This window comes from Carya illinoinensis, chromosome 6, assembly GCF_018687715.1.
Source record: "Carya illinoinensis cultivar Pawnee chromosome 6, C.illinoinensisPawnee_v1, whole genome shotgun sequence".
Classification (NCBI taxonomy): domain Eukaryota; kingdom Viridiplantae; phylum Streptophyta; class Magnoliopsida; order Fagales; family Juglandaceae; genus Carya; species Carya illinoinensis.
In genome coordinates, this window is record NC_056757.1 from 4,302,793 (window position 1) to 4,591,150 (window position 288,358).

The 288,358-nt window shown below is 34.7% G+C and overlaps 21 protein-coding genes, 3 long non-coding RNA genes and 1 pseudogene across 44 annotated transcripts in view; 17 read left to right on the plus strand and 8 right to left on the minus strand.

The window, feature by feature from the left end:
• LOC122314434 (uncharacterized ATP-dependent helicase C29A10.10c-like) overlaps positions 1 to 1,559 on the plus strand; it is an 8,775-nt gene extending 7,216 nt beyond the window's left edge. For 2 of the 3 annotated variants that reach the window (XM_043130046.1, XM_043130047.1), the window contains exon 8: positions 100 to 1,559. In XM_043130046.1, the coding sequence (XP_042985980.1) occupies positions 100 to 525 (426 nt within the window). In that variant the 3' untranslated portion in view covers positions 526 to 1,559. The remainder of the gene's footprint in view (positions 1 to 99) is intronic. The other variant, XR_006243710.1, reaches the window with a different exon arrangement.
• Positions 760 to 8,697, plus strand: LOC122314435 (phosphatidylinositol transfer protein 3-like). 2 transcript variants are annotated; one of them, XM_043130048.1, is made up of 6 exons: positions 760 to 898; positions 5,169 to 5,257; positions 5,380 to 5,556; positions 6,925 to 7,023; positions 7,450 to 7,692; positions 8,074 to 8,697. In XM_043130048.1, the coding sequence occupies exons 1-6, from the start codon at positions 835 to 837 to the stop codon at positions 8,476 to 8,478; spliced, it is 1,077 nt and encodes a 358-aa protein (XP_042985982.1). In that variant the 5' UTR covers positions 760 to 834; the 3' UTR covers positions 8,479 to 8,697. The 2 variants fall into 2 exon arrangements, with proteins under 2 accessions (XP_042985982.1, XP_042985983.1); XM_043130049.1 differs by lacking the exon at positions 760 to 898 and adding an exon at positions 2,978 to 3,262.
• A 1,208-nt stretch (positions 8,698 to 9,905) lies between these two features.
• On the minus strand, positions 9,906 to 18,665 carry LOC122314437 (2,3-bisphosphoglycerate-dependent phosphoglycerate mutase 1-like). Of its 5 annotated transcripts, XM_043130051.1 has the most exons (9): positions 18,257 to 18,439; positions 16,977 to 17,248; positions 16,550 to 16,773; positions 16,049 to 16,167; positions 15,800 to 15,956; positions 15,612 to 15,713; positions 15,385 to 15,504; positions 13,900 to 13,961; positions 9,906 to 10,664 (listed from the first exon to the last, which is right to left on the minus strand). In XM_043130051.1, exons 2-8 carry the CDS (start codon positions 17,245 to 17,247, stop codon positions 13,917 to 13,919), a joined length of 1,038 nt encoding a protein of 345 aa, XP_042985985.1. In that variant the 5' UTR covers position 17,248; positions 18,257 to 18,439; the 3' UTR covers positions 9,906 to 10,664; positions 13,900 to 13,916. The 5 variants fall into 5 exon arrangements, with proteins under 5 accessions (XP_042985985.1, XP_042985988.1, XP_042985984.1 ...); XM_043130054.1 differs by lacking the exons at positions 9,906 to 10,664; positions 18,257 to 18,439 and adding an exon at positions 18,449 to 18,665 and having other exon boundaries at positions 13,568 to 13,961; XM_043130050.1 differs by lacking the exon at positions 9,906 to 10,664 and having other exon boundaries at positions 13,568 to 13,961.
• A 2,995-nt stretch (positions 18,666 to 21,660) lies between these two features.
• LOC122313726 (protein DOWNSTREAM OF FLC-like) lies at positions 21,661 to 25,441 on the minus strand. Its single transcript, XM_043128916.1, has 2 exons — positions 25,210 to 25,441; positions 21,661 to 22,172 (listed from the first exon to the last, which is right to left on the minus strand). Exons 1-2 carry the CDS (start codon positions 25,367 to 25,369, stop codon positions 21,847 to 21,849), a joined length of 486 nt encoding a protein of 161 aa, XP_042984850.1. The 5' UTR covers positions 25,370 to 25,441; the 3' UTR covers positions 21,661 to 21,846.
• A 32,550-nt stretch (positions 25,442 to 57,991) lies between these two features.
• On the plus strand, positions 57,992 to 61,239 carry LOC122312900 (probable glucan 1,3-beta-glucosidase A). Its single transcript, XM_043127570.1, has 8 exons — positions 57,992 to 58,298; positions 58,420 to 58,539; positions 58,630 to 58,827; positions 58,915 to 59,073; positions 59,263 to 59,432; positions 59,763 to 59,918; positions 60,329 to 60,681; positions 60,844 to 61,239. The coding sequence occupies exons 1-8, from the start codon at positions 58,116 to 58,118 to the stop codon at positions 61,023 to 61,025; spliced, it is 1,521 nt and encodes a 506-aa protein (XP_042983504.1). The 5' UTR covers positions 57,992 to 58,115; the 3' UTR covers positions 61,026 to 61,239.
• Positions 61,240 to 62,493: 1,254 nt separating this feature from the next.
• On the plus strand, positions 62,494 to 74,290 carry LOC122312561 (annotated as a pseudogene).
• LOC122312441 (ATP synthase subunit 9, mitochondrial) lies at positions 72,144 to 72,840 on the plus strand. The gene has a single exon (XM_043127047.1). It carries the CDS (start codon positions 72,495 to 72,497, stop codon positions 72,807 to 72,809), a length of 315 nt encoding a protein of 104 aa, XP_042982981.1. The 5' UTR covers positions 72,144 to 72,494; the 3' UTR covers positions 72,810 to 72,840.
• A 10,941-nt stretch (positions 74,291 to 85,231) lies between the features above and the next one.
• Positions 85,232 to 88,476, plus strand: LOC122313889 (probable glucan 1,3-beta-glucosidase A). Its single transcript, XM_043129185.1, has 8 exons — positions 85,232 to 85,550; positions 85,674 to 85,793; positions 85,884 to 86,081; positions 86,169 to 86,327; positions 86,520 to 86,689; positions 87,017 to 87,172; positions 87,584 to 87,918; positions 88,081 to 88,476. Exons 1-8 carry the CDS (start codon positions 85,302 to 85,304, stop codon positions 88,260 to 88,262), a joined length of 1,569 nt encoding a protein of 522 aa, XP_042985119.1. The 5' UTR covers positions 85,232 to 85,301; the 3' UTR covers positions 88,263 to 88,476.
• Positions 88,477 to 89,865: 1,389 nt separating this feature from the next.
• On the plus strand, positions 89,866 to 93,520 carry LOC122314040 (probable glucan 1,3-beta-glucosidase A). The gene is made up of 8 exons (XM_043129420.1): positions 89,866 to 90,073; positions 90,238 to 90,357; positions 90,471 to 90,671; positions 90,785 to 90,943; positions 91,369 to 91,538; positions 91,831 to 91,986; positions 92,347 to 92,699; positions 92,984 to 93,520. The coding sequence occupies exons 1-8, from the start codon at positions 89,888 to 89,890 to the stop codon at positions 93,166 to 93,168; spliced, it is 1,530 nt and encodes a 509-aa protein (XP_042985354.1). The 5' UTR covers positions 89,866 to 89,887; the 3' UTR covers positions 93,169 to 93,520.
• Positions 93,521 to 96,192: 2,672 nt separating this feature from the next.
• Positions 96,193 to 97,499, plus strand: LOC122312533 (FCS-Like Zinc finger 5-like). The gene is made up of 2 exons (XM_043127175.1): positions 96,193 to 96,657; positions 97,003 to 97,499. The coding sequence occupies exons 1-2, from the start codon at positions 96,338 to 96,340 to the stop codon at positions 97,166 to 97,168; spliced, it is 486 nt and encodes a 161-aa protein (XP_042983109.1). The 5' UTR covers positions 96,193 to 96,337; the 3' UTR covers positions 97,169 to 97,499.
• A 14,291-nt stretch (positions 97,500 to 111,790) lies between these two features.
• On the plus strand, positions 111,791 to 114,016 carry LOC122312562. Its single transcript, XM_043127204.1, has 4 exons — positions 111,791 to 112,253; positions 112,656 to 113,508; positions 113,595 to 113,682; positions 113,783 to 114,016. The coding sequence occupies exons 1-4, from the start codon at positions 111,791 to 111,793 to the stop codon at positions 114,014 to 114,016; spliced, it is 1,638 nt and encodes a 545-aa protein (XP_042983138.1).
• Positions 114,017 to 119,577: 5,561 nt separating this feature from the next.
• On the plus strand, positions 119,578 to 120,392 carry LOC122313186. The gene is made up of 3 exons (XM_043127959.1): positions 119,578 to 119,751; positions 119,861 to 120,099; positions 120,200 to 120,392. The coding sequence occupies exons 2-3, from the start codon at positions 119,962 to 119,964 to the stop codon at positions 120,386 to 120,388; spliced, it is 327 nt and encodes a 108-aa protein (XP_042983893.1). The 5' UTR covers positions 119,578 to 119,751; positions 119,861 to 119,961; the 3' UTR covers positions 120,389 to 120,392.
• Positions 120,393 to 120,942: 550 nt separating this feature from the next.
• Positions 120,943 to 123,539, plus strand: LOC122312537. The gene is made up of 3 exons (XR_006243207.1): positions 120,943 to 121,548; positions 121,676 to 121,837; positions 123,205 to 123,539. It is a non-coding gene; the product is annotated as an uncharacterized LOC122312537 (long non-coding RNA).
• Positions 123,540 to 144,081: 20,542 nt separating this feature from the next.
• On the minus strand, positions 144,082 to 144,708 carry LOC122312563. Its single transcript, XM_043127205.1, has one exon. The coding sequence runs from the start codon at positions 144,706 to 144,708 to the stop codon at positions 144,082 to 144,084; it is 627 nt and encodes a 208-aa protein (XP_042983139.1).
• A 4,249-nt stretch (positions 144,709 to 148,957) lies between these two features.
• On the plus strand, positions 148,958 to 164,587 carry LOC122314421 (acetyl-CoA carboxylase 1-like). Of its 5 annotated transcripts, XM_043130014.1 has the most exons (34): positions 148,958 to 149,465; positions 149,694 to 149,747; positions 150,176 to 150,556; positions 150,669 to 150,875; positions 150,961 to 151,122; positions 151,339 to 151,431; positions 151,523 to 151,618; positions 151,820 to 151,993; positions 152,334 to 152,427; positions 152,563 to 152,750; positions 153,239 to 153,289; positions 153,369 to 153,408; positions 153,705 to 153,829; positions 153,931 to 154,047; positions 154,143 to 154,217; positions 154,311 to 154,367; positions 154,441 to 154,545; positions 155,976 to 156,062; positions 156,155 to 156,346; positions 156,416 to 156,604; positions 156,750 to 156,860; positions 156,962 to 157,048; positions 157,141 to 157,317; positions 158,166 to 158,243; positions 158,335 to 158,457; positions 158,692 to 158,961; positions 159,044 to 159,384; positions 159,797 to 160,034; positions 160,146 to 160,498; positions 160,593 to 160,806; positions 161,551 to 161,727; positions 161,860 to 164,013; positions 164,102 to 164,176; positions 164,271 to 164,587. In XM_043130014.1, exons 3-33 carry the CDS (start codon positions 150,182 to 150,184, stop codon positions 164,156 to 164,158), a joined length of 6,807 nt encoding a protein of 2,268 aa, XP_042985948.1. In that variant the 5' UTR covers positions 148,958 to 149,465; positions 149,694 to 149,747; positions 150,176 to 150,181; the 3' UTR covers positions 164,159 to 164,176; positions 164,271 to 164,587. The 5 variants fall into 5 exon arrangements, with proteins under 5 accessions (XP_042985948.1, XP_042985946.1, XP_042985947.1 ...); XM_043130012.1 differs by lacking the exon at positions 149,694 to 149,747 and having other exon boundaries at positions 148,959 to 149,465; XM_043130013.1 differs by lacking the exon at positions 149,694 to 149,747 and having other exon boundaries at positions 148,959 to 149,465; positions 150,181 to 150,556.
• An 8,472-nt stretch (positions 164,588 to 173,059) lies between these two features.
• Positions 173,060 to 174,195, minus strand: LOC122313044. The gene is made up of 2 exons (XM_043127748.1): positions 173,741 to 174,195; positions 173,060 to 173,411 (listed from the first exon to the last, which is right to left on the minus strand). Exons 1-2 carry the CDS (start codon positions 174,165 to 174,167, stop codon positions 173,377 to 173,379), a joined length of 462 nt encoding a protein of 153 aa, XP_042983682.1. The 5' UTR covers positions 174,168 to 174,195; the 3' UTR covers positions 173,060 to 173,376.
• A 20-nt stretch (positions 174,196 to 174,215) lies between these two features.
• On the minus strand, positions 174,216 to 175,478 carry LOC122312565. Its single transcript, XM_043127206.1, has 2 exons — positions 175,300 to 175,478; positions 174,216 to 174,909 (listed from the first exon to the last, which is right to left on the minus strand). The coding sequence occupies exons 1-2, from the start codon at positions 175,476 to 175,478 to the stop codon at positions 174,216 to 174,218; spliced, it is 873 nt and encodes a 290-aa protein (XP_042983140.1).
• Positions 175,479 to 177,796: 2,318 nt separating this feature from the next.
• On the plus strand, positions 177,797 to 178,297 carry LOC122312566. Its single transcript, XM_043127207.1, has one exon. The coding sequence runs from the start codon at positions 177,797 to 177,799 to the stop codon at positions 178,295 to 178,297; it is 501 nt and encodes a 166-aa protein (XP_042983141.1).
• Positions 178,298 to 205,142: 26,845 nt separating this feature from the next.
• LOC122312400 lies at positions 205,143 to 206,042 on the plus strand. The gene is made up of 2 exons (XR_006243177.1): positions 205,143 to 205,589; positions 205,789 to 206,042. It is a non-coding gene; the product is annotated as an uncharacterized LOC122312400 (long non-coding RNA).
• A 2,325-nt stretch (positions 206,043 to 208,367) lies between these two features.
• On the minus strand, positions 208,368 to 214,760 carry LOC122313297 (sulfate transporter 1.3-like). 5 transcript variants are annotated; one of them, XM_043128168.1, is made up of 18 exons: positions 214,559 to 214,760; positions 214,336 to 214,461; positions 214,118 to 214,220; positions 213,487 to 213,582; positions 213,121 to 213,257; positions 212,470 to 212,813; positions 212,289 to 212,337; positions 211,979 to 212,186; positions 211,647 to 211,821; positions 211,437 to 211,502; positions 211,235 to 211,348; positions 210,980 to 211,096; positions 210,751 to 210,877; positions 210,112 to 210,398; positions 209,817 to 210,007; positions 209,199 to 209,284; positions 209,034 to 209,110; positions 208,368 to 208,875 (listed from the first exon to the last, which is right to left on the minus strand). In XM_043128168.1, exons 6-18 carry the CDS (start codon positions 212,788 to 212,790, stop codon positions 208,732 to 208,734), a joined length of 1,962 nt encoding a protein of 653 aa, XP_042984102.1. In that variant the 5' UTR covers positions 212,791 to 212,813; positions 213,121 to 213,257; positions 213,487 to 213,582; positions 214,118 to 214,220; positions 214,336 to 214,461; positions 214,559 to 214,760; the 3' UTR covers positions 208,368 to 208,731. The 5 variants fall into 5 exon arrangements, with proteins under 5 accessions (XP_042984102.1, XP_042984100.1, XP_042984101.1 ...); XM_043128166.1 differs by having other exon boundaries at positions 213,356 to 213,582; XM_043128167.1 differs by lacking the exon at positions 214,559 to 214,760 and having other exon boundaries at positions 213,356 to 213,582; positions 214,336 to 214,509.
• On the plus strand, positions 208,760 to 211,510 carry LOC122313298. Its single transcript, XR_006243353.1, has 2 exons — positions 208,760 to 208,900; positions 211,258 to 211,510. It is a non-coding gene; the product is annotated as an uncharacterized LOC122313298 (long non-coding RNA).
• A 26,464-nt stretch (positions 214,761 to 241,224) lies between the features above and the next one.
• Positions 241,225 to 245,490, minus strand: LOC122314177 (agamous-like MADS-box protein AGL104). 4 transcript variants are annotated; one of them, XM_043129598.1, is made up of 12 exons: positions 245,184 to 245,490; positions 244,739 to 244,792; positions 244,619 to 244,645; positions 244,514 to 244,532; positions 244,369 to 244,430; positions 244,185 to 244,212; positions 244,017 to 244,078; positions 243,816 to 243,915; positions 243,668 to 243,718; positions 243,320 to 243,429; positions 241,932 to 242,100; positions 241,225 to 241,542 (listed from the first exon to the last, which is right to left on the minus strand). In XM_043129598.1, the coding sequence occupies exons 1-12, from the start codon at positions 245,366 to 245,368 to the stop codon at positions 241,405 to 241,407; spliced, it is 1,005 nt and encodes a 334-aa protein (XP_042985532.1). In that variant the 5' UTR covers positions 245,369 to 245,490; the 3' UTR covers positions 241,225 to 241,404. The 4 variants fall into 4 exon arrangements, with proteins under 4 accessions (XP_042985532.1, XP_042985531.1, XP_042985534.1 ...); XM_043129597.1 differs by having other exon boundaries at positions 244,369 to 244,433; positions 245,184 to 245,489; XM_043129600.1 differs by having other exon boundaries at positions 244,619 to 244,655; positions 245,184 to 245,426.
• Positions 245,491 to 251,936: 6,446 nt separating this feature from the next.
• LOC122312836 (heavy metal-associated isoprenylated plant protein 24-like) lies at positions 251,937 to 253,402 on the minus strand. Of its 3 annotated transcripts, none has more exons than XM_043127483.1 (3): positions 253,290 to 253,402; positions 252,655 to 252,838; positions 251,937 to 252,524 (listed from the first exon to the last, which is right to left on the minus strand). In XM_043127483.1, exons 2-3 carry the CDS (start codon positions 252,812 to 252,814, stop codon positions 252,229 to 252,231), a joined length of 456 nt encoding a protein of 151 aa, XP_042983417.1. In that variant the 5' UTR covers positions 252,815 to 252,838; positions 253,290 to 253,402; the 3' UTR covers positions 251,937 to 252,228. The 3 variants fall into 3 exon arrangements, with proteins under 3 accessions (XP_042983417.1, XP_042983416.1, XP_042983415.1); XM_043127482.1 differs by lacking the exon at positions 253,290 to 253,402 and adding an exon at positions 252,931 to 253,229; XM_043127481.1 differs by lacking the exon at positions 253,290 to 253,402 and adding an exon at positions 253,056 to 253,226.
• An 8,789-nt stretch (positions 253,403 to 262,191) lies between these two features.
• Positions 262,192 to 266,600, plus strand: LOC122314487 (60S ribosomal protein L30-like). The gene is made up of 5 exons (XM_043130111.1): positions 262,192 to 262,354; positions 262,443 to 262,548; positions 262,671 to 262,772; positions 266,196 to 266,264; positions 266,373 to 266,600. Exons 1-5 carry the CDS (start codon positions 262,334 to 262,336, stop codon positions 266,411 to 266,413), a joined length of 339 nt encoding a protein of 112 aa, XP_042986045.1. The 5' UTR covers positions 262,192 to 262,333; the 3' UTR covers positions 266,414 to 266,600.
• An 849-nt stretch (positions 266,601 to 267,449) lies between these two features.
• Positions 267,450 to 271,132, plus strand: LOC122313055. The gene is made up of 2 exons (XM_043127766.1): positions 267,450 to 267,611; positions 269,782 to 271,132. The coding sequence occupies exon 2, from the start codon at positions 270,054 to 270,056 to the stop codon at positions 270,987 to 270,989; it is 936 nt and encodes a 311-aa protein (XP_042983700.1). The 5' UTR covers positions 267,450 to 267,611; positions 269,782 to 270,053; the 3' UTR covers positions 270,990 to 271,132.
• The last annotated feature ends 17,226 nt before the right edge of the window (positions 271,133 to 288,358 follow it).

The following is a 288,358-nucleotide window of genomic DNA, read 5'->3' on the forward strand; positions in this document are numbered from 1 at the left end:
AGCTATTACACAAGCATCTGCGCTCAGCCCACATGTCGACCATACCAAAATGCATGATTCTAGGTTTATTTTCTGATATCTTACTTGATTCTTTGACAGGTGATGGGGAATGCTAGTGCCTTGATACAATCTGATGACTGGGCTGCACTGATTGCTGATGCGAGAACCAGGAACTGTTACATGGAAATGGATTCACTCCCAAAAGATTTTCTCCTCCTTAAGGGCCCAGCTTACACACCATTGCCAGGCAAGGGATCATCTAATACGAGGGGGTTGAGATCAGCGGGTAGGCATAGACAGTTGGATATGCATATGGAGTCCAGGTCAGTACCACCATCAGAAGATGAGGAGAAGTTGAGTGGGTCAGTGATAGCTAGGAATGGGAGTTACCGGCCCTTAAAGGCATCGATGGAGAAGCCTTTGGATAACTTTGATCAATTAGGTGATAAATCTAGAGATGCCTGGCAATATGGCACACAGAAGAAGCAAAGTTCTGCTGGATTTGTGGGGAAGAGAGAGATGTAGTTGTTGATTGTTGGGTGCAAATTATCTTAGTGCCTTAAGGGGAGCGTCAATGTTAATTAATTTTATAATGCCTTGATGCTTGCACCTATTGTCACAGAGCACTCGGGGGGAAATCTCCGTATGCCGAGCTGGTGAGTCAGACACTGGTGATTTGTATCAAGTTTGGGCTGAACCGTGTGGCTGGTTCTTTGTGGAGGGAAAAAGAGGGTTTTGGAAGAGACACCTGTCGATCTGCTTGGAAAGCACACTCGCGTTTGTGCAAGAGCATCTTTGCTCGAATTGAGTATGTGATTTCTTGCAAGGAGCCAGATGCTCTTGGGTAGATCGTGGGAAACCATACCACCCCTAATCAACCAGCTTACCATTGAAAAAGGTAAGAGATCTTATGAGAGATCTTCCTCCTACGATGTTAACACATAACTCTGTCTCTGTGGATCTGAGCATGTTGCACTGTCTTTTGATACATGTCATCTAGGAATCCAGTGGTGGCCTCAGAAAAGCTGTAGCCTACTAGAACCTCTTAGTTGCATCTCTTTTTACATTTGCAGTCAAATCCATCCCATGTTGCCTTTACATTGATGACCCAAATTGATGTGGGACTGGGGAAGCTTCCTGCTATGGCCCTGTCACTTGTGGTTCTCTACTCAGACGTACAGTTTACTCATTGACTCTTGGGTACTCTCATACATTATATTGCTTTAGTTTAGCAGTTCACATTTTAGAGATGGTATGTACATTCTTTGGACATGCAAATGCAAATGACAGGGCATTTAGTTGCAAATGCCCTGTTACTGGATGACATCTTAAGTGTTGTGTAAAATTTTGGAGCGTTTTTTGTTATCTCCTTCTAATTGTTCGAAGGAGAAGCAAAATGACGTAGCTGCATGCCTTGGTGGAAGGAAATACACAAATTTAATTTCATGTACAGAGATGGAAGGGAAACACTCCCCTTAATTTTGGAGGCATTTGTGATGTCAAATGACTTGTACATACATCTTTACTAGTTGAATCATATATAATTCTTTTTTGATGAAGTCTCTTGAGTTTCTTCAGATTATTAGCCAATTTGATAGTGTTATTATTTTTTTCTAGCAATGCTCAATTCAATCCATTTACCAATGTTTGTCTCTTTAAATGTTACAATCTTTTACAGCAGTCAACTCAACTCAACTTCTTCTCGAAAGATGAATATATGGATTAAATACGGGTAAATTTGTGCTGAATGAAATGTACTGAACTTATAAAAATAAAATTTACAAATTGATATAGTTATACGTAGTATTTTAATTTTATAACTTTTTTTTAATAAACCAAGTATTAATGTTATTAAATTACATTTGTATTTGGATACACTATAGACGACCTTGAAGAAAAAGTCTATTACTCATGTGGGTGGGACGGATTCGGTGGGTCTGTACCAACAACAATAGCAAATCAAAAGGCATGTGTAAAACTTTTCATATCTTTCAGACCCACGTGTTGGCAAAGCTTGACGGGCATGTCCAGTGGAATATGTGCGCTATGCTTTGCTGACATATGTGCTGACCAGTGGGTGGCTGATTCTTTGGGAGTTGGTGGTTGATGTTTCTATCTTCTTCTTCTTCTTTTTATTTTTATTTTTTTTATGGTGTTAAAAAAGGGTGAATTTAAAATGTGTCGGTTTTGGTTTGATTTACAGTAAAAAAACCAGAGGAAAAAAAAACCTGGCTTCCCTTTTTGGGCATGGACAATCCCTTTTCGCCCACTTCTTTGCTCACACAAATAAAGTAATTTCCTTTCATAAAAAAAAAAAAAATGTAACTTCCTAATTTTTAAGGTTCTTGCTTTGTTTACCATGTGCTATATTTGGTTAAATGATAAAAGAAAAATTTAGTTGCAAGTATAATTACATATAAATATGTGCATCAATCTAATATGATTGATCAAAAAATAGATTTTATAAAAAATAGTATTAATTTAAATTTTAAATATAAAAAAATTAGTATTAATATATAGAGTAGTATGTAACGTTGCTTATAAATAATAAAACTCAAATGATAATCATATTTATAAAAAGTAAAAAAAAAAATTTAATAAATAGTCATTTTTTTTCTGTTTAAGGTTCCGTTTAATTATACAAATAAGATGAGAGGTTTTAAATAGTAATAAATAAAATATTTTTATAATATAATTTTTTTAATATTAATTTTATATTCAGATTTAAAAAAATTAAATTATTTATTATATTTTATATAAAAATTTAAAAAAATTATAATTACGGATTGAAATGAAATTATATGGAATTTTTAATTTTCTGTAACGGGTTTAAGATAGGACAAAAGTCAAAAAGATTTTTTGATCCAAAAAAAAAAAAAAAAAAAGGAATGCTGAATCAAAAATCGACAGGTCAATTCTGACTTTTTCAGCATTAAATGCCCCTAATCAGTGCCTGTGCTATGCACGAGAAAATCAAACATGGAGATAATTATGTCCATATTCATTAATTATATTGTTAACGTAATTTGTTGAGACGCAACCCCTCTCTCATTCCCCCGACATCGTCTGTCATGAGTCGTCTCCTACGGCTATGAGTGGATCCGAAGTAATATTCATCGGAAATAGTCTACACCCATCTTCCATCTTAATCTCCTAATCATAACTCTTTTCTTAGTTGACCTGGTTTCTGCCTGCTGAGAAGCTCCGAAATACCTGCCTCCTTTCTGTGCGGCTTTCTGGCTCATATCCCTGAATCTGTCAGGTTAGCAGCTTATTTTAGCATTCGCTTTTTCTGGATCTTGGCATCGTGCGCCAGGGATCCCATATTTCCGTTGATTAACTCTGTTTGTTTTTATCGCATTCAGAACCGTTAAACTAACACATTTCTAAGGTTGGTAATTTGGTACGTTGGGCGAATGATGTGTTTGTAAAATGGTCGACCTTATTTTTTTCTTTTTAAGAAATCATTGGTACTCATTACCAGCCCGACAGGTTGATTTGGATGGTTTTTGTGAGTCATTTACCTCTTAGATTACTCATACCGTTGCTGGGTTAAGTGAATCCGATCCAAAATGTGGGCCTCCATGTCACATTACATGCGACTTTTGGATGATTTCGAATGCTGATGTAAAAGCTACCAGCTTTTATGATTTTTCCGGCTGTTTATATCGGATGAAAAACGTACAAAATCCTTCACTGTTGGATGTATCAAACAGACCATGTACCATGTTTTAACAGGAGCTGGCACTCGAGTAACTAATATCAGATTTTGATTTGTTTTTCTTCTCCTACGACTTCGAAGAGATAAAATGACCGGTATTTAGTCAAACTGGCAGTCGATAGGGAGTAACATATAATTTTGCTGGATACAAAATTGATGTCAATCTGCTCGGCCTTTTCACAAAGTGGTGACTAAAATTTAAATAGAGAGACGGTATTATGATTGCTTGTCATCTGAGCCCGGTTTTTAGGTTTAGACTCCCTCAAGTTGGCTGCCAAAATGGTGTTAAATCATGGTTTACAGAGGACCCGGGCGGCGAAATTACAGATGGTTTATATTGTTTTTTGAGGCTATCTGATTACGTATATCATGCACATAACATTTCTGGGATTTTGAAGTGTACCGAACCTAGATGCAAGCTGCCATCAAACTGATGTACTTGGAGGGAAGTTGCCATCAATATAAGGGTGTATTTGTGTTTATCCAACCAAAAGAATTCTATTTGAATCATGTAAGTGTGGGATCTAGAGAAGTATCTTGACTCTTGAGAGACTTGAGGAAGTAATTTAAACGTTTTTGGATCCTGCCAATGGTATAGTCTCAGTTGTTAATATTTAAGTACAGGCCAAAATATTTGATCCAGTCGCGTGCAGCATAATTTTGGTCATGCACGAATTCTGAATATCTTTTAAGGGTTTTTTTTTTTTTTTTTTTTAAAATGGTTCACGTTCTCAAAATATCTACAAAGCTAGTGACCCTAAAATATCTATTCATTTTTTCTTTCAATTTTAAATGAAGATGCCTGTGCACGGGGGTAAGATATTCTCAATATCATGCTTTCTTCATTTTGTGTTCCCTTTTTTCTTAGTACTAGGCTTTGTAGTTTGATCCCCCCTTAAACGGAGGAACTAGGTGATGTGGGAGATAAAATCTACAAAAGATGCAGTTAAATAAGTTTTATCACATATGAGGGATTCCTGTTGGGATGACTCTGATCAAGATTTCTCGCAATGAAAAAATACCCTTTTAGTGCTTATTGCTTCGTACAAGGTCATCGATTGAGCTCTCATTTGATTTTGTTATTCGATGACTGAAAATAACGAGCAAAGAAAAATTTAGTTCAAATTTAGTTTTGTTCTTCAACGTTTTTCTTAGCAAGTTAGCAACCAAGCATAGCTATACTGTGGATCAATTTTCTGCTTTTTTAATTTTATTTGTTCCCAAGGGTGCATGTAAGAAATTTCTCTGGCTGGCTGGAAAAGGTAGAAACTTAGCTTTCGTGAACACATTGTTATTCTTCTAAGCTTCTGCTTGTTTCATAATATGGGACAAGAAGTTTGCTTTTTGTTACTCATGTTTGCGCTTTATCTTGCACATTGTTACTCGTGAAATGAAGAGTAAGCAATGGCACTCAAGTAGTTCTGAATTTCCCACTATTGACCTACAGGTGTCTTTGGAAATATGAGTGTGGGCTTAAAGAAATCCCCTTCGAATGGATTAGATAAGCATTTGACATCTGATGAGCAGCAGGCTAAGGTACCTGACATTTATATACTTTTTTTTTATGAGTAAATTTGTACACTTGTTTAGTTTGTCTTGAAAATGCTACCATTTTTGTGGGAAGAAAAGCTTTTTAAGCCTTGATACTCTATTTGCAGGTTAATGAGTTGAGAAAGTTAATAGGGCCATTGCCAGATAAGTTGTCCATTTATTGTTCTGATGTATCCATGTCAAGATATCTGCGGGCACGTAATTGGAATGTCAAGAAGGCAAGTAAAATGCTGAAAGATTCCTTGAAATGGAGATTGGAATACAAACCAGAAGAGATACGCTGGGTACACTTCTGTTAATCTTGATACTATTCATCTCTAATTTTTAAGTTAGAATCCCCGGATGGAAAGCATGCTGGATTCTACTTTTAATGTCCGCTTGTAACATCCTTTTATTGAAAGTTTTATGAAATAAGGCTACAAGTAGTGATTCAGAGTTTCGATGATCTTGTCATAATGGTACACCTTTTTGTTTGTTTGTCTGGTTAGTCCAGTCCTCCCTGTGCTCTCTCTCTCTCTCTTCTTTTTTCTTTAGGAGTTCTTTTTCATTTTTCTTTATTTCTATTCTTTACCTTGCACTATTCCGTGGGTCAGGTTCAAAGTTCTTGACCAAAGACCAGTTGTTACAATTCTGGCTGGAAAGGTTCAATCAACCCGTACCTGTTTGGAAGGCTGCCCAATTCTCCAAATCCAACTGCCACATTGTAAAAAATTTAAAACTGATAGCCAAGCTGAAGTTATTTAAATAGGCATGGAAGAACTGCTAGAGTCCAAAATTTCTTTAAAACTGATTCAAGCTTCAATGAATAGATAAACTCAAACCCTTTCAGCCTTTGGGTTATACACTTCCAGCATTGTGATACATCTTTATATATTTATTATTTATATAGGTGCTTTGTGATATAACATCTTAGAGCACTAGTAGTGGACTCAACAAAATTTAGCCAAAATTTGACTAGGAAATTTACTTTTACAAATTTAACTGCTACTTTTCAAGAACATTAAATAATAGACTTAACAAATCTATCATTATTCTATTAAAATATTAATTTTTTACCTTTTCATTTAACTTAGAAGTTACAAGACGACGCAAGAAGCGACTCCATGTAAATTTAAAAAAGCTTTCAGGATTTGAAAATTAACGAAATGATCCAATAAACTACAAGAAAAACCCTAGAAGAAACCACATTCGTTAATGGAATGCAAGAAAAAGAAACATATAGGATCTATGGCCTAGCTAAGGCAGGCTTTCCATTTTCTAAGACCCATAACCCAAAAGCAGATTATTCAACACATCATACTCTGCTCCTTGCCAAGGGTTTCTCAGGAGCCAAACGAAAGGGAGTATTTCTCAAGAGCACGCAAAATGAATAGCACGTGGGAGAGTAAATTTTTTATGTCAAAAATAATACTTTGGCCAACATCTGGGGTTTAATAGATTTGGTCAGTGAAATTGATGAAAGCTAAAAATATTGTAGCTTTATTGAGTCCACTACTGGTGCTCTTACGAACTCTTGTTTCTAGATGTCATTGTTTATGCTTGTGATGTAACATCTTGAGAACTCATGTTTCCAAATGTCATTGTTTTTGCTTGTAATGTAACATCTAGAGAATTCATGTTTCTAAATGTCAATTGTTTTGCTTGTGATGTAGGAGGAGGTTGCTCATGAAGCGGAGACGGGGAAAATCTACAGATCAACTTCTATTGACAAGCATGGGAGACCAGTTCTTGTCATGAGACCTAGTCGACAGGTTTCATCCGACAATGCCTTCTTACCTCTGTGCTTTAATGTTCTGGCTATCACTTAATAATTGAAGAAATTTTCTCTCCGGGCAGAGGTGTTCCACAAAAAAATAATTGCTCTTTTATTCACTGTAAACCATCCTTTTAATTGTGAGGAACATGGAGTTTTTTTGTCAAATTATTAATGGTTGGGATTATACAGCATAGCACCCAAGATGCCATTGTGAGTTGTTAGAAACTAATAACCTGTGTGCTTCTGGTGTGCAGTTCTGATATTTTTTATTTGAGATATAAGAATTTTCATGTAGGATGTGTTGTCATGCAGGGAACTAAAAGTAGATAAATAATGACCTGGTGGTTTAAGTTTTGGAAGAAAAATATGTGCCTTGTGTTGCTTTTACTTGATGCTTTTGTCATGTTTATTTTGGTTGCAGAACACAAAATCAACAAAAGGACAAATCAAGTATTTGGTCTATTGCATGGAGAATGCCATTGTAAATCTGCCACCAGGCCAGGAACAAATGGTTTGGCTCATAGATTTCGAGGGTTTTAATTTGTCAAATATTTCAGTGAAGCTGACAAGGGAAACTGCTCATGTTTTACAAGACCGCTATCCTGAACGCCTGGGTTTGGCAATATTATACAACCCGCCCAAGTTTTTTGAGCCATTCTGGATGGTATACACATTAAGTTGTTTTTCAATATTATTATGCATGCTATTTCTACTTTTTACATATGATTTTCGGGTATAATTGTCTTTCAGTATTGAAATAAAACCTGGAAAACTTAATCAAGATTTAAATTGAAATACAATATTTGTATATGTTCCATTATTATAAAATAAATTAGTCCTTTTGGCAAATTTCACAAGTTTGTGCAACACGGTGCAAGATTATGGTCAGAAAGATCGTGTGTCTACAATCAGTTCTTTGTTCCTAATTGCCAGTTTAGTACATCATTGACATTCCATTTTTTTTTTTGTTTGTTTGTTGTGAAGAGGTTAGTTCATAGCACTGTTACTAGTTAGTTTTTGACATTGGCAGAATGTATTAATGTAGGTGGTGAAGCCCTTTCTGGAGCCTAAAACTTACAATAAAGTCAAGTTTGTATACTCTGATGACGTCAGCGCCAAGAAGATAATGGAAGATTTATTTGATATGGACCAGCTGGAGTCTGCATTTGGTGGAAAAGGTGACATCAGTTTTGATATAAATAAATATGCAGAAAGGATGCGAGAGGATGACAAGAAGATGTCCTCCTTTTGGACTAGGGGAAATCCTCCCTTAGAATCCCCACAACCAGCTTTGACAAGTGCTCCAATAGATTCAATCAATTTAGGCTCAGATTCTGACGCTTCTGATGTTGAGAAAACAGACTGTTCCCCTTATCAAGGGTTGGAATTGGAAGTTACATTCCCAGGTCAGCAAATGCCGGACACCAATTTTGGCAAAAGTGCCATCTGAAATGTATATTAGAATGGAGACATAACAAAGTTTGAACTCCTTGGTTAAGGTATGGTGACTGAACCATACCAAATGCCCTTTGCTGACCATTTGACATTTAAATTAGAAACCTGAAAAAGTTTCAGATTTCTGTGGACTTATGTTAGCATTGTGAAGATTCCGTGGTTTATTTTCCTTGTAATACAAAGCAAATGAATTCAAAACATCATTACAGGTGGATATGTCTGTCTTTTTGCATTCTTTCCTGTCTCTGATTTAACCAAATCCCAGGCATCTTCCTTGTTGCATGTTGTATGCTGTTCTTTACAATTGCTTTTCCTTATGGGTGACCTACCATTTGTACTATGAACCAGAACCATCTATGGGATGGGGTTCTTGACACTGGTTTTGATTAGGGATTATATCCGCAAAAATTATAGAATGGGGTGTAGTGGTACCATTCTATGAACCATCTGTGTGGTGGGAATAAGTTCCCCATGTTTCTTAGGCAATTAACTTCTTCTTAGTTATCACCAAAGCCTGACTACGTTAACTAAATAGGCTTATGGAGTAGGGTAGGGACCTTAAGATTATTTTGATTTGAAACCCGGGTTGGCTCAAGTGGTAAAGGCCTTGTGGGCTTGGGGGTATGCTCCCCTAAATCTAAGGTTGAAATCTCCTTGGGTGCAAACAATTTCTAGTGACCATTGTATTAGATTTGGCTGAATAATCTCTTTGAGGTGCTTCCTTCTCATTATGTAGAAATAATTACAAAGATGAGATTAAGAATTCAAATTTGAATCTCAACAAACTACATCTTTATTTCTATCTAAACTAATATGATTTTATCCTATCTAAATATATACAAGTTTAATTTAAATACAAGATAACTGTTAGAAAACATATCCTATAAGGAGAATGCTGCATCTTAAGTAAAGAAAACCCTAGTTTCCTTTGATACCCTCCCTCAAATTGATTCTAGTGAATCAACTAGCAGCAATTTGCTAACTAGTTATTGATGTTGTTGTTGAGTTAAAGCTTTAGTGAAGATATACGCTACTTGGTGTTCAGTTGGCACATGAGAGAGAATGATAGCTTTAGACTCATTGGCATCTCGGATATAATGACAATCAATTTCGATGTGCTTCGTACGTTCATGAAAAACTAGATTGGCTACAATTTGAATGTCACTTGTATTATCACCATGAAGAGGTGTGGGATGTGATTGTGCAAACCCGAGTTTTGAAAGAATACCACACAACCACATGATTTCTGAACATGCAGCAGACATTGTCCTATATTCAGCTTCTGTAGATAACTTAGATATACAATCTTGCTTCTTACACTTCCAAGAGTTAAGTGAATCCCCAAGGAAGACATACCATCCAATAGTAGAATGTTGAGAGTCTGGATAGCCAGCCCAATCTGCATCACTATAGACAGTCAAGTGAAGATAAGAACTCTTAGGAAAAAATAGTCCACGATTTGGAGTCCCAAGTAGATAACGAATAATCCGACGAACAGCTACCAAATGGAGATGTTGAGGTGAATCCATGAACTTACTAACAGTGTGGACAACATAAGAGATATCAGGGCGCGTGATGGTAAGATAAATCAAGTTGCCAACTAACTTACGATATAAGGTAGGATCTGGGAGTAGTTCGCCTTCATCTTTTCTATACTTAACATTCACCTCCAGAGGAGTATCAACTGAAGTAGTATCTTCCAATCTCCTTAACTGAATTGCAGGCACTGAAACATGAGAGGCGGCAACAGGAGTTGTAGAAGAGGATGCACCTGACGAATTAACTAAGGTGGAATAGGCACTCTCTTGCTTTCAAGGTGGTTGGATTGGGCAATCCCTGATAATATGTCTAGATTTTTTGCAATAATGATAAAATTTCTTCGAATAATGGGTGGCAATGTGATCAAAACCCTTGCAACTATAGCATTGCATAGTGCTATAGTCTCGGCCCTTTGATTCCCTTGTGTGGTAAATGCCACTTGAGTTGGTGGAGCCTGCTGCTGTTCCATTATACTCTGAGTAAATAACTGTTGCTCCTCTCAAAGTAAATCACCCAAACAATCATCGAGAAAATGAACTAGATCTCTATTCATTAATTGAGAATAAACAAATTCAAAATTTGGATTGGAAATAGTCGACCCTTCTTAGGACCCCTCGCGATCATCCTCTTGAACACTCAATCCTGTACAACACAACCAGAAGATGAAAAAGAGACATTACAATTATTTTCAACAAGCTGTCCAACTGAAAGTAAACTGGAGGAAAGGTTAGGAGAAACCAAAACATTTCGAATGATAGTAAACACATCACCCACGGCAGAAATTGGTAGTGAACTACTACTTGCCGTGTGTATTTTGAGGGGATCATCATAGAACCGAAGATTATGTAAGGAAGTGGAATTATTAGTCATATGATTTGAGGCACCGGAATCTATAAGCCATGAATTAGGGGATGACTTTGTTTTACCTTGAGGCCTAAAGCGAAAAAGACAGAAATAATTATTTGTTGTATCATATCAGGAGTAAGAGTAGTAGAATAAGAAATTGATCCCTCCTACTGGTTTCATGCACTCTTTGCACATAAGGGAGACCAGCGACAGTGACAGAGGAATACACAATGTCAATGTATTCAGTTCACAGATTTGAAAAACCAGAATATAATTCCTCTATAGATAAGGCATCTTGAGAAAAATTAGTCATCTCAAATTCTAACTAAAACCTTTTAGCATAATTATTTTGAGTATAGATTTTCTTCAAATACTCCCACATAGCCTTGGAGGTTCTGAAGGGTCGAAGATTGAGAATAGGGATGTAACTGATCCGGTTCGATCCGATTTTGGATAAAATTTAAACCGAACCGGTATATACCGGTTTTATATTTTTCAAAATCGATTACACACTGGTTACCCTCCTAAACTGGTACTTCGGTTTTATCGGTTTCCGGTCAGTTCGATCCGGTTTTAATGTACTATATTATGTACTATATAATATAGTATATTATAATATATAATACTATAGTGATAATATATTGTAGTATATTATAATATATAATATAATGATATATTATAATATATAGTGATTTAGTATTAATGTAACTATTAATATGCACTATATAATATTAGTATAACTATTAATACAATAAGTAAAATGATATAAGATTTTAAAATTTAATATTATATTAATTAGTAATCTATCATATAATACATAACTATTTTATATATAGCTATATATTATATATAAATATTATATACAATATAAAAGATTAATATATATATAAATCGGTCTGGTCCAGTTTTAGAAAAAGAAAAATTAGAACCGAACCGATTTTGACCGATTTTAAGAAAATTAAAACCGGTACTGGACCGAGCCAACCTTGGGACCAGACCGATGCCACCAGTTTAGTTCGGTCTAGTCCAGTCCAGTTTACCGGTTTATCAGTTTTTTTTACACCCCTAATTGAGAATTATGTGAGGCTCTGTAGAGCCTAGGATCCAAGACATGATCTTGGCATCCTTACTTTCCCACTTAGACTTCTCCGTAGCACTTTCTGGAGCTAGCATATTGCCATCAACATGACTCCAAAGTTCTTTACTCTTGACAAGAAGTTGAAAATGAAATGCCCATGCAGAATAATTTTTATTATTAAAACGAATGCACAAGGAATCAAATTTTTCAGATGCCATGAGAACAAACCTGTCAAATTTCAAGAGTAAAAAATGGCTAGAATTGGGAAATCACCACCAAACAGAGTCTCAAGAGCCAGAAACTAAGATAGAGATTGTCAAAAAATTCCCTGGTGGTCTGGACCGAGAGCACGAAAGTTACTAAACAGCCAAGTGCCAAAACAAGGCAACCTAGTTGCTGAAAATAGTATAACTCAACACAAAAAATGCCAACAGATTAAGAGAACTCTGGTTGTCTATGATAAGCAAGAAGGCACAGAAGTGCCGAGAATACCCAGACCAAGAATACAATCCCAAGAAAAAAAATACAAAAGGTACGGTAATTAGAAACCTGCTCTAAATACCATGTCAGATTTGGCTGAATAATCCATTTGAGGTGTTTTCTTCTCATTATATAGAAATAATTACAAAGATAAGATTAAGAATTCAAATTTGAATCTAAACAAACTACATCTTTATCTCTATCTAATCTTAACAAACTACATCTTTATCTCTATCTGAACTAATATGATTTTATCCTATCTAAATATGTATAAGTTTAATTTAAATACAAGATAACTATTAGAAAATATATCCTATTAGGAGACTACCGCATCTTAATTAAAGAAAACCCTAGTTTCCTTTGATACATTGAACTGAGAGATTTTCTTTTTGAATTACTTGAGATGTATTTGTAGGAAACTCCTTGCCGAGAGCCTGCGCACTCTCAGAATTAGTCGGAACGTTGTTCCTGGACACTTGATGCCAATCAAAAAGATTCTTTTGATTTGAAATTGAACTGCCCTTTCCTTTCCTAATTCATTGCTACAAACTAGATAAATCCTTTGTAACTAACACTTCAAAGAAGTTCCTGGACACTTGATGCCAATCAAAAAGATTCTTTTGATTTGAAATTGAACTGCCCTTTCCTTTCCTAATCCATTGCTACACACTAGATAAATCCTTTGTAACTAACACTTCAAAGAAAAAAAATACTCTGTAATTAGTTTTGAACCCAAGTCCCATTAAGCATGAAGGAAAGATCCACAGTGTGCTAGGTTTCTTCGGCCCTAACATCATAGAGAACATAATTCACAACTCACGATTTACTTTGGAGGATTTTTACTGGGCGAAGAACCTAGGGATGGAATAACACTTAAAAATCTCGATATTGTCTATCTAAGAAGGTGGACTGAACCATTAAGATCGAGACAAAAATAATACTAGACAGTTGATTAATATGGCTAAGAATTTGTCTGAAAAAATGGACTTTGCTTGTTTATATTTTCAAAAATGATACCGATTCTGTTTGGCACGAGGATGCAGCATCGCACCTTGGGGCAGTTTCTCTTTTCATTCATCTTCAACACAAAGAAACCCATGGAAGGGCACATAAAAAACAACGCACTGAAAGAAAAAACTAGTGGTTCCAAAATGAAATTCTTATTTCAGTTCTACCAATTACAATTTAAACATCGGTTTCAAAGGAAAAAAGAAAAAGAAAAAGAAAGACAAAATTAAATACGGATTCAAATGTCTGTACTTCCCCACTTATACACTACAGCAACGTGAATCTAGGCTTCATCACATTTTCAAAAAGTAAAGTAGTAGCCAGCTTCCTGAAGTTACATACTTTGTGCAACTAGCTCTTACGAAACGGTACCGATAACAATTCTTTCATTATAATCTAATAATGACACCAAATAGTAAGCCTTGAACAAGCCATTCATAGAAAATTTGCGTGTATTGAGATTACCTATACTTCGATGCATATTAATGCAGCATCTCATCTAATTTTTGCCTGTATAGAGCTAATCTCTGCAACAACATTCAAGTGCAAATAAGTATCAGTATTTTTCTCAGGTTAATTCTGGATCATATATTTGAAGTGACCAAAATAGAAAACAAACAAATAAATAGCAGTTATTAGATGGTTTCATCCTTTTTGATGTTTTGGAGGATGTTACTCATAACCTCAAGTTCTTGTCAGAGAACTCTCAAAGACTATCATCTTGTTCCAGTCATTCACAATCTCCTGAACTGATAATTGGGTTAATCCAACAGCTAGACTTTTGGCAATGGCTTATTTTGTTTTATGAAAATGATTTCCTGACACGTGTGTTTTAGTCAATTGTTTCATTTAAGCAGCAGGTAAAGTCTAGCAAATAATTTTCTACACTTCAAACTGGCACCAATCTATTCTAGACTTAAAATTGTGGTTTCTTTTCTTGACTTTCCAGATGATCTAGCATGTGGTGTTATACCAGAGGATGTCCTAGTTACATGTTTTTTGAATCACTAGAGAATTTCTTCTTTTCCTGTGTTTGTTTTCTGGCTAAATAGTGAAAGAAAAGAAGTGAGGATAATAGGTGAGCATGTTTCTCTCAGACTTACAAAAAGAGTATTCAATAGGTGAGATTTAGAGAAAGAGTCGAGTTTTAAGGAATAAAAGGATGACAATTTCAGATTGTTATTAGAAAAAATCTATTTCTAAACCCGCTTATTGACACACCAAACATTCCTCTGATGTGAAGATCTACAACACTAGTAATACAAAAAACCTATTTATGTTGGGATTTTTTCTTTATAAATCTATTAATAAAATTCAATCATACCATATCACCACGATTATGCTACATTCTTTAAATTATAAGAATATTTACTGATAATTACTGATATCAAACAGCTGCTACTGAGTTTTGACTCTTTTACAGTTGATTATGTTCCTAGAAATTGTAATGGCTTGGCTCATTGCTTAGCTAGAGATGCTTTACACATCAATGATGTCCTTGTTGACATTGAGGATGTTCCTTTATGCATTGCTTCTCTTTTGTAATCGGTTGTTATTGAATACAAGTGTTCCTTTCAAAAAAAAAAAAAAATTATAAGAATATTTGCTCACGAAAGGGGAAGCCAGAGGACAGGTATGGGAGATATCAGCAAACCAATGTCTGAAACAACAGTATCACAGCCTACCATCAGGGTTGGGAAACAAAGGAAAGAAGCTAAGGGTTATTGGTAATGACTTTTCATGGATATCTTCTGCAGGTTTGAATTTCCCGAAAAAAGAAAACCATGACCCATTTCCCCCTTTCTTCTCAACAACTAAATGAAGTTTATTACTTTAAGGTCATTACCACTCACCCAATCCTCAAGAATATGGAGCATAAGCTATACATAAACTACATATGTTTCAATGCAAAACAGATCTTTAAAGAAAAAGAAGACAGAAGTTGCATACCCTAGTATAAGCATAAACTCCTGCCTCGGTAGGTGCAACGGGACTTCCCCTCCTTATGAATTTTCCCTCTTTGAAAATGTAAAGCATGGGAATTCCAGTTGATAGTTCTAAACTGATAACCTGCCAGGAAGGAAAAAAGGAAAGAGGGGGATGAACATAATCTTGTTATATTGTTGTAATAATAGGGTCTGCAAAGATGATGCAAATAGTAGAACTGTATATATCACCTCTTGGGAAGTTAATTTGTCGAGATGCATAATGATGGACCTCAACGAATTCCCATGGGCAGCAATCATTACATTCTTTCCAGATAGAAGCTGGGGTTCAATCTGCAGCACAAGAATGATATGTGATCACTTGAACCTACAATCCTTATTAGATTGAACTACATATTCAAGCACACGGTCATGCATACTTGATCTTTGAAATAAGCTACAGCTCTTTCTGCACACATTTCCAAACTCTCGCCATCAGGAGGAGGGATATCGTAACTCCGACGCCATTCATGAACTTTTTCCTTCCCATATCTATCAGCTGTCTCCTGCTTGTTAAGACCCTGTAATTCTCCATACCTGAAAGGGAGAACAACTTATAGATGCAAAAAAGTCTAAAAGAGAATAATATGGAAGAAAAGTAATCATTGAAGCAGAGGCAGAATAATTACATTCTTTCATTCAATTGCCAAGCTGCTATCACAGGAATGGATTGCTTTTTAGTGTCTTCACTGAAAACCTCACTCCAAGCCCTTGCCTGCTCACTCTCATTATGAATAATAATTGGCACCTGCAGCAGGCTAACAGTTAAGATGCTGATGTATAAAAAGAGATTAGGCACAGAAACTCTATGTCATCAAGAGGAACATACTTCCCAACCTGAACGAACTGCAAGCAACAGAATTCAGTTTGTTAGTTTGGTAATGCTCCTTTTTCTTTTTTTTTTCCTTGCTCCAGGAAGAGGGTGCATGTGCCTAGAAACAGATATAAAATTCACTCATCCTACAATTTACTGGCTGGATGACCGGTAATCAAAGGCCCACTCAACTATATGTGGGATCAAGTGCCAAGTGTTCCTAGCTTATATGTAATTAACTTCCAAGATGTGATACTCATTAATGAAATTGTTGTCTTTGAAGTTTGCGAATCTAAAAGCTATTGTCCAAAGTTACCTTCCTACGACGGTGCTGGGTCATAGCAAGCATGGCAGTCATCTGTGCACGGATCAGTGCAGATGTATAGATCATGTCGACAGGTATATTGCTGATTCTTTTGCCAGCTTCAATTGCCTCTTCCACACCCTTCTTAGTTAGTGGCACGTCAACACAACCCGTGAACAAGTTTTTTTCATTCCATAATGACTCTCCATGCCGGATCAGAATCAAAGCAACTTCATCTGAATGAAAAACCAGAACAGGAGTAAGAAAATTCCATAAAAAGGGACTACTTCTGGATCTAAGTTATGGGGAACAGTCTAAATGAAAATTATTTAGGGCACGACTTCAGGGGATTAAGATGATAATCACCTAATCAAGCGAGAACAATCTTTAATTCTTGACTACATTTTCTGATTATCATTAAAAGTCACAAGAAGCTTACTTGATTTCTTCTGAGAGTTACTGGTGTTGCTTTGTAGGGGGGTTGAAACTTGTTCAAACATTGAAGTTTGAGATGCTGAGGCTTGAACACGATCAAAGTTCCTATGGTCAGAGCAAACATATCCTCTTCTTGAAAGGCCAATTTTGATCTTGAGACCCCTTGAAATGAATCTCAATGAATTGTCCCCAACCTCATGATGAAGACTAGAGCTGTTAAGATATCCATAGGACTGAGGAGTCCAAATAGCGCGGTGAGATACTGAAGCAGCCATTCTGAAAACAAAATATCCCAAGAAACGATGTAAGCGTACAGATTTTATGAATGGGTTCCTTCCATTTCAGAACATAACAAACCACAAGGTAGGCAACGCATACTTCAGCCCAACCAAAAATACAAAAGGAATGGAATCATGTAGAAATATTTTTTAAGCTCAAGGAACAAAAGAGCATTGTAACCAAAAAAAAAAAAAAAGAGGAAAGAAGAATTGGCAAAAAGGAAGTAAAAGGAAAAGTTTAAAAGCAATGCTCCTAATCACATCATTATGGTTTTTTATGTATTCTAAAGCATCAGAACAAACAGAATACGTGTGAAATGATTTCGAAGGAGCGCCCACAATGTTTAAACTCACAAACAGGAGGCAACAAGCTCAGTGAGCATCTTTTACTTATTTAGAATCATAATCCTTAGATATGACAAGCAAATAGGAAGTAATCTTTCAGGAAAAAAATAGAAGGCTTACATCCATGACACCGGTAAGATAGATATTACCAGATGGAAAAATATAGTTGCAAGCACAATTGTGCACTAATCTGTATACTAATATGATGTGATTGGTCAAAAAGTAGATTTTATTGAAAACAGTGTTAATTTAAATTTTAAGTATGAATAAATCAGTATTGGTACACAGATTAGTGCGCAACTGTGCTTGTATGTAGCAAAACTCTTACCAGATATATAAACATATATATATAAACAGATCTAATCAAAAGATTCTGTATAACAACAAAAGTAAGGGTGGGAACAAGCAAATCCAACGCTCTCAAGCTTGAATCAGCGATATACACACACGGGTTTTTCCAAGAAATCATTAATCAAAGAAGACAAAGCATCAAACACGAAACATTTCCCCATACAACGACATCCATAGGTCAAAATCACAAACACAAAGAACACACCCCCCAAAAGTGTTGAACGAATAACACGACCCAGAAACCAAAATGCCAAGAAGAAAGAAAAGCAATATGAAACCCACACAGTTTGATGGTAAATAAAATGGGTACCAGAGTATGGCCTTGTTATATGGGAACAAGCGAAGTAACCGAGGCAAAGAAAGGTGCAAATAAGCTGGAAGGGAAGAGTTTTCTAGGAGGAACTCAGGCGGAGAAGCCGACGATGACGAAGTTACACATCCGTTTCAACAAAAATATTGAGAGGGACAGACAGTTAACCATATATAGAACAGCAGTACATACATCTGTGCGCATGACAAAGATGTCAAAAGAGATTTAGTTCTACGTTGTCTTCAGATGCGCTTAATAGGAGGAACAGCACGATGACAAGTAAGCTTTTTCACCTCCAGTTGGCACGTGTCTGTGCAACAGATAACAGAGATTCTCATGGAGTTTTTATTTCATTTTTATTGGCACCTGGTTTTGTCAGACTTTCGTTAAGGAATTTCTACAATATTTCTCTCGAGTCGAATAATCGCAAAAGTGTGAATGAATGAGAATCCTCCATATTTACGCCACTCCTTGTATTATTTTTTGCTGCGTTAGAGTTTTTCTTTTGTTCTGTCAATGCCTATCATTGTTTTGTTTAGAAGTGATGAGCTTCGCGTAAAAGGAAAAATGGATACATGATACCCCACCAGGCGAAAATATTATGCTAATCTATTTTAAGTGATTGGATAAAAGAAAAGTAATACAGTTACACAAAAATTTCATAAAAAGTAAATTTATATATTGACATAATTTTCAGTCTATTTTAAATTACGATATGAGCCTTGAAAAGTAATAAAATATTTTTAAAAACTCTTTAATAAAAAAATTAGGCCGTTTGAATGTTATTTATTAAAGCACTTTTAATCTTAACTTAATTAAAAAATACATTTGATGATTTTGATGCTTTTTTTCAAACGTACTTTTCTGAATAATGTGAAACGTAATTTAAATTTTAAAAAGACTATCAATGGATAAAAATATCTATACAATTTTAAGATAATTACAACTTTTAAACATTTAAAAATATGATCATAATCTTTAAAAATTTAAATAATGATCATTTCTATCTCAAAAAATATTTTTTTAATTTATTTCCAAACAAAATTAACATGTTTGAAAATGGTTTAAATATATGATTACTAAATAGTAAATAATTTTTTAATAGTAAAATTTATTACTTAAGTTATAAGCTATAAATCTTATACTTATAAATTATATTTCCTATCACAATTCTAAACATGCACTTTATATTATAATAAAAGAATCATATCGAATCACATAAATTTTATGAGATGTTTTTATAACTATAATATTTATAAAATACATTAAAATTTACAACCCTCCTAAATGAACTTTGGAAAAATACCATAATTTTTTACGTCTCACTCTTAGAAAAATGCAGGACTCTCCCTAACTTGTGGCCCACACAATCTCCTCTCTGAAAATGAGACCCTAACAAATAAACTAGACATCAAGAGTATGCAATAAACGCCACGCCACCTACCTCGAGCATCTTGAGGTTAGGTTTGCATAGGGAATTATCATAAAAATTAAAAATTAAAAAAAAAAATTTATTATAATATTATTTTTTAATATTATTATAATTTTAAAATTAAATTATTTATTATATTTTATATAAAAATTAAATAAAATATAATAATTAAATAAAATAAGATGAGTTAACATCTAACGCTTTTTGTTAGTTAATGGGATTTGACACGACACGTGCTTTTTTCGCAAAGTCTAAATTCGAATATGCCCACCAAAGCCTCGCCTTCCCATCGGTCCCTTCCGCCTTCCTTGCGTGGAAGAACAGGTATCATCTTTTTTTGTGCTGGTTTCTTAAAGGAATATGCTCTCATGTTCTTCTTTCTGCTCTTGAGGAAACAGCTGTGTTCTGTTTCTAGGCTGCATCCTCGTCTTCTCCTCTTCACATTTTCAGATGAATTCCATAAAATCTTTCATAATGCATGTAATGATGTATATATTATTTTCGAAGGAAGACAATAAAGTATTATTTCAGATTTTAAGAACCTAGAAACCATAAATCTATCTAACATAAATTCCAACCAGCCACACAGATTTTATAAAAATAAACTCATAAATTAGTATAACTTTACATGATACGTTAGATTTTATTTATGGTAAAATAAATTTTACAATCTAGTATATTACATTAAATCACGTCAATTTTTTATTCGAAGAAATATCTATTGATCCTTCATGTTGAAAATTTAAACCTCTCAAATTCACCTGCTAAGATCTATATTTTACAAGAATATCAAAATAATAATAATAATGTAAGATTTTACATAGAAAACTCTCAAAACAGAAAAAATACCACCAGATCCAAAGAAAAAAATCTACTATATGAAAAATTGTTACAATCACATAATATATTTTCTCCTCACCCCAAACACAACCACAAAACTTTCTTAACTAATAAAATTTTAATTCACGCCTTTTCCCATTTTATAAAAATAGACAATAGAAAAATTTAATTATAGTTAAAAGTTATTAACTAAGTATTTGACTGATATATTTTTACCAAGAAGGCTAAACCTCCTTTTATAAGCCTTGAACCTTGATCCGTCTTCATTTCTCACCCATGTAAGACTAATAAAGGAGTAAAAAATCCAACACTTCACAACATATTAAAATTTGTGTCCTTCCTTCTAACACTCTAGGAAGATCTCCGGACATTATCTATAGTATGTTTAAGATAATTCTGGAGAAAGTATAAACGAGAGGAAAAAGAAAAGAGCATCGAAGCTGCCCTTAATTGTCAAGCTCAGGCCCAAGCAGATTCAGGTGGGCTTTAGAGTCTTCAACAAGATAATAGCACACTATTATTTGCAGTTTATAAACGTGACACTTAGGATTGTGTAAGGATCGGTATAAGAATGTGAGATATATGCTTAGTTAGCATCAGTTATTTAAAAAAGGACTTTGACGAAAAGTGGCTTTCATAAATTCGTGCTTGAATGTGATCTTCTTGATTAGCATAAGAAACATGACGTTTGTTTTAAGAGTTCATTTTACATCTATATTTCTGAGAATTTAAATTTTAAGAAATGCGACTAAAAAGGCATTTAGAAATAATAAGAATTTGATAGGATTTATTTCTAAGTATCTTTGAAGTAAGCATATACTCTTCAGTCTTCACCGTACCATTTTGTGAAACCATGTCAAGCGGGCGAGTTCTTTTATCCCAAGTCATGCGATGAGCCATTGTTGAGGTTTTATAAGCATATACTTTTCCTTTTTCTTGGTTAGTTTATCTATACAATTGTTTACAAGTGTTCAACTTGGTAAAATGTATATATATATACATATATATATATATATATATATAGAGAGAGAGAGAGAGAGAGAGAGAGAGAGAGCAGGGTTTTATAGCAATTTTCAAGCTAGAACGGTATCACGTTATCACAAACTTAAAGAATATGAATTTACTGAAGCAATTAGCAACAAATCACAACACTTCATAAAGTTAAAGAATCCAAGCATAATTTAAGTGGCGGTAGGGTCCAATCAACGAAGATAATGAACTCACACTAGGTATCGTGAAAGCAATCCATCAAGATACAAGTAAATACATACTAGAAGAAGCATGGCAAAATAACTACACTGAGGAACTTGAAACAGATCTACTCATCATCCTCCTGATATTGCTTGAGAACCTCGGCACATCCAGACAAGGCTCTCTCCTTTGTGAAGCCCATTGCATTGACAAAACGATTGTTGGAAGCCATACCATTGTAGCCGGTGAGGATGACGCGGGCACGGTCACGCCCTGGGGATGCTGTTGCACAGCCGTGCTGGGGGCTGCTAACGAGCATGGCATCACAAAGCTGGTCCTCATGGTCTTCGGTGACCAAGATGCTATAGGTTCCAGTGGAGTCGGTTGTCCCCTCCTTGCTGTATACAAGTTGCATTGATTTTCGGTCTTTACATTCCACCCTAACCTTGGCACCTGTGGAGCACATGAACAATTACATGTATTGCAACATCAACTATAAAAGAGTCGGAACAAAGATCTTCAATCAATTTGAACAAACAGATGCTATTGAGGAGATGTAGGATTAAAATGATACATACTGCAGGTGATGGTCATGAGTTTTACATCGTTCTGCAGTACCAAAAATCAGCAATCACATATGACATGACTGGATAATGCATGGATAGAGCCATATAGGCCATGAAAATACCCTATGAACTCACAGAACGTCTTTGAATGAACAAGAGGTTGTCTCGATGCTAGGACCAGACTAGTGATCACATCTGTGAAATAAAAGGGGTTTTCCTACTAAAAGTTTGTGCAAGACTATGATCAGAGCTCCATTTGCCAAAACAATTTCTTAAAAGCAATCACTCTTAATAAGAATATTTTAGGGGCCGATTTTTCGAGATCCCAACCAGCATTGTGGAGGTAAGGGGCACCATCATTGAATCACAATGGCTCCTACCAATGCAGGACGTCCGGACCCATGAGTCATGACCCATTTCTTTTACTAATACTTGAATAAAATGATTCACTCTCTTCCTAAAAGATGCCCCCTTTTCCGGTTCATCCCTGGGGTTTCCCACTCTAGTATCCTCCATTATTTTAAGAACGAAGAAGGTTTTGTCACAGAGACCATACAGAGAGAGGATTATCTCTAAACGTTACGGAACTCCGCAATAAAATTAATAGCTCAGGTCCATCATCTGTTGCAGACCTCAAATGAGTAATCTTTACGATTTTTGTGCATATAAATATATATTAATTTCAACACTTCGTTGGTCTTGATTTAAACATTAATTTACACATACTGTGCACAGTGCAGGTTATATATACAGAGGTCAATAACAGACGTAAAAAATATCATTTTCTTCTATCACTGATCTAAATCAAAACTATACAGGTTCCTACTCTCGTTGGGAGAACAAAATACAACACTTTTCGTGGTCTAAAAGAAAAAATCTGGAAGCGGATGAATAGCTGGAAAAATTCCTTTCTCTCAACAGCTGGGAAAGAAATCTTAATCAAAAGTGTTCTACAAGCCATTCCGACGTATACTATGAGCATTTTCAAACTCCCGGTAAGGTTGGTTAGAGAAATAGAAATGATGTTTTCAAATTTCTAGTGGAACCACAAAAAGGAAGGAAGAGGAGTACATTGGCGTAAATGGGAGAAGATGGGAAAGTCAAAACAAGATGGAGGCCTGGGTTTTCGCGCTATGCAGTGTTTTAACCGTGCGCTATTGGCAAAACAAGTTTGGAGAATTCATAAACATCCCTCCTCTCTAGTGTCTCAGCTCTACAAAGAAAAATATTTTAAGCACTCCCAAGTCTTGGAAGCAAAAACAAAGGCTGGTTCCTCTTATATTTGGCAAGGTCTATGTTCAGTTCTGGATCTAGTCAGGAAGGGTTCAGTTTGGCGAGTCGGCAATGGTAACTCAATACGAATATGGAAGGACAAATGGCTCCCAAAAGAAAAATCTTTTGAAGTACAGACCTGCCCCAATACGATTCCAGCAGAGTCTAAAGTCTCTTGCCTCATTGACTCGGCTCTTATGAAGTGGAACACTGAGATGGTCAAAACTATTTTTAAACCAGAAGAAGCGCAGCTAATTTGCAGCCTACCAGTTAGTCTCAGAGGTGCTGCGGATTCATCTATTTGGGGCTATACAAAGAAAAGGTATTTTCACGGTTTGAAGTGCTTATTTTGTTGATCTGGATACAAAACATCAGAAGTATGGGGAACCATCAGGATGTAATCAATATGTGCACCGGTGGAATGACATTTGGAACTTGGAAGTTACAGGGAAAGTAAAGCATTTCCTCTGGAAATCAGTCTCAAATCTCCTTCCCACTAAGGAAAATCTGTTCAAGAAGAAGATTTTGGATAGCCCTCTTTGCCCGGTGTGTGATAGGGGGATAGAAACTACTCTGCATGGTTTATGGGAATGCCCGGCAGCCAGAGATGTTTGGGGGGATCGGGAATCACCAGTGGCTAAGTGGGGAAGCTCTTTTGATTGTATTGCATCTTTGTGGACTGAATTCTGTGACAGACTCGAAGCTAAGAACCTGTTTTTGGTAGCTGTAGTCTGTTATAGAATTTGGCATAGAAGAAATGACCTTGTTTTTAGAAATATTTTTATTGGTCCAAAATCTGTTTTATCTTCTGCGGTTTCTGATTTGGAGATTTGTTCTTTGGCACAAAGTGAAAGTTTGGTGAGACAAAGTCTTTTGACACATCAAGCTGCTGCTTCCTTTTGGCACCCTCCCCCATCTTCTTGGCTAAAAGTTAACTTTGATGCAAGTTTTAAAATGTCAGATTCGGTGATGGGAATGGGCATTATAGCCCGAGACTCAAATGGTGAGCCACACTTTATGTTGGCTGCACAAAAACACTCGGTATCCTCAGCTTTCATGGCCGAAGCGTATGCTTTATGGAGAGCCTTTACCCTATGTGATGAAATGGGAGTGAGGAGTGTTGTTTTTGAAGGGGAAGCAAGGCTGGTTGTAGATGCTGTGAAAAATTCCAGTCCAGATTTTGCATGGCATGGACAGCTTGTTGAGGATCTCAAAAATGAGCTGGCGATACACCCGAGTTGGAAGCTGTCCTTCACCAGCAGAGGGAACAACAAGTGGCTCATGAACTAGCTAGATTAGCTTATTCTGTTGTAACAGAAACTGTTTGGATTGAGGAAGGACCGGCTGTGGTTTCTTCTCTCATATCTGATGACAAACTTTGTTCTAGTGATTAATGTTATATCATACATCTCTTTTCAAAAAAAAAAAAAAAAAAACTATTGTGGTGTTTAAAAACAAGATCTTTCAGATCCAAATGGCAAAAAGAAATCACCACCACCCCCGATATACGATTTGTACACCCAAAGCCGCAAACCTCAATACAAACACCATACTAGCAGTAGTTTCTAAGATCAGCCAAGCAAATCTCAGATCCATCATATTAGGAACCCATTAGCAAAAATAGAAAAGAGAAGACAAAAACGTGACAGTACCCGGAATGTAGGTGGTGGCGGAGGTCTCGAAACCGGCGCGGCAGGTGTCGCAGTAAACTTTCCCTTTCACTATGAAGGGGTTTCTGGTCGGGCGGCCGGCGCTAACCATAAGCGCAGGGAGGATTACAGAGAGCGCAAAAAGCAAAGCTGTTCTCGACATTGTTGCTTGCGTAGAGAGTTTTGAGAGATAATGTAATTGAGTGAGCGAAGTGTGAGAGATACTAAACTCGAGGGATAGATATATGGCGGACATATTGGAATCATGCCGCGTTGGAGAAAAATCAAATCAAAATTGCCCAACTGTCAGATGATAAAATATATTTATCACACATTTTTTAACACATTTATTATATTTCTGATGTAAAATCTTTCACGTTAATTAAAAATATTTAATCCTTTTCATTTTTAAAAATTATAATACGCCTCTTACACACCAAGCTTTTTTTTTAAGCAAAATCTTTATTAGATATAGAAATGCTTTAATATTTCTCAAAGCTAAATTTATAAACTGATTTTAATATAATACGTTAGATTATATTTTAATATGATATTTTAATATAATATGTTATATTATAAAATTAATTTTATTTTGAAGTAAATCTAATATATCTTTTAAATTTATATTAAAATTTAATATTACAATTTATAATTTATACATAAATGAGAATGAGACGTCATCTATATATATTACGAAACATTTTTGGTTCTATTATAACATGTCATATTGTTAAAATTATTTATATAAATACTAATTTTTAAGGATGTCTTGCTATAAGATAGAAATACAATATGTTTATACTTTTAAGACTATAAAATAATCACTCATATCATAGACTATAGTTTCAATTTTACGAGGAGTTGTGATGGTTTGCAGATTTTTAAAAATAAATAAATAAATAAATACACAAACTCAACGATGTGTGTGGAGTTATAGTTCTATAGTGCCATCGTATTTAATTAAGGATAATGCTAGAAGATCGAGAAAGGTGCCCTGCATTGTCCTCATAAATATAAATATAATTTTTTATTTTTATTTTTATTTTTTTCAAATATTTTTAAATATTTAAAAAAATTATAGATTTACTTATAACTACTTCTTTAATTATTAAATAAAAAAATATCGATAAAAAATTATCATTTTTGGTTCCCTTATTATTTTTCTTTAATTAAATAAAGCAAGTCATTGTTCATAAAATAAAAATATATCAAATCATTCAATTTGAATGCATTAATTTTTGGTATTAAAATTTTAGGGATGATGGAAGGAAAGTGGTTGGCTGGCGGGTGGCGTAAAGGGAGAGAACGCGGCTCCATGTGTCGGTGCTCACATGGGAATGTGGGGTCGCAATTACAAAAGCAAAACTTAAGCACGATGAGCTGGGGTCCACTCCCCTACGCGTCCTTTCCCTAATCTCCGATTTTATTTTAGGGTGCTTCTAGAGCGAGCGCCGGGGCTCCTGTTAGTGTATGCGTGTGTATTTTTTATTTTTTATTATTATTATTATTTTTTGTATTTTTAAATATTTTAAAAATATATATAATAATATTAAATAACATTTTCTTAATTAACAAGAAAAAAAAACTAGCGGGATCCCTAGTTTTATTCTTTATTTTATTTGATTTTTTTATGATTAATATTATATATTATATCATCATTTCATTTATATCTTATTATATATGATGTGACGTATTTATTATCATTTAATGATATAAAAATATGTAATAAATAATTATTCAATTATGATAAATATGCTAACATCTTACTTAGTGAGATGTAAGTAAAATTATAATATGATATATAAAATTTTCTTTATAAATATTTATATATATATATATAGACTTCCACAAGAACTTGGAGATAATTAACATTTTTGTACTTTCAAATATTTTCATTAATTAATTAATATTGGTTTTACCATTTTATATCAAGAATTATATTCAACAGTCTTACGCTATACATATGCAGAGAGAAAAAAGATAAATAAAAAATAAAAAATTTAAAGACTTACATCAACATGTGTATAATATAAAATTGTTGAATAGAATAACTCTTTTACATTTCTCATGCTCAATCTGTCCAAGTGAATGTGTTGCTAAATTAGTATTCTTATTTACAGAGAAAAAAAAAAAACTAAAAAAATATATCATAAAAAAACCTTTTTAAAATCTTTGAGTAATTTCGCTTGAAATGCACGTCGACCGCAAACAGCGCCCGCAAGGGACGGAATTAATAAGCTTATTTTTTCAGTAAATTTTATGAGAAATGATTTATGCAGTCGGGAAATGCAGTCGGCGTGCAGTCGGCTGTAAAAAAAAAATTAATACAGGACCTATATGAAAAAAAAAAATTATTTTTATAGCTTTTTATAATTCATGCAGGTTCCCCTGAATATAAAATAATTTTTTTATAATTTTTTTTTATTCATTCCGTACAGCCGACTGCACGCCGACTGCGTTTCCCGACTGCGTGTAGCAAAGCCCAAATTTTATTTAGAGCACGGTGCATCATTATTCAACGGGTTCGCATTATAGACATGATAGTCCTCTATTTCCTCTGTGACAGCCGGTGTAAGTTGGGGTCTTTCAACATCCTCCCTGGTATTTGGCTGTCCATAATTAATATTGCATGCCAGGGAGTCCCATCCCAACCGGATCCAGATTAATTTCTTTCCGTCACCTTTTTACAGCTTGTGTTTTCTAATGTTGTATAATATATAGTCCAACTTGATGGCTATTGTCCAAAAAACCACACCCAAAAAAAAAAAAAAAATCTTCAAACAAGTCTAAAAGATCATATTAACAAGAAGGATGTCGAATGGATAAAATGATCACATTCACAATATCACCCCGTTCTAGTTATAATACAAACACAGAGGGAAATCTCCCAAGGCATATAAGATCAGCAGTTCAATAAAGTATTAAAGAGCTTCATCCATGAAAAAAAAATGGTAAGATGAGATAATCCAAGGTGTGACCATGGCAACACCTTCCAACTAATATGGCTCAAACCCATTAGACATCTTTGATGCCGTTGTTGTCGAATAATGAAATTCAATTTGGTGAATTCATTTTGTTTAAGCTTGATGGAATTCAAGCCGGAGATTTGTTAGGGTGATAGCTTGATTTCTTGTTGAAATCATCATTCCAAAGAAGAGGCTTCATTGTTGTTTCACCTTGACTTGACCAAACTTCAAATAGATTGTTCCCTTGACATCTGCTTGATAGTCTGCTCGAGCAAACTTTAGATAGATTATTTGCTCACTACACGCTCGACACTTCACTCAAGCTATGGGTGCTACCCGCACCATACAATGCGAGGTAGCCCCCTCCCCGCACCCCGCCCCGCATGGTGCGGGGGTGGGTTTTTCCTCCCCGCCCCCGCATCCCCTGGGAGGGGTACCCCGCCCCGCATTATTTTCACTTCAAATATTAACTATATTTTATTATTTTAAAAAATTATTTCTAGATCTAAAAGTGATAAAAAAAATATATTTCTAGATCTAAATTATAAATTTAAATTTTGTAAATATGACTATAATTTAAAAATTATGTAATTTTTAAATTTGTTAATGCATATTTTGTGTAAGTTGTAGTTTAGTAGTTTTTAAACTATATAGTTTTTAAATTTGCTAATGCATAATTTGTGAAAAAGTCTAACAAATTATAATATATATATTTATATATACATAATTTGTTAAATATAAATATATATTTATATATATAAACATATATTTATGTTTTTGTATATATAAATATTTATGTTTATATAATATATATATATAGGTGAGGGCGGGCGGGGGCACCCGCCTCGGCCCATGCGGGGCGGTGTACCCCGCCCCTGCTGCCCACCCCTAACTCAAGCAAATGCTAAGAAAACCTAATTCCTACGCTATTTTATATATAAACATATTTTTGTGATGAAGAGTTGCAGCCAGAAATATAGAGAACTCCTTTTGTGAGATCTTGAGAGCTCATTAGGTGCATTGGGACTTTTGGGATTGAGAAATGATTTATGATTACTCTCTTGTACTTCATTTTTGTGATAGTGAATTTCTTAAAATTGATTCTGTTAGTGAAAGTATGCTATTGTTCAAGCCAAACCACTTAAATCTTGGTATTATTTGTATAATTGTTAATTTTTTTTTTTTGTTATTTGCTTCCACTAATCTATTTCAAAGTCATTTTTAGATATTCAGTTAATCTTAACAAACTGGTATTAGAGTGCTAGGCTCTGTGGAAAATCTTTGTTATTGAGAGATGGCTTCAGTAAAATTTGATGTAGAGAAGTTCGATGGTCAAAACGGTTTCAACTTGTGGCGTATTAAGATGAGGGCCTTGTTACAACAAAAGTCTTGTAGGAGAAAGTGTCGGCTCAACCTTCTATATTAACAAAGGAAGAGGAAGAGGAAGAGAAAGTGCATAGTTTGATTTTGTTATCTCTTTCTGATGAAGTTTTACATGAAGTGGCCGACAAAGAGACCGTTGTAGGCATTTGGAGGAAATTGGAGAGTTTATTTGAAGAAGTCACTCACAAATTGTTTGTATTTGAAGCAATGGTTGTACACTCTTGAAATAAAGTAAGGTACTGCTATGTCTAACCATCTAGGCGAAATTAACAAAATCATTATGGATCTAAGGAACACTGATATTAAACTTGACAAGGAAGATTATTGCCCAGATGACTAATACAAGAGGGGGGATGAATTGAGTTGTATTAAAAAAAATAACAATTATAAATCAAATATACAATATAAAATATAAACAAAATACGAAACAATAATAAATATAAAGAGTAAGGGTAAGAGAGAAGCAAACTCAGTTTGTTAACGAGGTTCGGCCCCACTGCCTACGTCCTCGCCTTAAGGTACCCTTGAGGATCCCCAAATTCACTATTCAACCTCCTTCAAGTGGAGATAGAAACCTATTACACCTTTGAACAACACCGCTACAAAGGATTCGTGTAGAACACCCTCTACACTTGCAATCACCTTACACGTGGTGATTCAACTATTCCCTGTGAAGAACACTTTCTACACGCACAAGAGTTATACACACCCTTTTACTGATACAAGAACTGATAGTGGGTAGGTTATCAGAAAACACTCCTCAATGAGTAAAATAAGAACAATACAGTGCAAATTATATCTCTCAAAATGAATAAGTATTAAGGCTCAATGCTTAGAAAAGAGAGAATGAAAGTTTTGAATGAATTTTGTATGTTCTTGTATTGTTAATGTGAAACTCTCAAATGATCTATTTATAGGCATATGAGACTTCATATTCAAATTTAAAAAGATTCATATGTCAAAGATAATATCATTTACTTTTTCAAAAAACATTTAAATAAAAGGTTCTTCTTTTTCAATTGTCAAAGACAACATCATTCATTTTTCAAAAACTTTAAACCTAATATTTTACTTTTGGCATATGACAAAAGGAGCACACTTTACTTTTCAAAAAATTCAAACCTAATTTTTTACTTTTTGCATATGACAAAAGGAGCACACTTTACTTTTCAAATATTTCAAACAAAATCATCTACCTTTTGCATAAGTCAAAAAAAGCATCAATCACTTTTGAAAATATTCAAATAAAACATGCACATGTGAAAGATGACAATCAATCATCTTTAATATTTTCAAAATTCAACCCTTTAATCAAGGTATGCACATGTGAAAGATGACAATCAATCATCTTTCAAAATTTTCAAATTTAATTTTTAAAATATTCATGCACATGTAGAAAATGTATTTTAATGCTTTATGATAAAATATTAATTTTGAACTTTAATCCTAACTTATAATGTGACGCCCCCAAATTCCGTTTGGGATCGAACGGACATTTGAAGCGTTGAGACATGCAACACAAGGTTACCTGCCCCCGTTCATGACATATAAGATGCAATGTTCCTAACATGCATCTAACAATACGCAATATTCGCAGCGGATAAATTTTTTTCTTTAGCAATACTATGCACTAAATTGAAAATATCTCAAATGCTTAAAACATACTTCATACATAAAAACCTATTGAACAACTAAGATCACAACACTAGTCCAAAATAGTTATGATCCAAAAGTACTGGAGATGCAACTCCATCGTACAAGTAATAATTTAACTACTATATTAACATTAACGACGCACTGTCGTTCAGTCGACTGTGTCTAGTTGGTCAGCTCCTGATCCTCCTTCAGGTCCTATAACAAGATCTACCATTCGGGGGGAATGGTAGTTGGGACTACCACAGTGAGATTTGATTACAAATCTCAGCAAGTTAACAAAAAACTTCCACACACGCTAATGATGCATGGATGACAGTAAAAGCATAAATGCATAATCAAATTCATAAGTAATTAAAGCATAACTTAGCGTACAACATAGCATAATTGACATAACTTAAATTGAAACATGAACTGAACTTGATCTGAAACTTGACTTAGTATGAACTTACTCTGAAACTTAAATTAACATGAAAAATACATACTCCACAGTTGTTGTGGCCCCATGTATTCTACGTGTAAATACATACTCCACAGTTGTTGTGGCCCCATGTATTCTACGCAAACTTGACTTAACATGAAAAATACATACTCCACAGTTGTTGTGGCCCCATGTATTCTACGTGTAAATACATACTCTACAGTTATTGTGGCCCCATGTATTCTACACATCACAATGCAGTTAAATACATACTCCACAGTTGTTGTGGCCCTATGTATTCTACACAAACTGAATGTACTCAAGATGAAACGTGACTGGAATATGAAAGGACTGGAGCCCTGACGTAACATAACGTGATTTGAACATAACTTGAAATACATGATCAACTTGAGATAGAAAAATTTCGTAACATGGCATAACATATAATAGACAACATATTTAACATGACATACTTGTAATGTACAGTAATACATGACAGAATATATTATGTAACAGATAAAAATTGATGACAGAATAAATTCTGTATAATAGACAATTACGTGATAACTTGGCATGGCATGGCATATATGATAACATACATACATACACTGTAGACTGCTAGTAAGTTAAAATCTAACTTACCTCGATCTCCGCGTTTCTTATAAAACCTTAAGCGCGATCACGAGGAACTGTAATTAGTGATTCTAAAAGTTAGAACTAAATCAGTAATAATTTGAAATATGAGAAAATACTAACTTAAAGAGTAAAATTTTTATTTTTACTCTCTACATGTGGGAAAATGACCGTTTTACCCATAACTTAAGGATTTTGCATACTAACTCCAAAAGTTTCCAAAATTTACATTCCTCATGTAAATTTTATCCTAAACTTAAATATTAACTCAGAAAAATTTAAAACAAAACACAACTATGAAAAACACACTATGGCCGAAACATCTATAGGCCATTTCCCTTGATTTTTGTTGCAATTCCTTCCAATTTCAAAACTCATGCTTAAACCAAAATTTTATAGCAAACATCTTCCAATCCTAAGTTCAAAACCATACTTAAAACATCCATTTAGAAAAAGCTAATAATCAACACCAAACTTTTTTGTAAAAAGATCCAAGCACTTGAATCACAAGTTTTGACCTTAAATCAAAACATCTCCAAGAATTTCAAAAATCAAATCTTACTTCTAACATATTCATAATATCATCCTAACATCAAGCATGCTTTAAATCATCAAACTAAAGTTACCAAAATCACAAAATAACATTTGGAGTTTTTGGTTTTACAACTTAGTCCAAAAACAGAAACTTTTTCCTCAACTAGTTTTGATAAATCTCTTGATCTATGACTTATAAATATATGATCTTCAAACCAAACCATCACATGGTTTAAAAAGATGTCCTAAAACATATATAAGCTTCTAATTCAAGATCACATGGTTAGAAATTAACTAAAACATAAATTTAGTCGAGAATATCCACACTTTGGCTTATCTGAATATCTATTTGCATAAAATTTCATATCTTTGAAACTAACATCAAATATTTTCAAAATAATAATATAACATGTATATAAGATGCTTAGGATCCTCTAATAAAATTATCAAAGTCATTAGAATAGGTTTAGACCACCAAAGAGTTAAACTTTCTCAAAACAAAAACTGTTTTTCTTCTTCAAGTTTCTAAGTTTCTAAATCTAAGAAAATCTTTCATAAAAACCTTTAATCATTCAAAAATCCTCAACCAATAGTCACATATACATGTTAACAATACTCCATAAAAATTTCAGACCAATATCTATCCATTAGCTTGGTCAAAAACTCCAAACTATAACATATTCTCCAGTTTATCTCCCAGAATGACCTTTCTATAGTTTATATAATATTTGACTGACCAAATGATTTTTCAAATGGGGCAAATAAGATATCCATGTAAACTAGACTAAAAAAGAAATAACTTATATGAATGAGACTTTATGATAAAACACTTACAAAATCTTCGAAATGGGCGTGCAAAAGAACTCCTAAAAGCTGTCCGAGAGAAAGTATTTGATATTCTTTTAAAGGAACGTGTAAATGAAGATAAGTTTGTAGGTGATGGCTGGAGCTACTTATGGACGAGATAAGGAAGATGATAAGGCTGGAGTTGAGAGTTGAGTGTAGTTTTCTCCTACCCAAAATATCTATAAAAGATTATCTCATAATATTCTATCCAATAATATCTACAAAAATCAACTTAAGATATTTTTATCTAATAATATCTATAAAAATTAACTCAAAATATTTTTACCCAATAATATTCACGAAAATTACCTCAAGATATTTCTTTTTATTTTTATTTTTATCCAATAATATCCACAAAATCAGATTAGGCTATTTTCCAAAAATGGAGAGTATACTTGGAAGAGTAAGGTGGCTAAAATCTTTTCATGTGTCCTATTAAAACTTTCTAACTATCTCCAATAATCGAAACCTACTTCTGATACCATAGTGAGTAATAACATCAACTATACGATTAATAGATTAGTGAAAACTTATCGGGTCTTTACGAGATTCTTAAAGCCAATAGAAATTTCACCGTTAAATTTCTAGCGGGCTGTTACATATAATTTTTAAGAGATTTACAATATTATTCTATGACTTTAATGTGAATTTATTCCCTTCTTGCTCATGCTTGTTTCCTTGATGTGCTTGACTCCATTGTGTAGACAACTTGAGCTTGAGATTTCTTTATTCTTTAAATTCATTTGTTATCATCAAAATCCATGTGTAGATATATAATTATACAAAAATTGAAACCATGGGTTCAACAATCTTCCCATTTTTTATGATGACAAATACTTGATAGAATCTGAAACCTGTATTAATACTTAAGCTCCCCTGAGAATATGCGTTAGGTTTTCAAGTAAAAGTATAAATATAATTCCAAGCATATATAACAAGTTTAGTAATTGAAACAATATTAATATTATAGTCTAACACTTTTTCCCCTTTTAGCATCATTAAAAAAGATCTGCAGTAAGTAAATAAACTAAAAAAAAACGGTGCATTAGTAGAAACTGTAGATAGTTGAAAAAATGGATCCGTCCGTGACCCGACAAGTGTGGCTGGAGATTTGAAAAAAATCACCTGATGTTGTTGACAAACAAGATTAAAGACTCCGAGTTTCTAAAAAATGTCATTTTCACCGATCGGAAAAAAAAATCACATTACTCTTTGACTTGGATAATAGCTCGTCTGGTTCTTTATGCTATCTCTATAAAATCAGTCTTAAAAGTTTATTCAATCCGTATCAAGTTTTCTTTTCATCTCTATAACTCATTTGCATTTCTCCAATATTCTCGTTTTAAGCTTTCTATTCTTTTCTCAATTGTTCATTCTTCTAACATTTCTCTAAATCCATCCATGAGGCATTCTGCACTTAACCTCATGTCCTTTCTGCAGCTGCCATTGGTGCCATGTTACAGCAAGAAAATAATACTTTGGCTAATAAGTCAAATTCTGATGCTATCTATGACTTGGTGAGTCTTGGACTCACTACTCTTCCTCTATTATTATTTTTTTCCAGCGGCTACAAGTCAGAAATCATGAAGTTGAAAAGCTCAAAGAACAAATTGTTATATTTCAACGAATTGTTCAAGAGTCTCACACAAGAGAATGAATCATTCGGCAGAAAAATAAACAGTTAAAATCTTTATTGAATTCTTCATTCCGCTTGCTGGTTCTCATGGATAAGAATGATATGATATTGTATGAAAAGAATGAGCATCTCAAACATGAGGCTAAGAATCTCAAGTTTATGTAAAAGTATTTAAAAAATCTATCTTTATTTTTATTGACTCTGGTCTATCTTTTAAGAGATATTCATAGCATGCATCATACCTATTTCTCTTCTGATCATACATAATCTATCTTCTGATAAAGGTTTTGTGAAAATATCTGCTAACTAATCGTGTGTGTTTGTGAACTCTAGTAATATATCATCTTTCTGCACATGATATCGAAGAAAATGATATCTTATTTTAATATGCTTAGTTCTAAAATGTTGTATTGGGTTCTTTGAAAGATTTATAGCACTTGTATTATCACATTTGATTGAAATGTGATTATATATGAGTTTAAAATCTTCAAGTTGTTGTTTCATGTAGAGAACTTGAGCATAACAATTACCCGCAGCAACATATTCTGCCTCAGCAGTATATAGTGCAACAGAATTTTATTTTTTACTAAACCAGAAAACTAGTACATGACCTAAGAAATGGCATGCTCCACTAGTACTTTTTCGATCTATTTTACAGCCAGCATAATCTGCATCTGTGTAGCTGATTAGATCGAAAGATGTGTGTTTCGGGTACCATAACCCTAGGTTAATTGTACCACTAAGATATCTAAGAATGCGCTTAACTGCAATTAAATGTAATTCTTTTGGAGATGATTGCAAGCGTGCACATAAGTACACACTAAACATAATATCTGGTCTATTGGCTGTTAAATATAATAAGTTACCAATCATACCTCAATATATTTTTGAGTCAACTGGTTTACCGGATTTTTCTTTATCAAGTTTAGTTGATGAGCTCATTGGTGTTCTAATTTCCTTAGCACTTTCCATCCTAAACTTCTTCAGTAATTCTTTAATATATTTTGATTGATTGATGAATGTCTCACTTTTTACTTGCTTAATTTGCAATCCGAGAAATAATGTAAGTTCTCTCATCATACTCATCTCAAATTCTTCCTGCATAGTCCTAGCAAAAACTTGACACATATTTTCATTAGTAGCACTGAATATTATATCATCAATATAAATCTGAATCAAAAGAATATTATCATTTTCATATTTAATGAAAAGAGTTGTGTCCTTTTTTCTTCATGAAAAACCTTTTTCAATCAAGAAACCACTGAATCTCTCGTACCAACATCTAAGAGCTTTTTTAAATCCATATAGTACTTTTGTGAGTTTGAAAATATGATTTGAGGAAATATGATTTTCAAAACCTGGAAGTTGCTCAACATATACATCTTCATTTATAAAACCATTTAAGAAAGCACTTTTAACCTCTATTTGAAAAAGTTTGAAATTTTTATAACAAGCATATGCAATTAGCATTCGAATAGTTTCTAATCTTGCGACTGGTACATATGTCTCATCATAATCGATTTTTTCTTCTTGATTAAAACCTTGGACTACAAGTCGAATCTTATTTCTAATAATGACTCCGAGCTTATCTTTCTTGTTTTTAAAAACTTATTTTGTTTCAATAATAGTATGATTTTTGGGTCTAGGAACAAGTGTCCAAACATCATTTTGTTCAAATTGATTCAACTCTTCTTGCATAGCTAGAATCCAAGATTCATCAAGAAGTGCGTCATCAATATTTTGAGTTCAATATGAGATAGAAAAGCAGTATGATTGCAAATATTTCTAATAGATGATCGAGTACTTACACCTCGTGAAGGTTCTCCCAAAATTTATTCCACTGGATGATCTTTCACAAATTTTCACTGTTTGGTTGCATCTTGTATTAAATTTTGATGATCTTTCCTGATGATTTCATATTGAACTTCTTCTATTGTGTTCTCTTTGTTGAGATTGAAACTTTTCGTATTATTTATACCTCCTATTTCTTCATCAATAGATTTCTTGGAGAGTGGAGAATTAGATTAATCAAATACTACATGCATAGATTCTTATACAGTCAAAGTCTTTTTATTGAATACTCTATAAGCTTGACTATTAGTAGAATACTCGAGAAAAATACTTTTATCAGATTTTGCATCAAACTTGCCTAAATTATCCCTGTCATTCAAAATAAAATATTTGCATCTAAATACATAAAAGTAACCAATGTTGGGGTTTTTCTCATTCCAAAGCTCATAGGGGGTTTTATCTAATTTTGACCTTAGTATAACTCTATTTATAACATAACATGCAGTACTTACCACTTCGGCCCAAAAATAACTAGGCAAGTTATTCTCATTGAGCATTGTTCTGGCCATCTCTTGAAGAGATTCATTTTTTCTATCTACTATCCCATTTTGTTGAGGAGTTCGAGGAGCAGAAAAATTATGTACAAAATCAATTTCATCATAAAATGTTTCAATATTTTTAATAACAAACTCTTTTCCCTTATCATTTCGGATACTTGAAATAGTATAACCCTTTTCATTTTGAATTCTCTTGCATAACTTGGTAAAAGCATTATGTGCCTCATCTTTATGAGCAAGAAAATGACCTACGTATATCTAGATTTGCAACTCTATTTGGTCCAAAAAGATCCATGTGTATCAGTTGCAATAGTCTAGTAGTGAAAATATGTTTCTTAGTTTTAAATGAAGTTTTTATTTGTTTACTAAATTGGCATGCATCACAAATTTTGTCTTTAAGGAAATTTATTTTTGGTAAACCTCTCACAAGATCATTTCTTAAAAGTTTAGAAATAAGTTCCATGTTGGCATGACCTAATCTTCTTTGCCATAACCAACTAGTTTCATTTTGAACTAAAAAGCAAATAGCATCTTGTGAACTAATTTCTTCAAAATCGATTGTATAAATATTGTTGCTTCTAAAAACAATAAAACAAATATTACAATCATGATAATTCAAAATAATGCACTTATCAATTTTGAAAGTAACTGTAAATCCTTTATCACATAATTGACTTATACTCAAAAGATTATGTTTTAGACCTTCAACAAGTAGAACATCTTCAATTATGAGAGAAGATTAATTACCAATTTTACCTATTCCTAAGATCTTCCATTTTGAGTTGTCTCCAAATGTCACGTGTCCTTCTTCTTTAAATCTAAGATCAAAAAATTTAGTCTTGTCTCCCGTCATGTGTCTTGAACATCCACTATCTAAAAACCATTTATTTTTGCTTGTGGATGACTTCATGCACACCTATAAAAACAATTAAAATGATTTTTCTTAGTACCCAAATTTTTTGGGTCCTTTATTTATTAGTATTAGAAGAAACAAAATTTTTAAGTACCCATATAACCCTAATAGTCATTATATAATTTCTTCTAATAGGACAAGTATGATAATTATGAGCATTTCTATTATAGAAATTGCAAATAGCTGTGACATATATGAAGAAATTGAATGATTATAATAATATGTTTTTTTGACAAAATTATTTTTGTTGAACCCAAGATTGCAAGTTTTGTATAATTATATATCCACACATGGATTTTGATGATAACAAATGAATTCAAAGAATAAAGAAGTCTCAAACTTAAATTATCTACACAATGGAGTCAAGCACATCAAGGAAATAAGCATGAGCAAGAAGGGAACAAGTTCACATTAAAATCATAGAGTAATATTGTAAATCTCCTAAAAATTTGAAATTAGGATTAAGGCTCAAAATTAATATTTTATCATAAAGCATTAAAATACATTTTCCACATGTGCATGAATATTTTAAAAATAAAATTTAAAAATTTTGAAAGATGATTGATTGTCATCTTTTACATGTGCATACCTTGATTAAAGGGTTGAACTTTGAAAATATTAAAGATGATTGATTGTCATTTTTTACATGTGCATGTTTTATTTGAATATTTTCAAAAGTAATTGATACTTTTTTTGACTTATGCAAAAGATAGATGATTTTGTTTGAAAAATTTAAAAAGTAAAGTGTGCTCCTTTTATCAAATGCAAAAAGTAAAAAATTAGGTTTGAATTTTTTAAAAAATAAAGTGTACTCCTTTTGTCATATGTCAAAAGTAAAAGATTATGTTTGAAGTTTTTGAAAAATGAATGATGTTATCTTTGACAATTGAAAAAAGAATAACCTTTTATTTGAATTTTTTGAAAAAAAAGTGAATGATATTATCTTTGACATGTGAATCTTTTTTAATTTAAATATGAAATCTTATATGTCTATAAATAGATCATTTGAGAGCTTCACATTTACAACATCCAGAGCATACAACATTTATTCAAAACTTTCATTCTCTCTTCTCTAAACTTGAGCCTTAATCCTTGTTCATTTTGAGAGATATAATTTGCGTTGTATTGTTCTTATTTCACTTATTGAAGAGTGTTTTCTGATAACCTACCCATTATCAGCTCTTGTATCAGAAAAATAGTGTGTATAACCCTTGTGAGTGTAGAAAGTGTTCTACATGGGGAATAGTTGAATCACCACGTGTAAGGTGATTGCAAATGTAGATGGTGTTCTACACGAATCCTTTGTAGCGGTGTTGTTCAAAGGTATAATAGATTTCTATCTCTACCTGAAAGAGGTTGAATAGTGAATTTGGGAATTCTTAAGGGGTAGATTGAGGTAAGGACGTAGTCAGTGGAGCCGAACCTCTTTAACATACTGAGTTTGCTTCTCTCTTACCCTTACTCTTTATATTTATTGATATTTCATATTTTGTTTATATTTTATATTATATATTTGATTTATAATTGTTATTTTTTTAATACAACTCAATTCATCCCTCCTTTTGTGTTAGCCATCTGGGCAATAATTGATATCAGAGCTAAGAGTTCTATTATAAGATTAACTATCTTTTGAATTAAGATCTTATGGTTAACATTATAGCTTCATTTGGTGAAAGTCAATCTAACAGTCGGCCTCCACTCTTTTGTGGAGATAATTACTCATTTTGAAAAATTAAAATGAGAATATTCCTTCAGGCGCAAGGTCGAAAGATCTGGAAATACATTGTAAATGGATCTTATATTTCAACAAAAGTAGTTGATAGAGTAAAGGTCAAAAAGGAAGAAGAAGAGTTTGATCGTAAAGATGATGGACTTTATACTTTGAATTTAACTGTTATAAATTTATTATTTAATGCTCTCAATGGAAATGAGTTTAATAGAATAATGACTTGTACTACAGCAAAAGAAATTTGGGATAACTTGAAAGTTACTTATGAAGGAACTTCGCAAGTCAAGGAATCAAAAATTTATATTTTTACTCACGAATATGAAATGTTTAAAATGAATGATGAAGAATCTATTTCTAGTACGCACACTCGTTTTATTAACATCATAAACAGCTTGACAGCTCTTGGCAAAGTTTATTCCAAGGTGGAGATAGTAAAAAAAATTCTTAACTCTCTACTAAAACTCTGGGAATCAAAAGTGACAGCGATTATTGAAGCTAGAGACCTCAAGAAGCTCGAAGTGAATGAATTTATCGGGTCACTTATCACTCATGCATACACATTGAAAAGATGAGAAGAAGAAGGAAGATAAAAGAAGAGCTTGGCATTTAAAACTGTTTCTCATGAAAGTGAAAGTGATGACGATGAGGAAAATGAAGATAAAGATGAAAAAGTTACAATGATAATAAGAAGAATTCAGAGGTTCTTAAAGAAAAATAAAACTCTTCCGAGGAAATCTTTCAAAAAGTTTTTCAAGAAAGATTCAGGTAAAAATGACACTTTAATTTGTTATAAATGCAACAAGCCTGGTCATATCAAGCCAGATTGTCCTCTGCTAAAAAAAGATCGAAACAAGGGCAAGAAAGTAATGAAAGTTACATGGGATGATAATTCAAGTAGCTCAGATAGTGAAACAAGCAATGAAGAATTAGCAAATTTTTGTCTTATGGCTAAAGATGACATTGAAGTAACAAATCTTGATAATATTGAAGATCCTTCATATGAAGAATTGTAAAATATTTTAGAAGAGGTATATGAGGAATTTGAAAAATTGGGTATCCAGTATACTGTTTTGAAAAAGAAAAATTCTTTTTTAACAAACGAAATTGATATTTTAAGAAAACAAAGTATCATTTTGAAAGATGAAAATCTTGAGTTGAATAAGAACAAAACTGATTTAGAAAATATTATTAAAAACTTTACGAATGGAAAAAGAAATTTTGAGAAACTTCTTGGTAGTCAAAGATGTGTTTTTGACAAGGCAGGTTTGGGATATATGCCAAAACAAAAATACAAACCTTATAAAAATCTTTTTGATAATCCTTATACATCAAAAACCAATATTCAAAATTTTTTTCATAAAAATAATTTTGTCAAAAAAAGATATTATTATAATCATTCAAATTCTTCATATATGTCACATGCTATTTACAATTTCTGTAATAGAAATGGTCATAATTATCATACTTGTCCTATTAGAAGAAATCATACAATAACTATTAAGACCATATGGGTACCTAAAAATCTTATTTATTCTAATACTAATAAATAAAGGGCCCAAAGAACTTGGGTACTAAGAAAAATCATTTTAATTATTTTTATAGGTATGCATGGAGTCATCCACAAGCAAAAACAAATAGTTTTTAGATAGTGAATGTTCAAGACACATGACGAGAGACAAGACTAAATTCTTTGATCTTAAATCTAAAGAAGAAGGACACGTGACATTTGGAGACAACTCGAAAGGGAAGATCGTGGGAATAGGTAAAATTGGTAATGAATCTTCTTTCATAATTGAAGATGTTCTATTTGTTGAAGGTCTAAAATATAATCTTTTGAGTATAAGTCAATTATATGATAAATGATTTACAGTTACTTTCAAAATAGATAAGTACATTTTTTTGAATGATCATGATTGTAATATTTGTTTTATTACTTTTAGAAGCAACAATATTTATACAATTGATTTTGAAGAAATTACCTTATAAGATGCAATTTATTTTTCAGCTCAAAATAAAACTAGTTGGTTATGGCACAGAAGATTAGGTCATGCTAACATGGAACTTATTTCCAAACTTTCAAAAAATGATCTTGTGAGACGTTTACCGAAAACATATTTTCTTAAAGACAAAATTTGTTATGCATGCCAATTTGGTAAACAAACAAAAACTTCTTTTAAAACTAAGAAATATATTTCCACTACTAGACCATTGCAACTGATACATATGGATTTTTTTGGATCAAATAGAGTTGCAAGTCTAGAAAGAAAATATTATGCATTTGTTATTATTGATGATTTCTCTAGATATACTTGGGTCATCTTTCTTGCTCATAAAGATGAGGCACATAATGTCTTTATCAAGTTATGCAAAAAAATTCAAAATAAAAAAAACTATACTATTTCAAGTATCCGAAGTGATAAGGGAAAAGAGTTTGTTAATAAAAATATTGAAACATTTTGTGATGAAAATGGTTTTGTGCATAATTTTTCTGCTCCTCGAACTCCTCAATAAAATGAAGTAGTAGAGAGGAAAAATAGATATCTTCAAGAGATGGCAAGAACAATGCTCAATGAGAACAACTTGTCTAGTTATTTTTGGGTCGAAGCGGTAAGTACTACATGTTATGTTATAAATAGAGTTATGCTAAGGTCTAAATTAGATAAAACCCCCTATGAGCTTTGAAATGAGAAAAAACCCAACATTGGTTACTTTCATGTATTTAGATGCAAATATTTTATTTTGAATGACAGAGATAATTTAGGCAAGTTTGATATAAAATCTGATGAAGGTATTTTTCTTGGATATTCTACTAATAGTAAAGCTTATAGAGTGTTCAATAAAAAGACTTTAACTGTACAAGAATCTATGCATGTAGTATTTGATGAATTTAATTCTCAACTCTCTAAGAAATCTATTGATGAAGAAACATGAGGTATAAATAACACAGAAAGTCTCAATCTCAACAAAGAAAACACAATAGAAGAAGTTCAACATAGAACCATCAGGAAAGATCATCAAAATTTAATACAAGATGTAACCAAATGGTGAAAATTTGTGAAAGATCATCCAGTGGTACAAATTTTGGGAGAACCTTCATGAGGTGTAAGTACTCAATTATCTCTTAGAAATATTTGCAATCATACTGCTTTTCTATCTCAGATTGAACTCAAAAATATTGATGACGCACTTCTTGATGAATCTTGGATTCTAGTTATACAAAAAGAGTTGAATCAATTTGAAAGAAATGATGTTTGGACACTTATTCCTAAACCCAAAAATCATACTATTATTGAAACAAAATGGGTTTTTAGAAACAATAAAGATGAGTCCGGAGTCATTATTAGAAATAATGTTCGACTTGTAGTTCAAGGTTTTAATCAAGAAGAAGGAATCGATTATGATGAGACATATGCACCAGTCGCAAGATTAGAAGCTATTCGAATGCTACTTGCATATACTTGTTATAAAGATTTCAAACTTTTTCAAATGGATGTTAAAAGTACTTTCTTAAATAGTTTTATAAATGAAGAGACATATGTTGAACAACTTCCAGGTTTTAAAAATCATATTTCCCCAAATCATGTTTTTAAATTCACAAAAGTACTATATGGACTTAAACAAGCTCCTAGAACTTGATACGAGAGACTCAATGGTTTCTTTATTGAAAAAGATTTTTCAAGAGAAAAAATCGATACAACTCTTTTCATTAAATATGAAAATGATAATATTCTTTTGATTCAGATTTATATTGATGATATAATATTCAGTGCTACTAATGAAAATATGTGTCAATTTTTTGTTAAGACTATGCAGGAAGAATTTAAGATGAGCATGATGGGAGAACTTACATTCTTTTTCAGATTGCAAATTAAGCAAGCAAAAAGTGGGACATTCATCAATCAATCAAAATATATCAAGGAATTACTGAAGAAGTTTGGGATGGAAAGTGTTAAGGAAATTGGAACACCAATGAACCCATCAACTAAACTTGATAAAGATGAATCCGGTAAGCCATTTGACTCGAGAATATATCGAGGTATGATTGGTAGCTTATTATATTTAACAGCCAGTAGATCAGATATTATGTTTAGTGTGTGCTTATGTGCACGCTTTCAATCATCTCTAAAAAAATCACATTTAATGACAGTTAAGCGCATTCTTAGATATCTTAGTGGTACAATTAATCTAGGGTTATGATACCCTAAGTGCACATCTTTTGATCTAATCAGCTACACAGATGTAGATTATGCTGGCTGTAAAATAGATCAAAAAAGTATTAGTGGAGCATGCCATTTCTTAGGTCATGCACTAGTTTCCTGGTTTAGTAAGAACATTAACATTATTTGAATTGCTAAACTTGTTATATATGTTTAGAATTATATTTATACTTTTACTTGAAAAACTAACGCACATTCTCAGGGGGAGCTTAAGTATTAATACAGGTTTTAGATTCTATCAAGTATTTGTCATCATAAAAAAGGGGGAGATTATTGAATCTAAGGTTTCAAATTTTGTGTAATTATATATCTACACTTAGATTTTGATGATAATAAATGAATTCAAAGAATAAAGAAATCTCAAGTTCAAGTTGTCTACACAATGGAGTCAAGCACATCAAGGAAACAAGGATGAACAAGAAATGAACAAATTTACATTACATGCTTAGAATTATATTTATACTTTTGCTTGAAAAACTAATGCACATACTCAGGGGGAACTTAAGTATTTTTAATACAGGTTTCAAATTCTATCAAGTATTTGCCATCATAAAAAAAGAGGAGATTGTTGAATCCAAAGTTTCAAGTTTTGTCTAATTATATATCTACACATTGATTTTGATGATAACAAATGAATTCAAAGAATAAAAAAGTCTCAAGCTCAAGTTGTCTACACAATGAAGTCAAGCACATCAAGGAAACAAGCATGGGTAGGAAGGGAACAAATTCACATTAAAGTCATAGAGTAATATTGTAAATATATTAAAAATTCGAAATTAGGATTAAGGCTCAAAATTAATATTTTCCACATGTGCATGAATATTTTGAAAATTAAATTTAAAAGTTTTGAAAGATGATTAATTATCATCTTTCACATGTGCATGCCTTGATTAAAAGGTTGAATTTTGAAAATATTAAAGATGATTGATTGTCATCTTTCACATGTGCATGTTTTATTTGAATATTTTCAAAAGTGATTGATGCTTTTTTTAACTCATGCAAAAGGTAGATGATTTTGTTTGAAAAATTTGAAAAGTAAAGTGTGCTTCTTTTGTCATATGCAAAAAATAAAAGATTAGGTTTGAATTTTTTGAAAAGTAAAGTGTGCTCCTTTTGTCATTTACCAAAAGTAAAAAATTAGGTTTGAAGTTTTTGAAAAATGAATAATGTTGTCTTTGACAATTGAAAAAAGAAGAATCCTTTATTTGAATTTTTTGAAAAAAAGTGAATAATGTTGTCTTTGACATGTGAATTTTTTTTAATTTGAATATGAAGTCTCATATGTCTATAAATAGATCATTTGAGAGTTTCACATTTACAACGTCTAGAACATACAACATTTATTCAAAATTTTTATTCTCTCTTCTTTAAGCATTGAGCCTTAATCCTTATTTGAGAGATATAGTTTGCGCTATATTGTTCTTATGAACCCACTATCAGCTCTTGTATCAGAAAAAGGATGTGTATAACCCTTATGCGTGTAGAACGTGTTCTACAAGGGAAATAGTTGAAACACCACGTGTAAAATGATTGTAAGTGTAGAGGGTGTTCTACAAGGATCCTTTGTAGCGGTGTTGTTCAAAGGTGTAATAGGTTTCTATCCCCACCTGAAAGAGGTTGAATAGTGAATTTGGAAATCCTCAAAGGGTAGCTTGATGCGAGGACGTAGGCAGTGGGGCCGAACCTCGTTAACATACTGAATTTGCTTTTCTCTTACCCTTACTCTTTATATTTATTACTATTTCATATTTTGTTTATATTTTATATTATATATTTGATTTATAATTGTTATTTTTTTAATACAATTCAATTCACCCCCCCTTTTGTGTTAGTCATCTGGGCAACAATTTTTATGAAAAGAATTTTGAATATTGGTCTTTGATGTAGAAGTATTATCAAAAATTTTTTTATAAGGTTTGTATTTTTGTTTTGGCATATATCCCAAACCTGCCTTGTCAAAAACACATTTTTGACTACTAATAAGTTTTTCAAAATTTATTTTTCCATTCGTAAAGTTTTCAACAATATTTTCTAAATCGGTTTTCTTCTTATTCAATTCAAGATTTTCATATTTCAAAATGATACTTTCTTTTCTTAAAATATCAATTTCTTTTGTTAAAGAAGAATTTTTCTTTTTCAAAACAGTATACTTGATACCCAATTTTTCAAATTCCTTATATACCTCTTCTAAAACATTTTGCAATTCTTCATATGAAAAATTTTCAATATTATCAAGATTTGTTACCTCAATGTCATCTTTAGCCATAAGACAAAAATTTGCTGATTCTCCATTACTTGCTTCACTATCTGAGCTACTTGAATCATCATCCCATGTACCTTTCATTGCTTTCTTTTCCTTGTTTTAATTTTTATTTAGCAGAGGACAATTTGCCTTGATATAACCAGACTTATTACATTTATAACAAATTAAAATGTCATTTTTATCTGAATCTTTCTTGGAAAACTTTTTGAAAGATTTCCTCGGAGGAATTTTATTTTTCATTAAGAACTTCTAAATTCTTCTTGTTATCATCACAACTTCTTCATCTTTGTCTTCATTTTTCTCATCGTCATCACTTTCACTTTCATGAGGAACAGCTTTAAGTGCCAAGCTCTTCTTTGGCTTTCCTTATTCTTCTCCTCTTTTCAATGTGTACTCATGGGTGATAAGTGACCCGATGAGTTCATTCACTTCGAGCTTCTTGAGGTCTCTAACTTCAAAAAGTGCTGTCACTTTTGATTCCCAGCGTTTTGGTAGAGAGTTGAGAATTTTTCTTACTATCTCCACCTTGGAATAAACTTTGCCAAGAGCTGTCAAGCTGTTTATGATGTTAGTAAAACGAGTATGTATACTAGAAATAGATTCATCATCATTCATTTTAAACATTTCATATTCATGAGTAAGAATATAAATTTTTTATTCATTGACTTGTGAAATTCCTTCATAAGTAACTTCCAACTTATCCCAAATTTCTTTTGTAGTAGCACAAGTCATTATTCTATTAAACTCATTTCCATTGAGAGCATTAAATAATAAATTCATAGCAGTTAAATTCAAAGTATAAATTCTATCGTCTTCATGATCAAACTCTTCTTCTTCATTTTTGACCTTTATTCTATCAACCATTTTTGTTGGAATATAAGGTCCATTTACAATGAATTTTCAGATTTCTCGACCTTGAACCTGAAGGAATATTCTCATTCTAATTTTTCAGAATAAGTAATTATCTCCACAAAAGAGTGGAGGCCGACTGTTAGATTGACTTTCACCGAATGAAACTACAATGTTAGTCATATGATCTTAACTCAAAAGATAGTTAATCTTATAATAGAGCTTTTAGCTCTGATACCAATTGTTGCCCAGATGACTACACAAGAGGGGGGGTGAATTGAGTTGTATGAAAAAAATAACAATTATAAATCAAATATACAATATAAAATATAAACAAAATGCGAAACAGTAATAAATATAAAGAGTAAGGATAAGAGAGAAGCCAACTCAGTATGTTAACGAGGTTCGGCCCCACCGTCTACGTCCTAACCTCAAGCTACCTCTTGAGAATTCCCAAATTTACTATTCAACCTCCTTCAGGTAGGGATAGAAACCTATCACACCTTTAAACAACACTGTACAAAGAATTCGTGTAGAATACCCTTTACACTTGCAATCACCTTACACGTGGTCATTCAACTATTCCCTATGTATAACACTTTCTACACGCACAAGGGTTATACACACCCTTTTACTGATACAAGAGCTAATAGTGGGTAGGTTATCATAAAACATTTCTTAATAAGTGAAATAAGAACAATACAACGTAAACTATATCTCTCAAAATGAATAAGGATTAAGGCTCAATACTTAGAGAAAAGAGAATGAAAGCTTTGAATGAATGATGTATGCTCTTGGTGTTGTCAATGTGAAGCTCTCAAATGATCTATTTATAGGCATATGAGACTTCATATTCAAATTTAAAAAATTCACATGTCAAAGACAACATTATTCACTTTTTCAAAAAAATTCAAATAAAAAGTTCTTCTTTTTCAACTGTCAAAGACAATATGATTCATTTTTCAAAAACTTCAAACCTAATATTTTACTTTTGGCATATGACAAAAGGAGCACATTTTACTTTTCAAATATTTCAAACAAAATTATCGGCCTTTTGCATGATTAAAAAAAAATCAATCATTTTAGAAAATAGTCAAATAAAACATGCACATATGAAAGATGACAATCAATCATCTTTAATATTTTCAAAGTTCAATTCTTTAATCAAGGTATGCACATGTGAAAGATGATAATCAATTATCTTTCAAAATTTTCAAATTTATTTTTCAAAATATTCATGCACATGTGGAAAATATATTTTAATGCTTTATGATAAAATATTAATTTTGAGGCTTAATCATAATTTCTAATTTTTAAGAGATTTACAATATTAATCTATGACTTTAATGTGAACTTGTTCACTTCTTGCTCATGCTTGTTTCCTTGATGTGCTTAATTCCATTGTGTAGACAACTTGAGTTTGAGATTCTTTATTCTTTGAATTCATTTGTTATCAACAAAATTCATGTGTAGATATATAATTACACAAATTTTGAAACCTTGGGTTCAACAAAGATCAAGCTTTAATTTTGTTGTGTTCATTGCCTATGTTGTTTGATAACTTAGTGAACTCGATATGGCAGAGATACTATCTCTTTGGCAAATGTAAAATCTGTATTGAATTCTAAGGAGTTAAGAACAAAATTGGGTATATAAGGCATAGATAATTAAGTTGATAGCTTGTTTATGAAATGTTCCTATAGTAGTAGATCTGGTGGAATAGGTTCAAATCAGGGTAGAAGTGATTCTAGTGGCAGCTCTAGATTTAATAAAAAAAATTTTAAATGTTGTTATTGTCACAAATTTGGTTATTACATGAATAAGTATCTGAGATTGAAGAACAAGGAGGAATGAGTTACCCTAATATTGTTACTGTAGTTAAGAATTCTAATAAATCTGATGTTGTCTTAGCGGTCAACAGCTCTAGCGGCCATTTTGGTGACAAGTGGGTCATGGACTCAACTTGTATATTACATATGTGTCCCAGGAGAGACTGGTTCACCACCTACGAATCAATCAGTGGTGATTTCGTTTTGGTTGGGAATGATATGACTTATGAGATTGTTATAATTAATTCAATCAAGATTAAGATATATGATAGAACCGTTAAAACTTTGTCTAACGTTCAACATTTTCCATCTTTGAAGAAAATACTATATCTTTGGGTACTTTTGACTCATTTGGTTATCAGTGTAGAGTTAAAGGTGGATTCATTTTATACAAGAACTCTTTGGTTATAATGAAAGAATATAAGATTGATAGTCTTTATTTTTAATTTGGTGAAACAGTGTTTGGTGTAGCTGCAAGGTAATCTTCAAATGTTCTAGATTCAAGTATTACTCGTTTATGACACATCTAATAGGGCCGTATGGGTGAACGAGCGTGGTCATTTGTGAGTATATAGTTTTGCTTTTGTATAATCAGAAGATATGGAAGCTTGATTTTCTTTGTGTTAGCATTGTATTTTTGTGAAGCAGTGTAGAATCAAGCTTTTAGTAATTTATTTCTTATGATTTTTGGAGTACATCTTGTGCAAGGTGGTGCTTGATTCTTAGTACTCATGTTGTTTGGTGACCATTTTGAGAAAATGCTGGACTTGTTTTTCTGAAGTAATGAGTGACGTTTTTGATGAGTTCAAACACTTGAGAAGGATTTGAGAATCTGATAGGCAAGAAGGTAAAGCGATTTTAGATATCGTATAGTTGGGTTCATTCCACATAAATGGGGTAGCTGAACAAAATGAATCAAACTCTTATGTGAAAGCCTGTAGTATACTTTTGGTATGCTAGACTTGTCTAAAGATTGGGTGAAGTGGTCAACACAGCTTGCTATTGGATAAACATTTCTCTTTCCATAGCTTTTGAATTGTTGTTTCCATGGGAGAGAAGAGCGAGGTTATGGCAAGAATGTGGAGTTGTTAGGAAAGCTTCACAGAGGGAGTGTAGGTGGTACTCTAGATCATGCTATTGGAAAGGAGCATGATTCTAATTTTTTGCATTGGCACACAGTGAGAGTTAGTCTACAATTTTGTTTGGTAGATAGAGGAGACAGTTTGGTCACCTTTGGGATATGCTCAAGCCGACTTTGTGGTGTACTTATTTTGATAGAGAATATTGGTTATAAGCCTTCCGCGTGTGTGTATTTAGAAGCCGTTCGCGTGTGTATATTTAGAAGCCGTTGTTCAAGTAAGTAGTCTGTATAGTTGTACGTTGCTTTTGTGTGAGGAGGTTGAATCTCTTCATTAGGACCAATTTTGTGATTTTGTCAAGTTGTCTATGAAGATGATGACTTTTGGGTGGAAATGGTTTTTCAAGAGATAGTCGTTGTGCGTCTCATTTGGGAGTTGTGGAGTAGTTTTTTTTTTTTTTTTTAAATCTTTGGTAGGCATCTTTGATGTCTTTGTTGTAGAATGGTAAAATTCAATTTGGTGGAATTCATTTTGTTCAAGCTTGACAGACTTCAAATTAAGGTGGGGATTTGTTGAAATGATGGCTTAATTTCTTATTGAAAATGTCATTTCAGAGACTTGGCTGGTTCCACCTTGGCTTAAGCAAACTTTGGCTTAATCTTAGCTCGAGCGAATTTTAAATAGATTATTCGCTCGACATCCACTCGACTAGAGATATAAATTGGTTGATCTGGTCTGGGTGATAGACCGAAATTTTTGATCCATCATTTTTCTCGGACCAGACCGGTAGCTAATGGTTTGGTACAGTCAATCTATTCGGTCAGGTTTAATTATTTTTTTAAATTTTTTCTTCTTTTTTCAAATAAATTAATAAAAAAATTATTTAAATTACTAAATTAAAATTAAGTGAATTATTAATGAGGATTATATAACTCACTCATTAAAAAAAATATTTTATATGTTCAATGATAATAATTTAATAAATTAAATGAAAATTACATAATTAATTATACAATTATAATATAAAATAATATATATAATATATTTAAAAATTAAAAAAATATTTTATTTTTCAATTCGGTCGGTGCGATCCGGTCCAGTATGAGGAAACCCCACTCCAAAATCGGACTGAAGATCGAAAGTTGAGAAATCCTTGGAACGAAACTGACCGGTTCAAGATTCGATCCGATTTGGACCGACCGGCTTTCACCTCTAACCTCGAGAGTCTGCTCCAACGAATGTTTAGAAAATCTAGTTCTTGCGTCGCTTTATAGATAAAAATATTTTTGTAAGAAGAAAAGATGAGAGTTGCGGCTAGAAAGAGAAAGAATTTATTTTGTGTGATTTTGAGATCTCATTGGGTATATTGAAACTTTTGTGATTGGGGAGCTATTTATGATTGCCCTCTTGTACTTAATCTTTGTGATAGTGAATTTCTTGAGATCGACTCTGCCAATAAATGTAAGTTATTGTTCAAGCCAAACCACTTAAATCTTAAGTTCTTTATATGATTGTTGAATTTTTTATTATTCACTTCCGTTAAACTATTTCAAAGTCGTTTCTAGATATCAGTTAATTTTAGTCTTCCATTTACAGTTTCGTGTGTCTGTCATTGAAATCTGAAGTTCGAAACTTTGACTCACGTTGACATTTGGATTCTTGCTTTCTGAATCTGACAATTTTTATTTAGGAAACTATTGACAAGCTCTTAAGGTGGGCGCACACAAAGTTTACCAAATATTGCATGGGTAGTTGAATTCGGTTAAACTTTTGTGGGAGTCAGACATTGTGGATCATGGGTATTGGGTACATACAAACCCCTACCCAACCTGATTACGTAGTTCTAGTACTCCATGACCAATTCCCTCTAACTCTGTTGTATTATGTTGTTTGTGTGCATAACACTCATGCGCCGCCTCTTTCTATGAACATTTGAGGCTTCGATATAAAATTACAATGGTCAAGTCTATTATCTTCGATACATTCGGCAGCCTGATGCTAGCCAATTCTATCTTGATTCCATCTCCTTGTCCATTCTTTCCCACGCAATACCAATAGGGATCTTCAGCTTTTCCTTGGTTACACCCACTTTTCAATACTTTTAGTAGAATCATCTTGCATGATTCCTAAATTTGCCGTCCAACTATATTTTGAACGGTCTCTTAGGGCTCGTATAATTGTTAGATTTAACTAAATTTAGGTCAGTTTAATTTAATTTTAAATTAAGTCTAATATCTAAATACTAAATTCTTAAATTATTAAATTTATCTCAACTTAAAACATCTTTACATGTGTGACTCAAAATATTTTTTAACTCAATACTTATTTATATGAGGCATTCACAATCTTTTTAAGTTTTTATAAATATTTCTAAACTTATTTTAAAATCTAAACATATCTAAACTCATTTTAAATGCTTTTACATAACTCATTCTATCAATTTAACTTACTATTATTCATAAAAAATTCAGTTCAGCTTAATGTCTAAAGATAGCCTTATTGTAGACACGATGATACCAGTAGATATGCGTGGTTTAAAATATCCGTAGTTCGTTGGATCCTTTCAACCTAGCCTTTTAAGACTGTTCATTCGAGCTGAAAACCAGATTGAGCTACCCAGGTCTACCCGCACATAAAATTTTTGATATTTAAATAAGAAAGATCTGTTTATTGATCTATCTCCTAATAACTCGCCGAAGTCATAGCCACTAATTAGCATATATAGAACTTGTAGGACCAGCTTCTAGTACACCATCGCTTTTTATGTTAGGGTTTCGAAACTTATAATTACCGAAACTAATTGAGTCCTAATATTTTATAAAAATTCTATTTCTCAAAATTAATTCACCTATTCATTTGCCTTGGTCTTCGTGAAAAATACACACATAAAAGTAAAACGATTTAAACAATAAAAAAACTTTGAATAATACTATTTCATTATCTAAAACTTAATGCATGTTTGAGATTGTGGTAGAAAATATAATTTAATTAATAAATTTTACTATTAAAAAATTATTTATTATTTAGTAATTATATATTTAAAACATTTTCAAACATATTACGTTTATTTAGATATAAATTAAAATAGTACTTTCTGATGTAGAAATGACAATTATTTAAAATTTTAAAGATTATGATTATATTTTTGAAAGTTTAAAAGTTGTAATTATTTTAAAATTCTATAGATATTTTTTGTTCATTAACAATCTTTTTAAAATTTAAATTACGTTCTGCATTATCTGAAAATGTACGCTTGAGAAAATGATACTTTTCCTCAACCGTACTTTTTAACTTATTTGAAATGAAAAGTGCTTTTATATGTAACACTTAAATAATTTAATTTTTTTATTAAAGAGCTTTTAAGAATATTTAAGAAATTTTTAAAACTCCTAACATAACTCCAAATAGGTTTACTGTTTAGATACTTTATGAATACAGAAATGATTTGTGCAGTCGGGAAATGCAGTCGGCGTGCAGTCGGCTGTAAAAAAAAAATTAATACAAGACCTACATGAAAAAAAAAAATTATTTTTATAGCTTTTTATAATTCATGCAGGTCCCCCTGAATATAAAATAATTTTTTTATAATTTTTTTTATTCATTCCGTACAGCCGACTGCACGCCGACTGCGTTTCCCGACTGCGTGTAGCAAAGCCCTTATGAATATGTAACTAGCACCACCCTACGATACCACTTGGTTCATTCAAAAATTTAAAAATACAAATATAAAAGGGGTAGAGAGTCTAAAATTTCATTTATACTCTTTTTATATTTTTGAATGCTTTTTTTATTTAAATATTATTTTTTTATTTTTTAATAAACTAAATGATATTATGTTAAATATAATTTTTGTGTTCTTTTAATAAGTTACGTGGCATTACGTGGAGCCACAAGGACCATCTAAGCAACCAATTTCAATGGTCCAACTTAAAAAACTTTTAAAACCTAATCACTATATTCAATAATCCTAAAAAAAATTCTTATTCTTTCCACATACTTTCACAAAATTTAGTTCAAAACCCATATGAAGATTTTACTCACAAATTCTAAAAGATTATAGAAATAATCATCATTTTCTTCAGTGACCTTCCTCTTATGCAAGCATATACGACCATTCCACCAAAGTACAAAGGGATGGAAAAAAGAAGTTCAATTCCCTATTAAATAAGTAATTGACCAATTAATAGTTAACTACTTGTATATTTCCTATTATATATAAATATAGAAAAATGTTAGTATGTCGCTTGAGTTTGTTCTTTCATTTTGACCGCTTATATATTTATTTTTAATTTTTTTTTACTTAATAATTAACAAAGTGACTTTTAATGTATTAGTATATTTTTTAAAAAAATATTTAAATATGTAAAAAAATAAAAAGAAAAAGAAAAAAAACAAACACATTTGTATTAGGTTGTACGACGAGTGGTCATTATTGGGCGGCAGCCTAACACTATTCATAAATATATATATATATATTTTCTTTTTGGCAATTAGGAAAATTTTGCCGAATAATTATATTTAACCAAATAAAAAAAATATTTTTTTAACAAAAAAAATAAAAATTCTAAATTCCGATATATATATTTCAGAGAATGTTAAACCAAAATCAAGAATAAAAAAAATAAAAAAATACTAATGATTATGAAATGGAATATTGTTAAATATCATTATTCTCCCTGATAACAAACAATTAACAAGTGGGTTAGTGATATATATATATATATATATATATATATATAGTCCATTAATTTCTGAAGGAAGGAAGCTGCTGGCTTTTCCTGTTTGATCCACCAACTTGTTCAAATTAATTAATTAAAAAGGGTTATCTCCATTAAACCGACAAAATAGTCATGCAACGTCCTTCTCCACTGTTAATATCTTCTTTTTCCTTAACCTCTTTAGGCAGATGGACCAGCTAGCATACAGGAGTTATTAATTAATCTTATTTTTTAGGTAAATGTCACTATTTATGCCCCTCAGTTGTCAATTTCAGTTAGCATATAATTCATGGAAAATGCTAAGTTGTCTTATGGTTTTGTCTTCTCATTTACATAGCGTATTCTATTCTATTTTTTATTTTATTTAATGATTAAAAAATTAATTATTAATAAATTTATAATTTTTTAAAAATATTTAAAGATGTTTAAAAAAATAATAAAAAAATATGTATTTACACTAAAGAGTCAAAGACACACTTATCGATACACGTTAGGCGGCCTAGTAGCAGGCCATGCATTTGTTATTATCCTAGACATAATAAACTATATAGCATTTTAATTTATGACTTTAACTTCCTGAAACTGGATTTTGTTGGGTACTCCATCTGGATGCAGTTTATAAGCTAGAAAATCAATCAATCCCTGTCATTTGTAATCTCTTATCAATCCTTAATTACTGCTATTAGTGGCTGACGATTTCTGAATGACAAGGCACAGTGTAATTACTAATTAGGACTTCGGTTTGTAATTAAAAAAAACAAATGTTATATGTACACTACTCTTATTTTTATTTTTCTATATTAATCTTAAATTGTAAAAGTGATCAGTGGGTAGATTTAATTATAAAATTGCTTGGATATTATTTGTGTTGGATTTTTATATTTTGTTAATAGAAGTTTATATGATTTGTATAACTACTAAATATACAATAAGCCTCGGACTCTCACCAGAAAAAAAGGATATTTTATTTTTATTTTTATTTTTTTTTTCTAGTGGGGCTTACTTTTTTACATTAGCTTGTATATTTAATAAAACTTGTATTTAACATTACTTATATATAAATAGTTAAATAAAAATATTGAAAAGGTTTTTTAATATTTAAAACATGTTTAGATTAAATTTAGATTTTTTCAAATAATAAAATAAAATGATTAGATGAATAGTGGGAGTGGGTTGTTGGTGGATCTTGCTACAACAAGTACAGATTTTTCCGGCAACCATTGTCGCCGCAAAAAGTCTTTTCTCGCCGCAATTATATATTCTCTCGCGAAAATAAGTAGTTGCAGACTCGTCGCAAATAACTGGCAACAAAAAGCTTTTTGCTGTGAGTTTGTTATCCTCGTCATAGATATTAATCTTCTGTAGAATTTTTTTTTTTTTCATTACAAAAGATTAATGTTTTATACACTAGCTTGATAGTAGAATTTTTCTTTTATAAACTTGTCTAAGCTGTATGTAAAGCTGCATTTGAATGTTAAGTTGATCTAAGATGAGTTAAATTTTTTATTAATAGTAGTAAGTTGAGATTGTGAAGTAATTTTTATAAAACTTACCTAAGATGAGTTTAAATATAAGACAATACTATGTCTACATAGGATTGTTACAGAGAATCCTCACCGATTAGGCTTTTTTTTTCAATATTTTTTTAAAGGATTTAAACACTTTTTAAAAATAAAAAAATTATAAATTCATTTAAAAACAATTCCTTAGTCATTAAATAAAAAATAATAAAAAAATAATTAATATTTCCCTTAGATACATTTGAATATTAAGATGAATTTAAATTTATTTATGGTCCAACATATAAATATGTGTTGAATTGAAAAATATTATAAGTTTTACGTGTAAGAAAGTTTTAAATTAAAATAAATTTAATAATTTAAAAATTATATATTTAAATATTAGACTTAATTTAAAATTAAAATAAACTGAATTAATCTTAATACACTCCAACACTTATCTCTCAAACGCCACATCGTCTGATTACTGTCATCACATGCTACAGGCATGATTCCAACTGTATCAATTATAACGGGATATTGTCGAGTTTAATATTATATTAGTTGGTTGGGAAAAATTTGTAGCTAGCTGAACATTAAGGTTCGGTTTGGCCCTCTAAAGAAAGATGTACTGTTTTTTGCGTTCTACAATCTTTGATGTAAGCATTTAGCTAGCTAGGATGGTCAATTCTTTTATCTTTTTTATTTTATTTTATTTTAAATATTAATTTTATTTATACTTAATCAAATGAGTCTTGTTATTATTTTATTTTATTTTAAATATTAATTTTATTTATACTTAATCAATATGAGTTTTGCTAGGTACAAATAATTTGACGCACCAAATCGCATACCACCAAAAAAAATAAAATTAAGAGAAGAAAAGGTTCTTTATCTCATAAAAATTATTTTCATCTTTAATTTACACCGTTTCATTAAATGGATGTCTCACATATTAGCATTGGTGTGCAATTTGATGCGCAAACTCACTTGGAAGTAGAATTTTCCAATTTATTATCATACAGAGAATTAATGCGCCATATGCGCATTAGATAAATGCTGACTTTCTAGAAAACGTTTTGAGTTTTAGCAACGACATATGCATGGATAGCTAGCTGGGGTCAGCTTTGATTAGGCTTCTTCAAATTTTCTTTCATATTTCGGTGGCATAATCATGTATTATAATGGTGTTTCCTGCCTTGTTCAATTGAACAGAACCAGAACCACTAAGAATTCTCGATCTTACCCATGATAATCAATAATATCCACAAAGAATATTCAACTCCAAACTGGTCAAAGTTTCTGGATTTTGACTCTGCCATGCATGCACTTTGTCAATCCTTATTATATATATGATGATATACTCGAAGGGGATCGATAACAAGATAATCAAATGGCGATCAATTCAAGAATATTGCTACTTGGCATAGTTTTTCTTTTCTGTAAGGTATCTTTATCTCATGGGAGGGCAAATCCCAGCTTTCGAGTAAAAGCTGTTAATCTGGGAGGTTGGCTGGTTACGGAAGGATGGATTAAACCTTCTCTCTTTGATGGCATCCCCAACAAGGACTTCTTGGTTTGTATTTTATTTTAAACTTCTCTTTCTTGCAAATCAAATCATTCATGTCACAGCAGCAGGTCTTGCATGATTCCCACCGAGTTGTAAATGTCACTGTTTGCTTTTGTAACCTTTTTAGGATGGAACTGGACTTCAGTTCAAATCGGTTACAACTGGGAAATATCTTTGCGCTGAAACTGGAGGAGGAACCATCATAGTTGCAAACAGAAGTGCTGCTTCAGGATGGGAGACATTCAAAGTAAGTTATTTAATTTGGTTTAGAACCGATCGAGCTAACGTTCTTTGGTTTTGCTGATATATACTGGTGGGTGTTCTTTGTTTGGTGTAGCTATGGAGGATCAACGAGAAAACTTTCAATTTCAGAGTCTTTAATAAGCAGTTCGTGGGGCTAGACACCAGTGGAAATGGGATAGATGTGGTAGCCGTTGCGAGCACGCCTGGAAAATCGGAGACATTTGAGATTGTTAGAAAACCTGGTAATTCCAGCCATGTGAGAATCAAAGCGCCCAATGGATTCTTCCTGCAGGTAATATTATTTGTATAAATCTAGAGAGATAAACACACTACGTACAAGGTTTTGTACTTCGCCATTAAATTGGATGAAATTGTACAGGCAAAGACAGAGACGCTAGTGACTGCAGATTTTGCAGGGAATAGCAACTGGGGAGAGAACGATCCCTCAGTCTTTGTGATAACAAACACAGGAGGGTTGCACGGCGAGTTTCAAATAACCAATGGCTATGGACCACAGAGAGCCCCACAAGTCATGAGGGTAAGCACTTGTTTCTTCCGAGCTAATTGGTTCCTTTTTTCCTTCATTTATGTTTAGAAAATAGACCACCTAAAGCCCCACAAGTTATGAAACTTAAAGAAATGGTTAAAAATTTACGTCATGCCACACAACAATTCATTTCATGTGTATAATAATAATTCAGATCTGTATGTGGACATTGAATCTCAGGAGCATTGGAGCACATACATAGTGGAAGATGACTTCAAGTTCATATCACAAAATGGACTAAACGCCGTTAGAATTCCGGTTGGTTGGTGGATAGCAAGCGATCCGACTCCTCCACATCCCTATGTCGGTGGTTCCTTGAAAGCTCTAGACAATGCCTTCTCCTGGGCTCAGTACGTACATATAATACTGTTCATGTTTTGGCAACATTATATCTTTTTGCAGAAATAGTTGAATGGATCATCGACCAAATATTCAACCTTTTTGGACCGTAGAAAGTTAGGTGTATCTTTAATTGGACGAGAAACTATGAGAAAAAGCTACAAAATCGTGTTTATTTTTATAAGTATCATGTTTTCCCCCTATTGAATCTCTCGAGTTAAGAGATTGCCAAGTTCCAACCATTTTAAAGGCTTAGTTCTTGTTGATTATGATCATAGTGTGCACCTAATTATATAGCTTTATCAACACATATCTAAAAGGGTGTTGTACTTTGTCTGCAGGAAATATGGAGTGAACATTATAATTGATCTACATGCAGCACCTGGCTCCCAAAATGGTTGGGAACATAGCTCCACCAGAGATGGCTCTCAGGAATGGGGAAAAACAGATGAGAATATTCAACAGACAGTTGCTGTCATAGACTTCCTAACTGCAAGGTATATAGTAATAAGAGAAATGCTCTTCTTCTAACTAAATATATTCATTCTTAACCACATCTTATGAAAAGTAGCATTGTTATATTTTTAAGAGAACTACTACAAACGTAAAGTGATTATATAAAAGTAAACTTACAAACTGACATAACTTCATGGAATCCGTTAGATTTACTTTATAATAAAACTAAATTTATAATAAAAGTAATTTTATAATCTGACTTACTACATCAAATTAAGTCAGTTTGTGGGTTTATTTTTATATAATTTTTTGCATCTAAAGTATTTTCGGGCCTATTTCTATTATGAAACCATAAAATGCAAAGAGCCAAAGCCTTTATATATGCAGGTAGGTTGTATAGTGCTTCTTGACTTGTTTGCTTATATACGTGTACTCTCATTTACAAGTATAGGTATGCAAAGAGCCCAAGCCTTTATGCAGTTGAACTGATCAATGAGCCTCTGGCACCAGGAGCATCCCTAGAGATGGTAAACAAGTACTACAAGGCTGGTTATGATGCTGTCCGCAAGCACTCCTCCACGGCTTATGTGGTCATGTCTAACCGGCTAGGGCAAATTGACCCGAGGGAGCTGTTCCCTCTAGCTAGTGGCTTAATGGGCTCGGTCATTGATTTGCACTATTACAACCTCTTCTCCACCATGTTTGACAATTGGACTGTCCAGCAGAACATTGATTACGTCTACATCAACAGGACCGAGGCGCTCACTTATGTAACAACCTCAAATGGTCCACTTACTTTTATTGGTATGTCCAAGTGGTGAATGGTCTTAATATTCTTTCATAAAACTCCCTATGACTGCACTAAAACAGGCTCGCAATGTGCGATGTTAAATGCCATAAAAGAAAGAAATAGCTAATGGTAATACTCTTTGTGAAATGCATTTACAAGAGAAATATTTTTTGCAGGTGAATGGGTAGCTGAGTGGCAAGTTCAGGGAGCATCAAAAGAGGATTACCAAAGATACGCCAAGGCCCAGCTTGATGTCTTTGAAAGAGCAACATTTGGGTGGGCTTACTGGACTCTTAAGAACGTGAATAACCATTGGAGTTTGGAGTGGATGATCAAGAATGGTTACATCAAGCTTTAGTTTTTACGCCATTTATGGTTATTGGAGCTTCCCTATTTCGATGTTTTACTCCTTAGGTCCGCTGACTTGGACCTCTATGTGGTCCAATTTGCATATCATATTTGATATTTTGTCTGCAGCGAAATTAGGTAGATTGGCAGCTCATGATCCGAGTACAATGTTTACTAATATTTCCAAAATGAATAAGAAGGACTAAGGACTTTGAAGCTCCTAATGATAGTGAATGATTGCATATTGATGAGAGGAGCTGCTTTCACTGATTGGACATGATGTTGTCCTCACCTCACTTACCATTTACACCACAAATGATATTTATTCAATAAATTATCAAGTCGATATAAAAAATTATTAAATGTTCTTGAAATACAAATAATGTCATAATATGTCAAATATAAGTACTTGACATCTTAAAATAAGATAAGAGTATCGTGTATCTGTATTCAAAAAGTAAACTTACATAATTACCCTTTGAATTTTAACTTGATTTGTTTAGTAATAATTGATGTCTTCCACCGGCATGGACTTGGGAAGGAAACTTGCAATATTCAATTACACTACTCTGTTTTATTCTCTATTGTTCCTCGATCGCTTTGTACTTAAAGATACAACGATTTAAGACTTCTTTATTAAATTATCAATTGCTCAAAAAACTTGGATCGATAAGTAACTTTAATGAATTTATATTTTATCATTCCTTATATTAGAAAACCAAAACCCTTTAACCGATTGAATTAAATTTTCTTATTTTTGCAACAAAATCTCATCACAATATCATTCACTACTAGATTTTCACAAAGTACATTTTATAGAATACAAGTCAAATATATTATAATTTTAGTTAACTATAGAGTTAGAAGAGAGATAAACCCATACAAACTTATTTATTAGTCATATGCCTGCACCCAAACTCAAATGGGCGGATTTAGCAGATCGCAGGGTTGGGTTGCTCGGCCGTCTAGCCCTAGTTATCATGTTCAAACATTTTGAAAAGATAGATGACAATTTTAAAAAACAATAATATTTGGTCAAAAAGCAAGAGAATCAGCCGTCATTATTAATAATGACTATGGACTACATATCAAACAAGGATTTACACAGCCATGAAATGAAGGAAGTAAAAGGCTCAATATATAAATTTAAGTTTGATTGGCAAGAAGGCGTTGGCTGCACATCAAACCAAAAGGGGTCAACTTCCTTATCAAAAAATGAGTCAAATCTAAATGTAGTTAATAGGTAACAACTCAGCATTATTTGACTCAGATCCACCTGTATCATGTAGCCAATCATGCATTAGGAGAAATGTTTGCATTAAGAGATTAGTACAAAAGCAAACAATGAAGCAATAGTCTTTGGTGCAGCCATAAAAACGTTTGCAGTAATACAAACGTTTTTGCATTGCAAACAACGTCATTATGCATCATATAAAAAAACGTTACAAAATTTCGTTTCTTAAAAAGGATCAACAATATCCACAAAGACTATTCAATCCCAAAAGGATCAAAATTTCAACTTTCTGGATTTTGACTCTGCTGTGTATTCAATTTCATCCTTGTTAAACCTTATAAATATGATATACTCGATCATAGGGGATAACAACATATACAAATGGAGATCAATTCAAGAATATTGCTACTAGGCTTACTTTTTCTTTTCTGTATGGTATCTTTTTCTCATGGCAAGAGGGTAAAACCAAGGTTTTGACTGAAAGCTATTAACCTGGGAGGTTGGTTGCTTACAGAAGGATATATTACACCTTCTCTCTTTGATGGCATCCCCAACAAAGATCTTTTGGTTGGTACATGCATCTTTTAGTTTTTACTTATCTTTATTTTAAGTTTCTTTGGCAAACCAAACTCTGTGATATCAACAGTGCATGAGACCGTGCCTCATGACCATATTCTAAATATAACTATTGATCGATATTGCTTCATTGTTTGAGTTTGTAACTTCATTAGGATGGAGCTCAGCCTCTGTTCAAATCGGTTGCAACTGGGAAATATCTTTGCATTGAAATAGGAGGAGGAACCTATAAAGTTTACGCAAGAGATTGCTAGAATACTTGTTACCATTCTCATTACAACTTATCAATATATAATACAGGACTATAGCTAAATAAGGAATGTAAAGCTATAAACAGATTGATTACAAATCAAAATTACATAAAGTAAAATCCGGGAGGACCATGAATCAAGGGATTGACATGAATCATATGGATTCCCTTATACGACCCCTCAAAATTAAGGTGCCATCGGTGACGTTGATTTTGCTATGTAGAATGTGAAAACGAGAACGTGCCAAAGGCTTGGTGAGAAGATCAACAAGCTGGTCATCGGTGTGGACATGGGCAACTCGCAGCTGACCTCGGCGAACATAGTCTCGTACAAAATGAAGATCAATGGCGATGTGCTTCATACGGGAGTGCATAATGGGATTGAGACTGAGTTGAGTGGCACCAACATTGTCGCACAGAGGTAGAGGAGTGTCTCGAAGCTGGATACCAAGTTCACGGAGAAGAGAATGTATCCAGGCCATATCCGAGGCAGCGGTGGCAAGATCTCGATACTCAGCTTCGGTGGATTAACGAGCAACGACTTTTTGCTTCCAGGTACGCTTGTTGATGGGGTTGTTGCCGAGAAAAATAATATAGTCAATTGTGGACTTACGATCCTGAAGATTACCCCCCCAATCGGCATCAGAAAAACCACAAAGAACAGGGTTGGTTTGGCGACGTAAAAGAAGGCCAAAATGAATGGTATGTTTGACATACCGCAGGAGCCGTTTGACATGTTGCCAGTGGGAGATAGTGGGTTGATGCATGTACTGAGCAAGACGATTGACGGCAAATCCAATGTCGGGACATGTAAGAGATATATATTGAAGAGAACCAATAGTGTGACGATATTCAGTGGCATCACATTTGGCAGTACCATCATCGAGAAGAAGCTTAGCAGAGACGACCATAGGTGTTTGAACTTCTTTAGCACCAGTCATCTATAACCGAGTGAGGAGGTCATGGACATAGCGATTCTGAGATAGGAAGAGACCCTGCTTTACGGGGATAACTTCCACCCCTAGAAAGTAATGCAAGTCACTCAGTTCTTTCAGAGAGAATTTGTCGCCCAGAGACTTAACAACATGCTGCAGAAATTGAGGGTTGTTGCCGGTTAGAATTAAATCGTCTACATAAACCAGGACATAGAAGAGAATGTCGTGCCGATTGTAGATGAACAGAGAGGTGTCGGACTTGGAGTTAAAAAATCCCAGGGCCAAGAGCCCAGATCGCAGAGCATTATACCAGGCTCTAGGGGCCTGCTTGAGGCCGTATATGGACTTCTAAAGTGCACAGACATGATGAGGATAAGTCTGATCAACGAAGTCGACTGGTTGGTGCATGAAGACTTGCTCGGTGAGTTGGCCATGCAGGAACGCGTTATTAACATCGAGTTGATGTAGTGACCAACCATTGGAGAGAGCCAAAGAGAGAATGAGCCGAATGGTGGTGGGTTTAATAACGGCGCTGAAAGTCTCACTATAGTCCACACCAGGACGTTGATTAAATCCTTTGGTGATGAGGCGTGCTTTGAATCTGTCCATAGTTCCATCGGGGTGTCGCTTAACACGAAACACGCATTTACAACCAACTAAGTTAGAGGCAGGGGGTTTAGGAACAAGTTTCCAGGTGCCATGGGAAACTAGTGCAATAAATTCGGTTCCAAGGAGGAGACAAGCGGATGCTTGGTGGTGACCAAGAGTTGTTTAGGACAAAAAATATTGTTCTGAGCTCTAGTAACCATAGGATGAGTGCGACGAGATGGTGAAGAAGTTGCTGCCAAGGGAGACTCAGTGCTAGAGGAAGAAGGAAGAGGAGAAGAAGGATACATACCTGGAGTAGTAGTCGGAGTGGCGAGGGCAGAAGACACAGCTGCAAGAGGGGGAAGCGGCAAACTATTTGAGGCAGGAAGAGTAATAGGTGGCACGGGGGAAGGAACATCAATGCATGCAGGGGAAGAGACCTGAACAGGTTTGGGAACATGAGCAGGGGCAATTTGGAAGGGAAACACATGTTCATCAAAGGTGACATGGCGAGAAAGATACAACCTGCCCGTGTGAAGGTCTAGACACTTGAATGCATGTTGAGTGAGGGAGTAAACCAGGAAAACACAAGGGTGGGACTTCGGTTGAAGCTTATTGGTTCGGTAAGGAACTAGCCGAGGATAACATTGGCAACCAAACGTACGTAGTTTGTGATAGTCAGGAACCCGATTAAAGAGAGCTTCAAAGGGACTTTTACGTTGGAGCAAGAGTGTAGAAAGACGATTAATAAGGTAGACCGTAGTAGCTAGAGCATAGGTCCAGTAAGTGGAGGGAGCCGAAGCATGATGAAGGAGGGTCATGCCGATTTCGACAATATGACGATGACGACGTTCAGCCGTGCCATTCTGTTGAGGAGTGTGGGGAGCAATAGTATAATGACTAATGCCACGATTACTAAGAAAGGAGTGTAGTTTGATAAACTCCCCACCATTGTCTGAATATAGATTTTTAATTTTGCATGAAAATTGATTTTCAACCAAGGTGGTAAATTGCATAAACGTAGTACTAACATCAGACTTATGTCGTAAGGGGTAGAACCAACAATACTCAGTGAAGTGATCAACAATTAACAAATAATAACGATAACTATCAATGGAAGGAACTGGAGAGGGCCCCCACACATCGGCATATAAAAATTCAAGAGGGACAGTGCTCTTGAGAGAAGTAGAACTAAAGGGGAGTTTATGAGACTTATTGCATTGATAGGAAGTACAAGACAAGAGAGATTGAGAGGATGAAACAGGTAAGTCATGACTGCGAATAAGAGAGGACAAGATCTTTGGAGTGGGATGCCCCAACTGGTGATGCCAACGAGTGAAGGAGACACGGGTTCCAGTTAACTGAAGGTGATTGGCCTGAGGAAAAGAGGAACTGAAAGCCACCGGATAGACCCCATCTTCACACCTACCGCGCATGAGAACTGCCCCCATCTTCCGATCCTTTACAAGGTAAAAAAGAGGATGAAACTCTACAAGGACATTATTGTCATGAGTAAATTTGTGAACAGAGATCAAGTTTTTATGAATGAGAGGCACATGTAAGGTATCTTTTAAGGTGAGGGATCGAGAAGGAGAAGAAAGAGTATTAGAATCGATGTGAGAAATCGACAGATATGTACCATCACCGAGAACCACCTCATCCTGTCCTTCATATTCAGAGTGAATGGAGAGATTGGTGAGGTCAGAGGTGATGTTATGAGATGCCGCAGAGTCGAGAAGCCATTTGCCAGTCGGTGGAGCTGTTGAAGTGGTGCAATTCACAGCAGGGCGGGACTGAAGTTTAAAACAGGTTTTGGCTGTATGTCCAGTCTGATCACAGATTTGGCAAACAACAGGAGGCTTCTTGGACCCAAATTTATTGGTGGAAGGCTGTTTGGAGCGAGATTTGTTGTTTTTGAATCGGCCATTGGACTGTTTCCATTGGGAAGAGTTGGCTGTGACAACAAGAGCGGAAGTATTGCCATCCATGCGTTTAAGATAGTGCTCATGACCAATGAGCAAGTCATGTAGTTCAGCAAAGGAGAGAGTTGTTTCGCGTGTGTGAATGGGAGCCACCATGTCTCTGAACTCAGAGCCAACACCATTAAGAACATAGAGCGTCAAATCATCATTTGAAACGGGTGCATCAATAAGGGAGAGTTCATCAGCGATCACTTGACTGCTTGAAGAAAGTCTGACACCGTGCTAGAACCCCGTTGGATAAGAGTTAAATCCTCCTTCAACTACATGATCCGAGCTCAAGATTTGCTAGCAAACAAGCAAGCAAGATGCTGCCAAGCATCGCGACTTGTAGTGGTCATGGCGATGAGAGGCATGACGGTTTCAAAAACCGAAGAGAAGATTGCATTGAGCAGCAATTGGTCTTGGTGATACCAGTGTGCATAGCGAGCCAAAGCAGAGGAAGAGGACTTCTCGGTGGGTGTAGGGGGACACGGAAGAGTGCCATCCAAACAACTTATTAGATCATAGCCAAATAAGATGGTTATGAAGGTTGCATGCCAGGAGGGATAATTTGAGGCAGTAAGCTTATAAGTTAGTTGACTAGAGGTGTTGATGGTAACCAAAGGCAGGTCGATGGAAGGATCGGAGCCTCCTGAGACAGAGTGGGGAGTAGAATGTATGCTGGACGACATAGTGCAGAGGAGGATCATTATTCTCGTGAGAGAAGAAAACCTTCTGATACCATATAAAGTTTACGCAAGAGATTACCAGAACACTTGTTACCATTCTCATTACAACTTATCAATATATAATACAAGACTATAGCTAAATAAGGAATGTAAAGCCATAAACAGAAACTATAAACAGATTGATTACAAATCAAAATTACATAAAGTAAAATCTGGGAGGACCATGAATCAAGGGATTGACGTGAATCATACGGATTCCCTTATAGAACCAATATAGTTGCAAACAGAACTGTTGGTTCTGCGTGGGAGACATTCACTGTGAGTTGCTTGGTTAAAAATGGTTATGATTTGAAAGTTCCAAGCTTGAAAAAATTGTCATTCTTTGATTTCGATCGCTGACACATACAAGCTGTGTTCTTTGTTTGGTATAGCTATGGAGGATCAATGAGAAAACTTTCAATTTCAGAGTCTACAATAGGCAGTTCGTGGGGCTGGACATGACCAATGGGAATGGGGTAGATGTGGTAGCCATTGCGGACGCGCCTGGAAAATCAGAGACATTTAAGATTGTTAGAAAACCAGGTAATTCCAGCCTTGTGAGAATCAAAGCGCCCAATGGATTCTTCCTTCAGGTAATATTGCTTTCTGATCTTATGATATGACCAATAATATTATCTATATAAATATTTAATATTGTTTCTGTCTTGATCCATATTACCTGCTTAAATTTGGTGAAATGGTACAGGTGAAAGCAAAGGGGGTGGTGACTGCAGATTTTGCAGGGAAAAGCAAATGGAAAAAGAATGATCCCTCAGTCTTTGAGATATCAAACACAGGAGGGTTGCTAGGAGAGTTTCAAGTAACTAATGGCTATGGACCAGAGAGAGCCCCACAAATTATGAGGGTAAACATCTGTTTCTTCTTAATTGGTTCATTTTATGTAATTTTCTCTCTTCAATTTAAGACATTCAAATTCAGATAAAAACTTGAAAATTTTGATCTAGTAAGCTTGGGATGGGCCATATCATCCCATCCCAAGCTTACCTGCATTCATCAGTGCATTCTTTTGATCAGTACTCTCACCCTTTGAAATCGCAGAGATTCCCATTAACTTTAAGCTATATATCAGTTGTCTACAGCAACGAATGCTGAGTGAATAAATATTTATAATATTTAATTCAAAAGCCATAATTAAAATCTAACTGCCTAAAAAATATGACAATATTCTTAATCATTTTATTAATATCGCGTATACAATAATTAATTCAGATTAATTTGTATCATCATGTACCAGACATTCATGAATCTCATGCACGCAGGAGCATTGGAACACACGTAAAAATAGAAAAAGAAAGAATGAGCCATGAAATCCTTTGTTTCACCCATGAAATCCTCTAAAAATAGAAAAAGCTTTGGTATACCCCGTAGGCCTTTGTTTCACCCATGAAATCCTCTAAAAATAGAAAAAGAAAGAATGAGCCAGATGTTCCACAGTAAGTGAGTTCCAGGGGATACTCACGAACGGTTGAACTAGCCTCACTCATAGAGCTGCTGAGTATAAGGCTCCCCGTCGCCCTCAAAAGCAGAGGGGAGCCGTAATTCAGAGGCAGCTCCTACAAAGTGAGAAACATTCTCCTCCCTGAGGGAGAAGAGCGTAGTGAAGGAGGGGAAGCGTTAAGGGACGCGACGAGCATCTCCTGCAATGCAAGCTGCATTCTTCACCACCACCCGAGAAGCAAAAGATTCGAGAGTCCAGGCTGAAAATACATGCATAGATAGATAGTGGTCTAATGACAAGGGCCGACGACAAAAGCTCAAGACGGAGCCGTATGATGTGGAAGTCTCACGTAAGGTTCCCTAAGAAGGGAGTGGCGACCTATTGGAGCTTCGACCAACCACCACTGGTCAATTCCGCTTTGGGGCCAACCCTTACTCTACAATTATTATAGGGGCATGGGGTTCGAGACAAAGAAAGATCAAGGTAGCATATCAGTTTTTCCTTTATACTTTACTTGGATCTATTTTTATGCTATTAGCTATTCTGTTGATTCTTCTCCAAACAGGAACCACCAATTTACAAATTTCATTAACCACAGAATTTAGTGAGCAGCGCCAAATCTTTCTATGGATTGCTTCTTTCACCTCTTTTGCCGTGAAAGTGCCTATGGTACCAGTTCATATTTGGTTACCCAAAGCTCACGTAGAGGCACCTACGGTAGGATCCGTCATCTTGGCAGGAATTCCTTCAAAATTGGGAACCCACGGGTTTTTAAGATTTTCAATAGCCATGTTTCCCGAAGCAACACTTTGTTCCACTCCTTTCATTTATACTCTAAGTGCGATTGCTATAATATATACTTCCTTGACCACTTCAAGACAGATCGATCTTAAGAAGATCATTGCTTACTCCTCAGTAGCCCATATGAATATGGTGACTATTGGTATGTTTAGTCGGGTGACAGCTGTTAGGTCACCTATTTTGAGTTATGGACACACAAGGCCAAAACATGTGTGCCGGGCGTGCGACCCATCAACCTACTAGCAATGGGGGAGAAAACATAGCATGTCGCAATAAAAGCTTGATTCGAGGCGTCAGCAAAACACTGCCGTTTGTTCAAAAAACAAGAGCCCCTTAGCGCCCCGGGATGGGAGTGGGGGACGGCCCTACACGCATGCAACAACAGCACTGGCCCTATGAAGTCATAATCGAATCTTTCTGTTAGATTTCCCAAAATTCATTCGTGAATAAGAATTCAAGGGCTAAAAGCGAGCGCTTCTAGTTGCGTGCTTCGCCTGCTTCTTATTATGCGGCTATGTTGGCGTGGCAAAAATGAACGAAAAGCGATATGAACGTGCTATTTTCAAATCGATTGATAGGTAGCCTGATCTATTCTAATAGATCGAAAGAGTATGAATAGATAGAGAGGGAATCCATCAATAATAAGGGAAAATCTCCTATTTCTATATATTGATAAGACAACTATCTATTCTTGATCCATTAGAAAGAAATCGATATGTATCTGATGGAGTCTACATTGTACGTAGAGCGCCCAAACGCTTTTTAGGCTAGTGGATTGTGAATCCACCACGCGCGGGTTCAATCCCTATCGTTTGGCCAAAAATAAATGGACCATTTGTTACGGAGACACAAGACAAACCTAGAAAGAATTTTTTCTGCAAGTTATCTCGAGGCTTTCAAACGCATCCAAGCAATTGGTATTCGATTGAAAGATAGAAAGCATAGATTCGCGTCGCCTACTTGCTGAAAGCACAAATGGAATGGTTGATCATTCATTGTATGAAGTTTTTAAGACCTCACTAATCAGCCTTACACTTTTTAGTTCATAATGAATGAAGTGACCTCCTGATAATATCCATAAATGACTTGTTTTTGGTAAGAGATGCACATTACTGTATGTAAATTCCGGTGCATGGTATACATCGTACTCCAGTGCATTTCTCCCTCTGAGTCAGAATAACTATGTTTTCGAACCCTTTCTTTAAAATTAAAAGTATATGTTCCCGCGTGAATCTCAGCAATAACTTGTTCTGAATGTACATATTGATCATTTTGGACTAAAAGAAAACTTTTTGGTGGAATAGTCACGTTGTGTATAATATCTTCACTCTCAATAGTTACATACAAGTCTATATAACATAGAAAAGCGGGATGCCCATGATGTGCATCGGCAATAGCAGCGTGAAGTGCCCCCAATCTCTCTGTTGGACCTATCCGCTCTTTCCTTCTATTCCGAGTAGCAGACAATCTCATGCAAGATCAGACAATCCCTAGAAATGTCTGTTGTTACCTAACATTGTCTTCTAGCTTGCCGTTCTTCTCTAATAGGTAGTTGAATAAGGAATGATGCTTAACCTGCCCTCCATTCTAACTGTAAGCGGAGTACCTTCCGTATGCTCTTTGCTCTTGAAGGCAGGATGCTCTTGTCCTAGAGACCTTATTACCGAACTAAGCTGCCTACTATACTAATCTCTTTCCTAGGCTAGGTATCGAGAAGAGAGGGATTCAGCCTTATACCTTAATGGGACTTGTAGCTCTCTAAGGTAGGCAGCTTTCTCTTCCCTCCATTCCCAAGTAATGGGATAGAGTCCGGTCTTTCCCTTTCATGGAGTTAAATATATATCCTTACTATGCGATTCACTAGGGGAGGTATACGGAACACAGACCCGCTAAAGAAAAGACACATTAATGGATATGTTTCTATCTTAACTCATCTATAGGGTAGGGCACACTTCACAAAGATAGGATATAGGAAAGGTTCACGCCTCACAAGAGAGAGATGCGAGTGCGCTAGTCGGTCTTACAGACAGGGGCGAAAACAAGAGAGGAAAATAGGCTTTGATCTGTTTTTCCTGAAAATCTTACAGCCTAACCACGGCAAAAATGCGACATGTCTTCAAAGGTTGGCTAAGATAGATGTGCCGCTTTTCTTTTGGAAGGTTCAATATCTATCCTTAGCTTTCATGGTCAGTAGTTGATCAGTCGCAGCTTGGTTGTCTATCTCTAAGAGGGATGGTCCAATCCATCTGATCTTTTCCTTCACTCATGAATCTGGTTGGAAAAGAAGGAATCAATTTCCATGGAATACAATAAGTTGCATAAACCCCGTCAAATTGAATGCTATTAGTCAGAAGCATCCTTTTTGGACGCAAATCGCATCTACCCCTGGCTATAATTCCCGATATTTCATTCATTAAACAGATTTGTGTACCGGATTTCCTTCGCTAGCCAACCGCGCCTATTTGCTTGATTGATTGGCTTATACATTTCCTTATAAGTATCTTATAGCCTGCCATATACTTTATTATTATATACCATGCCATATACAGAATATCTCCTCCTCTGCCATATACAGGATTGTTGTAACTGGTGCAGGGGCGGGGCAACTACTCTTTCTCTCCAAGAGATACGATTCGGTATCTGAATCGGCTGAAGGAGAGTGAAGAGGCGGCTACTCCCCCAGCCCACAGGAAGCCTCTTCTTTCTGGTCTACATTAAGTGCATTGAATGCCCCACAATCAGAATAAAAGAGGATGGATCAAGGAGAGGTTTGGGATGAAACCAGAGTGGATCTGCAGCAAAGCGGAGCCTCCGGAGGTATGGTGGCTTGTACTGTGCCGTCATTTCGGATTCCCGACTGATTGCAGCACTAGTTAAATGGGATGAATCACCCAGATCTTGAATCAACTAGTAGATCATCAACATAGGGGCCCAATTCATTCTCCAGATGAGTTGGGAGCTGAGGCAGCCCGCGCGCGACCCATACCAATCCTACACTCCTTTCTTCTATTGTTTCTTTGTCACTTCTTGGAAATCACGAAGAGGATTCCCGAACTGGACTAAGCGGGAGGGGAGCTGCTACAGTATTGGAAACGTCTTCAGTTCTTTGATCCATTCCGTAGCGCGAAATCCATCATTGGCTAAACAATCATTTGGTTATGCCATTTTGGGCTTTGCTCTAACCGAAGCTATTGCATCGTTTGCCTCAATGATGGCCTTTTTGATCTCATCCATATTCCGATCGAAGGTTGAACTTTCATAAAGCAAGCACCTCTTTCACATAAGAAAATGGAGGCGGGAGAAACATTCTCCTCCCCGAGGGGGGACGAGCGTAGTGAAGGAGGGGAAGCATTAAGGGACGTGCACGCGCTTGTGTTATTACAAATGTATGTTATGTGTTCCGACATGTGAGTAGAAGCGCTGTGCATTCGCTTTCCACTTACTTCAACAAAGCGCCAAGGCTTGAAGAGCCATAGCTAGCTGAGGCACTCATAGTAACAGTCAAGAGCTCAAGTTTACCAGTTGAAGCACTTGATTCCCATTTGATGATGTGATTCATAACCAACCACCCGTGTGTGAACCAGGGAAGAAAGGCAAAGGTTCCAGGACGGTTTCAACAGCATCGTAGCGCTTGATATGGCATCTTGCTACTTGCCCGGAGCAAGCAGAGGTGGGCTGAGTCAAAGGTAACGTGTTCCCGCTGGATCGCCCTAACTAGTCATATTGGTATGCATCTACTAGCCAATATGTTACTGAAGCTAGTGGAACTACGTGAAAGAAACTTTCTCTCTATCTATGATGCCATAGATCGATATATCAATAGGTCTTGCTGCCTCTGCTTCTTCTACCTTTGCTTCTCCTGCTTGGGTCTCGCTCACGGATCTTAACCACTGAACGTACTCTTGATCTTTTCATTCTCGTTTGAAGCTTGTTTTTTGTCCTGTTAGTGCCTTTGTCTGTTAGCGCCTAGTGCTTGATATATGTCGATTTATTATCTCTAAAGATGGGGCTGATGCCATTTCATTTCTTTTCTTAAGGATCAGCTGGCCTTTAAGATATGAAGGATCTTGGACCTCTTCAGTCTTTTCTTGGAATAGAGTTGGCCCCTCTGTCCGGCAGGCAATTTCCGTGCAACTATGGTATTGAAACACATTCATAGTGGAAGATGACTTCAAGTTTATAGCAGAAAACGGGCTAAACGGTGTTAGAATTCCAGTTGGTTGGTGGATAGCAAGCGATCTGACTCCTCCATATCCCTACGTTGGGGGTTCCTTGGAAGCTCTAGACAATGCCTTCTCTTGGGCTGAGTACATATACTTTAATGCATGCATTCATACATATCTAATGTACATGTTTAATTTGGTAACATGCATTTGATCTTTTTATGATCATAGCCAGATTAATAGGGTTTAAAAACTCACAAACTTGCATGCATGATAGCTCGAGGCAACTTACATATGGAACAATATTATATAATATTATCCTAATTTATGAATTTAATACTACGCTAGCTATTACATCAAAAAATATATATGCATGGTTTCTGATGATCAATAAGTATCTCATGATCAATGGGTGTTTTATTTAATTATCCGTAGGAAATATGGAATAAAGATTGTTATTAGCCTACATTCACTACCTGGTTCCCAAAATGGTTGGGCGCATAGCTCTACTAGAGATGGCACTCAGGCTTGGGGAAAAACAGATACACTATTCAACAATTGGTCGATGTCAATTATATAAAATAATATATAAAAAATATATTTAAAAATTAAAAAAAATGTATTTTTTCAATTCGGTCGGTACGATCCCGTCCCATCCTATCAAGGTTCGGTCCGGTCTGGACTGATCGGCTTTCACCTCTACCCTTGACAGTCTACTCCAGCGAATGTTCAGAAAATCTAGTTTTTGCATCGTTTTATAGATAAAATTGTTTTTGTAAAGAGAAAAGATGAGAGTTGCATCCAGAAAGAGAAAGAATTCATTTTGTGTGATTTTGAGAGCTCATTGGTTATATTTGAACTTTTGGGATTGATGAGCTATTTATGATTGCTCTCTTGTACTTAATCTTTATGATGGTGAATTCTTTGAGTTCGACTCTGCCATTGGATGTAAGCTATTGCTCAAGCCAAACCATTTAAATTTTAGGATTCTTTATATGGTTGTTAAATTTTTTATTATTCACTTTCGTTAATCTATTTCAAAGTCATCTCTACATATCAGTTCATTTTAGTCCTCCCTTTACAGTTTCTTGTGTCTATCTATGAAATCTAAAGTTTGAAACTTTGAGTCACGTTGACATTAGGATTCTTGCTTTCTTTTTTTTTTTTTTTTTTTTTTTTAAAAATAGACATTAATTTCATTCACTGAAATCGAAGTTACATCTGTGACTAATCAATACAGGACAATCCATATTATCAGCCAAAACTACTCGACTGTTAGGGGCTCCCCCGCCAACAAATTTTTTTGTGACGGACATTATCTAAACTTCTACACCTCCTCTTCTGATAGCAGTCAAAAGAGAAAGCACTCTGTCTAAGTAGAGATAAAACGACCTTTCTTCCAAAGAAGAGAGGTACACCCAAGCTCCATCCTCCCAAAGAGGAGTACAACCACACTCTCTCCTCCCAAGAAGGAAGGAAGAGTACTATCGCCTACCTTCCTTCAAAAGAGGAGTAGGACAAATACCCATCTTCCTCTAAAAGAGGAAATGGGACACTAGTCTATTTTTTTATTTTTTATAAAAGCTAAAACAAACCAATAAAAGAAAATACAAAAACACAAAAAAATGGACTAGTCTAAAAAAACTAAAGGCCCAGCTTGCACGTGGGGGCCCAACTCGTTAGGGTTCATCTCTTCCATCTGCTGCCGCCGCCCGTCTTCATCACTGAAGATTCACCATTTGCGCAGGAAACCAACCAAAAGTACCAAACAAACCACTGCTCTCATGATAGAAGTTTTCAGGTCAGCCCACGCCGCATCCTCCACGCCACACCCTAATGAGTTTCTGCTCAGTTGCGCCCCGGTACTCTGGTCGGCCCTCGCTTCCGCACCTCTCACATACCTTTCCCTCGATCCTGCAGCACCAAAACCACTCCAGCGGCTGACCACCACGGGAGCAGCCCTCAGTGATACAAACCCAACCTACGCCACCCCTGTTTTAAGCCAAAAAACAGAGCAACTGCCAACCATCTAACCACCCCCACAACGGGTTGCACGTCCGCGAAAGACCACCCTAAAAGACTAGTGCCAGCGCTCTGCCACTCACCTCAAAAGACCATATGTCAATCCGACCACCGAGTCCTCTCTGCCATAGGTCACCATAAACATCCGGAAAGGGGTGAAACCTAGGGCTTGGCCACAGCGCTTGAGTCACGGGGATACAGCTCCTCCTTCAGCCTTCACCCGAGAGCTTATTCAACACCAAAACAAGATTTTTAGACCAAATCTAAACTAAAAAACCATATAAAAGGAAAAGAAAAAAGGGAGGGGGGAAGGAAGGTGGATGGAGCCGAAGCCCCCATCCCCCCTGCCCCCAGACTCGTTATTGGTTTTACTGGGTTTCTAAAAAGAAGCTAGAGGTTCTCTCTCTAGCGGCTGAGGATTCTTGCTTTCTGAATCTGACAATTTTGATTTAGGAAAGTATTGACAAGCTCTTAAGGTGGGCGCACACAAAGTTTACCAAATATTGCATGGGTCGTTGAATTCGGTTAAACTTTTGTGGGAGTCAGAAATTGTGGATCATGGGTACTGGGTACATACAAACCCCTACCCAACTTGATTACGTAGTTCCAATACTCCATGACCATTTTCCTTTTAACTCTATTTTTTTTTGTTGTTTGTGCGCATAACTCTCACGCGCCGCTTCTTTCTATGAAGATTGGAGGCTTTGTTATAAAATTACAACGGTCAAGTCTATTATCTTCGATACGTTCGGCAGCCTAATGCTAGCCAATTCTATCTCCTTATTGTCCATTCTTTCCCACGCAATACCAATAGGGATCTTCGAATTTCGAAACTAGGTTGCACAGATTTTCCTTGGTTACACCCACTTTTCAGTAGTTTTAGTAGAATCATCTTGCATGATTCCTAAATTCGCCATCTAACTATATTTTGAATGGTCTCTTAGTGCTCATTTGATTGTTAGACTTAACGGAACTTAACTCAGTTTAATCTAATTTTAAATTGAGTCTAATATTCAAATATCTAACTCTTAAATTATTAAACTCATCTTAACTTAAAGTCTCTTTAAGTTATACCTATTTAACTCAATACCTATTTATACGTAAGATTCACAACATTTTCAACTTTTCATAAATATTTTTAAATTTATTTTAATATCTAAGCACATCTAAACTCATTTTAAATGGCTTCACATATCTCACTCTACCAACTTAACTCACTATTATTCATAAAAAATAATTAAACTCAACATCTAAACACAGTCTTATTATAAACATGATGACACTTTAGTAAATATGTGTGGCTTGAAATCTCCGTAGTCCGTTGGATCCTCCCAACCTAGCCTTTTAAGACTGTTCATTCGAGTTGAAAACCAGATTGAGCTACCCCGGTCTACCCGCACATAAAATTTTTGATATTTAAACAAGCAAGATCTGTTTATGGATCTATCTAGTCATAGCCACTAATTAGCATATATAGAACTTGTAGGACCAGCTTCTAGTACTCCATCGCTTTTTATGTTAGGGTTTCAAAACTTATAATTTCCGAAACTAATTGAGTCCGAATGTTTTATAAAAATTCCATTTTTCAAAATTAATTAATTCACCTATTCATTTGCCTTGGTCTTCGTGAAAAATACACACATAAAAGTGAAACGATTTTTTAATAAAAAATAATTTTAATAATACTATGTAGTTATTTGAAACTTTAATAAAACAAAACTTTGAATAATAGTATTTAGTTATTTGAAACTTACCGTTTAGATGAACTTTATGAATATGTGGCACCACCATATAATACCACTTGATTTATTAAAAAAATTTAAAAATATAAACACAAAAGGAGCAGAGAGAATCTAGAATTTCAATCTTACTCTTTTTAAATTTTTGAACACATTTTTTATTTAAATATTTTATTTTTTAATAAACTATATGACTTTACGTTAAATATATTTTTGTATTCTTTTTAATAAATTACGTAACATTATGTGGTGGTGCCAAGTTAACATTTTGTGCCAACTTTTAAAACCTAATCATTGATATTCAATAATCCTAAAATTCTTATTCTATCCACATACTTTCACAAAATTTGGTTAAAACCCATATGAAGATTTTACTCAAAAGTTTTAAAAGATTATAGAAATAATCAATTATTTTCTTCGAGAGCCCTTCCTCTCATGCAAGCATGCATATACGACCATTAATACACCAACGTATAACAAAGGGATGGAAAAAAGAAGTTCAATTCAAACTTTAATTCCCTATTAAATAAGTAGTACTTGACCAATGAAGAGTTGACTACTTCTATATTTCCTGTTATTTATACATAAATATTTATTTATTTATTTTCTTTTTAGCTGTCCGGGAAATTTTTTCGAGCAATTAAATTTGACCAAATAAAAAAACATTTAAAAAAAATTAGAAATTCCTATATATTTCAGAGAATGTTAAACCAAAATCAAGAATAAAAAATAAAAAATATTATGAAATGGAATGTTAAATATCATTCTTCTCCCTGATAACGAACAATTCACAAGTGGGTTAGTGATATATATAGTCCATTAATTTCTGAAGGAAGGAAGCTGGCTTTTCTTGTTTGATCCACCAACTAGTTCAAATTAATTAATTAAAAAAGGTTATTTCTGCTAAATTAACAAAATAATCATCCGTAATAAGTAAGAATTTTTAATAAAATTAGAATAAAATTATTATGTGGGTGGCTTTCGGTTCTTCTAAAGCATGCGGGAGTTACTAATTTTTTAGGTAAATGTCACTATGTATGCCCCTCAGTTGTCAATTTCAGTTAGCATATAATTCATGGAAAATGCTAAGTTGTCTTATGTTTCTGTCTTCTCATTTACATAGTGTATTTTATTCTATTTTTTATTTTATTTAATGATTAAAAAATTAATTATTAATAAATTTATAATTTTTTAAAAATATTTAAAGATGTTTAAAAAAATAATAAAAAATATATATATTTACACTAAAGAGTCAAAGACACACTTATCGATTCACGTTAGGCGGCCTAGTAGCAGGCCATGCATTTGTTATTATCCTAGACATAATAAACTATATAGCATTTTAATTTATGACTTTACCTTCCTGAAACTGGATTTTGATGGGTACACCGTCTGGATGCAGTTTATAAGCTAGAAAATCAATCAATCCCTGTCATTTTGTAATCTCTTATCAATCCTTATTAATTACTGCTATTAGTGGCTGACAATTTCTGAATGACAAGGCACAGTGTAATTACTAATTAGGACTTCGGTTTGTAATTAAAAAAAATAAATGTTATATATACACTACTCTTATTTTTATTTTTCTATATTAATCTTAAATTGTAAAAGTGATCAGTGGGTAGATTTAATTATAAAATTGCTTGGATATTATTTGTGATGGATTTTTATATTTTGTTAATAGAAGTTTATATGATTTGTACAAGTACTAAATTTACATTGGCTTGTTTATTTAAAACTTGTACATAACATTACTTATATATAAATAGTTAAATAAAAATATTGAAAAGGTTTTTTAATACTTAATATGTTTAGATTAAATTTAGATTTTTTTAAATAATAAAATAAAATGATTACTGAAATACAAATGACTTAGATGAATAGTGAGAGTGGGTTGTCGGTGGATCTAGCTACAGCATAGGGTTGTATAGATTTCTGAAATTTCTGATTCCGGCCGACATCCGCTCCGACTCCGACTATATTGAAGTCGGAGTTTCGAAAATAGGAATAGATTTGGCAAGTTGAGCGGAACTCAGAGTTGGAGTCAGAGTCAGAGTCGGAGTCGGAGTCATGGCTCCGAACTCCGATTTATTTTTAATAATTTACACAGATGTCGTTTTGCATCTGTGTTTAATGTTTATTTTATTTCTTTATTGTCTTAAACGACGCCGTTCCAATTAAATAGGAACGACGTCGTTTTGCTCCGTGATGACCAAACCGCTTGAGCCCTTTCTTCTTCCATCAGTCTCGAACCACTCACAGACCAGTCAATCACAGTCTCACGGTCTCACCTCACTCTCTTCATCTCTCGCACACACCGTCGCAGACTCGCATGGCGCATGGCGTACCGTCGCAGACTTGCACGCCTAACAGCCCAAACAACCACCAGGTTGTCGTCGTCACGCTGCCGTGTTCACAGTTCATGCCGCCATCAACCGGTAAGTTTTGGGATTTAAATTCATGCCCTTTAGTAGAGATTGTGGATTTATATTCTATGAATCTGTATAACTATATGGCTATTGATCTTGGATTGTGTAGATTGTAGGAAATTAGGAATATGTTTTTGTATCATGGTGTAAATATGTGATAAATTTTATCATGGTATTTGTGGTTGGATAGTGAATGGAATATGTTTGTGAAAATGTCCCTGAGAAAAAACCAATGATTCTTCCATACGGAATCACTTCGAACAAGGCTTAAATCTATATTAGATCTATGTTATTTCTAAAGACCAATTAAAGAACTAATCAAAATCATAATTAGAGCTTATTCAAATCATATTTATAAACCACACGACTTTCTTCTCACAACTACTAATATGAAATTTCATATACCTTTAATTTCTAAATTCAATCCAGGGTTATTTAGCTTTTGTTTCAAAACTAATTTCTTAAACAAAAACCAATTTTGACTTGTTTATATTCTTTCTCTTAAAATCTATCTCTCTGTCAACATTACCAAACAAAATATTTATATATGATATATATACGTAGAAACACATACATATGAGGCGTTTGCATAAATATATGTAATTATTAATTTTCAGCATAAATCAAATATTGCTGGATCGATATGGCCACATCAACTTTATATATTTATATATCATATATAACACACATACATGTATGTGTGTTAATTAATAGGCCAAACTTTATATATTGTACATATGCAATCTATACATACACACAAACTCTATGGAAATGACCGTGGCATTTATATATATATATATATAGTTAATTACTTATTCACAAGAATCACAACTATTTAAAATAATGGTAAAACTTGCTAGCTAGGGTTTGGACTTTGAGGTACTGAAACCCCAGAAAGAAATTATTACTTATTTTTTCAGATTTCAACGTATTAGGGGTGGGGAAGCTGCTTCTATGCTGGTTGTTGGTTTTCGTAGTTTCAGAGTACTAGATTCGAAGCAATCCGCCCTTGATCTGTGCTTCGTAACGCTCTTCTCCACGTGGTATACATAATTATTTATAGTATACATTTACAACATTAATAAATGGGATAGTAATAGAATAATAAATGAAGACTACTTCTATTCTCATGTGGAATTGAATTCAATTTATACAAAGGACTTAAATACTCTCCGCGCGCGGCTAGCTTCTGATAAAGGCACAATTAGGAACTAACTTTCGATTGGTTTGATAATCGAGCAATTAATTCCCTCTTCAAGATATATAAACACGCAAGTAAGAAATATCATCATACTGTGCATGATGATCTCACTTTTCCAACAAAACTTCCTATATATATATTTTCCCTTAACTCATTTCTTTTTGAAGTCTTGGCTACGTAACACTTTGTTTGAATTATATTAGATAACTGGAAGGGTCCTCACGGCCCTACTTTTGGACCATATATAATTATTCAATATTAGTTATTTGTTTAAAGAAACCAACAACTTACATTTAATTAAGAGCATATACCTGCTCTAATTTTATTTTATTTACAGTATTTATATTTTTTATTTTAACAACTAACTTCTTGCTTTTAATTTAATTTTTCAAGTTCTTTGATTTCAAAAAGTATGGATTCTACTACTAGTGAAATTAGAGATTGTGGAGACAAGGCCAGTGCTCCTACACCTGTGGGGGCTTCCACCCCGACGACGACGTGTACTTCCACCCCCTAGAGCCCCATCTAGGGCTGCATCTAGACCAGCATCTAGAGTAGCTACTTTCTATGCATCCAATCGACTCCCAGTAGATATAGAAGGAGAAGATGAAGATATTTTCAATGAAGAGGAGGAGATGACAGATGTGCCCATTGAGAATGATCGACCACCACAGCCTTCTAAAAAATGGTCGTGGACGTGGGAACATTTCACTAAAATTCCTGGTGATCGTGCGAACCCTCAAGCAAGATGTAACCATTGTGAGCAACTTTATGGTTGCCATTCGAAGAAACAAGGCACCAATGTATTAATAGCACATCTTACTGGTTGCCAGCGGTATAAGATTGCGAAGGGATTGGCAGCCACTGGCACTGATCAAGCCAAGCTGAGTTATGAAACTTAAATGGCAACTGATGCCGGCGGATCACATGTTAAGAAGCTTATAATCCCTCAATATAGTGAGAAGATGTTGCGGGAATTACTTGCAGAGATGATCATTATTGATGAGATGCATTTTACCACAGTTGACAAGAAAGGCTTCAACAAATTTGTGCGCTGTCTTGAGCCACGTTTTCCCATGCCTTCACGGTATATGGTTATGCGAGATTGTTTGAAGAGGCATTTGAAGGAAAAGACAGAAATGAAGGAGATGTTTTCTCAGACTGGCCAGAGAGTGTCATTCACTACTGATACATGGACGTCCATACAAAATGTGGGCTACATGTGTATCATAGCCCACTTTATTGACAGTGAGTGGACACTGCATAAACAGATAATTGGATTTAAAGAGATTGTTGATCACAAGGGTGCATCCATTGGTGCAATGATGGATGATTGTATTCAAGATTGAGGTATTAAAAAAGTCATTTGTATCACAGTTGACAATAGCAGTGCCAATGATACTACAATTGAGTGGTTCAAGAGGAATATAACAGTAAAGGAAGATATCATTCATGGACACGAGTTTATACATGTCCTATGTTGTGCTCATATCATCAACCTCATTGTTTCAAAAGAGTTGAAGGAGGTTGATGATTCAATTACCAAAACCCGCAACATTGTGAGATATGTGAGGGCTTCCCTCCAAACGCTTGGCAAGTTTAAGGTAATAGCATAACAGCTTTAGATTCCATATTCTGTCATGTTGTGCTTGGATGTTCAGACTCGATGGAACTCCATATATATGATATTGGCGGTGGCGCAGAAGTACGAAAGAGCATTCCAGCGAATGGAGGTCGAGGATGGGGGTCTGAGGTATGCTTTGATGGAGTCTACTGGGGGGAGAAGGGGACTCGGTGCGCCGGATGTAGTTGATTGGGATCGTGTGAAGTCTTTTGTTGATTTTTTGAAGTTGTTTTATGATAAAACTATGCGAATATCTGGATCCAAATATTATACTGCAAACTTGTACTTCGACGAGCTTTCGGGGATTCATGAACACTTGCAACAAAGTTATGCTAATAGTGAGGGATTGTTATTTGCTACGACTATGAAGATGAAATCAAAATATGAAAAATATTAAGGAGATATTGTGAAGATAAATAGATTATTACTTGTGGCTACAATCCTTGACCCTCGATATAAATTGAAAATTATACAATTTTTCTTTATTGACATCCTTGGGAAAGAGAAGGCTGAAGAGTTTATTAGAGAGTTGAGAAGGGATATTGATGACTTATATGACCACTACAACAATAATAGTCATCCTACTCTAGCAAGTGGTAGCCGTAGCTCCTTACACCCGACCAACTCGACATCTTTTGGTGATTACACTGCTTCTACTGCAGCTCTTTCATCACCATTGTTGCAGTGATATCATCAAAGGCATGCATCGAGGAATATTATGCAGTGTAGATCTGAGGTTGAATGCTATTTGATGGAAGATGTCGAGGCACCTAGTGGTGCATTTCAGTTATTAACTTGGTGGAAGGTTCATTCTACCAAGTTTCCTATTCTTTCCTGAATAGCCCGAGATCTGTTAGCTATTTTTATCACTACGGTTGCCTCTGAGTTGACATTTAGCACTGGAGGTTGTGTGTTGGATGCTTATTAGAGTTCATTGTCAGCTTCAACTGTGGAGGCCCTCATTTGCACACAGAACTGACTATGTGAAATGCCCATTGGAGTAGATATCATTGATCCCGAGAGCTATAGGCTTGAATCAGATAAATTTATAGTTTATATGTTTTTAAATGATAATTTAAATATTTGTAATGTTTTAATTATTCAGTTTCTAATTTTTATGATTTTGTATACCTACTTGTGAACCTTAGCATAGTTGCAGATGAGTGATAATTGCAAATGAATTACAAGTTACATGGATGAAGAGTTGTATTCATGTGTTGTAGTGATGCTATTCAGGTGCTAGATTAGTATTTTTAAATCATTTATAAAATTATTGACCATTTCATAATTCATACTATATTTTTTTTTTAAATATTTTCATATGTATTATTTTGCAGATAAAACATTATTAGAACGAATGCCAAATGGTAGTGGCTATTGGCTTCAACTTCAAGAATTAAGACTTTTTTCCTTTCTTGATGTTCAAGAATCAATATTTTGTCAATGTTCAATTACTAATTGACTACTCTTTGGTTGTGTAATATATGACTGTTTAATCAATTTCATTTGTATTTATATTATTTAGGTAATTGGGCCTTGGACTGCACATGGACCTTCGGAGGTAGGCCTTCGGAGTCGAAATTCCGAACTCCAATTAGAGTCGGAGTCCGAAATTTTTTTCCTCTGACTCTTGTCATAGTCGGAGCCCACCCCTACTAAAACAAACACAGATTTTTTCGGCAACCGTCGTCGCCATAAAAACTCTTTCCTCACCGCAGTTATATCTTTTCTTGCAAAAATTATTAGTCGAACTTTTTACCGTGAGTTTGTTACTTACGGGGCAGTACACTCGAGCGATACAGCTCGGGCAACATGGCAGCATTTTCCAAATGTTTTATACATGGGCTTGATGGTAGAATTTTTCTTTTATAAACTTGTCCAAGCTGCATGTAAGCCTCTCAAACGCCACATCGTCTCAGTGTCATGATCACATCCTATACGCATGATTATATTCCAACTGTAGCAATTATAACGGGATATTGCCGCGTTTAATATTATATTAGTTGGTTGGGAAAATATGTAGCTAGCTGAACATAAAGAAAGATGTACTGTTCTTTGCGTTCTACAATCTTTGATGTAGTCAGCATTTAGCTAGGATGGTCAATTCTTTATCATTTTTTATTTTATTTTATTTATAAATTAATTTTCTTTATGCTTAATCAAATATGTGTATATATATATATATATATATATATTTGTTGAAAATACAGCTTATATATGTATTCGATCCCAAGCTCATCCATAGCCTGAAATTCTTCTAATTTATTATCATACGGAGAATTAATGCCATATGCGCATTAGATAAATGCTGACTTTCTAGAAAACGTTTTGAGTTTTAGCAATGATATATGCATGGCCGCTAGCTAGCTGGATTCAGCTTTGATAGGGCTTGTTTAAATTTTCCTTCATATTTCGGTGGCATAATCATGTATTATAATAGAGTTTCCTGCCTTGTTCAATTGAACAGAACCAGAACCACTATGCATTCTCGATCGTACCCATGATAATCAATAATATCCACAACGAATATTCAACTCCAAACTGGTCAAAGTTTCTGGATCTTGACTCTGCCATGCATGCACTTGTCAATCCTTATTATATATATGATGATATACTCGAAGGGGATCGATAACAAGAAACAAATGGCGATCAATTCAAGAATATTGCTACTTGGCATAGTTTTTCTTTTCTGTAAGGTATCTTTATCTCATGGGAGGACAAATCCCAGCTTTCGAGTAAAAGCTGTTAATCTGGGAGGTTGGCTGGTTACTGAAGGATGGATTAAACCTTCTCTCTTTGATGGCATCCCCAACAAGGACTTCTTGGTTTGTATTTTATTTTAAACTTCTGTTTCTTGCAAATCAAATCATTCATGTCACAGCAGCAGAAGGTCTTGCATGATCCCACCGAGCTGTAAATGTCATTGTTTGCTTTTGTAACCTTTTCAGGATGGAACTGGACTTCAGTTCAAATCGGTTACAACTGGGAAATATCTTTGCGCTGAAACTGGAGGAGGAACCATCATAGTTGCAAACAGAAGTGCTGCTTCAGGATGGGAGACATTCAAAGTAAGTTATTTAATTTGGTTAAAAACCGATCGAGCTAACGTTCTTTGGTTTTGCTGATATATACTGGTGGGTGTTCTTTGTTTGGTGTAGCTATGGAGGATCAACGAGAAAACTTTCAATTTCAGAGTCTTTAATAAGCAGTTCGTGGGGCTAGACACCAGTGGAAATGGGATAGATGTGGTAGCCGTTGCGAGCACGCCTGGAAAATCGGAGACATTTGAGATTGTTAGAAAACCTCTTAATTCCAGCCATGTGAGAATCAAAGCGCCCAATGGATTCTTCCTGCAGGTAATATTATTTGTATAAATCTAGAGAGATAAACACACTACGTACAAGGTTTTGTACTTCGCCATTAAATTGGAAGAAATTGTACAGGCAAAGACAGAGACGCTGGTGACTGCAGATTTTGCAGGGAATAGCAACTGGGGAGAGAACGATCCCTCAGTCTTTGTGATAACAAACACAGGAGGGTTGCAGGGCGAGTTTCAAATAACCAATGGCTATGGACCAGAGAAAGCCCCACAAGTCATGAAGGTAAGCACTTGTTTCTTCCGAGCTAATTGGTTCCTTTTTTCCTTCATTTATGTTTAAAAAATAGACCACCTAGAGCCCCACAAGTTATGAAACTTAAAGAAATGGTTAAAAATTTACGTCATGCCACACAACAATTCATTTCATTTGTATAATAATAATAATTCAGATCTGTATGTGGACATTGAATCTCAGGAGCATTGGAGCACGTACATAGTGGAAGATGACTTCAAGTTCATATCACAAAATGGACTAAACGCAGTTAGAATTCCGGTTGGTTGGTGGATAGCAAGCGATCCGACTCCTCCACATCCCTATGTCTGTGGTTCCTTGAAAGCTCTAGACAATGCCTTCGCCTGGGCTCAGTACGTACATATAATACTGTACTTGTTTTGGCAACTTATATCTTTTAGCAGAAACAGTTGAATGGATCATCGACCAAATATTCCACCTTTTTGGACCGTAGAAAGTTAGGTGTATCTTTAATTGGACGAGAAACTATGAGAAAAAGCTACAAAATCGTGTTTATTTTTTTAAGTATCTGTTTTCCCTCTATCGAATCTCTCGAGTTAAGAGATTGCCAAGTTCCAACCATTTGAAAAGCTTAGTTCTTGTTGATTATGATCATAGTGTGCACCTAATTATATAGCTTATCAACACATATCTAAAAGGGTGTTGTACTTTGTCTGCAGGAAATATGGAGTGAACATTATAATTGATCTACATGCAGCACCTGGCTCCCAAAATGGTTGGGAACATAGCTCCACCAGAGATGGCTCTCAGGAATGGGGAAAAACAGATGAGAATATTCAACAGACAGTTGCTGTCATAGACTACCTAACTGCAAGGTATATAGTTATAAGAGAAATGCTCTTCTTCGTACTAAATATATTCATTCTTAACCACATCTAATGAAAAGTAGCATTGTTATATTTTTAAGAGAACTGCTACAAACGCAAAGCGATTACACAAAAGTAAACTTACAAACTGATGTAATTTTATAAAATCCGTTAGATTTACTTTATAAGAAAACTAAATTTATAATAAAAGTAATTTTATAATCTCACATACCACATCAAACTAAATCAGTTTGTGTGTTTATTTTTATATAATCTCTTTACATCTAAAGTATTTTCAGGCCTATTTCTATTATGAAACCATAAAATGCAAAGAGCCAAAGCCTGTATGCAGGTAGCTTGTATAGTACTTCTTGACTCGTTTGCTTATATACGTACGTGTACTCTCATTTACAAGTATAGGTATGCAAAGAGCCCAAGCCTTTATGCAGTTGAACTGATCAATGAGCCTCTGGCACCAGGAGCATCCCTAGAGATGGTAAACAAGTACTACAAGGCTGGTTATGATGCTGTCCGCAAGCACTCCTCCACGGCTTATGTGGTCATGTCTAATCGGCTAGGGCAAATTGACGCGAGGGAGCTGTTCCCTCTAGCCAGTGGCTTAATGGGCTCGGTCATTGATGTGCACTATTACTACCTCTTCTCCACTGTCCAGCAGAACATTGATTACGTCTACATCAACAGGACCCAGGAGCTCACTTATGTCACAACCTCAAATGGTCCACTTACTTTTATTGGTATGTCGAAGTGGTGAATGGTCCTAATATTCTTTCATAAAACTCCCTATGACTGCACTAAAACAGGCTCGCAATGTGCGATGTTAAATTCCATAAAAGAAAGAAATAGCTAATGGTAATACTCTTTGTGAAATGTATTGACAAGAGAAATATTTTTTGCAGGTGAATGGGTAGCTGAGTGGCAAGTTCAGGGAGCATCAAAAGAGGATTACCAAAGATACGCCAAGGCCCAGCTTGATGTCTTTGAAAGAGCAACATTTGGGTGGGCTTACTGGACTCTTAAAAACGTGAATAACCATTGGAGTTTGGAGTGGATGATCAAGAATTGTTACATCAATCTTTAGTTTTTACGCCATTTATGGTTATTGGAGCTTCCGTATTTCGATGTTTTACTCCTTAGGTCAGCTGACTTGGACCTCTATGTGGTCCTATTTGCATATCATATTTGATAATTTGTCTGCAGCGAAATTAGGTAGATTGGCAGCTCATGATCCGAGTAAAATGTTTACTAATATTTCCAAAATGAATAAGAAGGACTAAGGACTTTGAAGCTCCTAATGATAGTGAATGATTGCATATTGATGAGAGGAGCTGCTTTCACTGATTGGACATGATGTTGTCCTCACCTCACCTACCATTTATACCACAAATGATATTTATTCAATAAATTATCAAGTCGATATAAAAAATTATTAAATGGTCTTGAAATACAAATAATGTCACAATATGTCAAATATAAGTACTTGACATCTTAAAATAAGACGAGAGTACGGTGTATTGTATTCGAAAAGTAAACTTCCATAATTACCCTTTGAATTTTAACTTGATTTGTTTAGTAATAATTGATGTCTTCCACCGACATGGGCTTGGGAAGGAAACTTGCAATATTCAATTACACTACTCTGTTTTATTCTCTATTGTTCCTCGATCGCTTTGTACTTAAATATACAACGATTTAAGACGTCTTTATTAAATTATCAATTGCTCAAAAAACTTGGATCGATAAGTAACTTTAATGAATTTATATTTTATCATTCCTTATATTAGAAAACCAAAACCCTTTAACCGATCGAATTAAATTCTCTTATTTTTGCAACAAAATCTCATCACAATATCATTCACTACTTCTAGATTTTCACAAAGTACATTTTAGAGAATAGAAGTCAAATATATTATAATTTTAGTTAACTATAGAGTTAGAAGAGAGATAAACCATACAAACTTATTTATTAGTCATATACCTGCACCCAAACTCAAATGGGCGGATTTAGCAGGTCGCCAGGTCGGGTTGCTGGTTCCGCCGTTATCATGTTCAAATATTTTGAAAAAATAGATGACAATTTTAAAAACCAATAATATTTGGTCAAAAAGCAAGAGAATCAGCAGTCATTATTAATAATGACTATGGACTACATCAAACAAGGATTTACACAGCCATGAAATGAAGGAAGTAAAAGGCTCAATATATAAATTAAGTTTGATTGGCAAGAAGGCATTGGCTGCACATCAAACCAAAAGGGGTCAACTTGAGTTATTTAAAGTAATGTCTCTGTGCTGATCTGCCAACTTGAGATATTTTAGCGCCATTAATGTATAATCTGACAACTCAGTATTATTTGACTCAGATCCACCTGTATCATGTTGCCAATCATGCATTAAGAGAAATGTTTGCATTAAGAGATTATTACAAAAGCAAACAATGAAGCAATAGTCTTTGGTGCAGCCATAAAAACGTTTGCAGTAATACAAACGTTTTTGCATTGCAAACAACGTCATTATGCAACATATAAAGAAACGTTACAAAATTTCGTTCTTAAAAAGGATCAACAATATCCACAAAGACTATTCAATCCCAAAAGGATCAAAATTTCAACTTTCTGGATTTTGACTCTGCTGTGTATTCAATTTCATCCTTGTTAAACCTTATAAATATGATATACTCGATCATAGGGGATAACAACATATACAAATGGAGATCAATTCAAGAATATTGCTACTAGGCTTACTTTTTCTTTTCTGTATGGTATCTTTTTCTCATGGCAAGAGGGTAAAACCAAGGTTTCGACTGAAAGCTGTTAACCTGGGAGGTTGGTTGCTTACAGAAGGATATATTACACCTTCTCTCTTTGATGGCATCCCCAACAAAGATCTTTTGGTTTGTACATGCATCTTTTAGTTTTTACTTATCTTTAGTTTAAGTTTCTTTGGCAAACCAAACTCTGTGATATCAACAGTGCATGAGACCGTGCCTCATGACCATCTTCTAAATATAACTATTGATCGATATTGCTTCATTGTTTGCGTTTGTAACTTCATTAGGATGGAGCTCAGCCTCTGTTCAAATCGGTTGCAACTGGGAAATATCTTTGCGCTGAAACAGGAGGAGGAACCAATATAGTTGCAAACAGAACTGTTGGTTCTGCGTGGGAGACATTCACTGTGAGTTGCTTGGTTAAAAATGGTTATGATTTGAAAGTTCCAAGCTTGAAAAAATTGTCATTCTTTGATTTCGATCGCTGACACATACAAGCTGTGTTCTTTGTTTGGTATAGCTATGGAGGATCAATGAGAAAACTTTCAATTTCAGAGTCTATAATAGGCAGTTCGTGGGGCTGGACATGACCAATGGGAATGGGGTAGATGTGGTAGCCATTGCGGACGCGCCTGGAAAATCAGAGACATTTGAGATTGTTAGAAAACCAGGTAATTCCAGCCTTGTGAGAATCAAAGCGCCCAATGGATTCTTCCTTCAGGTAATATTGCTTTCTGATCTTATGACATGACCAATAATATTATCTATATAAATATTTAATGTTGTTTCTGTCTTGATCCATATTACCTGCTTAAATTTGGTGAAATGGTACAGGTGAAAGCAAAAGGGGTGGTGACTGCAGATTTTGCAGGGAAAAGCAAATGGAAAAAGAACGATCCCTCAGTCTTTGAGATATCAAACACAGGAGGGTTGCTAGGAGAGTTTCAAGTAACTAATGGCCATGGACCAGAGAGAGCCCCACAAATTATGAGGGTAAACATCTGTTTCTTCTTAAGTGGTTCATTTTATGTAATTTTCTCTCTTCAATTTAAGACATTCAAATTCAGATAAAAACTTGAAAATTTTGATCTAGTAAGCCTGGGATCAGTGGGATGGGCCATATCATCCCATCCCAAGCTTACCTGCATTCATCAGTGCATTCTTTTGATCACTACTCTCACCCTTTGAAATCGCGGAGATTCCCATTAACTTTAAGCTATATATCAGCTGTCTACAGCAACGAATGCTGAGTGAATAAATATTTATAATATTTAATTCAAAAGCAATAATTAAAATCTAACTACCTAAAAAATATGACAATATTCTTAATCATTTTTATTAATATCACGTATACAATAATTAATTCAGATTAATTTGTATCATCATGTACTGGACATTCACGAATCTCATGCATGCAGGAGCATTGGAACACATTCATAGTGGAAGATGACTTCAAGTTTATAGCAGAAAACGGGCTAAACGGTGTTAGAATTCCAGTTGGTTGGTGGATAGCAAGCGATCCGACTCCTCCATATCCCTACGTTGGGGGTTCCTTGGAAGCTCTAGACAACGCCTTCTCCTGGGCTGAGTACGTATACTTTATTGCATGCATTCCTACATACCTAATGTACATGTTTAATTTGATAACATGTATTTGATCTTTTTATGATCATAGCCAGATTAATAGGGTTTAAAAACTCACAAACTTGCATGCATGCAAGCTCGAGGCAGCTTACATATGGAACAAGATTATATAATATTATCCCAATTTTATGTATTTAATACTACGCTAGCTATTGCATCAAATTATATATATGCATGGTTTATGATGATCATTAAGTATCTCATGATCAATGGGTGTTTTATTTAATTATCTGCAGGAAATATGGAATAAAGATTGTTATTAGCCTACATTCAGTACCTGGTTCCCAAAATGGTTGGGCGCATAGCTCTACTAGAGATGGCACTCAGGCTTGGGGAAAAACAGATGACACTATTCAACAATCGGTCGATGTCATAGACTTCTTAACTGCCAGGTACAACATATACATTTACAAGCATTTTTTATCCGATCTTTATTCATGATCATCTTCAATTACGTACGCATGTTGAATTATTCATGATTCTGAATAGATGTAACGTTACTAAGATTCCTTGGACCAGATACCATATATATATATATATAAGACCTGGTATCTAAATGAGAGAATCAGGTTCAAACCCCCCACTCCTGTATAAAACAAAGAATAGATGTGACGTTAGTCTATAACATGATCATCATATATAATAAACCAGTCATTATTTGTGTAAATAGATCTCATCATGTAGTAGTGGAGTTGATCATCGTATTTGTGTATTAATTATGTTTACTCTCTGATCATGATTTGCAAGTAAAGGTATGCAAAGAGCCCAAGCTTTTACGCAATGGAACTGTTGAATGAGCCAAAAGCACCAGAAGCAACCCTAGAGATGGTAAACAAGTTCTACAAGCTTGGTTATGATGCCGTACGCAAGCATTCCTCAACGGTTTATGTGCTTCTGAATAATCGGCTTGGGAAAGTTGACGACAGGGAGCTCTTCCCTCTGGCTAGAGGCTTAAAGGGCATTGTCATAGATTTGCACTATTACAGCCTCTTCAACACTAGATATTACAACTTGACTGCCCAACAGAACATTGATTATCTCTACCGCAATAGATCCCGGGAAATCGCTTATGCCACAACCTCAAATGGTCCCCCTGTTTTTATTGGTATGTCCAAATTAACCACAAATATCATATATATGAGGACTGCTACAACCACAAAGGGATTACATAAAAGTAATCATACAAACTTACGTGATTTGATGTGATCCGTCAGATCTATTTTACAATAAAAGTAACTTTATAGTCTAACAGACCACATCAAACTATATCAGTTTGTGGGATTACTTTTATATAATAACTTTATGGCTAAAGTATTTCTTTAAAAGTAATAGGCACGCGAAGTGAAATGTATTACAACTAACCTAGCCAGATAATGTGGTTTTTTGCAGGTGAATGGGGAGCTGAGTGGCTAGTTGACGGAGCATCACAAGAGGATTACAAAAGATTCGTCAATGCCCTGCTTGATATCTATAACAGAGCAACATTTGGGTGGGCTTTCTGGACTCTTAAAGCCAATTTCAACCATTGGAGTATGGAGTGGATGATCAAGAATGGTTATATCAAGCTTAATTAGTACTTTACACCACTACTTAGGCTACTTATTGGAGCTTCGATCCTTAATAATTAAATTGATGTCTTAACTCCTTAATTAGGTCAGATCATGATCATGCAGACCAATTTATTTATGATATTTGACATGATTTTGTGATCTACATGTAGTACCATATATAGTGCATGCATGATGGCTAAAAGTATAAATAGCATAAATATAGATTATTAAATACTGGTGGATCAGTACGATGGTCTGGTATGTATTCTAGTCATATCACAGCATATGTCATGTAATTAAAAATATAGAGTAGTACTTGAGTTGACATGCATCTTTTGATAAGATTAAAATAAAATATTTCTATATTTTGAAAGTATCTAATAATTACTCACCAATAAAATCCACTAAATTTCAAAAGAAAATAAAAATAAAAACATGGTGGAGTCCACATAGAATTGGAACTGGTCATATAGTACCCTTTATGAGGACATTGATCATAAAGTCTTGCATGAATGCCATGCCCATGTTGGTTGGAAACATCAATTATTTCAATAGAAATTACATTAAAATCCAACTTTTCATTTTCTCAATCATCATTGACATAATTCTATAGGACTTGCAATATTCAATCACTCTACTGTATTTTATTCTCTATTGTTTCCCACTTTGAGTTAAGCTACAACGTCCATTTAAGACTTCCTTATAAAATTATCAATTGTTCAAAAAATCTAAATCTATATATATATATGAATTTAATAACTTAATATATATATATATTATCATTTCTCGCATTAGAATACCAAAAACCCTTTAACCGAATTATATATTGTTATTGTTGCCACAAAATCATTTACCCAAATACACAATCAATTAGAAGACTTTCGCAAACAACATTTAGTAGAATATAAGTCAAATCTATTAGAATTTCAGCTCAAACTCTAAATATTCAAATAAAAGAAAAAAAGACACATAAATTGGATCGTACAATATTTATTACTACTTCCTGTACAAATCTCTCATACATTAATATTAAATCCTCAATAAATACGTGGAATGCATTTTATATGCATATCTCTCTTTCTGTATTTTCTAAACTTCGAAAAATACTATGGTAAAAAAAAATCCTTGTAATTTGGATTATGGTAAAAAGAAATACTAGCCTATGCTAAATTGTATTATGTAATGATAGTATTTAACAAAAAAAAAAATGGCATTAAACTAAGAGAGCTGCCGTTTAAGTCTAAGAGGTGACAATTTGCAAGGGACCACGACCAGCTTTAACGTCCCATATTAATAATAAAGAAAGGAAAAGTAGAAATTATATAACTTTCCAAGGTTCCTATACAAACCATTGAATTAAGACAAATACTAGAAACATAAATGAATCTCATAAAAAGAATCACACACACTGATATGGTATACTGCTACGTCTCCTCCATCTTCTTTTTTTCTCCCCCTCTCCACGTGCCTCTCCCCTCCCCTCCTCGCCCTTTCCTTCTCTTTCTCCCCCTTCCCCATGCTCACCATGGTAATTGGGGACCATCTCAGGTTGGGCAAAAGTTTATGGCGATCCAAGTGACATTGCTAGCAGGGACATGGATAATTTTATTTAAAGACTGCAATACAGATATAGATAATTTTATATTTAAAATTTTTTAAAATTACTAAAATATATATCCTAAAATAATATTTTTTTCTCTTTTAATAAAAGACATGCACATACAATTCACACTTAAAGACTACAAATAAAATTTCTCATATTCTATTAAAATTACTATTTACCAGCACTGTTCTTGTTAGATTTTGCCCGTGGATTTATATTTTTGAAAAATATATATATATATAAATTAACAAAATCATTTTCTTTCTTTGTTTTGATCAAGAAATATAAGGATGGCTCCAAATCATTTATTGGGTTATATTCATTTTTGGCAATATATACTTATAATTCTTTTAATTAAATCTCATTTTTTACATTAACTAATCGTGAATGGAGTTGTATTACTTTATTTTTTATTTGAGTTTTTACCTAACTATCCTCATTTTCAAACAAAGTTTTAAGTTTATCTATTATTATTATTTCCTTTACATGCATTGTATTTAAACATAAGCTTCCCTTGTCCTTTTGTATTCTTTGATTTTTATTCATTCAATACGTCATCAAACAAACAACAAAATTAACTGAATTTCATAAAAATAAATTTATAAATTAATGTAATTTAATGTGACATGTCAGATAATACAATTATTTTTATTATAAAATAGATATAAGATATCCTATAAAGTCAAATTATTTTTTAAATTTGCTTTTATAAATTTTTTTTTTTTTTTGTATTTATAACAATACCCACAAATAAAAATTGTATTTATAAGTCGGTTCGGAAGACATACATTAATTCACATGACTGACACGGCATGACTTGGAAGTTAGGTTAAATTAATAATAATTTTAATCTTATTAATTAAATATTTCAACTTCGATGATGTAAATTGGATATTTTATGGTCCTATTTAAAATTTAGACTAAATTAAAATTAAATCAGTTTAGTTTAATTTTAAATTAAATATAATATTTAAATATTAAATTTTCATATTATTAAATTCATTCTAATTTAAAACTTATTTAAAGATAAGACCTGTAACCTTCTTAAACCTTTCATAGCTCAAATCATCGTCATCCAAACGGGCTATAGCTCGTAGGATCCATGAATGGTTAGGGAGATTTCAGACTGTTTATTGCATGACGTGGCGACATTTGGGTGGCCAATAACTCTCACTTCCGAGGTGATTGGTCTTTGGAGACTCCAGTATCCTTGTAAGTTGTATCCTTTCACCTGGGAATAATAAATTATTTTTTTTTTCTTACCGAAAAGAAAAGACAAATAAAAGGGTAATAAAAAATACTGTTATATATATAAAAATATTATATAAAATAGTTATTTTTATATAATTTTTTTATATATAAAATATTTTCTTAAAAAAATAATCAAATAAAATAAAATAAACCAGAAGGAAGGCGTGGGCTGATTTTTCAACCTCAGCGGAATTATAAATCGACGGCCCCTATTCAGTCCTACTCTTCTGGCTCTTCCTTTATCTCTCCCAACCTCCATTTTAGCGCTTCCACCCTCTCTAGCTCGTTCGTTTCAGGCTTTTCACTCTTGCACCTTTTTAGATTTCAGTAGCAGAAGAGATGATGTTGCTGGGAAAGAGGCAACGCCACCCGATGCAAAGGACGACGAGCATGACGGAGATTACCTTCGATCTAAACACCGGTTCCATCGACGGTGCTTCTGCTTCTCCGCCTTCAACCGATCCTCACAACCCTTCAAACTTCCAGAGACAGCCAGGTGGCGGGCCAGATCATGATCAGCGGTTGCTGGCCATGCTCTCTCCTAGAAACCTCAGGCGGAGTTCGGCCGATTTTGTAGAGGCCACCTCTGCTCACTTCTTAAGGTCTTGCTCCCTCTGCAAGCGCCGGTTGGTCCCTGGTCGTGACATCTACATGTATAGGTATTATTCTCCCTTCCCCCTGGGTCTTCTGGCTTCTTAGTATCTATATAGTTAGTTCAGTACTTTTTCATTTTCCTTGATCCTCTTATGTTTGTTACTGATCGAGTTTTTTAATTAATTTAAAACTCAACCCTTACATGGGTATTAAGATCTGTTTGGCAACGTTTTGAATCCAGATATCTCTATGATTTTGCGTGATTTCTCAGAATCTCTCAAGTTGGAGTTAAGGTTTTTATGTTTCGGCCTGATTATACATATGCCATGCCAAATATTCAGTATCCGCAACGATAAAAGCTTCAAACTTTTGAACTTAGTCATGACATATATATGTAAATAAATTTGCAGGGGTGACAATGCTTTCTGCAGTCTAGAGTGCCGGCAGCAACAGATGAATCAGGACGAAAGATCGAAAAAATGCTCATTGGCTTCCAAGAAGCTGGAAACTGCAGGGTCGTCCGCCAGCGCCAGCGCCCACGTCTCCCCTGAAGGGGAGACCGTCGCCGCCTCGTAACCCTACCAGCAGGCCCTTCACAACCTTTAAACAGTACTCCTGCTTATATATATATATATACACACAGCATCTTATATATTTGCATGTATGTATAAGCTATAACTATTAACTAGGAATATGAATTATATATTGCGGAGATGTAAGAGCAGCTAGCTAGCAGGGGGACAGATATCTTTTGGTGGGAAAGGTGGGATTGCGAGGGGTCGACTTTTTTTTATATGTATTATGTATACAACCAGAAAGCCCTGTAATTCTTCTTAAGAGTTTCTTCCCCTTCAGCATGTGTTACCGTTTTGTTGTAGTAATAGAAGAAATATGCATATTTTTACGAGTTCCAGACTCCATTTTTTTTAACGCGAATGATGCTTGATTTGGACGAGAAAATCGATGCCAACAACAAGTTTGAATGAGATGTTATTGGTTTCGAAGAGATTCCCATACAGTAGGGTTTTTCTTGTTAATTACCATGCACCTGGCTTTTGTTGTCTTGTTTTGTTTTGTTTCAGACGATGGAAGCCGGAAATTATAGCTTTCTTTTCTTTGAATCTTTGGGACACCAACAGTTCTGCCGTCTCTTCCCAGACATCCCTATTTCTGTTCTTAATAATCAAATGGAGAAAACATGTTCAGAGATCAAAAGAAATGGCCAACTCATTGACTTCAAAAGTTCTTTCCGGTGTCCGCACGTTGCCTTTTATCTTCCAAGATCTTCCGACAAGACTGCCTTTAATTTAGAAATTATTTGCAACAAGTTCGAAGCAAATCTTTATAAAAAAAAAAAACTAATAAATTTTTTTAAAAAATTACTTTTTACTAATAAGATTTCCTTTTTTTATAAAAAAATTCGTATGAAATTTATCTTTTTAAAATTTTTATTTAATATTATTCTTTAATTATACGGAATATTAAAAATTGAAAATTTTAAATAGATAACTAATGTGAAAAGTAGAATGAGTAATCTTATAGATAATTTTAAAATATACAAATTTTAAGTATTTTTTTCAAATAAAATTTATCATAAAAGGTATACTTTTATATAAATTTTAAATTTATCTATTTATAAAAAAAAAAGGGAAAAAACAAACTCCTCAAACTAAAAAAACATCTTTGCATGGAATAGGTCCCAAAAACAATTATGAGTTAATATATATAGAAAAAGTGAAATATAAATATAAAAATTAAAACATTCAAACGCAATAATACGTGGAATTACATCGGTAAAGAAGCTTTTAAATAGATATTATTTTCCATTTGAGTGCAGATGGGGAGAACATCAAACATCACTATTTTTTTTTTCAGTGATTGGGGTGGATGATGCTTGAGAGTTGGCCACTTGAATGTGGGAGGTGGGACCACTAATATCAATACCGATGTTCCCCCACAATTCGTTTTTTCGTCACTTGGGCCCACCATCTGTGGGCTCCACGTGATTATAATTTCTTTTGTGATATGACTTGGCGACAAGGGGTGGGGATAGAGAGAGAAAAGGAGAAAACAGTAACTTTGGGTAGTGGGTATGCAACATGCATGGGAAGGACTATTAATGAAGGAGTCCAACTTTAATAAAGGGACCACAACACAGCTGGTTTATGTGGACATTTTGGAGCAACAAGACACACCCCTATATTCTCTTTTACCGTTGAATAATGTTTCATGTAATTATAGAATATATAAATATAATATAATTATTTTTAAAAATAGTAAAATTTATTATTAAAAAATTAATTTTTTTTATATAAATTTCATATTTATTAATTTTTTTAAAAAAATAATTATATAACACTTACATACTCATAATTATAATTATTATTTTTCTTTACCGTTAATTAATTGCTATTTTCCATGCCCATCTCTACTCACTATATATGAATTATTTAGAACATTGATTTCATTTGGATGCATATCCGAGGAAGAACTCCATTGCATTCAAAACACACAGACAATGGTAAGAATAGATCAATCTCCTTTTAAACTTGCTTGTTATTGTTACTTTATTTGCAATAAATCTCCCCACCACTTGCTTGTCGATATAATTTGGTTAGTGGCATATCCATAGATGTCATCGCCACCATCGTCTTCTATCTTTCCACCCATTTACATGACCTCTGTGTCACCATCGTCCTCTCTTTTTCTCTTTTGCTTTTATAAGTACAATTTTATTCTTTTCTCCCAACTCAACATACGACGGTGCCATCGCTACCACCTCTCTTCCTTTTGCTCTATATATGTAGCCACCCCTATATATGATAACCTTTATGTACCACTCTCATCTTTCACCAGCTAGTCCCACCACCACTGCCACTACAAGTACTTCAAGTGCCGGCTAGCTGCTACCAGATATTTTATGAGTTTTGATGGACATAATTCAGAAAAAATGAAAAATAAAAAATACGCACACGCGCACACATACATAAGCGATATTACTTTCATTTGCTTCACTGCTAATGATCAATTATTTCATTCACGAGGATTTGAATCATTTGATGTTAAGATGTGGTATTTTGGCATTCATTTAATTCGAGCGAAGAAGTCATGATATTCCAGCTTGATCATCAAGAGACAGATCATCGATGAAACCATAGGATTATTAATAATTGCTCATTGTGTGTGTGTATATATATTAACGTAAGAACGCAAAAACATGAGATGATCTACACCAAGGTTTTATTTGTATGTGTCTTCCACGTAATTTCTATTTGTGTTCGCTTTCCTTGTACACACAAGTACCAATTCTATGACATTAATCAATCGTACCAACTTGTATGCACAATGCATACAACAGGTCTTTTATACAATTGACACTGTAAGAAAATTATTCAATTGTCGCTAGTTATTTTCTGGCAGAATAAGTCTTTTTTGTTCGTAAATAATTATTCTCGTCACATATAATCTGTCACAAATGATTATTTTTTATATCTAGAGTTACCAAAACAAGACATTTTATTTAAAATAGAGATGTATAAAGTATTGGGAAAATAATTATATGCTTATCATTTTCCATTTATTTATAGTACTGTCTCTCACCCACACATAAATATCTATCTTACATTCCAATATTATTTCACCCTCGGTTAAGGTAGTCTTACGTACTGCATGATGTCCGCTTCAATAAATTTAGAATGATTCATAAAACCATTGGTCATGTGATTATTTTATAGAGAAATCATGCAATGATAATTAATTAATTAATGTGAAACATTTTTTTCATTTAAAATATTTTTCATTTTTAAATTATTAACTTATTAAACTATTTAAAACATGTCACATCAACTAATATAATAAAAAATAACGTCATTTTTTCTATTCTTATATGATCAGGCGATGGATGGATGATGAGATCATGACGATGACCTCTAATGAATTGATCCGTGAAGATCGAGTTGAGAAATGGGGAGGGGGTTTGGTTTTGGGTTTGCTTTCAAGGTTTGCATAAATAATATTAGAGGCTTGGGGTGCAACCAAATTAACATATCAAAATAAGAGTTGGGCTACTCTGCTGCCTAGCTAGAGTAGAGCAGACCGCTCAATCGAACTATAATTTTTTTTTATATTTTTTAATATATTTAAATATTTTTAAAAAATAAAAAAATATATATCAATATATTTAAAATTATTTTTTTAATCATTATAAAAAAAATTAAAAAAATTATTCCAGAGTGACCAAATGAAGCGGTATGCTTTGGAGGCATATTAGCTTTTCTCCCAAAATAATAAGAGAGTAATATATGGTAGATCATGAGGAAATCATTCATCATCGGCACCATAACGTACGGCCGGGGTTAAGACCTCCGTCTCTTAATATCTAATACTTCTTGCTTTAAAGTTACTTTATTCAATTTCTTACATAAAAAGTGCAACAAGTCTCATATTTTAATAATTTTCTTCGATTTTTTTAATATATTTATGAATATAATTAATTATATAGTTTGATGTAAATTGCGGTTGTGGGAGTAGTGTACTGTGTCTGCATCAAGTGCTAATTATAAATTAGTATTAATGAATGCACTTGAATTTTTGGGTTTCAACTTTGAATTAAGAAATTAAAGATCAGGTATGCCATGACGTCGCTGATTCTAAGATATTTTTCATCTTTTGTGCCATGCATGCGGTCAGCTACAACCAATTAGATAGATTTGATTATTTTATAATGATCGATCACTCGAGATATTATTAGTCTTCTATAACTTGGGACAAGTTATAAAATAGTGTTCATAAATTAATGTGACTAATTATTATAGTAAATTATCTTATAAAGTTTTTTCTTTTATTATTATAAAAAAATCTAATGTATCATATATTATCATCATATCAGTTTATAAACTTTAATTTTATGAGATTTGTTTATTTATATAGTGTTCTCTATTTTAGTCTAGTGATCGAGCCTACTTATAATTGCCACTTTCTATAACCTAACCCGCACCATTAAAAGATATATAAGTGAGTTTACCATTTGGGGGAGGCTTCAGATTTTCAGGTAACACTAAAAGAAATCTAGATTTTTCTCATGAATTTTTTTCCAAGATAAACATCCGTGGCAAATACTTACTTTATGACACTAAACCTGTTCGTGGAAAAAAAATATATACATTTTGCCACTGAAATCATGTCCACGAGTAATAATTTGTGAAAAATACTTTATGTTAAAAATAACCTAAAGTGAAAAGATTGAGGAGGCGTGTACTGATCACTTTGACTCACATAATCACTTTGACCGGTTACAGAGATATTGCTCTCTCCCCCTTTCTCCAGACGCCGTATTCCCCCACCCCCCAAATTGAAAACTCTCTCTCTCTCTCTCTCTCTCTCTCTCTCTCTCTCTCTCTCTCTCTCTCTCTCTCTCAACCGGCCACCACAAACGCCACGGCACACCCAATACGACGCCACTCATCTCTCTCGTTTTGACTCTCCCTCTCTCAGATCTCTCTCCTTTCCATTCTCTTCTCTATTTCTCTCTCTAGAATAGCGCTCTGCCGCCACCACCTCCACGGCACGTCCCCATTGTTGCTCATAGCTCCTCCGCATCCTTTTCTCACTTTCCCCTACTCCGATCAACCCGCACTCACCCCTGCCGCCCCTCATTCTCCAGATTGTCCACGGTCCATCAGCCAACGAACCCCTGCCGCTTCCAGGTATAGAAAGATATAAATATATATATATATATATATATATATATATATATATATCTTGTATGATCTATATTTTCATTTATCTTTCTTTAGTTCTAGTTCTTAAATTTCAGACAAAAATCTTAATCTCCATAGATCTATAAGGCTTGCATTCGAAATACCGTGTAAGATTAGATGCTTTTCTTGATATGTATAATTGGGGGAATATATTTTAAAAGTTTAATTGTAGCTAAGAAATTAAAGTTATTATTTGTATCGGACACCAATTTAAACTCCTGATAACAATAATCTTTCTAATCCATAAATCATTCTAATGTTGTAAAGTAATACCCAGGTAGCAGATGAACTTGTGACAGAGTTGCTCTGTCGACTTGTAAGGAATGCTAAGTTAATTGGTTTTTAAACTGATATGAAATGAGGTGCAAAGAAATTTTAGACTACCACTTGTGCTAGAACTATAATGGCTAGAGCGGATTTGATAAATAACTTTGGGGTTGAAAGATGTAAAGAGTTCTGTTGGTTGACTTTATTGTCTTGGATTTTATTGTCTTTGATTTTAAAATGAACATCTCATGAATTTGTCTATCTATCTGATATACGTTGCTAGGAAGAAAACTAGCCTTGGTAGTGACATTTTTTCTTTGAATGGTATTTGTTTGTGACCTTTAAACTGATACTTGTTTTGTCTGCATTATTTTGTTTCGCTGTGCTATATGCATGTATAGATGAATATGATACATCATGCATGGCAATGTGAATGATAAATGGAAAATATACACTACATTTGAAATATTTTTCCAGATCAAGATGACCTGGAAAAATCATGATCTTAATGTTCTATTAACTTTCTATAGTGTCATGCCCCCTGCTTCTACTTGGTAGTAAACTATAAACAAACACAGACTTGCCATCATGTAAGCCTTTTTTGACATGCTATTTAGTTTAATACTCATCATTGTGCACTCTACTTCTTTTCTCCCTTTCATCTTTGATGCTTGGAAAAATAGATCACCTACCATATCCTATTATGTTTGTGGGCAGATTAGGATGAATAATCAAATGCATATTTACGAAAAGAAAAATGGCCCAAGATATATATATCTTCTTTAGGGAAAAAAAGTAAATGAAGATGACTAAATTTTCTGGGGAGACCAAGCTTTAAGGATAATCATACGTGATAAAGGCAGCAGAGGTTTGCTGTCAGTACTCCTACATTGTCTTGGCTCCTACGTCTCCCTCATTCATGCTTTCTGTGTAGGTCAGCCCTTCTCATAATGATCCTTTACCAAGTTTACATCCAATATATTATTAGGAAAGCAGTTGTAGGCATTGTAAGAAATTTACACTGTATCATTGAGAATCTCTACTCCATACTGCAAAGTTTACTTCTACTGCAAAAGTTTTGGTGGTGTTAAACTTAAAACAACTGTCATTTCTTTGCATACTTAAAAATTATAAAAAAAAAATGACATTTCTATGCTTCGATAGTAATCTTACATCAGATGGAAAATGACAGCTGTTTTTTATTGGGCATGATGGAAAATGAGCATGCTTGATTGTTTCTTGCTATTTATTCTAAATTACCCCATTTTTTTAATACTTGATGGTCTTTCTAAGATGAATGGGCTAACTGTCAATGTTTTTTTTCACAAGTTAGTTACACATCTCATTTGCCGTGGTAGTCCTCCCTCTGGTCTGTAGTGATGAACCTTGAGTGGTTTAAATTACAGTTTTGCATCTCCATCTCTCTCTCCCTCCAAAAAAACATTGCATTGATGTAGGTTTGGCTTATTTTGAAAATTCTCTATGTATTTTCCTTAGTCTTTAAATAGATCCATATTTAAAACTGCCTTAAGATTTTACTCCATATGAGCATATTTTGGTCTTTATTTTTATTGCATCTTTATAATTTGCTTTTTGAACTGGTTACTACAACTATCTATTGTGCATTATAAGCCATTGCTATCTTGATAGGCTTAAGTGGAGACAATATTTCTAAGTTTGTGAATCATTTTAGACTTTTGCCTGCTAAAAGTCTTTGGAATAATGTATTTGAATATCTAGCTATGCGTATTATGATGATCTCGATACTTACTCATTAATTTATGTATGAGATAAATTAGTTTGAGCATACTTCATAAAAATAATTTCTTAATTGAAAAAGAAATTATTTTAGATCATATATACGTTACAATTGTTTCTTTCCGAGCTATATACATACTCAACTAATTGCATGGATGATTAATTAATATGAAACTTATTACAGGCCAGGAATTAATATTCTGGAAAGTACGTATGCATTAGGATTTTTGTGTATTATTTACAATATTATTTATTTTCTTAGTATTTTTTTTGTTGTTGTTATATATATCATTATCAGCTAGCTAGCTATAATATTACTATCTAAAAGCTTTTGATTGGTGCTATCCATGAACTGGTATACAATCCTTTTCAATGTGCTAGCTTTTGTTAGTAATTTTCCTATCATTTGGAAATCTTTCCTAAGAACTATAGTTAACAGGTAATATATAGACTAACGACAAAGCTTGCCAATTTGGCCAGTTATCTGTACTCACAAGTAAATAACTAGCCTTCTTATTACATACGTATTGTGTTTGGTAATAAACTCACTGCACACTCTCTGTACTTGGGCTATTGCTGTTAGTTTTAATGGCCAAAATTTACATGAGTTTCTTATTTCTTTTGATCCTACGTAGTGTAGGACATTCTTTGTACTGAACGTAGCATTTTGCCTATTCTTGTGAATATACCTTCTTACTTTTCTCAAAAAAAAAAAAAAAAAAAAAAAAAACCACTGCACACTGAGTGGCATGCGAATTGAGCTAACAGCTAGTTTACTACAATCGTTTACAATTCTCTAAATTCGGATATTCTTGACTGTGAGAAAGAGGGTAACATTTCGAGATTGGTTAGATAATTACTCCCCTATGATTTGTAAAATGCAGTATGGAAGCAATAATATTGGCTATAGCAATATTATTGATTATAATCTAATCCCAATTTGCTGGGACTCAAATAATTCAACATTGAGAAAAGTCACATGACATTAAAAATCTCATATTGAATTTTTTTTCACTAGTGCTGTGTATGATGTCTTTGTGAAAGGGTATATATGATCTATTAAGTAGAAAGTTTTGGATTAAGGGGGTCTTTTTGGGATTCTATGAAGGTAGTCCTGATTTAAATTCTCTTTACTTTTTTTTTAAACGTAATAATTTTTCATTTTCCTTTTCTAAAGTAATTTTCTGGGGTTAGTTTTCTTTTTGTTCCTGGAAGTTGTAGGTATTTCCTGGTGTATACGCCAAGTACTAGTGTATACACCAGCAGGACTTGGGCTAATGCATAATAGTTGTTAGTTTTCAGAAAATAAACATCCACCATTACATAAGCATTAGTTTTGTTGCCCAAAGTACTCAAGAAGAAATCCCTAAGATCTCGTAAAGAGCTTTTGCATTCTTTGATCCATCTCCCATTTCGACAGATCCATATACACATATATGCAAGCCTCTTAATGGAAGTAGAAATTAAACAAACTTAATAACCCAAAATCATTAATGTTGGTAGAGGTTCATAACAATAAACATAAAATCAAGAAAGGACTTATATTTTGTGAAAAACATTAAAAGTTTCTTTTGCGACCCTTTATGTGCTTTTAAAAGTTTTAATATAGTTATTTTAAAAACTTTGTGTGCTTATAAAACTAAAATCTTTTTACTTGTTTCCATTCATTTAGCTATAGGACTCTTCAAAATGGTGCATGTTACCAACCTAAAACCATAAAATATTTTGAAGGGAATATACATGTAGAAGTGATCCCATAATTTGCATTATATTTTCTATTTATTTGTAGATTTTAGAATCCTTGATCTGCTCTGCTGTCTGGGTTGTTTTCTATTTTTGGGTTGTTTTTTCTCTGGATGATCCCCTTTTGCTGAGAAAAGGTCGCCCCTTTTCTCTCCCATTTGCCCATATCTCGCCCAAATCACTAAAACCTTTGGTTTCTATTGTTCTTTTTTGTAATCTTTTGGTCTCATGCTTGATTTTTGGTAAAGAAACTTAAGAGCCCTGCTGTGTGAAAAATGATCTCTGTTTTTTTGGGATCACTTCGTTAATTTTACTGCTACAGAATATTTTTGGTTTCTTTTTTGGTTCAATTCTGTTAAAATATTTTCCAGCTGAATAGGTTTACTAATGAGCATATGATAGGCCTGAATGGTGGAGTATTACATAGGACTGAATGAGTAGGAGAGCTTAAGGTAACAGCAAAAGAATGCATGCACTGGTTTAGAGTTTAATTTCTATAGAATTTCCTGTTGTGTATGCTTTGTGTCTTTTGTTTTGGAGCTTATGAAGGGTTCTTGTTGTGATTCCAATTACAAGGATGTGAACATCTTAACATTGTAATATTACCTAACAAACTGAAGAAAATAAAATACATAAGTGAAGAGAAAACAGAAGGTTAAACCTTTTCAAAATGTAGATTTTGTTTTTTGTAATTCCTTGTTTTGGACAGATCTGGAAATGGAATGGTAGTTGCTGCTTTGGTGGCTTATAAGGTGGTTGTAGTACCTTCATAGGTGGTGTATAAGGTGATGTATGAGCATGTATGATCCGTTCTTGAAGGTGGTCAGATTTTGAGATGAAGAACAGAAAAGGGCTTATTTGCAGTTACTGTTCGTTGGTTTGGGATATTTATTTGGGTGTTTATATGGGTTTAAAACATGAGTAGATGGCCTATAATTAGAAGCATAATTCATGCACACACATACAGATGTTTTCTTGCATGTTTGGATTTTTGATATATGTGGAATTGGAGATGTAAGGGCCCATGGATATGTTGGGTTTTACTGTTGGGTTCTTGCTTTTTATATTGTAATTTGGTGTTATTTTAGTATTATATTGATATTGACATTCAGAATTTGTGTATTGTGAAGATGAAATGTTTTGCCATGTGGTTATTTTTTAACGTGTTCTTTTCTTTTTTGATGGTCTAACTTTGTTTTTTAAAGTTAATAATTTAACTTTGTCTGTTCGGTTGCACAAGAATTTGAGAAAAATTACAGTTTTCAAATCTTGTGAGTTATGTTTTATGACATGTTCATTTATATTTTATTGTTTAAGGAAGAAATTATAATATGAATTTGAAAGATCAATTATTTCCCAAACTTGCTTGGACCTATAGTTTGTTTAAATGTATTGCTATTTGAATTAATAGTTTCTAACTGGACTGAACTATATTATCCTTGTTTACCTTATCATTAAGTTTTCTTCTTTTTTTTTTTTTTAAATGATAATACTTTCATTGCATAAATCAAAGAAGACATGACTTGTCAAAAGAAATACTTTCATTGCATAAATCATTAGTTTTCTTCTTGTACATTGGAATCTAGATGTTTATGTTTTAGAACAATTTTTATTAGGCAGCCAACAATTTCAACTTGCTGTGGCATTCCAGTGAATCATTTCCTTTTACCTATGAAGATCTTGGGAATCAGTGAAGTGGAATTTTAGGTTATGAGGAACAACCTGAACTTAGGTTGTTTCTCTTAGTGATGCATATATAGCAGCCACCTGTTGGTGCATGTATTACCCAATAAAATTGGGATAGGGGATGCAGTTTGCATGGTATGGGAGCTAATGTCACAATTGTTTCATGATAATAATGGTAAATGGTAGCAAGAATATGATTGCATTTGTGTTTTTTTTGTCCATATTTCGTGTATCTTTTCAATTTTGTATATATGAATTGACAGAGTTTGGAGCTGAGTTATAAACTCTTAATGATTGAATTGGTATGATTGTTTGCAGAATCAATGTTGTACACGTCTCTTTCTAATTGGTAATGGAGACCCCTGATTTCTTATGCAAAGCAAGGGACTTGCCTTTCTACTGGTTCTCTTTTATTCTTAATACTTTATCTTCTTTCCTTTTATGCTTTTCAACGACTATGTTATTTGGTGTGATTAAATCATATGGAAGACCCGACTATTGATATGTAACTCATCTTATAATTTTATATTTTGTAATGTAAATTTTCATTTTGTGATGTAATGTAATTTGTAGTGGATTGCATGCATTTTAGTTGTTCATTATTCTGGACAATGTTAGTATTATGTTTTTTTAACATTACCTCTTAGAAAAATATTTCACAAAATATAGGCTTTTATAAAATTGTCTTTATAAAAATGATGACTTGCAACGGTTTTTTTTCCAATACTTCTATAATAAATATAGGCTTTTACATAAAAGAGATTTATGCTTATGTTATTTATAAAAGGAAAATCCAGAGAATTATGCTTATGCTTTTCAATATGGGTTTTTCTTAAAAAATCTTGAATATAATATAGGTTTTTATTTAAGAAAAAAAAAACCCCAGTTTTTCTCGAAACCTAGAATCTGGGTTTTACAAAACTTGGGTTCATCCGTTGGGTCCCCGGGTTAGAACTCGGATGAACAGCCCTATTTTGATACAATCTTACTCTCTGCAACATGTTTAATTTGAAATGCTGTTGTGGGAAGTCACTCTTGATTCTTTTCTATAATGATGCTTCAATGTGTCTACATGTATAACTATTCCAATGGTGGCATTTTGTTATATTTTGTGTCCTATTTTGTTACATTTTCTGCACTGTTTTTCCTATTTTCTTACATTCATCTTTAAGCTATTAGGATTAGCTATAGTTTAGCAAAAATATGATGACCAAGTGGATCTTGCAATTGATGGTTTTCATTATAATATTGATTTTACTTTGTTGCTTTTTCTAAGTTGAAATTATCCTATAACTTGAATTGGCAAGTGAAGAACCAACTTGTTTGAGTTTTTTTTTTTTTTTCAAGAGGTTATTACCTATTTAAACTGTTTATGTTTGACGAATAATAGACAGGTGTGTAGAAAAAATATTCTACACACCTGTCTTGGCCAATTCTTGATGTTTTAGCATTTGAGCACGATTTTGCCAGCTATTTTTCATGTTGAATAGTTAGGGAAAAGGCTTACTTGAAAGCACGTGTATGTTGGCCTATTTTAGACTTACAAGAGCCATTAAACAAGAAAGATTGATGGTGTCTATGTGTTAATTATACGCAGCGCAAGTGTGTTATCTTGTAAAAATAACAAAATTGTTGAAGTTCTTTATCTTTTCATACTTTTTTATGCCATGAACCTTGTGAGCTCTAAAGTCCTCTTAGAGTAATAATAATTAATACGCTTCATTTTTCTTTGTAGGAAGAGTTACACCTGAGCACCGGTGTGTAATTTTTAGCTTTTCCATGATGTTCTCTTGATCTTCTTAGTGGAAAACATATACCCGACGCACATGTAAGTCTTCAACTGCAGTTGTTTGTGTTCAATATTTTGACTTCTATATTAGAGATATCATCTGCAGTAGTTTGTCTTTGCATGTTTGTATGCAATTGGTCGGCAAAACAAATATTGGATTTGTAGAATAAAATAAATCGTCAACACAAAAGTCATTGTATAATATAGTAGCTGTGGATCAAAGTGGACGCAGTGGGAAGTCTCCATGTTTGTCATTGGCCATGTTTTTTGCATGTTTACTACTAAATGTCAATATATACTTAACTCTTGTATGATTCAACTTTCAATAAAGTTACAACTATGAATGTAATTTAAATTATGAAATTAATTTAGTAGACTATTTATTGCCCTGACAAAAGGAATTAATTAAGATGGCTCTATCTGTCTATCACGAGTCACTTTTCAATATTGTGTGGTTGACTTGAACTAATAATTCATTCTATTGTCACAAAGGTATTACGATCGACGATGCATATTTTATATATATATATATATATTCTCAAAGTTCTTGTCACATGTATCACTTCTAACATTAAATCTAAAATCTAACCTAAGATTTTAGATTAGCTGATTTAATTACTTCATGCATTTAGCTAAATTGATAGGAAAAAACAACTTCTTCAGAGAGAAATAATGTGATCTAATCAAGTTTTCAGATCAAGTTTTGTATTTGAGGCCTTAATTTGGGTACGTACAATGACTACAGTACGTATATATATATATATATTTATAGGCCATGGCCAATAATATCATATATAATGTAGAGTTTTTGGCAGACTTGGTAAATATTTTACCAACTACGAATTAATATGTGAAGCCCATGCATTCTTTTTTGACTTATCCTCGGATTGTGGAAAGGGAGAAGCAAGGAATCTATCTAGCCTTGAGCCACCTCTACGATTAGAGTTACATATATCCACCCCCCCCCCTCTCCCCAACCAAAGGCAGATATAGCAACTCCTATACTTAAAAAAATATAAGCTGGTTGAAATATCCTCCATTACTAATGACATGAAAGAATTACCCTCCCTCTCATTAGAAACCTATGCTAACATCAACTATGACCTATGACCTATAGGCACCTCCCTTCAGTATCATTGACCTAACACATGTATGGGATCCTTACATGTACGATAACCATTCAACTCCATTTAAATAGTTCTTTCCCTTCGATATCTTTGTTATTTCCTGCATCTCCTTTCGCAATAAACAATTACAAACTTTCATACAGTCCTTGATCTACCATTTATACTGCTCATATGCCTTGCTTAACTTGTACAGTTCCCTGCGACCTAACCATATGGATAAGGCTTGGATGCATATTGGAGATAGAATGCATTCTAACGATTACGCATCAGGCGTTAAACAATTCATGGATATGGCGAAGGCCCATCTATCGGGTAGAGACTGCATTAGGTGTCCATGTAGGAGATGCTGAAATCAAACTTTCCATCATTTTTTGGTGGTTGAGGATCACTTGTTCATCGTAGGGATAGATCCATCTTATACGGAATGGATCTTCCATGGCGAGGAGGAAACTTTGCCAGACATCACATCTTCTGACGAAGATGGTGATGCTGCCTATAACAACAATGACTACATTGATGATGTCAACGAGATGTTAGATGATATCCGTGTGGGATCCTTTATGGACAATTCTGGTAGAATAGAATTCTTTTCAGACGGGGGTCAAGAATGACACACCTCTTCTGCTCCTTTACACCTTAGCTTCGACGAGTTGCTAAACGATGCAAGACAACCACTTTGTCCAAGTTGCACAGAGTTCTTGAAGTTATCATTCATAGTCAAGTTGCTTCACATAAAGACAGTTGGTGGTTGGACTGTGAAGTCGTTCGACATGGTTATAAAACTTCTGCAAGCTGCCTTTCCTCATGCTTTATTCCCTGACTCATATAACGAGGCTCACCGCTTATAGCGTGGTTTGGGCTTTACTTACACAAAGATACATGTATGCCCAAATGATTGTGCCTTGTTTTGGAAGGATAATGCTAATAAAGATGCGTGCCCTAAATGTAATGCATCTAGGTGGGCCTCAAGCACAATAACCAAAAGAGGCTACCCCAAAAAGTCCTCCGGTATTTTCTTTTAAAACTGTGATTGCAAAGGTTGTTTATTTCTTGAAAGACTGCCCAAGCCATGAGATGGCATGTAGAAGAGCGTGTTGACGAGCCCAACTTCATGAGACATCCTGCTGATTCTAGGGTATGGAAAGACTTCGATAACAAATATGAGGCATTTGCCCAAGATCCTCGTAATGTCAGACTTGCTCTAGCAAGTGATGGGTTTAACCCTTTCAATAACATGAGTAAACCGTACAGCAAATGGCCAGTTCTGCTTGTGCCGTACAACTTGCCTACTTGGTCATGCATGAAAGATCCATACTTGATGATGTCGTGTTTAATCCCTAGACCAAAGGCACCGAGAAATGATATTGACGTGTTCTTGCGTCCACTAATAGATGAGTTGAGAGAATTATGGGAAGATGGAATTCAAACATATGATGCATACAAAGGTGAAATGTTTCTATTGAGGGCAGCGTTGCTCTGGACAATCAATGACTTTCCTGCATACGCAAATCTTTCAGGCTGGAGTACAAAGGGTAAGATGGCATGTCCGACATGTAACTTTGAAACAGATACATTATGGTTGAAGCATGGCCAAAAACATGCTTATATGGGTCATCGTCGGTGGTTGGGCATAGAGCACAATTGTAGAAAGAAAGAAAAAATGCTTTTAATGGAAAGGATGAACGCCATCTCCAACCTAAAACCATTGTGGGGCAGGCTTTAATGGATCAATTACATGAGGTCTCCAACATCCAGTATGGTAAATCAACAAAGAAGATGAAACATACCCCCCATTGAACTTAATTGGACTAAAAAATATATCTTCTTTGAGCTTCCTTATTGGTTAGACTTGGGATTGCGACATAACTTGGATGTCATGCACATTGAGAAAAACATATGTGATAACGTTTTGGGAACCCTGATGAATATTGAAGGCAAAAGTAAGGGCACTGTCAATGCGCGTAGGGACTTGGAAGATCTTGGACTAAGAAAAGAATTACATTTACAGCATCATGGTAATCATACTTATATGAGTCTTGCATGTTACATGTTAAATGTAATTGAGCGAAGAAGTTTTTGTGCACGTATGGCAGAAGTCAAATTTCCTGATGGTTTTGCCTCAAATATTACCCAGTGTGTCAACGTTAATGAAGGAAAAATCATGGGAATGAAGAGCCATGATTGTCATATCTTTATGCGATATTTGTTGTCGGTTATTATTGGTGGGTACCTACGACCATATATTAGGGGAGCTTTAATAAAGTTATGCTCATTTTTCAAAGAATTATGCTCACGAACACTAGACACAAGGGTGTTGGAACAACTTCAAGCTAATATCCCCATCATTCTTTGCAAATTGGAAATGATATTCTTACCGGCATTTTTTGATATCATGGTGCACCTTGCTATTCATCTCCTAAATGAGGCATTGCTAGCAGGGCCTGTTCAGTACAGGTGGATGTACCCTTTCGAGAGGTATTTGGGTAAATTCAAGCGGTATGTCCGCAACAGAGCTCGTCCAGAAGGCTCAATTGCTGAGGCATATGTTCATGTCGAATATCTGACATTTTGCTCTATGTACCTTAATGATATCGAGACTAGACATAACCGAGAGGAACGAAACAGTGACACAATTGGGCAAACCTCCCGAGAGTCAAGTTTATCGATTTTCTCCCAAAAGGTGCGCCCATTAGGGGCAGCAAGAGTGGAAAAATTACCTGACGCATTGTTGGCCAAGGCTGAGTGGTACGTCCTTAATAATTGCGTAGAGATTGAAGACTATATAGAGTAAGTGCACGATCTATCCCCAATTCAGCATTTTATTTATCTTATATTGTAAGTGGATAACTTATTAATACATTTGGTTTTCGTAGTGAGCACTATAACAAGATGAAAGAAGAGGACCTTAGCAACATTGAGCGTAGGCACCAAAGTCAATTCCTAATGTGGTTTAGAACACGCGTAAGATTCACTATCTTTTTATTTACAAACATTTCCCATTATTTAACCTTTGAATTGACTTCCTTACTGTTTTTTTTTTTCAATCAAATATCCATGTTAGATCGCCCAGTTGCATGCTAAGATTCCCCCCGAGGTGATCGATGATATATATGCATTAGCATGTGGTCCATATCCACTGGTCACATCATATTCTGGGTGTATAATGCATGGAATTCGGTTTCACACGAAGGAACTCAAAGGGCGTCGTCACACCCAAAATAGTGGTGTTGTTGTTCATGGCGACCATCAAGGATTGCCAGTTGACTTCTACGGTGTGTTGCAGGACATCATATAATTACGTTATTTGGGTTGGCGCAAGCGTTTTTTGTTTAAATGTGATTTGTGGGACATTGGCGACATGAGAAGGGGGATACACACTGGGGATCACTTAACGAGTGTCAACACATCTAGGCAATGGTACAAAGATGAGCATTTCACTCTAGCATGCCAATCGTTGCAAGTTTTTTACATAAAAGACCCGACTTTGGGGGGAAGTTGGCACATTGTACACAAGATAACAAATAGGAATGTTTACAATATTCGCCACAATACCTCGGAGTTGCATGAACTTGATGATGAATCCGACGTTGGTGAAATAGACGATGAGAGTGACACTGATCCTAGGAACTATGGTTGTGTTAATGAAACTAATTTAGTAGACATGCTCAATCCATTGATCCGAGTAAATGAAGAAAACTTGCCCGTTGATCCTTCAACACTGTCACAAGAGCATTTGGCTGAAGGAAGTGACGATGAGGCCTTCATTGATGATGAAGACATTAACGACGCTTTTGTGTTGGAGAACATTGATGAGGGGGATAGCGATGGTTAGTTGAATCTTGAATCTTTTTATTTATTATACAGATTTATCCTGATGGTTATCTTATCCTATTTTTATGATAATGGTTTATCTAATTATAGATAATGTTAATCATTAAAAACCATAGCTATTTATGTCATTGAATGCTTTTAATTTGGATATTCCACCATACATGCACTAGGTGTCCATGAGGATTTGATACACATGCTTTTTATTATGGGAATAGTTAAGAGTACTATTAATTCACTATCATGAGGGTATATATTTTACCATGGGATTTATATTGATGTCTTTAGTAATTTATATTTTGTGTGTTTGTAGAGATCGCCTGACTTTACGCATTGGGATATCATCTCCACACTTGAAGACTATGCGTGTGTAAAGGCATTATTTCGCATAAACATGGCCACTGTCTGTATGCTTTCTTTACTTTGACTTGCAACGTTGGATTTTGGTTCTCAACCAGTGCTATCCCTTTGATATTTAGAATGTTTACTATATATGAAAGCCTTACGTTTTTGTCAAAAACCCAACTTGACTGAATTAAATTATTAAAGACTCCAACCATTACCTTTTTTAACTATTAATGTATTTCAAATGAGTAAAAGGTGAGCAGCCCAATACACATGATTTATACAACTATATATCAGTCACTGCAACCTATCAGAATTTAGTAAATACAAATGATAGTTCCTGTTAGTAAGAAAGATTGAACATGATATATATTGAAAAATGGACTGAATATGATATATAAAAATAATGGACTATACAATGCATCTTTCTAATATGGTCAAGGGAAGATAGATGCGTACAATTGTTTATAGCTGATATTCAATTTGTTAGTTTGCTTGAACTCTAGTAGATAAATGTCACTTAAAATCAACAATGTATCTACAAATGATGACCACACCGAGTAGTCCATACAAGGTCTGTTTATTCCCTCAAATGTGACTTTTATAATATTACTGTTAAATTTAAAATATACATGGTTCACCATTTTTTTCAATTTTCTTTTTGATGATAATGGTTAGTGGATTTCTAGGCTGTCCATCATGTCTATCCTAGTCTTACATTAATCCAACGTTCACATGGAAGCATCTCAATATTAGATCTTTACTCTAAAGAATTCATTCTTACATCTTGCTTGGTGAATATAATATTTCATGTTAAATATTCAACAATATGCTGCATTACTAAATGAGATTGGGCTGGAGGACACTTGTTTAGTGTTAATTACAAATATTGGCCATTGCAAATGCACGGTTGTGAGGTCAATTTCAAACTGACCTTACCTCCATTTTTCCAAATTGTACATGTCTGGACAAGTAGGTCTCCAGATTAAACAATGATTGGATGAAACCATATATAAGAAGATGGGTTTGAGGAAGCATTTAAAATGCACATGGAGGATCTAAACTCACCACTTAAAATACACTTGGGTATCTCGATTATGGTCCTTAATAATTGTGAGTACACGTCTACTAGTTTCTTAGGTGCAAAGAGAGGTGACCAATGTGTATGTCACCTATGAACAAATGGGACATACCATACTAATTGCCATATATAAACCAGAATCAGCACTACTAATGATTTCTCACATATATACTCTAAAATTAGATCTTTAAAATGAAAAATAAAGAGTGACAATGAAGTACTTTGAACTTTCTCACATATATGAATGGTTTGATGCTTGGATGCATGCTTTTTTAAGTCAGTCCAAATTTGTTGTTAGATAATGATGGAAATTATTTATACATAAAAAGCCAAGTCACATGGGGAATTGTAATATAGAATAGTGGAAATGTATATGCTTAGAAATGATACAGAATTGGAAGGTGTCATTTTTGTATGAAAACATTGGGTTTGAGCAAATGGTACATTTTATAATATTTTGCACTCAAATATGGCGTAAAAGGGCATTAACTAGAAATGTGATAACGAAGGCATAAAAGGTCATTAACTAGAAATGTGATAAGGAAGGCATAAACCAATGTTATTTAATCGTTGTAGTTTGCACGCAAACTGTGTTTGTTGTTGTAACCGTTGACAACAAATCACATGATGATAGTGCATCGGCAAGATATCACTTAAAAGTCAAAACGTCCATTGCTAGCATTAATGTAATCATTCATCAATTGCCATGGTCCATATATGTTTTAGGTGCAAATTTAATTCCCAGGTAATCTTTTTGCCAAATGGAGGGAGCATTTATATATTCCATATAAAAAAATTAGCCATACTTTTTCAGAGAGTAATGTACCTTGTATTTTTGAATTTAATAAAAAAATTTCATTGTAATATTCAGTATCACTTACGATCATTTTATAATTTACACCGGTGTGAAATCTACAAAATGGATGTGTTGTTGTAACTATAAATCTTTGAAAAATGTTCATGTAGTGGTTTGAGTAAACAAGCTTCCCAATTAAAGAATTTCATATGTCGCATAGGTTTAACGATGAGAATGGGAAATTTTAACACGTTAGCAATAAAATCCAATGTCCAAAACATACTAGCCAAATATGTTAAGAAAAAAGTGCACGATTTATTTTTTCATTTTTCCAATACTTCCCCACAGGTTGGACACAAAGATACATTTTCAGTAGCTGGGCACCAATTTATATGAAGGCGCATGTATTTTGCAATATTAATGTTTTATTTTAATATACTCATATTCACCAATCTACTTTAGAGCTAACATGTGTATAGAAGAATGCCAGATGTGTGCCTTAATCAAGATATAAAATTTGTCCAGATTTATATTTGATTGGTATTTGGAGTCTACCATATACTTAATATATGTACAAGCAGAATACCAACTATATTCATTAATCAAGATATAATGAAGGCAGAGATTTTTATTTTATTGCATAGTGGAGTACTCTACCATATACTGCCCATGTGTATAAAAGAGATTTTTATTTTATTGCATAGCGGAGTCTACCATATACTTAACGTGTATGAAAATGGAATGCCATTTGTCTTCATTAATCAAGATATAAAATTAAATGGATTTTTATTTTATTTCATATTGGACTCATCACATATACTTAACATGTGTACAAAAGAATGAGGTATATCTTCATTAATCAAGTTATAGAAATAAAGAGATTTTTATTTTATTGCATATTAGAGTCTGCCATAGACTTAACATGTGTACAAAAGAGTTGTCAGCTGTCTTTCATTAATCAAGATATCAAATTAGAGAGATTGTTTATTTAATTGCATATTGGAGTCTACCCTATCACTGATATGTGTACAAAAGACCTAACATATGTACAAAATAGCTGCCAGCTGTCTTGGAATAATCAAGATATCAAATTAAAGTTTTTATTTCCTTTTATTGCATATTGGAGAACTCATTTTCCTCCACATGTGTTCGTACAATGATCATGTGTACTAAAATGCTGCCAGCTATCTTGGAATAATCAAGATATCAAATTAAAGTTTTTATTTCCTTTTATTGCATATTGGAGAACCAATTTTCCTCCAAATATGTACGTACAATGATAATGTTTACTAAAATGCTGCCAACTATCTTGTAATAATCAAGATATCAAAAATGAGAATTACAATTATTTTATTGCATGTTGGAGGACCCCATATACGTAACATGTGTACAATGTTCAGCCTCAAAAAAGCTGCCAGCTGTCTTCATTAATAAAGATATCAAAATAAAGAAATTCTTGTGATAACCTTTTCAAAATACTACATGTATTTTGGCCCAGCTCTTACCAAGACGTCTAATGCATTGTACTTAATTGGCTCTTTTACATGTTGCGGCATACGCAGGAAAGTATTATTTGGAAAAGGCGGGATTTTAAAGCCTGGAGAGTGGTGACTTGGTGCCAATCTATAACTTCAGAAGTGACAGAAGCTGTACATCAGATCTTCGTGGGTTCCAAAGGCCAGTCCATTCCTCATGCTCTGGGTTGCAGCAGGCTGAAGGAGTAAGGAAAGGAGATCTAGAAGTGGGTTTTGAGGCTGAACCCCAAATTCCTTGTACTCATTGTGGTATTTCTGATTAACTGAAGTTTCACTAGACTTTTTCAACCAGTTGGTTGTAGACCTAACCAACAAAAAGCTGAGCAAAAGGTATGTTTTTTCTAACCCTACAATAACATTCTTTACTTTACGAAGCAAAGACACAAACCCATTTTTTTCTGTGTGATATAACAATGGAACAAATCAGGAAAATATCCAGACCCACATTGTAAAAGCAAATTTTTGAATGTTGTAACTGAACCTATTAAGAGTTTTTCAGCTATGGTTTGATGTAAGAAAGATATTGAGGGATGAAATGGATACTAGGGTTTTCATAAAAGATTAACTAAAAATTAATAGAGGCGTGAATATATGCTTAAAGGTGTTGTTGTTAACATAAAGAAAACATTATACACTAGGCATGTAACTAAGTGAATGTGAACCCAGGGAGCAGCATCTTACCTACTGGAAAGTGTGTTGCAGACACCTCATTTTTAGTCACTGTTTTTTTGTCAAAGTAGATGGCTTGAGATAAGATAAGAATGTTGTTAACATACTTGAAATGTCATAAGGTCTTTGAATTTAATAAAGACCAGAATGTGATAATACCAGCAACTTTAAATTCAATTACAAATGATGAAGAGGCCAGAATGTACATGATAATGTGATTATACAATGTATTCTATAGGTTGGTACATAACTTGATGCAAGAGTGTTCACTGGATTTGCATGTGATCAGTGGGTAATAATTGGTGACTAGTGAATAGAAGGTATATTTAATTTTGTGAAAACGTTAGTTTATCTAAAAAAATGTTTCATCCAGCAGTATTATCTAAATTGAGGAATTGTGTATATTTTCATAAACATTCACACAATGATGTTTACTCACACAGTGATGTTGGTGGGGAATTAGGAGTAGGTAGTAAATATGAAAAGCTAAACCATTAGGTATAGTGTTGATAACTACTGGTATGTGGTTATGTTCACATTCCATGTTGATTGATGTATTGTAATTTACAGGAAAATAATGTCATGTACAAATTAGGGAAGAGATTTAGGAGGGGACGACCTCGAGGTCGCCTAATCAACTCAAGCCCTATTAAAGAAGTTCCCGACCTGGTGCCTCCGACTACAGTTTTACGAGATGAGGAGGATCCCATAATTGATGCCTTAGCTGAAGTAGTACCAGAAATGGGCATAGAAGAAGCCAATCACTAATATGCCCGGTAAAGGTTATGATGTATTATAAACATGTATAGGGTTCTAGTTTTGATGTTTATAATCCTTAGCCATGCTTCACTGTATTGAATAAGTTTATACATGTTTATAATACAGTTCCCCCCATTAAAAAATGAGGTCGAGGGCCTGTGAAGGGTACTGCATTTGAAAGGTTGAGAAAGTATGGTAAGATCCCTTTAAATATAAAGGATGGGCATATGGGTCCTTCATGCGAAAATGCTACTATATTCAGTAGTCGAGTGAGCTGGATTATAAACGTACATGCTGAAATGCGCCATGCTAGTTGGAGTGCAGTTGGCGACAAGGAGAAGCACGATCTCATCACTCATGTTAAAGTAGGGGTTTAATATATATGCCTAGTCATTTTTATTTATGAATATTGATGTGTATTATTTGAGTGACTTCTTGTATGTGATATGATACAATGCATTGCAGGGTGATTTTGAGTTGGACTGGACAATGGAAAATCATCGTGAAGCTATAGTAAATGCACTCGCTGATAAGTATAATGCATACCATTACGAACTACACAAGCACTACCGTAAATTTGCAACGCATGAGGAAGCACTAGCTGGTCAGAAAGAGTCGGTGGAGCCACATGTCTGGGAGTGGCTCTGTGAATGATGGGCGAGTGGAGCATTTAAGGTAAGTATTTTTTGTGTTATATCTGGTTTAGGAAAACTGAGGCAGATTTTTTTATCCTCTAATAACATGCTTATAATATATATGGTTAGTTTTGTTGAGGCATTGAGCATTGGTGTGTAAGTGCATGACAATAAATCTTTGAAATATATTTTAGGAGTGGTCTCGCAGAAACACAAATAATAGAAAGAAACAGAAAGTTAGACACACTGGTGGGAGGAAATCATTTGTCAGGCTTGTGGAAGAAAGGGTAACATATTCAGTGTTTTACCTTAATTTTAAATACTTGCTGTCCAGGAAATGATAGTGAGCCTAAATGTCTCATAATTTGTAATTGAAGAGTGAGGAGGCACCAAATATGATTGAATTTTACAAAGAAACACATTGGTCAAGAGAGAAAGGGAAATTCATCAATGCAGCAAGTGAACACAATTATGTGAGTTAACTGATGATTGATAGATTCTAATGATTTAGTTTCTTTATGCATGGCTGACCTTCAAAAAATAATATATTTTTCTTATTTAAATTTCAGAATCTGATGTTAGTGAGGTTGAATGAGAAAGGGACAGAAGAGGATCAGGATGATGATGCTACTACTGATGTATTCAAAGAGGTCTTAGGCTATAAATTTGGATATGTACTTGGACTGGGCCACTCAGTCATTCATGAGCCCTCCCATTTTATGCAAAAGAACAAGACATTTAAATGATTGGCGGAGGAGAATGAAAGGAACAAGACCTGTGCAAACCATTACAAAACTCAACTAGAGTCACTTTTGGGTGAAATGGCTGATCTGCGCAAACAGTTTTCTAAGCATGACAGACAGATAAACATGATAAGCTCACAGTTAGAGTTAAATAGGGAGTCTCAACAAGAGACCCTCGGAGATGCTTAGGCATCTCTCATATAGTTTAGCTTTTTAGAGTGTTGGGGATTTTTGTGTTTTTTGTTTCTCCTTTGGAAATGGCAGTGTTAAATGCCTTTCGAAAATTGATGTGTATTGTGGGCAGGTAAATGGGGGGTATTTTGATAGAAAGGGTGGGAGGTGGTTGGATAAGTGGGATTTTGTGTTGGGCATTGTAACATGGTATCTTAATGGAAGTAGGTTGTAAGGAATGTTTGGTGGTGGTCATAACAATCAGGTAATTTTTATTCTCCTGCCTAGCTGTATCTTCTTATATACAATGATAATTTTGGGTTTATAGTATGTTGTATATAGTTTAATTGAGTGTGCACAGTTGACTAAAATATTTTGCTACTTTAATTCAGGGATATTGCTGCATGCATTAGCTGCATATTTGTAAAGGTTCCTGCCAATAATGGTTCTGTGAGTATCTAGATGTTGTTCCAGCACAGTTACAAGATTTTGAGATCCAATTCAGAAAATGGTCAGGAAAATATAACTGGATAGGAGCTTCAGATCTGGTGATGGTATATGTTACTGTTCTCTATTCTTGTTTACACAAATCAATTCATAGTGCATTATGTTAGCATATGGAACTTGCTCCTAGACAACATGTATGTTTAAAATATATGGGATTTTGGTATATTGACTATTGTATTTAACACCATAACTAGCTGGATCTTATTCTCTGTGGTTAAACTGTTTGGTGGAAGATAAGAATTAGTTTTTGTCAAAAACCTAGCCAGCATGGTTGCAGCTCTTATATATTATGTTAAAATGATCTCTTTGCAGCATATATACAGTTTAGAGACATATATAGGCTATCGAAAGAAGAAAGGAAAAAAAGTATAATGTCAGTGAACTTAAGAACATATGGCCTTGCAGATAACATACTTGTAGAATGTAATTAATTTGGCCAGTTTCAATAAAGAGACTAGTGGTTGCAGGAAATTATATATTGGAGCTGTCAAGCATATTCATAGTCTAGTTTAGACCCAGTTTACTGTTTGCAGATCATATTTTTTGGTATCTTATAACTGTCATATGGTATATGGGTCATAGGATCATATGTTGGCTAAACATGTGATCACCAAAGTAAATGTACATGTAGTTTTTGACATATTCAGTCTACTTGGTTTTGATAAATATTGTTTAGCACTCATAAATGCAGTTTGATCAATCCTTACTGACCCATAGGATTTTATCTAGCTATAAGTCAAACTCTCATTCACTTCATTGTGGGAAAGGTCTGATTTGTTGAACACAAATTGAGGTCACAAAATAAAGCTTGTGTTGGAAATGGGCTATCCCTAAAACCATTGTTTGATAAACATACTTGCATCTTGGAGCAATAATATTTTGTGTATGCTCAATTGCTGATGTTAAGGGGCCTATATACAGAAACCTTGATGTTTTTGTCTCCAACTATATTGAGCATACTGAGATAATTGGTAACCAATATATATATATATATATATGCCATCTAATTTGGAAGAACATTACTGGATATTAATAATGAGTGCCCAGTGAACACAGACTTGACTATGATTTGCATATTAGGTTTTTGCTAGGAAAATCTTGTATTGAAGAAAGGCCATATTTTCCCCACTTACATGTTGGATAATCTGCATATTGTAGAAAATTTGCCAGCTTGGTGGAGGATTTTACCATATATTGTCTATGAGTTTAATATTGTAAATGCCCAAGTATATTAAGGGAGATGGTATGTGAGGATATCTTACTCAGATCACTATTAGTTTGTAAGTTGTAATGTAATGTTTTTTTTTTTTTTTTTTTTTTTGGCCATGTCAAGAAAATGATCATCATGTTATGCAAACTTTAATTGTTAACAAACTGAATTTGTTTTTTTTTTTTTTTTGTTCCTATTGTCCAGGTGTTTTTCATTCACTCAAAAAGTTGAAAATCTATCCGTACAGAAGCTGAATTGGTACAGCTGGAATCTCATCACCTTGGACGATAAAAAATGAATGATAGAATGCAGATGAAAGCAATGGAGCTATACACTATTTCTAGGCTGGAGCAAAGTTCATCCCAACTATATGTAGAAGTATATAGTTGTTTTATGGGCTATACAATAGTTGTAACTATTATGTTGATCCTCCCATTTCCTTCCCACACAGTACACATTGATGTATTTCCATTATGCAATCTGAACATTGAAACATGTCTGAATTAATTATATATATGTACATGTATATAAACAGGGAAAATTATGTGATATGGTTGTGATTGTGTTTTTGAATACTTTTGCCATATATCTCAACTAGGTAAAGCCCAATTTACGACCCTTTATGGAAGGGAACTGCTCTGATGAATGTGTATTTCTTTTTCCCCAGGAGCAAGCAATTGTGGCAAAAACATGGTATGATTATTTGCCAAAACAATATAAGGAAAATAAACTTCATGGGAAAAGATTATTTGCTAGGATTGTGGTGGTGGGAAAAGATTACCCACCAAGATTATTAGCATTTAAGTAAATATGATGACATTATTTTCCACAAGACATTATCATGGAATACTTTACCACAATCACATTTATGGGTAAATCAGTTGGAGTTCATGGCTACCACATGCTAATTACCCATAAGAAATTTGGTGGATAATAGTTATACCCACAAAGCTAATATCATAGCAAAACATTTAATTACCCAAAAGACACATGGTGGGTAATAGTTATTTTCCACGAAGGAGTTCATGGAAAAACATGCTAATTACCCATAAGAAATTTGGTGGGTAATTATATAACTCACGAAAGAGTTAATGGAAAAACATGCTAATCACCCACAAGAAATTTGGTGGGTAATAGTTATACTCACAAAGGAGTTCATGGAAAAACATGCTAATTATCCACAAGAAATTTGGTGGGTAGTAGTTATACCCATGAAGAAGTTCATGGCAAAACATTTAATTACCCAGAATACACTTGGTGGGTAATAGTTATTCCCACGAAGGATTTCATGGCAAAACATGCTAAATACCCACAAAATAATTGGTGGCTATTAATTATATCACGAAATATACTGGTGAGAATTGTCTATCTATCACGAGTTCTATAGTATTTAAAAGGCTTTTTGCCACGAAAATGATGACTTTTGCCTACAGAATATGTTGTGGTTAATTCCATGTAGTCCCCACGAGTTAAAGGTCTCGTGGAGAGAAATACATTTTCCCACGAAGTATACACCACGAGGCTCCGACAAACAAAATTGGTGTGCACAGTTTTTTTTTTCCACGAAAATACGGCCTTTTGCCATGAAGGTGCTCCTTGGGAAAATCTTAGATTTCTTGTAGTGAGATCGCCCAACATCTTCTATATATATGTAACTTCAATTAATAATGGCGAAGTCTATTATGTAACATGCATCTTCTATACATGTACAACCCAACTTCTTTTCATTGGTGGTTTTTTAAGATGCCTAGCTCAAAGGTTCTCTTGAATATGGCCTTCTCTACACTAAGGAAACTTGTCAATTGTTAGCATATTGGACTTGGATTGGAGATTGGACAAGTAACCCCAATGATAGAAGATCCACTTCTGAATTTGCTATATTTTTTGCCAAGAAACAATACGCTATTTATACATCCTCCACAAAGGCTGAATATAGACCTTGGTCATTACGACAGCTAAAATCTATTGACTAGATGGCATGCTGTTAAAAAAGGTTCAAGTCCCTCATTCCTCTGCTCCTATATTCTTGGGTGACAATGTTTCCGTCCTTGCTTTAGCTACAAATCTAGTATTTCATGCTCGTACAATGTACGTTGAGGTTGACTTCCATCTTGGTAGAGAAAAAGTGTTTAACCGAGACATCTCACTCAATTTCAATATTTCTATGTATGATCAAGTAGCAAATATTTTCACCAAAGGTCTTTCATCAGCTCAATATTCATACAAGATCCAAGCTGATGGGAGGAGAATCGTTTATAGTAGCTAGATTCTCCTCCCATAAGCTTGAGGGAGGATGTTAAGGCTATTGTCCAAGTCCAATTCTCTACCACTACCACACCCCTTCTATATGATAATTTAAATGTCACGGATAACGTGAAGGAGTAAATCAAGGATAAGAAATAAGAGATGAGAAGATAATAACAAACAAATAGATGTTTGTATTTTGAATTCCTATGTTCATAGTTTCTATATATTGTATCTTATCACAAACTTTTGTATTGTGCTCCTATAAATACATCAGTGAACTGATCATATGCTATTATCTACCATACTATTTCACTTAAATTCCTTTCACTCCTTAGGATTGGAAACTTTGGTGAAAACCAATGTTGACTGCATTTGCGAAGCCATAAAGAGCAATACTCAATTGGGTATTGGTATGAATATTACGAGGGTCTTGGCTCTTCCTTCTACTTGTGGGATGTCAACTTCTCATCCCCTTCCTCATTGTGCAGTAACGATTGATTTTCATCTCTCCCTCCCTGTCTCTCTCTCTTATTATGATAGTTTTTTGCTTATTTGATGTTAATGGTTTCAATGGGCTTCCATGCATACATGCAGTTCCCACACAAATTATGATAGCCTTCTTCAAATTTTGATTTTGAGGAACATTAATTAATTAGCTTAACAAAATGATGATATGTTGCACCAAAAGGATTTTCTAATGGCTTATAATAAAGTGAAGAGGAAATGGATATTGATCAAGCTCATTAATAATTAGTACTTTGGGCATCATTATAATTCTCTAATTACCTAAAGATTTCTGAACTTGTACTCACCCAAATTGTGGGTTTTGAAACCTCATGCTATGTTTTCCTTGGCTATAGCACTAACCACAAAGGTTACAAGTACTTAGATCCCTCCACTGGTTGTATATTTCTAGGAATGTAATCTTTGATGAATCTGTTTTCTCCTCTGGAGCCACTTCGTCTCTTACTCTTTCTTCTAACAACAATGCAAGTACTACTTTGCCTTCTATCATTCACCTCTTACAGCCAACATCTCCTACTTCAACACCATCTGCCACTCATTCTACATCTTCTCCAGCACCAACTACAACTTCTAATGCTACTCCAATGTATTCTCATGTGAATCCACATCCCATGCAGACTCAAGCTCAAAGTCACAATTATCGACCCAAGCATTTTCATGATGGTACTGTGGCCCGTCAACCAGCGGCCCTTATCACAATTGGGGCCCTTATCACAATTGGCTCATCTTCAACCTAAGTTCTCACTGAGCCCACGTTATTTACCATAGCAGCAAGCATCTAGAGTGGCGTAATGCCATGAAAGAATAATTCAACACTCTAATGCAAAATGGCACATAGATCCTAGTTCCTCCAAGGCCAAATATGAACATAGTGGGTCGTAAATGGGTTTTTGAAACTAAGAAAAGGGCCTAGGGGTCTCTTGAGAGGTACAAGGATTGACTTGTAGTCAAAAGCTATCACCAACAAGAAGGCCTTGATTTTATGATGACACTTATAGCTCCAAGATTAAACTAATCACTATTTGACTCATTTTGTCTCTTGTCATATCTTCCAACTGCGTAATTCACCAATTGGACGTCAAAAATATATTTTTACATCGTGCTATTAAAGAAGACATCTTCATGGTTCAACCTCCGGAATTTAAATACCCATCCTTTTCCGGATCATGTCTATCATCTCAAGAAATCCCTATATTGGTTGAAGCAAGATCCACGAGCATGGTATTCTCGGTTAAGCTCAAAACTTCTCAAGTTGGGTTTTATGGGCTTTAAATTTGATACATATATTTATTTACAGTTGCGGGCCCAGTCCAGTATACATTCTTATCTATGTTGATATTGTCATTACTGGCCCAGATCGTGCACTTTTACCCAGCTCATCACCACTCTTCAGGCTACATTTGCCCTCAAAGACCTTGGGCCCTTATATTATTTTGTCTATGTGGAAGTTCACTTCACAGATGCAATACTTTTTCTTTCCCAACAACGGTACCTGCTTGACCTCCTCAAGAAGCCAAACATCCATCTTGCCAAATTGATCTCTTCGACTATGGTGTCAACATATGATCTTTCAGTCCCATGGTTATCCTTTCTCTGACCTTACACTCAATAGAAGTATTGTTGGTTCCCTACAATACTTGCTTCATTTAGTTGGATATCGCATTTGCCATGAGCAAGGTATGCCAATTCCTGCATCGCTCAACAACTGAACACTGGAGTGCCATGAAATAGACACTTCATTACCTTCGAATCATTACCCATCACGGTCTTCTCCTTCAGAAGTCTACTTCTCATCAATTTCAGGCCTTTTCAGACTCCGACTAGGCTAGATGCTCTGACGATCAACTCTACTACTGGCTACTGCATATTTTACGGTACCAACCTCATTTCATGGAGCTCACTAAAATTAGAAAACGGTCTCATAGTCTAGCACTAAAGTTGAGTATAGAGCTATCGCCAACACCACTATGGAACTCATTTGGATTCAATCCCTTCTCTACGAACTTGTTCTCAAGTTATCTTAATCACCCAAAATTTTTTGTGTGATAACATTGGTGCTACTTACCTCACGACTAGCTCCCTATTTCATTCACGAACAAAACATATCTCTATTGATTACCATTTTGCTCGTGATCAGGTCTCCTCTAGGTATCTCTTTGTTAGCTTTTTTTTCTTCTAAGGACCAACTGGTGGATGCACTGACTAAACCACTACCACTAGCTTGGTTCCACTATTAGACATAACCTCAGCATTCGCGAACTACTATTAAGTTTGTTGGGGCGTGTTGAGACAGAGACTAATTCTCCTGGAACTCATTCAAATTCTCCTACGATCAAATAAATCATAAAATGTTATGAGATTTAGTGCATGTCCGGAATTACGGTAGAAAATATAGTTTAAAACTTTAGGACTTATAGTTTTATAACTTAAATAATAAGTCTACTATTAAAAAGTTATTCAATATTTAATAACTATATGTTTAAAATACTTTCAAACATGTTACATTTGTTTAGAAACAAATTAAAAAAGTGATTTCTGATGTAGAAACTACGATTTTTTGAATTTTTAAATATTATGATTATATCCTTGAAAATTTAAAAATTGTAATTATTTGAAAATTGTATGATTATTTTTATCCATTAACAGTCTTTTTTAAATTTGAATTACGTTCTCCATTATCTGTAAAAGCACGTTTGAGAAAAAATATCAAAATGATGTTTTTCCTCAAACGTACTTTTTACCTTATTTGAGATTAAAAATACTTTAATATATAACACCCAAATAATCTAATTTTTTTTATTAAAAAATTTTTAATACTATTTAAATACTTTTTAAAACTCCTGACATAATCCCAAACAAGTCCATAGATTAATCACATATATAAGCTGAAGACACAGAAGTGCTCTAACCGACAAAAGTTGCTACACGCAGGGCTCTTCCCAAACTAACTCCAACAACACATCTTCTACAATAAGGCTACCACAGATTTAAGTCAAATAATTTTATCTTCATTTTCAAATGTAACAAATAATTGATAAACTTAGATAGCTTTAGTTTTGAATTTCATTATGTAAATTCTTGTGAGAGATTTCTTTTATAAATATAATCTAAAGGCTCCCACAACGATTATGGGAAGTATATTTTAAAAATCCTATAGGCACCACGCATTACTAATCCAATGCAATTGCCACCAGGTGTAAAGATCAGTATTACAACTCTAATACCCAGTTCAAGCAAAACTATTGAAGGTAGGGGTGCTACCCGCATAGTGTGGGATGGGGTGGACCTATCCCCTCACCCTACTCCGCACCATGCAGGGGAGGGTTTCAAACCCCATTGGGGCGGGGTCCCCAGCCCCAATATAAAGGGTGGGGTTGAAACTGCACCCCGCTCAACCCAATGACCCATTGGGTCTATAAATTATTTTTGGGTCTAAACTTTTTTTAAGACTCAAATTATAATATAATTTAAATTATAAATTAAAATTTATATATTAAAAAAGAATATAAACTCATTAGAGTTTATTTTGGATTATCTTAACTTCTCAGGCTAACCTTTATATAGGAGGCCAAAGTAATACAACAATCATATTTAAGCAATGTGGGATTTATTATACTTAAATAATTATGTGGAACTTAAAAGTAAGTCTCACGTTGCTTAAGTGCATGTTTGGGATTGTGGTATGAAATATAGCTTATAACTTTAAGATTTATAACTTATAACTTAAATAACAAGCTCTACTATTAAAAAGTCATTTACTGTTTGGTAACCATGTCTTTAAAGCACTTTTAAAGTTAGTTATATTAATTTTTTTTAAATATACAGTTATCTGCATGAACTTTTCGATAAAAGCTTCAATTTGGTACTTTTTAAAAAAATAGATTTTCAGCTTTTTCAAATAATTAAAACACTTTTTATAAATTTACCAAACATATCATTTTTGTTTTAAAATAACTTTTAAACAATTAAAAATACTTTTTAAGTTTTTAAACTCAATCCCAAACAGGCTCTAAGTAGGGGTGTTCAACTGGATCCGGATTCGGGTATCCGGCCATAACTGGATCCGGATCCGACTTTTAAAAACCGGGTGGTTATCCGCCCGGATTCCAATCCGGGCGGATAACCGGGTCTAATCCGGATATCCGGATTATAACCGGATATCCGGTTTTTTTGTAGTTTTTGCCTTAAAACCCGGATATCCGGGTTATAACCGGGTCTAATCCCTTTTTTTTTTTTTTTTTTTAGACTTTAAAACCCCCAAAAAAATATATCTGATATATATAAATAAAAATGCAAAAATAGATAAAATTTTTGTTTACATCTCAATGCAAAACATAAATAAATAATAATACAATACAACTAATTAAAAACTAATACAATCCATTACAAAGAACAAAATAAATAATAATACATTACAACTAATTAAACTAATACAATCCATTACAAAGAACAAAATAAATAATAATACATTACAATGCTGCTACTATTTCAAAAAAAAAAAATACAATGCTCTTCACATCTTGAAAGTTAAATATGGAATTGAGGAAGCTGCACAAGGGAGGATAACAGTCAAGCATCAACTGCACAAGCATAATCTATATCAAGTCTCTAAATTAATAGCAAGTCTCTAAATCAAGGAGGTAGCATGAGAAAGTACCAGATACAAATAACATAATCTAGAGAGGAAGCCTTAACAAGTAATTAATAAAATGGTCAAAAATCTAATCAGATGAGGCATAGACTGCACATGAAAATAATAAAAAGAACAGTTATTTACCCCTCCTTCAGCGTCAGGATAGATGTATGCACAGCATCATCAAGCTCCATATCATCAGTATACCTAAATAGAAAAAGGAAACATGGTCAACCTCATAAGCAAGTAATAGTTAAAAGAATGCTCATGCTGAACTGAATTGGGGGACGGGGTGATATATAATAAAGTTGAGGGAAAATATCCAACATTAGATATCAAGAAAATGTAGAATACGGATCCAAGTCAATAGAAATGGAACTTCATAAATGTTTCAAGTATTGCTAACGAATTTATCAAAAAAAAAAAAAAAAAAAAGAAAGAAAAGTATTGCTAACGACATTAATTCTTTTCGTTGTAAAGGATCCAACTCATAACAAGAATAAATCTGTGGATTATAAACTCATATATTTGGATAAAAGCCTTCACAAGATCATCCCTAAGTTTGGATTTCAGCCAACCTTTCACAAAATTTTCCTTTGCCATGTGGAGCTTATTTCACCTATTCTAGCAATAATGAATATGAAAAGAAAACATGGTGAAGCAGTGCGATCAGCACATCCAAAGAGTGTTTAGGAAATAAAATGTGCAATGAGTGTCAGATAAAAACACCAATTCACCACTGCGAGTATCCATACTCACACTAGATGGACCAACAGCAAAATAGTACATGTCATGATATCTTTATATTCTGGAATGCTATGTTTCTAGATGATGTACTTTATCAAATTTCTCGATTTCAGAATGTATCGAGGCCCTGGGTAGGCACTGCCATTATTTGCTCCTTTATCCAGCAATGTAAAAAAAAAAAAAAAAACTTAAAACAGTTGAAAAAACAAAGCAGCAACCAAATTCTAATCAAATACCTCTTCTCTAGGAATGTTTTTGCATTTGAGACATTCTTTCCCATTGCTGAGGGCCTGAGGCTTTCCATGAGAAATATGGTTCCTGGAAATCAATGCCTATATATTAGGCTGCAGCCACATTCATCAAACACCATTAACGAAGGAAGAGAAAAAAAAAAAAACAAATTGACACAGAAACATAGATTTGGTTTTCACAGCAAACCAAGAAAACAAATTGAACCGTGTAAAACCAATGCCAAATAGAAAAAGGTAAGGAAATTGTTCCTACATAATTCCTAGGTGGAAAAGTTTTTAGAAGTGTATGCATCACTTTATCTGGAATTGAGGAAGTTGCACAAGGGACAATGAGTCATTGACCAGCACAAGGGACAATGAGTCATTAATCAGGTCCAAATTCAATATGTTTGGCAATGGAATATTTTGATATGTTTGGCAATGGAACACCAAAATATTTTGCTTCCTGTGGTCAGCGGATGATAAATAATTAGACAAAGGTAGTAAATAACCATGGTGATAAAAAATAAACAGAGCAATGGGTTAGTCAAAAGCTTCATACCATATGATTGAATATGCAGTGTATGCAAAGTCAGAAGCTCCAAAGCTCACACCATCAATAACAAAAAATTAAGTTGCTGAAGTTGAAGGAAGAGGGTTACCTTAAGAAGAAAAAAATGTAGAGGTTAAGTTAAATGAATAAACTAGCAATAAAAAATCAAAATTAACAAACAAAAGCATTTACCTTCGATGGCAACGTCTTCTACATGCTCCTCCACTTCCTAAGAACTAAGTGGTTCACAACTCAACCAATTTTGCGTGCAAATTAGTGCTTGGACAGTTTCCGGCGCTAATGAGCTTCAGTATGGGTCTATTACACATCCACCGGTGCTAAATGCAGACTCGGATGCAACGGTCGAAATAGGGATGACCAATATATCACGTGCGATTTCCGCAAGGATAGGATATCTAAATGAATTCCTCTTCCACCAATCCAAAATATCAAATTCGGATACTTTTGGTTCAATCACATCCGACAAATACCTTTCTAAGTCCGAGTTAAACACCGAATTGTTTTGCCCCTCAAGATATTGATCTAGAGATGTATCAAAATCTTCATATTCCAAGTCGTCACCAATAATACTTGAGGAACTTGAAACTTGTGCTATATTTGATCTTCCACTATCTCGCCCATAAAACTTGTGATATTGCTCAATCAAACGATTTATGAGCAATCTTACATTGGCCTCAATTCTATCTCCACATTCATCCCCTTTGCACTTTTTTAACCAATATGATAAGGCTGTGATCTTATATCGAGGGTCAAGGACAAAAGCTACATAAACAATCATGTTCATCTTATTCATGTTCCCCCAATATTTATCAAATTTAAGTTTCATATTAGACGCCATCTTCCTCAACAAATCATCCCCACTTTAACCAATTTTGTTCAAATTGTGTTCAATTGTAGAAATTTGTTGAAATAACATATTAGATGTCACATAAAATGAGCCGGAGATTTTCAAAGTAGCATCATAAAAAACTTTAAGAAACTTAATAAAAACACGAGCCCTTTGCCAATCTTCAAATAAAGGCGCCGCAAGCTGTGACTCCCTCACTCTCATTAACACAAAAGCTTTTTCATATTTTTCAGCAATACTAAGCATTAGGTATGTGGAGTTCCATCTAGTGGGAACATCTAGACACACCATTTTTCCACTCACAATATTCAGCTCCTTTGCACATGTTCTAAACATATCAAGCCTTACCGGTGAGGACCTCACAAATCTTACTGCTTCTCTAATATTATTTATAGCATCATATATAATTTTTAAACCATCACAAACAATGAGGTTTAAAATATGTGCAGCACATCGCACATGTATAAACTCGCCTTCCAAAATTGTAAACTCCTTATCTCTTATGCTCCTCCTCACATGATCAATAGCGACATCATTAGAGGTGGCATTATCCACAGTGATCGTACAAAGGTGGTTAATCTCCCAATCCATCAAGCAAGACTCTAACATCCAAGCAATGGTCTCACCTCTATGATTATGAATCTTGAAAAATATTATGATTTTCTTGTGTAGTACCTAATTTTGATCAACATAATGACACGTGACACAAATATAATTCTTGTTTTGCACCAATGTCTATATATCGGTGGTCAAACAAACTCTTTGATTGCTCAACAAAGCCTTCAACTTTTTCTTCTCCTCCTTATATAAACCAATACACTCTTTTTTGAAGGTGGTTCGGGATGGCAAGTTGTGTCTAGGCTCTAAATAACTCAAGAGTTTAACAAATGCCGGATGCTCTATAACCTTGAATGGCAATTCACACTGGATAAACAAATTAGAAATCATCGCCTTTAATTTTTCACGATCATATTGTCCTAACATTTGAGGACTAGATCCTCTACCATCAATTCTAACTCCAGTGTGTGATGGTGATTTATCATTCTCAATATTTTTATCCTGTCTAATGGGAGACTCAAGACAAGAATATCCTAGATGGTGCGACATTGATGAAGTACCATTTTTATAATGGCATCCATAAATCTTGAAACAATAATTGCATTGAGCTTTCGGTGCAATAGGATCAACAGGTTCAATCTTTGTAAAATGATCCCATACATGAGATTGGTTGGTAGCCTTCTTGGCTTTTTTTGGCTTTGGGGGAAGAGATGGTGCCGGCCTGGGGGGTATTCATGGAGGAAGGCACTAAAGGACTAGTGTCTTCCTCCATGTCTAATGAAATATGAGCTGAACTAGAACCACCAACACTATCACTAAAACTACCTTCCATCTGTTTTAAGCATAAGAAAAAATATATATATAATAAATATTTGTCAATTTAGTGCTTTAATAAATATTATGCAAATTTTGATTCAGCAAATATATAAGAATACAGGAGATATGCACAAAAGAAAATTGATTCGTCTTTGTAATAGGGAAAAGGCAGGTTAGTGTTTCATATAGTTGTTAGGTGTAGCTTTAGAGAACTCTAGTAAAAAAATCCTGGTGAACAATCTTTTTCTAGTCCTGTCATGCCAACATAATTACTATATGAAAAGTACCACCATTGCACAAACGGATGGAAACTTGCATTGACCAATGAGATCTCCACATCTTTTTCTTTAGCTAACAATAAAAGAAAAATGTGTAATTAATTGATTATAAGAGTTTCTGTATACATATATATATAATAGTTAATAAAAAAACAATATACATAATTAATTGATTTTTTTTTTTAAACAACTTCAGTAATAACACTATCTCTAATAAATAGAGTTCAAAATCTAACAGGTTCATTGTTGCAACAATCCTGCCTGAAACTGACAACTCCTCCAACAGGTTCATTTTTTTTTTTTTAAACAACTTTAGTAGCAAAGGCATGCTACTAAATCCAATTTTTATATGTCATCACCTATTTTTATATGTCAATATATATATGTATGTTCTTTTTCTTTGTATATTGTAAAAGCAGAATCAGGATTTAATTTCATGTGATATTTTAATTACATGCAGTGCAAGTGTTTGTGAATCTGTTAGTGTTTGAGAGTCTTGGCTACAGGCCATTTGTCTCATGTTTTGAAAAGAATAACAAGGGTGGTGGAATAATTTTTTAAACTGTCTTATGACATGACATGGAGGTCTATATGATATCTTTGTGAAGAGTCTACCTGATATTAAAAAGCGGCAGTGCCCCTTGATTGAAGTTTTTATCCATCTTAAATGAAACCATTACAATCATCTAAGATGTTCATCAGTGGAAATGTCATCTCATCAGATGTGGCATATACGTCAGGAAATTTTGAATACTTATATGTTTTACAACCACAACTTAAACACTAAAAAGTAAAAATGCCAAAACCCATGTTTTACAACTTCCTATCCAGAAATATTAATTATTAATCATAACCACCAAACCCAAATGCCAGTCGCTAGCAAAAACAGAAACAAATAAATAAAGAATTCAATGTCAGTTCCAGCAAAAAATACGAACAAAAAAGAGCTTTGCCAAAACAAATCAAATATAAACCCAAATAGATGCGAAAGTCAAACACAAACCCAGAAAAAAAATCTAACTAAATCGAGTGAGAGGCAGAGACAGAGAGACCAAACCGAGAAAAAAATCTAAACAAACCCAGAAAAAAAAATCTAACCAAACCGGCAGAGAAACAGAGAGAGAGAGAGAGATTACCATACTGTAGGCTTCGAGAGAGTTGAGAGACGGCACAGATGAGAGACAGCACGGCTAGGGTTGAGAGACGGCACGGCTAGGGTTTGAGAGAAGACTGAAGTTTGAACTTTGAAGTGAGAGTTTTGCATTCCGTTTGTCGTTCGATAGAGTTGAGGGGAAAAGAAATCAAAGCCTGAAACGGTATCGTTTTCCGCAAGATAATAAACCAAACGGGTTATAAACCCGGTTACGGATTACCGGATTATAAATCCGGATTTAATAAAACGGCCCGGGTGTAATCCGGGCGAAAAACCGTCCAGATTCACCCGGATCCGAATTTTCGGACCGGATCCAGAAAAAATCCAGTCCGGATGCACACCCCTAGCTCTAAGTATGACTACAGTATTGTTTTGGTTTCCTATACAAAGATTAGCCTAGGAGGCCAAGACAGTCCAAAATAAACTCTAATGAATTTATATTCTTTTTGTGAATAGTAAAAAAATGGTTGTGTTTGCATGCATGATCTCTTCTTGGAATGGTTTACGTTTTGTCTTTAAATTTAAGTGAGATGAGACTTATGTATTAGCAACTTTCTTGTAAAATGGGTAGTTTGTTTTCCATAGTTATTCTATTATCAAGTCAAAGTATATAACACATCATTCATATTATTAAAGTGTAAAATTTGATTTGTAAGATTTAAATTTTAAAATTTATTTTTTGAATTAAATTATATCATGAAATTAATTTATTATGTGTACTCTACCCACTAATGTAATTTTTCAAACAAAAAAGATGTCAAGAAAATAAAAGACATCCAGATCAGTTTTTGGCATATATATACCGAAAAGAAATAACTTTAAAAAAGTGAAAACCATAGTGGACTCCAGTTTTTGGGCCGCAGCCCACGACGACGTTCGTTTAGGACCTAATTAAGGCTAATTAATTTCTCTCCCTTTACTAATTAAAAAATAATAATCTCCCTTTTAGCTACTTTATTTTCCGAAGGGTCTTTAATTAATTTTCGTAGGTGTGTACTTATGACGATCGATAGGGAAGTCTAGGACGATCGATAGGGAAGTCTAGGACTCAAAATAGAATTATTATTTTTTTCTTAATTAATTAAGTGCAATTGAAATAGTGTAGTTATATATTTTTCTTTTGCTTTTGCCCTACTTACCATATTAATTTATAAAGAAAAATACATTCTCACATTTTCATATAATGAAAGAATATCGACTCATAGGCATGGTTTGGTTTCACTTATCAACCTATTATTTAATGCTACATTATAGAATAATAAGAAAATAGATGATGAATAATTTTTTTTTTCTATAAAAAAAATAGCATTTTGATTAGGCTTGTTTGAACATTTAAAGTATTTTAGGATTTTGTAAATAATAATAAAATAATTTAAGTTAAATTTTTTTATTGCGTTTTGAAAAATGAGAGAAAAAAAATTGAATAAAAATGTTATAAACCTAAAAATTTATTTGAATATAACTTTTTGATATTATTTTTGTTTTGAAGTTTGTAAAAATTGTATTGATTTTTGTGTTTTATTTTTATATTTGTAAAAGTTACATTAATTTTTGTGTTTAGATAATGTTTAAGTAATGATTCAAAGAAAAAGTTGAATATTTGAAAATGAAAAGTATTTTGAGTTTGAATAATATTTTAGAATAAAATTTTGAAAATTTTGTATACTATGTCTGTTGACGAAAGAGTCCGAGGCCTAATTTAGTTTTACAAACATTTTAAACTATCTCATTTTAATAATCAAATACAATTCAAATACAAACATTTTTTAATTTTAAATTTTTAACATTTTCATCTAATTATTACAACTTTTCAAAACTTTCTAACAAAACACAAAAACCAATTCAATTTTTTAAAATTTTAAAATAAAAATTATATTATAACACTCTTTTAACTTTATAATTTTTTTATTTAATTTTTTTTCTCTCATTTATTAAAATTTCATAAAAATATTTAACTTAAACTATTTTACTAATTGTTAAACCTAAGATTTCAAGTTTTGTGTAATTATATATCTACACATAGATTTTGATGATAACAAATGAATTCAAAGAATAAAAGAGTTTCAAACTCAAGTTGTCTATATAATGGAGTTAAGCACATCAAGGAACTAAACATGAGCAAAAAGGGAACAAGTTCACATTAAAGTCATAGAGTAATGTTGTAAATATCTTAAAAATTCAAAATTAGGATTAAGGCTCAAAATTAATATTTTATCATAAAGCATTAAAATATATTTTCAACATGTGCATGAATATTTTGAAAATTAAATTTGAAAATTTTGAAAGATGATTGATTGTCATCTTTTACATGTGCATGCTTTATTTAAATATTTTCAAAAGTGATTAATGTTTTTTTTTACTTATGCAAAAGGTAGATGATTTGTTTGAAAAATTTAAAAAGTAAATTGTGCTCCTTTTATCATATACAAAAAGTAAAAATATTAGGTTTGAAATTTTTGAAAAGTAAAATGTGCTCCTTTTGTCATATGTAAAAAGTAAAAAAATTAGGTTTGAAATTTTTAAAAAGTGAATGATATTGTTTTTGACATGTAAATCTTTTTAAATTGAATATGAAGTCTCATATACCTATAAATAGATCATTTGAAAGTCTCACATTCACAACATCAAGAGCATACAACATTCATTCAAAGTTTTCATTCTCTCTTCTCTAAGCATTGAGCCTTAAACCTTGTTCATTTTAAGAGAGTATAGTTTGCGCTGTATTGTTCTTATTTTACTCATTGAGGAGTGTTTTCTGATAACCTATCCATTATCAGCTCTTGTATCAATAAAAAAGTGTGTATAACCCTTGTACATGTAGAAAATATTCTACACAGGGAATAGTTGAATCACCACGTGTAAGGTGATTGCAAGTGTAGAGGGCGTTCTACACGGATCTTTTATAGCGATGTTGTTCAAAGGTGTAATAGGTTTCTATTTCTACCTGAATGAGGTTGAATATTGAATTTAAGAATCCTCAAGGAGTTGCTTGAGGCGAGGATGTAGGCAGTGGAGCTAAATCTCGTTAACATACTGAGTTTGCTTCTCTCTTACCCTTACTCTTTATATTTATTACTGTTTCGTATTTTGTTTATATTTTCTATTGTATATTTGATTTATAATTATTATTTTTTTAAGTATAACTTAATTCATCCTCCTCTTGTATTAGTCATATGGGTAACACTACTATTTACAAATTATTTTACTATTATTTATAAATTTTTCATCTCATAACATGACTTAAATATTGTTCTCGTGCATATATAATATAGTTTAATATTTGGGCTATGCATGTACTAGAGATCATATTTCTGTTTGGGTCAAACAAATAATTTAAAAGGTTTGAAATCATTGGTATGCGAAGTGTCTGTACAGTTTTGATCTAGAAGCACAATCTTAAGTTTATTTTATTTGAATATGTTTATTTCATTTAAGAATTTTAAATTTGGAGAATAATATTTAAATATCTTATCGACTAGGTCATGTTAAAGACAATTCAGTCCAAGAAATTTGTATTCCCAAATAATATATAGAACCAATAAAAAAACTGAAATGCTCAAAAAAGAAAACAAATAAGAAAAGAAAAGGCCTATTTTTTATTTTATTTTTTATAAAAAAAACAGTTTGAGGTCTCAATCACCAATTAAAAAAAGATTGAAGAATTCCGCATGCATTTGAGGCTGACGATATGAAATGAAAGGGATGTATTCGGAGCTGCACTCTTCCCATCCACATATATATATATATACATATATTTTCAACACATTTTTAGTAGCATCTTCTATTTTTTAATTATAATATATTAGATTTATTTTATAATAAAAATTTTTAATATGATAGATCACATTAAACTACGTCAATAAGTAAATTTCTTATTTTAAAGAAAATAAATCTATCAAAATAATTTAGTCTAGCCAACTGCATGAAGCATATATACTAACTATTTTTAATTGAGATTAACGGTCTAATAGAATAGGATGATTTAATGCACGAAAAGATAAATATAATATTAAGTATTTATGTGATATTTATATTAATAAATTTTTTATAGAAATAAAATTAAATATTATAAGAGTTGCATAATATATTTATATACCGATAAAATTGACGGAGGTATCATTTAATGACATAAACCATGGCTTGATGGCAGCACGCTAAACGCACTTTCCTGGTTCACCTACCTTCTTTTATTTTCCCAGCTTTCTTTCGCCTGGCTGGCATGGCAGCTTTGACTTTTTTTTTTTTAAACGGTCTTTCTTAAGGTTTAGTAAATGAGTACTTCTGCGGCCACCAACTCGGATTCAAATCTGAGTTTTGACAATTGTAAAAGATTTTAATTTTTTATATATATATTTTTAAAATATTTTGAAATCATTGCATTGAGCGTGCGTGTCCAAGCAATAAGCATACTTCGCCAATCCTCTTCACTAGTCACTATAAAACCATTGCAGTTCATCACAAGGGAACGATTGTCGTGGAGATAATGGAATAGGAGATTATATAAGTAGGTTAAGCTAAGTAACATAAACATATTCATATAGAAAATGAATGATGACATTGAATCGAGAATGGATAGATATGTACAGTGAGCTCCCTCCATAGAGAATGACCGTATTCAAGGTTAGAAAAATCAATTTGGTTCAAGAAGTATTTGATATTCTCTGCCATTCTTCTTTATGGGCAAGATTATATGGCACATAGATCCACCTATTATGGAATTACATGGATATGTTTCACTAAGGCTTCGTTTGGATAGCTATATCAACTCATCTCATTTCCTTATTAAATATCACTCAAATACAAACATTTTTCATTTAATTATTATCTAATAATTGTAACTTTTGCAAATTTACAAACAAAAAACAAATCAAATTGATTTTTTTCAAATCTCAAAATAATATATTCTAACAATATTTTAACGTTATAATATTTTTATTCAACTCTTTCTCTCACATTTCTCAAAACCCAATAAACTTTTTTAATTCAAACAATTTCACTACTATTCACAAATCATTTCACTAATATTCACTAATTTATCATATCATATCAACATCTAAATAAGGCCTAGAGTAAAGCCTAGGGTAGAAAATGTAACATTTTTAATTATAAGGTAGATTAGAATCTAAAATGATTGGGCTCAATAATTCTAAGGTCGAGATATTAATATTTTTATTGGGTCTATATTATATTTAATGGGCTATATTAGATAAGTTCACAAACAATAAATTATTGAGATTGATTATGAGTTTTAATCAGGCTCAATAACTAAGTTAGGTTCTATTTATTATTTATTGAACGAGTTAGACTCATTTTAGAATTTAAAGATCGGTTATTAGAAATTTATTTCAATTTAAAATTATCACCGATTGAATTCTCCTATTAGTCACTGCCAATCTTACTTCTTTTTTTTTTTTTTTTTTTTTGAAAAGAACATCTCAATTGTATTACTTATGAATGAGCTGCATACAATCTTTCCTGTATAATAAGCTTTTGTATCTCTGGTGGAACACTCTCCATCTAGATCCTTTCCTCAACTATGGACAAAGAAATTTTTGCTAGATTATGTGCAACCTGATTACCTTCTCTATGGATATGTTGTACTCTCCATCTAGATCTATTCTTTAGCACTTCTTTCATATCTTCTACCATCTGCCCGAACCACTCCCAATTTTCCTTCTCACTGTTAACAGCCATCATAGCAATTAGGGAGTTACCTTCAAAAATTACCTTATCAAAGTTAATTTCTGCACACAATTTCATGGCTCTCCATAATGCATGTAACTCTGCTACAACTGGACTACAACACACTCCCCTTGAGCTGCATAAAGACACCAACACCTCCCCTTATCATCTTTGATCACAATACCTATCCTCGTTCTTCCTTCTTTCAGATTTAACCCCGCATCCCAATTCACTTTCACCACATCTTCACCTGGAGCCTTCCGCTTGTCTCTTCTTCCTGTTGCAGGACACACCTCCCTCTTTTTATCAATTCTCTGTGCCAACTGAAACTCCTCAAGAGTTACTTCTGCTTGTTTAACCACAACACTAGGACTACCAATTTTTTTTTTCAAAAAGAAAGGTGTTTCTTCTCAGCCATACTCCTCTCATCACAACTGCCACCCACTCCACCTCATCTGTATTCAACTTTTGGTTCAAATTGTTCCATAAATCCATGAAATGTACCTCAGTACTTGCCCACTTTTGTACCGGACTTTTTTCCTCTGCCCAGACATCCATGGTCCCTTTGCAGCTCCATAAGCTATGAGTAACTGACTCCACCTTGGATTCACAAACTGGACAATAGGATTTTTCACCACTTTCCTTTTGAACAAATTCCATCTAGTTGATAGTCTGTCATTCAAAGCTTTCCAAAGAAAAACTTTAACTACCCCCGGCACATTCAACCTCCACAACCTCTTCTAGTCAATGTTGATCCCAGCTGATATCTCACCTCTTTCTCTTTTTTTCCTACTCGCCTCTAAATAATAAGCACTTCGCACACTAAAAATTCCATCTTTCGTAAGACCCCATATTTGCTTATCAGGCATACCAGATTGACTAATAGGAAGACTACAGATTACCTTAGCCCTCATCTTCATTAAAAATCGCTCTTATCAGCTCTTCTTTCCATACCCCTGAGGAGTCAATTAATTCCTTAACTCTAACCTCCTTACTGAGCACAGTAGTTGGAGTTTGAATACAATGAGTAACCATGGTTGGGATCCATTGATCTCCCCATATTTTAATGCTATGTCCAGTGCTCACTCTCCACACTAGACTTTCCTTCAAAAGTCCCATTGAGCTTCATAAACTCTTCCAAATTAATGATGGTCTGTAGCCTAGTTTGGCTTGTAGTAGATCAGAATTTTTGTAATAGTTATCTTTCAACACCTTTGCAGCTAAAGATCGAGGATTAGACAGCAGCCTCCAACATTATTTTGCTAGCAAAGCAGAATTAAAACTCTCAAGCTCCCTAAACCCCAATCCTCCCTCAGATTTTGACACCCCCATTGCAGACCAACTTTTCCACTGGATCCTCTTATCATTTGCCTTATATTCCCACCAAAATTTTGCCATAACAGCAGCTATTTCTGTACATCACTTCTTTGGTAGCCTGAAGACATTCATATAATAATTAGGGATAGCTTGAATGACTGCCTTTAAAAGTACTTCTTTCCCAGCAGGAGATAAGAACTTATTCTTCCAAGTATTAACCCTTTGCCAGACCCTGTCCTTAATACACCTGAAAGAATTATAGTGAGACCTGCCAACCATAATTGGCAAACCCAAGTACTTCTCACAATTCAATATTAGTCTAGCCCCAAGCTCCTTAAGAATACCCTTCTTCACATTTGCCTTAACATTTGGGCTAAAAAACACAGTGGTTTTTTGCTTATTAAGACTTTGACCCGAGGCCAATTCATATAACTCCAAGATACTTCGAATTCTCTTCCACTCAATCCAACTTGTTTTCCCAAAAATGATACAGTCGTCTGCAAACAAGAGATGAGTCACTCTTGTCCCACCCCTAGCCACAACCACACTCTTTAATTCTTTCCTCCTCTCTGCCTGATTAAGCATTGCACTCAAACCTTCAGCACACAAAAGGAAGAGATAGGGAGAAAGTGGATCTCCTTGCCTTAAACCCCTAGTTGGTCTGATAATCTCACCTGGCCTTCCATTGATCAATACTGCATAAGATACAGTTGAAACGCAATCCATAATCAATTGTATCCATCTATCACCAAATCCCAGCTTTTTCATAACTTCTTTAAGAAAATTCCACTCTACTCTATCATATGCCTTGGAGATGTCTAGCTTAAGAGCCATGCTTCCCATTTTATCCTTCCGTCTTGTCCTCATGGAATGCAGTACTTCATAAGCAACCACAATGTTATCTGTGATTAGCCTTTTGGGAATAAAAGCACTTTGATTACTTGATATCACTGCATTTAGCACTTTCTTCAATCTATTAGCAAGGGCTTTGACAATGACTTTATTCATAACGTTGCACAGACTTATTGGTCTGAAATTTACTGACTTTGGCTCCTTTAGCTTGGGAATTAATTCCACAAAAGTGTGATTTAGTCCACTGTCCATCCTACTACCATTAAGAAACTGCAAAGCTGCCTTACACACATCCTCCCCAACAATACCCCAATAAGATTGATAAAAACATGCTCCATATCCATCAGGTCCTGGAGATTTAAGAGGTCCCATCATTTTTAAAGCTTCCACCACCTCCTCTCTTATGAATTCCTTCTATAGGTAGCTATTCATTTCTGCTGTGACCCTACCCTCCACTGCTTGTAGACAGGTTTTAATGGTGCTGTTTGAAGGGGTAGCAATAGTGTATACTCCATAAAAGTGCTCCCTAAAAGCTTCAGCAATCCCTTCTTGATCTACCTTTAAATTAGCATTTGAGTCCATCACTGATAGAATCTAGTTTTTTTTTTCTCCTTTGATTGGCTCATGCATGGAAGAACTTTGTGTTCTTGTCTCCCATGCAGTTCCAATTCTTCTTTGCTAGTTGCTTCCACTTTAGGTCCTCTTGCTCTAACAACACTCCCACTCTCATCTGAAGTAGGTTGAGTTCCTCTACATTCTGTGGCCCTTCTTGTTCCTGCACCTCTTGAATTTTTTTAGTCAGCATCTCAATATCCTTTACCCTATCTTTATCCTTCCTTCTAAACCACCCTTGAAGAACTCCCTTACATGAATTCAACAACTTTTGTATTCTTTTAATAGGGTCCCCTCTCGGCCCTTCCTTATTCCATCCCAACCTAACTATTTGTTCAACACATTCCTCCTTTATCCAGCTTGCCTCAAATCTGAATGGACATTCCCTTCGCCTAATCCTTTCTTCATATCCCATAAGAGATAATAAGATAGGTAGGTGATCAAAACATCTCCCTGCAAGACCCTCCACCTTGACCTCCTTATACATCAATTTCCATTGATTGTTTGCCACACACCTGTCCAGCTTCTCTTTTGTAAATGTATTGTCTTTGTGTCTATTTCTCCATGTAAAGAAACCACCTTGACATCCCAAATCTGAGAGGCTGTTACATTCTAAAGCCTCACGAAATTGTAACATCTAATTTTCACTCCTCTGGTTTCCCCCACACTTCTGCCTATACCAACACTTCATTGAAATCTCCAGCTACACACCATCCCACCTGATTTGATGGCCTTATTTTTCCCAACAAATCCCAAGACATACTTCTTTTACTTGTATTCAGATGACCATAAAAGCCTGTAAAAATCCATTCACTCCTCATTCCTTCCCTTCTTATCAACACATTAATATGCCACTGAGAAAAGTTCACCAACTCAATATCACTCTCAAACTTCCAAAACATAGCTAACCCCCCTCTTCTTCCTATTGGATCTACAACAAAACAACCATCCATTTGTAATCTCCCCTTCAGACTCTCCACCCTTCCTCCATTCACCTTGGTTTCCATTAAGAAAACCACACTAGGCTGCTTATTCTTTACCATAAACTAAAGATCTTGAACTGTCTGAGGGTTCCTAAGTTCTCGGCAGTTCCAACTAATTATTTTCATAATTCCTGGCGGGGCTGCCTCATAGCCACCGCCTCACAAAAGTCCAAAACAGACTCTACACCATCTTCAATTCTTGCCTTTTTCCCTCTCATTTCCATCATCGAATCCATTTCTTCATCTACTAAGGATCTCTTAGTATTAAGCACTGGAATACATACCTCAGTAGTTTGATTTTTCCCTCTAGCTCTTCTTTTCCATCTTCTAGTGCTTTCATTGATTCTGCCTCTATCACATGCCTCCTCAACTTGTACTCGATCCACCACAATTGCCTGATCTAGTCTAATTGAGTTAGACCTCTCCTTGACTATTAAGCACCCCTCCTCTTCTTGTAGATCTTTACTATCCTAACTAGATCCCTTAGGATCCCTTCCTCCGTCGCCCAAACACCCCATCTCCCCTCCAGATTCACTGACCACCTCCCTATCCTTCTCAGACAAAATGACAAACACCTGCTCCTCCTTATTCAGTCCATTCCCCTCCATAACATCCTCCCCCTCCTTTCCCATTCCTTCATCATCTCCCTTCTTTTGGTTTTCGTATCTTGTTCGATCACTCTGTTTACTATTCACAACCTTTGCTTTCAACCAAGTGCCGTATTGCACAACATCTGATGCCCCTTCTTTCGTACAACCACCCTTCCCGTGAACAATGCTCCTACAACCCAAACACATTTTAGGTAACTTTTCATATTGAAAAGGCACCCAAAGTTTGTCTCTCGTTGTCTTTACATATCTTCCCCTAGCCAATGGATTCTTCAGATTGCACTCAACTTTTACCCTCAAAAACCATCCCCACGCCACTCCATCTTCAGTGACATCTACATCAATTACCTTCCCAATCGACTTCCCAATCTGTTCTCTCATCCCCTTATTCATATGTCCCAGCGGGAGATTGTGCATTTGAATCCAAAGATTTTCAGTGTCAAAATCCAGTAGGTTAATTGGAGTCTCTCCATCGTAGTCCTTCAGTACAAATAGGTGATTATCAAATAACCACAGACATCCTTCCAGCACTCTATATTTGTCTCTTGAGCTTGCTAACGTTATAACAAAGCAATTGAAACCAATCTCCTCAAAGTCTAGAGGCTTCCTCACCCTCCAGATCTTCTCCATCGTCCCCTTTATAATTTCCTTCCCAATTCTTCTCGTCGAACACACTTTCCCTACAATGCTTTTTTCTCCCATTTCTCTTATACTTTCGTCTATTCCCCCATTCACTTCAAGCGGCGTATTCTCTTCTTCATTCAGCCGTAGCCGACTCCAAACCTCAGCTATCTCTTCCATCACTACCACCGTAGTGAGGAGGAACTTCACCCTTGACCTCCCACCTGCGCGGGAAGGAAAACAGACTAACAAACTTCACCTCCAATCGCCTCTCAGCGGACGGTTACGAGAGAAGACACTGACAATCCTACATTGAATGAATTATTAGATCATGTTTTTTAATTCAAACTCTCTTCTTGAATAATTGTAACCGAGTCCAACTCGAACTTGAACTTGTTGACATTCTATTCCAACAGGGATACAACTCTACAAGTCATCTACACATTAAAATTCTTTGATAAAGTTCAATTCAAACTGGTTGTTACCATCTCTCAAATCTCTTTATAAAGATTTCAATTCCACTTGTTATTTGGAAAAAAAAAAACCTCCTAGTCTAACACTATGATCAATTCTGTGTTAAAAATTTTAGGAATCAACACTACAAGGTAAGTAACTTGATCATAAATTAAGATTAACATACGTTAGCTAGTTATATATATATATATATAATTTTCAAAGTTAGTTCTTTCAAAGCAAGTGTTTATATACCACACATGTCATAATATTTGTAAACAAGTCATTCATCATTATGTATATTATAGTTATGTATGTATTATGCATCTCATGCATCTCACGTTGCAGAAGACATGTAAGTTTTCATAAGATCAAGTGTAAGATAAGTTCATAACAGTTAATCATATGGTTATTTAGATACATGATACCAATGCAATTTCAAGGTGGGCATGTAAGCTACATACTCAAACGTGGTCCATCGTAGTACACCAAAGTATTGCACGGTCAACTTCCTTTGCTACAGTAGGGGAAGTTAGTGTATAATTTTTCACACAGGGTTAAGTGTGTTGGCTAGTCAGATAAATCAGATTAGTCAGTTAATTCGGATAAATTAGTCATGCATAACATAAGCATCGTATGATCAATTATGCTTTTAAGCTCAGCATGACATTTTTTTATGAAAAAATTTATATTAATTATGTTTACGTTATGAGGATTTCTTATTGAGTCATCGACTCATTTTAGTTTGTCTTTATGACTATATAGCTGCAGGATAGAACTTAGTCTATGGAGGTGTGACAGTGGCGTAGATCATCATGTATAGATATTTTAAGTTATGATTTTTATGGTATGGGTTTTGAGAAATTTTAATAAATGTTTCATTGCAGTCTCTTCTATAATCTTGATATTTTAATAAAGAATTATTTAATTTATATAATTTTTATATCCAGTGCTTCTTTTAGAATAAAAGAAAATATTTTTAAGTTAAAAATTCAATAGTAACATTCCGACTCTAGAGCAATTTTAGAATTGACTTTATTTTTAACTATGAGGAGTGGAGTATTACAATCTGAGTTTGATTGTTCTGACAATGCTATTAATCATTACTTATTTAAAAAGTTTGAACAGAAAGGTAAGAGTGAATTTAAATTATTTGAACTATATTCTTTACTAATTACCTCACATGGTATATCATATAACAAATAAACTAATACATTATAAAGTATTATGCTTGATAGAATCTTTGAATGCACAATTCTGGAGTACTTTTTTTGAAAAGGTTTGTGAGATTCTAGAACTTTTACATATCATTTCTCTATTATAAAAGAATAAATTTAATAATTTTGAACTATATTCTCTGACACAAGCCTAAGATTCAGCATAAATAAAAGACAACTCATCCTACCTTTTCTAATCTTGATGATATCAGTAAAGGTTGCTAAATTTAATGCTATATTTTATGTAATGATACTTTAAACTGGACCATAAGAAAAAGGGACCAATTTCCTAACATCATCCAATCTTCAGCCATCTTGTATGACTGTTGTGTAACAGTTTACTTCCACCACATGCTTAGTTGTTGTAGTATCCTTTTTTTTTTCTCATTGAATTGAGCTTAAAAATAGACCATAACAAAGGTGAGGATGACGTAGATGAACCTAAACCTCAACTATAACCGGTCCCAACCCCATGCCAAAATAAATATTCTTATTTTCTTATTTTACAAATCAAATCTCCACCTACATAAATTCTCAAGCTAGTTGAGAAATTATTTGAACAATAAGATGAGATAAAATAATTTTAGATAAAAGTTAAAATTTGAATTATATATTATTAAAATATTATTATTATTATTATTTTAAAATTTAAAAAAATTAATTTTTTTAATTATATTTTATATAAAAATTTAAAAAAATTATAATAATAAGATGCGATTAGATGGTTTGAAAGTAATTTTCAATCCAAATGACATCTTAATAATAATGATCATAACAATAATGATTAAATTTTTGTAAAAAAAGTTTATTATTATTAATTTAATATTATCAAATCAATCCTTATTTTTTTACGACAGATTTGATTGTTTTAGTTTATTTATTGATGTGATATGATTAGTTTATAAAATTATTTAAATTAGAATAAGCACCAATTTTTAAAAAGCATTTTTGGGAATTGAGTTTGATGGAAAGGGCTGGGTACGTGACTCGTCTAATACGCCGAAGGGGAAGGGTTGGTCGACAACACCACCCAACTCACAGTCAAGACAACGCCAACCTCCTAGAAAATTTGATTCATTCATGATGTAATGTCTGGTTTTTAATATTTCGTGTTTGCTTGGTTTGGTTTATGCCCCCAATGCATTCAAGACTTTGTGGAAGAGGAACAGTAGGACTGGAGGAGCATGTTTAACTAGAGTAGGTAGCTGGGAACTACTACTGCCAGAAGAAATGAACGGAGCGTTGTGGCAGTAGCAGTGGGCAGCTACCACGTGCAACTCTCATTAAATTCGGTGTAGCTTAAAGGACCTCCGGTCCCCATTCCTGTCCAAAACCAACCTACCTCTCTTTCTCTGCAATCCTTTTATCACCACCGCCCCGATCATCGTATGAACGTACAAACCCACTCATTCTTGGCCTGTATTTGTTCACAATGCTTTATACCCAGAAAGCAATTTGAAGAAACTTGATCCCAGCTCCCTCGAATTCCAGCTCCTGTTCCTCTTTTCCAAGGTCTGTGATTCGTTTCTTCTTTGCCTTGGACTCTTATCTAAGAAATGTCTTTGTCTAATTCGGGTATTTGTTTTTTTTTCTTTCTTTTCTAATATTAATGTTTCGGGCAGAAAAAGATAGTTAATTGAAGTTTTGAATTGGTTATGGAAGGCCTGGAGGCTGTGCTGTTGTGGGTACTTGGTTTGGCGTGAATTTGGGAATCTAATTTGCACCTTTGTGACGTTTTAGGTGGTTCGGAATACGTGCTTTGTCTTTTGGGCAGTGCTCTTTTCGTTGCAATTGGTATTTATGCAATATTACTGCATCTACTCTTAAGGCTGTGTTTGGTTGCTGAAAAATGGAACTGGATACTACAATTCATGGACCAACGGATTTGGATCGGACGCAATCAGGAATATTTCCAATTTACTTAAAACAGTAATCAGTTGGAACACTCCACATCAGTCAATTATCTTCAACCAAACGCAGTCTTCATTCACTAACGCAATTCCTTATATTAATTCATTTGCAACGTGTAGTTTAGTATAAGTTAACAGCCCCATATTTAAAATAAGGCAATTATGGAATGCCTAGTAAGGTTTGGAGTGGCTTTTGAACGTTCTTCAAAGTTACTTGCATAGGTTTCTTGAAGAATAAAGTGAGCTAGATAAATTCAATTTGTCTGTTAAATTTTCAATCCCCTAAACTGTTGCTTATATAATCTCTGGCAGGGCAGCATGTCTGGATCCCAAAGGATACCCACAATGGCTGGTGCCGGGCATGGGAACAGTTACATAAATGGGGTAGTTTCTATCAGGAGCCCTGCTACAATATCTGAAGTCGACAAATTCTGCTATGCTCTTGGAGGAAAGAAGCCTATCCATAGTATTTTAATTGCAAACAATGGAATGGCTGCTGTCAAGTTTATGCGTAGTGTTAGGACATGGGCTTATGAAACATTTGGCACAGAGAAGGCAATCCTGTTGGTGGCCATGGCTACTCCAGAGGACATGAGAATAAATGCAGAGCATATAAGAATCGCCGATAAGTTTGTGGAAGTTCCTGGTGGGACAAATAATAATAACTATGCCAATGTGCAGCTCATTGTGGAGGTGTCACTCATATACCCTGGCTGTCCTGATACTTACAATTATTTGAATAATTCTGGAACTGACATTAACCTTTTATTTATTCCCTGATAAATTGTAATTCTTCATTACCCAGATGGCTGAGATAACACATGTTGATGCAGTTTGGCCTGGGTGGGGCCATGCATCTGAGAACCCTGAGCTACCAGATGCATTGAATGCAAAGGGAATCATATTTCTTGGACCTCCATCAACATCTATGGCAGCATTGGGGGATAAGATTGGTTCATCATTAATTGCTCAAGCAGCTGAAGTGCCCACCCTTGCATGGAGTGGCTCCCATGTAAACCTATGTCTCTTTAGTACGGAAGCCCTATTATTTATGTGCAAGGTCATTATACATCTGATATAAAAAATTTGTGATCCAGGTGAAAATCCCACCAGAAAGTTGCTTGGTGACAATTCCAGATGAAATATACAGGGAAGCATGTGTTTATACAACAGAGGAAGCAATTGCAAGTTGCCAAGTTGTTGGTTACCCTGCAATGATAAAGGCATCTTGGGGTGGTGGTGGTAAAGGCATAAGAAAGGTTCGTCTCAGGCATGCCAATGTTGTATCATTCTAACAATCCATATAATCCTCTGTAGTTAATATTCTGTCATAATATATAGGCTATATTGACATGGTGAATGTAATAAAATGGCATACGTAAAGTCAGTTAGTAATGGATCATATCAAGGAGATTGCTTGGACTGCCTACTTGCCTTATTTACAAAGTAAACATATGTTCATATGAATTTTCTAGGTTCATAACGATGATGAAGTTAGGGCATTATTCAAGCAAGTTCAGGGTGAAGTTCCGGGCTCACCGATATTCATAATGAAGGTTGCTTCACAGGTTAGATCATCTACTGTGTTTTGATTTTACTGGCCAGAGATGCCAAACTCTAGATTGTATTCTGATAGTCCATTTGGTGACTTGTAATTAGAGCCGGCATTTAGAAGTCCAGTTACTCTGTGATCAGTATGGAAATGTTGCGGCTTTGCATAGTCGCGATTGCAGTGTTCAAAGGCGGCATCAGAAGGTAGGCTAATTCGTTACGTAAATTTATACTTGCTTATTCGGTAGCAAATGGCTTTCTTTTTTTTCCTTATTACAACCATTATATTTTCATGAATTGCTGTTAATTTATGTCTCTCTTCATATTCTTTCTCCTAACTTTTCTCATGTGTGGCACCATCCTTGAGATCTAATTTGGACTAATTTGGACATCTATGTTGAACAGATTATTGAGGAGGGTCCAATTACTGTAGCTCCTTTAGAAACAGTAAAAAAGCTTGAGCAGGCAGCTAGAAGGTTAGCTAAATGTGTAAACTATATTGGAGCAGCTACAGTTGAGTACCTCTACAGTATGGAATCTGGCGAGTACTATTTCTTAGAGCTCAACCCTCGGTTGCAGGTATGTGTTATATGCTCTAACCTTAATTCTAGTCTTTGCAATGTGCTCATTTAGCTGTCATTCTTATGAATTTTTTATATGCTCCTTTTGATTTTGTTTGTTCGAGTTCTATTCTGAAAAAGATAATTGGGGCGTGGACCTGAAGTAGATGTAGAGGCACTGTGTGCCTTCAGTTAGTTAGCAAACAATTTCAAGTCTTTGGCAGAAGAACCTTTGACAAAAGATTTAAGTTGCTTAACATAGTAAGAGTTTCAGCTAGATTTTAAAGCACAGGCAGGATGTACTGGTGACTGTTATTAACAAGCACAACATAATGTTCTATGGATTAATCCCAATATAGGTGGAGCACCCTGTCACCGAGTGGATAGCTGAAATCAATCTACCAGCAGCTCAAATTGCAGTTGGGATGGGCATCCCTCTCTGGCAGATTCCTGGTATGATCTTACTGTATTCATAGTTTTTTCAAGCTCTTTTTCCCCTTTGATAAGTTTTAAAAAAAAAAAATGATCTCTTTATCTTCACCGTCAACTTTTAGTGTTTTACCTTCCATGTTTATGTGCCTTGATTAGAGATCAGGCGATTTTATGGAATGGAATATGGTGGAGGATATGATGCTTGGAGGAAAACGTCTACTCTTGCCATCCCATTTGATTTTGATAAGGCAGAATCTACAAGACCAAAAGGTCATTGTGTAGCTGTTCGAGTAACAAGTGAGGACCCAGATGATGGTTTTAAGCCTACAAGTGGGAAAGTACAGGTTAGCTGACAAGGATTAGCTGTCTCCCTTTTGGTGTTTCTTTTCCTTATATTATAAACCTATAATGAGTTATACAGTGTAGCAAGAGATATATGGTGTTTAATTTAGGGTTGATTGGGTTATGCCCAAAAGGGTGAGAGAGTTGTTGGTAGGCTGGAGAGAACAGTAGGGGCATGGTAATATTTTGGAAGTGTGAAGATTGTCTCCTTCATGTTTAATGTGATGCGAGGGAGAAAAATGCGCAAACCTTTTAAGATAGGGCCTCGTTGTGGAGCTGAAAAAGAATGTCCTCAATTCCCTTTGTAAACGGATAGCAGCTCCCGACAGTCTGCTTTATGTAGCTTTTCAGATTTCTTGAATTTATATTTTTTCTCTTCCTTCCGAATAGGGGTTGTTCTCTTTTATGCTTTCTGTGTACTGGGATTGTGCCCCTCTAATCTTTTTAGTGAAATGAAATTACTTATCAAGAAGTTACACACTTTGTGCAGGAGCTGAGTTTTAAAAGCAAGCCAAATGTGTGGGCATACTTCTCTGTTAAGGTAAGTTTAATTGTCTGATTTTATTTGGACTTAACTTTAAAGTTGAAGACTGAATTGTGCTGGACATCCTGATTTTCAGTCTGGAGGAGGAATCCATGAATTCTCAGATTCTCAGTTTGGTAAGTATTAAGAAATGAATACTGCAAATTTGATAACTTGGATTGGGCAAATAATAATAAAAAGTATCTACTAATTAATTTAAATTACTCAGCATCTGATTCTTCACTCTGCATGAGCAATTCCTCCCCCTTTAAGGCCATTATGTTGCAAAAGCTGTTCTATGGCTTATGAAATACCTGCAAAATGAGTGTTTCCTTAGATATCTTTTAACAGTGTTAATTTTGATTCATTACTGTTGAATTTAGAAACGAATCAACTTATAACTAACAAAGATATCATTTGTGTCGTATCTCAGGACACATTTTTGCATTTGGAGAGTCCAGAGCTCTAGCTATTGCAAATATGGTGCTTGGTCTGAAGGAGATCCAAATTCGAGGAGAGATTCGTACCAATGTTGATTATACAATTGACCTTTTGCATGTAAACCTCTCACTTCTTAACTATCCAATCCTATCTATTTTCTAAAGGGAAAAAACAGAGGTAGAAAGAAATACAAACTGACAATGTACAAATGTGTGCAGGCTTCAGATTACAGAGAAAATAAAATCCACACTGGCTGGTTGGACAGCAGAATTGCCATGCGAGTTAGAGCAGAAAGGCCACCTTGGTATCTCTCCGTTGTTGGAGGGGCTTTGTTTGTAAGCACACTTGTTTCCTTTTTTATTTTCTGCTTTTCTTGAGGTGTTTTGTTATAGGATAAGCTCACCTATATTTTCTATCGTGTGCAACTCAGAAAGCATCTGCTAGCGGTGCGGCTGTGGTTTCAGACTATGTTGGTTATCTTGAAAAGGGGCAAATCCCACCAAAGGTATTAAGATAAATAGTACCCTATTTTGGGTCCTTATTTTGGTGACTTGTTAATTTAATTCTTTTTCATGTTAATGTTTGCATATACTTGCAGCATATATCACTTGTCCACTCTCAAGTGTCCTTGAACATTGAAGGAAGCAAATATACAGTATGTATTCCATGATGTCAATTCAATACAAAGGGCTCCTTATTTCACTAACCTGATGGAAAACTGTTTCTAGATTGACATGGTTAGGAGGGGACCAGGAAGCTATAGGTTGAGAATGAATGAGTCAGAGATTGAAGCAGAGATACATACTCTACGTGATGGGGGTTTATTAATGCAGGCAAGTTTTTTCTCTAGAATTTTTGTAGTTTTTGCTATATTAATAGTTGCAGCCTTGCTTCTAGCTGTTTATATTTAGATGATATATATGGTAGGCAAAAATGAAGCCAATAAGGTATGTAAATTGTTATCATTGATCATTTCTGAATCAAAGTTGTACCATGTATCTGTCACTGTGTGTGTGGTTATAATGTCAAATATCCAGGCTGTACTATGTTTCGTTGTTTATGAACGTGCATGTGTGCACTCATGCATTTGAGTACGTGTGTGCACGCACGCGCTTGCCTTTGTTTGCACTTGTGCAAGTGCTTGTATTTATTTATGTGATAGTGGATACATACATATTAAGAAATGGTGAAGTGACAACTAAATAACAACTTGTATACAACTATGTAATAAAATAATATTTTAAAAATTTTATTTTGACTTTTACTTTTGATTTGATGCATTTAAATTTTAAAAAAATATTAGTATTTTAAAGTTGTCTATAAGTTGTGAAAGGGTTGTTACCCCTATCACTACTCATACATATTAGTCTAAACTCGTGAATCATTAGGGTGGATCCTAATAACTTGCTTTGAAATTCATATTCACAGTTGCTTTTGCACAAAATGTTTGTGCCATTTGTCAGTTTCTATAAATCTAACTCATCCACAAACCCCTAGGGGTTGGCTCAAGTGGTAAAGGCCTTGGGCTTGGGGGTATGCTCCTCCCAGGTCTAAGGTTCAAATCCTCTTGGGTGCAAACAATCTTTAGGGGCCGGAAAACTCATTGTCAAAGGCCTATGCACCCAGGATTAGTCGGGACGTTATTCTTGGACACCCGGTGCCAATCAAAAAAAAAAAACTCATACACAAATGACGCATATTTCTCAAGTTTCATTGCTCATTTTATTCTGTTCATTTTTTGATTAGTTGTAAATATTAGTTTCTATTCAGAACGATCACTTTCATGTAAATCATCAGAGTGTATACTACCTACTGTCTGTTCTGATGCATTTTACAAAGTTAAGTTAATCAGGTGTCAAACAATAGCACTTTTGCAGGTTTTATGATTGACTTATAGATTTTTTCAACAATTTCTATAGGAGTACCATACTTAAATATTCATCATTCTTGTGTCAATAAGTGAAAAATCCATGTTGACTTGAAAAGACTCATCACTATGTATAGGAGCAGCACTATGTATCAAGTTTGTGGGTTTAATATCATGAAAGAAAAAGTATGTTTCTTATACTTAGCAAATCCAGAAACTTTTATGATATTGTTTCTAGAACCTTTTATGTTATTCTAGTATACTGTGGCGAAAGAAGATAAACATTTCAATTTAAGAATTTGGCTCTTTAAATTATTATCCAAAAATATCAGTGTGGTTGCTTGCTAAGTTTTTCTGAATTTTGCATAACTGTGACTGGTGTCAATTTTGTTACAGTTGGATGGAAACAGTCATGTTATATATGCAGAGGAAGAAGCAGCTGGAACTCGCCTTCTAATTGATGGACGGACTTGCTTACTTCAGGTTGCCCAGATTTTCGTCTTTCCTCATGTCCTACCTTACTTTTCTCTTTCCCCAGCTTGATGAGACTAGTTGTCAAAATTGGTTGTATTCAGAATGATCACGATCCATCCAAGTTAGTAGCAGAGACACCATGCAAGCTACTGAGGAATCTGGTTGTTGATGGTAGTCATATTGATGCTGACACACCATATGCAGAGGTTGAGGTTATGAAGATGTGCATGCCTCTTCTTTCGCCAGCTTCTGGAGTTATCCACTTTAAAATGTCAGAAGGTCAAGCAATGCAGGTACACTATGTTCAACATTAGGCGTGAAATATTTGATTTTGACATATGTTAAGAAAACTTTTTTTGTAGGCTGGTGAACTTATAGCTAGGCTTGATCTAGATGATCCCTCGGCTGTAAGAAAAGCAGAACCTTTCCATGGGAGCTTCCCAATTCTGGGGCCTCCAACTGCAATTTCTGGTAAGGTTCATCAGAGGTGTGCTGCAAGTCTAAACGCAGCCCAAATGATTCTTGCGGGCTATGAACACAACATAGGTGAAGTAAGTACTCTATAACCAACTTATAAAAAAAAAAAAAAGTACTCTATTACCAATTCCCCTCATGACTTAAGAGCTTTGAGCAATATTATGAACCTTATTAAATTTGACTGGAGACCAGTCTTATCAAAGAGTTTTACCATCTCAGGTGGTGCAAAACTTGCTCAACTGCCTTGATAGTCCTGAACTACCTTTCCTTCAATGGCAAGAGTGCTTGGCGGTTCTGGCAAACCGTCTCCCGAAAGATCTTAAGAATGAGGTAATTAAATGTCATGTAAATCTTCTCTAAAGTTTAATGGTCTTAGTGACTCTAAAATAATACTTCAAACTGAGTTGTCTTCACCCTTGTATAATTTTCAGCTGGATTCAAGATATAAGGAGTTTGAGGGGATTTCAAGCTCCCAAAATGTTGACTTTCCAGCAAAATTATTATGGCGTGTTCTTGACGTGAGTTTCCTATTTCAAGTTTCTCATTTTAAGTGAATTTTATTTTCCTCAAACTTACAGTACAATAAATTTATATGCTTATTTTGCTGCAGGCCCATCTATCCTCCTGTTCTGATAAAGAAAAGGGAGCCCAAGAAAGGCTTGTTGAACCATTGATGAGTCTTGTGAAGTCTTACGAGGGTGGAAGAGAGAGTCATGCTCGTGTAATCGTTCAGTCACTTTTTGAGGAGTATTTGTTAGTTGAAGAACTATTCAGCGACAACATCCAGGTAAGTCTGCATCATGGAACATAAATTGTTTTTCTATGTTGGCCCAATATTGCATATATCTTAGCTGCATATTGGGGATTGCCAATGCCAATCTTATATGGCCTGCTATGAATACTCCAGGCTTTAATTGATGGATTAGAATTAGAATTTTGATGCTTGTAATTGTTTTCTTCCTCTACTCTTCTAGAGTGTCTTTCTTATACATCTTTTCCCAACATGAATTTTGTTTTTGATGGAATTCTGGTTTTCCATCTATACCTGAAAAAGAACCCTAAATTGGTGTCTCCATCTTATCATTTATGCTGGACTACCAAAACATGTTCAATGGCCATTTGGAATACTGTGTGTGTCAATTCCCTCTCTTATTTTCTTCCCAGTTTTTTGTTTTTTATTTATTTTTTGCATTACTCCATCAGTAAGTATATTTCACTGCACTCTTGTACTTCAAGACAAACTTAATTCCTGTGCCTCAATCCAACTTTAGAAGGGTTTCAAGATTACAAAACATAATATTCCAATCAGGAAGTTGCTTTCAAGACCATTAGGAAGAAGAAAAGAGGGGGTATGAAAAAAGAAAAAGAAAAAGAAAAAGAAAAATAGAAAGAGGTGGCTGAGGAAATGGTGGATCCATCTGGGGCACTTTAAGAAGGTGGCTTCTAGAAGAAAATTATTCAACGTTCTTCACTCGTTGTTGGTGTTGTTTTTCCCTTGATCCTTTCTTTCTGCCCCTAATAAATTTGCCATATAACCCTTAAAACTAAAAACTAATTCTTATAAAGCCAAAAGTTTCAGGAACTTTGGGATGATTGCACAAACATGAATGTTTGTTTTATAAATGTCTTGTCCAGGCTGATGTAATTGAACGTCTTCGACTTCAATATAAGAAAGATCTTTTGAAGGTTTTGGACATCGTGCTTTCTCATCAGGTACTAATTATAACACACTCAATTGGCTTGTCCTTGTCTATTTTAATTTTCCCCAAAAATATTGTGTATGACTGCATTTCTTTGCTTGCAGGGTATCAGGAGTAAAAATAAGCTGATACTGCTACTCATGGAACAGCTGGTTTACCCTAATCCTGCTCCATACCGGGATATACTAATCCGATTCTCTGTACTAAACCATACAAATTATTCTGAGGTTGGCCTTTGCATAGAGTGACTCAAGCATTAATTGTTAACTCAGATTTTTTTCTATGTTTTTCACCTTTTAGATTGTGAACAATTACTCTTACTCTGCCATGGGGAGAGGATATGTTGTTTTCTCTTGATTTATCTTGCCCTTTTGTCATTTTGCAGTGATCAGTGTTTATTTCCATTTTCAAGTAATTTCATTATTAACATCGAAGTCCTTAAACCCAGTTTATTTATGCAGTTGGCACTAAAGGCAAGTCAACTGCTGGAACAAACTAAATTGAGCGAACTTCGTTCCAGCATAGCTAGAAGTCTTTCTGAATTAGAGATGTTTACTGAGGATGGTGAAAGTATGGATACTCCCAAGAGGAAAAGTGCCATTAATGAAAGAATGGAGGATCTTGTGAGTGCTCCCTTGGCAGTTGAAGATGCCCTTGTAGGTCTCTTTGATCACAGTGATCACACACTTCAAAGGCGGGTTGTGGAGACTTACATTCGTAGGCTATACCAGGTGTGACTCAAGATCTCGTAATTTTCTGATTATTTTTAATTTTTTAATGATTTAGTGTTTTTAACTCTATCTCTGTCATCAGCCCTATCTTGTAAAGGGGAGCGTAAGGATGCAGTGGCACAGATCTGGTCTTATTGCTTCATGGGAGTTTTTTGAAGAGCATATTGAGAGGAAAATTGGGAACGAAGATCAACTGTCTGAACAACCACTAGTTGAGAAACACAGTGAGAGAAAATGGGGAGCCATGGTCATTATTAAGTCACTTCAATTTCTTCCATCAATTATTAGTTCTGCACTGAGAGAAACAACGCACAACCTTCACGAATCAGTCCCAAATGGATCAGTAGAACCAGCTAGCTTTGGGAATATGATGCATATTGCGTTGGTTGGAATCAACAATCAAATGAGTTTACTTCAGGATAGGTAGTGTAGCACCCTTTATACTCACATTAAAATATGTTACGTTAAATGAAAAAATCAATTTATTTATGTCATATAGAAGCTGGAAGTTTATTTAGGATTTATTGGCTTGCATTAATGAGTTCAGTAAAATCCTATGCAATCTTATTTTATTGAAATTGAATTTATATGTAATCTCAACCACTTGACATCCCCATCTTGGATAAAAAGAAATGCCTTTAAGTTATTTTCTTTTTTGGTTTTCCTTCTCTTCTATAATTTCTTCTTTCTCTATCCCCCTTTATTCTTCCCTTTTCTTTCTCGACATCAAACGTATGCCAGATTGTTTAAGTTTCAGATTGTCATTCTAATGATCAGAACCTTAATTTATAATAACACCCCTTCTAAGCCAGAGTTATCCTTTGATGCTTTACAGTGGTGACGAAGATCAGGCTCAAGAGAGAATTAACAAGTTGGCGAAAATACTTAAAGAGAAAGAACTAGGCTCTAGCTTACATGCTGCAGGTGTTGGAGTAATAAGCTGTATCATACAGAGGGATGAAGGGCGAGCCCCAATGAGGCACTCCTTTCACTGGTCAGGAGAAAAGTTATATTATGAGGAGGAGCCTCTATTGCGGCATCTGGAACCTCCTTTGTCTATTTACCTTGAACTGGTTAGTAGATATATGGTTGAGTCCTCTGTATATGATAAAAAATGAAAGTGAAAGGAAATAATTTCATAAGCATCTTTCATCTGATAAATTATCAACATTTTCTTGAGGCAGGATAAGCTTAAAGGTTACGACAATATACAGTATACCCCTTCCCGGGACCGTCAATGGCACTTGTATACTGTTATTGACAAGCCACTACCAATCCCAAGGATGTTCCTCAGAACGCTTGTAAGACAATCCACATCAAATGAAGGGCTTACAGCATATCAACGGCTGGATGCTGAAACAACATGTAGTCAATGGAAGATGTCTTTTACTTCAAGGAGCATTTTCAGGTCCTTAATGGCCGCAATGGAGGAGTTGGAACTTAATACACACAATACTAGAGTCAAATCTGACCATGCTCATATGTACCTTTATATTGTACGGGAGCAACACATAGATGATCTTGTGCCTTATTCAAAGTAATTGTGATTATTTTCTTTTCAGTGGTTTTTCTTTCAATATAAGATAGTGAGTTTCCTTTCTGGGGTCTTACCATGAAGATATGGTTGTCAGGAGGGTTGACATAGATGCTGAGGAGGAAGAGAGTACTGTTGAGGCAATCTTGAAGGAACTGGCACATGAAATTCATGCATCTGTTGGTGTAAGAATGCATAGATTAGGTGTTTGTGAGTGGGAAGTGAAGCTTTGGATGGCATCTTCCGGACTGGCAAATGGTGCTTGGAGGGTTGTGGTAACAAATGTGACTGGTCATACGTGCACTGTACATGTAAGTGTATTTATTAGTTATAGTTTATTTATTTTTTAAATAAACAATGTTTCTACCCAGCCACGCATTTTCAGCATAAAATATGCAAAGGTTTGTTTTACAAGATTGCTAGAAAGTAAACTAGCGATTGGCCCATTACCCATACAGGTGTAGTAATTAGCATCAGAGGTCAAACTCGGATTGAACATAGATATTTAGTCTTACTGATTTGTCAACTATCTACAAACTATTAAGAAGTGATTAATGAAGAAATTTAGGGTTGGCACCAAAAGCAAGAATTTGAAAATGCCAATATGTTGTCTTTTATGTTCTAAGATTGTATATTGGTGATGATGAGAGATTGTTGTATATTGGTGATGTCTCATCATCAACCGGATGGGGCAGATATACATCATTTTCAATTTATGTTTGTCATGCTAGAGCTGGTTTAATACTGTCCTAAAGGCTCTGGCAATCAATCCATTTACTTTTTGGATGAATTGAAGACAAGTATGAAGGATGATGATGATGAGGGACAGAATTTAGTGATGTGTATAAAAGGTAGTTAATGGTAGTTTGGGTCTTTCCTGAGTGTCAATGGTCCAGTAAATAATATTTTGTGTAGTAATACCCATATAGGAGAGGTAGAAAGTTTGCAGTGTTAGTAACTTTAATGGCACTTGACCTATTTTCCTATTATAAATTAATATCTAGGTTGGGTTCTTTCTAAATTGTCGTTATATTATTGTTTGATACAATATTCAGACATATCGGGAACTAGAGGATACCAGCACACACAGAGTGGTCTACCATTCAATCTCTGGTTTGGGTCTGCTGCATGGGGTGCCGGTCAATGCACAATATCAGTCTTTGGGAGTTCTTGATAGGAAACGTCTTTTGGCCAGGAGAAGCAACACCACTTATTGCTATGATTTTCCACTGGTGAGGACTATGCTATGAATATGCTACAATCTCTCTCTCTCTCTCTCTCTCTCTCTCTCTCTCTCTCTCTCTCCTTATTGCAAATACAGAGATGCAGTTTAAATTTTTACCCGAGGAGATGTTTTTCTGCAGGCATTTGAGACTGCCTTGGAGCAGTCATGGGCAGTCACATATCCAGGCACTAGGAAGCCCAAGGATAAAGATCTTCTAAAAGTCATGGAGCTCAAATTTGCTGACCAAGAAGGTGCCTGGGGTACTCCTCTTGTTCCTGTGCAGCGTCCGCCTGCGTTCAATGATGTTGGCATGGTAGCCTGGTTCATGGAACTGTCTACTCCTGAATTCCCTTCTGGAAGGACGATTCTGGTGGTAGCAAATGATGTGACCTTCAAAGCTGGTTCTTTTGGCCCAAAAGAGGATGCATTCTTCCTTGCAGTAACTGATCTTGCTTGCAGTAAGAAACTTCCATTAATTTATTTGGCAGCAAACTCTGGTGCCCGTATTGGGGTAGCTGATGAAGTCAAAACCTGCTTTAAAGTTGGTTGGTCTGATGAATCAAGCCCAGAGCGTGGTTTTCAATATGTATATTTAACCCCTCATGATTATGCTCGGATTGGATCATCTGTAATAGCACATGAAATAAAGCTGGTAAATGGGGAAACCAGATGGGTTATAGATACCATTGTAGGAAAGGAGGATGGCCTGGGGGTTGAGAACTTAACTGGTAGTGGGGCCATTGCCGGTGCATATTCAAGGGCATACAAGGAAACGTTTACCTTGACATATGTGACTGGTAGAACTGTTGGGATAGGTGCTTATCTAGCTCGGCTTGGGATGCGGTGCATACAGAGGCTTGATCAGCCCATAATTTTAACTGGTTTCTCTGCACTAAACAAGCTTCTTGGCCGGGAAGTATACAGCTCCCACATGCAACTTGGCGGCCCTAAAATTATGGCAACTAATGGGGTTGTTCATCTAACAGTTTCAGATGATCTTGAAGGGATATCAGCCATCTTGAACTGGCTTAGCTATATCCCTCCCCATATAGGTGGTGCACTTCCCATTCTTAATCCCTCAGATCCTCCAGAAAGATCTGTTGAGTACCTCCCTGAAAACTCGTGTGATCCTCGTGGTGCCATTGGTGGTGCATTGGATAGTAGTGGAAAGTGGATGGGAGGTATTTTTGATAAGGGCAGCTTTGTTGAGACGCTAGAAGGCTGGGCAAGAACAGTTGTTACAGGAAGAGCAAAACTTGGAGGAATCCCCGTGGGGATAGTTGCTGTTGAGACACAGACAGTCATGCAAGTTATCCCTGCAGACCCAGGCCAGCTTGATTCGCATGAGAGAGTTGTCCCTCAGGCGGGGCAGGTATGGTTTCCTGATTCTGCAACCAAGACAGCCCAAGCATTGTTGGATTTCAACAGAGAAGAGCTCCCACTTTTCATTCTTGCCAACTGGAGAGGCTTTTCGGGTGGGCAAAGGGATCTTTTTGAAGGAATCCTTCAGGCTGGATCAACCATTGTTGAAAATCTTAGAACATACAAGCAGCCTGTTTTTGTATATATCCCAATGATGGGTGAGCTCCGAGGTGGGGCATGGGTGGTTGTGGACAGTCGGATCAATTCAGACCACATCGAAATGTATGCTGACCGAACAGCTAAAGGTAATGTCCTCGAACCTGAAGGAATGATTGAGATCAAGTTCAGAACCAAGGAGCTGCTAGAGTGCATGGGTAGGCTTGATCAACAGCTGATCAATCTGAAGGCAAAAATCCAGGAAGCCAGGAGCAGTGGAGCTCATGGGTTGGTTGAATCTCTACAGCAGCTGATACGAGCCCGTGAGAAGCAACTTTTGCCTGTGTACATCCAGATAGCCACCAGATTTGCTGAACTACATGATACTTCCCTAAGGATGGCTGCAAAAGGGGTCATTAGAGAAGTTGTGGACTGGGCTAATTCTCGTTATTTCTTCTACCGGAGATTGCGTAGGAAAATTGCCGAAGAGTCGCTGATCAAGACTGTAACGGATGCTACTGGTGACCAATTGTCACATCAATCTGCAATGGACTTGATCAAGAGCTGGTTTTTGGACTCTAATATTGCAGGAGGCAGAGAAGATGCTTGGGTAAATGATGAAGCTTTCTTCAAATGGAAGGATGATCTAAGTAATTATGAGGATAAACTGAAGTTGCTAAGGGTCCAGAAGGTATCCCATCAATTAACAAATATTGGCGACTCAATTTCAGATTTGCAAGCCGTACCTCAAGGTCTTGCTGCCCTTCTAAGCAAGGTAAGCCAACAAACAAAAGTCTCTTGTTTCCAAAGCATCCACGTATATATCATATGGAACCTGAGGTGGTTGTTTGAATGATACGCAGGTGGAGGCAACAACTCGAGCACAATTAGTTGATGAACTTCGCAAGGTGCTTGGTTAAAAAAGTTGTGCTTTACAGGTGATTATTATGTTCTTGCACTTTTGCTGCTTCAACCCAGTTACATCTTGATTATTTGATGTGTTGAATCCATCTGCTACTTCCTACCCTACAGGTAAACGATTTTGTTGGCTGTATGGAACTTCACTACAAATCAAAGATGGCAGAGCTCTAGGTACCAGTTTCATTTGTTGGCAGTGTAAATTTTGTTAGTCTGTTTTGTTAAGTGTGGCCAAGCATATTCCTATAGCTAGAGGAGGACCAGCTTAGCAGGTTCAGTATAATTGGTTTCCTGCATGTCTGATGTGCCTTAGCCTCTCAATATTTAAATATTTTTGTAATTATCCAATCCATTGTTCTACATTTCAAATACTGAAGGACTCATGAGAAAAATAATGACGCGAGAATCTTAGTTACTGCCCTTGCTCATCATATTACTCCTGGGTTGTTTCTTTGGTCCATTAATTCTTACACAAGTTTAGGAATCAGAAATTTTCAAGATTCTGGAACCCTCAATTTGGATGTATAAGCCAGGCCATGGTACCCTTCCCACTTTCCTTGTAAATTCGAGTTCAGAAGAATTTTTGGAGCAACATGAAAAATGTTTGGGGTGCCATACAAACTCTGGTCATTTACTGGTTTTTTTTTGGTCGAGGCTGAACTCGGGCAGAGCTTCAGTCAATATATTTTGTGCCCCAAAAAGAAGCTCTGGGCTCAACCTGTGTCGACATTACCAATCAGTTTCTTTCTCGCATCTCCCGAGTTTCGGTTTTATTTTTATCTGGAAGATGACACAAAAGAATAATATGTTTGATTTCATCTCAAAACATAAAACATTTTCATTGGCAAATAAAAAAACGCTTCTATTTTTGGTTTCGAAATGAGGTAATGAGTTATACATCTCAACTCCAAGTGGGGCCCCCCAAATAAAAATTCTGTTTCGTCCTCCATGTTGACTGACCCCTTTAAACAGATATATATATTCTGATCCGAGAGCCCAAGCAAGAATCCAACTTTATTGTGTCAATGAAAAATAAAACCAAGGTGGAAAACAAAAGAGTTTTGCTATATACAAGCACAGTTGCGCATTAATTTGTGTACCAATATTGATTTATTCATACTTAAAATTTAAATTAACACTATTTTTAATAAAATTTACTTTTTGACCAATCACATTATATTGATACACAGATTAATGCATAATATGCTTGCAATTATATTTTTTCAAAACGAAATTTGAGTTTGCTCGCTCTTTCTTCTGGGCATTACTTCATCTTGTGCTTGAGTTTCTGTATCTTCTCTCTTTCCTTTCTTTTCTACTCTTCAAGTTTCTTCTTTTCCTTGTCTTTTTTCCGTTTCATCTCGTCTTTTGCCTGTTGCTTCTTCTCCTTCTCTTCTCTCCTCTTTCTCCTCCTTTTCTTTTGCTGTCTTTCTCTTCTCTTTCTCCTTCAATTCTTCCCTGCTCCCTTCTCTTCTGATTTTGAACACATTTTTTACTCTCGTTGTGAAAAACATGAACCCAAATATAAAGCATGGGTTTATTTTGTTTTTTGAGCTGGATTTGCGGTAAATTAAGCCGTCTTATTGTCAGCATCCAGCATTCAACTTTTCTTTTGTCATCAATCAATTGCTGTCGGGCGGTGGCTCCCACGGATATATAGAGAAGATGAGTTGGTCACAAACATTAATACTGATTAGAGAAGTAAGTTTTTTTTTTCCCTTTTTAATTACCAAAATAATATATATATATATTTTTTTCTAAGCAAGTAAATTCATAGATAAACTAAATGATTACATAATACAAGATTCAATGGATTGAGAGTTTCCAACAATCATTCCAAAATAAACAAACCCAATACTAGTGGAATAAAAAAAGAGGTATCTGGAGTAAAAAATTGGCTCCCATCTATTTTCCACTAAGGGTAAGCTGCTTGAACTTGTTTTTAAATATTCTGATAAACAGACTATTAGACTGTGACTAAATGTTGCAGTAAATCGGTGTGTGATGCAGCTTGTTTGTTTGGAGTCTTCCACAATCACTTTGTCTTGATTAACGGTTAGGAAAAGTAGGAATATAGAAACGTAGCAACCAAAGGATACGTCGATACCCCGGCATAAGACCTTCACTGTCTATGGTGGTGCATGTGGTTCATGCGCCACTTTAGGAAATAAGGCGATGGTCGGATCTAAGAGATCCGAAGCCACTGATCCCAATAGTGCTGCACGTGACAACGGAAGGCTTGTCACAACTCCCAGGAGATTTGCTCGGGACCACACCTCAGCACGACCCATGGAGGGTCAGGACAGTCACATGGCTAGTCTGCTTGCATGCCTTAGCTCAAACCATGACACGCAGCGGGCGAGCATGGAGGCTACTGACCGCGCGCAGACCATGCGTGCAGGCTTGCGCGTGCCCTTGAGCATGCATTTGCGCGCATGTATGCGTGCCCCCACACCACCTAGCAAGGCCAGTGGCGTGCCCCTATAGGCACGCCATCTAGCGCACGGCTCCAGCCCGTGCCTTGCAGAGCAGGTTAGTGGCATGCCTCGCGGCGTGCCATCCAGTGCATGGCTCCAGCCCATGCCTTGCGGAGCAGGTCAGTAGCATGCCCACTAGGTATGCCATCCAGCGCATGGCTCCAACCCATACCTTGCAGACTCAGCGCCCAGGCCACCAGCCTGGGCCATGCCGTGCACCATCATGGCTTACCTTCAGCAAGCCATGCCCATCATGCCGTGCACCACCATGGCTTACCTTCAGCAAGCCATGCCCACCATGCCGTGCACCACCATGGCTCACCATCAGTTAGCCATGCTGCACCACCCTGGCTCACCATCAGCTAGCCATGCCACGCACCACCACGGCTCACCACCCAGCAAGCCATGACCGCACCACCTAGGGGTGCTACCCGCATCATACGGGGCGGGTGCACCCCTTCCCCGCACCCCGCCCCCGCATGATGCGGGGGATGAAATTTCATCCTGCACCTCGCCCCCGTGAGGGGGGGCGGGGCCCCCCCTCCGGTGCCGGGAGGGAGGGGCAAATACCCCATCCGCCTCGCCCCCCGCCCACTTCAAAAATCCCATATTTCAATGGGCTTAAAAAAAATTTTTGTGTCTAAAAATATTATTTTTAGACCCAAATTATTATATAATTAAATCTTAAATTAAAATTTATATATATAATAATAATTTAAAAACTAATAACATAAAAATTATGTTACTAATTTTTAAATTTGTTAAACTTGTTCACAAGAATCACAAGAGAGTGAGACTTGTTCATCACAAGCTTGCATATGCCATGGGCACCCTATGCCTCATTTATATATAACTCTAAGGCCATACAAGAGTCTTACTTGAGCAATGTGGGACTTACTGTTAAGTCCCACATTGCTCAAGTAAGACTCTTGTATGGCCTTAGAGTTATATATAAATGAGGCATAGGGTGCCCATGGCATATGCAAGCTTGTGATGAACAAGTCTCACTCTCTTGTGATTCTTGTGAACAAGTTTAACAAATTGTAATATTTGTAAAATAAAAAAATATATATTTATAAATATAAAATATATATATTTATAAATATAAATATAAAATGCGGGGCGGGGGAAAAGCGGGGTGGGGTTGAGCCCTGCCCGCCCCCCGCCCCCGCTTAGTGTTTTTCATGCGGGGCGGGGTCCCTCGCCCCGGCATGTGCGGTGCGGGGTACCCCGTCCGCCCATGCGGAGGCGGGGCGGACGGGGGAGGGGTAGTGGGGGGCGGGCCCCTGCTGCCCACCCCTAGCACCACCTGACCATGGGCCAACCTAACCACCGTGCACCACCTAACCCACCATGGGCCATGCATGCCACGGCTAGCCTTGGTCCATGGCCATTATCTTGTTATTTATTTTATTTATTTAATTTGCTTTATTTGTTTATTTTCTAGGGACCTATTGGGGGTTTCCAATTTGTTTTTCTTATAAATAGGACCTCCTTCATTTGCTTTACAATCTTTTGGCAAAACTCCTAGAGGGAAGACTCTTGTTTGAGAGATCACAAACTAGTGTCTTTGCACTTAGGCTTTTTGGGTGCAATTCGTGAATCCCAAAGAGAGAATCACATTTTGCAATTCGTGAATAAGTGTGATTCAATCTATCTTGTTCTTGCAACTTGGTGCAATTTGTGAATCCAAGTTGTGTTTATCAATATATGAGGTTTATTCATTACTTGTGCAATCCGTGAATCAAGTATTGATTATCCTTTTTATGTGTTTGTTTATTCAAGTTCATTAGTATTTTGCTATTGTTCTTGAGTGTTCTTCGTTGTTCTTGAGTGTTCTTCATTTTGCACTCGAGCGTTCTTCATTGTTCATGCATGTTCATCATTGTTCTTGAGGTGTTCTTATTAAAGTTGGCTCATTCAATCCGTCCAAGCCCCAAAATCGCCCCACACAAGTGTTAGTCCACTTTCCATAGTGGTTTGCTCCATCTTTCACGCCTTAGCCGCCCACCCTAATTGCCAATCAAGGTTCCTATAATTTAGGAGCCGTAGTTGACCCATTCCATACTCCATAGCCAGCCATACACATCATCCATCATATCCCAAGATTTTAGGAGAGTCATCTCCAAGATTTGAGGGAAATCATCTTTCAAGATTTTAGGAAACTTCCTAAAATCTCTCCTCCATCAAATTTTGGCCAGCCCTAGCCATTCCCTCCACATCACTCATCTTCAATCCTAGCCACCCATCTTACCTTTTCCAAACCCTAAACACATCATCCAAACCCTAAGCCTATCTTCCAAGTGGCGCCTACACCATAGCACTCACTAGTGCCGTGCGCCCATCACCCTTGAACCACACCATCACTCCTCATCTTCCATCACTCCATACACCCATCTTAGCCTAAACACTAAACCCCACCATCCCCAAGTGGTCATATTGACCACCTTTGCACGTGAGCCAAGCAAGAGAGGAACCAAGGCTCGGTCATCACAAGGCCACCATTGGCGTGGAGGACTTGGTGTGATATGAGCCGCGCACTGCTCTTTTGAACAGTTTTCTACGGCTATCTGACAAATCAAAGGTTGGAGAGTCTGTTAGCGAGGCGCGTGGTGGTCGTAGGAGGTCGGTAGATAGTAGATCTCTTGGTACTACAGATGGAAAATGACAAAAAAATCGAAAAAAGAATTATAGGCAGCTCCGGCATTGGCCAAACAGGAAGAGGGTGGAAGGAGCTGAAACTCCAACCCCCATCTGAGCGGAGGAAATGGAAGGATGCCAACAATTGGGTAGAGAGAAAAGGACCTCTGGAGAGAGAAATGAAAAAAAAAAGTTATTTAAAAAAGAATGTTTCTTACAAGTATACAACTTGTATTAAGTAATATGAAATATTGTGATAAATACTATGTTTTCTTTCAAGGTTTGAAAAGACTCAGTTCATTAGTAGTTTTTACATGGCCTTAGAACCTTAGCTTTTTAATTAGTGTGGCTTTTGTTTTGTATAGGGTTTTCCTGCATCACAAATGAGGTTATAATAAAATCGAGATTCTAGTCCCTCTTTTTCAAAAGGAATGCTATAACTAACCATTTATGTGTTAGATTGCATCTCTCCTCAAATTCATCAAATAATAGTTAGCATTTTCAAATATACGCTGCACTTTTCAGGAAAAATTCAATCTCTTTGTTGTATTTGGTTGGAGAGAGAGAGAGAGAGAGAGAGAGAGAGAGAGAGAGAGAGAGAGAGAGATAAGAAAAAGAAACTTAGAAAATTGCAAAACACTATCCTGTTATTGAAGAACAGGAAGTGAGTAAGGAAAAATCAGAAATGTCATTTTCTAATCTTCTCATTGAACCGTTTTTCATAGTTATTTTCTATACATTCTAGCTTGACATTTATACTGAAGTGATAGAGACACTTGATAACAAAAGCTGTTTTCCAACGAGAAAAAAAAAAAATACATGAGCTGCTGTGAGTTGCTGTCCAAGTGAGTGTCCAGCTGGTCTGCATGTGTGTGTTCTCCTGTTGTCTGCTGCTTCACATGCCTATCATGAGCTGCTGTGAGTTGCTGTCCAAGTGAGTGTCCAGCTGGTCTGCATGTGTGTGTTCTCCTGTTGTCTGCTGCTTCACATGCCAAAAGCTGAAGAAGAATAATCCTCTGCTGCTGCTGCTGCACGTTCAAGCATCTGGAAAGAAGAATAATCCTCTGCTGCTGCTGCTGCACGTTCAAGCATCTTCTTTCCCTTTTCACGTTCAAGCATCTTCTTTTTGTATTTTCAACAGCCCCCCGCAAGGTGGAGAGTAGATATTTTCTGCTCCCATCTTGTGCAAGTGTGTGTAGAAGCTGTTAGATCCCAGTGCCTTAGTCAATATATCTGCAACTTGTGATTCACTACTTACATGCTCAGTAATGACACTTCCTTCCTGAATTTTATCACGGATCAAATGGCAATCGAGCTCTATATGCTTAGTACGTTCATGGAATACTGGATTTGCTGCAATGTGTAATGCAGCCTTGTTGTCACAGCGTAACACAGCTGCCTGAGGATGATCTACCATTAAGTCTTGAAGTAAAAACCTTAGTCAAGTTAATTCACAGCAAGCACTTGCCATGGCCCTGTATTCAGCTTCTGCTGAGGACCTAGAGATAGTGTTTTGCTGTGAATTAACTTGGCTAAGGTTTTTACTTCAAGACACTAAGGAAGGACCAAGAAAGGCACAGTACCCTGTCACAGACCTTCGTGTATCTGGGCATGCTCCCTAATCTGAATCACAGTACACCTCAAGTTGTAGGTTTGATTGTGAAGAGTAAAACAAGCCTTGTCCTGGAGCTCTCTTTATGTACCTTAGTACCTTATGAGCTGCATTTAAATGTGGGACTCTAGGAGCTTGCATGAATTGACTAAGCAATTGGACTGAATATGCTAAATTTGGTCTGGTGATGGTGAGGTAAAGAAGCCTCCCAATGAGTCTTCTGTAGATAGAAGGATCCTTAAGTAGGACACCTTGATCCTTAGGCAATTTGCTGTTTTGATCCAGAGGTATCTTAGTAGGTGCAGCTCCAATGGTTCCTGAGTCAGATAATATGTCCAATGCATATTTTCTTTGACATACATAAATCCCTTTTTCTGATCGTGCCACTTCCAACCCAAGAAAGTACTTTAAAACACCTAAATCCTTTATCTTAAATCTGTCATGTAGGGAAGATTTGAGAGAATGAGTAATGTCCATGTCATTACCTGCTATAATAAGATCATCCACATAGACAAGCACAGCTGTAAAGGATTCCCCCACTGACCTTGTAAACAAACTATAATCTGCCTTTGACTGCTTGAAACCTTTCTGAACAATGAAATCTGAGAGTTTGGCATACCATTGCCTCGATGCCTGTTTCAATCCATACAAACTCTTATGAAGTTTGCAAACTTTTGCACAATTACTATCAGCATATCCTGGTGGAAGCTTCATATAAACTTCCTCCTCCAAATCACCATGGAGGAATGCATTGTTCACATCTAATTGATGTAAATTCCAACCTTTAACTGCTGCTACAGCAAGCAATGTTCTCACTGTCACTAGCTTTGCTACAGGGGAGAAAGTCTCATGGTAATCCAACCCCTCCTGTTGTGTGTATCCCTTTGCCACTAGCCGAGCCTTATACCTCTCAACACTTCCATCTGCATTGTACTTGACCTTATACACCCATTTGCACCCTATAGCTTCCTTTCCATGAGGCAAATCAACTACAGTCCAAGTGTCATTCATCTCTAAGGCCTCAATCTCAGCTTGCATTGCCTTGCACCAACCAGAGGTTTTGACAGCTTGTGCATATGTGTTAGGTTCTATTTGCTTTGTGATTGAAGCAACAAAAGCTTTGTGTGTGTTGGACAGTTTATGATAAGAGAGATTAGCATCAAGAGGAGAGGCATTACCTGAAAGTCTTGATCCTTTCTTCTTGTCTAACTTCTGTGAATGAGGGAGTGAGGATACTTGTTGACAAATGAAGTCCATCAAGTAAGGTGGTGTACGTCTTTCTCTAGTGGACCTTCTAGGCATATGAGGATCGGTGGGATGTGTATGTTCTTTAAGAGGTTCTGGTGGATTTTCTGTGTTTGAGGTGTTTGCTACATTCTCTATATCGATATCTGGTTCAGGTTCAAGGTGAGGCAACTCAGAAGTGTGGTCAAAAGCAGTATCTAGTGGTTGGGAAAAGGATAATGTGGTTGGACTTGGTAGGTTATGGGGAGTGGTTGTAGTCTTAGTTTTGTATGGAAAAATCTTCTCATGGAAGACTACATTTCTAGAGATGAAGATTCTTTTTGTCTCTAGATCCAAAAGCTTATAGCCCTTAACCCCAAAAGGGTAACCTAAGAACACACACTTCCTAGCACTAGGATCAAACTTGTGCCTGTTATTTATCAGAGTAGAGGCAAATACCAAACACCCGAATACCCTAAGATGAGAGTAAATAGGTTTGGTCCCAAAGAGGAGCTCAAAAGGGGTCTTGTTTTTAAGTAATGGTGAGGGGGTTCTGTTTATGAGATATACTGCAGTGAGGATGCAGTCATTCCAATATCTCATTGGAATTTCACTTTGAAACTTTAGGGCTCTTGCTACATTCAAGATGTGCTGGTGTTTCCTTTCTACAATAGCATTTTGCTGGGGTGTTTCAACACAAGTTTTCTGATGGATTATGCCTCTTTTTGAATAAAAGTCTTTCATGTCAAATTCACCTCCATTATCACTTCTAATTACTTTGATTTTGGAGTCAAATTGGGTTTCAATCATTGCATAAAATTGTTGTAAAGCCCCAGTTGCATCAGATTTCAGTTTTAACATATACACCCAAGTACATCGACTGAAATCATCAACTATACTCAAAAAATATCTTGATCCATCATGACTAATTTCATTGCAAGGCCCTCAAAGATCACAGTGGACTAAATCAAAACATTTTTCTGATTTATGATGGCTAGTAGGAAAAGGTAGTTTGTGTAATTTTGCTAAAGGGCAAACTGAGCAAGGTATGGTAGCAACATCAAAATCAGAAATTTCATTTTTGCTAATCAAGTTCATCCTAGAATCTGAGAGGTGCCCAAGTCTATAGTGCCATAGACTGAAACCTTCATGGTTGTTGATGACAGAAGCAGAAATGACAGTGTTGGTGGTTAGAGAGGATAGGACTTCAACTAAAGCTGTAGGGGAGACTTCATTCCTCAGTAGGTGATACAAGCCATTCCTCACTTCACCCATTCCAGTCGTTTTCCAAGTTAAAAGGTCCTGAATAAAACAGTTTTCAGGTAGAAAAATAAGACAACATCTTGATTTTTGACTAAGTTTCCTTGCAGATATGAGGTTAAAAGAAAAGGATAGAACACAAAGCACATCATGCAAGGTCAAGTGTTTTGACATCTTCACTGTTCCAACATGGGAAACATTGACAGTTTCACCATTTGGAAGAGCTACAGAATATTTGGCAACACTTCTGATGGTGGTGAAAAGGGAGGTTGAACAGACCATGTGGTCTGTTGCCCCCGTGTCTATTATCCAAGGTGCATCAAAGGTGTTGTGTGAGTTTATGCTACAAGCTGAGAGACAAAGTGAGATACCAGATATTTTTGACATGTCAGATTCAGAATGACTGAGGGAATGCACTTGATTAAGTGAAGCTGTGTGAGAATGACTGGGTTGTGATTTGAGCAAGGCAATCAGCTGTGAATATTGCTCTTGAGTGAGTGTTGCTTGGTTGTTGTTGATTTGCTCATGTCCAGGTGGCATGAGGGTAGTGACTTGATTGGCAAAAGCTGGTCTGCCCTTCCCATGGAGCTTGTGGCCTGGTGGATAACCATGAAGTTTAAAGCATTTTTCTGCAACATGGCCAGGCATTCTGCAATGACTGCACACTGGTTTCTCAGGGTTAGCCTTAAAACACCTTTCTAAGGAATGTCCAGGCATTTTACAAAAAGTGCAATAATACTTTCTCTGAGATGTGATATTTTGCCTTCCTACATCTCTAGCAGTTGCTATCATAGCCATGGAGTCACCAACTGAAGTGTCAACAGAAATCTGTTGCCTCTTTTCTTCTTATTGTATTATGGAGTACACTTCATTTAGACTAGGGAAAGGCTTGATTAGAAGGATCTGAGCCTTAAGGGCTTTGTATGTGTCATTTAAACCCATAAGAAACTTCATCACCCAGTCTCTTTCGTGGTTATCCACTATTGTTTTCAAACCCCCACATGTGCAGTTAGGAATAGACTCATAGTTCATCAATTCATCTAGCAGAGTTTTTAACTTAGAGTAATACATACTTACAGTGTCTTGGTTCTGCATTATTGTAGCAATACCTTGCTTTACTTCATAAATCCTTGGAGCATTTTGCTGTGCAAGTCGTTGCTCAAGTTCCTTCCACAGTTGATGAGCAGTCTCAGCATAAAGGGTGCTGCTCTTAATGTCAACTGACATGGTGTTTTGCAGCCAGGTGATGACTATGTCATTGCATCGAAGCCAATGATCCATCAATGGACTATCAGCCTCAGATGGTTCACAAATGCTTCCATCAACAAACCCAAGTTTGTTTTTGATGCGAAGAGCTCTTTTCATTGAACGTGCCCAAGAATGATAGTTACTTGAATCAAGCATTTGAGTGACAAGAAGGACTCCAGAACTGTCATTGGAACCAATAAAATAGGGGCTGTTTGGTTGGGATGGATCAGAAATATTTGAGTTTGGATTTGCATTTTGATTGGCATTTGAGTTGATGGAATCAGCCATAGCTCTGATACCATATAAGAAAAAGAAACTTAGAAAATTGCAAAACACTATCCTGTTATTGAAGAACAGGAAGTGAGTAAGGAAAAATCAGAAATGTCATTTTCTAATCTTCTCATTGAACTGTTTTTCATAGTTATTTTCTATACATTCTAGCTTGACATTTATACTGAAGTGATAGAGACACTTGATAACAAAAGCTGTTTTCCAACGAGAAAAAAAAAATACATGAGCTGCTGTGAGTTGCTGTCCAAGTGAGTGTCCAGCTGGTCTGCATGTGTGTGTTCTCCTGCTGTCTGCTGCTTCACATGCCTATCATGAGCTGCTGTGAGTTGCTGTCCAAGTGAGTGTCCAGCTGGTCTGCATGTGTGTGTTCTCCTGCTGTCTGCTGCTTCACATGCCAAAAGCTGAAGAAGAATAATCCTCTGCTGCTGCTGCTGCACGTTCAAGCATCTGGGAAGAAGAATAATCCTCTGCTGCTGCTGCTGCACATTCAAGCATCTGGAAAGAAGAATAATCCTCTGCTGCTGCTGCTGCACGTTCAAGCATCTTCTTTCCCTTTTCACGTTCAAGCATCTTCTTTTTGTATTTTCAACAGAGAGAGAGAGAGAGAGAGAGAGAGAGAGAGAGAGAATTGCTTACAGGGAGAGGAAGATGAACTATGATTCGAGATGTTGTGTCCATGTAAATTAGGAGCGTGCATCCTCCGCGGCCTTGTGTCATCATACGAATTCATTTTTCAGAAGATCCCACTCTGAATCTCGTTGCCTTTAGCCTTGCGTCTTTCAATCGAAACCTTTTTCAAGAGAATGAAGAAAGAGATGAATCTGTCTTTGAATTTAGTGATATATTCACGATTCACCTTTCTACAGACCAATGAATTTTCTGAGATTCCTCTTTGTTTCGTGTTCAAGGTTCAAACCCCGTTATTTTATTTATTGGAATGGTGTTGGCTAAACAGACTCCATAAATGTTGCAGTTTATGAAAAGGAAAATTTCTAGAACAAGTCAAATGTTGCAGTTTCTTGGTAAATTACGAGGGAAATGATATTATGCCGTGTGAGTTAATTTGACTAGGTATTTTATTTTATTTATTTTTTACTTAATAAATTAAATAAATGACTATTATTTATATTTTTTATTTTTAAATAATTAAAAGATATAAAAAAGAAATTACATTAATAACATTCCCAGCGATCAAACTGGATAGCATGATAGCTGCACCCATTTACAAACCTGGAAAGTACGCACACTCTCTCTAGTTTAACCCAAAATTTCAAAGTCAAGAAAATTGGCTAAACGGACCCCATAAATAGAGCTCGTATTTTAATTTAAAAAATGATGATAAATATAATTTTAGGTGCATAAATTTTGCATATTTATAATTTTGAAAATAGTGGAGTTTATTGTAAAAATATTTGATTTTTTTACATGGATACTAGATTTCTTCTATTTTTTAAAATAAAATAGGCTAAACTTGCACACTCTATAGGTAGGTTTGGAGCCTAAGATGGGACACAAAATTCTCATATAATCTCATTTCATTTCTTCTCATCTTATTTTTAAACACAATTTAAATATAAAATTTTCAAACAAATCATTAGAGCTTTAGCATTGGCTTCATCAAAATTATCTCTAAAATTTGATAAAAAGTATATATTTTTCGTAAATCCAAAACCTCTCTAACCATAACCCTATATTGGATTAGCTATATGACTAGTCAAAATAAATTAAAAATATTATTATTTTTTTAATAATATTTTTTTAATTTTTTTTCATATTTTGTAATTACACTAACCATATGTTAATTAATAATTTAATTTGATACTTAAATTATTGTTTCCTAATTAATTGTTTTGAATAAATTAAATATTACCTTTGAAGATGAATAGTGGATCTTAAAATATGAAAAAAAAAATTTGCATTTACTTAGCTCATATCTCAAGTCTCTATCAGTTGATATAGATGATTTCTTCTACATTTATTCAAATTTTTAAGATGCACTAGCATTTGGCTAAATATACTATTATAGCTTTTTCAAACTTAAAAAAAAAAATAAAGAATTCAACTTTTTCAAATCTCTAATTAAAAATAATATTATAAAACTATATTCTTACAATATTTTAATTTTATAATATTTTTTATTCAACTTTTCAAAATTTAAAAAATATTCAGTTCAAACTATCTCACTACTATTCACAAACTATTTTATTAATATTTATAAAAATTTCATCTCATCTCACTCTCCAAATCTGCCCATAAGACTTTATAAAATTATAATTTATTTCCATAATTTAATATAACCTCGATGATGCAAATTAGTTTTCATTGAAAGCTATGTAATTTCATATTATAAATTTATAAAAATTAATTAATGTCTGAAGCTTAGAATAATGGTCTCCTAGGAGTAAACAATCTCCAATCATATGGTTACTCTTCAAGTGTCGTACCTGGACATCTGAACAAAAGCATGATTTTAATATTTCTTTGCTTGCCTTTTCTTGCTTGCATATGAAGAAGCAAGTTGTTATCAGTACGAGAATGAGTCATTATTCTATTGTCGAGTCGAAAGATAAAGCACATCATTTAAATCTTTAAATAATAAAATTTAATTTATAAAATTTAAATTTTAAAATTTAATTTTAAAATTAAATTATATCACGTAAATACTTTTCAATTTGTATTCTATTGACCGACTTTAAAATAAAAAATTTCCAATAAAAATTCCAACCAAGTAATACAAAGTGTGTATCTTATTACACGCTTTTGAAATTGTAGGGAGCTCTGTCACCCCTATGAAAGGCGCTGAAGTCCTCTCCTGCTGGGTGAGGTGTTTTCTCTCTATAGGAGAGTGGGGTCCCTTAGACTAGCTCAGCTGGTCTGGAGTGGTTTCAATGGAGGAAGATTTAGCAAAGCAATGGGAAGGCCTTAGCCTCACTGAGAAGGAAAAAGGAGTAATGATCCTGCCACCCAATTCAACTGCTAAAGCTAGGCAGCATGGAAAGTTCTGCTTATTGGCCATGCTCATAGCTGAGAGACCAGTTAATCAAGAAGCTTTCAAAACAACTATGTCCAAAGTTTGGAGATGTGAGAGTTGGTTTTATTTCTCTGAAGTTGGAACCAACAAATATCTTATCGAGTTCAACCAAGAAAAGGACCTTCAGCATGTCATGAGTGGCAGGCCATGGTCTTTTGACAGATGGCTGTTGTGCCTACAAGTTTTTGAAGGTAACTGGTCCATTAACGAAGTCCTTTTCAATAAAGAAGAATTCTGGGTGCAAGCTTATAACATGCCCCTAGCAAGTATGACACAAGAGGTGGGGTTTCAGATTGGTGAAAGCCTAGGGAGAGTAATCACAGTCCAAGCAGATGAGAGAGGGATAGGATGGGGGTAGTTCCTAAGGATAAGGGTTGAAGTGAACATCTCAGAAGCTCTACTTAGAGGTGTGTTCCTAATTCTTGAAGGCAAGAAAACTTGGGTTCCCCTTAAGTATGAAAGGCTGCCTAACTTGTGTTTTAAATGTGGAGTGATTAAGCATGCTCAACAAAAGTGTGTTGTTGGATCTTCGAGCAGTAGCAAGATGCAGTATGGAGTGTGGATGCGAGCACCAACAACCAGGGAGAGTGATAATACAAGTAAGAAATATGGTGAAGGACTGTGTAACAACCATGTAGAGGACTAGTCATGGAGGAAGGGAAGGGAGGACAGGGATGAACTTCCATACCAGAGCCATGAGTCAAAGATGGACTGTCAGGAAACGGTTCAGACTGAAGTTGACATTGCAGAACCAAAGAGGAAACCAGACAATATGCCTTATCCCATGCAACTTGCAGAGGCAACACAGAGGCTTTTTAAGGAATGTGAGAGTGAGGCCATTTTGGGTAAGTCTGAGGCTTCCTTTACTGCAGCAGGGGCATGTTCCATGCAAAATGCCACGAAGTCAGAATGCCCCATCTTGGTACCTGTCACAGCTTGTAAAGACAATGACCAAAAATCACTGGGCCTTGGAAACAACCATGACCTGAGGGCCCAAGCCTCATCCTTGGCCCACTTTGTGTCAAACCAGGTCCAAGCCCTGGAGAAATTTAATGGGTGGAGTGGAGTTTCTTAAGAGCTGTCCTTTACAAACTGGGATTTTGCAGTCAATGGGTGGAACTAGTGATGAAGTGTATTGAAATTGTCTCATATGCTCTCCTTGTGAATGGTGAACCCCAACCAGAATTTATCCCTTCTCGAGGCATCAGACAAGGTGACCCTTTGTCACCCTACCTCTTCATATTGTGTGCAGAAGCTCTAAGTAACTTGCTATACAAAGCTGAGGAAAGCAGACTACCTCATGGCATCCCAGTTGCAAGAGGTCAATTAAGGGTCTCTCACCTCTTCTTTGCAGATGACAACCTTTTGTTTTGCAAGGCAACAGCAGTGGAGTGGGGAAGATTAATAAGCCTTTTAAACACCTATGAGTTAGCATCAAGCCAGAGACTTAATCTTGAAAAAACCTCAATTATTTTCAGCAAAAACACTGCCAGACCCACTCAAGACTACATTCTGTCTATTGCTGGTATAAGGACATCCATGCCATATGAAAAGTACCTAGGATTGCCCTCTGTGGTGGGGCGAGACAGGTTCAAATCTTTCAAAGGTATTTTGGATAATATAAGGATGAGGCTCAGCAATCATAGAGTTAAAACTTTATCTCAGGCAGGGAAAGAAATCTATGTAAAAGTAGTGATCCAAGTCATCCCAACCTATACAATGAGTGTCTTCAAGCTGCCTATCACCCTCCTACACTCTATAAACAGAGCCATCCAAAATTTTTGGTGGGGCCAACAAGAAAAGGAGCATAAGATCCATTGGATTCCTTGGAAAAGGATGGGGCAAGCCAAGTCAATTGGAGGTTTGGGTTTTAGGGACCTTGAATGCTTCAACAAGGCAATGTTGTCCAAGCAATGTTGGAGATTAATTCAGGACCCCAACTCTCTTGCTGCTAAGATTTTAAAGGCTAAATATTTCCCTAACTCAAACTTTCAGCTAGCTAAACTGGGCTCCAAACCATCTTATATCTAGAGGAGCTTACTTGCAGCCAGACATGTTGTAGAGGCTGGCTCTTTTTGGAGGGTGGGTACTGGCTCCAACATTTTAATTTGGAGAGACAAATGGCTAAACCCCTCAAATCCCAACAGAGTCACAAGTCCAACCCGAGTTCTAGGAAGCACTGCAACTGTTGTAGAACTGATTAATCCTGAGACTAAAATGTGGAAGACAGACTTAGTGCAAGAAATTTTTGAGGAAGGGGAAGCAAAATTAATTCTCAAAACTCCCAGCAGCACTATGAATACTATGGACAAAATCATATGGCATGAAACCACCAATGGCTCTTTCTCAGTAAGGAGTGCATACCACATGGAGAAATCGAGAGAGGTGGCAGCTCAAGGACAAGCCTCTTCCAGCAATGACTTTAAAGAGGTTTGGAACAAAATATGGCAACTTAATGTCACACCTGGGGATAAAGTTTTTATTTGGAGAGCCTGCCTGGAGGCCCTCCCTACTCAATCCAACCTTTTCAAAAAGAGGGTGGTGAATGACCCACTGTGCCCCATTTGTGGCAGAGAAGTTGAAAGTGTCACTCATGCACTGTGGAGCTGTGAGGCAGCCATGGATGTATGGAGCCAATGCTCCAAAAGGCTCCAAAAGTGTGCTCTACCTCAGGCCCCTATGCTACTGGTCTTCGAGTCACTATCTAAAGCTTTAAACTCAGAAGAATTGCATGAGTTTGTGGTGGTAGCAAGGAAATTGTGGTGGAGAAGAAACAACTTTGTTTTTAACAAGGAGTTAACTCATCCTAACTCCATAGTGAGAGAGGCTAGAGCTCTTTTAGACATGATGGTTGAAGGGGAACCTAATCATCAAAGCAACAACAGAGCCTGTCAAGGCTGTTCATCAGAGGCAGTTTGGAAGGCCCCTCCATCACCCTGGTATAAAATCAATTGGGATGGGGCAGTGGATAAAGCCAATGGACAGATTGGAATTGGAGTTGTTATAAGGGATTGTGCTGGCCAGATTATTGCCACAATGAGGCAAAGAAAACAATTTTTCCCTGACCCTCTGTTAGCTAAAGCATATGGAGCTCTACAAGCTGTGAAATTGGGTTTGGAACTTGGTCTGCATCAGGTTATTATAGAAGGTGACTCGCTGCAAGTGACAAAGGCACTATGTGAAGATAAGGAAATTTGGAGTAGCTCAAGCATGTTTATGAGTGAAACAAGATCGTGTCTTAATTGTTTTGCAAAGTGGGATATTTCTCATGTTAGGAGAAATGGCAATGTTGTAGCCCACTTACTTGCAAAAGATGCTCTTACCATCTCGGATTCAATTGTAACCATGGAGGAATCCCTTCCTTGTATCTCATATCTATTATAATGGAATGGCATAAGAGTTTTTTCTTCAAAAAAAAAAAAAAAAAAGAAATTGTAGGGAGCATTATCTCGCCATGACCTCACCATAGAAATTTCCCTTCAAAGAAGTTAGGACTCTGTTTGGATAGTGAAAGTATTCTTTTTTTTTTATTTCATATCATCTCGTTATTATAATTTTTTCAAATTCATACACAACATATAATAAACAATTCAACTTTTTCAAATTTTAAAATAATAATAATTTTAAGTCAAATAATATTTTAATAATATTTTATTTAATTTTCAATTTTCTTCTAAAACTATCTCATATCATCTCATTATTCGAATCTCATCTTAGATATATTCTAATTCATAGTTTGTAAAAGAAGTGAGGAGGCAATTCATGCATGTATGCCGGTAAAGGGAAAACAATTATGACAGACAAACATGGTATTGCTTAGAGAAAACCTAAATCATGAATCCATCATTTTGCCCCCCATTAATGATTATTGAAGTGACTAGTAGTGAATTTATATAATTTTTTTACTTTATAAACATTTAAAAATATTTGAAAAAAAAGTACAATTGCACCATGGTAATTTTGAGAGGACAAAATGATGGAACTGAGTAGCATTATCCTATTATTCAAAGGTCTACAACGAGATTCTTGAGAACTTATTTTTCCTCTAGACCTCCACCCTCACTCTCACCTTGATCTCCTCTTCTCCCTTCTTCTTCCGCAAATTGTGGACGTCGGCCTCAACTACAAACATATAATAATTTGTTTGGGAATATAATTATTTTTAGGTATTTTTTAGATATTTTTATACAATTTATTCTGTTTTTTTTTTTAAATTTAATTAGAAATTTTAAGTCAAATTATTTATATTCTTCCCATTTCCCACTCTCCATATCAAGCCTCTCCTTACTACCTCCAAAGCTGACCAAATACTCCTCCAAATGAAGGATGGAGACTTTCCAAGTTGAGCTTCAAGCAGTTGAGAGTTTCTGAAATATTTTTCTTTAAAAACTCTTGCCACCAAAGAACTTGGATCCTTTAATATTCTCCATCCCTGCTTAGCAAGCATGGCCATATTAAAATCTTCAAGTAGTCTAAATCCCAACCCTCCACTTGATTTATTCAGCCCCATACAGCTCCACTTCCTCCAGTGAATCCCAATGTCTCTTTTATATTAAGCCCACCAAAATTTAGCAAATAATTGCTCAATTTCCTTGCATAACCTTTGAGGCAATTTAAACACACTTATTGTATAAGTTGGGATAGCTTGTAGTACAGCCTTAATGAACACTTCCTTCCTAGCTTTTGATAGAAATCCATTTTTCCAATTTTGTATCCTACTCCATACTCTATCCTTGAGTCCCCTTGGGGCATTATATTTAGATCTCCCCACAACAGCAGGCAATCCGAGATATTTCTCATATTTGTCACAAACAAAAGACCCAGCCTCCATGAATATTCCTTTCCTCACACTTTCCTTAGTATTTGAACTAAAGAAAATCGAAGTCTTTTGCTTATTTAATTTCTGCCCTGATGCTTTTTCATAGCATTCAAGTATCTTATAAATGCTTTTCCATTCCTCCTTAGTAGCCTTGCCAAATATCACACAATCATCTGCAAACAGCAGGTGATTAACCCTTAAACCCCCCCTTTACTGCTGCCACCCCCTTTAGAATCCCATCCCTTTCAGCTTTCAAGAAGAGTTGACTCAAGCCTTCTGCGCATATCAAGAAGAGATAGGGAGAGAGAGGATCACCCTGCCTCAAGCCCCTAAATGGTATTATTTTCTTCCCTGGCCTACCATTCACCACCACTGAGTAGCTTACTGTTTGCACACACACCATGAGAATCCTTGTGATTTTCTCCCCAGACCCCAATTAGAGAAGCATAGCTTTCAGAAAAGGCCACTCCACTCTATCATAGGCCTTAGACATATCAATTTTCACAGCCATGTTCCTAGATTTTCCTTTGTGCTTTGACTGCATCGAGTGTAATAATTCAAATGCCACCAAAATATTGTCAGTGATAAGCCTATCTGAAATGAAAGCACTCTGATTTTGGGAAATTAACCACATTCAGCACCTTTTTAACTCTATTGGCAAGAACTTTTGAAATTAGCTTGTACAATACATTGCACAAGCTAATTGGTCTAAAATCCATCACATTCTTCGGCTCCTTCACCTTTGGCACCAAAGCAATATGGGTATGATTCAAATTACCATTTATAGATCCCCCATTAAGGAATTCCAACACTGCACCACTCACTTCCTTTCCTACTACACCCCAATGCTTTTGATAAAAACCAGCCCCAAACCCATCTGCCCCTGGGGCCTTCCATGGAGACATTTGTTTTAAGGTCCTTTCTACCTCCCAATCCTAAAAGTCCCTTCAAGCTCTTCTCTCATCTCCCTACTAATCTTTGGCTCAATCTCAACAACACAACATTCAATATCACCCATGGAAGGCTCACTCGAAGTATAGACTTCCATAAAATAATCTCTAAAAGCTTCCTCAATTTCTGGTGGTTTCCTTAGATTACACCCTTGTGAGTTGGTAATTTAACAAATCAAGTTCTTCCTCTTCCTTTGGCTAGCACAAGCGTGGAAGAACTTGGAATTATGATCACCATTCTGCAGCCAATGAGCCTTGGCTCTTTGTTTCCACCATATATTCTCTTGTTCCAACAATTTTTCTAACTCCGCACTGACCATATTAATTTCAGAGACATTGCCAGGCCCTTCCACTTCTTTAATAATTTTGAGTCTCTCAGAAAGTTTCTTTATATTGTCACCTCTCTTAGCATCCCTTTCTTTTGACCACAAACATAGGGCCTGTCTACAAGAATTAAGACACTTCTGAACATTGCACAGTTTTCCTTCCACCCTATTATTTCCTCTCCACACACCACATACAATTTCCTTACAATCCCCATCTAAATCCCAACTCATTTCATATCGAAACATTTTTTGCCTTCTCTCCATATAGCACCCTTCCCTAAAGCAAGTCAACAGAAGAGGGAGATGATCAGAACCCCAAGCAATCACAGTCTCCACACCTACCCTTATAAATTCCCTTCTCCACACTTGGTTAGCAACTGCTCTATCCAGCATTTCTTTAACAAAAGAGTCATCTTCATGGCCATTAGACCATGTATACTTCAGCCCCTTCCACCTAAGATCACTCAACCCCCCATTCATTAGAGCAACTCTAAAATCTTCCATTTGACCCTCCCTTATTTCTTTCCCACCCCACTTCTCCCCTTGAGACACAATTTCATTAAAATCCCCTATTACACACCATCCAACCTCAATTGAAGGCTTGATGGCTTGTAATAGATCCCAAGAAACCTCCCTCTTAGCAGTTTCTGGATTCCCATAAAATCCAGTCAAGAGCCACTTAGGACCCCCATTCTTCTATCCATCACCCATAGACTAATATGCCATTGAGAGTATGACCATAGTTCAAACATATCCACATCCTATCACAACATTACCAACCCACCATTCAACCCTCTCGGTTCCACCACCAAACAACCCTCAAAACCCAACTTTTTTTGCACAAATCCCAGCTTATTTGATCTCACCTTTGTTTCCATAATGAAAACAACATCTGGCCTATTTTCCTTTACAAGCTTGTAAAGGACTTGAACTGTCCGAGGGTTGCCAAGCTCTCAGCAGTTCCAGCTTAGGACCTTCATTGGTCCTGACAGGGCTGCTTCACAGCACCTGCCATTAGCAATGGAACCACACCCCCATTTCTTTGCTTCTTTGTTACCTCTTCCTCATTACCACACTCTTTATCTATTTTCCCCACCTTTCTCTTTTTTCTTTCAATCAACACCACCTCCCCATCTAATTTTCCAACTCCCCTTGCTCTCCTCTTCCATGTCTTCCTTTGTTCTTGATTCTTTTCACTCTCTATCTCTTCAAAACTCAGATTTTGTGTCAATACTACCTCCTCCCTTTCCAACATATTTTTTTTTATCATTCTTTCCACTTTCCTCCACCCTCTCCTCCTCCCCATCACTGTCTAAACTGACCTCCCCAACCAATCCTTTTATTTTTTCCCCAACACTCCCCCCCTGTTCCCTTCAGCATCCTATTATTGACCTCTCCCCCCTTCATTTCCCCACTCTCACCCTCAAAAACTTCCTCTCCATTATTTTTAATCCCCTCTTCCCTCACAATTTCATCCTCACCTTTCTCATCAATTTTTTCAATTCTCCACCCACCTTCCATAGAATAAACCCTCTCCTCTCCCTTTTTATCTCCCTCACTGCTTTCATTTCTTCCCCCATTCCTCTCTAAACCAGCACTCCTATAACCTTTCTTTTTTGGTCCCCCTTTAGCCCTCAACCACGATCCATACTGCTCCATGACATTCTTACCACTACCATTCCCCTTAGAGCCATTTACATAACCTTCCTCACCAAGAATCAACCATCCACAGTGAAAACATAGCCTAGGCATTTTTTCATACTTCAGATTAACCCAAACATTATGTCGTTTCACTTTAATCCATTTCCCTCTCACAACAGCCTTTTTCAGAGCAATTTCCACTCTAACTCTCAAGTATTTCCCCCAACCTATCTCATCTACAGGCACATCCACCTCCCTCACCCTGCCAAGAGTCTCACCAATCAATCTCCCCTTCTCATTTGTCATATACGCCATTGGTAAATTATGGATCTGAATCCAAAATGGCTCACTCTCAAACTTTCACTCGTTTGGCTGTGTAAACACATCAAACTCTTGGAGTGCAAACAGTTGGTTGTCAAACAACCAAGGTCTACCATCCATCACCCTCATTTTATCACTAAGAGTTCGAAATATAATGACAAACTTATTATCACCTACCTCTCTGAATTCAGCAGGTTTGCTGATGCGCCAGATTTTCCCCATGGTAGAGGAAATGATCTCACTGCCAACTGATCTCTCCATACAGACCTTCCCGATGGCACTCCTCTCTCCCTGCTCCCGTACCTCCTCTTCTACCTCCTCGCCTACATCAACAACCGCATTCTCCTCCTCCGATAACCTCAGTTTCTTCCACTGAGCTTCTAGTCCACTCACTCCTCCGATCAAGTTCACGTTCATGGTTGCCTCACACACTCCCACTCGAGCAGTTAGTTATAATTGCTTTTTCACCACCTCTATTCCTTAGAGAGAATAGAGAGGAGACTCGCTAGTGATGATTGTACTTACCAAAATCACCCTCACTCTCACCTTGATCTCCTCTTCTCCCTTCTTCTTCCCCAAATTGTGGACGTCGGCCTTAACTACAAACATATAATAATTTGTTTGGGAATATAATTATTTTTAGGTATTTTTTAGATATTTTTATACAATTTATTCTGTTTTTTTTTTTTTTAAATTTAATTAGACATTTTAAGTCAAATTATTTCATCATTAACTATTTCACACATATTTTGACATATTTTAGTATTTCATTTATCTTATCAAGTTTATAAATGTGAGTGTCCTCCATTGGCATCGTTATAGGTCATTCGACCAATTGTTGACTTTTGGTCTAAATTTTAGCCTCAAAAGTTGGCATTATCTATGACACGCCCACAATTCTCTAAAGGAGTGCACTACGAGTCAACTGAATTTGGTCTACCTGCCCTAACAGCTTGCCCCATAGGATGGGTTGGCAACTTGTTTAGCAGGATTCTCATACAAATGTGCATTTATGTGATTCTATTTGAACCCTACTTTTTACACTTCCTTTTCTTTTAAATTTCTCATCAACGTAACTTATATTCTTAATTAACTTAAAAGATCAAGCAATGTATACATAAATCTTGGGATTTTCTATAATTCCTTTTCTCCTCTTTATATAAGATATTCTTTTGTCACAAATGAGGATTATCAATAAAATTGAGATACTATTTTTTTTTTTATATTGAAAATAGACTTAGAGAAACTTCCATGATTTGTATAAATTGTAGGGCTCCTTACCTATTCTTAAAACTAAAATTTAAGTATTGCAATTAATGTGAAGTTTGGATAGTGAGATGATATGAGATGGTTTTAAATGAAAGTTAAAAGTTAAATAAAATTTTGTTAAAATATTCCTTTTAATATTATTATTATTTTAGAATTTGAAAAAATTGAATTGTTTATAATATTTTATGTGAAAATTTAAAAAAATTGTAAGAATGAAATGAAATAAAACACTTTTACCATCCAAATGAGGCTAGCTCAATATTATATGTTTGTGTAAAAAAAATAGAAATGTTAAAGAACGTGTTTTACACTCTAACAACCGTGTGGTCGTGTCTGCATCGATTGAAACGGTCAACTCGTTCATGAAAGAAATTTCAAAGTTGTAAGAATTAGATCAGATGAAACAGTTTTATTATCCAAATAAGACCGGCTCAAAATTGTATGTTTGTGTAGAAAAAAATAAAAATGTTAAAGAATGTGTTTTGCACTCCAACAACCGTGTGGCCGTGTTTGCGTCAATTGAAATTGTCAATTAGTTCATGAAAGAACTTTCAAAGTTGTAAGAATTAGATAAAATGAAACACTTTTATTATCCAAATAAGGCTGGCTCAAGATTGTATGTTTGTGTAGAAAAAAAAAATGTTAAAGAATGTGTTTTGCACTCCAACAACTGTGTGGCCATGTTTGCATCGATTGAAACGGTCAATTCGTTCATGAAAGAGCTTTCAAAGTTGTAAGAATTATATAAGATGAAACATTTTTATTATCCAAGTAAGGCCGGCTCAAGATTGTATGTTTGTATAGAAAAAAATAGAAATGTTAAAGAATGTGTTTTGCACTTCAACAACCGTGTGGCCGTGTTTGCGTTGATTGAAATTGTCAATTCATTTATGAAAGAATTTTCAAAGTTGTAAGAATTAGATAAGATAAAACATTTTTATTATCCAAATAAGGCTAAGTCAAGATTGTATGTTTGTGTAGAAAAAAAAAATGTTAAAGAATGTGTTTTGCACTCCAACAACTGTGTGGTCGTGTTTGCATCGATTGAAATGGTCAATTTGTTCATGAAAGAATTTTCAAAGTTGTAAGAATTATATAAGATGAAACATTTTTATTATCCAAGTAAGGCCGGCTCAAGATTGTATGTTTGTGTAGAAAAAAATAGAAATGTTAAAGAATGTGTTTTGCACTTCAACAACCGTGTGGCCGTGTTTGCGTCGATTGAAACGGTCAATTCGTTCATGAAAGAACTTTCAAAGTTGTAAGAATTAGATAAGATGAAACACTTTTATTATCCAAATAAGGCCGGCTCAAGATTGTATGTTTGTGTAGAAAAAAATAGAAATGTTAAAGAATGTGTTTTGCACTCCAACAACTGTGTGGCCGTGTTTGCGTCGATTGAAACGGTCAATTTGTTTATGAAAGAACTTTCAAAGTTGTAAAAATTAGATAAGATGAAACACTTTTGCTATCCAAACAAGGCCAGCTCAAGATTGTATGTTTGTGTAGAAAAAAATAAAAAAGTTAAAGAACGTGTTTTGCACTCCAACAACCGTGTGGCCGTGTTTGCGTCAATTGAAACAGTCAACTCGTTCATGAAAAAATTTTCAAAGTTGTAAGAATTAGATAAGATGAAACACTTTTATTATCCAAACAAGACCGACTCAAGATTGTATGTTTGTGTAGAAAAAAATAAAAATGTTAAAAGAACATGTTTTGCACTCCAACAACTGTGTGACCTTGTTTGCATTGATTGAAACGGTGCATTTGTTCACGAAAGAACTTTCAATTTTCAGATTTATCATTATTACTTTAGACAACGAAAGTGTTACCTATCAACCCCGAGCCATCCTTTATTTTCTTCTTGACTAAAGGTTGCCCAATTAATTGCATGCATGGAGGACGTATTCAATACATCCATACTTAATTCTGACATAATTTTATAAAGTATATATTTATTAAATAAAATAATATCATAAAATAAATAGATAATTATCACATTAAGCCCAACATTATCCTCCTTGCAATAAAGAAAAAAAATAAAAAGAAAATCATATTGTAACACAAGAAAGCACGTTGCAGGTCTTGCCCTCAAAGAGTCAGAGGTCGGCTCTGAGCTGAGCTCATTAGGATTTCTAGAAAACTTTATTTCATTTTATTATTATAATTTTTTAAATTTTTATATAAAATATAATAAATAATTTAAAATTTAAAATTTATATTTAATTTTTTAAAATTTTAAAATAATAATAATAATATATTTTAATAATATTTTATTTAAATTATTTTGATCATCTCTTTTTAAATTCAAAACTCTCTTCGTTTCGGGTCGGTTCAAAACCCGCAGTTATAGGGTCGGGTTTTCACAACTGCAATCTCTGTATATGAATTAAGAAAAATGTTAGAGGTAACCGCCTGAGGGAATCATGGGGAAACCGGAGCCATGTGGCATAAATGAAACGACACAATTTTATTTTTTCTCAAAATGGTTCGTTTCTAAGCACAGAGAATTGGTATTCCCATTTATCCAAAGACAACAACGAGCTCCTTCGTCGTCGCCACGCAAAGAAAAGTCAAATGCCCTTTTCCCTTCATCTTCTCCAAGCACAGATAAGCCAAATCTCCTTTTCCCTTTGTCTTCGCCATGCACAGACTGAAGTCTTCCCCCACTTTCCCTTCAAAGCTGAAATCTTCCATTCCCACGAAAACCCACCTTCCCACGAAGCCAAATCCCATGACGCCCCATCTTCCCCTTCGATGTGAGTTCGGTTGTGATTCAATGCCTTTTGCATTTCTGGTAAAAATTAAGGTTTGTTTATTCTTGTGTATTGTGGTGTTGCTTAAAGGATCAAGAAAAAAAATTCACTAGAGTAAAAGAGACAGGCCTGGAAAAATGGAATCCCATGTCACCCAAGATTCCCTATCTAAACTAACATATTAGTCTTTCTGGTTTAGAAAGTTCTTATAGAAGGTCTTGAGCACTTGATTCATCGTGAAGTTCTCTTTCTTTTTAAGGGTACCAATTGAAAATGAAAACACCTGCAAACTTTGTTTGGAGGAATGCAGAAAATGGTTGTCTAGAAAATCCACTTAAAATTAATAGTTGAAGTAACACTTGTCTCATAGTGCTTCCCTTTCATCCAAACATACACTCGACTTACACTATAACGCATATTCATCAACAACAGAACGTGCCGGTCTCCCTTTCAAGTGGAGGATGTTTTAGGTTTCTCATAACTACTTGAGTATGAAATATTGGGCAAATGGAAGCAAGGATTGAGGGCAAAACACCAAAAATGGAAGGAAGATCTAAGACCTGCTTTTTTTCCGCAAGTGTACCGAAAGGGAAATTGCAAATTTGCAGGTGTAGGAATTTTCTTTTGTCCATTTTCTATTTTTTATAATATATAGGTTGATGTGGCATAATGCCACTAAGCCAATTACCCTGCGGTGGAAAATTGCGGTTGCATGTAGAAGTGCTGATGAATTAAAATCCACGCAATTTCATAAATGCACCCGATACTGAAACCCTAGCGTCTTTCCTTGGAATATCTCCGGATCTACGACTTGATGGATCCTCAACCTGAACCGGTTAGCTACATATGCGGAGGTATCCCTGCGACTCGTTTTTTCTCTTTTTTCTGTTTGGATACCAGGAAAATGAAAGAAAATGAAAAGAATAGAAACTAAAACCTAGTGCTACTATCTGGCTGATTTAACCTCCATGTTTTTTCTTTATCTCAGTTTTCTTGGCAACCAATCAGATACTTTCAATCAATTACTTGACCTTTTTTTGCTTGAAATGAATTTTTGCTGGTTGATAATTAGTGTTAGTCAAAAAAATAATTTTTCTTAGTCTTTTGAGTGATGTGATTGTGAGAACTATTTGGCATAGACTGTGGGATGGAGAACACTCTGAAGCCAGGTGATGTGATACAGTACCGAGAGTGTGGTTACCGCATCTTGTACAAGAAGCGCACCTGCCGTAGTAAGCTATTTTTCATTTTTCATTTTATAGGAATGGCAGCAGCTCTATAGTCTTATTTTATTTATTTAGGTATAAAATATGTGGTAGTTACAAAATAATAGTTACAAATTTTGGTTTGAGTTCTTTTACTTCTAAAAAAAATTTAGGTTTGAGTCCTACTGGAATTTTATTTTATTTTTGATAAGTAAAAATTTTATTCCACGAATGAAATAGGCAAAGCTCATGTACACAGGAAGTATACAAAAAAAAAAGCACCTAAGAACATTCAAGAACTAAAACAGCAAAAACAAAAACTCATGGACTGCCCCACCATTAAGAACAATGGCTGAAAACCAAGAAAACAGGGAAAACATAAAAAATTTCCAGAGATCATCTACATAACGTTCCCTATCATTAAAACACCTCTCATTCCTTTCCATCTAGATGCACTACATAATACACAAAGGAATCATCTTCCACGCCGCTGTAACTTGAGAATAAGAATGAATTCTAGGCCAGCATGCAAGAATTTCTGTCACTGATTTTGGCATAATCCAGGATAGTCCAATTCTTCTAAACACCCCTTCTCATAACCCTTTTGCTACATCACAGTGAATAAGAAGATGATCCACTGATTCTCTAGCTTTCTTATACATGAAACACCACTCTTTAACCATCATTCCATGCTTTCTTAAATTGCCAATGGTCTGAATGTTTCCAATTGCCACGGTCCAAACAAAGAAAGCAGCTTTTGACAGAACACAAACCTTCCAAATATTCTTCCAAAGAAAAGAAAAATTTTGCCGACCATTCATCGTCTTATAAAAAGATCTAACAGAAAACTTACTGGTCTCTGTACTTTTTCAGAGAATATGATCCCTTTCATGTCTTCTAATACACTGAATACAACAACTTGAAAAATCCAGTAACCTCCTCAATTTCCCAATCCTGAAAAGATCTGAAAAAATAGACATTCCAATGCACCTCTTCATTAGAAAAACTCAACATCTCAAAAATGTAAGCCTGCTGATTAACAGCCAATCTGAAGACATTTGGAAAAGCTCTAAACAAAGCAGACTCACCTCACCAAACATCAAACCAGAAACGAATTCTTGAGCCATCACCTACTCCAAAATAAACTTGTTTCACAAAATTATCCCAACCCTTTCTAATGAATTTCCATAAGCTTATCCCATAAGTTCCTCTGCTCTCCTTAGTACACCAACCCCCCCCCCCCCCCCCAAATCACTACCATACTTCCAAACAATCACCTCTCTCTACATCGCACCCTATTCTTTATTAAATCTCCACAACCACTTTTCCAATAACGCCTTATTGAAACTACACAAGTTACAAACACCCAATCCACCAACCTCAATAGGACGACATACTTTTTTCCAATTAACTAAAGGTACTTTTTTCTTCTCCCCCAAACCTCCCCACAAAAAAGCTCTATACAATTTTTCAATATGATTAGCCACACCAACTGGTAAAAGGAATAAAGAAAGAAAATACGTTAGAATATCGAAAGGGTACTCCTTATAAGGGTGATTCTATCCCCTTTAGATAAATACATCCTTTTACAAGCCACCAACCTTTTCTCAATCTTCTCAACCACCCCGTCCCAAATATACTTTGTCTTGAATGATGTCCCCAATGGGAGGCCAAGATATTTCATGGGCAGAGAAGAAGCTCTACAACCCAACAACGATGCTAAATCATTAATATTATGAACAACTCCTACTAGGACCAACTCTGATTTACCCAAGTTCACTTTTAACCCAAAAATGGCTTGAAAACACAACAGTACAACCCTCAATGCTTTAATCTGATCCTCAACAGCATCACATAAAATTAAAGTATCATTGGCAAAAAGTAAGTGCGATACGGAAGTAAAGCCATCAGAAGAAGATCCAACTGAAAAACCTGAAATAAATCCACCCCCTACAGTAGCCTCCACCATACAACTAAAAGCCTCCATAACAAGAATAAATAAGAAAGGAGATAACGGATCTCCTTGTCTCAAGCCTCTTGAACTCTTAATCCTTAATCCACATCTTCAAGTCGGCCTTCAAAGCTCTAAGTTTACTTGCTAACACAAAACTAGGAGTCCCCTCAAAATAATAAGAATGCCACCAGCTTCTCATCTTGTCTACAAAACCCTCAACTTGAAGCCACATATTCTCAAATTTAAAATAACGTCTAGCCTCAATAATACCCCCACAAGCAAGAAGAATGAGAAAATGATCAGAACAAACGCTAGGCATTCTTTTTTGACTTACCCTTGGATAATAAGACTCCCAAGAGGAAGAAATAAGGAATCTGTCCAGCCTTGAACCGCCTCTACAATTAGACCACGTGTATTCCCCCCCAACCAAAGGCAAATCCAGCAATTCCAAATAAAAAATAAGCTGAGAAAAATTCTCCATAGCAGAAGACAAAGGAGAATTACCCTCCCTCTCACTAAGAAAATGAGTAGTATTAAAATCCCCACAAATACACCATGACAAATCCCACAAGTAATGTAAGCCCGACAATTCATCCCACAACATATATCTATCCCAATCTCTATTTGGCCCATAAACATTAGCCAAAGCCCAAATCCAACCATCTTCAATATCTTTTAGAACACAAGCTACCTAGAAAACTCCAATGCAATCCTCTACCAACTCAACAACTCTCTTATCCCACTTTACCAAGATACCACCTAAAGCCCCCAAAGAAGGTAAATGAATCCAACCAACAAAGGCACATCTCCACAAGCTACGAATAACATTCAATCAATAAACTTCAATTTGGTTTCTTGGAGACAAACAACATCAACCTTCCAACTATGAATAAGAGCTCTAATACGAAGGTGTTTATTAACGTCATTTGTGACGCCCCCAAATTCCGTTTGGATCGGACGGACATTTGAAGCGTCGAGAGATGCAACACAAAATTACCTGCCCCCGTTCATGACATATAAGATGCAATGTTCCTAACATGCATCTAACAATATGTAATATTCGCAGCGGATAAATTTTTTCTTTAGCAATACTATGCACCAAATTGAAAATATCTCAAATGCTTAAAACATACTTCATACATAAAAATCCATTGAACAACTAAGATCACAACACTAGTCCAAAATGGTTATGATCCAAAAAGTACTAGAGATGCAACTCCATCGTACAAGTAGTAATTTACGTTAACTACTATATTAACATTGATGTTGCACCGTCGCTTAGTCAACTGTGTCTAGTTGGTCAGCTCCTGATCCTCCTTCAGGTCCTGTAACAAGATCAACCATTCAGGAGGAATGGTAGTTGGGACTATCACAGTGAGATTTGATTACAAATCTCAGTAAGTTAACAAAAACTTCCACACAGGCTAATGATGCATGGATGACAGTAAAAGCATGAATGTATAATCAAATTCATAAGTAATTAAAGCATAACTTGACGTACAACATAGCATAATCGACATAACTTAAATTGAAACGTGAATTGAACTTGACTTGACATGAACTTGATCTGAAACTTGTCTTAACATGAACTTGTTCTGAAATTGACTTAACATGAAAAATACATACTCCATAGTTGTTGTGGCCCTATGTATTCTACGTGTAAATATATACTCCACAGTTGTTGTGGCCCCATGTATTCTACACGTCACAATGCAGTTAAATACATACTCCACAGTTGTTGTGGTCCCATGTATTCTACGTGTCACAATTGCTGTGTCTCACGTAGTGTATGCGTCACAATTGCTGTGACTCCATACTTCATATGCCACAGTTGTTGTGGACCCCACGAAACTGAATGTAACTCAAGATAAAATGTGACTGGAATACGAAAGGACTGAAGCCCTGACGTAACATAACGTGACTTGAACATAACTTGAAATACATGACCAACTTGAGATAGAAACATTTCTTAACATGACATAACATATAATAGACAACATATTTAACATGACATACTTGCAACAGTGAATATTACATGACTTGACATACATGTAATAAATGACATACTTAGCATGATGTACTTGTAATGTATAGCAATACATGACAGAATATATTATGTAACAGATAAAAACTGATGACAGAATAAATTCTGTATAACAGACAATTACGTGATGACTTGGCATGGCATGACATATATGATAACACATATACATACACTGTAGTTCCTTTACTTAGTACACATACACAGTAGACTGTTAGTAAGTTAAAAACTAACTTACCTCGATCTCCGCGTTTCTTATAAAACCTCAAGCGCGATCACGAGGAACTATAATTAGTGATTTTAAAAGTTAGCTAAATCACTAATAATTTGAAATATGTAAAATACTAACTTAAAGAGTAAAATTTCCATTTTACTCTCTACATGTAGGAAAATGACCATTTTACCCATAACTTAAGGATTTTGCATACTAACTCCAAAAGTCACCAAAATTTACATATCTCATGTAATTTTATCCTCAACTCAAATATCAATTTAAAAAAATTTAAAACTAATCACAACTATTAAAACTCCATAGGGCCGAAATTCCCATATGTTATTTTCATTGATTTTTGTTTCTAACTTGTTTTGATTAACCTTTTTATCTATTACTTATAAAGATGTGATCTTCAAACCAAACCATCACATGGTTTAAAAAGATGTCCTAAAACATATATAAGTTTCTAATTCAAGATCACATGGTTAAAGATTAACCAAAACATAAATTGAGCCAATAACATCCACACTTTGGCCTATCCAAATATCTCTTTGCATAAAATTTCATATCTTTGAAACTAACATCAAATATCTTCAAAATAATAATATAACATGTATATAAGATGCTTAGGATCCTCCAATAAAATTATCAAAGTCGTCAGAATAGGTTTAGACCACCAAAGAGTTAAACTTTCACAAAACAGAAACTGTTTTTCCTCTTCCAGTTTCTAATTTTCTAAATCTAAGAAAATATTTCATCAAAACCTTTAATCATGCAAAAATTCTCAAAAAATAATCATATACACATGGTAACAATACTCCATAAAAATTTCGGACCAATATCTATCCATTAGCTTGGTCAAAAACTTCAAACTATAACATATTCTCCAGTTTATCTCCCAGAATGACCTTTCTATAGTTTATATAATATTTGACTGACCAAATGATCTTCAAATGAGACTAATAATATATCCATGTAAACTAGACTAAAAAAGGAACAACTTATATGAAGGAGACTTTATGATAAAATACTTACAAAAGCTTCGAAATGGGTGTGCAAAAGAACTCCTAAAAGCTGTCTGAGAGAGAGTGTTTGGTATTCTTTTAATGAAAAGTGTAAATAAAGATAATTTCGTGGGAGGGTGGCTGGAGATACTTATGGATGAGATATGGAAGAGATGAGGCTGGAGTGAGAATTGAGTGTAGGTCTCTCTTACCTAGAGTGAGAGTTAAGTGTAGGACTTTCTTACCCGATAATATCTACAAAAATCATCTCAAGATATTTTTTACCCAATAATATCCACGAAATTAGCTTAAGATATTTTTATCCAATAATATCTACAAAATTAACTTAAGATATTTTTATCCAATAATATCCATAATTTTGAACCAACGTTTCGTCCGAAAATATGAAAAAGTGTTATTGCGTCATAAAACTTTAAATGACCATCCGAGTCTAATGGCACAAACCATAATACATTTTGACACTTCTAACTATCTCCAATAATCAAAAATACACTTCTGATACCATAGTAAATAATAACACGAACTATGTAGTTAGATTAAAACCTATACGATTAATGGATTCGTGAAAACTTATGGAGTCTTCACGAGGTTCCTAAAACTAGTAGAAATTTCACAATTGAATTTCTAGCGGGCTGTTACATCATTTATCCCCCTAACATTCCAAGACAAAATTTTAGGCTTCATTAACACCCAAAAAATCCCTCCCTTTTACTCTATCTCTCCCAGAAGTTCTCTCCTTATTATCATAAATAATAGAACATTGCAAGCGCTTCAACTCTCTTTCCTTCCTCACCGCTGATTTCATTGTCGTGGAATTAGTAGCTTCTATAGCAACTAGGAGAGCCCTAAATTGATCTTCAAACCCCACGCAAGAAATTCTCACACAACCTTGTAATTCCTCCACTTTTTTTAACAACCAATCTAAGTTATCCTTTGGATCAACTTGAGGAGAAAGCATCTGTAAAGGCATCGGACTACCTAGCTCCCCCCTAAGTTCAGATTTCAACATCTTTGACCAGCTGATTAGAAGAAGACAAACACTTATTCTCAAAAGAACTGACCCCCCGAAAAGATTCATTCGAAAGAGACCCATTAAGCTCAGAATCTTCCTCAGAAACCACCTCCGTCTCCCACTGTTGACACCCCTTGTCAAACAGAAACTATTTCAACAAACTAGAACCCTCATTCACCAAATTATACTCGTAACCAACAGAACCGAATACATAACAGGAACTAAATCCATATTAATCTTGTTACCAACAAATTCACCCTCTTCTTGAACCGGCGCCTGAGACACCACCCCAACTCCACCAGAACTTCAGAAGTATCAATCGAAAAGTTCTGCGTTGTCACTAACACCATCGAGTCTTTACAAACGATTTCACCCTCTTCTTTTTTCGACGCCTGAGACACCACCCTAGCCCGACTAAAAGCTTTGGAAGTACCTGTCGGAATGTTCTGTGTCTACACGGTGACCATCGACTCAGAAATCGACAACGAAACAACGCCTTTAAGTTCATCCGAGATACCCGAAATATTGGGTTGTTTTTGCTTCTGATACCAAATCTGCACCAGGCTTTTGCTTGGACCAGACCCAAAACCAGCCCCATTTCCTTTCAGACATTACGTCCTAACCCACCCCCAACAAAGCCCAACCCGCTACTTTTCATATGAGAGATATTAGAACCGATATTTGATTTAACGTGAAAAGGGCCTAACTTACCCTCACTTAAGCCCATTTTAACCCAGTCCATTAAACAATCAACTTTGACTTTATTATCTCCTACTGGAATTTAACCTTAACTTTATACCATATATCTGATTGGGATAATTAACTTTAAGAAACTGTGTTTTTGTTTGTCTCCTATATTCAGTGATGCATTGTAATGTAAGTAGTTTATGTGTGATTGTCATGTGCTATAAATATTTGCTGTTAAATTACTATTATGATTGGGGGATGAAGATTAGGACCAAGTGTTTTGAAGTAGCTAATCGAAAGATTGTAAGCTTGCGCTTGTTATTGGTTAGACTAACTAGAGGATATCTAGGATAATTATTTTAGTTTAATTAGAGTCAGAACTCACATCAGTCAGAGTACTTCTAGTAGAATGCTGTGTTATTTTAAGAACTCAAGACTTAGGAATCTATCTTGGGCCTGAGTTCAGGACTCAATCATAGGATTTGCAACATATAAAGAGTAAGAAATGAAAAAATGCAACTTTCTCTCTAGAATCCTAAACTAGTATCCCAACTTTCATGTGGAAAGGAAAACTCCCCCTGATTGGACAGAGTGAGCATATTTTGGTGTCGGCAATCTTGGCCACCAATTGGTGAGTGATAGATATAACATAACTCTTCAATTATGAAAGTGGCTCTATGGTGTTCTTATTCTATATAATGTCTGTGCTGAACTCATTAAGGCCTTGTTTTGTGAAGGCGCTTTCACATGTGAAAGCTAGGTGCACTTAAGCACAAACATATGAATGCGCTAGGTGCACTTAAAGCATAATCAAGTTAAGAATACTTTAGTGCAAACTAGTGATTTTTGAGGGCTAGTTCACTTAAATCTAATCAAGATAACATATGAAATCACTGACACATAATTGAAGAGTTTTGTTTGAGGAGTTATATTTTCACATATGAAAGCACTTAAGTGCACCTAGCGCAAACTTAAGTGATGCTTGGGCACAAACTTTCTAATCTAGTTGCACTTAAGCGCAAACTCATCAAGGCCTTATGTTACATATGAAAGCCACCTAGCACTTTCAAATCTAATCATTATCTAATCATTACAACTTTTCCAAACTTCTAAATAAAATACAAAAATAATATTTAAACAATATTTTAACTTTATAATATTTTTATTCAATATTTCCTCTCTTCTTTCTCAAAACCCAATAAAACATCTTAACTCAAACAATTTTACTACTATTCACAACTATTTTACTACTATTTATAGATATTTTGAGATATTCTAAGTGTCCGAATGAGCCTTAAGTGGCCAAGTAGATCTTCTCAAAATGTCATACAGTGCTCCTTTTGATGCTATAGCGGAGTTTCTCTGCCTAGATAGGGGCTTCTAAGAATCTTTGAGTGGGCCACAATTTTTGTGAAAGCACTAGGTGCACTTAAGCGCAAACACTGTCCAGAGCCAAGGCAAAAAGCGCAAAGCACGAACTTGCTTCTATTGAAGTAAAGCACATATTTGTCAAATTAAAGTATAATAAGAAAAAAATGCACAAAATACAATAGAAAAAGGTTTAAAAAGCAAGGTGGTAATATATTAGCCTATTTACTCAATTTATTATAGTAGTAACTCTACCTTTACCATATGTCCTAATTGCGATGGTGTTTGATCCTTTTCTAAGATTTGTTTCTTTAATGGGAGAGGTTTGACATGAAAATCGTACATAGCGTGACAAGGATGAAGTATCATTTTTATAAGGACCCCTAAATAACCTCGAGCAATAATTGAATCGGGCTTTAAGGTCAATGGGATCAATAGGCTTATCTTTTGAACATGATCCTATATTTTAAACTGATTGTTAGGAGTTCTTTTTTATTTTTATTATAAATTTTTGGGCTCCTTTTGCCTTTGGTGTGAGGGATAGTGTAGAGTTTTGGGTATTCACAGATGAAGGTAACAAAGGACTAATGTTTTCCTCCATCTCCGATGAAAAATATGAGCAGAACCATTGCCACTCAGTGTTATAGCAACATGAAAACCCACTTTTAGATGTCCATGTGTGATTGAATGAGGAGAGAAAACAGACAATTTAGAGATTAGCCAATTAAATTTAAAAAAAAAAAAAAACCCCACAAAACATTACAAAGCGATCAATAGAGAGATGAAACTGAAGAAAGTGTAGCACCCCATCATCCCCCTAGGGTTAAGAAATGCCATTTCTAGAAATCAAGGGGACCCAAAATGCTATTACTTTTAAAAACTTTACTTAGAAGCCTGATATAAGAGATTTGATAAATTCATATTAAACATATTTTATTAAAAGTACCAAAATAAAAAGAGTTTGCATAAGCATTTATTTATTTTTGATAAGTAAAAACATCATTCAAGTTTCATGTACTTATAAAAAATAATATAAATGTTGAAAACATAAAACCAAACATCCTCATGAACTGTCTTGGCCTTTGCCTTGCTTGCCTAAGTGGGGGTCTTGCAGCTCTATCCTCATAGTAATCCTCAGTTGGGATGGCTAAAAAAAACAACAAAATGAGTTGAATACTCAGTAGGCAATATATCACGTAGTAAAATAGTATACTTTATGAAGGTTTTTCTTTTAAAACATCATGCTTAAAACATAAAACATTCAAAAATTCATTCACATCCATTTCATCACATCTTATCCATTTTATTTATTATATCTGTCATAACATTTATATCCGCCATCACACACAATTACCCTTTTGTGCTAGGGTTGGCAATCTCGACGATCATGATTTCACTGCTACGCCTTGAGTGAGATCCCGTTAAACCGTTAAAAAAAAAGAAATGGTTGTCATTAGCTGCACCGCTAACGAGCTATTGGCATTGCCATCCACCCCTTAACCTTTGGTACCATAATCCTTGTTTATTATTTGAGAAAACCTTCCCACCGGTCAATCTGCTAATACCCAAATAACAGCCCACCAATAAACTATTGCCACGTAACTCCTCCATTTCACCTCTTTATACGCCTGACTATAGCTAATAAGAAATTGAATACACAAACCAGACCCCATCCCATCCCAAACCAGACCCATCGATCCCACAGAACTCTCCCTTTTCCGCCAAAGCCCCCATCCCAAACCAGACCAGAACCAATGCTACGGACCCCGTTTCTCATGGTGCGAAGGAGCTCGACCCAAAGCTGCGACAGAGCTTGACCTCGAGCCGCGACGGAGCTTGACCTCACGGTGCGGCACGAACTCGGACCCGAGCGTGGTGGCTCAAGCTTGGTTTCGACCAGAACCAATGCGACGGACCCCGTTTCGCATGGTGCGAAGGAGCTCGACCCAAAACCGCGACGGAGCTTTACCTCACAGTGCGGCACGAACTCGAACCCGAGCGTGGTGGCGCAAGCTTGGTTTCTTTTTGGCCTCCATAGAGGGATTTTGATGACTGTTTTCCTCTGTTTGTTTCAATATTTTTTTTGTTTTTGGGTTTTGGATTTTGGATTTTGGTTCCTTTAGTATTCGGTCATGTAAAAGAATCATTGAGATCAAATAGAAGACGACAGAGTTTTCTCTTCCCAATTAACTATACGCAAATTGCAGAAAGAAACAATCGATTCACTTTCTTTATCTGGGCCTTTTTGTCTGTGATACAGAGCACAACACAAATCAATGGGGGGCGACGACTTGGTGGGGCGACGGAGGAAAAGCTTTTCAGTGGTGGGCGACTGAGCAATGAGGAATTTTTTTTGGGGGGGTGGGGGGCGATGGAGGAAATGACCTCATTGGGAGGCGACGGAGGAAAATACCCCAGTGGGGGGCGACGAAACTTATTGGCGGCAACAGTGCTGGTATGGTGCGGCGAAGTCGAGCTGGTTGTTTGGAAGAGAGAGCTCCTGGTATTTCCTTTCGTAATACGTAGTGGGTTGTTTCTGAAATCAATCGGCTGGAATCTCCTTCAGACAGTTTATTGTGAGCTTGCCTACGTGTCATTCCATGTGTGGGGGCTGTTATTATGAGAAAAACAGCCCGACCGGTCCGAAGGGGCTCGCTTATTATTTATCCATCATCAATCGTCAGTCAAGAGGATATCAATGAATAGGCTTGTACACAAAATAATACTTTGTAAACCATGACATGAGTAATGAGCTTTTCATTTATAAAACATATATATGATTGCTTTTAAAATATATGCAATTTGAAAGACATTATCATAATTGATCACATAATATTATAACATATGCATGTCCAATTGGCTTGATCTTATTACTTACATAACTTAGGAAACACGTGTGATAATGAAGTACATAACTTAGGAAACATGTGTAATAATGAAGAGTATGATCATTCTACTTACATAATTTACAAAACATGCATGACAAAGGGTGATCGTGAAGGGTGTGATCATATTACTTACATAATTTAGAAAACATGCGTGACGAAGTGCGTGATCATATTACTTACCTAGCAACCCGGTCCAATAATTAACCCATTGACAATCGCCTAGTCAATAAAAACATAATATCATGTCAATTTATAATCTCATACACCATCTATTATGAGACCACAATTTTTCTTTAACGAGCCTACATGTGACTTTCAACTCGTAACCGCCATACTACTTTCGTGCCAAAGACCCCATAGCCTGTAACACATCCATCCTCATAATCACATAGCAAGTATTACCTTGTGATACATATGATTTGTCCAAAATGGTGCCCATAACCGTCAACTCATGGCCTTAAACACTAATATTTGACACACAGTTTGTGACACAAAATCAGTTCCTTATTAATATGTCAGGTGCTTTAGTGGGAAGGCAGGGCTCTGCCGAGAGTTATAGGGAGTGTATGTTGTGCACTTAGAGAGAGAGAGTTACCAACAGGAATGGCGGGAGGAGCTGCAGTGGAGTTGCTGGGTGACTGGTGGTTATTTTTATTGGTGCTGCAACAATCTATGTAAGGGAACAAAGGTGCTTGGTTTTTCTCTGATTTAGTGGGGAGGTACAAGGCTGGCTTCACTGGTTTGACACCATTGTGGCAGAGTTTGTTTTTAGACAGGTTTAATGTGTTGGGGTTTGGTGCAACTGGTTGTGCATTTGTGGTGTGCAGGCTAAGCTTCAGTTGACAGGGAGGCTCAAACATTTGTAGAGCTGGTTTTGAGACTTCCGTTGCAGGGGCTAGGGGCTTCGTGGGGCAGCTTCTTTTCAGTTTGGTGACTGATGCATTGGTTTTTAACTTGGTGGCATATTTGTGGCCATGGCTTGAGGGAGGCTCATGGTATTGCTACTGTGGCATAAGCTGGGTTGGTTTGGTGCACTTCTTTCTGTTGTGGAGAAAGATATGTGGCGCTTTGCTATTTGGATATACTTTATAGAGGAGGAGATGGGGCTTGCCATGAGTGAAGCAAATTCTTGGATCAAAGAGACTCTTGATGCGCTGTGTGTGTGGAGATCGAGAGAGAGGGCTGGCTGGTTTTTGAGCATGAAATATATATATATATCTATATATGAAGTTAAAGTTGGTCCTTTGCTTTAAAGGTTGCCATGGGAGACTAGAACTCCTTGTGAGTTCGTTAGTGCATTTCAGTGCACGTCTGCGGTTTGAGAGATAAAATTGTAGAAGTTCAATCAAAGTGGGAGAGGATTATCGTGTTATGGAGGACTCCCACACATCTAGGCATTTATTGGTAGGAATAGGATGAAACACTTGAGGAACATAGATTGATTCTTATAGATGATGTTGAACCGGTTGAAGTGGTAAGCATGTTAACAAACGAGTTCTAGTGGGAGAGGAAGATGGGGCTTACATGCATGGCTTTATAATTTGGGGGAAGGTGGCCTTCTGTCATGTGTGGGAGTGTTGTAGGGTCTTAGTGGATAAGGTAAGAGAGAAAGGGTTTGGGTGAAGTACACTTTGAGAATAAACTGGGCTTTGGAGATTTAGACAGTGAGGGCATGCAGGTGAAGTTAGTGTTATTCAAATAACATAGTGCTCGGGTGGAAGTTTTGGGCTGGGTCTGAGAGTTTTAAGGCTGTGTTTGGTTAATGAAATCACCTCAACCCCATTTCAAACTAATCATTGATGGGAACCACTACTTTTTCAACCTCGCATAAAAAGTTAAAACCCATCTCAATCTACTTCATACATTTAAACACATATGATCTCAACCTATTTATATTCAAACATATTTCAATGGGACTCACAAAATCCTACTATTCCCATATCAACTCAAATTATCTGAAATCACCTCAGCATCCAAGCATAGATTTAGAATTTTCTTATGCTACTAAACACACTCTTGGGACTATGGATAAATTTATCCATTAATCATCCAAAACAGCCTAAATAATTATTGAGCCTAGTTAAAATATGAAGCACAATTCGTCTTATAATTATCAATGGGCTTTTAAATGGGGAATCCACCGCCTTGGCCTCCCGCTTAAATCCATTAGGGCATTACATGGCAATCCACCGCCTTGGCCTCCCATTTAAATCATAGTTTGATCTCAGGGGGAATTGAACTTGTGACATGGGGCTCATGCACACAAGTTTGCCCTTACCACTTGGGCTACCCACGGCTGGGATTTTTCCATCCAGTTTTTACCCAACCTGGATTAACAGTTCTAGAGAGAGCTGTGATGTTATCGTACAATTTTATGCACAATATTATGTAATGAGTGATAGTCTCATTTTAGTGTTTTCTTTTGTAATTTGAATTTAAAATTTTCATAATTTTCAATAGCTGACACATTTTAAGTAAAATTGTAAGTATAGATAGCAATTTCCTAGAAACAAAGTTCTAGAGAGAGCTGTGATGTTATCAAAGTAGAGTTGAAGTTTTTGGTTGATTACCAAATGAGCTAGGCCAATGTTATCAACTTTCTTGGGCTTAAAACCTGGTTTTTTCCAGAACTCTAAAATGTGGGTCAGGCCCGCCAAATACTATTCAATCCAATAAATTCCAGAAGAGAATTGATAATTTCATAGACTTGTGGACCCAATAAAAATATTCTGATCCAGCCCTAAGGAACTAGGGCTGGGGTGGCATACCATTTTGGTTTGTTTGAAACATATGACAGAAGATTCACCCCTAACTAGTTTTCCATTTCCCCAACTACTGCAACTGTAAAGTATAATTTTTTGAATGTGTTTATGTAACTTTACTTCCCATTGCACAATAGATGCAATACAGGTTATTGGGTTAGCTTCCATTGAGGGAGAGTGCTTGTGGGTGATGTGCTTGATATGCATTATTTGCCTGCTGTTTTTTAGTCAATCAAGTTTTTCTAATCTTAATGGTTTCCTGCAATTTTACTCCAAGATCTAGTTCAGGAAGCTCTTGCCTTCTCTTCTTCTTTATAAGTAATCAATTTTATTTATGGATGGGTAAGTTGGGCACCCAATGGGTCTTGAACCCATGGCCTCACCTTCAACCTTGTTCTTACAACAGGAGGAGGTACAGTTTGAGCTAAAGATCCCTTTAGCTGTTAGATAGATGTCATTGGCTTATTCCTTTTCCATAGTACCGTTTGGAATTACGGCCCTGCAACATCTTGGTGTTGTCTTTCTTGTAATGTTTCTGAAGGATACATCTTTTGTCTTAACCCATGTTGCTGAAAATATTGAACTAAATTAGCCCTTCCTATTTGATGCAGTTGTTCAATATGAGGCTCGCTGAATTGGGGGAGGCAAGGACATGCCATTGCATATATATGTAGTTACTGTCTTCCCGCAACATGCTAATCTGGTGGATGGTTTACTTTTCAAGAAACGGATTGATTTAAGCTTTAGCACTATGCGATCAATAAAAAACAACTGTGCTGTCTATGCAAGTGATCGCATTAAAGAAGAACACCAAATATATTTTGGTCATATTTGGATTTGTTGTTTGAAGCATCTTTTTGTGTAAGAACCATCTTCAGTTACATTGTTGTTTGCATACTAAATTAATTGAATTCTTCTACTCATAATCCTTATATTACATATTTGTTAAGAAAAAAGATTAAAAGATTAAAAAAAAAAATCATGTGTGGTGAAAAATAAAAAGATAAAAAACTATGTGTGGTGTGTGGTGTAGGAATGATGGGTAGAATTATCCAATGACAATACCCTGTTATATTTTTATCAATTCATCCTCACTTGTAGCATAAGACACTGGTAACAATCTAAAACCTTGGAAGAGATTACTAATAAATCCCCAAAACCAAAGCTGTGTAAGAAATCATTATTCCCGATATACAGAAAACTCAAAAACTCAAAATTCAATTACAGAGCATCTATTTCTGAAATACCAAGTATACAACTCAAGTAATTTAAAAAAAAAAAAAAAGAGTAAGATACATTCTTAAAGTATTTAAGTCTCGCACACTCCTTTTAAAAAAATTATATCTATTATTAAAAAAATAATTTTTTATGTAGGTCTCAAATTTACTCAATTGTTTTGAAGGGAGCTCGTGAGGTTTAGACATCTTAAAACTGCAAATATCATGTAACATCATATACTCTGATCGCATCACTTTTACCTTGGTTTTGAACATTAAACTTGGGAGAACATATGCGCAAAGTCCTTAATGATTTACCAACTGTCGATGTTCTAACTATTTCTTTGAAGCTGAATCAATTCAGAAGGGCGAGAATGGATTTTTGTTTTTTTGGAATAATCAATTTAGTAATTAATAAAGATGTTTTTCGAGGAATTAACGCAGAATGAATATTAATTCTTAGGAATATCTTTCCAAGATCGCGGTTAACAGCAGTAGATATTCAAGATGAGCTTCACATTGAAATTTGCCACCATGGCCATCTTCAAAAGCTAATGAATTCAGTATAATCTCGGCTGCCATCAAACCAATAATACTACTTCTGTATGAATCTGGCTTCCTTTACTACTACATTCAGGGAACCAAAAAGGACAACAAATCTTCCTTGCAACTATGACAGATATGCCGCTTTTGATGTCCGTAATAAAGAAAAACAATACTACTTTTCAGTTTGAATCTGTCATCTTCAATTATATATATGCCACAAGCGTAGTCCTAGAGCCACTGATTGGTACAGAAGCTTTCCATCGATTAGTGAAATTGTTTTAAAAAATATTTCCTTAATTATTAAGCAAAATAATAAAATAAAAAACAATTCAGTACAAAAATTTGAGAGGTCTCCTCGGTGGGAGTAGAGTTTTCCATGGCTCAATCTATGTCAACAACTTACCATATCAGTTGGAATGACTCAGAACGGCAAATACAGGATAAAAAAACAACATTTTCCTCAATGAAGGGTAGAATGCATTCATAGAATGGAAGTTCACTGCAATCAAATGGGCAGATAGATCAGTAACTTCTAAGATTCTATAGACAAGTTTTGTTGTTTAAACCACCACCCTAGCTTGCTATCTCATTGAGGTGAAGTGCACAATTTTTAAATGACCCTTTCTCCCACCCTTTCCATGTTCACGATGCTTTCTCAAGACCTTTACTTCCTCGCCCACTCTTTTTCACCTCTGACTATTTATGCATCCTCATGCAAAAAACTACATTCCCTTAAGTTGTACCTAGCTAGCTTCTTCCAACAATCTCTTACTGTGTGGAAGAACATGTCCTCGCCAATCAAAGTCGCAAGTTTGGAGGTATGAAGCTCCTCCACCAGCCCATGCTTGGTCAGAACAAGCTGTTCAACACGGGCATAGGCACTTCTTCTAAGGTAATTTGACTTAATGACAAAGCAAGTGATTTGCATAGATAATTTCAAATCATTTATCTTCTAAAGACTTTCTTTTATTGTTCTTTTAGTTATGAGTTTATGCTGTGAAAGCTCGTCTTTTGGCCTAAATAAGAAAGAAAGAAAAATCATAATTTTATGGACCAATATGCTCAAGGAGGAAAATGGACCCATACACTCTGAAAAGAAAAAGAAAAAGAAAAAGACCAACATGTCCAGCTGAGGTCAATCATGAAAACAGTAATCATAAAAGTGAGCCTTCTTTAACATGTTGTAAAGCAATCCTATTCAGATGCATTTTCTTTTTCTCCAAGCAAGTTGCAATAGCAATTTAAAGGAGACAAAGTGTCACATGAAGTAAATGGCTGTGAAAGCCTGGGAGATAGGGTGGATTAATGGGACAAGGAGGAATGCTTCCATTTAAGCTGTTTGAAGCTATCCATTGTTATGAATTCAATTGTCCAGTCTTGTAAGGTGGGGCTGAGCAATAAAAAAAATAGAAACCAATAAGAAAATCTTCAAGCAAGCAATAGGCACTTGAGGCTTTGTTTCCAGTGAAACGGATAAAAATCATTCAACAACAGGAAGAAAACACTACAGACGCGTCTGAAACAGTTGGATTTCTATTGACCTTTCTGAAAATTGAAAGTATTAAATAACCTCATCGCTTTTTGAGTGCGCAATTGGCACCTTTTTTCTTCTCTTTTGTTCTCTCTGGATTATGATCACGGAGTCCACTTAACAACTTTTATAATGACCTCGTCACCACCCACTATGACTCAACAAGACCTGCTTTCCTGTCCTTCCTACCACAACACGGTAGGTTATGCTTTTGCTTTTGCTTTTCATTTATCTCATACAACAATCGCATTCCCTCATTATCAAGCTTCTTCAACCATCTTTGGAGAACAGGATGAGACAGCTTCTGCAACTGTGAGGAAGATTTTTTCCTCACCGATCAAGTTTGCAAACGTGGAAGCGTGGAGCTTGTCAATCACCACAGGCCCAGGATTTGCAAGAATGAGCTGAGAAACAACATGGGAACTTCTGGTAAGGCAATTTTCTCATACAAATTTTTTAGTGTGAATTGTTTCTTGAGGAAGTATTTGATGCTGGCACATTCGAAATTTTTGAAGTAGTTTATATTACAGAAAAGGTGGTTTTAGTATGGTTGTGCATATACCTGAACATCTCTCTTCAGGAGACTCCTATATAGTTCTTCTATGGCATGAATGCCACTGGTGTCGATGTTAGTCACAGCTGAATAAACATGAAAAATGAGTTTGGATGCAAACAAGAGTTTGTGCTGGCATATGGAGTTTGGGAACTGGGTGAAATAAATGCTTACGGGACATCTCAACAATCAAAAATTGGATTCTAGGTTGGTAGTCTCCTTTTATCTGTTCTTCCTCATCCGTCAACCACCTTAATATCCTGAAATAAAGTTTTAAAAAAAAAAAGACTTCAGCATCATCGAAGCTACTGAAATTTTAACCAAGTTCGCATATTCTGAAAACTTCAAAGTAACCCTAATTCTTATGTCCTCCGTCATTTGGATGCAACATATAATCCTGCATATCATCAAGACTATGACCTTGAGCACCACACCAAGATTTAAGTACAAAACTTCCAACTATCCTAACAAACAGCTCAGTAAGTGAAAACTTCAATTTTCATGCTTTCAACTTGGTCATTCCAGCCATTTAAAACCCACACTACTCTTCCTTTTCTGCAATCAGTTAACTTTTTCCATGAGTGATTCACTATCATGTAGAATTCCTCTCATTCCTACAGAAGTTAGATGCTTTTTCTGAGCTAAGTCAGTCCTCAGATTTGATTCACTCGAAGTAAAGTAATTGTTACAACTGCATGCATACAGATGGAGTTATAAGATTGGTTGCATTGAATTCCACATCTAAGAGTGGAGAACAGCACGAGCTTAGTACAAGATAGAGATCACATTTACCTCTCCTTAACATAATTGGAGTTAGAAAAGTAAATTGCCGAATCAACTCTCACAATCAGAATGCCCGGAACTTTAGTTGCATCTGGATATTGTTGGATGTTTCTGTACACTGCCGTTCTAGGAATATTCCCAAGGATTGCAGTTCTTGGTCTGGTGACTTGTAAGAGAATTTTAGCAAAGGATATTGAGACCTGCCACAAGAGATGGTGAAGATGATTTAGATTAGTTAAGGCAAGTCATTAGTTTGGCAATTGGCACTGAGGAATTTAAGAGTTGTAGATATCTTAATTCTTACTGCAATTAAGAGGCCTATCTCAACAGAGGAAAAAATTACACCAAAGAAGGCTCCCAAACAAGCAACAAAATCAAATTTATCAATCTTCCATATCAGAATTGCCGCTTGGAAGTCGATTAGATTGATCACAGCAGATATGATGATGGCAGAAAGAATGGCATTCGGTGTGTACTTAAAAAGAGGTGTGATGAATTCCAAGGTTAGGATAACAACAAAAGACATCACAATGTTTGAGGCTGCAGTTTCACAGCCTGCCATATAATTCACAGCTGACCGAGAAAAGGAACCTGCAAGTATTAAGCAGATAGAATCAGTCATAGGCGAATAATAATCATTTTCAAGCTACTCAGCCACGTATTTCTGAACATTACTTATTTAGGGTTTCATGTGTCAGGGAACTCCACATATAATCATCTGGTTGTTAAAATTCGATTTTGTTTGCCAGATTTTTAGTATATATTTTACCCTTCTTTAAATGGTTGCACTCAGAAGGATAGCTGCATTTAAGATTGTGCCACTAACAAAGGACCATGGGATTGAACTCTTTGTTGGACATGAATATTTGTTCCCATCATTAAATTAGCATCATCATTTTGAAGTAGGTAGGTTCACATGACTTGAGTCTTGGTTCCTTCCCACCTGTCGCCACATAACAGGAAGTCATCGAACCAATGATATTCATTGATCCTAGTGCCACCATTTCTTTGTTGCCATCAAGTTGATAGTCTTTCATGGAAGCAAATGTTCTTCCGATTGCTATTGCTTCCTGATAGAATTTCCCCAAGAAAATATATGTAAGAAAATTGCCTTATATACAAGAATCAGTGACCAGATTTGCTTGATTAGAAATGGATTGTGCAATGCTCACCGTCAATGCTATCATTCCAGCCACGATACCAATCCTAAAACCTTTTCCAAGATATTCACCACTGAAATATATTTGATTCACCGATGAGGGATTAATTCCTTTCTCTATATGTCTCACCTTTACATACCAATTACACTGTTAGTGTCAATGCTGCAGCAAATACTACTACTACAGTTCCTACCATGATTAGGATTGTCATTACAACCTATCTTGTCCAAAAAAAAAAAAAAAAGAGAATGATGAGTAAGTGCTTACAATTTCAACACCTTTCTTTTCAGCATGGGTTATATACACAAAAAAGGTGGACAGGATCACAGATACCAATGGAGCAATTGCAGGTACCCAGAAGAACTTCTTGTTCTTTTTTCCCTGCTCAGCAGAACATGAGAGAATCAGAGAAATAATTCACAGCCTTAAACAGTTTAGGTAAATAGTGCTAGTGATTAGGAGCTCTTACTATGTATTTAGCGAATAGAAGAAAACTCAAAAAGGTGCCTCCAATAAGTATAGTCTGCCAGTTCCACTGCAAAATGTTTGATATAAGATTAATCTGGCTTAAATTTTGTTTGCACTTTGAGGTTCTCAATGCAATTGCAGAACCTTTTCTTCTGAAAATGATAAAGGAGCAAAAAATAAGCGAGGAATATAGAGAAAAGAGAGGTCTTACTCCATGATTAACTGAACCCCATACTGAGTGCATTACAGAGATAATATCAGTTTTCTTTGTGAACTTTTTTATGCCCAGAAAACCCTTAAGCTGTTGGAGTGCAATAGTGATGGCAGCACCACCCATAAAACCAACAATGGCAGCATGGGATAGGAAGTCAATCAAGAAACCCAACCTGCCGATAAACCGAAACCACCATAATAATCACAGTTGACAGAAACCTAGAAGCCTTTGAGGGACTGAAAGAAGATTACAAGCAACGCAAAACCAATAGTAATAAAAATACTTGAGCAGTTTATCTGAGTGGGGATGGTAATGGTAATAGGAATAACCTGAATAATCCTAAGGTGGCTTGAGTGACTCCTGCAAAAAAAGTAGCCGTGAAAGCAAGCCGCCGGTACCCTATTGGATCTTTACTGGCATCAATCTCATTCTGAAGAAGTGTCCCCAGCAAGAGAGACACCACAGCCACAGGTCCTATGGCAATATCTCTTGAACTACCCATGAAGGCATAAATCAATGGTGGAACAAAGCTGGAATCTGTATTGATTTGGAACAAGAAGAAACATAGAAGCCTTGTCATGTCCAAGGAGGGAAGTTCATAGGAAATGCATTGGGTTCATGCGTAGTACAGAAACTTACACAATCCATATTGTGGGGGCAAATTTGCAAGCTTTGAATATCCAATGTCCTATTTTGGCAGTCAAATGAATTGTTAGAACAGCGCACATGGGGGCAGGGGGGGAGGGGGTTCTCATGTTTTTTTGGTTCTTTTTCTTTCCTCTTTAGTTATATCTATACATCTTCCAGGCAGAAAATTTACCTGAGGAATGCAGAGACTTGCAATAGTGAGTCCTGCGATAAGATCCCCTCTAAATTTAGTTAGGTTGTACCTTCTCCCCCACTCAAATATTGGGAAAATTGCTTGGATGCCTAAGATGAACTTTCGGGACCTAGGTTGATCCTTAAAGGGACGTAAGGGATCATCTGAAAAAAGTGTTTCTTTCACGGTGTCTTTGAATTCATTGATGAGATTTTGCTTGGGTGGAACTCCCACCTTGTGAATGTGTGGGAAGTTTTGTGACTGATGGCGTGAGGATGATAGACTTCTGGTTTCAAGTTCCTCGTTAGTTGAATGACCCATTAGAGGACACAAAATTAGCCCACCTGCAACACAAGAAAAGCATAGCGACGTCATGACCAGAAATATCAGGATGCTAACAATCTAAAGGAGAATAAAGTAATGGAGCAAACGCTTAAAAATTCTGCAATCCAAACTACAGGTAATATACGTTCTTTTACATGTAAAATGTATTTATGACAACACCTAACTTCAAAACTACGAAAATAAAGAATTGAGCATCCTCAATAGCTCATGGTTCCATAACATTGGTCTCAGAAATCATGGAACCGACACCTACTATAACATCAAGACAGAGTCATGAGTAGGAATTAATGGTTGAGGATATTTTACCTGAACGAAGTAAATAGATGCAAGCAGAAGACTTGGACAGTAAAGTGTTTGAGAACGTAGAGCCTTCTTGATATCAAAGGATGTTGGGGAGCTCTTTCTTATTTAAGTTGTTAGGATTTCTGGTCAGACTTCTCAGCCTGAAAGAGAGACCCCTAAAATTAAATTATGCATGATAAACAGCTAATTGAACAAAATTGTTAATTGTGCGCAGCCGACAGATGGAATTTTTTAGTACCTTGTGACTGATGTAAGCACATAATCATCTCTTCCATAGTTGTAGTGCTTATGGATTCAAATATGGTGCTTGAGAAGGTATTGACTTGCAAGCACAGATGTTAGCAATTGAAAAACTAGAAGCGCATCCACCTTTTTAGATCATAAGGTCCCCTTCTATTTTTCCCCCTTTCTCAAGGAAGAGAGGTTTGGTTCTTCAACTGAAAGAATCCCCTTCAAGTGGTGCAGCTGATAAAGAAAACTTGTAGTCAGCAAAGTGCATGGAAAATGCAATAAACCTTGCTACAGTAGATATTGGAATTACTATTAATTTCGATTGACACTGACATAAAAAAAACCAGCATCCAAGCTTTTTTAACTTTACTTTAGTGTCATAAAAAATATGAATTAAAATGACAAAAATTTAGAACCTTCGAACTCAAGAAGGAATCAATGCCCCCCTGGACTACCTTAAAAGCGAAATTGACCAATCTCATAACACTCGTCAAGGCCATCAATTTGATCACTATATTCGTAATACTCAAACATCAAACCCTCTATTTCATAAAACCTAAATACATACTTCTCCACCTACATTTTACGAGGAAGATTGTCTTTTACACGTTAGGAGAAGAATCCAACCAATCCAGAGGCATAGAATCTTAAGCAGTCGATGACATGAATCAAAACCGAGAGATTTTTTTCCTTCTTTTGTGATGATGGGTCCTTTCCAGAATGCACGTTCAGTCCGGGGAATAAAGGTTAAAATGGAGTCAACCCTCACCTTCATTCATATGCTTTGCATGCAGGCCATTGATGGTGGGTGATTCGATTACAACTACACAAAAGAGTTCCCCACCCTTCCACTTAGCTCATATCCTAAGTTCCTGTAGACAAGTAAAAGAAAAATGAACAACCACGACAAATAAAAAAAATTGAGGAGAAGAAAAGGGGAAAAAGAACTGGCTATTATAATTTCATATAATCCATAAAAGTTTATACCCAAGATCAGTTACCGCCTTCCCTTTTTGTTCGCCACATTAGATGGTCCTCATGTTTCTGAAAAAGTTTATTCATTCCGATCGAAAAGTTCAATCATGAGTCATTGAGTTTATATGAAAGAAAATCCTGGAAAAAGAAGAAGAAAGAAAATTAAAGCAAGCAAAAGGAGCCCAGATCGAAGTTGTCTAGGTGCAATGAATCCGAAATTGCGTTAAATTCTTACAACTCCACGTAGCAGTCCGTTACAGAAAAAGGGCCAAACAAAAAAAAGGTGTGGACCTCTAAGGAAATAGCAATCCAGAAAAACGAGTGAATCGAAATTGAAGTTGTATGTAAATTGATACTTGTTGTTTGCAGGGAAAACAAAACATGCATCAATGTCTCCGCAAAACTGGTTATTTTAAAGTCATTGTCTTTGGAATACGCTTACTCCTACACAATTTAAGATTTATCATCCAAGAAAGTAAAAGAAAGAGAAGATAAAATGCTCATGAAATTCTAAAAACACTCTGTTTTTTTCTTTTTTCTTTTAAAAAAAAAAAATTGGTTGGATAGTCCGCAGTCAACTGATCAAAAGCTTCGATCTTTTGTTTTTTTCTCTATAGGGAAATGATTATAAGCACTATTTTTCTTCTTATACGGAATTATTGGCACTAATTATTTTGGGTAGTAGTAAGTTAAGTTAAATTTAGAGGAATCTTATAATTTTTTTTATTTTTTTGTACATTTAGAGAGAGGTTTCGAAAGCCTTTAGCGAACCCTTAGACCTACTTGGTCATTTTAGTATGCCTAAGCTGAGAGCTCCACGTCGTGTGGGATTAATTTGTGTACATGTACACGTGGCAGTGTGTGACATAGTTGCACACGTGGTGCAGAGAAAGAATCGGGACTTGTTTCGGGGCTGGTTCGACACGCTGTACTGGTAGAGACTTTGTTGCAAAAGGAAAGGGGACCACCTTACCATGTTTATAGACTTTGTGGTATAAAGTTGATTTCTGAGATTTTAACAATATTATATAAAAGCTGTCACAACAAGGAAAGATAATGCTTCCAAGAAAGACAGACACAAAAACATTTATCTTCCTTGACTTTACATGTTTTATATGCAAATGAATAATATAACACTAAGCATCAATATATATATATATTAAAAATTATAATTATAGTTGAATGTTTTAAATAATAATATTTAGTTTCTGAATTGTATGTTTTAATTCTTTTTAATAAAAGAAATGGTAGTACTCCACAGTCCATGCATTTATTCCACAGTCAACAAAAACGTCCGCATCACATCCTTAATTCCTTGAGCTTGTACGTCTCATATGTCTTCTTTATATTATTATTCCATTTTCCTTTCCCTTTCCTCGAGTTTGAATGCTTCTCCACTTGAAATCTCCTCATTCTCCTCTCCTTTATAGTCAAGGATTAAACGACAATACATTCCTATCAGATTATATATATATATATATATATATATATGGATATGCACAATATTGTTGACTATTTCTGTCAAATAATTAGACTCAATAATTCTCTATCTTTACTTTCATTTTTTTTTTTTTTCCGAGAGAGGAGGGACTGGGCGGGGGTGGTTAAGTCCTTTTTATCTTTGAAAAAAATAACACACTTTTGACTTTTGTAATGAAAACTAATATTTTAAATATCGTATTAGATGTTGTACCGATTAAAATATTGAAATAAAATATTTCGATATTAGTACCGTTTCGAAATAGTTGATATATGAATAAATTATATATATAAATATATAAAAATTATATTCTAAAATAATAGTATATATATGAATAAATTATACATAAATACATATATATAAATTAGAAATAGACTAGTCTGAATTGGAGATAAAAAATAAACTTATAGTTTAAAGAAATGAAAAAAAAAAAAGTAAAGGCTGAAATACCGTCCGATATTTAGATTAGTACGAAACAGATAAAATATATGTACCAGACCAATGGCCAATACGGCATATACCAGCCGGTACGATATGGTATTTAAAACATTGATAAAAACTGCTTGGTTTAGTTATCAAATACCAAATTATCTCATCTTATTTTATTTCATTTAATCATTATAATTTTTTTAAATTCTGATACAAAATATAATAAATAATTTAATTTTTTTAAAATTTAAAATAAAATTAATATTAAAAAATTATATTATAAAAATATTTTATTTATTTTTAATAAAATATATCATCTCATTTTATCTAAACTATGTAACTAAATGATATCTAAATTGCTCGATTGTAATATAGATGAGTTCCTGCCAAATAAATAATTATATTAAGCATCTTTTGATATTTATCTTTCTGTTATTTTCTGACCAGACTTCAAATGATTAGTAGATAAATAATAAATAATTTTTAAATCGTATAATATCACGTAAGAGACTAATGACTAAAAAAATATTATTTCGATCGCTTTTTTAATAATATGTTGCTTCACCTATCAAGTTTCAGCATTAAATATAAGATCACACCTTGATAGATCTCTCAATTAAGCATAAAAGGTCCATTTGAATAATCTTTTAAATAACTAATTTTAAAAACGTGTCTCAATCAAACTTGAGAATGGAATCGGTATCAAATAAATGGGCTGAAAAGACCACTAAACGAGGGACCTCCTCCCATTAATTATCTGTTTCATTTTGAATAAGAACCTCTAGTTCTCTCATATTCTTATATGCTCCATCTCCCCTTAACAATCAACATATATATAATAGATCAATTTTACATCGAATATTTAATAATTAAAAAATAATATTTCTAAACTTTACTTTTTTTTACACATATAATATCTTATAAATAAATATCTAATAATCTTAAAATTTTTGGAATTTGATAATCACAATTAAAAAGTGGGATTTGGAATTTGAGAGAGAGATATATACATTATAGTGGTGTGCACGTGGTGTGGTTTGATATCATCCATTTGCAAAGGAATTGTAATTTTGGTTGCAATTGCATCCATTTGCAAAGAAGAATCCAGTTTCATTTCAAAAATGATATACTTTGACAAAAAAAATAAATGATATTTACAGTCGTAGTTGTGCAAGTGTCGCTCAGTTTCTTTAAAAAAAAAGTGAATTAATATATGACCCACATGAAAATAATAATAATAACTTTTTAATTATGACCTCATTATTTTTTAAAACGATTCTGCAATATTTATACACTTCACCACTGTACATAACATTACTCAAAACAAAAAATCCATTGCAAAAATCCAATCTTCTTGCAGTCGATGTTGACATGGAACAATGGAACATAACAAGTTGTACGTAATTGACAGTGAATGATTAGTTTTGTATGTTTGCAAACTTTTTTTTTTTTTCTTTACATATATATGGAAATATATATATATATATATATATATATATATATATAACATCAATTAAAATAAAAAGTATTAATATATACTTTTTTAAACAGTAATAAGATCTACATTAATAGATGAAATATTTATATAGTGATCATTTGTAAATAGAAAAATCGAGTCACACAAGATTGCTAGAGCAAGGGAAGCCAATATCTATATACTCTGTTGAATTTCGAGAAATAATTAAAACAATAATGCAATGCGTAGAAGACTTTGTGTCGTTTGCTTGCCGTGATGAAAGTGTTTTTGAATTTTTAAGATATTTGTAATACTCTACTTCCAATAATTGCATGGCCATCCCATAAAATTATTATGAAATGTTAATTTGAAGTGAATGATTTTGAGGATTAGCGATTCTAATTATAACAAACAAAAATATTAGTGATTTTCTTTTATTAATCTATTATGCTTTTCATATGAATTTAGTAAATGATCATTTTAAATCGATTGAAAGAGATAGATATTAATTATTTATAATAGAGAAAGTTTTGCCACATCAACCTCCTGTTATAAGGCCTGAAAACATTGGTCCTACCTATCTCTATCCAAATTCTATTCACACGCACCAAGCACATTGAAATGGACATCCCCTAGTTCGTAGGGGACAAAGTTGCTAAGCCCCATATGCTAGTAAAATTTCTCTCAACCACGAATCAAATTGCACATAACATTATGCGTCTTGTTAGTTAGTTGATACTCTCAGATCTGTTCATTTCATTCGTTCCCAGCCATAAAAATATTGCTAGAGAAAATATAAATGTGTACACTTTTGAATAATTCTATTTATAAATTTTAGATTGGAATAATATTTTTTTTGGTTGAATAATGCATTTATGCACATCCTAGAGTTGTCTGATGTATGCTCTACTGGGAAGTTCAAGAGATCTAGCCATTGGACCAGCAGTTGTTTTCATGCAACTCTTATTTTATTCTTCCTCATCAATAATTTTTCTTTCTCCTACAAAAGTTTCTTATCTCCAATATCAACAGATTGGTATTCCCTGTGGATTTTATATCACATAGTCTCCATGCATAATCCAAAAAACTTATATGCTTTAATGCAAGATTCTAATGCATCAAGACTCAAGCTAATAAGGTCAAAGCAGCTAGAAACGTGTAGAGGATATCACTAAAGGAATAGTCCAGATGAATAGCAGAAGCTATTTCTGCATGAGCTTAGGCTGTTCGATAACACTCAATAATCGAGTTGGTCTTAAAGTTGGAAAAAGATTAGCTAGTTTAATAGTAAGTATCATTTCAAGAAAAAGCTGGTCACACAATTTATTGTAGCAATTTTTAACATCTTTAGTTTGTTCAAGACCAAATTCAATCTCCTGAAAACATCAATAGAAAATATATATCACTGAAGAAAAGCTCTCTGACAAGATGATATTGACTCGTTCTAACCCGCATGGAAGGTATACCATTTCTTGTGACATTTAAAGATACTAATTAATCAACCAGCTTAAAAATGTCAGTTTAATTTGCAAATCACAATATCATGGTGAACTAAAACTCATGAACATTACATTTTGTCTTATTATTTTCTGATGTGATGTGATCATGTGGTGCCTAAGAGAAGATACATTTAGGCTGAAAATTGCAAACTAATAAAAAGAGTTAAAAAGATGATGAAACAAGTCGAAGTAATTACCATTGCAATTATGCTAAAAAAAATGGTTGCTATTAGCTTGAGGAGAATAGTCGAAGATGTGGGTCAATAGGTAGACCAAATCACTCAAATGTTGAATCGTAAATAGCATTTTTTACTTGCCTGAAACAATATACTTTGATCAGTTTGGTTATTCATAATAAATAATGAACAACAAATGAAACCCTTTATTACATATTTTCCTCATAACAAAATGGATGAAATGGGATTTTGAATTCCATATAACCTTGTGTTCGAAGCATTTGAAAGAAGCAATTAAGTTTTCGACTTCATTTCCCTGGATTTGAGAAGTCCTATCTAGTTCTTGATAATTAGGGTCTAGTAAACTCCTTTCTTGCCATGTTGTTCCCCTCTACATTCAATCAGATTCAAATAAAGAATAACTCATTTCAAGTATATGTAAAACTTTGCATCAATTAGCTCTTACATAATAGATAATAAAATTTTATTATTATTTTTTAGATTTTTTATTTGGTAAATGAACACTGGAGTTTTTAGATGATAAATATGGATAATTCTTTGAATAATTTAAAACATGTCGTTTTGCTGCATCTTAAGTCCTTCCACATGACCTTAATTTCTAATATTATTTAAACGTATATTGAGTCATCAACGAGATGCCAAGATAAAACTTGGGCACTTGCGACAAATTGAAGAAACATGTACGCTACTTTTAATTACACAACAATGTATAGAGTAAGTACCTCTTTGAAATCGTAAGGTGATATTTCAAATAGATCATTAGAGATTGTCACCTTGTTTCAACCCCTACTTTCCTGTGCAAAATTAATATTGTAGTTTAAATACATATATATAAACGAAAGGAGAAGATTAATGGAAGTCCTTAATAATAATAACTTCATTATAAAAGGCTTTTACTTTTTGAGTTTGTGAGTTTAGGTAAGGTTGTCTTTCTTTAGCTACTTGATTCAATAATCCTTGGATTTTGGTTGTCTGCGAACTGTAATAGAAAGAGTCCACCAAGATAATGAAAATTCAAACATTTTGATATTACTTATAATAAACTACATAATTAAAGCACAATGCATAATAAAGTACGTACCAAGAAGAGCTTGAAGATTGAGGAGAAATGATCATGTTATCATGTTGAGCACTAACACTATCATTATAAGCTGTCTTAGCAACTTGATTGAAATGTTGAGATCTACATTGAAGAATATTCAACTAAAAGGTAGAATCGATAAAGCTAACCCAAAGTTATATAAATATATAGTTATACAACTAATAATTTGCCTATATTGAGAATCTGATATCTTACAAGAAAGATACAAAATATTCAATATGGAGTTTGACACTACCTTAAAAGTTAGCTGTAAGGGTAACTTTTCAATATTGATTAAAAGTACAAAATGTGAAGGGTAGGCTACTTAGAAAGACTTGAAACTGGAGACATCATAGAGTCATATAACTGTGAATGCTGGACTTGCTGATCAAGTTGATGCTTATAATCGTACAAACATTGAGGCATAAGAATGAAAACAAAAACAAAATGATATTGATAATCGAATATATGTCTATATATATATATATATATATACTTATTTAATTGCAATATTGTAATTGAATGTTTAGGCACCTCGGTAGTACAAAATTAAGTGCAACTTTGAAGAATTATTTTGTTGTGGATTCCAAGCATTAGGTGGCACTAAGACTCGATTGGAGCTACTTTCATATGGGGGCCTAAACTCAGCAAATAGTTAATGATGATAATTAGACATGCATTTACTAATTAAGAATATAAGTAAAAAATTTTAATCATGTTACTAACTCTTTTTTTCACCATGTAGAGTATTATTTGAGAAAATGGTACCTAACTTCCTCTTTTTTGTTTTGTTTTAATTTTTTTTTTTTTTTTGTAGCCTTGTTATAGCGGAAAAAGACCCTATACAACACGATGTGTAGTTTACCTACCCATAAATATTTTCTGATAGTATGGATTTGCCAGGTTGTGGATATTGATTAGGCATAAATTGGCCTAACTAATTAAATTTTTGACTTCCATACAACTCTTGGAGACTAAAATCAAATTTAGATGACAATGAGTTTATCAACAAACTTGTAGACAATAAGTCATATCTTTTAACTAAAAGTTATTGCAATTAACATTATCTCAGATAGCAAAGATGATATTATAATTAGGACCTGGAATTCATTGAAGATCTAGGCAGTAGTGAGTTTTGGGTCGTCTAATCTTGATTGAGCCATTGATAATTTATAAGCTGAGAAGGCTTAGATTGAAAAAAACATAAAACCCCTTATGTGTATAGAGAAATGGAGAAAAAACTAGATTAGCTATATATTTATAAAACTCCTACATAAAATTATTTATAGTGAGTTAAAAGAATGATTAATTATTAGGTGATTTGAAGTATTGATGTGTGGCATTCTTATCCTATTACACAGCATAACATTCTATTGATAGGATGAGAGAATATGGTCATCTTTACTCAGAGTAATTAATAATTCTTGATAAAGGAATACCTGGATGTGATAGAACAATCAAGTGGTGTCACTACGGTAAAACCTTGTGGACCATCTATGTTAGGAGGTGCCGGGATAGGGACTTGATAGTAGAAGAAACCTTGTGGGCTATAATTGTAAAAGGAAAATAATGATGAGAGTAATTTCATTTGAAGGCATGTTAATTGTAATTTGTTTGATTTAAACAAGACACAAGTCTTCCTTATAAATTAGATAAAAGAATGATAATTAAGATACGTAAGAGGCATGGAGAGTCCAGGTGGCAAAGAGTATTGACGTTGAGGATCAAATGCATTTGGCAGTTGTGAGACTTGATCAAGTTGTTGCAATTGATTAAATGATTGTTGTGGCCTAAATAGAGGTAATTATTAGTAAGATCGTTGTAAACATAAGATTTGAGAATGTGAGCGGTTGATTGAGAGTGTTTCATAAGTAATGAAAAATTATATTGGTACGGGGGTAAAACCTCCTTAATTACTAACATTACGAGATCTAAATTATAAAAGAATCTAATTTTAAATTTGTTTTATAAATTAAATTTTATCATATCAGCAATGTGTCTAGCCTCCATGTGTCTAGCCTCCACACTAGCTTGTAAGTAGAAATTATTTATTAGTATACCTTAAAAGTGCATGAGTTTGAGGCTGCATGAGTTCAATACATTGTGGTTCTAACACATTAGCTTTCATAAATTCATTTGATTGGGACCTAGATTCAAACATAAAAACAAAACAACCATGTTAACATAATAAGCATGCATATATACATGAATATTCAAGTAGTAATATATACTCGTGAATTAAGACTATGAGGAGTCATATACCCCAGTGGAGTGAAAGGATTGTAAGGAGCAATATTCTAGTTGTTGGGAAGTGAAGTGGTCATGTGTTGGTTGATAATTGACAATGGTCTTTCATTTATTATTACTGCCCCTGTCTGCTCATAGCAAGCAATTTTGAATGTTTCAAACTAACACGAGTATTAATATTGAAGCTTGATTGAACACATACATTCAGATGCAATATCAACATAAAGATTCGATAGATTTGGATTCCTTAGAGTTCTTGTCCGAAATTTAGGGTTTAGAGTTAAAGAGAGATAGACACATTTAATGTTGTTCAAGAAATTCACTCGGACAGTCATAAATGTTATGGGACATACTTTATTGATCTAACTCTCTCCCTCTTTAGACCATAGAGTTTGGGTAAAAAGTCTAGGGAATCTAAATCCAAGTTTGATCGGAGATACTACTCACAATGTTTTCTTGAGAGAATAAAGTTGGGTGGAGGGGTGGTTTCTGATTGATATTATTGAAATTATTGCTTGTAATGTTTTGCAGTGATGAGTAATTTGGGGCAAATTCATCAAGTGGAATATCCATATTGTGAGGTCTGTTATGTAAAGAGATTCTCAAAATAAGTTGGGAAGAAAAGAGGAAAAAATAATGGAAGAAACAAAAATAAACATCAACATGAATACAAGGACTATCATATTTAATGGAACAAAAAAAAAAAAAAAAAAAAAAAAAAAAAAAAAAAAAAAAAGAGAAATTTCTTTGTAGATAGTCATTCAAACTCAGGATTCATGAGTCGATTTGAGTAGATCATGTTGGCCTCATTTTCAGCTTGAAATGACTGAGCTACTCCATCATGTGTGATCATTCCCACCTGATCATGATCATGGTTAGTGGCAATCTTTTATTCTATAGGCTCTAATAAAGATTTAAACCAATTATTAAAATGAAGAAAAAAAATGAGAATTGAAGCATAATGAACTTAAATGTAGATTTGTTGAGGTTGTGATGACCCGCTTTTACGTGTATTTTCACTGAAGGGTTGTTTTTAATTTAATTAATATATTGGTTTATTTATTTTAAATTGATTTTTAATTTATTTGATGCGGTGTTTATTTTATTTAGTCGTTTTACGATTTTTAATGTCATTTTCGGCGGGTCTGTTTTGGTTTTCGGAGTGAGGACTGGACCTCATTTCTTCCCTCCATATTTTCTTTTCCATTTTTCTTTTTTCTCTTTTCTTTCTTTTTTCTTTTTCTTTTTCTTTTTTTCTTCCTTTTCCCTCCCCTCCGCGCGACCCCCCTCCCCCGTCCGTCTCTCTCTCTCTCTCTCTCTCTCTCTCTCTCTCTCTCTCTCTCTCTCTCTCTCTCTCTCTCTCTCTCTCTCTCTCTCTCTCTCTCTCTCTCTCTCTCTCTCTCTCTCTCTCCTCTCCTTCACGCCGAAAGCTTCATCTGCCCAGACCCACCGCATCCGGCCACCGTGCGGCACACCACTCCCACCAAAATCTTCCCCTCCCTCCGATGAACCACCCCACAAAATTCCACCACCAACGGAGCCGCCGTTTAGCCGAAAAAAGCCCATCAAGCCACACGGTTTTTGCTTCGATCTGCTGCCGTCGCTTCACTATCTGCCGTCGTCACTTCACTTTCGGCCACCACCTCTTCACCACTTCATCACCGACTCCTTGCCGTCCTAACCCACCCATTTCCGGCCTCTAATAGTCATCGGAACAGCTCCCACGAGCTAGTTTCTGTTTTGGGCATTTCGGCCCTTCCTCCGCCGTTTCGGCTGCCACCCACGGCCAAACTCCACTTCCACTAGCTTCATAAACATCCTTAGACTATTCCCCATCAATCCTGAGCCTTGGTTTGTCCCCGTTCAAAAGTGGATATTTTACAACCCACGGCCACAGTGAAATTTCTCTATTACGTTACTTTTTTTCCGCCGTTTGCAACGCCGCGAGCTTTCTAAAAATACCATATAGCGCTGTAAGTATTTTTCAAACTTTTAGATTTAAATATATTTTGCTCATTCAATAAATTATTTGTTGTTGGTTGGCTGATTCCGGACTGAGTCCGAGGAGTTCGGGGGTCGGATGGATTGAGGACGGAGTGCTTGGTTCTGGTTGTTTGTGATTGCTTGTTTTTTTTTTAGCCATGAGGCGTGAGTTGCATATTGTGTATTTATGCATTTTATATTAATCAAGAAAATCTCGTTTTATTGGCGTAAATGGTTTTTGAGTGCGTGTGTCTCACGAACCCAAGCCGGGATGAGTTATTATCTCGGTGGAGCTTCTCTGGTCATTCGGGAGTGGATAATACTGAGTGACATCCTCTGGGTTGTCACAGGGCGACGACCGGATCGCACGATACGGTAACGCTGTCGTGTCGACTCCGTGGTCCCTAGAGTGGCGGGGACTAGAGGATGGCCTGGCCAGGTACGCGCAGGGCGCGAGTCTGGGTATCACTCGTTTAGGTGTCACATGCGTAGTCAATACCTGCGGTGTGGCACAGAGCTAGGGTGTGCGGATGATCCCTATGGGAGATCATGGTGCATGCATAATCGGATTGTTTTTATGGTTTTCGGATGCGGGCCATTTTCTGGAAAATTGCGAGATTTGGTTTCGAGACTTCTGATCCATTTTTTGGGAAAATAGTGGTTTGGGCCATTATCTGGGATAATGGCGAGGATGTACTGGGGCTTTTGATCCATTTTCTAGGAAAATGGTAGTTTGGGCCATTATCTGGGATAATAGCGGGACTTGGTTTTAAGGATATATTTTTGTGGGCCAAATGGTTTTTTTTTTTTGGAGTGCGTGGAAAAATTATGGTGTTATGGCGCATATGCATTGGTTTTTCTTTCATGCATATTGTTTGAGTTTTATATGTTTTTATCTAATGGTGTTTGGAGTTTACTTACCTGCGGCAATATTTTTGGTTCCATAGATTTTGGTGCAGAGGTCGAGGAGGAGGAGGAGGTTGAGCCCGAGGATGCAGCTCCGCCAGAGTTCTGAGTGGAGTTTATGTTTTTATGTTTTCTATTTGACTTTGATATTATGTTTGTGTTTTGTAATATTTATTTATGTATGTTTGAACAGCTTTGTATTAAACAAAAAAAATTCTGGTACTTAGTTATTGACTTTGCTTTTTGCTGCGTATTTCTCGTGCACATTCATCGCTTATACACACACTTGGCACACATCGATAGGGTGATAACCCGTGATGTCATCATCCGGATGTCTTGATTTTTCCGTGTTCGTGCATGGGGATTTGGGGGCGTCACAGGTGGTATCAGAGCGGTTTGGTTCTGAGTAAAACCACATGTCCCATAAGTAGTACCAGAATGTTTTTTTTTGTTGTGTTTTAAAAATTATGCTAAGTAAAGTTTTTATTTGATTTGTTTTATTTGTTTTATTTGTTTGAGCTTGTTTGCTTGTTTTTATTTATTTAGTTATGTTTTTGCAAGCTGGTTTCTTTTGTTTCTTGTTATGTGGTGTTGGTCTTTGGTTTTTGTTTTTGTTTGTTGTTGGTTTTATGTGTTTTTATTTTCTTAAAGGGGGTCAAAGGTTGTGGTGGCAGGAAAAAATGGTGAGACCAAGGAAATCTACTTAGGAGCCACGGGACAATACATCAAGAGATGACTCCATAGCCCAAGCAATGCGGCAGATGACGAAGTTTATGCAGCAGAATTTTAGGCCACAGCAGACAGGGCCTTGGTCACAACAAGGAGGGCCTTGTCCACAACAAGGAGGGCTTTGGCCACAACCAGGAGGTCCTTGGCCACATCAGGGAGGGCCTTGGCTATACCCGGGAGGGTCTAGTAGCATGGTGCAAGCCGAATGCACCTATGAGCGCTTTCTGGCACATAGGACTCCACACTTCACTGAAGAAGAGAATCCACTTCAAGCCGGAAAGTGGATCAAGGACTTGGAAAGAACTTTTGAGGTGTGTGGTTGCACCGAGGTGCAACAAGTACTCTACGCCAGCTATCTGTTACAAGGCACCGCTTCTGATTGGTGGGATACCAAGAGGGTGATGCTGGAATTAGAATTGGGATCTTTCGCCGCTGTGACCTGGCAGCGCTTCAAGAAAGAGTTTAATGATCGCTTCTTTCCCGCATCTGTAAGGAAGCAAAAGGCAAGAGAGTTCTCAAATTTGGTCCAAGGGGGCACGACAGTGGAACAGTACGCCCGAAGATTTATAGAACTTGGGCTATTTGCTCCCCACCTCATCGCCACAGAGGAGATGCGAGCTGAACGTTTTCAGGAAGGACTACGCCCTGATATACGCCGTATGGTGGTCAGACACCGGATATCCACTTTTCAGGACTTAGTGGATGTGGCCACACTTATAGAGCGAGAGAATAATCTGAATATGGGCTCCCCTCCAGGGCATAAGAGGCGGAGTTTTTCTGGTGAAGGAAGCAGCTCGGGTTCGCCTCTGAAATTTGTTCAGCGGACTGGAACTCGACCGCAAACATCCTCTGGTGTTCGCATGGGAGGACGTGTGCCAGTTTGCGGAGTTTGTAATAGAGCCCATGTGGGTGAGTGCCCTTTTGGTGGGGCTCGATGTTATAATTGTGGCCAACAGGGTCACTTTGCCCGTGAGTGTCCAAGACCAATTCAAGGAAGCCGTGGAGATAGACGCAGTGGAAGAACAAATCCAAGACAAGCAGTGCAAGCCCGAGTTTATGCTGTCACACCCGGAGATGTGGATGATGAGGCGCTAGCGACCCATGATGCTGGAGTAATTACAGGTATGGATTTAATTTAATTTTATGTTGGATTTAAGTTTTGGTGTATTTGATTTCTTCTTTGTTTTTGGATTTCATGAGTTAATGTGTTTGGTTCAGGGAGAGTTCGTTTATATGAGTTTTATTCTTGCACTTTGTGTGATTCGGGTGCTTCACAGTCATTTGTATCTTCCACGTTTGCGCGGATGTGTAATTTGGTCACGGAACCTTTGCCAAAGTCATTGGTAGTGGTTTTACCCGATGGTGAAATGGTGTGATGTTTCAAGGTTGAGTTGGGATGCCCGTTAAATTTTGATGGAAGGTTCTTGGATACTGATTTGGTGGTATTTAAGCTGTTGGGTTTTGATATCATTCTCGGGATGGATTGGCTATACCGATATTCTGCGAGTATTAATTGCAGAAGTCGAGTAATTACCTTTCAGCTTCCAGATGGTGATTGTCTAGAATTTGCGGGGAGTAAGTTAAAAGAAAAGCTGGTAATTATATCAGCAATTCAAGCAAGAAGAGAGATTGCATGGGGAGCGAATGCATTCTTAGTTCAGATGGTGTCTACGCCGTCTGAGAAGATGTCTTTGGTAGACATTCCAGTTGTGGAAGAATTCCCCGATGTGTTTGTGGATGACTTGCCTGGACTACCCCCTGTTCGAGAAATGGAGTTTGTTATAGACTTAGAACCTGGAGCGGCTCCTGTACATAAAGCTCCTTATCGCATGGCACCGGCTGAATTAAAAGAGTTGAAGACTCAGTTGCAAGAGCTGGTAGATAAGGGATTTATTCAGCCTAGTACTTCGCCGTGGGGTGCGCCAGTTCTGTTTGTTAAAAAGAAAGATGGAACCCTCCGTATGTGCATTGATTATCGGGAATTAAATAAGGTGACCATCAAAAATAAATATCCTCTCCTGTGGATAGATGATTTATTTGATCAGCTTCAAGGAGCAACCGTGTTCTTGAAGATTGATTTGAGGTATGGATACTACCAGCTGAGGATCAGAGACAAGGATGTGCCCAAAACTGCTTTCAGGTCGAGATATGGGCATTTTGCATTTAAGGTGATGCCGTTTGAGCTAGCTAATGCCCCTGCTGCTTTTATGGATTTAATGAATCGAGTATTTCGACCTTATCTGGATTCCTTTGTGGTAGTATTCATTGATGATATTCTGATTTATTCCCGAGATGTTGAAGAGCATGTGTATCATCTTCGTCTGATACTTGGGAAATTGAGAGAACACCAGTTGTACGCCAAGCTCAGCAAGTGTGAATTCTGGTTGGAGGAAGTCAGATTTCTTGGGCATGTGATTTCCCGAGACGGAGTGGTTGTTGATCCTAGTAAGATGGAAGCCATTTTGTCATGGCAGCGTCCGACTACAGTGCGCGAGATCTGGAGTTTCTTGGGACTTTTTGGATATTACCAAAGATTTGTGGATGGTTTTGCTCGCCTATCCGGACCTCTCACAGCTTTGACTCGGAAGAATGCAGAATTTATTTGGTCAGATAAGTGTGAGAGAAGCTTCCAAGAATTAAAGAACACGTTGACGATGGCACCAGTGTTAGCGCTTCCAGAACCGCACAAACCATTCGTAGTCTTCAGTGATGCGTCTAAATTTGGATTGGGTTGTGTCCTTATGCAGGAAGGACGGGTTGTTGCCTATGCATCTCGTCAGCTAAAGGACCATGAGAAGAATTATCCGACGCACGATTTGAAATTGGCTGCGATTGTTTTTGCTCTCAAGATCTGGCGGCACTTTTTGTATGAGGAAGCATGTGAAGTATACACTGATCACAAGAACTTGAAGCATTTGTTTTCCCAGAAAAATCTGAACATGAGGCAAAGGCGATGGCTAGAACTAATCAGTGACTACCAGTACGAGATCAAGTACCATCCGGGGAAGGCTAATATAGTTGCTGATGCTTTGAGCCGAAAATCGCACTTGGAAGATGAAGCCGAGCCGTCGGAATTGGATTCTTTGCTTTGTGGGATGAGAAGGCTCCTTATTGAAAGTTCACAGCAAGAAGAGATTCTATCTTCAGTTCTTGATATTCGAGTAACTGATTTTGAGGAATTAAAGACTCTTCAAAGGAAGGATCCGAAGCTGCTGAATATTAGAAAAAGAGTCCAAAAATCTCGAGGGCCGTTGCACTATAGTATGGATAAAGATGGAATACTTCGGTTCCGAGATCGCAGAGTGGTCCCCAAAGATTCAGAATTCAAGGAGCGGATCATGGCAGAAGCTCATGCGGCCCCTTATTTAGTTCATCCCGGCAGTACAAAGATGTACCGGGACTTGAAGAAAAATTACTGGTGGGATGGAATGAAGAAGGATATTGCCTTGTATGTTGAGAAATGTCACACATGCCGTCAAGTGAAGGCCGAGCATCAAAGACCCGCAGGTATGCTCCAACCCCTCCCTATTCCTGAGTGGAAATGGGATGACATCACGATGGACTTTGTAGTGAGTTTGCCAAGAACGCCTAGTGGGAAAAATTCTGTTTGGGTGATTGTTGACCGGTTAACGAAGAGTGCTCATTTCTTGTCTGTTAATAACACCGATTCCTTGGGTAAGTTGACATGCTTGTACGTAAAAGAAATAGTGCGGCTGCACGGCATACCAAAGAGTATAGTGTCGGATCGAGACCCAAGGTTCACGTCGCAGTTCTGAAAGAGTTTGCAGGCAACTTTTGGTACTAAGTTGAAGTTCAGTACCGCATATCACCCGCAGACAGACGGCCAATCAGAGCGCACCATTCAGACCCTTGAAGACATGTTGCGAGCATGTGTCATGGAATTTCAAGGGAGTTAGGAAAACCATTTGTTGCTCATAGAGTTTGCATATAATAATAGCTTCCATGCGACTATTCAGATGGCTCCTTATAAAGCTCTTTATGGGAGGAAGTGCAGATTGCCCTTGTGTTGGGATGAAGTCGGGGAGAGTAAGATAATTGGACCCGAAATAATTCAAGAAATGCAAAGCCAAGTCCGGATTATCAGAGATAAAATGGCGGCAACTCAGAGTCGCCAGAAAAGCTACGCTGATACCAGGAGGAGAGAGTTATCTTTTGAAGAAGGTGATTGGGTTTATCTCAAAGTCTCTCCCATGATAGGTGTTAAGCGTTTTGGTAAGAAGAGGAAGCTGGATCCGAGGTATGTCGGCCCTTTTCAGGTTCTGGAGAAGGTAGGGTCCGTTGCCTATAGAGTTGCCTTGCCAGAGCATTTTGAGGATATTCATGATGTCTTTCACGTATCGTCCTTGAAGAAGAGCTTTGGACAACAAGAGCCACGCTTTGTTGACCCAGAGAGTATTCAGTTGCAACCAGATCTCACTTATGAGGTTGTTCCGTCACAGATCATGGATTGGAAGGAGCAACAGTTGATGTCCAAGACGATACATTTGGTTAAGGTGGCATGGGGAGATCCGTTAACTCAAGACTTCTCTTGGGAGCGAGTAGCGGACATGATGAAACAATACCCATACTTGTTTGAGTAAAGACGGTACGTTTCTTAATCTTGGTCACAGATGGTTTGTATGATTATGTGGCTTGTTTTAAGTTAGTGGTTGATCTTGCAAATTTCGAGGACGAAATTTGTTTTAAGGGATGGAGGATGTGATGACCCGCTTTTACGTGTATTTTCACTGAAGGGTTATTTTTAATTTAATTAATATATTGGTTTATTTATTTTAAATTAATGTATTTTAAATTGGTTTTTAATTTATTTGATGCGGTGTTTATTTTATTTAGTCATTTTACGGTTTTTAATGTCATTTTTGGCGAGTCAGTTTTGGTTTCCGGAGTGAGGACTGGACCTCATTTCTTCCCTCCATCTTTTCTTTTCCCTTTTCCCTTTTTCTCTTTTTTCTCTTTTCTTTCTTTTTTCTTTTTTCTTTTTCTTTTTTTCTTCCTTTTCCCTCCCCTCCCGCGTGACCCCCCTCCCCCGTCCGTCTCTCTCTCTCTCTCTCTCTCTCTCTCTCTCTCTCTCTCTCTCTCTCTCTCTCTCTCTCTCTCTCTCTCTCTCTCTCTCTCTCTCTCTCTCTCTCTCTCTCTCTCTCTCTCTCTCTCTCTCTCTCTCCTTCTTGCCGAAAGCTTCATCTGCCCAGACCCACCGCCGCCAACCACCGTGCAGCACACCACCCCCACCAAAATCTTCCCCTCCCTCCGGTGAACCACCCCACAAAATTCCACCACCAACAGAGCCGTCGTTTAGCCAAAAAAAGCCCATCAAGCCACACGGTTTTTGCTCCGATCTGCCGCCATCGCTCCACCTCCAGCCACCACCTCTTCACCACTTCATCACCGACTCCTTGTCGTCCTAATCCACCCATTTCCGGCCTCTAGCAGTCACCGGAACTGCTCCCACGAGCTAGTTTCTGTTTTGGGCATTTCGGCCCTTCCTCCGCTGTTTCTGCCGCCACCCACGGCCAAACTCTACTTCCACTAGCTTCATAAACATCCTTAGACCATTCCACATCAATCTCAAGCCTTGGTTTGTCCCCGTTCAAAAGTGGGCATTTTACAACCCACGGCCACAGTGAAATTTCACTGTTACGTTGCTTTCCTTCTGCCGTTTGCAACGCCGCGAGCTTTCTAAAAATACCATATAGCGCTGTAAGTATTTTTCAAATTCTACTTTTAGATTTAAATATATTTTGCTCATTCAATAAATTATTTGTTGTTGGTTGGCTGATTCCGGACTGAGTCCGAGGAGTTCGGGGGTCGGATGGATTGAGGACGGAGTGCTTGGTTCTGGTTGTTTGTGATTGCTTAATTTTTTTTTAGCCATGAGGCGTGAGTTGCATATTGTGTATTTATGCATTTTATTTTAATTGAGAAAATCTCGTTTTATTGGCGTAAATGGTTTTTGGGTGCGTGTGTCTCACGAGCCCAAGCCGGGATGGGTTATTATCTCGGTGGAGCTCTTCTGGTCACTCGGGAGTGGATAATACTGAATGACATTCCCTGAGTTGTCGCAGGGCGACGACCGGATCGCACGATACGGTAACGCTGTCGTGTCGACTCCGTGGTCCCTAGAGTGGCAGAGACTAGAGGATGGCCTGGCCAGGTACGCGCAGGGCACGAGTCTGGGCATCACTCGTTTAGGTGTCACATGCGTAGTCAATACCTGCGGTGTGGCACAAAGCCAGGGTGTGCGGATGATCCCTAGGGGAGATCATGGTGCATGCATAACTGGATTGTTTTTATGGTTTTCTGATGCGGGCTATTTTTTGGAAAATGGAGAGATTTGGTTTCGAGACTTCTGATCCATTTTCTGGGAAAATGTTGGTTTGGGCCATTATCTGGGATAATGGGGAGGATGTACTGGGGCTTTTGATCCATTTTCTAGAAAAATGGTGGTTTGGGCCATTATCTGGGATAATGGCGAGGCTTGGTTTTAAGGATATGTTTTTGTGGGCCAAATGGTTTTTTTTTTTGCGTGCGTGGAAAAATTATGGTGTTATGGCGTATGTGCATTGGTTTTTCTTTCATGCATATTGTTTGAGTTTTATATGTTTTTATCTAGTGGTGTTTGGAGTTTACTTACCTACGGCACCATTTTTAGTTCCGTAGATTTTGGTGCAGAGTTCGAGGAGGAGGAGGAGGCTGAGCCCGAGGATGCGGCTCCGCCAGAGTTCTGAGTGGAGTTTATGTTTTCTATTTGGCTTTGATATTATGTTTGTATTTTGTAATATTTATTTATGTATGTTTAAACAGCTTTGTATTAAACAAGAAAAATTCTGGTACTTAGTTATTGACTTTGCTTTTCCCTGCATATTTCTCGTGCACATTCGTTGCTTATACACACACTTGGCACACGTCGATATGGTGATGACCCGTGATGTCATCATCCGGATGTCTCGAATTTCCAGTGTTCGTGCGTGGAGATTTGGGGGCGTCACAGAGGTTGTTGTTAGAGTTTGTATTGTTTGGACAGAGCTAGTTTGCTCAATCAATAGTAGTTGCTTATGTATTCTTGTAATTTTAAGTAAATATGAACAAAAAGAGGCCTATTGTGACGCCCACAAATTCCGTTTGGGATCGGACGGACATTTGAAGCGTCGAGACATGCAACACAAGGTTACCTGCCCCCGTTCATGACATATAAGATGCAATATTCCTAACATGCATCTAACAATATGCAATATTCGCAGCGGATAAATTTTTTCTTTAGCAATACTATGCACCAAATTGAAAATATCCCAAATGCTTAAAACATACTTCATACATAAAAATCCATTGAACAACTAAGATCACAACACTAGTCCAAAATGGTTATGATCCAAAAAGTAGTAGAGATGCAACTCAATCGTACAAGTAGTAATTTACGTTAATTACTATATCAACATTTATGTCGCACCGTCACTTAGTCAACTGTGTCTAGTTGATCAGCTCCTGATTCTCCTTCAGGTCCTGTAACAAGATTTACCATTCGGGGGGAATGGTAGTTGGGACTACCAAAGTGAGATTTGATTACAAATCTCAGTAAGTTAACAAGAAACTTCCACACAAGTTAATGATGCATGGATGACAGTAAAAGCATAAATGCATAATCAAATTCATAAGTAATTAAAGCATAACTTGGAGTACAACATAGCATAATTGACATAACTTAAATTGAAACATGAACTGAACTTGACTTGACATGAACTTGATCTGAAACTTGACTTAGCATGAACTTGCTTTGAAACTTGAATTAACATGAGAAATACATACTCCATAGTTGTTGTGGTCCCATGTATTTTACGTGTAAATACATACTCCACAGTTGTTGTGGCCCCATGTATTCTACGCAAACTTGACTTAACATGAAAAATACATACTCCACAGTTGTTGTGGCCCCATGTATTATACGTATAAATACATACTCCACAGTTGTTGTGGCCCCATGTATTCTACACAAACTTGACTTAACATGAAAAATACATACTCCACAGTTGTTGTGGCCCCATTTATTCTACGTGTAAATACATACTCTACAGTTTTTGTGGCCCTATGTATTCTACGCATCACAATTGTAGTTAAATACATACTCTACAGTTGTTGTGGCCCTATGTATTCTACACAAACATAATGTACTCAAGATGAAACGTGACTGGAATACAAAATGACTGAAGCCCTGACGTAACATAACGTGATTTGAACATAACTTGAAATACATGACCAACTTGAGATAGAAACATTTCGTAACATGGCATAACATATAATAGACAACATATTTAACATGACATATTTGCAACAGTGAATATTACATGACTTGACATACATGTAATAGATGGCATACTTAGCATGACGTACTTGTAATGTACAGTAATACATAACAGAATATATTATGTAACAGATAAAAATTGATGACAGAATAAATTCTGTATAATAGACAATTACGTGATAACTTGGCATGGCATGACATATATGATAACACACATACATACATTGTAGTTCTTTTACTTAGCACACATACACAGTAGACTGCTAGTAAGTTAAAAGCTAACTTACCTCGATCTCCGGGTTTCTTATAAAACTTCAAGTGCGATCACGAGGAACTGTAATTAGTGATTCTAAAAGTTAGAACTAAATCACTAAAAATTTGAAATATGAAAAATACTAACTTAAAGAGTAAAATTTTCATTTTACTCTCTACATGTGGGAAAATGACCGTTTAACCCATAACTTAAGGATTTTGCATACTAACTCCAAAAGTTTCCAAAATTTACATTTCTCATGTAAATTTTGTCATAAATTTAAATATCAATTCAGAAAAATTTAAAACAAAACACAACTATGAAGAACACACTATGGCCGAAACATCCATAGGCCATTTCCCTTGATTTTTGTTGCAATTCCTTCCAACTTCAAAACTCATGCTTAAACCAAAATTTTGCAACAAACATCTTCCAATCCTAAGTTCAAAACCATATTTAAAACATCCATTTAAAAAAAGCTAATAATTAACACCAAACTTTTTTATAAAAAGAACCAAGCACTTGAATCACAAGTTTTGACCTTAAATCAAAACATCTCCAAGAATTTCAAAAATCAAATCTTACTTCTAACATATTCATAATATCATCCTAACATCAACCATGCTTTAAATCATCAAACTAAAGTCACCAAAATCACAAAATAACATTTGGAGTTTTTGGTTTTACACTTAGTCCAAAAACAGAAACTTTTTCCTCAACTAATTTTGATAAATCTCTTGATCTATGACTTATAAATATATGATCTTCAAACTAAACCATCACATGGTTTAAAAAGATGTCCTAAAACATATATAAGCTTCTAATTCAAGATCACATGGATACAAATTAACCAAAACATAAATTTAGCCAAGAATATCCACACTTTGGCTTATTTGAATATCTCTTTGCATAAAATTTCATATCTTTGACACTAACATCAAATATTTTCAAAATAATAATATAACATGTATATAAGATACTTAAGATCCTCCAATAAAATTATTAAAGTCATTAGAATAGGTTTAGACCACCAAAGAGTTAAACTTTCTCAAAACAGAAACTGTTTTTCTTCTTCCAGTTTCTAAGTTTCTAAATCTAAGGAAATCTTTCATCAAAACCTTTAATCATGCAAAAATCCTCAACCAATAGTCACATATACATGTTAACAATACTCCATAAAAATTTTGAATCAATATCTATCCATTAACTTGGTCAAAAACTCCAAACTATAACATATTCTCCAGTTTATCTCCTAGAATGACCTTTCTATAGTTTACACAATATTTGACTAACCAAATGATCTTAAAATGGGGCAAATAAGATATCCATGTAAACTAGACTCAAAAAGGAACAACTTATATAAAGGAGACTTTATGATAAAATACTTACAAAAGCTTCGAAATGGGTGTACAAAAGACCTCCTAAAAGCTGTCCGAGAGAGAGTGTTTGATATTCTTTCAATGGAAAGTGTAAATGAAGATAATTTCGTGGGGAGAGGTGGCTGGAGATATTTATGGATGAGATATGGAAGAGATGAGACTGGAGTTGAGAGTTGAGTGTAGTTTTCTCCTACCCAAAAAAAATCTATAAATGATTATCTTATAATATTCTATCCAATAATATCTAAAACAAAAATCAACATAAGATATTTTTATCTAATAATATCTATCAACTCAAAATATTTTTACCCAATAATATTCACGAAAATTACCTCAAGATATTTCTTTTTATCCAATAATATCTACAGTTTTGAACAGACGTTTTGTCCGAAAATATGAAAAAATGTTATTGCGCCATAAGACTTTAAATAATCCTCCGAGTCTAATGGCACAAACCATAATACATTTTGACACTTATAACTATCTCCAATAATCAAAAATACACTTATGATACCATAGTAAATAATAACACTAACTATATAGTTAGACAAAAACTTATACGATTAATGGATTCGTGAAAACTTATGAGGTTTTCACGAGGTTCCTAAAGTTAATAGAAATTTCACAATTGAATTTCTAGCGGGCTGTTACACCTATCATGGAGGGTGCAATGTGCGTCTCAATTATGTATTAGTGGCTAAACAATTATCTTAATTACCTTTATTAGAGGACAAGGTTGTGGTGCACTTATTAATGTAGCATTAAAGGAGTATGGACTCATATTTGACAAGCTTGGAGTATTAACAACTTGAGGGGCTGTCATACGACTAGGTTTTCAGAGGTGTTATAGGCATGTTGCAAATTGTTCTAATCGATAGTTCCAAAATTAAGCTAAGGTTGGTGACCATATGCACCAAACAATTTGCATCCTGCATTGTCCTGATAATGAATTAATGAAGAAACGAATTATTACAATAACGGCGAATGAATTACTAAGTTGTAAACTTTTTTTTTTTTGCACAAAATCCTTTTAATTACTATGTATAAAGAATGTATATTCATAATCAAGTTTTATAACATATATTTGCAGGTCCACTTATTGTCTCACATAGCGCATAAATGATATGGAAACTTTTTACATTAGCAAGTATAAAGTGGTATTTATGCACAATATTAGAACTCTACTAACAAATTTTCAAAAAAAAAAAAAAAGAATTCCACTAACAAAGATTCTAATAATAGGTTAACTTAAGATGGAATGTTATTATTAATACTAATGTTACCTAGTAATAAGATAACTGAGATTGATTACTTAAAGACAGCCTAGCAAGATGTTCATTTGTGTAGAACTAATAAGGATAGCAAGTCTTGTCTACAATTTCATACAAAAATACATAAAATATTTTCCCATATAAAGATTAATTTAGTTACCGATATTGAATTGCATTTTTGTGGTTTCTCTACTATTGGAAGATTGAAAGTTGTAGCCAGTTGCGACAAGTTTGTAGTCGGTTTCTCTAGTATAGGGTTGGATAGATTACTTGCAGGTGATGAACCTAGCTCCAAATACTCTTGCTAACACATCATCAGAAGTATACATTAATTATAGTATACATATGCACAATCTTACGCTCTTTGTTTATTGAAGTCTAAAGTTGATCCTTAATTTGAGTTTTTAATTAAGTTCAAAGGACAATAAATCATCTACACTGCTGAGATGAAATTATTTAATTTAAAAGAGAAGTTTAATTTATCAAATCCTGTAATGTTAATTGTGTGCTGTCTTACAAAGATAATACTTCATGATATATATCTATATATATAAGATAGTCAACATGCAAACTACACTCAAACTAACTCTCATTTTCTCTTTGTAGACAATTTGAAGGCACGAATTGGCATCCTCCATTAAGTTGTCCTCATAAAAAGGAAAGTCAAATTCCAAAAATGTTTTTGCTTGATCAACTTTGTCACTCTCCATCTATTAGGAATTTCATTATGTAAATCCAGCATTATGCTCTTACATACTACCTTAAAAAATAATTGTTCGATATAAAAAGACAATAACTAAGCAATCAAAACTATTTTTATTTTTTCGCATATAATAACCATAAAATCAAGGCGTAACAATAAACTAAGTACTGGGATGATTAATTTCTTATTTATTTGACCTAATATTTCTTTTGTTAGTATATACAAAAAGCAAACAAACATAATTTTATATACAAAATATGTTATCAGATTGTTGATTGACTTAAATAGATGTAGTGAAGTAAAATGAGAAAGCATGTGAGTTAGAAGAAGAAATTGATGAAAGAAAGTAGTGTATTACGAGAATTCAAACTTTTGAGTGTACAAAAAATATGCGTGCTGTGATGAGAGAGAGAGGGGGAGAGAGAGAGAGAGAGACTTGAAACTAAGCTTGAGTATTTATCAAAATGAAGATATAATCTATATGTCCATTCCCATTTTTTTACAAATTACATGTTATAATTATTATTGTCATTGTTTTTGTTGTTGTAGATTTTTTGGTTTTAAAATATTATTTCATAACTTTTGGAGATAAAAAAAAAAAAAAAAGCTGGTTAAATTTTCTTAAAATTAAATGAAGGTTTTTGAAATTTTGAGAATTTATTATGAATTTTAGAGAATAAGGGATAAATTGATTAATAAACTAATACTTTTTTTAAACATTATCTTACTCAAATAATATTTTTTCAAATAAAACCTTCTATGGGGTTTTATTACAAAAACAACATTCAACTGACTAGCCAATTCTCAAGAAATGTAAACTTAATTTAATTTATGGAGTCGATGTGTAAAATGAAATAACTTTAATTTGTTGCTCACATCCAATATAGGTTTCCATATAAAATCCCTATGTATAAAACCCCTATGTCCATCATATATGAAAATTCTATGTTACTAAGTAATTTAAGGGAAAAAAAAAAAAAAAAAAAAAACCTTTGGCTTTCAAGATATAAAACATTCAAGCTTTTATCCTCTCTTAAATGAAAAGTGATTAGATTATGAAAAGATACAAAATATTGAAAGAAGTTTAGTTCAGTCAAATATAATTATTAAGTAAGGTGTTAAGTATTATTTTTTTACCAAAAAAAGGGTAGAAAACTAGATTTAGAAAATACAAATTGTCATATCTATAACGGTATCCTTCTCAAAAGTATAAAAGCAATCAACATGGCCGTTACAAAATCTTTATCCTATAATGGTATCCTTCTTAAGAAGTACAAAAGGTAATCGACATGGCCATTACAAAATCTTTCTCCAATAACGATATTCTTATTAAGAAGTTCTATAACAGTATTCTTATTAAGAAATATAAAAGGCAATCAACATGGCCATTACAAAATTTCTCTCCCAAGAAATTACTAAAAAAAATAAAACTTAGTGGCAAAAAAGAAGAAAAGAGAGATAGAATAGAGAGATTGAGAGAGAGAGATCTAAAACCAAACAATACATTGAAATGTATAAAACACTCTTTGTTAACAATTAAATAATTAACACGAATGTTATTCTTTTTCTTAGTTCATTTACCTGTAAATTCTTCATAGAGATAGCTTATACACAAAAGTATGAATCAAATCTGCACATCAAAATGAAAAAATGAACCAGATTATATGAACAATTAATAGATTTGACCGTTATGAGAACATTAGCTAGTGAAACTTGAAAATGAACAAGATTAAATATCTCTAGTAGGATATGCAAGTAATGTATGTGTAGAAATTTAGAAGGAGAACAAGAAAATATATAAGATGAAAATAGTTGTAATAGCAATTTTCCAGAGAAAAAAAAAGTGTAAGAACAAGAAAACAACATTTTGCATCTCTTCAAATGAAACTCTAATTAGAGAGCTTATTTATAGGCAAAATGCAGTATTATATGTCAAAAAGATAAAGGTAACAATTATTCTTTGAATTAATTGATAGAATTAGTGTCCTGTTGTCCTAAATCTTATCACTTTTTGTATATTTTTCTTTCGTTATTACTCCACCACTCTTATATGTATGGTTATTAAAATAAACAGCTAGATGTATACTTGGCCATACAATTATAAATAAGGTAGGAAGCGTTATAAACTATATTTTTTCTTTCTTTTTTTTTTCTCTTCTGTAACATTAATTTTTTTGTTTTTCTCCTCTCTTGTAATTTTGGATAATTTAATGCCAAAAGTAATAAATAGACACCATATTAAATACTTATGTAGGATCCATACTGACAAAAATTAACTCAAATAATATTAAATGCTATCAAGCTTATTCATTGTAAAATTACTATAATAATGATTAAAAAGACTACAACTTATTCAAGTAATGAAAAAATATTATAGAAGTTTTCGATTTCATGCTTGGTTCAACTGGAAAAGTATAATTTCACTTTTTTTTGAGTAAGTATAATTTGACCACGGTAGAGTTTCAAATTGAACCATGAAGACTCATAAAACAAAATTAATACTCTCATCATTATTTCTATCCTAGATATTTTTCGGATAATCATTAGATATTTTCATTTCATTAGTATAGTGAGAGTTGCCTGTTTTAGCTGACTTTATAAAATAAAATATAAAAAAATTCATAAAAAGATTGAAATACTTTTTTTTTTTAAGAAAAAGTTGTCTTTCTTAAAAAAAAAAAAAATTAATGGGTCTCTTAATTGAGAGAGAGAATTAATAAAGAACAACATTTCAACTATTTTTCATATATCGGGGAAGGTGAGATAATTTTAGAGAAATATTTTAGCTATAGAAATTGAATAAAAGTAAACTAACAAACTAACTTGATTTGATATTGTGTTATATTAGATTATAAACTTACTTTTATTGTAAACCTCATCTAATATATCATATAAAACTATGCCAATTTGAACATTTATTTTTGTGAGATTTTCTTGTGGCTATAGTACTTCTATAATTCTACTGATTTTAAAATGGAATAAAAATTGAAATTTCATTGAACAAATTGTGAATTATGTTTGTAATAAAAGCTATTTTCATATGTTTGGCTATACACATAAGAACACAAAAAAATCGGCTCAATTATGATACAAATTAACCTTCATTAAAGAAGAAAAAAAGGGAAAAAACATAAGGAGCAAAACAATTTTCCCATTAAGCTGATGGACTTAATTTAGTCTCAAAATTTGCAACTTCATCATCCACATGAACGTGCGAGCCATTGAGTTGGATCTCCACTTGTTGATCATGATGTGCCATCATCTCCGGCACCTCTGATCCCACCATTCCATGCTGATGATGAAAATTATATATCGAGTAACATTAAGATTTGCACTTACACCACATGTTAACAAAATAAATAAATATCACAAATGAATGGATTTAAAATCAAACTATCACAAGCCCAATATATGGACCATTTTAAAGTCCTTGGGCAATAACTTTTCTTACAACTTTGAATTTTTTACAACTTTTCAATTTAATTTTTTCTTTTATAATTTGAAATAAATACGTATACAACATATAGACCATGACATATTTTATATTTATAGGTAATAATATTTATGATTTAATTCTAGAAGTATATCTATCTCTTTTCAAGTTGTAAAACATATTTTGGATCCAAAAACTGTAAAGAGTTTTACTATATATATCATGCAAATTTATAATTGCGAGAAAACCTGAATTGGAGGAAATGAAGTTTGCGGCAAGATAGTGATGGCGGAATGATGCCCAATTGAATTGTAGCCTTGAGGCCATGTCGTGAGGTTTCCGTCACTCATGCTACGAGGATCTGTGTTTAAGTTGGTTCCTTGCGAAAAAGGATCATACACTGTTGATGATAGCTCCCTGTATTATGTAAGTCTTAAAATAATTCATAATGGGGAATCTAAAAGCCAATATGAATTAGATTGATTGGAACAATTCTTAATTATAGATTAATTAATTATAGATTTTTGCTAAATGTATTTTGGTTAGCTATTCTATTTCTTTAACTTTCTTTTCTTTTTCTTAGCATAGTGGCGGCAGATACACATTTTTCAAGTACAGGGACAACCCACTCCAACACAACATTAAATACTATTTGAAATATATGTTATGTCAATTTCTCTAAAGTCGGTGATAAACACAAGTAAATGAAACTATTCAACAATTATACTGGTGAAAATTTATTTAAATGACGATTATTTTTTCAAGATCTTTTAGAGTTATTATGGTAATCTAGTCGTTATACTAAACTAAATCTCAATCAATATTTTCACATTTAATAATAAGGTTTTACTATATCATTATTAATCTCTTCAAATATCTATCGATATTAAAAAGTCTTCCATGCTACACTAACATCTCACTCTTATTCCACTATAATAAAATGGCATTGTCCATCAACCTTTAAACTTCTTTTTTAAAAATATAAGAGATATTGATCAAATTGTAATGAAAAATGTCACATTTATAAGGTAAGATAAAACTAAGATAATAATGTAGTATGTAACATTACTCTTTCAATATTACATACTATATTTGATGCAACCATGAATTTAAGTTTGAAAGTGATCATAAAAGATAAAATACATACAATTGAATTTGAAAGCAATGGCTGAAATTTGACAAAAGATACATGGTAGATTCTAAGAACTCTAGAGATCGTGTCATTCCAAGGTTTTATCACCTTAGCAGTGATAATTCTAAAATATGTTATAATTGTAAGTATTATAATTATAAATCTTGGTTTGGTAGAAGTAATAACATTGATTTAAAAAAAAAAATGTTTTTGTTCTAAAATAATAGCCATTATGAATAGAACTGATCTATATGGTAAAATATCTTTGAGAGTAATTGTAGAGTTCCTTATACATTAAGTTATACAAATCATATCTAAAACATGTCATTTTTTTATAAAGAAAATTACCAAAATAAAAAAAGATTCAATTGTCATTAATTATAAGCATTAATTTAAAAGTGACAACTTAGAACTTATAAGACCAATCATATAAAAAGAATTCAAATATTTCAAGAACATTTAAGAGATAGAGCTAGCTAACTTGTGTAAAGGTGGCAACTTTACCTCATTAATTGATTGAGAGAAGTGGATGCATCAAATATTTGTCCATGGTTGTGACTACCATCGGGCAACCAACTTACAACTTCATGCTCGAAAGATGCTGGCATCCCTTGCTATTAGTTCATAACAATCAAAACTTGTGTGATTATACTAATTTAATAGTAAATCTTGGTTCTTGCAAATTAGTATATTAACACATTATCTACTGTGGGTCGATCAGTCAAAAGAAAGTTTAAAAGTCAAATATTGTTCTATACTAACTATATGATGTGACAAGTTTTTACAACAACGATACTTTTAACGCGTCCATAATCATATTTGTAAATAGAATTGTTGTTTCATATATTATACCTGTATATTGGATGGATCGTAAGTAGATGAATGATTGCTCAGCAGATATTCCTACAAACATAAAATGTTTATTTTTTTATTATGATGTTTAGTTCAAATGTTATAATCATTTAAAAGAGTTGTAAAAAGAAACAATATTCAATGAAACCTTTCTCTGCATAATTCGTGTCATGATGTCCAAAAGGTTTTTCTCACTGGATTCCAGCTCTCCAATAGATGTGATCTTTAGTGGGTCAGGCTCATATAACCTAAGTTCAAAACATTGGAAGATTTAAGCCCCCATGAACTAATACTACATATAATCATAATTCTAAAAAATTATAAACTTTTTCACAAATTATTAAGGGACCTTATCTGTTCTTCAGCCATTTGAAGTTGTTGCTGTAACCTGCCAATTTCCTGTTGGAGTTCCTGGAATAAGAAAGATTAATTAAGGTAAGAATTAAAAAAAAAACTAAATCCAATTTCGTTAAGACGATCCCAAAGAGATCTATAACCAATATCTCTTTGTAATTACCTCAATCTCAGAGTTAACAGTAGTCGGACTTCATTTTTTTTGAAGCATTGATCCAGAAAAGAGGAAAAGAATTAATTGGCAAAATGACTAGATAACTCAAATTCGCTAAAAAGAAAAACAAAGGATAGATCAAGACATGATGAGAGAGAGAGAGAGAGAGAGAGAGAGAGGGAGGCAGACAAACTTAGCAATTTGAAGAGCAATGTCATTTTCACTCCGTAGTTTTTGTAAGGTCCTAAGCAAATACTGCTGCAATGCAACACCAGAATTTCATTAATAATTTATACCAATATCAACATGGAAAGTTTCAAACGATGTTGTACTCTCACCTCTTTGTTTTGGAGGTCACTGCAAAAGGAAAGGAAAGAGTTATGACATATTTAATTGTGGCTGCACAAAGACACAAAGACAGAGACAGAGAGAGTAGCTAGTACCAGTGTCTGCCTTTCTCAACCACAGCTCTGCAATAAACTAATCAAATTAACAAGCCAATTTAAGGGAAAAATAAATTAATTCAATAATATTGTTGAACAAGACAATTTCTAGGAGCATACTGTTCTCTTTCTTGGTCAGGAAGATTGATGAAACGAGTAAAAACATCTTCAATCCTGATTTCGAAGACACCGAAATGATTAAATATTGATCATCATGGCACATGCATCTTATATATATATATATATTAGAGAACTCCAAAAATTCACACAGACATGCACATTGCATGCATCCATGGCTTAAAATCATTGTTAATTAGAAAATTATCTATAATCCATTGGGTAAGACAAGGTATACATTTTTTCCAATCTAAAACTATATTTTCTTAATATAAATTATTTGGTTGTGTAAGAAAGTTGATAAACAATTAATGCAATAAGAATTAAGGCCAATGAAAACAAAAAGAAAAAGCATGCATGCAAAAACATGAGAACAGGTGGTGCTTTGCATGCAACATATATATATGCCTAAGCTGAAGATCAATGCTTTTGGTTTTTTTGTTTTTACCTTCTTTTGCCAGAGAAATGGCTAAGGCGACCGGAAGGAGAGAACATGATAAGGGCAATATCAATATCACATAGGATTGAGAGCTCATAAGCCTTCTTAATGAGGCCATTTCTACGTTTTGAGAAAGTAACTTGACGATTCGTGTTGTTTTCTATTCTCTTTATCTCCAGTTTTACACGACCCATATCTTGAATATCGATCTGTCATCTATATCTATGCACCAAAAAAAGGCAATGAATGCATGGATGTTGACTCTTTTTTGGAGAAAACAAACAATGTTTTCTTTTTGGGAACAAAATATAAATATGCATGCAATGCCCTATAATACACAATGCATGGACATGAACCTTTTAAGGAAGGGTTGATGAGAGAGATTGAGAGAGGTGGTTATAAATGGGTGAGAGGAGAGATAGGACAGAGAGATTCAAGGACGTATGCAAAAGAAAGGGTCACATGGAGGGATTTGATGGTTATCCTTTGTTCTTTTCCTTCTTTTTGAGTGTTTCAGGCTAGTTAGCTAGAGCCTAGTCTGTCAAATTAATTTTTTTTTTTAAAAGATCTTTGGCATTAGTTTTTTTTTTTTTTTTGTGTTTAGATGATCAATTATATATGTTTATTTAAATTTTTTTATTTTATTTTATTTCAAGCAAATGATGATAATTTATCAATTAATAATAGGTAAAAATAATGTTACAAAGACTAGGAGACAGGATCTAGCAACTTCTATTCAAACTGAATAATGATACACCGTTATAAATCTTTTATAACTATATTACAATTAACTAATTACTCGCGTAATCATGTCGTTTATTGAAACTAAATTTTAATTTCACAAAATTGTCCTCCATTTCATATAAATATTTTTTTTAAAATTGTAAGTTCATAATTTTTCATAAAACCAGTCTAATATATTTTCTTTTTTGGCATTGTGAGGGGATAAAATATACCAAGTCCAAAATAGTTCTCAAGGCCTAGCTCATCAAAGAGCTATCACTAGAAGACAAAGGAAGAAAGAGGGAAAGAGGACAGAGAATAGACATGAGAAGGCAAGGTGTTAGTAGGAAAAGAAAGGAGGGGTGAGGTGACCTAAAGCGAAGGGGGCAGGCTGAGCTAAAAGGCACTGGGCACATACGAATTCAGGAATTCTTTTGGCCAAACTTTTTTAGGAAGGCTTCTTTAACCTCAAGACAAAAGCTCCAACGATGAGATCTACACGAGAAGATAGGCCTTCAAGATCTATTGTATAGTGAGGTTGAGAGACTATAAAACAAGTTTATTATAGTGGATCTTCCCTCCTTGAACCCCCGTAGACGTAGATCCAGTGCCAAACCATGTAAATCTGTGTCTCCTTTTATTTATTTCTCTGTATTTATTTATTGTTTACTACCATAGATGCACGCATAGATAGGCCTATGCAATAAGCCCAATGGGCCAATCAACCCGCATGACCTTATTGGATTCACCCAACAATAGTCGGGTTCAAATCATCTAACGGGTTCTATAACTCTCATGTTGATTGAAACCAATCGCCAACTATATCATTTTGAGGTCCAAGCTCTTCTTCTCAAAACCTTAGCCACCTCGCCATTCCACCTCACTATTCATAATCGTCGTTCATCGTCACCAGCCAAGGGTCGAATAGCCCCACAAGCCAAACATCACTTATTCACCCACGATTAAGAGACTCGAGTCTGGGTATTAACAGATCTGCATCTTCCTATTTCTTGGAGAAACTTTCTTCTACCATCCTTTCCATCTTACCCAACACAAATACAAGTGGAGGCATAAAAAGTAAACATTCTACATAGGCCCAGTGGAAGAAAGGAATCCTTATGGAAGAATAAGCAATAGCTAGCGTTTTTGTGTGGTGGCTTCATGACCCATAAGAACGAGACCCCAGAGTTCAAGATCTCGTGAGCTATCTCATCCACTTGGACTTGAGTCAAGTAGACGATGCTGCCGAAGGAGATGTACATGACGTATCCATCAATATGCAGAAGGGTTTGTCCAAGTTCCTGTACGAGCCCATGTTCTATCCAGCCAACTGTAATATTGTAGGGTAGGTTGTTTTATTATGGAAGGGAGTGAGACCCAGCTTGTTACTGACTTATCATTGGGTTTTGTTTAATTGTTGATTGTGTATTGCTTTGATTTTGAAGTGGGTAAGACTAGTAGAATGGGTTTTATACGTCTAGTTGGTTTCTGAGGAATTTGAGGAAAGGAGGCAAATTAGTGCTGCAAATCCTTCTCAAGAACTGGTATGGAGTGGTTATAAAAAAAAGGATACTTTTTACTCGACTCAAATAGTTTGGGTTGGGCCGGGTTATATTTGCATGAGGTATGCCTGCGAGCCAAGTCGGATCGGACCAAAACTTTATTAGGCGGGCCAATGTGTAGGCCTACGCACGGACATACAGCCACACCAAACCACTGCCGGGGGCTCCACACAATATTGATCCAATTCCAAGACAACCTTAACAGAGTCAGAAAATGGATCTTTCTCCATTTTTGAATTTCTATGCCTTTTTTAGAGCGTCAACAGACATGATATCAATTTAAATATACCATTTAAGTTAAATGATTGTAATGGATTGAATTGAGCATTAGAATCTCAAACATGTCTCATCATCAATTTTGTTTCAAGTACAAGCCAAGAATCATAGCCTTGTAATTATTCGCACATATATATATATACTAGTAGAGGGAACGTCCTTTGGACGTTTGCCTAGTGGGGCATAATTTATATGGTAATTTATATGTAAATATGAACTTTATATACAAGTTAATATCTTATTTAAATATATAATTATAATAGTGAGAGGTTTATATAAATTTAAATATATAATGAAAATGTTATTATTGCATAATTTTTATAATTATTATTTTATATTTATTAAGTAAAAAATAATAATTTAAAATGATGAAATAAATTGTTTACCGTAGTTGTCCAATACTTAGATTTTTACAAAATTGTTTATTGTGGTTAAGAGAAAAAACATTTAAATTTTTTTTAATATTTTAAATTCTTAATAAAATTTTATGCAAAATTCACACATTAAGTGAAAAAAATTTAAATGAACTATATACTAATACGTAAGTAATGAAAATTTTTTATAAACATTATTATTAAATTCGTAATAATCATTAATGTATAAATTAAAGCAAATAAAATTTTACAACATTTTAAATTTAATTTTTCATATTTTAAATTGTTAATACAATTACATGTGAAATTGTAATATTAAATGAAAAAATTTAAATAAACTCTCTGCTAATGGCTAAATAAATAAACATATAACAATGTATTTTTTTCATTTAAAAAAAAATAACCAAACCCAATTCATCTAGGCTCGAAATCAATCATAAAGCTCAATATCCTAATAAACAAAACGTCACCGTTTTAGGCATGGACTGCCCCTTCCCAAAAAGAAAACGATGTTGTTTTCATCATACCCTTCAACTCACCCCATCCCTAATCAAAACAGCATTGTTTTGACACCCAAAAATCCTAACCCTAGGCTAGCCGTATATAAGCCTCATTACTCGCCCTTCCCTCATTTCGCCTTCTCTTCCTTCTTCCGTCCCTCATTTCGCCTTCTCTTCCTTCTTCCGTCCTCTCTCTCTCTCTCTCTCTCTCTCTCTCTCTCTCTCTCTTCTTCTTGTTTCATCTCTCTCTCAGTTTTCTTCTTCTCGCTTTGGTCTTTTACATTTACGTTAGCACTGCTTCTCTTCTCTCATCTTATTTTTCTCTTCTCTTGCGTTTATTTTGTTTATTTTTTCTGCGTTTAGATTTATATTGTTGTTTACAATTTTTTGTTTTTTGTTTTTGTTATTTTCATGGTGGCCCGTTTTGTTATTTGTTATATACATGGGGATTTCTTTTAAATTGTTTTCAGATCTGGAGAAAAAAAAATTCTTACGTGTGAGTTCATCTCGTTTTCATATCTGTAGAAATTTTTTTTTCCTTGCATTTCTTCTATTTTTTTTTTCTTGTTGTTTGGTGTTTGATGGATATTAGTTTTGTACCTTTCAGATCTGTAGGATATTTTTTCTTCTTCTTTTTTTTGCGATCAATCTTCCTAGGGTTTTTGTATTTTCAATTGAAAATCTTTTTCCTTGTGTTTCATTTCTGGCACTTTTTTTTCCTTCTTGTTATGCGATTGAAATATATTATCTTTGTATTTTACACATCTACATAACAATATTTTTATTTTTGCGATTTGTGTTCGTATGTTTTTTCTCTTTTCGATTTAAGTTTATTTTTTTCTTCTTGGGTTTGATTTCTTCTACTCTTTTTTTTTTTTTTTTTTTCTTGTTCTTCTCCATTTGATTTATATTACCTTTGTATTTTTCAGATCTATAGAACAAAAATATTTTTTTCTTGCGATCTGTTTTCCTATGCATTTTTTGTTTTCGATTCAACGTTATTTTTTTTTCTTGCTTTTGATCTCTTCTATTTTATTTTTCTTCTTGTTCGGCGAAGTGATAAGCTTTAACCGTAAAAGGACATTAACAGCAAGTCGGCAAAGCAAAATGACACTAAGGACAACGAAGTGAACAATTAAATTAAGGGGCAAAATTGAAAACAAAATAGGAAAAAAAATCAAGCGGTCTGAATGTAGAAAGACTAAAATGTCTATCGGCAACAGGAAAGTAAAATTTAAACTATCGCAATTTTCAAATAAAATTAAGGGCAAAATGGGGAAGAAAATATTAGACGAAAATATTGTAGAAAGCAGATTCGCACTTTATATAGATATGTATGTATATATATAGACATAGATCTAGATATGTATGTATTAAAAGGGAGAATTTGTAAGCATTTCCTTCAATATTGTTCGATCTCCATTTGCCCCATATATAATTTAGATATATATATATATGTTTATTAACTTTCTGAAATATCAATATATAAGAATTATTTCAAAGTTTAAAAGAATATTTCTCAACAGGGAAACAAACTTTATCGTCGTGTGCATGCATATATATACATGGCTTGTGCCAAGACGTTCCAAGTCCCAACCCCAATTTGTCTTATTTTCTTGTTCCATGTTTTCGTTTCCAAGGAGAGCAAAGCCGAAATTTGTTACCTCTGATCTTCCTTTCTGAGTTAACCTTCTTGCAGGTTCGGATGTCTATGACCCAAATACCCAGCTACATGCCAACTTTGCTTCTGTTCCATTTTTGTCTCAACAACTGCAACATGCAACATATAATATATATATATATATATATTATCTTGAACTTGCCAAATCATTAAAGTCTGTTTTGACCTCGCCGAAGTTCGAACAATCATTATACCTAGGTAGCTAAGTGTAAAAAATATAAATAATAAAATCTATCTCTTCCAACCCTAAGTGAAGAATTACTAATAATTTCCAACTAGATATATAACTTGCATTAATTTGCGAAAGTACATGAATACTAACTACAATTTCCTTTTAGAAAAGTGATGATTTATAATGATATTAAAATATTTATTGAATTTGAACCAACACTAAATTTTATCCTATTTAATTGAATATTTGTCAACAACACAAACTAGATGATGATCCCTGGTGCGTTTACTTTTTGGATCTCAATTGTGGTGGACTACATCATTTTGCCAAGAATCTTTGTTCAGGAAGATGCGAAGGCCCAAGAATGATGCATTGTACATATCTCGGCCCAACTATACCTGAAAGTTTTGGATAGTTTTCAGCCCAAGCTAAACCCTGGCCTGTTTCGTCCTCAAACAATTACAGTACCCAATAAACAGCCCACCGTTGGGATTTGCTCTTTTTTTTTTTTTTCAGGGGTGGGGGAGGGGTGAATTGGGGAAGGGGATCGAACCAAACATCTCTCAAGATTGAGTTTTATGCTATCTGAGTCACATGTTCTTAGCAATTAGGATTTGCTTTTTACTGTAAATCTAATTATTTAATTGAATTTAATCACTTCATTATTTAATAATCATGTGAGTCATCTGGAAGGTGGTCCTAAAAATATCACAACTTAAACTAGCACGTCTCCTTATTCTAGTACTATTGTCAAAAGGGTTAGGTTTTTCTCATTTTTTTAACATGTACGTTAGTCTAGTTGTCAGGCACAATTGATCATCATATATGCTTCTAACATAATCTATCGTTATCAATGCTTTTATTTTGTTAAAATATAATATAAATAATCAAATATATTTTTGAGTTCAATAAAATTTAGATTTTTTCATAAGCTGAAATTACTTTTTGGAGAAGTAAAGCTCGTTTGGATTCAGAAATGAGATGATTTTAGATGAAAGTTGAATAAAATATTATTATAATATTATTATTTAATATTATTATTATTTTGAAATTTAAAAAAGTTGAATCATTTATTATATTTTATGTGAAAATTTGAAATAATTATAATGATAAGATGAGATAATCAGATGAAACACTCTTTGAATCCATCTCTTAACATATTTAAACTAGGTGTTGTGCGAAGATTTTCTTAGAAATTTGCAGCTTCCCCGCTGACATACTGTACCTATATATATCTAACCTGGAAATTAAGAGCAGTACTACTCCTGCCAAACGTGTAAGAAAATTATCAACACCATCACGTAGAGGTCATTATCAGTTGTGAGAAGACGCTATATATATAAATATATATATATATATATATATCATGTATGTGCGTCTATGCATGATGACATACATGACGAGGATTAGTATTACTACTCCTGCCAAACGTGTAAGAAAATTATCAACACAATCATGTAGAGGTCATTATCAGTTGTGAGAAGACGCTATATATATATATAATGTATGTGCGTCTATGATGACATACATGACGGGGATTAATATTCCACTGGCCTCACGATCTCATTCAAGAGCATAATCTCCACAAAAGTAAAAAAAATTTGATAATCAAAGATATTATACTTGCATTATGTCTTTTACGAAAAAAAAGGGAAAGAAAAAAAAAACCAGAGATAAGCCTACAACGTTTTATATACCGTACAATGATGCAGTTTTGGTTGGGAAGATTAACTTTGAGGTAGTTTAGCCATAATATATCTAGCTAGCTACATGATGGAGCAGGAATTTGGGTTCTCATCACTGAACATAATGGTGTACTTGTCATCGAAGGTGGTCTCGTTAATGGTGGCAGTGTTGGGAATCTTCCTGACCATATTAGGAGGAGCCTTCTTGTCGTAAGCCTGAGATACATATGGATGAGCCACCAGTGTATATGGAACATATGGCCATAGCTCCACCTTTTTCTTCGTTGACTTTGCTGCTTCCAACACCTTCTTTGCCTCCATATATCCCGTCGCCGTCACCTTCTGCTGTTTCATGTCCACTTCCACAGATTTTACCCCTGCCAATAAACGAGCACGACAAATTATCAAGAACAAGCTCTTAGCTAGAAATTATGAAAATTTATATGCAGATCATGATGAGATGAATATATACATAAATTATAATAGAAAAATTGAATATACGTATACCTTTTACACCAGAGACAACTTTCTTGACCTTCTGCACACACCCTTCACAGTCCATCCTGACTTTGAGCGCCACTGTTTGGATTTGCTTCTTCTTCTTCGTGCCCTTTCTGGCACTTCTTAGCAGGTCGGACAAGTATTCCAAAGTGCCTTCAACTCCCATTTTCTGGTTTCTTCTTGATCAAACCTGCAAGCACTTTAATTATATCAGGCCAGGGTTTTTACTGTGTCTTGGACAAGCGTCAGAACTGCAAAAGGTTAAAGAGATAAGAGGCTAGCCTGCAGAAATCTAGGTGATCAGGGAGACAAAATATAAGAAACAAAGCAATTAATAGAGGAGAAGGAATAGTTTAAAGTTTAAACAGTTGACATGCAGTCATGGCTTGCTTGTTGCTTGTCCAAACCTAATTCTTTGTTTGAATGGCCAGGAACCAAATGAAGGAGACGAGCGGACAGGGCTGCTCCAGTACTACTCATGGGTCTTAATGGCTTGAATAATATAGATTTATAGCAACTGTCCCGGCCAACAGGTTTTTCCATAAAAAAATATATACAATCTATACGCTTGAAAAATAAAATAATTGAGGAGAAACTTTCAAATATATACAGTTCTGATCACTTGAGGATTCCATTCTTACCTCCTAATTAAGAGGAAAAATATTCAAAAATTTTCTCTGTAATTCCTTTAGCCTTAAGCTTTGTTAGAAATACTCCGTGCTGCTCCCTGTCCTTATATAGGCATTTAATGATAATGTCCCAAAAAGTGTTCAGTAGCATGTTCCTGTCTCTTCATTTTAGCGCTGATTTGGATTCAGAAAAAAGATAATTTTAGATAAAAATTAAATAAAATAATAATATTATTATTTTTTTTATATTTAAAAATTTTAAATTATTTATTATATTTTATATAAAAATTTTAAAAAAATGTAATGAGAAAATGAAATGAAATAAAATGTTTTCCGAATGCAAATATATAGTATCATCTCGTGCCAAATTTGAGATGTTTTGACCATTTTACTTTGTATTAATAAGTAAAATATTTAAAATATCTCATATTTTACATTCAAATATTGATGGTATTTAGTAAAATTAATTAGTTTTGCCTTAACGATCGAGTGCAGATTTATTATGCTAGCTTAGATGAAGTGTTTAATGCTTTATGCATGCGAAAGATGAAAGTAAACACGATGACTTCAATTAAAGTCTGCTGGAAGTAGAGTTCTTTCAAGTATTTGTTCGAATTTGATGATTTTAAGTGGAAGAGAAATAGCTGTACGGATTGAACCTATAAAATTACACTTCATATATATTTTTATTATTTTTAAAAATTTTATGTGCAGTCACTTTTATATTTTTTTAGAATGACTGTATATAATAAAAGTCTATTTTTTTATCCCTTAAAATCTTTAAATTCAAATAAAAATGTTAAACATCTTTTCTATTTTATTAAGAGTAATGCAGTTGTAGAATGCGTAAACGTTGTGCAGTCACTTTAAAAAATAGTTAAATTTATTATTAAAAAATTAATTTATTTTTATATAAATTTTATATTTATTCTTTTTTTTTTAAGTGATTACGGTATTTGTATAACCAAGATTACAACGATTTTTTTAATTAGTGCTCACTATAAAAAAGAATTAATAATTTTTAATGAAAATAAATTTATTTTAATAAAAATTAACTCATTACAAATAAATGATTGTCTTGCTGCGGAAATCGCTGATGATAAAAAATAATGAGAAAATAGAACAACTAAATTTATGGTTAAATGAATAATTGTGGGGCCGACATGGATATATATTTATATATATGGATGGTTTTATCGGCCTCCACGTATCTAGTGATCCACGTGACACGTGGTTAGGAAATTCATCAATGGCTAAAGCGTAGGCACGTGCCGAAAAAAACTAGAATGAAGTCTCCAGGCTGTCGAAAAAGTTGTTCAACAGGGATTGTCCACTTTTGGACTGTATGTATGATTGGGAGTATGATTATATTTACCAAATAAATAAAAATAAGGAATTATTGAGCCGTGGGACAGTAGGGCAAAAACTAATAATAAACAAAAGCCACGAATTAAGATTGAAAAAATCTTCATAACCTCCCAATAATCTATATTCTACATTTTTTTTAATTTTTATTATTTTATCTTTTATCAAATATTTAATATATAAATAATAAATAAAAGAATTAAATTAATTTAAAAAGAATAAATTCAAAAAAAAATATTAAAAAATTAAAAAAAAAGTAGAGTGTAAAGTGTTGGGAGATTGTGTAGCATTCCTCATTAAAAAATAAAAATTTTATTTATTATGTTTATATCACAATTTATATATAATTTTTTATTAAATATATATTATATGAATAATAAATAAAATAATTTAATTATTTAATAAAATAAAATAAAATATATGTAGTGTATGGTATAGAATGATATATAACAAAATCCTTAAAAAAATAGCTATTTAATTTCTTCATTAACATAAAAATATAGATATTTTAAACTTTTTTTAAATATAATACGTCCTATTAATAGTGGTATGTTATTATTAATATAGCAACTTAAAAAACGATTCATGAAAATAAAGATGCGATAATTTTCATCAACAATATCAAAATAATTTTATCACACTGTTTGATTTCGTAGGCGATCTCAAAAACAACAATTTGATTGCCAAATGCAGGGTTACACCCATACAAAAATTTTATGTGTAATTACAACTTTTACGTACTCTTTTATCTATTCTATTGAAGTTTGATGTGATTAGTTATATATTAAAAAAAAATTGATCCAATTAATCATATTAGTGGAATATACATAGAATACGTAAAAGTAACTGTATATATCATTACTAAAAAATCAACTTTTGGAAAATAAATTTGAAGTCTCCTAGTTGATCATAGCTCTTCCCGTTTGATGCAAAAAATAAATTAATATTCTAAAAGTCTTTTTTTGAATTCTAGAGTTTAGGTTTAGAGACATATATAGACATTTTTTTGTCAATTATTTACTATTTTTAAACATTTAATACCATTGTTATGGACGTGTTTCACACCACCGATGCATGATCACCTACAACTAAAAAGTAAAACGACTAGTGGGTTCATGGAAACTCTTCTAATGCCTAAGTCATTGATCATGGTAAAAGAGCTTTTTTGAATACCAATGAATCAAATGATCTTTACATATCTAGATTTTCCATATATGTAGTGCTCATTGGTAATTAGCTGCTATGCTACCATGTGAGGGCAAGTTTATCCGCTATTCAAAATTCAAAATTGGAAATAAGGGTCTCATCTGATATTCAAATAATAATCGCCCTCATCTAACAAATTCTTAAATGGTTATCTTATAATTATCTGGAGAGGCTTGGTGCTTGGGGGATGGGTCATGCCTTTAGAGGGTCGTGGCCCAGGAGCCCGATTGGAGCCATAATATGATGACTCAACTCTTATTATTGTTATGTGTTATTGAGCCCTCTTAAACCATAACTAATATATATATATATATATATATATATGTATATATATATATTTAAGTTTTGTTATATACAAGTGAATTCGCATTATGATCTACGTATTAATACTGATGTATTCATATTCAAAATTCAAATTGACACTATTTTCAATAAAATCTACTTTCTGATCAATCAAATTGGATATGTATTGCATATATTGGTGCGCATAATCACTTACAACTAGATTTTTTCAAAACATTTATACTATCAATAAACCTATGACAAACATTATAGGTAATGATAGAGCCAAATTAGACCTTGCTTCAATGCTATAAGTCTAGATTATATCATTGTCTTCTTCCTTATAACCTGTGATCTTCTCTCTCTCATTTTGCATTCCACAGATTCTGTACGAAATTAACAAATTAACCCAAAATCGTGCAGATCCTCCCTTCCATTACACAATTTTGTCCATCCTATCTTCTTATTTTAAGCTAAAAATTAAATAATTAAAAAGAATAAAAAAAATTAATATTTATAATCATAAAATACGTAAATTCAATGCACTTCTTTTTAAAAAATAAATAAATATAAAATTTATATAAAAAAATTAATTTATTAATAATAAACTTTATTATTTTTAAAATAATTATATAATATTTATATAATTCATAACTATATTTAACATTCTAAAAAACTAATAATAATAATGAGCCAGTTGGTTTGGTCGGTCACGTGGCTCTTGCTTGTGTAGGGAGTTTTTATCTCATTAACTTCGAACAAAAAATTATTAAAAAGAAGAAGAATGGATGAGATGGGAATAGATTATAGAATACTTCGAGTAATATGTGGAAGATGGAAGACCGCGTGACGGTGAACACTGACTTGATGTGCCATTAAAAAAAAAAAAAAAATACTATTGTATCTTCAGGAACAGGAGGTATCGTCAATGTGATTACTACATTTAAACTACCTGATTTGTATGTAAAGCTGTATAGTACGAGTCATTAATGCCGTGGTGTTTAAGGCATTACTTGGTGCTGGTGTACCCAATTGTTAATAGAAAAAATTTAATTGCAATCATCATTATGTATTAATAAATATATTAATTTATTATAATTAGTTAAAAAATAAATTTTTTTAAAATTAATATTAATTTAAATTTTAAATATAAAAAAATTAATATTAATATACAGATAAATACACAACTTTACTTATACATAATAAAATTCTTGTTAAAAGGAAAATTTTTTTTAGGAATTTTCTTTTAATTTTTTTCATTCATTTTTTTATATTATTAAATATTTTTTAAAGAATAAAAAATTCACAACATCACTAATAAACACTTCTTTAATCACTAAATAAATAAATAAAAAAAGATATTCGAGGCACAAAGCATTTCTATTATACATATATTACATTATCATAATTAATTCATTCACTTCCCGTTGTATTAAGGTGACATGCACATACAATATCTATCAATATTCTTCAAATTTATAATTTCAAAAAATAAAAAATATGATATAATAGTTGATAACATCAACATTTAAGTGAAATGAAAGAAAAGGTATTCATTGATTATATAGCACTATAAGAAAACTGTTTAATTATGGTCAGTTATTTCTTATAAAAATAATTATTTTTTGTCAAAATAAATTTATTTTAATTATAAATTGTCATTCTCATCGTATATAATCTATTACAAATGATTCTTTTTATACATACCTAATACAACACATTGATCATGCTTGATAAAGGTATCTGTAATGTTAAAATCACAAGAATCTTTTAAGGGTTAATTACAAAATCAGTACTTGAGTTTTCACACTATTTTTACAACTCAAGACCTTAATTCTTAACTTTCTCAAAACTGATATGTGAATTTCAAAATGCTTGCAATTAAGCACTTCCGTCAATTTTCCTTTGGGAAAACTAATGAGGAGGTCATGTGTTGGTCTTTGATTGGCTAAAATGTAGCGTCAATATCTACACCAGGCAATCAAATGTTGATACGTACCTTCCGTTAAGTTTCTAACCGGAGATTGACGGATGTATCTAATTGCAAATTTCTTAAAATTCATTTATTAAATTTGCTAAAGTGAAAAATTGAGTTCTCAAATAGCAAAAAAGTAAAAACTCAAATACGTTTTTTGCAATTAACCTAATTTCTGTACAATTAATTGATTCATCAATCGAGAAAGTGGAGGATATTGTTAAATTTAGTGGGGTTTAGAAAAAAGAAGACGGTGCTACTATCACTTTTTTATTGGATTTTTTAGATTTTTTTTTTTTAGATTCATTACAAATTTTAAAAAATAAATCGAATTATAAATTTATTAAAAAATATTTACTTAATTATTAAATTAAAAAAAATAATGGGTGGCCAACATCGATGGCCACCATTGTGGACTCCAAGTACCAAGCAATTAATTCCCTATAATATATGAAACGTTGAAGGCACCGTCAACAGTACTATCTTTTGGCAATATGCATGCGGGCGGTGCCTTTAAGGTAGACATGTGTCATGTATCGATCTATCGCCATCATCACTACTTACCAATCTACCACTGACATCGCCATATCAAGTTTCTCAACTTTCTCAGGGACCCCATGCATGCAAGATGGATCCAACCTCATGGTCATCAGGAGACATAATATCTTTATTTATGTCATTGGCCAACTAATGCGGAATGAAAAAAAAATCAAAACAAGCTGTTTAATGATCGTCAGACTAATTAAGAATCAAAATCTTTCATTTGATACATATTAGGATCAAAAACTGAAATCATGATAGACATGTTTGATGATCATATTAATTAATTAAGCAGATAATTAGGGCAATTAACTAGTAATTGATCAATGGCTCTGACTCAACAAGAAGTCATGTCAGCTCGAATGCTGTTTTCCTCATTAGCATATATGCTTTTAATAGGCATGTAGAGGGGTGGCAATATGTTGAGGGAAGGAGGCCCCCCCGCTCGGGCCACTGCTAAAAAAAGGCAACATTTTATATATGAAAGTGTTGGGCACTCAAATTATTGTTCACCAAAGAACAAAGACAGTAGGGAACACAGGAAGCTACTCCCAATACATGAAAAAGACTAGGGAGCAATGCATACGGAGGAGTGTACATTGCATCTTTACTTTATATCTATATCAAATCTGTTTTATATATGATGCAACAAGCTGCATGCATGCATGTGATCCATCGGTGGATTGTGTTTTTCAGAGTTTTCAATCTGATTGAATGGATGATTTCCGATTTCCGATTCCATATTATATGCAGGATGATTAATTTTGAACAGATAAAAGCGCATATAGCTAGATTCCTCAACATTTGCGTTAGCGACATATGCTATAGACTCATTATTTAATGTAGGGCCTATGTGTGATATATATTAATGTTTTGAAATCGACCTAAATTTCGAACAAATAATTCTAAAAATCATCATCTAGGCTGTGTTTGGATGCTAAGGTAATCTTAGATGATTTTGATTGATCTGTTAATAGTAGTGTTTTATAGATCACATTCATTACTTTTTCACTTCAAGGTTATATTTAGACGCAGAGCTGATTTCAGATGATATGTGAATAATAATAAACTGTTTGTAAATAATAGTGAAATAATTTAAGACTACTTTATTTATCAAATAAAATTTGAATATATATATACAAAATAAATTGAGATGAATTTCACTTTTTATGATAAGTTTAAAAAGTAATGAATCAGCTTAATTTAGAGTACTCCATTTTCTATAGTGATCCTAACTTTAGAGAAAGACAAGGCAAAATTATTGTCACAATATGAAAACCAATGGTGCATATACATATCACCACCTAACTTGTTAACTATAATATGATTAATTATTGGAATTAGGTTCATAATGTTGAAGTGATTGTGACAAAATATTTAAGAGACCGTTTCAATAAAAAACAATAATTAGTCTGCAATGATTTTGACCACTACGTACACATGATGATCGAGCTTATCCTGTAATTAGTCTGCAAGGAATTAACCTTCATCGTCAAGCCAATAATTAGTGTAATAAAATAAAAAGGAGAAAACTTACTATAAGGTACTACGGTTCTGCATGCATTCATGTACCCTTTTTTTTTTCTTCTGTCGAGAAAGAAATAAGAATTAAGAAAGAGAAAAGAAATATATAATTTTATGTTCGAGAAATGCTTTATCGAGATAAAAATAAATTTATAAATTAATATAATTAGATATTTTATATTAAATTATAAAATTATTTTTATTTTAAAATAAGTCTAACATATTATATCAATTCATATTAATTTATAAATTTATTTTTATGAAATCATATCATTTTATGTTTTGATAGATAACACAAAATCTTTAGCCTTTAGTGACATGAATTTCAAAATAGTGGACTTTTGGTTAGTTTCTAAAACATAATAATAAGATTAAGAGTAATGCTAATCATCATCTAAATTTTTATCATCTCATGATATAACATTAGATGATTAGACAATATTTATTATATTTTATTTATAAACTTATCATCTGTTGAATTTTTTACTCCTTTAGTTAATCCCACATGGATAGAAAATGAAGAAGGATTAAAGCCCAATGCCTATAAAATGAGGTTTAGCATCCTTGTTAAAAGCATACCAATCATATGCTTAGTTAGTAACTTTTGACTTTAGTTAAATTCACCTGTTATCCATTTTTGTAAAATTGAAAAAGTTGTGAAGTTAAAATTTTACTAGTGGGGAAAGTTTTGTGGGTGCGTTTGGGATAAGGAGAAAAATTGTTTGATTATAACAATTTTTCACATAATAGATTTTATTCTTTGGGTCTAATGGTTTTTCACTTATTTTAAAAGTTTTCTACATAAAATCTTGTATTATTATTATTTCTATTTTTTTTCTTTATATTCTTGCAAATGGTATATCCTAGGGGGTAAATTTGAGATGTCCAAATTCTCAATATTATACAATACTATATCATAAGAAGATGATAAGATGATGAGAAAATAGACGATGAATAATTTTTATTTTTTATTTTTTTATAATTAATATTCAAAGGTTCGTACGAGGCAGCAGTACTCATGGAGGTGGAAAGGCACCTACTAATATTCCTTGAAAAATGGCACCCTATAATTAAGATGTTCAATACATCTTAGCTTGGAACTACGTCTACCTGCCTTCCCATGCACTTTAGAATCTCTTATCCTTTTGAACTTTATAATAAAACATTTCAAATTCCATATTTATTTTGACCCAAAACCCTGCCCCGGCCCCTAGCTATTTACTCCCATAATTCTAATAGAAAGCACGAACCGATCCACCTCGATCTTTAAGAAAAATAGGTTGTCGAACTTGAATCTCGATCACTAGATTTGCATGCTAGCTATATATATAGGATGTATATGTATATATATAACTAAGTGTTACTGAAATATTTCAACAACCTTTTCACCTTTTCATAATAATTTAAGCATGGGGACGTAGATTGAGCTATGTTTTAAATAATTCAATTTGTTTTGACAATGAGGAGTGACGGCCTATTTATAGTGTAACAATCCCTGTGTAATAAAGGAAATGTAATTGATATCTAAATACAAAATATTCTTACAAACTGCTAGAAGGTCTTAAATAAAATTCAAGGGCTAGATATTCTTCCAGATTTTTCGTTTGAATTTTTCTTATTCTTTTTTATATTGATTTTTTGTTTGAATTGGAAGGTCAAATTTGTATAGAAGGTACATAGTATCAAATATCCAAACAGGGTCTATGCTATCTTAATACTCGCATTAATAAATTCTATATAGTAATATATCATACTATCATCTCATTTTTATCTTATTATATAAAATGTGATATATTTATTATTATTGAATGATTATTTATTAAATAATAATAATAAATATATCCTATCAATCAGATAAAAATAAGATGAGGATATATAATCATGTATATTTCTTGATGTAATAAAAAATAAATAAAAACACAGACCTAGTTAACTATTAGAAAACAGACCAATAGCGTGATTGGGCTTATGTCTCGGCCCGTCTAAAATGGAACATGAAGTCCATACATACGGTAATAGCATCATGGGCTGATCCATATTCTATTAAAAACCCTAGACTTGTAGCCCTACTTCACCTGCTCTGTCCACAACATTCGCCCCCGCTCTTCGTCGCAGACGCCGACCGCACTTTGGTTCCTTTGTGTTTGAGCACCTACAGCAGAAAATGGTGACGGCGAAGAAGACGGTAACTCCATACTTATACTGGAAACGATGATGTTTTTGTCTTGATTTGGCTTTAGGATTTTAGCTAAAGATTTTGTACAATAATGCAGAAGAAGACCCATGAGAGCATAAACAACAGGCTCGCCCTCGTTATGAAGAGCGGAAAATACACTCTCGGTCACAAAACCGTCCTTCGCTCTCTCCGCAGCTCCAAAGGTTCTTTCTTTATAAAGTTTCTCGATGTGTATAATGGGGTCGATTGCCTTCCTTTTTTTTCATTAAATATATATTATATATATATATATATATTTTATAATTTGTTGGGTGTGGAAATACAGGGAAGTTGATCATCCTCTCCAACAATTGCCCCCCGCTGCGCAAGTCCGAGATTGAATACTACGCGATGCTTGCTAAGGTTGGCGTCCACCATTACAATGGAAGTAAGTGTTAGACCATTTCGTTCAACTTTTTCCCTTTGTGCGTTCTGTGTCTTTTGGGTGTTGGATTTTGTTAAGTTTCTGTTAGAATGGTTGCAAAATCGTGGTCATTGTTATTGGAAGTAGATGACTGTGTGCTTGTGATGATGCCCTTTTTGGCCTTCCCTAGAGTCCACCTGGAATGGGTCTTGTCTGAGGTTTAGAGTGTTTTAGCTTACATGGTTTTGCAATTGCACCAGAATGGACATAACTTTGCCACTCCTATCGAACTGCTAACTAGTATAACTAGAGTAAGTTGACTAATCTCTGTGTGTTGCTTTAGAAGTGATTCATGCTGGGTTTTAAACAATTCTATAATGATTGTTCGTCTCCTTTTATTGAAATGTGTTTGCACTCAGTTTAAAAAGAATCATGCTATATAGAAAAACCAGTTCTAAATTGGTTATAGCATTAAAAAAGGACTACACTTATGGTGCAATGCTTGTTGATAGTTGGAAACCCTTATTGGAAGTATGTTGGAGGCAAAAATTAAGGGACTCATGGCTACTAGAGGTGCAAACTGTAGATTTCTTTCATCGAGAGATTACTTTGAATAAAATGAAATATTCTCATCGACTCCTTAATTGTTGGTGGTGTAGTATTTACCGATCCTTCTGTTATTAGTTCGTTGAACAAATCAGTTAGAGGCATAAGTTGGAGCAACTTTCTTTTGTCTCACTTGTGGACGTGGAGGCCCTTTGGTTGGAAAGATCCCTTGAGGAAACCAGGGTTTTGAAGGTGGTGAAAGCTTTAACTAGTGATAAGGCACTAGATCTTGATGGTTACTCATTGGATTTATTTTTTTCGAGTATATTGGGATGGGGTGAAAGAAGCTAGCAAGAGTATTTTCCACGAGTTTCATAGGAAGGCAAATTTGTAAGAAGCCTTATTGCTACATTTGTTGCCCTTATTCTTAAGAAGCCAGGGGTGGTGGTGGTTGACATCAAGGACTTTCAACCTATTAGCCTTGTGGGTGGTGTTCATGTGATCATTGCGAAAGTCCTCACAATTGGTTAATATTGGTTTTCGAAATAATGTTTTAGATTATGTTCCATTCCGGTCGGAACTTGCAGTATTGGCATAGTAATGGGTACACTTTTCCTCCATATTCTAATCTCAAGGGGTTGGCCCAAGTGGTGAAGGCTTGGTCTTGGGGTATCACTCCCTTCAAGGTCCAAGGTTCAACACTTCTTGGGTGCAAACAATTCTTTGGAACCACACAACTTCTGGTGAAAAGTTAACAATTTAACTAGTTCTGTGTAGGGAAACTTCTAAGGGTGCAGTGTATGGGACCGGGGTTTACTCTGCAATGGTGGGTCCGAAGGGCTTTGCCTTGGAGAGGTTCCCCAACATTTAAAAAAAAAAAAAAAAAAAATTACCTCCATATTCTATTTTGCTTTAAATTTCAGTCCGTTGCAGTCATTCTAGTATGTTCTGGTCATTTTGGATGGAATTCGTGTTCCTGCCTTAAATGTGATGAACTTTGATTGAATTCTAGTGACTATGTGGTAATTTTGCTTCAGGGATATTACTCATAAAAAAAATGCTTCAGGGCTCTTTATTATGTTATTTGCATACATGTTTGTTTTGTAATTTCAATGCAAAGACTTATCAAAAAAAAAATTTCAATGCAAACCTTTTCAGATTTGACTTTACTGCCCCCCATTGATCTTTCATCTCAAATATGCTACTTTACTCTGTTAGTCTCTTCCTTTCAAATATAAGAAAATGTTTCTTTATTTTGAATTGTCTCTCTTTTGTTTTCAATGCATGTTAGGTCTGTTTTGAGTCTCTCATACTTGGGCCTCATTTGTTTTAACAACCATTCTCATCTTATTTTCTCATCTCATCTAATTATTACAATTTTTTCAAACGCTCACCCAAAATAAAATAAACAATTCAACTTTTTCAATCCCAAAATAAAAATAATATTAAAAAAATATATTCTAACAATATTTTATTTAACTTTCAATTTTTTATTTCAACTCATTTCATTTTATCTCATCTTATCTGCAAAAACAAATGAGGCCTTATTTTTTTTTTTTTTTGGTAAGTCTTTGGTTGTAACACTCCAATAGAAGTCCCAAATCACATGGCTTATACTTTAAACATACTAGTCAATGATACAATTAAAACTCCGTTGGAACCTTATAAAGAGCAATAATTTCTCATTCTCAAGCAATATGAGATCACATGCACCACCTACTGTTATCTTTATCATATAGGGTATCACAATCTTCTCCCCTTAAATTCTTGATGTCCTCGTCGGGTCAATCCTTTGTAAGTGGCACAGCTCAAGTCCCACATTTCTGGTTAGGATAGACTCTGATACTATTTGTAATGTTCCAATAGAAGGCCCAAACCACATGGCTTATACTCTAAAAAGACTAGTCAATGATACAATTGAAGCTCAGTTGGAACCTTATAAAGAGCAAGAATTTCTTATTCCCAAGCAATATGAGATCCCATACACCACCTACAGTTATTCTTATCATATGGGGTATCACAATGTCATGAGGTGTCACAATTTACCCTCCCTAAATTCTTAACGTCCTTGTCGGGCCAATCCGTCTTAGGGGGCACGGCTCAAATTCCACATTTCTAGTTAGGATAGGCTATTATACCATTTGTAACACTTCAATGGAAAACCTAAACCACATGACCTATACTCCAAAAAGACTAATCAATGATACAATTAAAACCTCGTTGGAATCTTATAAAGAGCAAGAACTTCTACTTCTCAAGTAATATGAGATCCCATACACTATATACCGTTATCTTTATTATATGGGATATCACACTGGTACTATACTTTTAACTCTGATAATTTTTAATTTCTTCTCTAGTCTTGGATCATTTTTTTATTTTTTTATTTTTTATTTATTGATATAGTTCTATACTTGAATCCCAAAATTGTGACGGCCAATTTTTGTCAAACTGTCTGCTGTTGCTTAAGAATTTATGCTTGTATCCTGCTTTAAAAAAGATCACAAGGGGTAATCGGTCTACTTTCAAGAGTCTTTGAGATCGCTTTTAGTTCTTGGCTAGTACAGGAGAAGAATTGCTTCATCTCTCAAGTATTTTTAACAAGAATTTTCCTTTGTTCCTTAGTTGTGCCTTTGTGCTTATCAATAAAGAGTTCTTATAAAATAAAAAGAAAAATTGCTGACAGTTTGAATAGTAGTAAAAAAGTAGTGAATAATAGTGAGATAGTCTGAGGTGATCTAGATCACCTCACTAACCAAACACAGATTGATTTTCACTTACATGGCAGAAAGTACTCTACCAATATTTCAATTCATTGCACAATTTGATAACATAATTAGCATATATGATTCATGGTACTTAAATTGCCTTTTTTCCATTGTGGCTTGTGTGTGCTTTCAGACAATGTTGATCTGGGAACTGCTTGTGGAAAATATTTTCGTGTGTCGTGCCTTAGCATTGTTGATCCAGGTATCTCAGATTTGTGTTTATCAATTGGTTGGATGTATAATAATAGTCTTCGTGACTGATTCGGGCAACTTCCTTACAACTCTTCTATCCTTTTGCTATGCTCCTCAGGTGATTCAGATATCATCAAGTCGCTACCTGGAGATCACTGATCAGAGATGTTTTCAACCCATTTACCTTTTTGGTAGAGTTCCCAACGTTTGCTGTTATTAAAATACACCATTGCAACTTCTATTATTCAAAGCTGTTGTGTTAACGAGCCTGCGGAGACCCTGACATTTTTGTTGAGATTTACATTCGAGATTCTATTCACGTTTAATTAATTATATTTCTCCCTCAGAATTCTTTTCCTTTCAAGAGGACTACGGGAATTAGAATCTACAACCTCACATTTTATTAAAAAGAGAAAAAAAAAACCAGATTTTATTTCTAAACTAGTTCAATGTTGCTACAACACGATGCTGAAAGAATGTTCCTCGAGTACTCGAGGTCTCTTGATGTAATGCTTAATTCTAAATTCCAACGAGGAAGACTGATTTGTTTCTTTGGATAAGTCTTCAATGTTCCATCTACTTATGCTAAAACCAAATTCTCCAAAGTTGTCGAGTTGAGTGTGAATCTTTTTCTTGCAACACATGTAACAAAAACGGCATCACATGTTTTATGGTCGTCATAATTATTTGTGCTGTTGAATGGAAATTCCCGAGAGGGATTAAGATGTTCTAATATCTTCCTTATGACCCTATAGTAATAATGCTAAGGTCGTTACTTTGATTCTTAAATTAGAAATTTCGAATTAAGATACAAATGAGACATCTTAATATTTCGAATTTATCTCATCTGTATCTGTAATATTGTCATCTTATCAGTAATGTCTGCTGGAATGATAAGATTGTTGCATGTTATTAAGGTATAGTACGCTGTATACTTATTCAAAAAAAAAAAAAGTACGCTGTATATGGTTCAAATACTCCAGATTTAAAGGAGTAATTTTAGAAATGGATAAAACATAATAATTTGTGTCGTTTCCCAGTCGTTTAAATATTCACCTTAATCCTCAAAACTACCTCAGATATAAGTAATATTGCGTGATACAAAAAAGAGACAGCGAAGAAGCTCGGAAACGACGACATTTTACACTCCTACGACAATCTATCTACCTGTCATAAAAGTAAAGAGAGGAGAATCTCTCTCTCTCTCTCTCTCTCATTTTGCGAGTTGTCCTCTTCGTATATATCCTCCTCTCACCCTCTCTTATAGTAACCAATATTGCACCAGATGACCAGAGACAGAGAAAGAACTAAGAAGCACCTGGAAGAAGAAGAAGATGATGATGATGATCCCATTCTTGTAAGTTTATCAATTAATTCTCCCCTGTATATCTCTTCTTTTTGACTGATAAACATACGTACATACGTTACCCAATTCCCACTTTATGATGATACTGAAAACCGACATATATATACATATATACACACATACATACATACGTATGTATGAGTGATCGTTTCAGATCGTTACTTTCGTATAGTGTTCGATCTACATTCTTTTTTTTTTCATGCATCTTAATTGAAACTAAAGGTTTTGTTTTGTTTTGTTTTTTTTTTTCTTTCTTTAATCTAATTATTGCTTTCGTTGTTTTTGGTGGTGTCTGACTGTCTTTTCGTTCTGGGTTCCTTTCTCTTTTACAAAATCATCATCAGCTCGTAAATTATAATCAAACTTGTTAATGGAATTCATTGATCTTAATTTTTCTGTTTTGCGTGTTCTGCGTTTCTGGATTCAGTTGATCATCGTGATCAGTATATATCGCTAGATCAGATTGAGAAGGGATGACTTTTTCAAGTTTCCATATATATATATATATATATATATATAATGACTTTGTTGAAAAAAGAAAAGATGATCATGTTGTCTGTTATGTGTGTTTCTGGCTTCCAGGTTTGCATGCCAGATCTGCACTCTTTACTGCCAAGCGTTTTAGACGTGCACACGCCTCCTTTTTCCTATTTTTCTGTGTAATTTGTTAATATAACTCTTAATATTTTTTCCTTCTAAATGCATGTTATCCAAAAATATCGTAAGTATATACATATAGTAACATATATAATAAAATTTAAAAAAAAAATTTGAAGAAGGAAATTGAAGAAAATGTTGCGTTTTATTTGTTGTATGGTGAATTTGATTTAAGAAATAAAACCTATATTTAAGTTATTAGTCAGTACTTTTTAAATTTTTTGTGGGAATAAAATTAAAGGAAGATCAGGGAAATTAACAGGCCATGCAGGACGTTCTTGATATACAGCAATTAGTCTAAAGTACTCCACTTCCTTTACTTCCATGAAGCGATCATTATTAGTTTATATATCTTATCAAAAATTTTATATAAAGTCACTTTTATGAACTTTTTGTATATATTTTAATAATATGAATAGTTGCATCACATTTTTTTAATAAAATAATTACTTCGATTAATCATATTAGTAGAGTGTCCAAAAAGTGTGCAATTAGAATTATAGTCATTAATCAGATAATCCTAAGGTGTTTGACTAGTGCATGTTGATCTCTTTGAACAGTAACCTTCACTTTTTTTCAAAATCAATGTCTGTTTATATTAAAATTATATCTAACATTATTGTTAATTATGTAAGCATTCCTAAGTACCATATAATGTGCTACAATTTACAACTGTTTAGGATTCATTGTATTGAATGTTACCTACACATGGTGCCATATATCAGCCCACGTGTACGACTTTCAAAAAAAATAAATTTTTATGATTAATTTATTGTAACGAAAAATATATTTTTGTTACTAATTTTGATTGTAAATAATTTTTTCTTTACAGTAAATTGATCACAAAAATCTATTTTTTTGTAGTGACAGTTCCAAGACAACTAAAAACTGAACGTGCAAATTAATTTAACACTAACGACCTGATTAGGAACGCAATTATTATTAATTATTCTTAAATTATTTTATTATTATTTATTATTATAAACAGATCATTTAAATATTATTGAAAATTGTCTGTGCGGTAGCTAAATTACTTTTTGTACGTTTCTATACATATGCCGTAATAAGATGTTGATTGATGTGATAAATTTAGATACATATGCCGTAATAAGATGTTGATTGATGCAATATATTAGATTAAATTTTAATTTAAAAAATGTATTTACAAGCTTATTTATTAATATCGCATCAAATATACTACTAATTATGTGGAAACTTATCCTATCAACAAGATCATAACGTAATGGATTCTGCAATAAGTAGCAAACTTGTAAATTGTAACTTACTAAAACTCTATCATTCAATTGGTTAACTCAGAGTTACTTAAAACGTCTTCCTTTTATGTGACTAAAATTAATGACAAAATCAAAGATAAAGAATAGTCATGTTAAGCTACAATAACTTTAGATTTCATAGAATTAATGAGTTCATCATGATTTCAATTATTTATTTTTAATCATATACATGTAATTTTTATTATTTTTCTTGCGAATTTTACGTACAGGTTAATATCAGAGAATAAATTCAGATTATCGATAGCTCATAAACCCAATCTTGAGAGTCCCCGAGATTAGCTGTCTCTGCTCTATCTTTTCCTACCTTCAATGCGACCAACCCCCTCTCTCTCTCTCTGGCTTTGATTTTGAAAGCTGAAACACCGTAATTACAGCCAGCCAGCCAGCCAGCCAGACTGCCAACACTGTTTCCACCCATGAACTTCTAGATATACACAAACAAACCATATATATCTTCCGTCTATATCTATATATATATAATATGCAGTCCCCACAAGCATCCCTCACCCACCATCTGGAACTAGAAGGGGGTCGTCTCGACTACCTGAAACTCTCCCCTCAAGAACACCAACTCAGATATAGCCCTACTGCCTTTAACATGTTCGACCCCACAGAGGCGGCGTCCTCTGTAATTGGGGACTACATTGGCACCGAGAGCTGCCTTGATCTCGAACATAACGTCAAGATGTTAATTGCGTTGAACAGTACAGGGGATGAGTCGGTGAACAAGACTGCGTCTAACCATGATCTTCAGGACGCTTATAGAAAGTACAGTCGCGGTAAACGAGATTGGAGGCTGGCGAGGGAGAAGAAAGAGTTCCCACCGCCGATACCATTGCTGGCTCGTACGGGGAATCTGCAGTCTCACATGCCATGGGTGCTGAGGAGACACTACACCAGTGACGGACGGTTGATTCTCACCGAGGAGAAGGTGAGGCACCACGAGTACTTCCGGGCACATAGGGCTAATGGGCGGCTCACGTTGCAGCTTGTACCCTTGGACAATGACGACGACGACGACGATGCTGGGATTAATCCGTCTGCTGATGATGATCAGGAAGATCAGCCACAGAGCGATATTTCTGATCATGAGGAAGATGAAAGGGCCATTCTTGATATTGACAACAACATTAACAATAATGGTGATATTGGTGGCGACGTGAGCCTCGGGGAGGCCGAGAATCATGAGAAGGAGATTGTTCTTCATCATCACGAGGATTGGAGGAGTAGTAGTTCTGTGATTAACAATGAACCGACGACGACAAATGGGAGTAGTGGAATGGGTAGTAGTGTTAACGGGGTATCAAAGTGCTTGAACTACAACAATATTGTGGGATCTGCAGGGTCGTCGTCGCCGTCACCGTCGTCAAGTATATTCGGTGTGCCAGTGACTGCAATCAGTACTGTTCAGAGCTAGCGTCCATACGCATATATATGCATGCACTATTACTCTTTTTTTTTTTTTTTTAATCTTTATGAATTATGCGGGAGTTGGTGAGTCGATCTGAGTCTTTTTGTACGGAGCAGTAGAGTTTTAGGTACTCTTTACTTTTTGCTCAATCTCATTGTCAAATCGTCGTTAATTTAGAGAGAGAGAGAGACCAGAGTCATCAGAGACATCACAGAGAGAGAGACAGAGAGTGTGCGTGTGTTCAAGGCAAGCTATTGTCTTGCATTAATGGATCTCAGTTGGCTTATATATACTTTCTTAGGGATGATTAGCAGGAGATTAATGACTATTTCTATATACCAAGTTTCATTGATTTTGTTTGGAGCTATCTTTTCATTTCTTTTAGAAAAAGAAAGAAAAATTGGCTTTACAAACTTTCAATTATATATGTTTATCGTGGAAGCAAACGACGTAGTATAGATTCGAATGTTTGGTGTTTATCAATAGACGACCAAATTATATATAGAAACTATCATTTTTATAATTCTTATTTCTTAACACATTTTTTCAATGAAATATTTTTACTTGTTGAATTTATTTGAATTTGATGGATTTCAATTCTATAAATAACAATATCATATCAAAGAGTTGTATAAAAGTTGTAAAATAATTATATAGCGGAATTATTGATATCCGTATATAGTATCCTACAATTGCGACACGCAAGTCGTGACGGTGATAGAGTTGGATAATAATATCATAATAAATAATTGTATTTATTACTTCTTAATGAAATTCATTTTATTATTGATATAAAAATTAGGGCCGAGCACTGATAATGTTGGAGTCAGAGTGCCCTATCTTCGACTCCGACTTTGTCAGAGGTTGAATCCAACCTCCGATTCCGATTTGCATAGCCTTTGATCCAATTTTAACTCCGATTTGTTGGAGAGGATTCGGATTTGGATTTTTTATTGGACTTTTTTTCTTAGTCTGTTTGAAACTTCAATTTGACAATTTTGGGAGCTCTCACTAATCGGATTGGGCTTCCAGATTTTAGTTTTTTTAAAAAATATTTTTCAAATTTCAATTTTATTAAAACATAATTAAAATTGTAAAAATAAATCATTGTACAAATTAATATTATTATACATTAGTATTATATGTAATTATATATTAATGTTTATACATTAGTACTACATATTATTACACATTGATTATTATACATTACTAGTATATGTTATTATACTTTAGTTATTATAGATTAATATTACATGTTATTATAAATTTATATATTTGGGTTTATACATATACATTATTATTAAATATTATTATACATTAGTATTATATAATTAGTATTACATGTTATCATACATTAATGTTTATATATTAGCTGTTATTATACATTAATATTACATGGTAATAATAATTAATAGTATGGTGTTTATAGTAATAGTAATTAAATATTTTTTTAATTATTAATTATTTATTACTATATAATAAATAAATAAATAATTTAATGTAAAAATTTAATATGAATAGTTAAAATTAAAATTATTTTATATTATTTTATTATTATATAATAAAAAAATAACTATTTTAATATAAAAATTTATATAAATAAAATAATTAAAAATTAAATTTATCTTATATTTATCAAAATTATCTTTTAATTTTATATAATCTATCGATGAGGTCCTGACCACCATAAATGAAAGCAATCAAATCAACAGAATAATGTTTAAATTAATTAATTATCGGATGATCCCCCATTTGCGATCATGTCTCTGTATCCAGGTGGAAAGAAAGCTGAGATATTTCCACGGTGGTGGGTGGAGGGTTGCATGTACTGTGTGCACGGAGTACTGCAAAACCCTGAAGTTAACTTATCAAGAACGGAGGATCGATCGATCGATCTGATCCAGCATGTCTGCAGAAATAGCTCACAGACAGGATTCCGACTGCAAATGGTTTTTCCATCGAGCATTTAGGGAGAGTTCTGTCATGGTTTGTGGCACTGCCTAGAAGTAAAACTACTATTTTACATATGAGTGACAATTTCCGAGGTGGTTTCTGGATTTGAACTTTGTGGTTGTTGGGAAGAAAATCGAGGCAATGATGACGATCATGTAATGTAATGTAGTACAGCTAGCTACCTCCGAATATCGACCAATTTTGTCAGATACTCATGATTGGGCTGCCTCTGTTTTTAACCGCTTCTCATGCACTTCTACGTACTTATTCATTTCTTTTTCTATCTCTACACGACGGAGCAACACGTCTACCAACGCCCACCTTCGCCCCGGCGCTTCTCTTCCTTCTGATAATCATATCTATTTTTTTTCCTGACGGTGATGTCAGATATTTTATAAATAATAATAATAAAATATTAAATAATAATAAAAAATATTAAAAGATAAGTTAAAATTAATTATAAAATAATAAATTGCTGTGAAGTATAATTAAAATATTCTAATATTCAAACTAGTCTTAGAGGCACTAGCAATAGTTTGTGCATTTTTATTTTTAAAATCACATCTTTTAAAAATTAATTTTAAAGATGAAGAAAAATTTTTACATTAAATTATGTATTTTTTGATCAAATATTAATAAAATATTATTATTATTATTTTCTTAAAATCTGGATAATCTAATAAATTCAAGTTAAATTCAATATTCAAGTCTAATAAATTCAATCTATTATATATATATTCATCAATATAGAAAAATCCACACATACTCTATGTGTGGTCTAATTTCATACAAATTTATAATTTGGATAAGGAAAAATAATAAAAATAATGTTTGAAGAAGGAAAATGACATCTTTAAATATAAATAATGACTATTCATAATTATTCAAAATTATAGATATAGATAAGCCAATGTAGATGATTTTAAGGGAAGTTTATTCAAATTTGAGAATAAAGATGAAGATAAATAAGTCATTGCTAATGCTCTAAGGCTCTGAGTATGTATCCTCATACTATCTTCGGAATAATTTTGCAATATTTAACTTTGAGATCAACGGTAGACATTATTACAGAATATATTTTAAAATATTGGTTTGTTTTTTGGCTTTTGGGTTTTTTGATAAAAGAAAAAGAAAAAGAAAAAGAAAAAAAATCAGTAGCAAATTGATCCTTTTAAGTAAAATGATGGATCCGTTTATCTATTATCAATCAACATAAAATATATAAATACATGATATATATCGCCGGACATGATCATGAAAAAGTAAGTTTTTCATGTAAGTTATGCGCTGCACTGTTTTCAAATAGACGATGAGGAATGTCTTATACATTCTAATATTATTGAACAAATATTTTTTGAAAGCGAGGTATATTTTCAAATGTTGTATAGATATTTATACTCCCGACTCAAAAATAATTTGCATTGCTCAATTTAGTCCGTCCACTCCAAATATCCAAAAAAATAAAAAAATAAAAGCGCGCATGATTTGAAGATATTGTGTATTTTAGTGATGAAATTATATATCTAGGGGATCGGAGCCATTTTAGTTCAATTTGGAGAAGTATGAATTAAAGTGGTACTGAAGTTTAATTTATATTTTGTGTTAATCCTGTGTATAGCCAATGACGGCCTGCACTATATATATATATATATCAGAACTGGTAGGTACAGTCGGGATATACAATCGGCATGTAATCGGACGTATGAAAAGAATAAAATAAAAAGGACAACATAAAAACATCTCTCTCTTTCTTCTTTATCTTCTTTCTTGCCTCTTTTTTTTTTTCCTAATTTCTTTCTCATCTCCATGTACCTAGACGATTAGCAGTTCTGAAATAAAAATTAAGATTTGAAGCCACGAGCTCCAACCATTGTCAAAAGAATAAAAAAAAAAAAAAAAGGTATGTGATACGCAACCCCATCCATAATCCCCCACTTTGCCCCTTCACCCATCTTTCTCAGACTCTCAACACCCAAGTGTGTCTACCCAAATGCTAATAACCTTTCAACCAACTGCAAAACTCTCTCTCTGTCTTTCACTTTCTAGCTGTAAATTTCAGTAGAACTACTGCACAAAATATTCCAAGACTCCCAATCTAAATTATAAGCTGTGTGGCTTTTCGTGTTTTGTTTTGTTTTTGTTTTTTATAAACACTTAGAACTGATTATAAAAGAGATTCAACTATAGATACACATTTTTTTATTATTCTAAAAAGTTGCCATAGCTTGTCGTCGTCTTCAACGAGGGAGGGAGCACGGAATGATGTCTTCAAGACTTTTAATGTAACTTTGCACTGATACGGAGCTAAAGATCCACACCAGAAAGACGATTCTGGGCGCACCGTTTATTTTTTCTTTTCTTTTTTTTCCTTCTTCTTAACTCGTCTCTCTCTCTCACTCTCAGCTTTTTCTTTCAAGTCTTAAGTCTGAATCGGCCATGACTTTTGTTCCTTTTAAGCACTTATTAAATGGCAAGTGACAAAAGTAAACAGATAACAAAAGAGAGAGGAGAGAGAATTAAAAAAAATATTATTAAATGGGCCAATTGCGTGCCGTTTGTATCCGGCGCTTGCAAAAGGCATTTCCCTATATATATATATATCTGAGTTATGCCTGATTTGGTTAGTGGAAAGACTAGCTTATATATATTTCCGAAGGATTATTTCATATGACTTAAGAGCGCGTTCTCTTCTTGATTATTTCATATGACCTAAGAGCATGTTTAATTTGAATATTTTAACATATTGTATATGTGAAATAGTCTGCTCTCAACCGTTTTTTGAAAGCGATTGAGGAGGAGAGAGAAAGTACTTTCTATTTGGCGGAGGAGGTTGATCGAGTATCTGCTTACGGTGATGAGTAGAGCGGTGATATGGAGGAGATGGAGGAGTGTTGGGCTTGTATAAAGTTAACTGAAGAGGAAAACTGTCTGATAAATGTAGAAAGGGGAAGGCAGATGCTGTCTAAGGAGAAAGGCTTGCGAAGTGTGGTTGGAAAGATTTGCTTGGTGGAGTTACAAGAGTAATGATAGGAAAACTCAGTGGTGTAGCTGGTATAAGATGGGAAGATCTAAAGCAGAAGGGGGTTTGGGTTTTAGAGAATTTGATAACTTCAACAATGCATTGTTAGCAAAGCAATGTTGGAGAGTGATGACTATGCCTCAATCCATCGTAGCTGTGGTACTAAAAGAAAAATACTTTCGGAAGGTTGATCTATTTAAGGCACCTCTAGGTCAAAGGCCATCCTTGATCTGGAGAAGTTTGTGGGGATCGCTTGACTTATTAAGGGAGGGGCTGGTATGGAGAGTTGGGAATGGTCATGATATAAGAATATGGGGGGATAAATGGATACCTAGACTTTCTTCTTTCTCAATTCAATCTCCTGTTAAGGGGATGGATGCTGCAGCAAGAGTGAAGGATTTAATTGAAGAAGGTGGAGGAATATGGAAGGAAGACTTGGTGAAATCAATTTTTAATGAAGAAGATGCATGTTTGATATGTAGTTTACCTACAAGTAGAACTAGTCTACCTGATAAACAAATATGGGCTTTTACTAACAATGGTATATTGAGTGTAAAAAGTGCATACCATCTTGACATGTGTAGAAAAAGGAATATAAAAGGAGAAATGTCGAGAAGAGAAAAAGAGGGGTGGAAGGTGCTGTGGAGGATGAGGGTTCCTGGTGTTGTTAAGATGTTCATGTGGAAAGCCCTACTGGACTGTCTACCAACAAGAGTAAATTTAGTCAAAAGGAAAATTGCAGCAAAGTCAAATTACCCTCTATGTGGAAAGGAAGAGGAATCTGTTAGCCATGTTCTATGGAGTTGTGTTAGTGCAAATGATGTGTGGGCTGGGAGGGATAGTCCTGTACAGAAATGGTCTAGTAGTGGGGAGGATTTGTTTGAAGTTTGGGATAGAATGGTTAGAAGATTGTCAATGAAAGAAATGGAGGTGGTAGTGTCTGTTATGAAGCAACTCTGGCTACGGAGAAACAAATTTGTTTTTGAAAACCAGTTTGTTAATCCTAGAATTGTTTCTAAGCAGGGCTTAGCAAGTTTAGAATACTTTCAAAAAGCTAATGAAGAGCAAGCAGAGAGATTACAGGGGGAGATGTAGCAAGGAGGATATGTAAATGGAAGAAACCTGTATCTAACTCAATTATAGTTAATTGGGATGCAGCTTATCAAGAGAAGGAAGGGAGAATGGGAATGAGAGTAGTGGTACGAGATGATGAAGGGGAAGTACTTACTTTACTTTGTAACTCAAAACTGCGGGTGAAAAGTCTAGAAATTTCAAAAACCCATGCATTGCGGAGGGCATTGAAGCTTGGAGCTGAGTTGAACTTGGAAAAGGTGGAGTTTGAAGGGGATGCGATGGGGATTATCAAAGCTGTTAACAGGAAGGAACTAATTGGGAGTGGAATGCGCAAATGATTGAGGACATTAAACTGATTCTAAAGAATAGACCAGATTAGTCTGTAAAGCATATATACAGAGAGGGAAACAAAGTTGCTCACAATTTAGCTAAATATTCACTCAATGTACATGAAGAATATGTGTGGATAGAAGAAGTACCAAATGAGATTTGTAGTTTTGTTATTCAAGATAAACTTTGTAATAGTGATCAATGAATATGAAGGGGAGTTTTTTCCCCTATTCCTTTTTTAAAAAAAAAAAAATTGAATATTTTAATGTTTGCATTCTGGCCACATGGTGTAAGAGTGATCATGAAAATTTCTGAAATTTTATTTAACATGAGCTACATGCCTCCATGAAAGCTAGGCTTCTCCATATTGATATTGATGCATATGGCTCTCTCTCTCTCTCTCTCTCTCTCTCTCTCTCTCTCTCTCTCTCTCTCTCTCTCTCTCAATTATTGTTTCTGTAGCTTTTGCATTGATGACAGGAAAGCGTACTAGCAATAGTACTTGTCCGTAGTACTTGGGCTAAACTCAAAGTCGGGAGTTTATTCAAACTTAATTTAATCTAATCTTTCAGGTTTATTAAACAATTTTAATTTTGGGTTTGGCTGGTCCAATTAGAAGTGTAGGGCGAGTGACTCCCTCATCAACGCCTCCCACAATATTAAGACTTGAAAGAGGCAAAGAATGTCACTGAGCTTTAATGAGGCGATCAGCACGTACGGGGCTGATTCCAGGCCTTCCTGATCATGATGAGTTGTCAATGCAGATTATTGCTAGACTTCCTAGAATTTCCTATTTTAATGTGCGCGCGGTTGGTATATATCACAGAGGTGGATGACAATATTAATTGTCAAGGGCACTAGCCCAATCTTGAAGAGTAAAAAGTACTCTCGAGGCATGCTTTAGATGATCTTTTGTCAAGAAAATGGCAAAGGCTGCCATTGATTGTTAAAATATAAATTAAATAATAAAAGTTATTTCTTCCTTTTTTTTATCAATTTAATCTTATGGGATAAGTAGTATTTTACATAACATCAAAATAGAGATCATAAATTTGAACATGAGCAATGATGCCCACTGTTGTATATGAAGATGAATCTAGGAAGCGTTTCTCTAGCTTTGGATGTGGTAAATATATGGTTGGTCCAAGTATTAGCATATGCTAAAGTTGTATGGGTGAAGGACTCATTGAATCAAATGCCATTTTGTGGTTGTGCTATTGGAGTTGTTTATGGATGCCTCTATGAGCTTGGTGGATTCTCTAGATCTTTGACCTTGAAATGTGTTTGGATCATATACGATCCAATTCAAGATGGCTGGAGGGAAGTCACTTCCATGTCTAATGGTAGATCTAGCTTATTGTAAGACTAGATGGTGAATTAATAATTGAGTGTTGTGGTAGATGGTGAATTGTACACATTTGATCTAGCTTCTAGCTCAAGTATCAAATCTTAAGCTAACTTTTGACATTGAGAGAGAATTAGGATCATCCAACATTGGTATCAGAGCTCAGTTTACCAACAGTTTTAGGCCCAACAGTCTGCAAGAGAAACTGGTTGTTGCTGCTCTGACCCAGGGCCCGATGTGTGAGAGGGAGATTGTTGAGATTGTCCCATATCGTTTGTGTAAGGGGTTGGTTGTCAGTTTATAATTGTAAAGGAAATTCTCATCTCTTGAGCTAGTTTTTGAGATTAAGAGAGGCCCAAGACTACTTAACACTGGTATCACAACTCAGGTTTACCAATAGTCTTTGGCCCAATAGTCTGAAGGAGAAACAAGTTGTCACTACTCTAACCTAAGGCCCGATGTGTGAGGAGGAGATTATTAGAGTTGTCCAACATCGGTTATGGAAGGATCTAACAGTCAGTTTATAAGTGTGAGGGAAAATCTCACCTCTTGAGTTAGATTTTGGGGTTGAGAGAGGTCTAAGACCGCCCAACACTGGTATTAGAGTCCAGGTTTACCAACAGTCCATGGGAGAAATGGGTTGTCGTTGCTCCGACCTAGAGCCCAATTTGTGAGAGTGAGAATGTTGGAATTGTTCCACATTGGTTGTGGAAGGGGCTAGTGGTCAGTTTATAAGTGTGAGAGAAAGTCTCACCTTTTAAGCTAGTTTTTGAGGTTAAAAGAGGCCCAAGATCACCCAACACTTATATCAAAGCCTAGTTTTATCAACAGTCTCAAGCCTAATAGTCTATGGGAGAAACGGGTTATTGCTGCTTCAACCCAGAGCCCGATGTATAAGAGAGAGACTGTTGAAGTTATCCCACATTGGTTGTAAAAGGGGCTGGTGTTTAGTTTATAAGTGTGAGGAAAAATCTCATCTCTTGAGTTGGAAAGTTCTCTTTGGAAAAGTCCCCATTTACGATTTTGCAGATTGAGGTAAGGTTTGGTTAATGACTTGAGACAAAAGCCTCTCAACTCATCTCATATGATGAAGGCATTCCACTATCCAAATGAACAAAACATAATTTAATTAATCTCATTTGATTGAACTCAACACATCTCAAATAATATTGTGCATAAAGCAAACGTTATGTACGCTGACAAAAGCAACATGGCCTAAAAAGCAAGCATCATCCTAACATGAGCAAAACCCCCACTTTCCCATTCTGCCCCCTCCTAAAGCTTCACCTCTCTCCATCCCGTTGAATATATTTAAATATATTTATAAATAATACTCCATCATTATAAATACTATGTAATAGTTGGTGAGACTCACAACTATCAAATCCTTAAAAAAGTTAAAACCATCTCATCTCACTTCTAAATCCAAACACACAAATTTTTAAAAACCAACCCATCTCATCTCAATTCAAGAATTTTACTACTATTCACAAATTATCTCAACTCACTATCCAAACCTCCTCTCAAAGTCTCCACATTTACTTGCTGGTTTTCATAAAAAGCTCCATGTCACCACAAAAATATATGCTAATTGTCGCATTGCAGTTCTGCAGGCTGATACGTGTTCATCTCCATCAAGCTCCACTTCTCTTTTTTCTAGTTGCTTGAATGAACATGCATTCTGCGTCAATGACAAAATTTAAAGCTATTGTTTGGAAAGCCATATTGCTACTAGAGATTTTGGGTATGTTGAGCTAGTGGCCGTCAGTTGTCATGTACTTAAAATTACCATAATATTAAGCTTTATGAATGGTCTGGATGGTTAATAAAGTTAGGTACCACGGGATTGACAAAACACTGTTTTATATATAATAACACATATGTTAATCATTTGTTTAAATAATGTATATACAATTTAAATAAATTGTCTGATGAGGCAGCTTGCATTGTTTTGTTCCAAATGAAATTTTGATAGCCAAAAGATAAATTAGTCCACTCACAAGATGGCTAATTAACTATATCGATCCTGAAATTTTTAAAATTGATTCCAATTGGAAGTTTGTTCGAGTTTTACATCATTTAGGCCAAACAACAATGAGTAATCAGGCCTTCTACCTCGCTTCAATTTGAGTGAAGTTAATTGAAATTTGGTAGATACTCTCAACGTACAATAAGCTGAAGCCTATCCTCATTAATGCTACGTACCAAAATATATAGTAGTCAAGTCATGTGTAAAAATGTATTAATTATATCCGAACTCCATGCTCAACCTCAGCCAACAAGAAAATAGAAGCGGAAAAAAGGTTAATGAGAGTGGGGGACATGCTCTTATGATCATTCTTCTCAGCAGGCAAATAGAATTGTATATTCTGTCAATCAAAACTTTGATTTGCAATCTAGCTGAACGAGTTGCACCAATGAGGTGGAGAGAACAAATAAAAAAACACCAAGACGTAACAGGGATCTATATTTTTTATATTGGTAACAATTGAATTGGATAACATTTGTTATTTCATTTACAAAAAATGACAAACACACAACCATTTTTATAATTGTTTATGCATATCTGTGACTTACCTTTTGACATCCCGTACCAAGCCTGAAAATTGTTAGGATTGTTGTAATTTCCCAGCCCCTAATTCTTTCATACATGATTCTTATGTAAGAGTAGGAAACATATTTAATCATTTTTTTGACTATGATCCAACTTAAATCTACTAGATTAGGATTTACTTGTGTCTTGCATTATATCCTTATATATTCATTGTAATATTTGATTAATCATTTGAAATAAAAGTTTTCGTAACTAGTGGACGTAGACACATTATCAAATTACATAAATATTTGTATCATATGTGATCAATTCTAATTTTCATTTTTCTCATCGTTCCTAACATCATGGATGCCTGAACATTCTTTAGAGTCATCATCGGGTTTTGTCTCTCTCCTTTAACATCAACAAATTGAAGGCTTATTTGATAGTATGATTGGTCATGCATGTCCTTTAGTTTAGTCTTCACAACTGCATACCTTCCCATTAGTTCCAACATGTCTCTTATTAGCTCATTGGTATCTTGAAAGCTTTGAATAGTTTGGAATGCATGTCATTTTATTTAGCACTCTTTTTGAGAGAAAGAGGAAGGAAGATTGTAGGGAAGTAAATAAGTGGCAAAAATGTATGGAAATGGGCTGTTATTGCCATTTATAAGGTGAAGTGGAGCTTTGGCTATAGGAGATTTAGATGTAGATATCAACCTCAAATACATATAAAACATTGTGGATTAAACACCATTAAAATTCAAACAAACAAGGTTGTTACTGGAGTTTACTGCTACAATTACTTATCCGATTAGGAGTGCTTTGTTTATTGAAATGTTGTTGTTACGGGTGTTTGGCTCCTTAAACTTGCATCAATAAAACCATTATATATATAGTGTTTTCTCTTACTTGTTTTATGGATGACTAATGATTTTTCTTCCCGAAATAAGAATAGTATATGGGAGATAAACCAAGATGAAAGCCACCTAAATGGTGGTTTGAGCACAATTCGTTAAGTAAATTATTAGCCCACGATTATAAGTCGTGAAAGGTTGGGCAATGTTATACTTCATTGTTTTGGATTGGTTCCTAAAGAGGTTCGCTTCCTTTTCCCCCTAATTTTTGCATAAAGGAGGTCGATATTTAAAACCATAGATACAATCGGGAGTTCAAATCTATCATGTAAGGCTTCAATCCAAAACATCCACTCCAATTCTTTAAGTGGTTTTGCGTAGCTTTTACACCAAGGGCTATTGATTAACAGACTGTATGTGGCAAATTTAAAGGGCTTTTCCGATGAATTTAGGGCTTGGGGTTATTTTTAATAAGACTATTTCTAGCAATTTCGGATAGCCGCAATAAGGACTTATTGGTCATAAATAAATCTGGTAATTGTTATTTATTGTTTAGAATTAAAAAAAAAAAAAATTTATCACTTTTGCAGTAGTCAGTTTTGCAACAACAATATTCAATGCAAAAAGTCGATGTTGTGCCAATTTTTCTCTCTCGGCGGAAAGAGAATGCCACTACAGTAAAAAATTATTTGTTGTGACAATAAAAACCGTCGCAATAGCTTTAAACTCACCGTAAAAGATTGCACAGTGAATTCTCTATTAGCATTTCCAAACTTCGTGTTGGAATTCTGTGGTGAAATAAAAGATGTCACAATTAATGTCCATTTGCAACGACTTATTTTGCGGCGAATGTAAAATTGCTAGAAAATGACAATTTTCTTGTAGTGAATTAAAAGATTTAGCTCTGACAACATGATATTGACTTGTCTTACCTGCATGAATGGTTTAACATTTCTTGTGTTATTTAAAGATACTAATTAATCAAACAACTTAAAGATATCACTTTGATTTGCAAATCACAACATCATGGCAAATTTAAACTCATGAACAGTATAATTTGTCTTATTATTTCATGATATGATGATCATGTGGTGCCCAAGAAAGGATGCATTTATACTGCAAATTGCAAACTTTTATAAAGAGTCTAAAAGATCATGAAACAAGTGAGAGTAATTGCTATTGTAACTATGCTAAAAAAGTGGGTGCAACTAGCTTGAGGATAATAGTCGAAGATGCGGGTTAACAGGTAGACCAAAACCCTCAAATGTTGAATCGTAAACAACATTTTTTATTTGCTTGAAATAATACACTTTGATCAGTTTGGGTTTCCTTAGGAATAATGAACACCAAATAAAACCCATAATTACAGTTTTTCCTAAAATAAAATATGAATGAAACGAGATTCTCAATTCTATATAATGTTATATTAGAAGGGTTGGAAAGAAACAGGTTTTCGACTTTATTTACATAGGTTTGAGAAGTACTCCTATCTAGTTCTTGATAATTGGGAGTGGTAAACTATTTTCTTGCCGTATTGTTCTTTTCTACATTCAATCAGATTCAAATAAGAATTAATTATTTTAAGTATATGTAAAATTTTGTACCAATTAACTCTTACATAATAGAAAACAAAAGTTTATTATTAATTTTTTAAGATTTTCGATTTGTTAAATGAACCCTGGAGTGTTTAGATAATAAAGATGGTTAGTTCTCCTAATTATATAAAACATGTCGTTTTTCTACATCTCTAAGTTCTTCTGTGGGACCTTAATTTCTAATATTATTAAAATACATATTGGGTCGTCAACGAGATACCAAGATAGAATTCAGGCACTTGCGAAATATGTATGCTACTTCTAATTACACAATGATATATAAGGTAACTACCTTTTGTAAACTACTCAATAATATTTCAAATGGATTATTAGGATTGCCACCTTGTTTCGACCTCTAATTTCTTGTGGAAAATTAATATCGTCGTGTAACTACCTATATAAAATTAATATTGTAGTGTAACTACCTATATATTAACAAAAAGAGAATAATGAGAGTCCTTAACTCCATATAAAAAACTTTTACTCTATGAGTTTGTGAGTTAAAGTAGAATAGTCTTTCTTTAACTACTTGATTAAGTAATCCTTGGGTTTTGATTATTTGTGAACTATAGCAGAAAGCGTCCACCCAAGATCATGAAAACTTAGATATTTTGATATTGCTTGTAATAAGCTGCATAATTAAAGCACAATGCATGATAAATTAGGTACATACCAAGAAGAGCTTAAAGATTGAGGAGAAAAGATGTTATCTTGTTGAGCATTAACATGGTCATTATAAGTTGTCTTAGCAACTTAATTGAAACGGAGTCCTACATTGAAGAATATTCAACTAAGGTGGTAATGAGCCAGTTCAAACTATGAGGCTACTTATAACAACTATGATATATTACATATACCAATCTCGTGATTTTGAATATATAGTTGTAAAAACAATAATCTATCTATTTTGAGAATCGGATCTCTCACAATAAATGCATAAACTACTCAACATGAGGTTTGCCACTAACTTAAAAGTTAGTTGTAAGGTTAACGTTTCAATATTTAATTAAAAGTATAAAATGTGAATGATAGGCTACCTAGAAATCTTTAAAAATGGAGACATCATAGAGCCATATAATTGTGAATCTTGAACTTGCTAATCAAGTTGATGTTTATAATTGTACAACCTTTCAAGCATAAAAATGAAATAAATTAAAGGATATTGATAATTGAAACTATATATATGATTTAATTGGAATATTGTAATTGAATGTTTACAGTATTAGCAAGCCATTGCCAAGTCTAAAATGGAACTCAAATATGATCTTTTGGCCATAATATAGACTTTTAGCTAAATTAGTCTACATTGGACTAGCTATCTCAAACTCCAAATAATAATATAATATTATATATTTTAATAATATTTGATAATTTATTTTTAATATTTTGCAAATACACTTCATATATTAATTAATAACTTTATTAAAAAATAAAATTATTATTTTTCAACTATTTTTTTCCTTAACCTAATTATTCAATAAATATATTTTTCCAATAATTCACCCAACAATCACATATACAAAACACCAACATGTCTTCTACCCAACATTTACATTCAGAATTGTGGTTGAAGCCAAATGTACAAACTAACAATTTGGATATTACCAATACAGTCTACTAATTACCAAAACAGTCAACTAATTAACTAAAGTGGTACCTTTTGCCTTTAAGCCTCTATTGATTGATATCTACCTGCCCTATATAATAATAAAAATTCCCTAGAAAATAGAGAAAATTGACCAAAACAATTCTGTTTTCTCCACAAGGTTAAGTCCCTAAAACTCATTGATTGTTGCTTATTTAAATACAAGAAAGGGAAAAAAAAGTCAATCAGAGAAAACAATTGAGAGAGACTTTTGCCACACACTTTTTTCACCTAAGTATATATTCTTGAACACCATTTGTTCACTGAGGTATTGATTATTGTAGCTCTACCCAAATGGTGAAGACAAAGCAGAAGAATATTATCTATTCTAAATGATGAATACGTAAAAGCTGGGTTGGTTGAGTTGGAACATTGGTGTGATATATCAAAAGCTATGATATTGTGATATATCTCTAATAATTAACTTGCAGTAAAAAAAAAAAAAAGCAAAATCAATATGCAGGTTCTTCTTGGGATGAGGTCAAGCATATTAAATGGGCTTTGCTAGATGCAGTCGGCGTGCAGTCGGCTGTACGGAATGAATAAAAAAAAATTATAAAAAAATTATTTTATATTCAAGGGGACCTACATGAATAAAAAGAAGTTATAAAAATAATTTTTTTTTCATGTAGGTCTCGTATTAATTCACTTTTTTCTCCACGACTGCACGCCGACTGCATTTCCCGACTGCAAAAAGTATTTCTCATATTAAATAGGCTATTGGGTTTCTAGTATCCTTCTTCTATTCTTGGTTATTTTCCATTTCTACTGTATTTGTTTATTATAATGGTCATGAGAAAGAAGCAAAGAAAGGAAGTAGAAAATAAAGAGAATAAAATATTAGAAAAGCAATAGAAGGAAAGGAGTGGCATTAAGTTCAAAATTTTCTGATTTGGTTGAGAAGGAAGAAACTTCTTGGAGTTATATAGTCAGTTATTATCAATAGAATGGGTATGATTTAGAGGCTCTGCAACTTTGCAAATAGATGCTATAGATGTGGGCAAACAGTTTCATGCTTTCATTATTTAGTGTGGTTTTCATAGAGATGTCTATGTTGGGAGCTCGGTCATAGATATGTATGCTAAATGTGGAGACCATGAGGAATCTATAAAAGTTTTTAATGAAGAGTAAATGTCAAATAAAGTAAGATACAATGCCATGGAAAAGCAAATTTAAAGCTTGCTAGCAATAAATAAAACAAGGATGGGGCTAGAAAAAGGAAAAAAAAATATATTAAAGCTTCCTTTATTGAATCAGCCAAACAGTCCACAAATGTCTTGCAATTATCTAATTTTGGTGACAAGAAACTAAACTCATTAACGTTACTAAAATTTGCAAGACAATAATGTAATAATACTCTAAAGCCTAAACCATTACAATTTACTGGATATGTAAATGAGCATCATTCTAGACCATTATCCTCAAATGCAAGCAAAACATGACCGGAGCACCCTCACCAACAACAACGACAACAAAAATATCTAACAATTAGGAAGGTTTATGGTAAATCTGTGGCTAAGATGAAATGTGTTTGCTTGCCTATTTAGTCACAAACTGACTAAAGAAAAAATAGACTATAAACAAGTGATACTCCATAAACAAGTGAATCACAACTATATTATTTAAGAAGCAGTTGGATACTCCATAAACAACATCATCAAGCTCATTTCCTTTGATCTCAAATCCAAATTCTACATTATAAAAAGACAAATTTATTTGGAAATGAGGCCTAACATTTCTACAGCTGATTCCATCACAGAAGCCATCAACTCATGATTTAATGTAGAATTTGATAAATCTTCAATAATCTAAATTAAAATTAATCATCATAACTCAAGAAATCATAGCTGCTAATTTGCAAGGAAATATAGGGCATTTTCATCAGTTTGATATTTAATGTGCGTATCTAAGAAGGGAAAATGGAAGAACAACTACATACCAAGAGAGATTTCCTAAAATTTGGTTTTCTGAGAGAAGCACTGTGAGAGTCGCAGAACCACCACGACGATTCCATTTAATCCCTTATTGAAGAGAAAAATGAGAGAAATAGGATTACATTAGAATCGGATCAAAAAATGAGAGAAGAGGGAGATGAGAGACTCAGAGCAAAATAAACGAAGAAGCCAACATGTGGAAGAGACTTACCGGTTCTATTGTTGAAGACGGGGAATAAGACAACCGACGAAGAGAAGAGAGATGAACGAGGAAGCTTGCAGGTTCAAGAGTCGCGATGGAGAGAAGAGCATGGGTTGCTTGCAGCTTGAAGAAACAGAAAAGAACGAGGCAAAGAATAGGCGGGAGATTGATAAAATAATAAAATATTCTTTACAGGACAAATAGTAGCTCGCAAGTATGGTGAGGGGTGAACATTTACTATAGATAAAATCTTAAAATTTAGTTATATAGCCAGTCTGATGTAGAGATAAATGACCACCAAAGTCTATATTTTAGACTTGCATTGGGCAATGGTGAGGCATCTTAGTAGTACATAATTACGTTCAACTGCTAAGGAATTATGTTGATGTGGTTTCCAAGCATAAGGTGGCATTGAAACTTGATTGGAGCTGCTTTTGTAATGATGTTTTAGATTTTGGGGCACCTAAACTCAACAAATAGTTAATGATGATAATTAGGCATGCATGTACTAATTAAGAAACCAGGTATAAAAACTTAATGTTCTAGCTCTTTTTTACATCATGTAGTATTTTTAAGATAAAAAATGGTACCCAAACTTTATTTATAACCTCACTTTTAGTAGAAAATGATCCTATACAACACAGTGTGAAATTTACCTACCTAGAAATATTTTCTGATAGTATGGGTTTGTCAGGTTGTGGATATTGATTAGGCATTAAACTAACCTAATTGATTAAGTTGTTGACTTCCATACAACTCTTGGAGCCTAAAATCAAATTTAGATGACAATGAGTTTATCAACAAGCTTGTAGATAATAAGTCATATCTTTTAACTAAAAGTTATTGCAATTAATATTATTTCAGATAGAAAAAAATGATATTATAA

Coding starts and splice junctions, on each gene's coding strand:
- LOC122314421 (XM_043130011.1), top strand. CDS start 149,803: ATGGAACTGGATACTACAATTCATGGACCAACGGATTTGGATCGGACG. Junction 149,883..150,180: donor TTTCCAATTTACTTAAAACA/GTAATCAGTTGG, acceptor CTGGCAGGGCAG/CATGTCTGGATCCCAAAGGA. Junction 157,049..157,140: donor TATTATGGCGTGTTCTTGAC/GTGAGTTTCCTA, acceptor ATTTTGCTGCAG/GCCCATCTATCCTCCTGTTC.
- LOC122314040 (XM_043129420.1), top strand. CDS start 89,888: ATGGAGATCAATTCAAGAATATTGCTACTAGGCTTACTTTTTCTTTTC. Junction 90,074..90,237: donor TCCCCAACAAAGATCTTTTG/GTTTGTACATGC, acceptor TAACTTCATTAG/GATGGAGCTCAGCCTCTGTT. Junction 92,700..92,983: donor TGGTCCCCCTGTTTTTATTG/GTATGTCCAAAT, acceptor GGTTTTTTGCAG/GTGAATGGGGAGCTGAGTGG.
- LOC122312562 (XM_043127204.1), top strand. CDS start 111,791: ATGAGATGGCATGTAGAAGAGCGTGTTGACGAGCCCAACTTCATGAGA. Junction 113,509..113,594: donor GAGATTGAAGACTATATAGA/GTAAGTGCACGA, acceptor TGGTTTTCGTAG/TGAGCACTATAACAAGATGA. Junction 113,683..113,782: donor TAATGTGGTTTAGAACACGC/GTAAGATTCACT, acceptor TATCCATGTTAG/ATCGCCCAGTTGCATGCTAA.
- LOC122312533 (XM_043127175.1), top strand. CDS start 96,338: ATGATGTTGCTGGGAAAGAGGCAACGCCACCCGATGCAAAGGACGACG. Junction 96,658..97,002: donor CGTGACATCTACATGTATAG/GTATTATTCTCC, acceptor ATAAATTTGCAG/GGGTGACAATGCTTTCTGCA.
- LOC122313297 (XM_043128168.1), bottom strand. CDS start 212,790: ATGGGTCATTCAACTAACGAGGAACTTGAAACCAGAAGTCTATCATCC. Junction 211,097..211,234: donor AAAAGAAAGGTGTTGAAATT/GTAAGCACTTAC, acceptor TGGTATGTAAAG/GTGAGACATATAGAGAAAGG. Junction 210,008..210,111: donor AGATAGGCCTCTTAATTGCA/GTAAGAATTAAG, acceptor CTCTTGTGGCAG/GTCTCAATATCCTTTGCTAA.
- LOC122312565 (XM_043127206.1), bottom strand. CDS start 175,478: ATGCTTGAACGTGAAAAGGGAAAGAAGATGCTTGAACGTGCAGCAGCA. Junction 174,910..175,299: donor TCTTCTTCAGCTTTTGGCAT/GTGAAGCAGCAG, acceptor ATATGGTATCAG/AGCTATGGCTGATTCCATCA.
- LOC122314177 (XM_043129597.1), bottom strand. CDS start 245,368: ATGGGTCGTGTAAAACTGGAGATAAAGAGAATAGAAAACAACACGAAT. Junction 244,646..244,738: donor CCTGACCAAGAAAGAGAACA/GTATGCTCCTAG, acceptor AGTTTATTGCAG/AGCTGTGGTTGAGAAAGGCA. Junction 243,430..243,667: donor ACGATCCATCCAATATACAG/GTATAATATATG, acceptor ATGAACTAATAG/CAAGGGATGCCAGCATCTTT.
- LOC122312900 (XM_043127570.1), top strand. CDS start 58,116: ATGGCGATCAATTCAAGAATATTGCTACTTGGCATAGTTTTTCTTTTC. Junction 59,433..59,762: donor AATGCCTTCTCCTGGGCTCA/GTACGTACATAT, acceptor CTTTGTCTGCAG/GAAATATGGAGTGAACATTA. Junction 59,919..60,328: donor ATAGACTTCCTAACTGCAAG/GTATATAGTAAT, acceptor TTACAAGTATAG/GTATGCAAAGAGCCCAAGCC.
- LOC122312563 (XM_043127205.1), bottom strand. CDS start 144,708: ATGTTACAATTTCGTGAGGCTTTAGAATGTAACAGCCTCTCAGATTTG.
- LOC122313186 (XM_043127959.1), top strand. CDS start 119,962: ATGGGTCCTTCATGCGAAAATGCTACTATATTCAGTAGTCGAGTGAGC. Junction 120,100..120,199: donor ATCTCATCACTCATGTTAAA/GTAGGGGTTTAA, acceptor AATGCATTGCAG/GGTGATTTTGAGTTGGACTG.
- LOC122314437 (XM_043130051.1), bottom strand. CDS start 17,247: ATGGCTGCTTCAGTATCTCACCGCGCTATTTGGACTCCTCAGTCCTAT. Junction 15,957..16,048: donor TGGCAATTGAATGAAAGAAT/GTAATTATTCTG, acceptor TCTCCCTTTCAG/GTATGGAGAATTACAGGGTC. Junction 13,962..15,384: donor GAGTTTATGCTTATACTAGG/GTATGCAACTTC, acceptor ATGTTGTTGCAG/AGATTAGCTCTATACAGGCA.
- LOC122313726 (XM_043128916.1), bottom strand. CDS start 25,369: ATGTCGAGAACAGCTTTGCTTTTTGCGCTCTCTGTAATCCTCCCTGCG. Junction 22,173..25,209: donor CGCCACCACCTACATTCCGG/GTACTGTCACGT, acceptor TGTGCTCCACAG/GTGCCAAGGTTAGGGTGGAA.
- LOC122313044 (XM_043127748.1), bottom strand. CDS start 174,167: ATGGCTATGATAGCAACTGCTAGAGATGTAGGAAGGCAAAATATCACA. Junction 173,412..173,740: donor TGACATGTCAAAAATATCTG/GTATCTCACTTT, acceptor TGTTTTATTCAG/GACCTTTTAACTTGGAAAAC.
- LOC122314487 (XM_043130111.1), top strand. CDS start 262,334: ATGGTGACGGCGAAGAAGACG. Junction 262,549..262,670: donor CTCTCTCCGCAGCTCCAAAG/GTTCTTTCTTTA, acceptor GTGGAAATACAG/GGAAGTTGATCATCCTCTCC. Junction 266,265..266,372: donor CCTTAGCATTGTTGATCCAG/GTATCTCAGATT, acceptor TATGCTCCTCAG/GTGATTCAGATATCATCAAG.
- LOC122313889 (XM_043129185.1), top strand. CDS start 85,302: ATGCACTTGTCAATCCTTATTATATATATGATGATATACTCGAAGGGG. Junction 85,794..85,883: donor CAGGATGGGAGACATTCAAA/GTAAGTTATTTA, acceptor TGTTTGGTGTAG/CTATGGAGGATCAACGAGAA. Junction 87,919..88,080: donor TGGTCCACTTACTTTTATTG/GTATGTCGAAGT, acceptor TATTTTTTGCAG/GTGAATGGGTAGCTGAGTGG.
- LOC122312566 (XM_043127207.1), top strand. CDS start 177,797: ATGGAGGAAGATTTAGCAAAGCAATGGGAAGGCCTTAGCCTCACTGAG.
- LOC122314435 (XM_043130048.1), top strand. CDS start 835: ATGCTCTTGGGTAGATCGTGGGAAACCATACCACCCCTAATCAACCAG. Junction 5,557..6,924: donor AACCAGAAGAGATACGCTGG/GTACACTTCTGT, acceptor CTTGTGATGTAG/GAGGAGGTTGCTCATGAAGC. Junction 7,693..8,073: donor TTTTTGAGCCATTCTGGATG/GTATACACATTA, acceptor GTATTAATGTAG/GTGGTGAAGCCCTTTCTGGA.
- LOC122312441 (XM_043127047.1), top strand. CDS start 72,495: ATGAGTTGGGAGCTGAGGCAGCCCGCGCGCGACCCATACCAATCCTAC.
- LOC122313055 (XM_043127766.1), top strand. CDS start 270,054: ATGCAGTCCCCACAAGCATCCCTCACCCACCATCTGGAACTAGAAGGG.
- LOC122312836 (XM_043127483.1), bottom strand. CDS start 252,814: ATGGGAGTTGAAGGCACTTTGGAATACTTGTCCGACCTGCTAAGAAGT. Junction 252,525..252,654: donor AGTTGTCTCTGGTGTAAAAG/GTATACGTATAT, acceptor GTTTATTGGCAG/GGGTAAAATCTGTGGAAGTG.